General features: G+C 26.5%; 11 protein-coding genes and 2 long non-coding RNA genes across 30 annotated transcripts in view; 7 read left to right on the forward strand and 6 right to left on the reverse strand.

Moving 5' to 3' along the window:
- Positions 1 to 9,903: 9,903 nt before the first annotated feature.
- Positions 9,904 to 11,282, forward strand: LOC122715507 (40S ribosomal protein S18). The gene is given in 4 exon segments (XM_043937752.1): positions 9,904 to 9,990; positions 10,351 to 10,536; positions 10,673 to 10,774; positions 11,076 to 11,282. Coding segments are annotated over 4 exon segments (543 nt in total). The 3' UTR covers positions 11,244 to 11,282.
- Positions 11,283 to 11,486: 204 nt separating this feature from the next.
- On the reverse strand, positions 11,487 to 16,705 carry LOC122715519 (endophilin-B1). Of its 5 annotated transcripts, XM_043937771.1 has the most exons (9): positions 16,582 to 16,705; positions 15,637 to 15,778; positions 15,447 to 15,575; positions 15,192 to 15,354; positions 15,055 to 15,118; positions 14,930 to 14,965; positions 14,464 to 14,654; positions 12,858 to 12,993; positions 11,487 to 11,843 (listed from the first exon to the last, which is right to left on the reverse strand). In XM_043937771.1, exons 1-9 carry the CDS (start codon positions 16,642 to 16,644, stop codon positions 11,730 to 11,732), a joined length of 1,038 nt encoding a protein of 345 aa, XP_043793706.1. In that variant the 5' UTR covers positions 16,645 to 16,705; the 3' UTR covers positions 11,487 to 11,729. The 5 variants fall into 5 exon arrangements, with proteins under 5 accessions (XP_043793706.1, XP_043793707.1, XP_043793708.1 ...); XM_043937772.1 differs by lacking the exon at positions 14,930 to 14,965 and having other exon boundaries at positions 11,491 to 11,843; XM_043937773.1 differs by lacking the exons at positions 11,487 to 11,843; positions 12,858 to 12,993 and adding an exon at positions 13,626 to 14,016.
- Positions 16,706 to 17,669: 964 nt separating this feature from the next.
- On the forward strand, positions 17,670 to 20,781 carry LOC122715597 (CDP-diacylglycerol--glycerol-3-phosphate 3-phosphatidyltransferase, mitochondrial). The gene is made up of 8 exons (XM_043937894.1): positions 17,670 to 17,782; positions 18,215 to 18,410; positions 18,479 to 18,601; positions 18,670 to 18,947; positions 19,037 to 19,305; positions 19,386 to 19,622; positions 19,709 to 19,918; positions 19,988 to 20,781. The coding sequence occupies exons 1-8, from the start codon at positions 17,751 to 17,753 to the stop codon at positions 20,188 to 20,190; spliced, it is 1,548 nt and encodes a 515-aa protein (XP_043793829.1). The 5' UTR covers positions 17,670 to 17,750; the 3' UTR covers positions 20,191 to 20,781.
- Positions 20,490 to 23,865, reverse strand: LOC122715596 (eukaryotic translation initiation factor 3 subunit B). The gene is made up of 11 exons (XM_043937893.1): positions 23,730 to 23,865; positions 23,313 to 23,508; positions 22,909 to 23,221; positions 22,468 to 22,824; positions 22,237 to 22,379; positions 22,031 to 22,166; positions 21,764 to 21,959; positions 21,483 to 21,663; positions 21,162 to 21,402; positions 20,988 to 21,096; positions 20,490 to 20,912 (listed from the first exon to the last, which is right to left on the reverse strand). The coding sequence occupies exons 1-11, from the start codon at positions 23,863 to 23,865 to the stop codon at positions 20,812 to 20,814; spliced, it is 2,109 nt and encodes a 702-aa protein (XP_043793828.1). The 3' UTR covers positions 20,490 to 20,811.
- Positions 23,866 to 25,141: 1,276 nt separating this feature from the next.
- On the forward strand, positions 25,142 to 27,064 carry LOC122715548 (glutamyl-tRNA(Gln) amidotransferase subunit A, mitochondrial). Its single transcript, XM_043937818.1, has 3 exons — positions 25,142 to 25,167; positions 25,394 to 25,964; positions 26,018 to 27,064. Exons 1-3 carry the CDS (start codon positions 25,165 to 25,167, stop codon positions 27,046 to 27,048), a joined length of 1,605 nt encoding a protein of 534 aa, XP_043793753.1. The 5' UTR covers positions 25,142 to 25,164; the 3' UTR covers positions 27,049 to 27,064.
- A 1,779-nt stretch (positions 27,065 to 28,843) lies between these two features.
- Positions 28,844 to 201,411, forward strand: LOC122715523 (kazrin). Of its 12 annotated transcripts, XM_043937784.1 has the most exons (19): positions 28,844 to 29,204; positions 40,442 to 40,580; positions 126,598 to 126,746; positions 136,878 to 136,990; positions 165,382 to 165,787; positions 168,411 to 168,776; positions 169,637 to 170,025; positions 177,777 to 177,983; positions 179,905 to 180,265; positions 182,675 to 182,764; positions 185,011 to 185,227; positions 185,820 to 186,087; positions 187,003 to 187,350; positions 187,861 to 187,984; positions 189,431 to 189,575; positions 193,499 to 193,688; positions 195,862 to 195,888; positions 198,891 to 198,911; positions 201,048 to 201,411. In XM_043937784.1, exons 3-19 carry the CDS (start codon positions 126,653 to 126,655, stop codon positions 201,279 to 201,281), a joined length of 3,600 nt encoding a protein of 1,199 aa, XP_043793719.1. In that variant the 5' UTR covers positions 28,844 to 29,204; positions 40,442 to 40,580; positions 126,598 to 126,652; the 3' UTR covers positions 201,282 to 201,411. The 12 variants fall into 12 exon arrangements, with proteins under 12 accessions (XP_043793719.1, XP_043793723.1, XP_043793713.1 ...); XM_043937788.1 differs by lacking the exon at positions 126,598 to 126,746; XM_043937778.1 differs by lacking the exons at positions 28,844 to 29,204; positions 40,442 to 40,580 and adding an exon at positions 43,343 to 43,495.
- Positions 201,412 to 203,777: 2,366 nt separating this feature from the next.
- On the forward strand, positions 203,778 to 205,494 carry LOC122715518. The gene is made up of 2 exons (XR_006346847.1): positions 203,778 to 204,576; positions 204,667 to 205,494. It is a non-coding gene; the product is annotated as an uncharacterized LOC122715518 (long non-coding RNA).
- A 168-nt stretch (positions 205,495 to 205,662) lies between these two features.
- LOC122715517 lies at positions 205,663 to 208,301 on the reverse strand. Its single transcript, XM_043937770.1, has 4 exons — positions 208,210 to 208,301; positions 207,856 to 207,895; positions 207,029 to 207,782; positions 205,663 to 206,952 (listed from the first exon to the last, which is right to left on the reverse strand). Exons 2-4 carry the CDS (start codon positions 207,877 to 207,879, stop codon positions 205,739 to 205,741), a joined length of 1,992 nt encoding a protein of 663 aa, XP_043793705.1. The 5' UTR covers positions 207,880 to 207,895; positions 208,210 to 208,301; the 3' UTR covers positions 205,663 to 205,738.
- Positions 208,302 to 211,223: 2,922 nt separating this feature from the next.
- On the reverse strand, positions 211,224 to 213,288 carry LOC122715539 (B-cell receptor-associated protein 31-like). Its single transcript, XM_043937807.1, has 3 exons — positions 213,144 to 213,288; positions 211,853 to 212,141; positions 211,224 to 211,664 (listed from the first exon to the last, which is right to left on the reverse strand). The coding sequence occupies exons 2-3, from the start codon at positions 212,118 to 212,120 to the stop codon at positions 211,240 to 211,242; spliced, it is 693 nt and encodes a 230-aa protein (XP_043793742.1). The 5' UTR covers positions 212,121 to 212,141; positions 213,144 to 213,288; the 3' UTR covers positions 211,224 to 211,239.
- Positions 213,289 to 214,581: 1,293 nt separating this feature from the next.
- LOC122715504 (MICOS complex subunit MIC25) lies at positions 214,582 to 219,545 on the reverse strand. 3 transcript variants are annotated; one of them, XM_043937745.1, is made up of 3 exons: positions 219,339 to 219,545; positions 217,870 to 218,378; positions 214,582 to 214,868 (listed from the first exon to the last, which is right to left on the reverse strand). In XM_043937745.1, exons 2-3 carry the CDS (start codon positions 218,267 to 218,269, stop codon positions 214,696 to 214,698), a joined length of 573 nt encoding a protein of 190 aa, XP_043793680.1. In that variant the 5' UTR covers positions 218,270 to 218,378; positions 219,339 to 219,545; the 3' UTR covers positions 214,582 to 214,695. The 3 variants fall into 3 exon arrangements, with proteins under 3 accessions (XP_043793680.1, XP_043793678.1, XP_043793681.1); XM_043937743.1 differs by lacking the exon at positions 219,339 to 219,545 and adding an exon at positions 219,061 to 219,185; XM_043937746.1 differs by lacking the exon at positions 219,339 to 219,545 and adding an exon at positions 218,557 to 218,571.
- Positions 219,546 to 219,828: 283 nt separating this feature from the next.
- On the forward strand, positions 219,829 to 221,373 carry LOC122715503 (B-cell receptor-associated protein 31-like). The gene is made up of 3 exons (XM_043937742.1): positions 219,829 to 219,967; positions 220,448 to 220,746; positions 220,837 to 221,373. Exons 2-3 carry the CDS (start codon positions 220,479 to 220,481, stop codon positions 221,259 to 221,261), a joined length of 693 nt encoding a protein of 230 aa, XP_043793677.1. The 5' UTR covers positions 219,829 to 219,967; positions 220,448 to 220,478; the 3' UTR covers positions 221,262 to 221,373.
- A 754-nt stretch (positions 221,374 to 222,127) lies between these two features.
- On the forward strand, positions 222,128 to 224,102 carry LOC122715565 (NADH dehydrogenase [ubiquinone] 1 alpha subcomplex subunit 13). The gene is made up of 3 exons (XM_043937843.1): positions 222,128 to 222,316; positions 222,899 to 223,049; positions 223,873 to 224,102. Exons 1-3 carry the CDS (start codon positions 222,217 to 222,219, stop codon positions 224,078 to 224,080), a joined length of 459 nt encoding a protein of 152 aa, XP_043793778.1. The 5' UTR covers positions 222,128 to 222,216; the 3' UTR covers positions 224,081 to 224,102.
- Positions 224,103 to 247,764: 23,662 nt separating this feature from the next.
- Positions 247,765 to 282,442, reverse strand: part of LOC122715577 — a 187,396-nt gene continuing 152,718 nt past the window's right edge. The window contains exon 3 of the long non-coding RNA XR_006346867.1: positions 247,765 to 248,172. This is a non-coding gene — a long non-coding RNA (uncharacterized LOC122715577). The remainder of the gene's footprint in view (positions 248,173 to 282,442) is intronic.

The raw sequence follows: 282,442 nt of genomic DNA on the forward strand, positions 1-282,442 counted from the left end.
CAATGATAAATCTACCATCTACCCTGCTCCTCGTGATTCACGATCCTAACAGGATCGACTTTATCGAGCTGCAATTGCTATGTGTCTTCGTTTATCCGGACCTTCCACATCTCATCGTGACACAAAATTGCTCGAATCTTTAAATTCCAAAATTGTTCCAAAATTAGAGGAAACCTCTTTTTAAAATTTATGCATTATAAAATATAGGAATTGATATCTTGAGAAAAGAATTTATAATAATCAAACTTAATCTATTAATCAAAGATCAAATTGAACAGTTTTCTACTTGTAGAAAGGAAAATTTTAAGAATTATAGAAATGAGATGTACATCAAATTTACTAACCAAAACTTATTTTCATTAATGTTGTAAGATGCGTGACAAGAGTGTAACGATCTCTTTCCATCTCGCTTCGTTCAATGCAAACTTCAATTGTTTATAATTTTTAAGGAATAAATCTCAATTGACATTTTTGTATATCAACTTTTGTATTTGTTTTAATTTTTAAAATTCTCCAAAGGTATTTAAATATATTAAATATCCTCTAGATATTAAATATTTTATATTTGCTATGACATACATATAGATTTTCAAAATTTTCAATTAATATTCTCAACGAAGTATGAGTATATTAACGATCATTGAAAATGAAATATCATTTATTTTTAATAATTTATTTTTAATAATTAAAATAATTTATTTGTAATAATTAAAAATGCATTTTTAAATTATGAGAAGAAAAGAGAATCGCAGCTTGCTTAACTATTATAAAATCGTATCTGAAAAAAATGTTATGAAAAACAAGTAGAATTACAATTATTAACAAAAGAGAAATCATTAATTAATAAAACTAACGTTAAATGTATTTTTTTAAATGCTTGAATTTATCGAAAATATTATTAATGAATATTAAATTTTTAATTTCGAAAATTTTGAACGCGTGCAGAATTATGTTGAAAAAAAACTGGATACAAAGTCAGTGTTGTTACGATACTGCAGCTTCCTTATCTTTCTCATGAACCCCTGTTAGAGGGTGAAACGAAGGTCCGTTCGTGAGCACATAATAGCCAAGATGGCCGCACGCACTGTTATCACTCGTTCAGAGGGAGTATGCCAACCCAATTGGATTGGGTGGCAGCCAATACGGCGGCTCTCGTCAGTGATATCATCGCCCTCCGGCCTTTTCATTTTCTGAAAGAGCACCCCCTGAAAAGATCCCCACAATCGATTTACTATAGCGATGGCCGAATCGTCTGTCAGACGCGTGAACACCGCCAGAACTTTATTTCCTTCGCCCTACCAGGATTTATTCGTGATTTCTAATTACTGATTATCTATTGCCGATTATACAATAATTGGAAAATTTTTTACGAGAAAATTGAACTTATCAGTTTGATCATCATCTCAAATTTTGGATATGTGAAACAAAATTATAGTAAAAATAATTAAATGGTAGAATTTCTCGAATATTTCGAAATTTTAGATAGGATGATTTAGATGATTTAGATAGGAGATCGAAAATAATATAGAAGTAATATAATTTTCTTGATATCAGTAACAAGAGATGTATTGGAGCATGAAACAATTTAAAAGTTAGTTTATTAATTCCATTTTGAAAATTATCATTAATATTAATATTACATTTATTTCTACGAGAAAATTTCAAAGATTTATTTTTTAAAAATAATTTAGAAATAATTATAATTTTATAGAAAACTTGAATAATCATTCTCAACAAAAATTTAAAAATTCAGAGAAGCATATTATATCTTTACAAGAAAATATTAATTACATAGGTATATAATTGAAAATATAAAAAAAAATAAATAATACAATATATTCGAATGGAAAAATGAAAATTTAAAAAGATAGAAAAGAATTTTTCAGACAAAAACGAAATGACTTTAAATGAATCATGTGATAAAATTATTTTGAAGATTTTAATATTAAATCAAGCTCATATACTTAGTTTCGTTATTTTTTTTTTTTTTTACACAAATCTGTTTAAACGAATAGTACACAATTCATTCTCCAATAATCATATTGAAGTATAATTTTTCTCGCAAGAAATCGTCGAAGATAAAAGAGATTGGAAGATCTTTGCAGCGAGATGAGAGAGTAGCTTGTTCTTATTTATAGCAAAGCATGATAATAACACGGATGATGGGATCCCCGTTCCTAAAGCAACTATATTCGAAGTAACTATGGCGACTGTGTTGTGGCCATATTGGTTCTTCGCCAACTATCGATAATAGGAAAGATAAGAGTCAACCCTCAAGAAGCTTTATCGTTCTGGAAATGGCGACCGTGAGTCTCTGAACAGTCCTAGTTTGTCCAACATTGGATCTTTTTTCTTTTCTCTCTCTCTCTTTTTTTTTTTTTTGATTCAAACGATGCCATGTCCACAATCGAACTCCACTTCTCATTCATTGATAATTTCTACAATATATCTTTATGACATGACACACGAGGGACTAGACAGATATCAGAATTATTTGTGAAACACGTTTCGAATGACGAATTCATTCAAAGCAAAACGAATAAATTATTATTATGTAATTGTATAATTATTTACAATAAGATCTTTTTTGCTTTGAAATATTGTATACAAATACTGATAATTAAATTTTTTCTATCTTTTTAAGAAACACTGGACTCTAGGTAAGTATATATGGAATGTATCCCAACAAATGAGATAAGAAAACGGCTAATTTTGAGAATTTTATTTTAAATCGAGCAACTTCTTTCTTACTGAAATTTTGCACCAACCAAATATAAACAGCGTGAATTTCTTTAGTTTTTTCTAGCAAATAAATTGTTTCATTTTCTTCTGTTTCATTAAAAAGTTTAGAAACAAGAAGATTTCGAACAGACAATTAATTTAAAAAAAAGTAATAAGTAGTATAATGGTAGTATAATAAGTTCATACAAACAACTATTTTAGTGTGCGAAAATTTTAATTAAATTTCTTTGAAAGCACATTTCTTATATATCTCTTTATAAAAGATATTGTTATTGATAATGGATCAGAATAAATTTCATTAAATGAAAAATGTCCATTAAATGAAAAGATTTTTAATGAAAGACAATATTGTTGAAATTCATTATTATCATTATTTTTATTTAAATTTTATTTATTTTTTCTCTGTTCTATATTTCTTAAAAAGATTTCTTAATTTATTTAAAAAAATATTTCTTTTTATGAAATTTTTATGAAAAGAAGCTTTATCATTGAAAAGTTTTTAAGAAGATTTTTTCTTATGAATAAATATTTTATAATCAATATAATAAAAGTTTTTTGAAAGTAATTTCTTTTAGAACATTTATTAGAAGAATCCATAAAATAAATAAACTATTGAACTATTAAATAGATACTATAAATATATTTATATAGAATAAAACATGATATTATTTAATATTATAATATTATTGAATAATTCAACATTTGTTGCAACAATGGAGAATTGTTTTAAATTGATAAACAAAATTGTTTCTGTAATAAAAAAAATTTATTTTTGCATCTTATAAGTTCTATCCAAAGAAGTTCTCTATTTACAAAATTTTTTTAAAAAAAATTTCATTATCTACATTATAAATAAAATTTATTAAAATTTTTAAAAATGATAATCACACTTAAATTACTCCATATATTAGAATTATTATTTTACTTATTATCGTATCGATATTTTCATTGGAAAGACAAAATCTCCCCTTCTTTTTTTTTTTTTTTTTTTTAAAAAGGGAGATTAAAGATACGTCTTCTCCGTTAAATTCGTAAACGATAGAGGAATTCAGAAACGCGTTTTCACGGGGAAAAGACTTCTTTTGCGTTGAAAAGTCCGTGTACGTCTGGCAAGCGGTCGCCATTACGTGAAATAAATGCGAGTTAATTAAAGGGCGAAAGCAATTACTTGCGAATAAATCGCGGCCGTTAATCCGTTATAGCGTAGACAAGTTAAACTTCTCTCCCACTCTCTCGCTGGCTCACGTCCCGCGGGTTTAAACGCGAGGATAGGGATTTGCGAGAACGACGCCGACGTCGGGGCGCGTTCGCATAATTGGCTTTGAGCGCCGCCACCTGCGTCCCTATAGCCACAACCTTACGTGCTTCTGTGTCCAAGAGTATACAGGCAATGAGCGTTATCACTGTGTGCGCGTGGAAACGTATCTATCGGAGGAGAACGATAAAGGAGCGCGAGGGGATGAAATCGAGGCGGAGAATCAGGCGAAAGACTGGGGTAGTGAGTAGTGTTTTGGACATTTAGTACGTTTAAAAATTTTTATTTACCCTTGATTGCGGATTGTAAGGAATAAACAAAATTATGAGAATCATATGAATTTGAAATTGTATTTGTTAGATTTTTGAAGAATTTGAAGGGAAAGAAAGAGGGAGAGAGAAAGAGAGAGTTAGAAATGAGATTTTCTTATCGAAGTAATAGGGATATTGGATTGATTTGTATTGTCAATTTAAATTGTATTGTCAATTTTAAGAATTTTACATCGAATTTTACATAATAAATTTTCATTTATCCTTGATTATCCGGATTGTAAAGAATAAACAAAATTATGAGAATCGTATGAAATTTGTAATAATTTTGTTCAAAATTATGTAGTATTTATAAAAAGTAAGAATTTTTTTAATTCATTAAAGAATGATTGCGAAGAATAAATTTATATATACATTATATAAATTTTATATAATTTATATAATATAATATAATTAATATAATATTATATAATATTAATATTTAATATTAATATAATATAATATTATATTATATTATATAATTATATAATAATTTTATATATATATACATTATATAATCAATTAGTTCTATAAATTTAGAATTCTAATATTTTAGTAAAATATAAAAAAAAGCATCACTAATTTCAATGAGTTTAATAATAAAATATATATATATATATATATTGTCAATATATTGATTAATTTTTCTATACATATATACAAGAAAAATTTGAAATAAGTTTGAAAAAAGAAAAAAATAGAAAACCTAATAACCTAATTAATAGATAAAAGAAAGACGAATCCAATTAGATCAATTTTTTTAAAGAGAATACTTCTTACGAAAGATGAAATTATTTTTAAAATCTAAAAGAATCCGTTCGGGACTGAAGAATATAATTTTGATAAATATTTGATAGCAATATAGTTCTTACGTCGGTTTCCACAGTCTGAAAGAGCTAACTTCAGGGTGCGTGTCTAACGCGTCGGTACCTCGTAGACAATACTAAACGAGGGTCCTGCCAACATTGAGATATCCCTACCATAATTTACGAGATCCTGTTTGCCGACAAAGATTGCGGGTGGCTCTTGCAAAGCAGAAGAGGCTGCTGGAAATGGTATCGTGCTGGGAAACCAGCTTTCGTCACGGTCACTGTTTGAACACGATCGTACCGTGCATTATTGCCGATCATACTTCCATGAGGAGTAGAAAGTTGCTGTACGTGCTGCGACAACTATCGATTCGCAGCTGCGTTTTCTTTTTTATTTAATAATTCATCATTATTAAAATTGATCAATGATGAAAAATAGAAATATTTTACTTAAGACGAGATTAATAGGATATTCGAAATATGAATATCGTATGAATAAGAATATCGATTGAATTATATTTATATTTATTGACAATAAAGTTTGCGAATTTACTTATATTTCTCATCCTCTGAGATGAATGAATGTTGGATAAGGAGATAATAGTCCATACATCAAATTTTTTTCGAATATGCTTAGAAGAAGACCAAGGAAAAAATATAATAAAGAAATTTGCAAGTAATTAATTCGTTTTTTAACTTTTGATAAAAAGAAAATTAATGAAAACTAATAAAAAAAATAAATTTTAGATTAAATGATATAAAAAAAGAAAAATGATTAATTTAAAAAAAAAACAAAAATATCTTTATTTAAAAATCATAACAAATGAACATAAAATAAATATAAAATTCATATCTATATTCATATCTATATCCAAAAAAAATGGATAATTAATTAATTATTTTAATAGTCGATACATATTTTAATAGTTTCTTGTTTTAATATTTAAAAGCATAAAGATTTTTACAAAAAGATTTTTATTTTAAAATATTTATTAAAATAATTAATTTTTTAAATTAAAAAATTTTATCATTTTACCACATTTTCTCTGAATTCTTCAAATAATAATCGCTATTAAATCGATTGATTTATGCACGTTTACCTAACAGATATTACTTCATTTACGACTGTTACCTAAAGAGTAACATTAAGTAACAGAATGTTGTTACCTACAGGAAGAGTAACATCAGGTAATAGGGCGTTCAGTAGCTGTTTCGAAAGTCGATTTTCAAAAAAAAAAAAAAAAAGGATGACCTTGGTAACAAAGATGTAGGTACAAAAAGATGATGTATACTCCGAGGTCTTTGTTCATCACAGAAACGACTTTTTTCATTCAACGTCATAAAACCGCATTGCAACGTATTTGACGGAGTTTTACAAATTTCTCTTTTTTCAAACACGAAAGCAATCTCAGTTTTTTTAATTATAATTTGATTTTGCTGTCTATAATTACGAATCTTGTCCATGAAATATTGTATCATTTAACAATTACTTTTGAAATAATTAATAGTATAATTATTTAAAATAGTATATAATGATAGAATTAGATTATTAAAAATATCTAAATATTTCTTCTCCACGTGAACTTATTCTAATTTCTTAAATATGTAAAACTTTCGACTTTTATTTATTCAAAATAATTAGTTATTAATATATTTAGTTATTATTATCATCGATTGATAATATCTTATATCAATATCTATTAAAATAATTAATTTTTTCAAAATTTAATGTTCAAAATGTTTTTATGAAGTTGGAATCTAATTTTGATTAAAAATTTTAATTTTAAAATGAGTTAAGTTAGATATCTAAGTATTAACACTATTTATTATGTAATATATCTAATATAATATAAATTTTGTAGAAAGTTATAATATCTCTTAAATTTTAAATTAGATTTCACAAAATATTCAATTCACGGATCAATAAAAGATATATGATTGTATGACAAATAACATCTTACTTTCGAATAGGGAATAGAAATCAATAGATTTCAGGAAACTATAAATGCGACAATTTGAAACTCTATTGAACGAGATCGTGCATTGCTGGTAGTCCAGGTGGCTTGAAAGAGCAATTAAATGTATAAACGGTGGAAATTAGCCGCAAGAATTGGTTTTGAATCTTGGTTAAAGGCACGCCTTGAATGGATTCGCGGGTGTCAGGGCCATTTAACACGATGACACCCCATTTACCACCCCCGCAAAGAGACCACTGGATACCGACAAAGCCCTAAAGCCCATATGTCAGCACGTGCCAGTGACCATAGGTATTGTTGAATGTTCATTCTGTTAGAATAGTCAGCTTACTGTTTATTCGTTACAAACATCACGATCTCACGTATTATGATAAAGTTAACACTTTCGAACAATGATTTTTGAAAATGTTTTCATTTTTTAGAATCCCAAAAATTCCTAAAATCTAAATTTCTCTCTACAATGCTTTATCTATTTCTTACTACCTATTAATATCTTATTAATATCTGAAATTATATAATTATAATATATTATATTATTATAAAAAGAAAAAAGTAAGAATGATCTATAAATAATCTCATCTGCTATTCTATGATTAAAATTTTATTATTTTTTTAAAGATAAATTGATTTAGAGTCTTTTAAAAATCTAAAATCAGAAAAATCTCTACTGAATGTTTTATTTTAACTTATAATTTATTAAGAAATTTATAAAGAAATTTTAAGATATCTATTTGAAAAAAATTATTTATTCTATATTATTTTTATTCCTATTATATATAATTTATAATTTATAATATATATATATATATATATTTAAAATTATGAAATATGTCTCTTCAAAAGTTAAAAGCTAAAATTTAAAAAAAATAACTTTTATTTCATTTGAACTCATTTTTTTCTAAATATTGAAATATTTTTTATAAATTATTTATAGATAGTATAAAATTATAAATTGAAAAATAATATGATAATAAATAATAAAGGATTAAGAAAAGAAGATACATTAATAGCAAATTCACTTTAAATAAACTTTAAATTCACAATAAATTAAACATCGCATAATATTAATTTAATTCATGATTTTATCAATGAAGATATTGATATCTCTATAAAAAAATTTTGTATTAACTTTTTTTTTTTTAAGTCAGCATATAGTCGTACATTTGTATACATGAACTTTTGCATATTTATATGATGTATATACGTTTATATTCCACGTTCCAACGAACAAGATAAAAGGGGGTTAGTCGAGATCAGCGGATTCACGAATTCTTTCTTATTCCGCCCTAATTCGAGGAAACGACCATCGTAAAACGAATCAGAGGGGTATCATACCTCGGAATTTCTTCTTCCTATTATCCTCTCGACGCTCGTTTTTGCTCCACCCTCTTGTATTTAAGGATGAAAGAAGGAAAACGTTGGAAAACCAAGCAGGAAATCGTATCCTATAGAAAACGGCAATTCTCCTACATACACGATTACTTTTTACTCTTTCATTTTTTATTGAGTTATCGAAACTATACCCATGAGATAGATTTTATTGTATTATGTTCGAAAATTTTTCTAAAACGCTTTCCAATATTAGATAATATTTAAGTTCTAGTAACGATAAATTCAATTGAAATTTCATCGAACTTAAATTAGAACAAACGAAACATAAATATTCGTATTTATATTATATATTCATTTTATATTCATTTTTATATTGTATGCATATTTTATATTTATCTATTTATTTTAAATTTTTATGTTTTAAATTTTAAACTTTTTCTTTTATTTGTCTTTTAAATTTAAAAAATTTTTTTAAAATTTTAGTTTTTAAAGTTAATCTATTTTGTTTCAAAATTAATATATCTATTATTTTTATTTCAAAAAAAATATATGAAAAATATTTACATTTTTTTCAAGATTCCAACTTTTTCTTATTAATAAATTATCTTTGAATTTCTTTATGTTATTGAAAAGAAAAATGATTCTTTTTATTCGACGAAATAATATTTAGTTACTAGAAATCATGATATTCTGTTTGCTATTTGAATTATTACTAAAATTGTTATTATTACTACTAATTATATTAATTATTATAGATGTTTACAATTTTAAAAATATGTAATTGTAATACTTTATAATTTATTTAATTTGCACATAAAAAATAGTCGATATGATAGAGACACAATTTTAAATATTTGTAAAATCAAAAAGTTAAAAAGTACGTAATAAATATATTATACATATATGAATATTATATTATTATTTCATTTTATACTATGCATATCCAATTTTCAAAACACAGTACATAGTGCGCCATCTATCGTCATATAATACGAAGTAGTTAAAATATATATAATTTATTAAAAAGAATTTTTTAATATTATATATAATTATCATATAATAAAAGATTATGAATTTAAATTTTAAATAATTTTTTATAAAATTGTGCATAAATAATAATAATTTCATGATATTATACTATTGTAAAATAATTATTTCTTTTATATTCTTTTTGAATTATGTATTACTTTATATTTATAATTTTTAATATTTATAATTTATATTATTTTCAATATATCGTTATTTTTAAATATATTATATTGTAAATTTCAAAATATTGTTATATTATTTTATATTAAAAAAACAAGATTAATAAAATATCATTTTACAATTATATTATTATTAAATATATTATTATTAAAATTATTTATTATTTATTTTTTATTTTATGAAATAATAATATATATAATAATTATTATACATATAACTTTATTATATAGATTTTTATTTTAATTATATTTTTATTTTAGTAAATTATTGTAATGCTCACATATCATAAATGCCCTCTATAGGAAGAAAAGTGCAATTCTGATTTTATCTCTTTCAGTAACAAGCAGTTTTACAAGATGGTGAGTATTTTATGTCAAAGTTTTAAATCTTTAATTTTAAATAGAATCTTATACAAAATATATTTTTTTTAAATAAGAAATTATAAAATAATTATTTATATAACCAATTATAAAGATATTTTATAATCTTTTAAACAAAAATTATATAATATCATATCGCTCATTTATTAAATGTTCATTATTAATTTATGATTGTTATATATAAAAATTTTTAGTTAATTGTTTCTCATACTTTATTTTGTGTATCTTCATATAATTTTTAGTAATTTAAAATAAATATGAGAACAATTAACTAATACTATAAATATTGATACATATAGGTTAATTTGTAATAAATTTAATAGATGTATCATATTTCAGTCTCTCGTAATTCCGGAAAAATTTCAACATATTCTTCGTGTCATGGGCACAAATATTGATGGTAATAGAAAAGTTATGTTTGCTATGACAGCAATTAAAGGTGTTGGTCGTCGTTATGCTAATATAGTTTTAAAGAAAGCTGACATTGATTTAGATAAGCGTGCTGGAGAATGTTCAGAAGAAGAAGTAAGAATTAATTTATATAATTTATATTTTTTTTAATAATTTCATATAAATAAATAAAAAATAAATAAAATTTATTAAATTTTTATAATAATTAAAAATAAATAATATATTTATCTATTTATTTTTTTGTTATAAGGTTGAAAAAATTGTTACAATTATGGCTAATCCTAGACAATATAAGATTCCTGATTGGTTTTTGAATAGGCAAAAAGATATTGTAGATGGTAAATATTCACAGGTATGTACAATTATAGAATTTTTATAAAGTATTGATATGACTTATTAATTTTAAACTTGTAAAAAAAATTAAATAATGTAACTTTGTAAGCACGATTTCACGACTAACCATATGTATTTTGTATATGGATTAATTGGTAGCTCGTGCTAAAGAAACTGCATGATAGCTTGCTATTTAACATTAATAAGTTAAATAGTATATTGAAACTTAATTAATTATGCAACATATAAATTCCAATAGATTTATAAATTAATTATTATTTTAAAATTATGTAATTCAATTATTACATTATATTTTATAGCTCACTAGTTCTTATCTGGATTCAAAACTTCGTGAAGATTTGGAACGAATGAAGAAAATTCGTGCTCATAGAGGTTTGCGCCATTATTGGGGTTTGCGTGTACGTGGTCAACATACAAAAACTACAGGTCGTCGTGGACGTACTGTGGGTGTATCAAAAAAGAAGTAATTTTATATTTTTTTGATTATCAATAAATTAATAAAATAACATTAATGGTTTTATTTTAATAGCATTTGTTTTGAATAATATATTTATTATAGACAATATAATACAGTTTTCATATTTATGAAACATAATTCTTTATTTAAATAAAAACAATTCATAGCTGAATTATAATTGCAGAAACATTTTCAAAATAGTTTTCATAATTTAAAAATATTTATTTAATATGCAATTTTAAAGATATTTTCAATTCTTTTCTTTGTACAACATATTGCATTATATATTTAAATTGTAAAAAATTAATATATATATACCTAAAAATTAAATTATATATACCTAAAATGTGATTTTCATTAATCACACTTTGGCAGTTACTTCTGAAACTAAAACTTGTACAAGATAAAATGTTTATAGTGTTCAATTTAAATAGAAAGTAGAAGCAAAAGTATAAGTACAAGGAATATTCATTAAGAATAATTATTGACAAGTTTTTTATTTATAAATATTAATCAATTCTAAATATGCTGCGGGTATTTTTCCTCGTTTTGATCCACTTATCCCCATTACATAGTCCTCATCACCAGGTATTTCAATAACTGTAATTACCTAAGATAATTGAATTTCATAAAATATTAAAATAAGTTCATAAAATTTTAATTTAATAAATCTCAAAATATTAAAAATTTAATTGAATTAAATAAAAATAGCTAAAATTATAAAAAAACTAAAGGTATTTAAGGTATGAACAAATAAAATACACATAACAAAATAAATGATAATTTATTTATTATATGCAAAATTGAATAAATGCATATACATATTTTTTTATATGCATGTACATATATAACATTAATTTTTTTATGAAGAAACAAATATACAAGTAAAATCAGAACATATGTATTAAGCATCAAAAACAAAATTTAACAAAAATAGGAAAACGAATTATACATTTATTATTAAAAACTTATAATTAAATATTACAAATATCATGCAAAATTCTTAGAGACCTAGTGTCAAGTATATAAAAATGTTTGTTTTAAAACAGAGACTTAAACTAATTGAGTATTATATGCAATTCCAATATATATATGTTTTTTACTTTATAATATCATGTCTTATTTTTGTTACAAAAATTTATTTACATTATTCAATTTAAGCACTCTATCTTTATTTTACATTATAGAAACAAAAATTTAAACTATATACTATTTAAAATTTTAAACTATATGAGAATGTATCATAAAAAATTCTTATGTAAGTAACAACTATTATCTTTCTATTATATTTATAATAGATCAAAAATACATTTGCATTGCACTGAATTTAAGATATAAAGTGCATAATTATTTATAGATTTCTAATAAATAGATTTATAAATTCTAATAAATTTTTAATATATAAAATTTTAATATTTATTATTAATGAGATTTCACTGTTATATATTTGAATTTGAAAGAATAAAATTTATAAAATTGATTTAATTATATCAAAATTTTCAAACGAAAAAAATTACTTTTAATTGAATTAATAAATGAATTCACTTTTAACTAACAATTCATAGCATTTATTTAGCTATGCTGTAAACATGCTTCTTTCTAACTAAATCACGAATTTTGTTACCTCATTTTGTACGACGCTTAATTCTTCAGAATTGCTTGCAGAAAAATCGCATAATACCCTTGCAAGTTGTTCATCATCATTCCCTGATACATTGGATGTTGATAGGGTAGTCGGATGATAAGGACCCCCAGATAAGCTGGGTAGGATAAATTACAATTTGGATGAGTTGAACATGCATTTTAAAATGAATCAACTATTTGTGCAAATATGTAAAATTGTTTTTGTAATTTTCAACATTTTAATTGTATTTAAATTATATTGTTTTTTTTTTAAATTAAAAAATTGATAAAATATTCTAATTTCGTTTTTCAAAGAATTTAAAAAAAAAAAAAAAGAAATATAAATTCTTATTTTGAATTATTACTATATTTTATATAATCTATATATAGCTAGATATATAAATAAATATTAAAATTATTGTAAAATTATATTAGTACACATACAGAAGCATAAGCGATTTGGCAAATAGGAAAACAATAAATAATAATCTAAAAATAATGTTAAAAACATATTAAAAGATTTGGGAAAAGAATCCTAATCTTTTTTAACAAGTAATTTGCTAATATTAAAGAAATTTAGCATCATGCATTACAAACAAACATTAATCAACTATACAAACAACACATAATAGAACATGATTAAAACATATATTAAACAAGTAAGAGTATTAAATAAATAAAAAAAAAATCTAATAAATATTTTTTTTTAATTTTGTTTTTTATTAATATAATTGTTTATTTCTTTTATTGTGTGAAAGTAAATAAACATTTCATAAAGATAATTTATTTACTGATTTCTGATAATTACAAGTTCATAATGCGATAGTAATATAGTAGACTAAGAATCATTCAACATATTTTTAAAATTGTATAAGTTAACAAATATATGTATATCTATGTATACATGGGGAGAAATGCCCTATAAGCTTTTATTTATGATTTCAGATCATAAATAAATGAAGTAGTTATTGCCTTTCATTAACGCGATTAATTAATCTTAAAGCTAAACTTTCGAGATATCAGTATCAAAGGTAGCAGTAACATAGGTAGAACCAGCAAGTGGTGGATGTATAGAGGAATTTTGGGATTGTGAATTTGAAGGTGTTAACTCGATCACATCTTCGCTGTTGACTCGCAGCAAAGGACTTGGTTGACGCGTCCTGGAATCCCAATCATGCAGGCAAAGATAGAAAATAGAAAGAATATATTGAAAGAATAAATAAGTATAATAAGCACAGAACTAGAGCAACAAATACATAATTGTTTTTATTTTAGGATCTACAATTAAGATAACATAATTACTATTAAAAAAAAGAAAAAAGGAAAATAAACATTACATATACCACATTTATAAAAATAAGCAAAGTTTTAGGCAATACAAATTAATATATGATGATCTTTGCGAATGAGTAATGGTTCTATAAGCTTATTCTAAATACTTTTACATGTCATATGTGACATAGCATTCAATAATTATTAAACATTACTCACTCGGATCACCAAAGAGTAGGATAGCTGTATAAGGATAGTTGTACAGTAGTGTGTAGGATAATAAAATAATATTTGAAAAAAAAAAACGAACTTTGAAAATAAATTTTCTTTCTTACCCAGCAAGTTCACGTTGTAAATCTTGCATTGTTGCATGACATTGAGCATAATATCGCGCTTGTGCTTCAACAAATTCATGTAAGCAACGCAAATGTCCTGCTTGAGAACTTGAAACTCCTTCCAATAATAATTTTACAATTTCTGCTTGACGATCGAAGTCCGATTGTGCTACTCTCAACTCCCTCTCTGCCTGAGTACATATAATAAATAGTTTTATTTTTTGTTTTTGAATATCAACAATTTTTTATATAATTTAAATATAAAATAGAAATAATTTTTAAAATGAAATTTAAAATAAAAAATATATATGATTATTATGAATTTTATTATAATATAAATAGTAAAATAATATAATATATATATAGATTTTAAAAGTTTCATCATAACAATATCAAATATATATTCAAGAAAGTTCAAGTTTTATTATAAATTTTGAATCACTGAAGGTATCAACTCCTTTAATACCTGATCAAGTAATACTTCAGGAGATACCCCAGACTCCTATGATATGCAGCAATATATAGGACAAAACACATTGTAAACATATATAACATATATAATTTATTAAAATAACAAATGATAAAACTTACACTCTGTTGACCCAACATACTTCTTGCTTTTCTTACTCGATTTTTACATGCATCTAAGTCTAGTCTAAAAATAATAAATAATAATTTAATTAATTAATACTGAACATTTAAATATGCAGAAAAAATAAAATATATACCGCTTATTTTCCAATATTGACATTTCTTTAGTAACAGTTTTCATTTCACTTTCTAAAAATTTTCTTAAAGGTTGTATATAACAAATTGCTGCATCTTTAATGAAACTTCTTTCAATTTGTCCTAACTTTTGTTGACATTGTCCAACTTTATTTAATGCACTACCTAAAATAACAATTTTTATAATGTTTACAATAAAATAAAGAAAAAATAAAATTACAAAATAATCAAAAAATAAAATTAATATTTATGCAAACCATAAGCATTTCCTGGACCAAAATTGTTTCCTGCTTCTATCATATCCATGCCTACATATTCTAGATTACTCAATCTGTTAGGTTTCTTCTTATCAATCTTTTCATAAAAAAAATCTTCAATTCTATTGCCTATAACAAATTTATTATAAATATGGAAAATATAATTTATCATATAATTTTTTTATATTACCTGGATTTGGAGTAAGTACTGCTTCCATATTCCTAAGAATTTTTTCAGTCCATGTTTTAGTTGCATTTGCTCTATCTGCAAGATGTTCTAAATGTGCATCTAATTCAGTTTTTTCAGATGTTCCTAATGTTTCTTCTGTTAACTAAAAAAAAGATTTTAAATATTATATGATGGTTTATTATTATAATTTATTATTAAATTATTATAATAAATTATAATAAAAAATATAATATTGTATTATATAAGATATTAAAAATAAACATATAATTATATTAATAATTAAGTATCTTTATTGTTAATTAATTTAATTTATTTCTAATTTGGAAAATTATAATAATAATTTATAATTTTTTATGTATGTGTATATATATATATATATATACTATAATTAATGTTTTATATTGTCATACATCAATTTTTTATAATATTTTATAATATTTTTCTTAAAATATATTTGTTTATTAAATTATGATGACATTAATTTTAAAATAGATAACAGTTTTACTTAGTCATCTACATTTATTTGATATATTCTGAGTCATTAAATGATTAATTAATTAATATGCATATATTGCATTCTCTGAAATTATTTAAAATTAAGCAATTCTATAATAAATATAAAAAGTAAGGAAATAAAGATAAAAAATAGAACACAAACAATCATTAAAATGATATATTTACTAACCTTATATTTCAAAAATTAATTTTAATATATAGATAAAAAATAATAAACAAATATACAATGTTTTGCAAATAAAAATTAATTATTTCATAGAATATAAATAAAATAATAAGTGTCAAATGATGCTTATTTTATTTAAATGTTTTTCTCGCTGAAAAAGATATAAAATGTCAGAAGTGACAGCATTCAGTTACAAATACTTTAATTAATATACTCTTTTATCAACAAAAATCTGTTCAATTATTATATCAAGTACATCTTACCTGCACAACCCTACTAAGTGCAGCACCAGCATCTTTTACTAATTTTTTAACATTTAAATCCATTTTTTATATGTGTGTATTTCGATGTGAATCCTCCACGATCACCTCTGACACTTTATTTTCTATCGATCACTAATTCCAAGTATCTCCGTGAAGAGGCGCTTCCTTTGCAATTTATATAAGAATATATATATATAGTATTTAAGAAGGGTAATCACGTGACTTTTCGATAGTTGACAGGTCGCTATCCACTGCACATTTTTCGTTAAAATAATATTATCTACAAATACATCTAATAAAAGAAAGATGGAGTCACTTATATATTCTATTATGAATGCAAATGCTGAATTACGCAATAGCTGAAAAATTTTTTTTGTATTCATAATAGAACACATAAGTAGCTCCATCTCTTTTTCATCAGATCATGCGTTTGTAGGTATTATCACAGAAAAAATATTATATTTTATAGGATTTCATATTTCAAATAGCGATCTCAAAAAAAAGTGTGTTTTTACTCTCTTTGTGATTTACGATCAACACAGGAACTATATCCATTTTCAAAAGAGATATATATGTATGTAATATGAGAAATATTTGCATAAGAATTTACAATCTAGTGATTGAAAATATATAAATCATTATTAAATAAGTTGCATGATATAGATAATATTAAAAATAGAATTTTTAATTTTATTTGAATTAAAATTTATATAAATTAAATATATTAATAATTTATTATAAGTTCTATAAAAATACTTTAATTAACATAACAATTATAATTATAAAAATATTTTATATTTTTAAAAATATATAAAATGAAATTTAGAAAAATGAATTATTTAACAAATTTAATACTTTATTAAAATTCAAATTATTAGAAAATATTGACATAATATAAATCTTTTATGTTTATATTGTAAAGAGATTTTATTAAATCTTATTATGAATATTTAATATATTAATGGAATTAATTGATATGAACATATATTATAATTTATCATAATAATGTTTGTATTTAAATCTAAATTAAAAGAAAAACGTGCAAATATTTTTATACATATAATTCGATAAAAGTCCAGAAGATTGCGCATGTTGCAATTTCTAGTTAAGAGGGAAGAATTATTTGCAATTTGAAGTTTATTAATGATTTATTATTTAAGAATTTACTCATGCATAATTTAATTCCTAAAACTATAAAGTGGTGAGTAGAATTGAAAAGATTCAAGCAATATGGATGTCTTATTAAATTTCATTCTTTTTAAAGCAAACTAAAAATGATAGCTTAACCTATATAAGTTAATTTGACATAAGAATTAACACATGTTATGACATATCTTATAGACTTGACAAGTTTTTATTTGATAATAAAAAAAATTCTAAAAGAAAATTATTTTGACAAAATTTAATAACAATTATTTTATAACACGTTAATTATATTATTTTCTGTACGTTAATTTTTATGAAAATTTTATCAGATCAATTGATTGATTTTATGAATGAAATTAATGCATTTTTAATGATTTTATTATGTTATGTAATATTTCATTTGCTATATTTTTATATTTTGTGTTGTAAATTTTATGATTATTATTAATAGCTCTTAATAAAAGTTAATATTTTTAATGAATTTTAGGTTTCATACAAAGAAACTATTAATATCAAATCAAATAGAGTTAAAGTTTTCTTGTTCATCTATAATAAAAAATATTACCTCAATTACTATGACATCTGAAGAAAAAGATTTAGAATTTGAAACAATACACTCTGAATTGCATACATTAACATGGTTACATAAAAATACACCTTGTTTTGCCTTAAGAGGATCGGAGGTAAATATATAAATGTATTTAATTTAAAAGGAATTCATAAAATATATGATAAAAATTATTTATTTCAGATCAAAATAATTCATGAACCAAATGTATTTTATTCTGTTCTTGTACAAAAATGTAAAAATGCAAGAAAAAGAATAACATTTGCATCATTATATTTAGGCACAGGAAAATTAGAATCTAATTTAGTAAGTTTATTTCAAAATCTAAAAATAACTAAAGATTTAATATGATAAATAATTTTTTTTATATATAGGTAAATGCTATTAATGAAGCTTTAATTTCAAGCAATGGTAATGTTGAAGTTAAAATTTTATTAGATTTTATGAGAGGATCCAGAGGTAAATTAAATTCTCGTAAAATGTTGAAACCATTACTTAATGGAAAATATAGTCATAGTTGTCAGATTTTTTTATATCATACTCCTAAACTTCGTGGATTCTTAAAAATGATTATTCCAGATCGCTTTAATGAATTAATAGGATTACAGCATATGAAATTGTATATGATAGATAATGATATAATAATTAGTGGGTAATAATTTAATTATTTAAAATTATTTTAAATTTAATTATTAAATAAAAAAATTATAATATTTAAATAATAATAATTTTATTTTTTAGTGCTAATCTTAGCAATGATTATTTTACAAATAGACAAGATCGTTATTTTCTAATTGAGAATTGTAAAGAACTTTGTGATTTTTATGACGAGTTAGTTCAAAAAGTAGGAGAATTTAGTTTTGTGCTTCAATCAGATGGAAGTACAATATTAAATTCTATGAAAATTGATCCTCTTAAAGATCCTATCACATTTATAGAAGAAGCAGCATATAGTATAAGAATTTTGTTTCAGAAGCAATTTGAAGAATCTTCTGATCTTGAAAAAATAGGTATATATATTTAATTATGTGTATATTTATAAAAAAACAAATTCAAATTAAAATATAATTAAAATAAATTGTTTTCATAGAAAAAAATTTAGATATAGATACTTGGGTTTTTCCTTTAATACAAATGGGCCAATTAAATATTTATCATGATAGTCAAATAACATTGAAACTTCTACAGACAGCTCCACCAGGCTCAACTCTCAAATTAGCAACTGGTTATTTCAATTTAACTTCAGAATATAGTGAAGCATTACTTAAATATTGCCAAGCAACATGTCATCTTTTAACAGCACATCCATCTACTAATGGTTTCTTCTGTAAGTTTATATTTTAAAAATAAATAAATGAAAATTATTTAATTTTTTAATTAATATAGTTAATATAATATGTTACATTCATACAGCTGCAAAGGGTATTGCTGGTTGTATCCCAGCAGCATACACGAAATTAGAAGAATCATTTGTTAAAAATTGCAATAAATTAGGACAACAAAATAGAATAACTTTATGGGAATTTATTAGACCAGGGTGGACTTATCATGCTAAAGGACTTTGGTATTTCTTACCAAATCAAGAAAAACCCTGTCTTACTCTTATTGGATCTCCTAATTTTGGTAAAATCTAAAATTTCAAGACAAATTAATTTCAAAATAAAAATGACAAAAAAAAAATATTGATTTTAGGTTATAGATCAGTTAACAAAGATTTAGAAACTCAAATTGCTATTTTAACTAAAAATAAAAATTTACAACATGAACTACAAAAAGAGCATGAACGCTTATTTTCGTGTGCGACACGTGTAACGAATAAAACATTTTTTGAACAAGAAAGAATTCCTCCGACTTGGGTATGTGCTATTGTTGCTCTATTTCGATACTATTTTTAATTTTATATTTATCTATTCTTTAGTATTATATTCATGAAATGATTATTGTAATCTAAGTCATAAAACCTATATATGAATATTTATTCATGCTAATTATTTTCCAATTTCTTTATGAAATAAAAATTATAAAAAAGAATAACGATTTAGATTATTAATTTACAATTTGTTCATTTACCATTTACAGCACATTTAAAATTAGTAAAAAGATATAAATAAAAAAATCTTAATTTTTTCTATTTATAAATATATAAAACTAAATAGATTATGCCATATGGGTTTGATAAATAAAGTACATTGTATATATTTATACTGATAATAATTATTTGTTGAATGACATACTATCCTGTATGGAACGTGATAAAACTTTATGGTATTATGTTTACGACGTTTCATACGCAACGTCGGAAAAGTGGAAGCAATTCCAATTGAGATGCAGAAATAGTATAAGAGAAACTGTTCATAACCACTTAAAATAGTCATTTTAGTTCACTATGGAGAGTCACAATTTTATGTGACTCTGGAAGATAATTACTTCTGATATCACTTTTCACAAATGACTGTATTGGTTTTGCACTAGAGATTTCCAAAAATGGCAGAGATAAAACCTTCTTCCACAAAGTTTTATTTCTCGTCGATGATAAATGTTTCTTCCTTGACGAAAAATTCTATTACTTCTTCTTCTACATTTTTGGAATCAGAATCTAATTCGTCTGTATCAATACCTGAAAAAGAATCAAACGATGTAAAAAAAAAGTAAAATACTTTTAAATTTTAGAAAAAATATTTATTCTACAAACCATTACGTAATTCTAAACGTCTCTTCTTTTGATTATTCCATTCTTGTATGCGTTTTGAACGATATTCTTCGAATGCTTTCATCGCTGCACAGCGTTTCTCAATTAATTCCTAAAAAATAATTTTATAGTAAATGCACAATTTATAATAAATATATATTAATATGATATAATTACCTTTGAAGCACGAGTTAATCGCATACGATCTTTACTTTCGAATTGCGCAGAATACTTCTTCAAATTTTTCTTAATTTCTTTAATTTGTTCTGGTGTCAATAATGTTGGTGGTCTTGGTCTCCATAAGAGCTGATTAAATTGATTAAGATTAACTCTTTTTAATATACGTCCTTGGAACGTCCATATCCAATATCCATTATCCACACTAGTTTTCCAACTGGAAACAGCTGTTACCACGTATCTATAAAGAAATACATACTTAAAATACATACAATATCATAATTAAAGACTTTAAACATAAATATTAAAATAAATATTTACCGTCCAGTAGGATCCCATTCTACATCTGAAGTTTGATAATGATCAGTTGAATTCATGATAGTAAAATCATTAGTATCAATGAATTCTAAAGCTCCTGCCATGGTTGTTAATCCAGCAAGAACAATAAATTGACCAGATGGCGACCAAAATAAATGATTGCAAGCCTTTTTTTCCAATTTTTCTATTAAATAGAATAAATATTTATATATATAATACTATAATAAAATATTGATAAATATTGATTGATTCAAGAAATAATTATTATTATAAAAAAAACTTACTCAGAAGAGCTGGTTGATGACCATATCGTACTTCGTAAAAACTAACATTAACACTTGGAATTTCTCCATGAATAATAGCAAATTTGCTTCCCACAGGTTCCCAAGCAAATGCATGAATTGGTTCTTTTATTTCTACACTATCGACAGGTATTTGTTTTTCTCTCATATGAAAAATTTCAAAATTATATGACATACCCTGTAGATAAATATATAAATTTTCATCAAATTGTACATCTTAATATATAATTTTAATATTTTTATAAATACCGTGTATTTCTGTTCTGTCTTTTCTTTGCGTTTGGCGAAACGATCGACCTTTACACAAAGATAATCCCCTGATTTTTGCCAATAAATTTTACAATCAGCCACATTAAACAAATTTTTGTTGCGAATTTCATTACGACTAGAAATATATATTTAGTTATTTATATAATTTATGAAATATGAATTATAGTAATATTAACAATTATTACTTTGGAATTTCAAGAAGAGTAACTCTTGCTGGAACATCTTTATCTTCTGGTACCCAGTAAGCAAGAACATTATCTGTAGGAGACCAACTAAAATCTCTGATACCAGGAATTTTTATACTTTTCTTATCTAATAATCCAAATGACTGTAATATTTATGAAATTCATCAAAAACAACATATTCAATAACATTTATCAAATAATTAAATCATAATATTAAGAAAAAATACATACAGGTGTTTCATAAACACTCAAAATATCTTCTCCCATACGAGCAAGATATTTATCATCATGTGACCAGCGGAAAATAGGCCATACTGAAGAACCATCTGCGAAAAATGCACGTTTTTCTTGACCAGTAAGAATGTCCCAAATTACAAGACGTTTCTGTTCAGAACCAAGATCAGTTCTTGGAGTATATGTTACTAAATAACGCTCGCCAGGAGAAAAATCAATACATTCAACACCTTTTTGGCTGAATCTAGCTTGTTGCAAAAATTGAGGGCCACCCCATAATGCAACACCCAGTTTATGGAATGTTGCTAAATATGTTCCTAATGGAGACCATTTAACATATGTCTCTGTCCAGCGCTATGTGAAAAATATGTAAATTTTATATTAATAAATTATTGATTAAAATTGATATATGTATATTAAATAAAATATATAACTTACAGAACGTTCTTCAAGTAATGTTGGTTCAGGAGCAGAATTTTGCCAGACTTGAACAGTAACAGAAGGACCATTACCACAAAGCACACAAAATTGATCATAAGCATCTGGTTCTAAAAGATAATAATGAAGATCAGCTGCTGCTTTAAATTCTTGTGGTTTTGGAGGTTCCCATTCATCTGGAATTTCTTCAAATTTCTTGAAATCAGTGAATAAATTTACTTTAAATGTATGTTGCTTGTCAATTTTATAATTATTTACAGATTGCGCAGCTGCTAAGGCATTGAGAGGATTGTTATATTCTAGAAATATGTATCTGAAATGAAATAAATTACATATTAATTACATATTTATAAATTAAATTTTTGAAATATAAGAATATCATCATGGATCATTAGTATATGTACCCTTTCGTAAAACCATTTTCATTTTTGGGATAATATTGATTTACTATTGTTCCAAACTTTCCCAACACTTTGCTAATAACAGATTGAAGTTTTTCCAATCTTTCTGGTTCAACCTGGGGAACTCCATCAATGACAATTACTGATTCTACTCCATCTGTCTCCGAGGGTTTTTGTTTCAAGATATCTCCAAGTAATTCTGAAAAAATATATAAATAGAAGTATATAAGTATTATATTAAAATGTTAAAAAAATTTATATTTAATATAAATTATAAAACAATATTTAATGAAAAATACAAAACACTCATGGTTTTTTAGGTTAGGTATGCATGCCACATTTGCGATTATACGTAGCCATGCTTTCAGACATCATAGCATAGCTTTAATTGTTTTGTCATTGAAGAAAAATTTTATTTACCTTCGTCAGTAATATCGTCAACAAATCCTTCAGGATCACTAAAATTTGGTTCTTCATCTTCGTTAAATGTATCATCATTATTTTTAATATTATCCTCATTTTGAGGTGTTTTATCTGCTAACATTTTCTTCGCCATCTTGGAAACCTCTGAACTTATAGAGAATCAAATGAAAATGGCAGCATGTTGCCTTTCTGCATTGAATGCAACTTTTGAAAAGTGGAAGTCAAACATATACCCATTTCTTAATAAATGAAATTAACCAATTTTTTTTCTGTTTTCATATCTATTGTATTCATTATAAATAATAATTTTATAAAAATTTTATAAAAATATATATATTTTATAAAAATTTTTGCACATATAAAAAAAAATTAATTAGATTAACATGTGATGATTAATTATATAATTTAATAATAAAATATCTATTAAATTATTAAATATTTGGAAAATGGAATATATTAAAAATATCATTATAGAAGATTCATAAATTTAAATACCATAATTTGTTTGTTTTATCATGTGATAAAAACTTTTTTTCATGAACTATAATTTTATATATAATTATATAGTTTACATATAGTTTTAATAATTTAATAAAATATATTATTTAATTAAGATATAATTTTTCTTTAAATTTTTTTTACATTTCTAAAATAAAATTAAACACAGTTAATTTTTAAATTAAAATTTTTTAGTTTTGAAAATTAAATCAAATAATTTTAAATGAAAATTATAAACAACTAATAATAAGTAATTGTACAATTGAAATATTAAAATTCACTATTAATCATTTAATAATAAATAAATAGATTTAATCTTCATATGATAATTGAAAAATTCAAATATTAACTTCTAAATTTTTAAACTAAATATATATCGAGACCGAATGAAAAATTACATTTTTTACATAATTTGAGATTGATTTTATTGAAGTGTTCTTTTTCATATATTAATTATAAATGACTTTAAATAATTTTATTGTTAATTATCAATAATTAAAATAGATATATAAAATATTTATAAAGTAATTTATAAATAACTTAAAGTAATCTTTAATTGTAATATTTTTGGATACATAAATAATATTTTTATAATAAAACGAGAATATAAAGAAATAAGATCATTAAATTAGTATTTCTGTATAATGATTGTAAATCAGAATATTTATAAAAATATATAAATATTGCTATATATTATATATATTAATATTTCAAGTATAATATAATTGTACATAAATTTTTAAAAATTAATAATTCATTCATCAATTCGTATCTTAATGATTAATACTTTTTTTTGTTATTAAAAAAAATGTTATAATTATTATTATTATATAATTATTAAATGATTTTTATAAAAAATATAATAAAATAATGAAGTATGTAATAATAATATAATATATAATAATGAATTAATTTGTGCTATAAATTATTTATTATGGTAATTATGTATAAAATATTTTTTAATCAGTTTATGATATAATTTTAATTAATATTATTTTTAATATAATCATGATATATTTTTATAACAATTTAAAATTCAACTCAATTTTATTAATTTTTTAAGAATTAAAATTATATTTGTATAGTAATATATTTTTAAATACCGGTACCTTTTACCGGTAAAATAAAATAAGGTTATATCATATAAGTTATTTCATGTATAGGTTATATTACGAATATTATTTTTGTTATTATTAATAAAAAAAAAAATGAATAAATTATTGACTACATCAATTAAAGAAGTAAGTCAAAAAATAAGTATTGGTGATGTATGTCCGTCTGACATTACAAAAGCCTCTGTTAAAGTTACATCGATCATTAAACCTTTAAATGCTTACATTACTGTTACTGATGAAATAGCGAAGAAACATGCTAAAAGTTCAGATTTACGACAAAAAAATCATAACTTATTAGGAAGACTTGATGGAATTCCTATTGCAATTAAAGATAATTATTGTACAAAGGAACATTTAACAACTTGTGCATCAAAGATGTTATCAAAGTTTATTCCTCCATATAATGCTACTGTATATCAGCGTTTAAAAGATGCTGGAGCAGTATTAATTGGTAAAACTAATCTTGATGAATTTGCTATGGGTTCTGGAACCATTGATTCATATTATGGACCAACTAAAAACTTATGGAATTCAGATGTGTTAACAAAATTTTATTCCTGTGATAAACATATAGAATATATAAAACAAAATACAGATACAAATTTATGGCATATAGCAGGTATATGTTATAAAATTCCTTTTTTCAAATTTTTTATAATAATCCAATTTTAGGTGGTAGTAGTGGTGGTTCTGCAGTGGCTGTTATAAGTGGAAGTTGTTATGGAGCAATTGGTTCTGATACTGGAGGTTCAACAAGAAATCCAGCATCTTATTGTGGTTTAATTGGATTAAAACCTACTTATGGTTTGGTATCACGTTATGGACTTATTCCTCTTGTAAATTCAATGGATGTACCTGGTATTCTTACAAGAAATGTTGATGATTCTGTATTAATATTGAATACTATAGCTGGTCCAGATAAATTTGATTCTACTTGTTTACAAAAAGAATATATACCATTTGAAATAGCAGATACAATAAATATTAGCAATCTTAGAATTGGAATACCAAAAGAATATAAAGAGAAAAATTTAAGTCCTGAAATACAAAAATGTTGGGATGAAGTTTCTCAATATTTGAGAGAAGGTGGTGCATCACTTTTTACAGTATCATTGCCATATACCAATTATTCTATAATGTGTTATACAGTTTTAAATCGTTGTGACATTGCTAGCAATCTTGCTTGTTATGATGGTATAGAATATGGTTACAGATCAAATGAATGGAATTCTGTGTATGATATGTATAAAAAAACGAGATCTGAAGGTTTTGGTAAAATAGTTAAAGAACGTATTTTGGTTGGAAATTATTTCTTATTGGAAGAAAATTATGAAGAGTATTATGTTAAAGCAATGAAAATAAGAAGATTAATTTCAGAAGACTTCAATGCAGTATGGAATAATAATATTGATCTTTTACTTACGCCTACCACTTTGACAGAAGCTCCTAGATATAATGATTTTACTTCAATGGATAATCAGACACAGTGTTCAATTCAAGATTATTGTACACAACCTGCTAATATGGCAGGTATACCAGCTGTTAATATACCAATTAAACTTTCTAAAAATAATTTACCTTTATCCTTACAACTTATGGCATCTCCTTTCAATGAGAAAATACTTCTTACAGTAGCAAAATGGATTGAACAAAGAGTACAGTTTCCAAAACTCGAATTAAAGGATATTTATTTGTTAGAATAAAATATTTTTATACAAATATTTTGATTCTTTTTATTTTTCCATATCTTCTTTTTATTATTTAATTCTTAATTCTCCTTTTTATTTGATTAATAATTATTAATTATTAATTTGGAAATTAATATACAATATGCTTTACATATATATATTTATTAAAAATATATGTATTAAAAATGCTTGATATTTTATAGTTCAACTTCAAATAATATAAATATAATATAAATATAATATATATAAATTATATAAATATAATATAAATATAAATATAATTAATGAAATTTAAATAAGTATAATTATTCTTTAAAAAATGATTATGACCATGTAAGATATAAATTATACTTTATGAGATATCAGTTGTATTTGAAATTCCATTCGTTGGATAATCAAATCGCATTTGTTTACTATGTTAAAGGATTCTTCTGTTATTGCAATGCGCGCTTTATAAATAAATGTCAAGCGATATATATACATGATTGTAAATTGTTTGGAATATGAAAATGATAAAATTCCAATGTAAAGTAGATAACATCATGATCGAAAGATGGAAAAATGAATATCTAAGTTTTTTATAAATACAATTTATATTTATAAATACAAATATTTAATTAAATTTAATATTACATTATATTTTATTTTATGTTATTACAATGATATATAGAAATTTTCCATATTTAATTTAATAATTTAGAAAATATTATTTAGAAAAAAAGTTTATTTTTTACTTTTTATTATAGAAATATTATTGATTTATTAATTATATTTATATATTATTAATTATTAAATAATATTATATTTTATTAAGTTTATTGATTATATGGTTAATAATATTTTTTTATTTCGAAGATATTGTATTTGAATAGTAAATATTTTGAATATTCTGAATATTTTGATATTTTGATTATTCTTAAGAGATTTGTACAGAGAAATTTAATAAATCAAATGTTATATATATTGAAACTTCTACAATTCTTAAATCTACAGTCAATTTTCATTTATATAGAAATTTTAGGTAAGTCGTAATTAAAATTCTGTCGGTAATATTTTATAAAATTTAGAAAACAAATTTTATAGAATATTACAAAAATTTACATATATATATGTATATATACGTAAATGTAACTATTTAAACATATTTTATATGTTCAAATATAAAAAAACAAAATTGTGTACTTTAATGTTGCTCAACTGATAAAATAGCATCAAAATAATAAAATTGATTTTTACAACTACGTTTTTTATTTATTTTATTATAATTTATTATAATTTATAAATACATATTATAGCATATACATATAAAATAATAAAATAAATAACAAAATAATAGAAACATATATGTTTGTATTAGCTTTAAAAAATATTTTCTATAAATATTCAAATAAATTTTTAAACAATTTATTAACATATACATAAATTATTTAATACACATTCGCAAAATAGAGATTCGAATTTCAATTAATCGATATTGCTTCATACGAATTAAATCAATCGTGACGCTATCCACGAATGATATGTGTCATTGTACGAAGCAACCCCAAACAAAGACAATGAACAAAAGTTGCATTAAAGAAATTGTTTCTGTTATGTAATGTTTGACATGTCAAAAATTATTTCAAAATTAAAGCAATGAAAAATAAGAAAGCAGATATTCGAAATCACATTTATAATATAAGGGTGGTCTTTAGAAAAATAGGGTTGGGCACAGGGTGTAAAGGGCGCATGCGTTAACCCGGCCGAGGGCTGTCGTGTCGCTCTCTGTCGACGATTCCGCCAGTCGTCGTGACGACCTCGAACCGTCAGTGTCGCGAATCGTGGTTTTTGTTGAATCGGTTTATCTTGTTCGTTCTCGTTCTCCTTTGGTTCTGCTTGTTTAATTCTTGTTTTTTTTTTTGGTTATTCGGCCGAATATGCCGAATATGGAACAATGTTGAAGTGGCGCGGTTTAAATCGTAGTCGGATTCGCGCCGAGATCGGTAGTGTCGTAATTTGAATGTAAAGTAGTATCGGCTGTGTCGTTAGTGTCGAAGATCGAGATCTCGAATTCTTGCGATTCTCTGGAATAGTGTAGGCGCGTTTCTGTTGCGCAGAATACGGACGATTGGGAATTTAAACAGGTGTGTGCGGAAATAAGGGTATTCCAATTAAACGTGTCAGATATGAAGGTAAATATTTTATAATTATAGCAATAAATTAATTTATATTAATATATAAAAATTGTTTAATGATATAAAAGGAATTATGTAAACTGAAAATTATATGTAATTACGTGCATTGTTTATGATTTGAAATATATGCCCTAATTTTTTATATTTATAAAAAATTTAATAAATTTTTTAAATATAAATTTCAAATATATCATAATTATTATACAATATGTAATATATAATAAATAGTTTTTTAAATTTTATGATAATTTAATATATAATTCTTAGATATTATAGCAATAAATTTTTCATATATTGCACGATAGTAAATGACAATATCATTATATGAATAATAAAATAATAAAATAAAATAAAAAATTAAAAAGTCAAATTTTCATATAAAAACATCTATTAATATGTTTATATTTATAATTGTTTTTATTCGATTAATTTAATACAATGATTCAGTAATTTAATATCGTACAAATCGCATTTCGCTTCAGTTTTTTTTCAAATTTACTGAATAATCTATGAATAATAAATAATTTTACAAGTTTATATTTTAATTTTTCGAATTTATTTTACAGAATAAATGATTTTATTGGAATATTTCTGATATGAGAAACAGAGATTAGAATGAGCAAATAGAATTGTTAATGAATGAAATAAATAATGATTATTAGTATAAAAAATATATTTAATGATATTAATTAAAATATTTGCATAATTCTTTTGACTTTTTACACAGATGAATACAAATAGTTTTCGTATAGAATTTTATTTCATAAATTTCAAAAATTTTTATAAATGCATTATACAATTTAAAAATTATTAATATATATACATTACATATATTAATATATTATTATTAATTTTAATAATATATATTATTGTTAAATTAATTTTTCTTGTTAAATTATTCTTGTTAAATTAATTTTTCGAATTAATTTAAATTTTAAGAATTTTCCATAGATATTATTTAATTTAATAATATTGTAAAGAATAAATTAAAATTTTTTATTAAGTTAAGTTAAAATTAATGGTATTAAAAAAAATTAATTATAGAATATTTAATCATAAAAAAATTAATTTAATTTCTATCTTTTATATATTTTAAAAAAATAAATTATTTCCGTTTTTTTTAAATTTATATATTTAAATCATTAGCTAAGTTATTTTATCATAATTAAATTAAATAATAATTATCAAGTTTTGATATTAATAATTTAATTTAATAATTTATTTATTAAGAAATTAATATAAACAAAATAAATTTCGTTTTTTGACAATCATTTTATATTATATATAATATATTAAGATCTTTGCTTTCAATATATTATATTATTTAACAATTTGAATTGTTATAATTTAAATTTGTTTTTATTGAAGTAAAAACATTTTTAATATTTTAGGAAAAATTACATAAAATTGAAACTAATCATATTCTTTTCAAATTTAAAAGAATATAATTTGATTAAAGATAACTTGAAAAGATAACAAAATTTTTGAGTTCGTATAACACATAATTTTCTTTTATTGCTTTTTAAGAAAAATTTAAATTAATAACGAATATTTTTAATACGTTTGAATGACCGATGTAAATTTATTCAAATACATAAAAATTTTTAAATTTATTTAATGTAACATTCCTCCTTCATCTTTGAGAAAAATTTAAACACTATATAACGATTTAATCGTTTAATTTATATCCTTCTTAAAAAACTTAAAAAATATAAACTTTTTCAGAAATAGATATAAAATTTTTTAGAAATATATATTTGAGTTTGAAAATGACTCGAATAAAATCATTTAAATATATATATATAAAATCTCTGAATTATCACAATATAATAACTTTTTTTTTTATCTTTAAAAAAAGTTTAAATATTAATGAACTTTTTTTTCAAACTTAAAAAACTTGTTTGATGATACAAATTGTTTTCAAAAAACGATCCCAAACGATTGAATTAAGTATTTGAGTTAACATAATCTTTTTTTCTCTCTTTTTTTCGTAGCTAATCTAATTCAAGAGTTTAATGTGACGAAAAGTAACGGAAAGAAACACAAACATGCATCATTGAATCATTAAGAAGATCATGTATTTTTCTTTATTTTCCTTCATAGAAGTAATAGTATAATTCACATAATTCATTCGTGATATATTGACACGATTAAAATAATAAAAAAAAAAAAAAAAAAAATGGAGAAGAAAAACAGAGGTCATTGAATTTTTGAGAAAATTGGGTATCTCTGATACATTTTCGAAATAGCAATTTGCACTGCAGCCTTATTGCCATTCATGTATTCCTGACTCTCACCCTCCATAATGGAGTTCTGTCGATATTAGATGAACAGAGGCTCGGAAAATTTTGCTTTTCCACTCCCTTTCTCTTTCTTTCTCTCTTTCTCTTTCTATTTGCGCGACATGAAGCGTGTGCTCATTCGTTCTATTTTGAGGATATTGATCGGCTTTCATGCCATATGAGAATATAAGGTTTCGAGGGAAAGTTACATCGTTGCTTTACGCTCGACCTTAATATCTTTAACCATGATCACTATAAACTTTCCCAAGAATCTGCGTCCTCATCTCTCAATTGCTCTCGTACAACACCGTATACACGATCAAAGTTCTTTCTATTCTAAATCAGTGACAGTTTTCCTTCGATGAGAGAAATTTGATGATAATGATGTTTTTTCAGGAGGATGTTAGATATTGTTTGATGATTTTTATTACGCGCACTCGAGAAGAAAGGAATACATGAAGATTAAGATTTTAAAAGATTTTTAATAACTTTGAATCGTTACAATTCGATTATCATTTTTACATCCTCTTTTTTTTTTTGTCTGTCGCCTGTCTCTGCATCTATCAATTTTGATAAAATTTTAAGCACGTATATGATTGACATATATTTACAAAATTGTATTGTTTAACTTCTCTTTATAGATTCTCTTCATAGATAAAAAAATTGTAAAAAGCGATCTTTATTATTTTCTTCACGATTCTGATCAATTGCAATTTTTTCAAAAATTTTTTTACACGTTATTTGATAAATTAATGCTTTTTAATTTTTTAAAGAAACGTCAATTTTGTTGTCATTAAGATGAAAATAATGATTTTAAAAAGTGTAAAAAATCTTTTTTTCAATATTGTTTTTGGTTCTCGTGATGATTACTCAGATTTAATGAATTACATATTAATAATTTGAAAAGAAAACTTCTCAAGAGTATGAAAATTGAACAAGAAAATTTACGAAACTTTACGAAAATTTACGAAACTTTGTTTATGAATTCATTTTAATTAAACATAAAAAGTGTACAGAAATGCATAATTCTAATTATAAGTATAATTTATTACAATTTACCAATTTTAAAGTTTTAATTAATATTTACAGCATATATTTTTTTAAAAAAAACGATAGAATTTTTTTAATTACTTTTTATCTAGGATTCAAAGACATATTTTTATTATCCAATTATACAATAATTAATAATTAATAATATTATTGAATACATAAGTTTTAAGCTATCTGTAAGAAAAGATTCGATAAATATTTATTGAAACTTTACAGACTAATTATAATTATAATAATAAAAATTAACGAAACATTCTCTCAAATTTTCGAATAATTTTTATAAGAAGTTTAGATTATTAATCGTTGTTGTAACAAGAAAAATCGATAATTATGGGAAAGGGATTAATCAACTCGCAATCGTTTCGTGATAATGCTAAACAAAACAATCAGCTGACTTGTAAGTTATTATTATTGCAAGTTATCCACTTGTAGAATTTCACTTGTTTCCTTATCAAAGTTGTTACTATTACGTGAGAGAATACATTAGAACTTTGACTAACTTTATAACTTTGTAATTTTGTAACTTGTAACTTGTGTAATATAACTTTTAATTTGAAAATAATTCCTTATAAAGATTTTAATCAAATGAACAATCTTTTTCCAGTTAATCGATTTATGCAATATGCAAATTATAAAATTATAACTATTGTGTACAACTTTGTGCTAATTTATTCAATGTATATCTATCTGTAAAATTTATTAATAATACAATAATATTAATTACAATAATATTAATAATATTAATAGATTATAGTATTATTAATAAAATTTCTTTTTTTGAAAAATATCTTGAATATATTATCCTATGGAAAATAAATATATATATATATATATATATATATATATACTATTCTGTATAGGATATAGATAATTTTGTATACTATAGATGCATATACATAGAATAATATAGTCATTAAAACTTTATAGAACATATTAAATAATATTTCCGGTTCTGAACTTTGTTCTATACAAAATAGTACTTATTCAAGAGGCATTGTTATTTGAACTAGTTAGGCTGTTCTGTCTTTATATGCACTTTTGTTTTTGCATCGACCTTGTTTTTGCGGAAAGACAGAGGCTAAATCTAATCTTCGTTTATGTGCCGTGACAAAAAAACGTGCATTACGACTTGAAAAGCTTGCGGCGAGTGTAAACCGTGCCTTTGCACGTGGAAAAGAAATAAAGGTAACAAGTTAACGATAACAGACCGTCAAATTGCTGGTAATCGACTAATTTCGTTATCACGAGTACGATGGGCACGATAGATTTCAATTTCTTTTTTTGTTATTTTATGACTCGTTTAATCGCACATAGAGAAAAGTGTTGCGCAAAAAATGGAAAAAAATGAGGAAAAATTTTCTTTTATGTGGTTGTATTTTTATTACCTTTATGCGAGTGTATAAAAAAAGAAAAATAAATAAAGTCGAAACATCCTTTTTATAGTTGTATTTTTATTACTGTTATACGAGTGTGTAAAATTTTAACACTCTGTATGAAGTAAATTGAAGGGAATGAGAAAAGAGAGTAGTAAGACATTAAATTGGTATTTCTGGTGAAATGTCTTTTGAGTTAGAGTTTAATGAGTTAATGCCATCACATTTATGTTTGCTTTATACTGTTGATCAAAAGTATTAAGTATTAAGTATCAAAATTATATATCAACAAAAGAATAGAACAACTCAAAATCTATTTTTGATAAACATTTATTATTTTATTTAATAGTTATATTTTAGTGATTTGAAAATAGAATGTGAATGAAAAAGGAATAATATCAGAAAAATTATATTATATTTCTTTCTACTATATTTAGATTTTGTAATTCATAAATTGTTTTAAAATTGCATTTAAAGATTTATTGAATTTTAAATTTGATCATTTTTATAAGAATAGATATCTATCTAATATATTAAAAAATAATGACAAATTATTTTGATTAAATACATAGTATTTAAAAAAGAACTACAAATAAATAATTTTATTTGAGAAAAGGGAATTTTATTACAAACAACTAATAAATTTATTCATGACTTGATTCCTCTTCCATTAAATTTGCAAAATCATTTTGATTTCAAGTTTATTTTCCATCTCAAAATGTGTTGTCTGAAAAAATATTGTCGATACTTTCAGTATACTATACTCATTCAATACGGGAATTTGTTACAGGACGAATCACTTTTTTTATGTTTATTTGAGTCATCGTGAAAGATGTTTCTATTTTATTCAATTTATGTTAGACAGTCATGTTACATTATTTATCAAAATTAATTTCAAGTGAGTTAAAATTCATTTTTATCGAAGAGAATTATATTTAGAGAGGTCAGAATATGCGGCCTGAAAACGCACGATTTCGTATCATGTGTATTTTTATACGTTCTTACCACAGTAGACTTGTGTCTACAACTGAATATTAAATTTCACTTAGAGATTTGGTATCTATTCATTTTTTCTTGAAATTAGATTTTCCCCAAGTAATTTATGTTAAATAATTCCTTTTACACCCTGTTTGCGTCGAATATAGATATTTAAATAAATCTTTCAATATTTATAATTTTCAAAATTAATTTTTATTGTTTTTACAATTTCAAAAAATTATATTTTTATTTATATACCTCGAAAAATAAATATTTTTAAATTTAGAATAGAAAGAGAGAATTGAAAGATATCACTTGTTCATTTTATTTTATTTGAATGAAAGATTTTCTTTTATTGAAAAACGAAAAATATTACTATGAAAAATGATTTCAGTTGTATTAGTTTGTAAAATATTAATCGTACGTTTTGTTTTATTCGAATGAAAGGGAAAGTGAAAAATGATTTCCTTGTATTGCACATTAAAACAAAAATAAATTCTGATAAAGTTATTAAATTGTTATCGAAGAATATTTTCAATTTTGTTATATTTTCAAAAATACTATTCTCGTTTATTCTATTTTATTCGAATAAAAAATTACTCCATGATGTATATAGAAAAACAAAACACACGAAGAACATTTTCATTTGAGAAAATATCGCAGTTTAGAAAATATTACTGACATTTTTCATTCTATCTTTAAAAAAAAAAAAAAAAAGAAATAGAAAAAGAAAATGATTCTCTCGTATTTCGAATCAAAAAAATGTATTGTTATGAAAAATATTTTCATTTTCGCTGTAATTCGGAAAATATTACCGATTCATTCTACTTTTTTTTCAAATTAAAAATGAAAAAGAAAATAATTCTCTTGCGTTGCGTGCTAAAAAAAAAATACAAATTATTACGTAGAATATTTTCATGTCATTATAGTTTGAAAAATTGAGGTATTTATTTTTTTTTCTTTCAAATAAAAGAAATAAAAAAAAAATAAATAAATAAAAAGAAAAAGAGAAAGAAAATAAGGAGAAACCAATATCTAACTTGTTACGAAACGAATATCAATACAGTAGAATCTTTCATATTAATAAGGAGATATGAGAATTCAGATAATAAAACAATAACTTATTTCATATTTCATTTCAAAAAAATTCATTAAAGATCAAAACAATTGGCATATTTCAATTTATAAATATCATGTGTTTTTAGATAAATAACATATTTTTAACATAAGAAACATTATGATTATAATTTTGTTAATACATTTATATTTATTTTATTCATTCTTTTTTCATCTTCATATTTTTTAATGTTTTCGTATTATTTTTTTAATCAGAAATATTAAAAATATGATTCCTTGCTACCTATTATATTGTTAATCATAACATTATACACTATTAGTTTTGTATTAATTGATCAGGTTTCTCAATTAAATAAAGAAGAGGATATATGTATAATAAAATTTTATTAATGAACTTTACTGCACTTAAAGTCATTAGTAGTGAATGAAAAATAATTGAAATAAATATTCAGTTTAGTGATTTTTTCCAATTTTACAATTTATTATTAATTATTTATTATTAAAACAAATTTCAATTAGATGGAAAAATATATTTTTATTTATTTTTGTATAAAATGAAGAGAAATTGAAATCTAATACAAATTTAATATAATTTAACATAAATTAAATGTGTTGATCTACTGATCTAGATTTGTAATCTACAAAGTACTCGAGATATAGGATTTTTCTTCGTTTGAAAAAGAAATAATGTTCTAATTATCTTTTTCATTCATTGAAACTTATTTTCAGTTTTTATATTTAATAGAAATATGAATAGGTTCATATAAAAATATTCGTGAATGTTTAAAATTGTTTAAAAGTTAAAAAACAACAAAAATATAATCTTTTTCATTTTTTTTTGATTGAAATCTTTTTATTATCAAAATTAAAAGATTAAATAATCAATAGTATGGTAAAGAATGGATTAAACTTGTATTTCATTGATTCTCATTGAAAATTCTACAGAAAGACTACATCTCTGTAATAAATATATCTCGTTAAATTATAATCTCCTTAAATAATCCAACGTTCGATCAACAAAACATTCCAATATTAATCTTTAATTACTTCTTATTATAATTTCAAAAACATTGTTATTTCAAACCAAAGGATCGAATTCAAAGAATCTATCGAGATAAAGAAAACAAAAAAAAAAAAAATAAATTAGACATAAAGTTTGTATTATTGTTTTTCATCTGTCTGTATCAATATAGGAAACAAGCATGCAAAAAGTCGAGAATTTGTATCTGTATATCCTTGTATCTGTATACCTTTTTCTGCTCGTCCTTATCCGTGGTAAACAAAAGGGAAGGTCTGGAATGCGTCGTACCTTGACGCAGATGATCCATTCGTGGTTCAATTGGAGTACAAAAGGCACGTTTACGGACAATACGTATCACCGTATGGCTCGGAATGGCTTCGCCCTTTTGATAGGCTTGCTACTAAGTACTACTAAACTCACTGTCACTGATATCTTTCTCCGTTGACAATGGTTACCCTCCACACTGAGGCTTGAATTACGATGTTGCCAATGGATAGAACGGATAAATGCCATCCGATCTTTCATCCCCCTTTTCCCACGTGTTCTGATAAAAAAAAAAGGGATCGTTGAATGCAGGGAAATATGTAAGATATAATTTTCAGGTGCATTTAGACTTTCGTATATATAGTCTTGTCTGGGGTGGAAAATCTTTTCTCAAAAGTCCTGGTGGGAATAATGGTAGGATCAAGTTTGATACGTTAAAGTTATAAATCCTACAATACAAATGATTCATTTAAGTAATATATAATTTATTTATATATATATATATATAATTTATTCGTTGTATTTATTTTTATAGATATTTGAAATATTTGATCATCAAGTTCGTTTTCAATTTTGAAATGCAAGTAGTTGCAAGTTTCGAAAATTTACTTAGTAGATCGTGGATTTTTATGCATACATAATACATATTTAAATGAACAATATGTATGAAAATATTATGTTGGTTCTATAGAATAATTTTTTTAACTTGTAAATTAATTTTTGCAGATAAAGAATGTATAGTGTAACTTCTTTTATATGAACAAAATTTTAATAGTTTTTTTTAATTTTAATAATTTTAATAATTTAATTTTAATATTATTCTAATTTATTATTTGGAGTCACATATTATTATAAATGAACGTTTTTATATAACTGTAGTATAATTGAAAATGTTTTTTATCTATTATTTGTAATATGTGATATATTATTATATATTTTAGAGTTAAGTTTAAAATTGTGAAACTCTTTCATATGAACATGAGCTCTTACTAATTAAAGTAGGAAGAATTAGCTAATCTTTTACAATGCATTTATTATGCATTTCTAATAATAAAATATTTGGAGTTTTTTTCTATAATAATTTTAAAAATATTATATTTATTCGAGATTATTATTTAAATGAATTTTCAAATATTAAATTTTTAATTCGAAATTTTAATGCGATGTGTTATTATAGGAAAATTAAACATAAATATTTTAAATTTTAAACTAGAATTTAACTTATCTTCCCTATAATTTTAATTTTTATATTATCGTTGCAATAAATTAACAACCTGATTACACTGCTTATTCCTTAACAAATTCATATAAAATGAAGTATTAATACTGTTATAATATAAAAAGGATTTTAATAAAAATATAATTATGCATAATAATAATATAACACAATAATATAGCATTCTAAAATAAGCATACATTAAAACATATATATAAAAAACAAAATTATATATTTATAAGAATATTTATGAAATATATATTAATATATTTTAATATTAATATATCTCTGTAGAGTCAATTTTAAAGATCAAAACATACAAATTATAATTAAGTTTAAATCCTTAATTTAGAGTTATTCTCTATTTCCATCTTCATTTAACTTCAATTATATAACTTAAATAATATATAAGCCTCAATCGTCATACCAACTTTATTTTCATTTCTATTTATTTTCATTTCTAGATTCAATCCTAATATATAAATATTATACAATTATATTACATTATATAAATATTAAACATATATATACAATTTCTAAAAACACGTTGAGAATATATAAAAATTTAAAAAGACTTAAATCAGAATTAGAATCAGAATCCATTCCCTAGCGATAAGCAGAACGTTGCCAGCATACAGCATACCTTAACAATAATTGTTTGTTATTAAATCAATCGGTACTACTAATTGACATTTAAACCAATCTCCCGCCCATATTTCTTGTACCATTTATAAATAGGTGATCGTGTAATTACTCCTTGAGTTTGTATCTCCACGATAATTTTCAATCGTTCGACCAATCTTAGAATACATAAATTATACAGAGAGAATCTACATCTCTGATGATAGACAAAGTATTTTTAGTTCCTAGTAAAACGTTTATTATTTACGCTAACTTCAAAGGCAACACTGATGTCTCTGTTCTCTAACAATGGCAACCCTCGAAGCGGTTTGAATTACAGCATCGGCAACCGGTTGGAGTGGATAAATGGTACCCGATCCCGGTTGGCACGTGATGCAAAGTAGGGTCAAGAAGCCGAGTATCTAGACAAAACTAAGGCGTACCGAGTTAATAGTGCAACGACCCTTCCTCGTTGTAACGTGTACGGTTAAATTGCTTCACCTGGGAGGAAAAAATTGGAGCGATCGTTCCCTCGAGTGGTCCTCGAGTGTTTTTTTTAATTTCGTTGATTCTTTATGAGTAGAATTTTTTTCCTTACTCGCGAGGAGGAAGAGTTTTAATTGATGATAATTTTTAAATTTGAAAGCTTGGAAGCTAATGATCGTTGTAAATAAATTGATGTAGAGGAAAATTAATAAGATACAATAGAAAATTATACTATTGTATTTTATATAAATAAAATTTATTTTATTTTGAAATTATATATTTTTCTTTTCATATTTTGCATGAGAGATATAAATATTACGAATAAATTTAATTATTATTTTAAATAAAAATCTTGGTCACAACATAATATCGAAAAATGTTAGATAATTTGATAAAGTATTTCGTTAATTTTAAGAAATTATAATTTATAATATTAATATTAATTGACTTTTATTAAAATAGAAATGTAATTATTCGTGGATAAATACGAAAAGTTGATATTTCTAGTGTTAAGAATAACATAAAATAATAAAATGAAGAAATAAAAAAAAGATAAAACTTAGGATAATTTTATTCGCAAAAATGTCAATACGAGTTACATAGAAAGCAAACCAAATTCAATTCTATCAAAATTAATTATCTGATTTTTCAAAAATTATATTTAATCAATTTAAATTCTAATTAAATATAAATTTTCATAATCATTTTTAACTCTTTTATACACAATATTTAATAAAAAAATATTAATATTAAATAAAAGATTCATAAAAGCAAAATATTATCGTTTCTTAAATCTTTCTAATATTTTGTATAATATCGAAGATGAATTCTGATACACTTTGTACTAACAATGCATTTTTATCCAGGAAGAAACCACTTCTGAAGTCGGTGGGCAGTGTAGTTGTGTACCAGAGTGTCTTATTTCGCGGTTGTGAACTCATCGCAACGTGTAGAAATCATCTGAAGTAATCACCACATTTTTGTGCTCTGCGAAATAATAACTAGGTAAGTATCTTAAGGACGTTGTATCATCTGTCTAATAATGTCAGATATCTTAATATTTCATTAACAATATGATTTGATACAATTGGAACCGGAAAGATGTAATTATAATGCCCGGTAATTTTAACCCTTTTGAGATTAATAGAACGAAAATTTTTTTTTAAAGATCAGAAAATTGTTATAATTTTTCTAACATTCTAAGATAATAATTTAATAGTTTTTTAGTTTTGACTTAAAATTTAACTCTTTTTTTTTTAATTATTGTAAATTATTGAATTTTTAATTCAAATTCATGATAAATTATTTAAATTTTATTATTTAATAGCCATCTCAAAATTAGTTTTAATTGTTAATCATCTGCATGCTAGAAATATGGTTCTTGTACAGATTATGAATAAGTTTATAATTTAACATAATTCGTGGAAATTTATATTAACATGTTTTCAAAACAATTTCTAAATATAGTTAAAAAAATTTAAAAAATTTTAAAAGAAAATAAATTATTTTTATTTTTTAAATTGGCCACTTTTGAAATTTGGCTATTTATTTGTATATATGCATTTTACATTAAAATTTTTTTTCATATTATTATAATATTATTGTTAAAAAGAAATATCTGTCTTAAAAGGGTTAAATAATTTCGAGAAATATATTGAACGTATTAAAATCACGAGAATAACGATTATATAATTAACATCTAATACAAAAAATATAAAAATTTTAATTTTTTAAAAAGAGAAAAGTAAAATATTTTTATAGATGGAAAGAATATGATGTTAAAAATATTGATTCAAGATCGACGAAGAAACTATTTTAATTTTTCGCTTGAAATTAACGATTCTGCATTAGTGAAAACTGAACAAGGATCAATCAATCTTTGACTTAGAATTTTTCCTCAGATCCGCGGTGAGACCACAAGTCTAGTATTACTTGTTCGATCTGGCATAAAATGTCTTCCGGTAATATCGTGTTTCAAACACGCATTAGCCATCTAGTCATAATCATTATATACTATCTGAAATAGCATTGAAACTAATATTAAAAATATTTTTATTAAATATCGATTTTTTCGTCCAAGTTTTGAATCAAACTTTTCGTTTATTGCTTTCAAATAAAGATGAGAAACAGATGATAAATAACTTTTACAATAGAATTGATTGAATCTTCAAAATGAAATCTTCCTTATATATTGGAAAAAATGTAAAATATCTTTGTGTTAAAAATTATTTTCTGAAATTTCTATTTTATTCGAAAAATGATTATGTGAATATGAAATTCAAAAATATTATCTGTATAAATTTCAAAGGATTAACATTCTGCTATAATATTATGTCAATCGTGTTGTTAAAAAATATCTTTATTTGAAATTAAATAGTTTCGTCAAAAAAATATCATAATACTCTTCATTTAATTTTTTACAAAACTTCATGAACTTGTCAATTTTATATATTTTTGAAAATTTAACTTATTAAGATCTTATTGATAACGATGATTTTAAAAGAATATCTTACTTCCTATTTTTAAAAGTCTATTTTATGACTTTATAGATTGAATTTCTTTTATATTATATTACAATTAGAATCATTTTTTTTTTAATCATAATTTATCATTTATTTTTTCATCATTTTAAAAAAAAAATTATACGATTTATCCTGCAAATATATATCAAATATATATCAGAGAAAATAAAAATTATAATTCTCGCTATATACCGTATAATAACGTTTCTCTTGTAAGCATTAATCTTGAAAGAAATTAAGAACGATTTATAAATTGGAGAATTTTTCTTCAACAGAAAATTATTTTCAATTCAAATAAAAACGATTGTAAGTGAGACTGTATTGCTTTCTATTTCTCGAATGGAGGTCGCGAAATTTTTGCGAGTTTCTTCAACACGCAGAGGATTCTCGTGGATTCGAGTTTTTTTTTTCTTTTATTTTTTGAGACAAGGATATTAGTACGATAATACGTTTTATAAATGCTTCCAGAGAGAATAACCGCGTCATAAACTTATAATGACAAGTCACGCGATGTTTGCTCTGGTCTTTTTTTTCATTCTATGTGTGTATTCTATGTTGCTATTTCCTGTTGGCACAGCATTCTTTAAATTAAATTAATTTGAAATACTATTTTCTCCTGTTTTAATGAGATACTCTAAATTGCTTAGTATAAAATACTAACCATTCATTACAAGTTAATTTAAAATATACATTTGTAATTACCATTTTAACTAGAAGTTTAAAAAATACTATGTCACCTCGTGACAAAAATATTTACTTTTATCTATCCATTTCAAAATTCTATTTATATAATTCTACACACACACACATCTCTCGAAATCCTTCTGTGAAACATGTATCCACATATTTTCACATATACACTCGTTGTATCTAACTACTCGTTATGGAATCGTTGCGACACTTAACGAGATACTACTTTTGCCTTATCCGTGACGACAACGAGGGGGTGAAATATTCCAGCGTTTCCCAAAGCCTTGACAAACACTCGATATTCGACACATCCGGATCTTAGTCGCAATTTAACGAATGGCGTCATTCATTCGTTCGCAAGTAGGGGAATCATACGGGCTCGTTCCTTCGTTCTTCCATCCCTGTTCCTCCGCGTCGTGCACACGCTCTTCCTCCTTTTCTCTTTACACCGCTCTCTCCCAATGGTTCAACATTATGCATCAGGCCAGGCAATATGCCGCTGTTTAATATGTGGGCCATTTCAGTACGTTCAGTTCTTCTATGCGTGGATCAGGCATAGGCTACACTTTAAGGCGGAACTATCCCCGAGTAAAAAACAACGCGAGCGCGAAACAATGACCGTGGTCGCGTCGAAACGCGGCAGACCGAGGGTTTTCCTGTGGTGTCGATGGCTATTGTGTCGCCTTTGCTACAATCTGCTCGGCCTCGGTGAGTGTGTCATCTGTTTGTTCCATTTTTTTTTTTTTCGCTACTTGTGCCGGCATATCGAGGATTCCACGATCAAAACGCTTTTAAGGGATACGTGTACGTGTTTGAGTTGGAATTATTCTAAAAAAAAGAAAATTAATATCTTCAGTGGTGTTATTTTATTTTACTTGAATGAATGTTTTTCATGTCTTGTGATGTTTCTGAAGTGGTTCACTTTTGAGAGTAATAGGACATTTCGCCTCAAAATAATTTTATAATTTTTAAAATAATTTTTGGATTTTGAAAATTAGATTCAATTGTATTGTAATATTATTGAATTAATATTTATTGATGAAAGAAATTTATCTTGTTCGTTAAGAAAGGGATTAAACGTTGGCTAGAATGTTTTATTTTATGAGAAAGAATTTGACTAGGAAAAAGAATACGAGACAAAAAGTTTGTGGAATATTTTTTGTTTTCCGATATCGATAATATTCTATTCTATTATATATAATATAATTTCAGCTATTCTTTTCTATTAAGCCGTGTTACTGATAGTATTCCCTATTATTATTTCAAATTTTACGATTACACGATTCATAGCTCATATGGCGGCGATAATTTTTGTATATATTTTGTGTATTCAGTATTATATTCTATCTGTTTAAAAACAAGATCAGATGATAGAAGATAACAAGATAAAATTATTGCAATTAGAATTTGTAAGAGAAAAGTACAATGTAACAAGTATAATAATAATACAATAGTAATTTATTTATAACACTATAGTATTATTCAATGTTTAGTTAATTTTAAATTGATACAAACGAAAAATATTTAATAAAATATTTAATTACTAGTTTAGAATCTAATAATTTCCTCATTATTTAAATGTGTTCTTTTTTTTTCATTATATTTTAAAGTTTCATCAAATTCTGTTTGTTTTTGTTTTTTGTATATGATACATCACTCAAATATGTAATCTTCAAAATGTTTTATTCTTTATCAGCTGCAATTGTCATTGCATCGTATAGTTTCTGTGATAAGATAAGGCTTTGTAATAAGCTTCATTTCGTATTAATAATAGTATAAATGTTTTTGTTAGAGGAAAAGCGAAACGTAATATTTCGAGTTACACAAAAAACAAATGTAAAATCAGATCTCAAATATCATTACAACATCCATTATTCGAACTCTTTATCACTCGAATATTCCATTATCGGAATGTTTTATTATCCCTATAATATGTTTCAAATTATGTGTGTATATTCTTTACACAGAATTTATTTATTGCTGTTATTTATATTATTGTATTTATTCCTTCTATCAAAATATCAAAGCTAACAGTCAAAACAAAATCTCTCTCTGTATTTCAATATGAATATTTACATCGGAATCGTTCACGGAAGTATAATAATTTCATGGAAATGGAAACGGATAGGGTTACTAGGTTGGAGCAAAATATGAAAATATTAAAAGGATGAAAAAACGTTATTTTAAATTTTAAATTTCTATGAAAAATAATACGTATTCTCTAAAGAGTATGATTTCATTATAATTTGACACATCAAACATTATGAATCATAGATTTTTATATAATTTTATATTAAATGAAATAATTAAATAACTTGTAATTTGTGAAATTTTGCTAAATTTTATTAATAATATTGATCCATAATTGCAAAAGAAGATTTAAGAATGCGAAATTTGAAATTTTTCAAAAACCGTTAATGGAATTTCATATNTTTTTATAGTTCTTTATGAAAAATTTATATAATAAATTATAATAGAGAGAGAAGTAGAAAATATAGTATAATTAACATTATTATTACAATTAACTAGTCAAATTAACAGGTTTCAGATTATTTGTTTTTGCAATTTAAAGTGTACAGGTGTTCTTGACAGAATCAATATTAACTTTCATTAAAACAGAAACGTAATTATACATATCTAATTATTTTCATCATATCTACTAATGTAATTTTAATCATCGATGCTTATTATATTTCATATTTCAAACCTATATATAATAAAATGTTGCCAATTCCATTGTTAAATAATAAGAACGATTAAATAATTCTTCTCAAATTTTTTTCTTAACATAATAATATATAAATAAACATAAATAAAGAAATTTTAAAATAACAAATTATATTCTTATTACTAGAAAAAATTTCCAAATTCTCAAAAAAAACAAATTAATTTAAATTTAATAAAATTCTCTTCTTTTCAAAAGTCACGATATAGGTTAGGTTGGATTTAAAATACAGGTTAAATTATTTTATAACGTCGTTTCACTTGAATTCCATAAGAATGATCGATTAGGATAATTTTTTGAATCATCTAAACTCTTAAATTTAATTCTGTTTCTTTATTTCATTAGTTACAACGCTCGTGTCGTTTATTTATTTCAAAATATAGGTTAGGTTATGTTATAGCGAAGTTTCACTTGAACCCGATAGGAATAATCGGTTAAAGCGAATTTTTTGGGTCATCTAAATCGGAAAGCGAGCGTCACGTGACGCATGATAATGATAATATGAAAATTCAATTACGTCACCAAATTGTGCGCTAACACCAGGAATTATAAACGGTCCGCAACAAATCCGACCTGTCACCGACGAATTGTCTGAATTGTCGGCAATGAAAGGTTTCCGGTGTGTGGAAAGTGGCCACTGCCCGCACGGACGAATTTTTCACGGTTTTACGTTACACGTCTTGAAATTCATCGTTCAAGACCGCTTTCACTCTTCCGTGTAATTCCACGAACAAGAATAAGCGGTCTTCTGTAATTCTAAACGTGAAATTTTCTGCCATAAAATTTTATCGACGCGTGCCCATTTTTTATTCCACGAATTTCCTCTTATAATAATCCAATTAATTTATTTAATCTTTTTAAAATGAATTGCAAAGACATTTGAATGTGGAATGAGGTAATTTTTAATGCAATTTTAATGTAATCTCGTTAACTGATCCTTTTATAGTCAGAAATGTTCGTGGAATGTTCGTAAAATTAAGAATTGGATTAATTTATCGTGTAATATTATGCGTTTAAATGTAATTGAAAAATAGATTCTGAATATATTTATATTTTAATTGATAATTTTTATATTAGAATTATAAGTTAATTTTTTTAATTAATGTTCTACGGTTGTTAGTTATCGGATATGAAATGGTTGATTTCACAAATGTGAAAAAAACCATTAAAAATTTAATATTTAAGTAATGCGAAATAATATTTAATAGATATTAACTTGAAGCACGAAATGAATAACTCGACTTGAGTACTGTTTCATTAATTATAAAATTTATTTCATCAAATACAAAAATTAGTAACAGTTATAACGATGAAATTATAGTAATAAACAATTTATTATTGATATGAAAAATTTAAACTGTTAACAAACAGTTAACAGTTTCATTAACAGTTTTCATTGCCTAATAAAATAGGATAATTTAATATTATACGATATGCTTAAATTATAAATAGATAAATGAGTATTAAACTTTCAAATTAATTATATGGTGTTAATAAAATACGCGTTTCCCGATAAACTAACATCATTGAATTGCAAAAGCTATTTGTAGCTTGAAGACGGAACCCATATTGAGAATCGATATATCGTATCTAAATTAGGTCACTGTCAAGAATTGAACTATACAAATGTGTCTTTACTCGATTCTGAAGAAGAATTTCTTCTCCCTATCAATCTTCTTCTATCTGTCTCTACGTTATCGATTTATCAAGAAAACGTATAAAACACATTAATATAAATTATATTGCTCGATATTTCTTGTTAATATAATATATCTTTCTATCTACACGGAACACTTATGTATTCTTCTGTTTGATACGATGCAGCGGGAAGTGATTTCATTATCGTGTAGAGTTTAATGGGTTACCACAAAACGAGCGGTCATCTATTACCACGAAGCATGTGGTAACGAGCGTTGAGGTACTTAGTTTCAGCTAAAACATCGTGTATGTACATATATTACATCGTTAGATCAAAATGGGATATTGGTCTCGTAGGTACGATAACCGTGTTGAAATTTTTAATAATACGATTCTTGTTGGGATGTTAATAATTCATTCATCGAAGTTTGCACCGTGCTAAGTTCATTTTCGAAATTTGGTCTTATTTCGCGAAAAAAATTTTCAACACAATTCTCGAGATGTTAATCGTTACTTCATTGAAGTTGCACTCGGTGGTAAGCTCATTTTGAAATATTTGGTTTTATTTGATGAAAATTGTCGTCGTATAAAATTTTATTTGTTAATTTTTGATAATATGATTATTTAAATTGAAATATAAGTAAATTATTAGGTTAGGCAATAATTTTGATAGGTTTTAAGTAAATTGAAAGAGATTGTATGATTTTACAAAAAATAATTAATTAATGTTAATCCTTGTTATTTTTGTTGATAATCGAATTTCTTTACAAAATACATTATTTTTCATATATTTATATATATATATTTATATATATTTTTATATATATATATTTATATTTTATTATATATATATTTATATATATTTTTCAAAATATGCAAGTTAATGACTTTTTACTTTTCAAAAAGTGAAATTTCTTTTTATTTAAATTATGTTATTCTTAATTAAAAAAACAATAATTAAGAATTAAATGATTTTATAATAATAATAATTTTTAAGAATAGAATGATAAAAAAAGAACGATGAAAAAAGGAATGAAGGTTTTATAGAAATCATACAACTATAGTTTTACACATTTTATATTTTCGTGTGCTACAAATGTTTTTCCAAGATTGCACTCGCAAGTGCAATAAACGAATCGAACTAGAAAGAAAAATATAAAATCATTTTATAGCTCATAAAAATATTATTTTATAGCGATAAAAATTTACGATAAATCGATTGTACGTATTTCGTGTCCAGATTGTACAAAACTAGCCGAAGTTAAAAAAATAAAAACAACTTACTTTCACAATGAAGAGAATAATTTTGCTATAATAATTTTACTATAATTGAAAAATAATGCTCAAAGAAAAATAAAAAAATAAAAATATCGTAAATAACATATATATCTTCTAAAATAAAATTCTATATAAAAAAATAATCTAAAAACTAACTTCAACCCGAACAACAACAAAAGGAAAAATTTTACGAGATAGACACGGAGTGATAGAAATACCGGAACTCGAAACAGGTGAATCAGGAATCCGTATATGGTGGAAAGGCTGGCAGATTGAATCCCCACAAATTCAATGATAGCAACGAACTGTAATCGAATGAGGTGCGCGTACACCTGAACCGAATTCTTCGTTACAAAACGAATTAGCATTCCCTTGACGAGGGGGTTGTTCCAATGCGAGATTTTATCGCGGCGCATTGTGCACACACAGAGATTCGTATATAAAGGGCTTTTCGGCCCTTGAAAAAGCCGGCCACCACGCACGTGCACCCCTTCGTTCAAGTCGAAAATCACGGGTGTCATTGTGGCCTGTAGTTATACGATGGACCATGTAATCGGCCAACCTCTGACTCGTGGAAGGTCGACCAAGCCAATCAACCTCCATTGATTCTCTCGTCGTCGTCCTCTCTACCGTGCCAACAATCCTCCAAAAGTTACCCTTGAACAGAGAGACCCACGGTTTAATCTTGCTCGGTGTTTACAAGCCGGATAGAGAAAATATTTTCTTGTCATGGGGGCGGTGGAGGTTTGCTGCATAGTTTGAGGGTTGCGAAATGTTGCAATTTTTTCCCCCCTTGAACCCCTTAACGAGGAACGAGATTACGTAATAGGAGTTTGGACGGATGGGAGAATGAAATAATATCTGGAATATTATATAATTTTTGTGGAGTCTGGAATTTTTTTTAGAGTTTTTTCTCTGTTTTTAATAATTGTGTGCCTTTAAGTCTTATAATGAAGAAGGTGAATCAGTTTTTTTTTTTTTTTTTTTAATAGATAGAATATGCTTATATATTTCGTAATCTTCTACTTTTGGGAAGAATTTTCTAGTGAGAATTTTGTATAATTTTTAATCAAATATGAAATATGATCATGCATATTTTTATCGTTATTAGATTTGTATTCTTAATGATTTTGATGTTTTGTAAATTTAAAATTAAAAAAATTAAAAGTATTTCGTGATTTTGAAATAAAGAATTAGAATGGAATTAAGATTGATCGAAATATTGAATTAATGTTCAAAAAAAAATTATATAAATGTTATAAATGCATTTATTTTATAGCAAGAAAAATAATTATACAAATGAATTTTAGAATTACTTTTCAATTATTGAAAATATGTTTATACATTTTTTTTTTACTTTCATTAAATCATAAATTACAAGATTTTAATTTTAAAATTTTAAATGTCAGAATCATTCTATTTCTTAAAACAAAAAAATTTGAAAATCATAAGATTTATAATTATCAACAATTATATGTACAATTATATATATAATTATATATACAACAATTTATAATTATCAACAATTTTCAACTTTCATCTTTTTTTTCCTTTCAATTTTCTGACTGAAACGATAAAAAAGTAACTTTTAAATTAAAGTACTAATTCTTGAATTCTAAATTCAATATTTGCATCACTTCAATTGCAATCAATTTAAAGATAAAATATTTACCTTTGCATTTCGATAATTTTCCAAATACTAATGACAAATACGTAAAAAAAACTCAAAAATATTTTTTTAATAGAAAAGAATGTATCTTTATTTTTCGAAGTGACAGTAAAGAGATAATTGATTTTATTCGATCGTGTCACGATATTTTCCGTAAACAATTATTTGACAATGTTCTTCAGACAATTCTTGTTCCTTCCTCGAATCGTAAAACCGGTCTGCTTTTTCCTATCGAACGATCTCTCCAAAGTTGGATCAAGAGTTCTCTCGAGCTATTCTCTGCTCTATCCAATTAACGATTCGCGGACCGATCATTCCGGAGAAACGCAGCTTTCCTCATTGAGAATCGTGCCAATGGCGCAGAATGCTTTTTAAACTTGGCCAGAGGTGAATTTACGGCTTGATACTCAATTGGCTCTATATGGTGAAAAGTAGTTGATTTCTTGGTCATCGATGGGGAAATTCAATAGCTTTGTGAAATGTTCCGCTTTTATTTCCTGGTTTTGAGTATTCATTCTTGTAATTATGCTTACGAAACGTAATGATAAAGTTTCTAATTATCCGTTTATCGAGTGATTTTTATTTCAGAAAAGAAGAAGAATATTTTGAAAAAATGAGAAAAATAAAAATTAAAAGAAATATATTCTTTAATTTTTTTTCGAAGAATCAGAGATTTAATTTTTGTTATTTTTCTATAATAAAATATACCATATATATTATAACATATAAATAAGGAAAAAAAAATAGATTTCTTTTTAATTATTAATTCATATTTTTGCCTTATATAAACTATATAACCTAACTATAAACCTTATATAAACACATTGATATAAAATTATATATACTCCATCATTTTAATTGTATTCATCTTATTATTTACAAAAAGAGGCAAAAAAAAATCCTTTCATTCGTCTGCATTAATTATGAAAAAAATAAAACCCCATTTTTGCTCTTCACTATTTTAAAATAAATATTTTTGTATAACAAAGTTATAAAATAATAAACACAGTTAAGTAAGAAAAATTTTAATCCACGGTTTCAATTTACTTTTAACCCATACCGATACTCGATTCCACCCTCAACACGGAACCCTTCGATAATTACGGGGTCGCCGACAGATTGAACAGTTTCTTCACCCCCTGAGCCGCGTTTACACGGATCACGTTCATTTCGCCAATGAACCCCCTGAAATCGAGTATACACCACGCGGTGCGTCGAAAATAACTACCCTTCTCGGTCGATCGGGCACCACAGAGTTTCAACCCTCCTCCTCCCTCTTGACCAAGGGATTTTCGCGGCTTCTATTGACGAACGATCTCGATTCCACACTCGATCGAATAGTCTTCGAATTGTGCCCAATTGTTTTCCTATCATTGTTGAAACGGCATCCTCTTTGATGTTTCATGCGCCCGCTAATCGTGCGTTAAGCGGCCCTGTAAATCAGAAGCGCATCGGACCGTATCGGTCCCATTTGTTCGACGAATATCCCACTCATTTGTAATAGTGAGTTTCGGGTTAATTACAGTGGCGAGTGGTTCCGTACCGAATTAGGAACGAATGTTGTTTTAATACAAGGCCATTAAATACAATAATGGATAAAAATATTTTTTAAATTTTTTTCTAAAATTGCAAACGATTTGAATGTTTTTTTTCTTTTTGAAATGTTAGAAGTTATTTAGATAACGTGTAAAGAAAGAAGACTTCAAATATTGCTATTTGTAGAAATTTTCATTTATAGACTTGGATAAAAATCCAGATTTTTTTTCTTTATAATTCGGAAGTAATAATAATTTCTAAAAATTATTTTTTATACATTGAACTGATTCTTTTAATATCTCGAAATTATTCAAATTGTTTAGTTCAATTTTAAAAATTTTATTTAAAGAATATTTTTATCCATCATATGTAAGATGTTAATTTATTAAATTAACATTTTTATCGAAAGTAGATAAGGTAGATCGAAGATAGATATTCGAAAAAAAAAAGTGAAAAAAGTAAAAGTTTTTTTTTTTATTTATAACATGATAATCAAAATAAAATTTCTTAATTTACAATAATAATATCATTTCTTTTCTAAATCTATATTTTTTTTTTATACTGTACGATTATAGATACAATTGCCGATACCAATTCAACGATCTATGATAAGATTTAATGAGTATGCGATAGAGTGAGGAGGAAAAATATTGGGAATTTCGCATCGATTCGTTGATAAATTTTCGATAACGGACAGAATTCGTGAGAATTCTCGTTGTTTCGCAAATTTTTAAAAGCTTGATCTCGATCTGTCAAATACACGTTTGCGACGACTTTCGTAGAATTGATATGATAAACGCGGAAAAAATTTACGAATATTTGAAAATCGCTTTCTTTGTTTATTCGTTAATCATGCGTTAAGTGATTAAGTGATTCGGAATTACAAACAAAATATTACAAAAATATTTTCACTCACAAGGTTAAAGTAGAAAAACAAAAGAGGATCGATAAATTGTTTTGCAAGATATAGAATTTAAGAGATTTCGTTAGATGTTAATGTTGAATTATCGGTAGTACTGTCGAGGAGAGTGCTTAATAACTCGTAAAATAATTGACAGAGACAGAGGGGCATTATCTTCTTATCAAGTTTCCGTTCGTTGATAAATCTGGCGAGAAGAAGATCGATATTCAAACGAAATCAAGACGAAACACTTTGGGGGATTATTTAAGGGAAACGATCGTGATAGTAAATTTTAAAGTCACTTTGGGTAAGAATAAGAATAGGGATTCGATGATAAATCCAGTGAATTGCCAAAGTTTTCCGATGGAATACCGGTGATAACGGAATGGAAGAAAGTTTGCAGAGAATCTGTACTATAGTCGATTGCTTTTAACATATTGCACCAGTGATAGACTGTTGCTAATCTATCCATCCCATTACCAAAATTATAAATTAATTAAACATTAAACATAATTGACATTTTCCTTTTGTACAGAATTTCTTGTTAATAATTTTCTAAACAAGAAAAATTATATATTATGTTATATAATGAAATATTATGATTATGTAGATTATAACGAGTTATAATTATATGAATATAATTCTTTTATTCATATGAAATATTATTTTGAGTTATTTGGAAATCAAACACTAAAGTATTAAGTATTATTCTCGTAATGATACGAGATGAAACAAAATCTTAAACTTTAAAATAATTAGATTTCAATGCTCCATTTTATCCTGTTATAAAAATAATTCTAAGAAGAATTATATACAAAATATGAAAAATATGAAATTGATTTCATATACTCAAATAAATTTTCTATTGAAAAACAAATTATGCATAATTTGTTATATTCTATGTATATTTTCCTTAAAATCAGATTCTCCAAGATAAATGAACTTTCTTAAAAACTTTCTTATAAAGATTTTTGTACATACCTTATTATCATCCATATCTTTGTCAATATTAAATGGAACATTTAACTCACTAAATATTTCAGAATCAATTTAAAAATAAAAATAAAAAGAATAACAAAAATTTATAATTTAAATCTAAAAATGAATAAATAGCAAATATAAAAATAAAGAAACATTAATATTGGTGGGCAAAAAAAAAGAATGTAGAATATACGATTTCAATAATCTACGTATTTCTTCCAAAAAATCTGCAATAACGTCGCTATCTGGCAGGTAACGCGAAAATTTATTTTGGTGGCATGCAACTACGTCAGCCGGCGTTAGACCGGAAGATTCCTCCGCGTTAACTTTGCATCACATCCAGCATCCCCTACTGATACGAGGGTGAAATCGATATCCCGGCAATTTTCTCAATTGCATCCATTTCGATCCTGTCGGTGACAGGGGCATTCCTTCTCTCCACAATTTGTATATTAATCCTGTATTATATCATCATTCCTGTTATAGGATTTTATAGTAAATGGAATATAAATATGGCGAATATAGATAGAATAACATTTTGCAAGATAATATTTTATCCTCGTAAAGAATATTTATTAATGCAGAGTGGGTTAATGTCTTAAAAAAGTTTTTTAAGAGCATTTAATTAATTAATGCTGTGCTGTCGAATTATAATAGGTTTTACTAATTGTGAGTGATTTCAAATTGAAATCAAGTAATTTGAATAATGAATTTCAAATTCATGTACTTATAGTAACTGATTAAATATGTATCTAAATAATCAGAAATTAACTTTATTAATAACTATAACTTTTATCACATTTATTTGTTGAAAACGTAAATCGATGTAAAAGCGCGTAAAAAATAAGGAATAGTAATTTTCTAATATTTCTACGAGATTTTCCACGAAATTTCCAATATTTTTAAAAAAGTAAGAGATTTCAAAAGAATTTGACTATTCAAATTCTAAAAATTCAATTCCGATCAAATTTAATTCCGATTAAAATTAATATTTTACATTAAAAAAAAAAAACACAGAAATGATTAAAATACAGAAATTCGAAAATTTTCGATTCGTTTAGATATAAAAATATAAAATCATCACGTGTGAGCGAGATTTAAGATTTAGGAGCCCTAATATCCCCCCTTCTTTTTTCGAAGGGAAGAATAAAAAAGGCCACCTCGAACCAGCTTTCGTAGAGGGTGTAATTAAAGGGATGGCGAATCTAGATAGCGCTTTATACTTGCTGCAGCATCATGCTTGTTCACCCGTTGAAGGTACTTGCACTCCTCTTGAGGAGGGAGTGTTTTACACCCTTGGGACATACGATCTATCAGCGTTGTTCCTGCCAGGCGTAATCACCGCCCTTAACCCTTTCGTTTTTAAAAGATAACGATTACGTCATACACGAGACAATGGCATTTTGTATCTAAATTATGAGACACGGTAGCGAGGATCGACAATTAGGATGATAAAGTTGGTGAAGGGATTAATATCTAAATGACTATAGCCGACGAAAGGGCATTGCTTGATGAAGTGTAGATTGAAATTATGTTTCGATGATATCTTCTGGTTGTTGTTTCGTTTTATACGAAACGATATTTTCCGTTGTTTGTTTTTAGAATTTTCGAATTTTTTTTTTTTTGTATCGAATTTTTACAAAAGAAATTGTATTTTTCATTATCGATTTAGCGTTGAAATAGTATTTAGAAAAATTATAATTTGTTAGTTTGGCTATTTGTACAATTGATAAATAAAACAGAATTTTTTAAATTGAATAGTTTTGAGTGAAAATTATTTGAATTAATTCTTTTTTATTTTTCATTCTTTAATTAAAGATTAGATTTGAAAATTTAATGATTAAGAAAATGTATCACTTAGCTCTTGCTTCTCTCAGATGAAAATTCATTCGTTATTAAAATTCTTCTGAATAATTAACATTCAGAATATACTGTGCAATGTATTTCCATATTTCATAGTCAGAATTTCTAACGAAAGTTCCTTGAAAGCAACAAAATTTAGAGCAATTTAATATTCAAATCATTTTCGTACATTTCATACTATCCAAAATTAATACAATTGACTTCTAATTTTGAAAGCATCGTTGCTTCGAACGAAAGGATTCACATATTTTGAATGAAGAGAGCCATAAAATTCTTTACTTTTAACATTTATTAAAATTATTAAACCAAAATAAAATCCATCTCAAAAACAATCTATTCGAAAAAAAACATTGGAGAAATAATATTTTTTCACAAATCTTTTAAAGATGCATTTTTATAATCATATTATTCAAATTACAAAATTTCCTTCGAACATTAAACGTAAATAAAACTTGCAACAAAGTTCATCAAAAACAATAAATTGTGAAGAATAATTCTCGCAATAATATTTATTCAAACTCAAAGAAAATTTCCTCAAAACGTAGCAATAAAATAAAGTTAAATTGTTAACGAACAATAAAACTATCTAAAAACGTCGAGTAAAAGTCAATGCTCAACCCCGAACGATCCAGTATTTCGCGTGACTCGGGGAATTTAGGTATTCATTTAAGTTTCGTTTACGTTTCGTGCGGGGGATGCAGTCATCCTGCACCCTCTCGGCTTATACGTTTGCACCGTGTGCACGTGCATCATGAACGGCTGATGCACGCGAGCCAAGATGATCGCCGACCTTCCACCTGGATAAATTGGTTCGTAGGATACTACCGGGCATCACGGCAGGTGCTTTTACCTAAGAATCGTTTTACTTTTACGTAAATCTTTGTTAAACCTGGGAGGTAATTTTCTTCTTCGAAACTGCGATGTTTGTGAAAAGAAATTGGTATAAGGATAGATTGATTTATACGTGTTAAAATTTATACGAGTTAAAAATTAGTTAATTTTTTTTTTTAAATTTATTTATCTAATTCTTTTTAATATTTCCGATTGAATTCATCCAATAGATAATACTTTATACGAGCAATAATCTGATAGTCAAAATCGATATAACGAGTAAACTTTAATCACTCTGAAAATAAAAATATATATTTTATAATATCATCTTAGATAAAACGGAGAAAAGTATCAAAAGTATCAAAAGTATTAAAGTTCCAAATATAATGTATTAAAAAAAAGGGAAATCCATTTGAAAAATTAAAGCAGAGAGACGCATGGATCGGATATTGTTATCGTAAAAAAAAACAAAAAAAAAAAAAAAATCGTAAAATACCTGTAAAACGGAAGCCTGTATCGATGAAGGATCAAGTTTATTGGCAGTGTGCTCGAATGTCAAAGCGCATTGGCTGACTTAATCGCGGGAAGGGGAGGAGGGGGGAGGGGGAAGAGATGCGGTGAATTTTTGTGCCCGGATAGAGCACACCGTAATTTCGATGGTCGAATAAAGAGAGAGAGGCGGACGGTTTTCGGTGGTTTTTGATCGCCGACTGTAAAACGACACGCGAGCGGATCCGTGGTCGCCGGCAAAAAAGTAATTAATTTCTTGCCCGTCCATCCGTCCCCGCTTGATGCGTGCAAGATGCGTGTGTGGGTGTATGGATAATTTCGAAATGCAACGAAATTTCAGACGTCGCTTTATTTATTCATCGCGCGCGATACGTGAATATGTATTTTTTTCCTCCCCCCCCGCCCTCCTTTCCCCCCCTCCCCCTCCCGCCGTGCGTTTTTCATTTGTTTTGTTTTCTTATCAAACAAAACTGGTAAAAGGGAATTGTGGATATTCCAGAATTGAAATTGTTGTTGAGGGAGGATATTTTAGAGTTTTCGATTTTTGAATTTGTATTTCGTTTTATATTAAGTTTACCAGAGCTGCTAAATTGCGCGAATTTTTGTACGAATGTACAAGGAAATATATTCATCTTGCAAATAATTTTCCATCTCGTTTGTTTTTTTTTTTTCTTTTTTTTTTTTAATGCCAATGAGTGGATTTTCCAATATCGTGTATTTCTCTGCGTGTATCCTCATCGTTTTTTAATTTTTAATTTCAATACTTAATACATTGTACGTATATGTTCAACGTAAGATATCTGTTTGCATTGTTATGAGTAGAAATAGAATATACAATTAAAATAAAATGTACTTACATTGAAATAAGTATTTCAATACATTGTGTATTGTAATCAAAATGTTCGATTTTTATTAAAACATTTTATATAATGTTTCAATAATTGATACATTATATACAGTTTCAATTCATATATGATTTTAAATTAAATTTTATTTTTGGTACTATATCTATATAAAGATATTTATATATCTATATAAAGATATCTATTTACATTATTATGAAACAGTAAATAGGTAGAAATATTGCGGATAATTGAATGTTTTGGTTGATAAAACATTGATATATTAGAATATTGCATATCGTAGTATTATTATTCGTGACTCACGTGACGATGTCAAATGTATGAAATTACAAGACGTTGGAATTATTAATCGTTAAAGAGGTTTTATCGCAGTAAAGAAATCGAAGATTTCAGTCGATTGCGAACGAGTGCCGCTTATTCTCTCGAGTGCACGTTAGGCGAAGCGTTAATGTTTCCGAAGTTGTAACGAAATTAAATGTAATTGCATCAATGGTGACCCAGATCCGATGGGCCAAGAGTTAAGTTATTAATTACGAGTTTCAAACTAATTACTCGATATTAATTTATCGAAGGTTCTGTCTTTTGTCCGATCTTCATCGTGCAAATTTCGTAACCCAGTTTTATAGAAAAGATATTTCCTTTTTTTTTACGAATTTATCGTTTTTAAAGATTTTCTTATCGATCTATGTAAATATGTTTTATCAATTTTAAAAAAAAAGTTTTAGTTGCGGATATCGTAATTTAATTTTTGATACAATTTTTAGAATTATATAAATATTTTGACATAATAATTTTTGATGATTGAGAAAACTTCTATTTTTGTGAAAAGAAGAATTTTAGTGATTAATATTATTAATGAAATAGAAGAAAAAATTTGATAAGTCACATCTAATTTTTACAATTAGATTTTTTAATTTTATTTTGGAATCTTCTCTATTGAAACAATTTTATTAAGATATTAAAAAAAAAAGTAGATTTATATTTTTCGTTTATTGGTAAATTAAATTTTATTTATTCGTTAAATATCATTATTTTAAATATTTCATGCATATTATATGTTTTGCAAATTTTTATGTGTTTACTTAAATTTTTTATTATAATATATTAATATATATTAAATAAATACTAAGTAAAATAAAATGATTTAAAAAAATATGAATAAATTGTAAGATATATATGGTTAAAATATAAAATTGAATGAATAAAAGAAGTAATAGAATTTTAAATGAAAGAAAATTATCTTTTAATATTATTAGAAGTAAATGTTATAAAAAAAGATAATGCATATATAATAATAAAATTAATTTATTTAAAATTTATTTGTTTTTAATTTTAATTTTTATAATTGTATAATTTAAAAAATCATTAATGAATTAATTCATTTGTTTAGTATTGACTTCTGCATTATATAAAGATTCAATTTTTTGCATACAACAAATTTTAAGGAATGATTGTAAAAACTCGACTAATTCGACAAATTTTAAATTGTCGTATGATATCTTGATGATATTAAAATTTTTGAATTTTAATTGATTGAATTTATAAAAAAATTATTATACAAAATAATTATATTACAAATCAAATATTTTTTTTGCAATATGAAACAATTATTATATTATATATATTATATAACAAAAATAACAATGAAATTCAAAAGATATTGTAATCGATCTCTAATTTTTACCCTGTCAATCAAAAATCATCGAAATACACATGAATATTTCACATGATCGAGAGATCAGAAGAACTCTTTGAAATGCTCATATTCGAACGCGTGCAAATATTTAAGATGGTGGATGACTAGTGGAAATCTCGATCGGGAAAATGTGTTTCCAGTCAGACAGTGTTGGTTCGTTCGAGGCGAGGAACCGAAAGATGCACTCAGCCCGATCACATATGCATCCACGATGTTATTCGAAGGCTTTCCGCAAGCACATGCTTGGATTCACAGTGCTATGCATTGATGTTGCTCTCAAAGGATGTTATAAATTGCACGATAATTGACCCTGTCTGTTCTAAAGTCGAGATCAGAACTAGTCGAGATCAGAAAGTATTTCGACTAAGAATCTTCGAGTTCTTAGTCAAAGTAGTGTCTAGTTGCAAATTTGTATGATTTTTTTTCGTATAAAATGAGAATTTTAAATTTTAAATTTGAAGTAATTTTTAGAGAAATTACTATTTTAAATTACAATTTAAGGTGAATTTTGGGACAAAGTTGAGAATATAAAATTTTTGAAATGAGAATTTTAAATTTTTGATGTAATTTTCAGAATTATGATTTTAAATTTAAGATGAATCTGGAATAAATTTGAGAATTTAAAATTTTGTAAGTTTGGATAAAGCTCGTAATATTAGTATGAATATTTTATAATATAAAAAATGAATAAAAATGAAAATAATATTTGGGCTACAAAATGGCAATACATAGAAAAGAGCAAATTTGATATGCATATTTTTTATTATAAAAATAAGAAAATTTTTGCCTCTGAATGATCAAAAAATAAGGATAGGTACTACAATTTTTAGATTCCAATGTCACATATAAATAAACATATAAATAATATTGCAGTATAAATTTTTTATTTCATACGAAACTGAAGAAATTAATTTTTGTTTTTTAATGTAAAAATTAATAATATTCATAAAAAAATATCATGTTTTTGAATTTTTTGAATACATGTAAATACTTGCAGATCAAAAATATAATTTGTCGTATTACTGTATAAACATAAGAAAATAACGATATAAATAAAAATATAGAAATTAAGAAAACAAAATAATAATAACAATTAACTTACAATAAAGTAAAATGTTTACAGATTATATCTTTCTCCTAATTTTTAAAATATTCGTTTTATTATCGATATAATTAGCTTTTGGTCGTTAAAATCGTCCATAAAAAAATGATTCAATTTGCATAAAGAATGTGACAACTTTAACATCATTAAAACTTCATAAATTCGAAAAGAAGAATAATGAATGCGTGATGAAACTACTTTCATCCGCTTGTTTTAGAAATTAATTATTATTAATAATTCAACCATAGTAAAAAAATTTCATTTTTCTTTTCGCTAGTAAATTCCTAGGGAAAAAAGTATATCTTTATCGCCCCATTAACCTCTACTATTTTGTTATTCATCAAAGTTCCTCTTTTTCGCATTAAATTTTTTCTCGTAAAGACGTTGACACGTAACAGAATTGTAATTTTTTTTATCATCATATTTACTTCGATTAAAAAAATAATATTACAGCAGATCTGGACACGTTCGAAAATTACATAGTTGAAACATTAAAATAATTAGATAATTTTATTTGAGATAGTATTTTAAATAATTTTTTTTAATATGTTCAGAATTTGAATAAAAAATAAAAATGAATATTACCAATATTTAATTTGTTTGGGTAACCATATTTGGGTAACCACTATATTTACTTGCATGATACAATTTTTATTTTAGATTATTTTGACATTTATTTTTTTTTAAATGTAAAATAAATAACAAAATAAATTCAATATTATTATTATTATTATCTCAAATAAATCAATATTTTCAAATAACAATATTGGAAATAACAATTCGAAATAAATAGTTATTTTTTATTTTAATTTTGAATAAAATTTGTTTGTTGTTCTCTGTTATAGATATATATCGTTTACAATAATTTTAAATTTATTTCAAAAAAATGTAGAAATTTTATTTTCGTAAGGAATTTCATTATTTTATGATAGATTTTAATGTTACTATAATATCGTAACAACGTAAAAATTGTTTTTAATTTTCGATTGTGTTGAATAGTAAAAACTTAAATAATAATTTTTGCCTTATCAGATTTCGTAACGATTATTCGTTAACGATTATTTCGTGAAATAATCGTTAATTGCTGTACTTCATTTGATGAAATGAAATACGATCTTAATGAAATTTCTATGCAACTTTTCGAAACGATTTTTACATCGAGGAACTTCCAGATTGATAGAAACGTAATCTAGCCTGATTAAAACTTGGAAATTCGACGTAAGACGACCTGATTGGAAACTACCCCATTTATGACGATATCGAGGTCGTCGTTGCAGTCGATAAGCCTTTGTTCTTTTGAAATATTGAGTTCGATTTCGGATCTATTACTTTCTCTTCTATGAAATTCATATAATCTTTCCGATTTTGTTTTTACATTATTTTATTTATAGTTCTCATGACAAAAATTTTGTGTTTGCATTTCGTATAAAGATTTTAAATTTTATTAATAATGTAATTTTGTTTTTAAAATTTTATTTTGATATTATTTTTTAAAGATGAATCGAAACTGGATTTTTAAGTTTGTAAAATTCGAATTTGAGATTTTACGATCTTTTGAAATTCTTGAAATTTAAAAATTTTTTAAATTCTTTCTTTGGCTTTTTACACAAGAAATTTATTTTTTTCTCCATACTGTAATGAAATAATAAAATTATATTATTTAAGATAAGTATAAAGTTTACAATTGGATTATTAACCATTATTATATAAAAATAAATTCATATGATTAAAATATTCTCGTAAGTTATTTACGTAAATTATTTTTTATCTCTGTTTCGAAAATTTTAAATCATAAAAATAGCAAAAATAGCAAAAAAGTTTCAAGATTTGAAAACTTTTTCATATTTTATAATTTCAATTTCCCAATTTCTCTTATTAAATTCTATCTATTTTCTTCATTAATTATCTTCCATCTACATATGTAATCCTATTTTTTTAATACAAGTAATATGAATCATTAACATATATTTCTTGATCTAAATAAATAAAAAATTCAATTCTTATTTCTTCTTGCTGTACTACTAATCTGATATCTACTAAATTTATTTACTTACCTCAAGAATTTATGATCGGCCTCGAAAGTATATTATATAAAATTAATGATTTGAGTAATAAGAAATCATTACTTTCTCGTGGATAATTATAGCATAACAGACGTATATATGAAACGTGTACAAAAAAAACATAATTCTTATTCATTCATTTACTGGGAAAAAAATGACAAGAAGAAACTCGATTACGCGACATTGTTTGTAACATTTGTTTTGCTAACAATCACGATCGAAAGAATATTAACAGTTTGGTTAATCGCAATCAACAAAATGAATGAAGTGATCGAATTTCTGTTGCGACCACGAAATTTCAGTCGTAAATACTTCACTTTGATTAATAAATCTCGATGTATAGTTTTTCATGTTTCACGTTTCATGTTTTGATTGTTGAATTTATCCGTTTATTTATTCACGCGGGTCCAATGTTTTTAGATAGATACGTACAATCGTTTATAAATAGATCAAAGAACGGAAAAATATCGACACCACACCATAATAAAAAAAAAAAAAAGAACTTCAATTTGAAAATTTAAAAATACTTTTATTGCCTATATTATGAAACAATTTTGATACAAAATTAGATTTTTTATTGAACTTTATTTAGATATATATAGAGGCTAAATTTAAAAAATATATCATATCATTATATACTATTTATTAAATATTATATTTCAGATTATTTTCATAAAAAAAACGCTTTGTTAGAAAATAAAATATATGCAAATATCCTCTAATAAATATAACGTATTAATTTTTTTAATTTTGAATGATTTTTGCAAACTTAAAAAAAAATCATGAGAATTAAGATATAATCGAAAAATAAATTCAATGATCGTAGAAAAATAGAGAAAAAGACATTTTTAAATTAATTTAGAAAATAAAAGAATTTAAAACCTATTCGATATTTTGGTACCATTACTGTCTTCGAATCATTTTTGCAAATTAAAAAAAAAAAAAAAAAAAGAAAAAGATATATAGAGAAAAGCATTTAAGAATACTAAAAAAATAGAAAAATTTAAAACCCATTCGAAACTTTAATTTCCTCCAAGAGCAAAGTTTCCTCCACAACCCTTCGTGTTTCTTTCAATTACCTTTTCTCTGATCAAATTACGCGGCTTTCAAATATACAAAAAACAAGAACACACGATCTCAAAAAAAAAAGAGAACCATCCTCACCGACCAAAAACTCGTGTTCGAATATCTGCGGTCGATATTCGCATTATACGATAATGCTCACGTCGACTTGTGTGACGCGGTGAAAGAGGAGCCGTTCGATGGAAAGGGTAGCGAAAGGAAGGAAAAAAGAAGAAAGATGGACAAAGGCAGAGAGAGGGGAAAAAAGGCATCGATGCGATGGTCGCGTGGAGCCACAGGTATCCCAGGACCGCGTACCCTACAGGTCGTTTCAGCGGACCTCACTCATCCTCCTTCCTTGTTCCCATTCGTCGTAGTGTTCCCTTCCCCTCTCCCTCCTTCTCTTTCCTTTTTTTCCCCCTCTTTGCTTCCGCGTTAGTGTCGAATCGTGCTCGTTCCCCGCTTTGCCTTCTTCGTTCGTTCTTTCACTGTCGCGCGGCTCGTAAAGCGGCTTAGAGCTAATACCTGAGCGTGGATCAGCCTGGTGAAAAGAAGGTACAGTATGGCCACGATTTTATGGTCACCTGAACCTTGTGCTATGTGGCATGGGTCGAGGCCGAGCCTCGAGTTTTAACATCTTCTCGCCTTACGCGCGTTTACGTTTGTTTAACGGGGGATGTTTCTCCTTTCTCCATCCCTTGTTTCGTGGTGGTGGGGTTAAATTGGTGGGTAAAAGGGTAACATGGAATTAGGGATTAAGGAGGAGCGTTTATTAAAAGTTTTAATGAGTTATTGTTAAATCGGATAGAAAAATAATTTATTTGGTCGGTTTGTATTCGGTATTGTGTGTTGATAAATATTTATTGTGATATGTCAATTGTAACGTCAATCAATTGGAATATTTAATCTTTAATATTGAAAATTTTTTTTAGATTAAAGATTTCGTTTTAATTTAATTTAAAATCTATTTTATCGTAAAAGAAAAATATGAGAAAAGATTGATGAATCGATTATTTATTATCAAAATTATCAAAAAATTACACAAATTTGTTAAAATTAATTTTCGGAACATTTTACAATAAATATTCGATACATTATTTTTAGTAATATTAATCATATTTTTTAGATAAAACTATTTAAAAATTTTTTGTTTGTTTCTTAAAATAAAATGTTTCAATTCAAAAATGATTTTAAAGTATAAGATACTAGAAAATTTTCTTAAGAAAAATATTATGTTTGAATTCAAATAATTCTATACAGCAGATCTGTCTACATATAGTTATATAATTATATTATATGCATGCATAGTTTTGTCTGATTCAAGTTGACAATCAATTGGAATTAAAGAGCTTGTTTTCGGGACAAGTTTCAGCGAAATTTCGGTTCGATAAGCAGGGAATAATCGTTGTTACGATTTGTTCAATATACTTCGAAGTTGAAATGAAGTTAAGTTGGACTATAGACAATTTCGTTATTATGTCTGCATGGCTACGTTTATTTTCCTCCCTATAGCGCATAGAATTGCACTTATAACAAGTATTCACGTTAAATCCAATATAACCTATATATATTAAAGTCGAAAAAATCATTTATTTCATATCGAATCTTTTTCCAATTTTTATTACTAATTCGAAATTAACGCATATACAGATATCAATAGTAATTTTATTCACTATAATATATTTTCGAAAGAAAGAATTTTTTTTATAATATAACAAAAACTTTAATCTAATTTTTATTTATTCTATTTTTAAATTCTATATGATACGATGGTTTACATTTCAAACTTTTTGATATATAATAGTATAAATGTTATTTCCTATTCAAGTTATTATTTATAAAGGTAGTAAAAGAATTGTTACGTTATAAAATTTTTACATACTTTACGTTCTTTGTCTGTACGAAGATTCTGAAATGAAAATATAGTAGGCAAAGGAAAATTGAGGTAAGAGGAACACAGTGGCTCTGTTAGAGGGAAAACGTGTCTATTGATACTGACAAGGGTGTACTGCACTTCTATGCGCTGCACGGCTAAAGGGCACATGTCTCATTACACACGAACGTTCTTTTGAATGGTCTCCCTCTAACAAGGATACACCTCGTTTCAGAAATTGACGTCGATAAAAATCCCTTCTTTCTCTCTTTCCTCGCAAAATATTGCATGCTCTTATCAAACATCTCGTCAAACGTATTTGTTGTCGAAATTAGATGAATATTTCTTAAAACTTCTTATATCGATAAAATTTCAAATCAAAATCGACTTTCTTCGATATTTTCCAATTTCAAATGGGATAAATCAAATAAATCTGAAAATTTCGTTTATTAATCAATTTCAAAAATCAATAAATTAATGATTTAATTTATAATATGTTGAATCGAATATTTTATTTCGTTCCATCTTGTTTTCATTATTAACATATTTTATCGTTATAACTTAATTTATTAAAAATGTTTCGACGTAGATAAACATGTCGTTGCGAAAATCTGAATATATGCGCAAATGTGGGAGCAATTTTCGAAAGTATTTTATTGAGTACGGATTAATTAACGAAAATGTCGAGTGTTAACGAGGCCGTAAAATCGATCGATACTTAAATCCTTAGAACATTTGAAAATCGTCAATTTATAAAATTATGGAAAAATAATTAAGAAAAAAAAAATATCTTATTATTAAACATCTTTTATTAAATTTTAATCCTCTTTCAGCGATAAAATTCTAGATTTTTAATCCGTTGAAGAACAAATTTCCCTAAAAATCTTCGAATTTTTCCCTTTCAAACTTAATTCTCCCGGAATTAAAATATTAACTCAAAAATACCACGTACTCGAATACGTATACACATATTTCAACATTAACGTTCGAAAATCGTGAAATGCGAGCGAAGTGTCATGAGGCAAGCATACGTCAGCATCGTGAGCGCGATCAACCCTCTCTGTAATCCGCTCTCGATAGCATTATGGCAGTGCCAGGCACTAGCGATTCCGAAGGAGCTCGAAAGGTTCAGCACGCGAGGATATCATCCCCCGATCCTTAATAAACTAGCGAAATCGCTTTAAAACCGAGCCGAGTATTTCAAACGCGAATCAACAGTTCCACACTCGTCCGATCCTCCTTCCTTCTCTTCCAACCTTTGCCCGGATAGCGTCCCGTCTCTCTCTTTCTCTCCCTCTCTCTCTCTCTCTTCCATTGAACGGGGCAATCCTTGTCCCACTCGAGGAATGGCAGCGTATGCGCGTGCCACAACCACGTAGCAACCCCTGCACGCCCTGCAACCCGCCGTGGTATTGATCCACGAGCACAGGCAACCCCCCATCCCCCTCAGTCTATCGAGTTCCGCCCCTGCGGGAGTAGGATTGTGGTGGTGGGGGAACGGTGTGGTGGCACGGCGGTAGTGCAGCTGTGGAGGGAGCCGAACCAACAGCAGCCCCTCTCCTAAACTAAACCGAACTACCCCTACCGCGGGTAGCTGGTTTGTGAACCACCCCTGTGTATATATCCCCCGTTCCTCGCTTTCTCCCTCATGCATGCACACCCACGCGTGCAGACGTAGAAAAACGTTTACGTGGGAGTCGCTTTATGGACACGCTGCGTGCCCGTGTTTGCTTGTATGTAATATGCAGAAGTAGAGGAGGTGACTCGAGGAGAGAGTTGGCTTTGCCGGTGGTGGTGGTGGTGACGGTGGTGGTGGTGGTGGTTGCGGGATCCAGTGTGAATAGTTCTGTACGTGCTTTTTCTTCTCTTTTTTTCTTCTTTTCTGTGTCCAGGCACAGGGAGCATCATAGGGCACAGGGTCCCTCTAACTTTCGCCTGTGCGCGCGAGGATCGGCGATGCGAGCGGTTAGACGATCCCTGTTGAAGGGTAAAATCGTGTTTGGAGCGACGAAGGACGGAATTGGGAGAAATTTGGAGGAAAGTTTCGTGGTCGATCGAGATGTAATTATCGTGGTCGAGACGAGCTTTTGATATTTCGAGAATGAAATATTTGAGTGGTATTTGTTGGAATGGTTATGTTCTTTTGGAGATAGTTTCTATGATTGCCAGATAAATTCTTGTGGTTTAGAGCGAGTTTAATTCTACGTATATCTGTAGCTTCGTCAGTTTACATCGAATTCGATTCGATGTAAATATACAAATTTTCTATTTTAATGATTTAAACAGAAAATCAAAATTTAGTAGATACTTTCTAAATTATTCCTTCGAATTTCCTCGTTTTTAAATTATTCATATTAAAATAATTCCTCCCATATCTTCTTCAAATTTAACCATTTCTTTTTTTAAATAATCAAACGCGATCTGCATTACCAATGTTAATATTACCAGTGTTAATATTAGTATTCCCTTTTACAATCGTCGCAAGAGAATATCATTGACACGTTACGCATTCGACTGTTTAAGAAACACTCACCGGATCCATCTCTACCTTCAATTACCCGTTGAACGAGTAATCGATCTTAACTTGCTTGGAATCTCTCGATCCTCCATGTCGCCCCAGGAAAAACGGACAAGAATCGCGAGAAACGGTCCAATACCCCCACTGCCTCCTCTCATTTTCATTCGTTTACACGCTTTTCATTCGCGGAATAGGAAGAAGGGAGGGAAAAAGTCAGGCACTCGAGGCAGGCCCTCCTTGTCATCCCTTTATCGAGTCGAATTTTTCCTTTCTCTCTCTCTCTTCTTTTTCCTCTTCCCGAGGCCACCCCACGTCAGGGTAAACAATACTCGAGCCTTTTGAACCTCCCTTACCCCCCGAAGCCGTTTTCTCTAAAAAGTGGATTCACGATGAATTTCTTTCTCTCTCCCTCCTCCTCCCCTTCCCCTGACCTTTTTTTCTTTTTTTTCAGGGGTTAAACGCATACCAAAGGATACTCCAGCCCTTTTCTCGCGACTTTTTCCCTCTTTCTCTCTCGATTTTTCTCCCTGCTCCTTCTCCATATGTCAATGTATCACTAGGATACGAGCCCACCTCTGGGCTCTCGATAATCACGACGAGTAGTACTCGAGAAGGGAATCGCGTTATTTCCGGTGTACTGCGGTTTGCGGAGAAAAACTGGAAAAACGGAGCACGTTCGTTGCCGAGGTATTCCTTTTGCTTGACGAGATTACGAGATAATTTTTACGAGGTAACGTTCAGCAATTAAAGTGAGAAAATTTTTTACTTTTCCTGGATGGAAGTTGTTATCCTTTTCTTTTTCATCTTTTTTCAGTAATCTTTTTCTTATTAAGAGATATTCCGTTTTCATATTTAAATTACATTAAGAAACTTAGAAAAAAGACGATTATATATATTTTTGATTCGTTAAAAATAAAATAACCTTCGATTTAGATTTAAATATTCTTCTAAATTAATTACAAATACATTAATAAATTATATAAGTTTACCAATTAGATATTTTTATTACATTATCAAGTCAATCAAATTGAAATACCTATTCGTATGGAATTATTATTTCTCAATAAATAATTAAATATACAAATACTTTGTATTTTTCTACAAATATCCCAATATTTATAAACTAGAATATAACTTAACAAAATTGAGTGATCTCCAAAGAGATCGAACGAATTCTTCGAACGAACGAAAAAACATCTTGTTCCGCATCCTCATCTTAATCTCATTTCACTAGCAGAATCTGATTCTTCGTTTATAACCTACTTAACCACACGTGTCATCCTGAATACGTAGTAACTCAAAGTTTCCCTATACGCAGATCGATAAACAAGTACACGAAATGGATCGCGTTAAATCAGCGAGCTTTATCATTCGAGCCTAATCGCGTACACGGTTGCTCGTCACGAAGATATCCAACGTGTATGTACGCCTGGTTGAACCAGTTTGATCGGTATGTCGAAGGAAGAGCTAAGTGGAAGTCAGCCGGAATCGTGATCGAAGCGTAGCCCGGTTTCGATCGATAGATCCTGAGAGTAAAATCGGAACGACGGATAACGGACGTTCGGCCTGGTTTCACCGCAAACGGTGAATAACTAATGCCCCTGTCGCTATAATAAATCGTTTTCGACGCCTCTCATTTGCATCAATTAACGCTGTGTAATTGTTACAAACGGGATCGAGATAATTTCTAATTTTCTGAGGGACAGTGATGTGATAATAAATGTAAGGACATTGTCTACATTTTGGTTGTATAATGATAATTAAACAATCATATGATCTTCTTATCCAGTTATAATAAATTGAAGAGATATTGTATATTTTTATAATATTTTATAATATGTAAGAATCAATGTTATTCAAATATTAATAATGCAATGTAAATTAATTATGTATTTAATTACTTCGATCTAATTCCAATATTGTTTAGTTTTTTCAATGAACAATTGTTTCATCATCAAGAACAAACAAAATAATAATATTTACAATTAATTATAAATGAATATAATTTTATGTACACAAATACATCAATAACATATCAGATAAGAATATAAATAATATAAATTCGTTATTATTAGTATTATCCAGTTTTATCAATGATCCATTACGGTCTATATCAAAAGGAAATTAGTTTGCGTTAACATAAACGGCTGCTTCGCTTGTATTGGGTTCAAGTTTTATAGATTAGATATTAATCCTCTGCCGCAGTGAAGGCTCATCCTCTCTGACAGACATTGCTCGCGTATATTGTCTTGTCAGTCGAGCAATGCCAGTAGATTATGCACGCAGACTGTGTACAGATAGTGTCGTTCCTCTGCATCTAATCTGAACCAAGCTAAAATATGGGCCAATGTTTATCAAATGAATTTTACCAAAAATATTTTATTTTTCTTCAAATTATAACACGGACAATTTTTCTTTCGTATTATTCAAAACAATTTATTCAAAAGATTGCATTTTATTTATTGAGAGACAAAGTAAAACATTAAGAATATGTATGTGTATATAAAACTAATCTATCAATGTTTGCTCGATAAAGGAGATCTTCCATTTTGCAAATCGTGTAATAGAGCGATGACATTTGACCTCTTTAGCCTATATATTCATCTTATAGACAATTCAATATAAAAGTCACGTTAATAAATAATCTATAGAACCGAGAAACAATAGCTGAACTATTACAATACCTAAACCGCATCAATACAGAATTAGTTCTGAATCAGCATGCAAGAAATATTCTATTTCTTAATGCAGATCTTATGAACAGATAAAATCTTAATATATTAATATGTTAATATATTTACAACAGTTCTTAACAGGAGTAAGAAAAATCTTTAAGCCTTTGTATTCTTAATGTCAAATGTATTAAACTCTTAACTCCATTAATATGAAGATTGATTATGATTGAGCTGGAATTTTTTTTTTTTTGCTTACAGAATATATACATATATACATGTATACTCTGTATTGTCTAATTATCCTGTAGAAGCAATAGCTTTTTCATACAGTTTATTCTTGACACAGAATTTCATACTTATTGTTATATTTCAGATTACTATTAGTTTGATGAAGAGATAAAGTAACACAAAAAATAAAATCTATAAAGAATGATTCTTAAGGACATTCTTTATAGACAATTCTATCTCTACAGTATTATCATTTATAAATATAAGAAAAAATACCTTGGAATTAATCAATATAGTTAACTATCAATGGAATTAACTATCAGTTTAAATTATGCATATTATTATATTATATATAGTTAAATGGACCTAAAAATATGAATTAAAGGGTTATGAAGTTCAGTGCTGCTGCACATCAAACAGAACTATAAAAAGGTGAGTATTCTGAATATTGTTAATAATTCAGACAAGCGGTTAACGTAACATCAAATAAAATAGAAATAAAAACAAAATTCTTTCTGTCAATATATATAGACTGGCTTTAAGGCCGCCAGCTACGCTTTTGTCTACCACACCGTGTTTGTTCTATCTGTTTTGTTTGAAGTCTCGCAGATATTGTGATTCTGGCATTGTTTAAAATCAGTAGACATTTCGAATTTTGACAAAACGCGAATATTCTTTCGGTTCAAAATTTTTTGTTTGTAAAAAAATATAAATACGCATTATATTCGCTACGAAGAGCGAGATATCTCGGTATGCAATGTCTTTCTTAAAATCTATCTCGTTCAACAACTACTAAAAGACCAAAGGAAAAATTGGACAAAAGTCCATTGGATAAAAGTTAATTCGCAAGATAATAACAACTTAGTACGAACATTGTGTATTGAATACCAGTTAAAGAGAAGAATTATTTTTCCAAGAATTGTGCATTATGTTGCATTATGTTTTGAATTATTTCAGGTACAAAAGAAATAAAAGTACTTTTTATTCTGCTCTACATTGGACAAGATTTTTTTTCTGAAAAGACATTAAGAACAAGTAAAAGAATTAAGAAATAATATTGCCAATTATAGATATTGATAATAACAAACAATATTATTGTCAGTATTAGAATACAATAATAGAATACAATAATTATAACACTGATATTTATCTTAACAATAATAACAATAAATATTGACAATTATTAGATTATATATAATATCAACAATAATATCAACAATAATATTGATCATGTTAATCGTAGGTCATTGAAAAAAATTTTCCATATTATTCTTGAAATATTTCAAAATATAGTGTGAAAATGATTCTTCTCCCTTCAACTAATTTTCCTCTCTTCCACGTTGTTTCGTTGAAAAATGCAAAAGAATCTCTCTCTCTCTCTTTGTCGCGAATATTTTTACGTTTCCATGCGTCTCGCCACGACCTGGAAATGTTTTCCGACGTGTTCACCTATTCTGGCTTATTAGAATAATTTAAAGAATCCTGGATGCCACATATAGATAGGAAGAGGAATGTAATTTTTAGGAGACGTTCTTTTAGGTGGAAAGGAATTTTCGAGTGACGTTGATTGCGTTTGAAATGTTTGTTGTTTCGTCTTTTGTAAAGTGAAAAAGTTTTTTTCGATTTTGCGAGATGAAAATTTCTCGTGGAAATAATTTTTCTACTTTTTCTCTTTTTTTCGATTTTTCTATCTTGCGGGAAAAAAATTTCTCGATAAACGAAAATATTTTTTCGACTTTTTCGATTGAATGAAAAATTGAGAATATATTTTTTGTTTAGTTTCTTTCTCTGGATTGTGTAACATTTAATATTGTACCTATAACGATTACAAAAAGCTTTTGTACACATTGTTATTTTTTTTAAACGAAGAATTTTTATCAAATCTTGTCTTGATAACATTGAATCAATTATATTGTAAAGTATTTTTAATTAATTTATTGAAAGTATTTTTAACGGAAATTTAATAAAATTTAATATATAATATATAATATATTTTTCTCTTCTGTCTATTTCCTTATATAAAATATTATTATGAGGTTTAGAATATAAATGAAATATTCTTTACTCATATTCTTTTAAATTATGCTAATGAAAATATGAATTTGCATAATCTAATTATAATAATTTTTGTAGCAACTGTATAAATATATAACAAAAATTTATTATTATATTAATATTAATTGATTAAAATTTATCTCTAAATGTGTTTGAAAAGTCCAATGAAAAAGCCAGAAGAGATTATCAGAATTTAAGCCAACATATGTTTTTATAGAAAATTTAAGTAGAATTATAATTTTTTATTTATTTTAATTAATTCATAAATTAAATAGTAAGTAACAAATTTTCATAAAATTTTATTTGCAAAATTCAGTTTACAATGAGAAACAAAATAATGGTAGAAAATAAATTGTAATAAACGTGTGTTTGCTTTTCATTGGATCTCTCACGTGCAGAAATATAAATTACAGAATTAAATTATCATCAAAACATTATGGAAAACAATGAATCATACAACTAAACGAAACTTTATTATTATATTAATATTAATTGAAATTTGTAACTTTCATAATATATTCATTAATTATTATATCATATCCTATTATTTCTTCATACAGTTAAAAGATTAAAATTCACTTTTGTATTTGTAAAATAAATTTATAAAAGTACAAATCATGAAAGTCAAATTAACATTAAAATATTATGTCATAGAAAATTAAAATACATAATTAAATGAAGTTTATTATTATTATAAATTTCTTATCATATCATTATGTTATTTTTTTATACAGTCAAAAAATTAAAATTCATCTTTGTATTTATAAAATAAATTTACAAAGGTACAAATCATAAAAATAAAATTGTTATTAAAACATTATACATATATGCATAGAAAATTAAAGCATATAATTAAATGAAGTTTATTATTATTACAAATTTATTATCATATCGTTATATTTTTATAACTTTAAAGGATTAAATTTCATCTTTAAATACGTTATGTCGAAATATAAATAATGGAAGTAGATCGCCATTAAATTGTTATGGAAAGTTGAATGAACGATTCGCACCCCCAGAGGTGGTAATCCATCGATTAGGATTATCCAAGGATTACCCTCTTTCTCCATCTGTTCCTTCCTCTCAGGAAACAAACGCGATTGCCATTCGAAACGTTTCGTCTTCTTCTTCCATTTCACGGCTGTGAATTTCGTTGTTCCGCCGAGCTCGTAAATTCACAAGGATTTTCATCCTTGCGCGAATCTGTTACTGTTATTTTTTTTCTTCTCTTCATCTCTTTCTCTTCTTCTCCTTTTTTTTCTTTTCTTTAAAAAAAGATAAGTCTGTAGCAAGGAAATTGACTTGCTGCGCAATATCATTTTTCTCTTTATATCTAAATTAGTTCCATATGATGCTTCTGTGAAAAAGTACTTGTTCGTGTGCTCGTGAAATTGGACAGGAAAAAGGAGGGATGAAAATAAATCTGAACTCTCGTTTCCATTTTTTCACTTTCAACGCACAGCCACGGTTTTTGATTAAAATTCTATTGCTACGAATGATTGATAAACAAATTAGTTATAGATTTTTTTTTTATATATGGATATAAATTCAAGTTTTTTTTTGTGCGAGATTGTCAATAAATTAGCTGGAAATTATACTTTATGGATAAATTTTCGTAATCTATTTAATGACTTTTAATATCGTGAATATGAAACGAAGTCATACTAATTTTATAACAGTTTTTAGAGAAGAAGGAAAATGTAAATTTAAATTCTTCAACGGTTTCTCATTTGAAAGTATATTTTGAAAATTAACAAGTGCAAATACGAAAAAAATTTTTCGTTCAGCTAACAATTTGATTATCTTTCCTGGTAAAAAAATGTATATTCTAGATAGTTATACTTTTCTTTTAGTTTTAATGTTTACAAATTTATCGTTATTTTCAATGTATATTATAATTATATATAAATTTAATTTATTTTTATGAAAATAAATCAGTAAATAATCGATATAGATACTTTTTTCTTCATTTCGTTCAATGTTTATTAATATTTTTAAATTTCCAAAATTTTATTATTATCATTATTTCAAAAATAGATTTTTAGATTTATTAAATTCACGATTCATATTATATTTATTTATATTAAAATATATGCTTTTATATACATTCATTCAATATACTTTTTAGATAAATAAATTAACTTTGAATGAATCAACTTTTTGTTATACAAAATTTTAATTTTATTTTTAAAGGAAAAACTAAAATACCCTAAAATGGAAATGAATAATCAATCATCATCAAAATTAAATTATCAATAGTTTTCAAAAATTATTAACAACTGAATTATTAACAATCTGCCACAATAATAAACAACTGAACCATTTTTCAAATTTAAATTTTCAATTCTTCCTTCTTCCTCATCCTTTCCTCAAAACAATATTCCACCACAAGCAATATCGACACAAAAATTTAAAATCTATCGAAAACAAATATCACCTCTATCTCACGTTAGTAAAACAATCAATTCATTTTCTCTCTCTCTCTTTCAATGAGAGAAAGAAAAAAAATGAAGAAAGACGCGTAGTATAGAAAGTTTGTAGTACTCTTCTACTCGATGAGAATCATCGGATCCAAGGGAAAGGTCGCCCAGGGAAATAACTGTGTTGAATCAACAGTGATACGATGAAATTCGTGGCATAAACACTATTATTGGGTAAAATGAAAGTATCATTCGTGCACGGAAATCCATATATCGCAAAGCTGTTGTTTCGAGTCGGGCAGAGCAAACGAAAACGGAGAGATTTCCGCGATAAATGGAGATACAGCCTCGAACACAAACAAGTTGTTTCTGGAATACTACGTGTGCAACGTAATGGAATATCGTGTTTAATATTGTCTAATAGCAGGATTGAAATATTAATCGGGTTTGCGGCTTGGAGCCATGCAGGATTAAATGATGGTTTAAATAATCAATTTTCGGTGGAAACGAATGAAAATTCATTTCAATTTCGTGAATGATATCGAAAAATGTCAGTTATTTATGGTTGTTGTTATATGTTTCTTCTTATTTTTATATATGGAAATATTGGAAAGATCTGTTAGCTTTTAGTTTCTTTTTTCTTTGTCTGTGTAAAAATAATAGTTTTAGTAATTAAAAACTATTCTGTTTATTCTAAGTATTTATTGAATAAATTTGTATTTTATATTCGAAAAAGTAATAGAAAATTTAATTTAATTTTAAGGATATTCAAAGAAAATGTTTATTATCAATATTTCACGATTTATTTTTGAATTATTTTTTTGGATTTATTACAAGAATTTAAGGAAAAATTCTATTTATAGTATATAGTATATTAGAAATGTGTAATTATTTTGAAATATGTGTAAAATTATACAATATTAAATCTCCTATTAAATACAATTGAAAAATAATGATAGAATAACAAAATTTTTTAATTATTTAATTTCTTTAGATAAAAAAAATATAATAGATATAATTGTATAAATATTCTGTAATTTTCTAAAGTTTTAAAATATTTTCGAAGAAGAATGATCTGAAGATATTATTAAAAATTATTAATAATTTTAAAAGCTTTTATTAATCATTATTTATCTCAGCAGAATTTTTCATATCAGGGAAAATTAAATCACATTAAATCTTACTTACATTTAAAAATCTTCTAACAAATAATATAAATACAAAAAACAAAAATTATGAAAATTATGAAAAGAAGTTATTTGACTTGATATTTCAGGTTATATAATGAATAAACTATATTAGAAATGTAATAAAAAAAAGTAGATGTAATTTAAAATATATCATCTCTACTTAAATAAATTTTATCAAGATTGAAAAGTACTTTACGATTTAAATAAAATATTAATTAAATACATTTAATTCTATGCAAAATAAATAAAAATTTCATATCTTATAACTTAAACTGATCTTTATACAAAATGTACAAAATTTACAAAATGCACATGACATATAAGAGAAATCTCTACTTAACCTCCATTTCTTTAATCACATTTACAAAAATTCTATTTTCCACAAACTGAATTATCTACAATCTACTTTTTGATCAAGTGTAAATCAACTGTATAAAATATTACAATATGACATTACCATCATCTATTATGACTTTACCTATTTCAACTAAGCATTTCATCTTTCAAGGAAGAATTTTTACGAACGAATCCACTTGTAGAGAAAATAGTTCTGCCACTGATTCGGTACATACAAGCTTAAGCTTTCCATCTCCCCGGCATATATTTTCTCCGTAGTAAGGATAATCGTTCCGCTTCGTCAGGTGAAATCGTGCATCCCGAAGAGGATTGAAAATCCTCGGATTCCCTGCGCCCTGCTCACGAGGAATGCAGGGAGGAAAAATCGAGGAGAATCTTTTCAATTTCGCGTGCCTTTCTGCTCCGTGGATTGGCATCACCTGGCTATTCTACACGGATGTTAAGAAGACGAAACGTTGTTCTTGCGCTATAAACATCGATCAGCATTCAGGTTGAATTATGTACTACGGAGGAAATAATTGGTTTTTTTTTTTTTAAGATTGCTATTTCGTTCTTGAATTTTCTTTGATTCTTCAATCCTTTGTTACGGTATTTGTAAATCTCGTATTGTCACGTTGATGGAGTCATTTAGATTTAATTCAATTGCTTTGTTTAAGAAATAGTAATGATATTGAATGGAAAAGATTTTGGAATATGGAATGTTTCTAGAGATGAAAGATTGTGAATCGTGATTGAAGAAATTTTTTAATTCTCGAAAATAAAAATAAAATAATGTGTTTTCGTAGAGCAAAGAAATTTTGGAATGTTTTTTAAGTTAGAATGATAATCGGGTTAATATTTGGGAGAGAAACAAGTTTTCCACATAATCGGTTTTTGTACACAACCATTTTGGATTTCCTTGCATCATTATGTTATTAATGATATGTATATGAGAATTTAATTTTAATTTTACAAATTTTTATACTTTTTTTAAGTTGCAAACTTTGGAAAGATCATTTAATTTAAATGTAATACTGATCAAGGATTAAAGAAAAATTTGTTCTGATTTCATCTTTAGCAATTAGGTAATTGAAACAATGAAGTATTTTTTTAAGAATTAGGGATTACAAGAAAAGAAGGCTAAGCAAAAAAAAAAAAAGATTTACATTTACATCTGAATACACAATGATGCTTTTAAAGGGTATAATTAATTGCAGTGTAATTAGTGCTGTCGTTCGTTTAATTAGAAGATCAAAAGATCTCTTCACTTTTTGATTTTTCCTTCTACTACACAAGTATGGTAAATATTAGTAATATACGATAAATATGATATTCCACTATAGGAACGTTCACAAATATTAAAATATTGTTAATTTTTCTATTTAATTTATTCTAAATTTTTTCAATAATTTACTTATTGTTTTATTAACTTTTGAAAGCAATTTCTAAATTATATATATTTTAAGTCATTACTATTTTTTTTTAAGATTTTAGATAAAAATTAGATGAAATGAAGTTTTTATTAATCTTTCTATTGTTTATCTTTATATTGTTATATATTCTACTGTTTATAACAGTACTAGTTAGTACTTTATTAAATAACTAAATAATAAATATATTTCTTTTCTGTGAAAGTAATTATAAAAGTGTAATAGTAATTATAAAAGATAGACTTATGAAATTACTGATATCAAATTATCAAGGAATTTTTGAATAATTATTTTTTAAAATTATATTAATATACATAAGCATATTTTTTAATATAAATAATTGATCTAAAATCTTAAAAAAAAAGAAAAAATAGACTTAAAATATACAAAATTTGTAGAAATTGCTTTCAAAAGTTAAAGAATAAAACAATAATTAAACTATTAAGAAAATTTAGAATAAATTATATAAAAAATCGTACATCTCATACATGTCTGCAGACATTTTTGTTAATTTAAACTTTTCATAAATACATAAACATCCTTCAAACAACAATACAATCCGAAGAGATATTTAATTATATACTTTCTACACCCACCCACTGTTGAAACTTCGAATGAATAACAATTTCGAAAATTCGTAATTCGATCGTCCACTGTATATTCGATCATCAAAACTTTTCAAGGATTTCGAATCTCCTTTCATTTCGATTAAAACGCGTCGATCTTCCAGTCCTTTGGTAAATTGAATCTCCACAGTGATTGGAAAAGTTATTCTTTCCCTCGATTCTTCCCTGTGACCGGACTCGATCTCCCATCTTATGGACTATACTGGTAAAAGTCCATCGTTTTTCAAAGGACGGAGGAATCTGTGCTCGCGATATGGCGCGAGTTTTCGTTCTCGTGAACCGAATGGATACGTGACCATGGCCGAGAGGCATCGCGTTGGCCGCACATTCTCGATTATTTTTATCGTTATTGCCACATTCCTCCCCTGGATTACACGTATCCCGATCGTAACGCGTAACGCGAGACGAGAAATTGAATTAAATTCTTACGCTTCAGAATTTCTTCTTCCACGAAATTATGATAGAATTGGATATAAATAGATACTTACTGTAAAGAAGTGTTGATACAGTTTGCGTGTTTAAGAGTTTTTTGAATGGTTCAAATTGATTGAAGATTTATCACATGAAAATGACAAATTGAAAGTTTACTTGTAAAATAATGATTTTTCTTGTAATAATAGTTGAATAGATTTGGTGGAATTTTATTTTAAATTTAGTGGATTGAAGAAGATTAATCAATGATTTTTTCTTAATATTTTATTAAAAAAAGAGTATTGATATCTGAAGAGAATTAGAGTCTTTTGTAAAATTTATTTTCATTTTTATTTAGTTAATTGATGTAAATGATGATTATAATTATCAAATTTGTTGATAAATGATAAAGCAGTTATATATAAATATATAGATATTTCCTTAAGGAAACATTTGCACAATAATTATTGTTTATAATTAAATTGTAGAAATAGTAGATCAAAGAAGAAAATTGCTGTAAGAAGAGTTTTCTATGAAATCTGATAAATTTTCTGAATATAGATTTATAGTCAAATTGTTTGGATAATCTTTAATCTTGTTTGATATTTATCGTTTAAATATTTTCTTCGAATTTGATCATGAGATTTTTATGTATTTCATCATTACTTACACTGTTCATTTAATATAGTTCTGAATATAATTGGAGGAATTAAGGATTGTAATGCTTTCAGTTTAGTTACATGGCTTTTGATGTATAAAAAAAGTTTATTTTCCATCTTTAGTTTTGAATATCTGATAAACCAATGCATTTATTTTCTTTTAATACAACTTTGTTCGATTTTGGCATATATATGTTATTTTTATTTGTAAATTGCGAATTCAAATATATATATTTACAGATGAATCATTATTATATAATTTTATTATTTTTATTTTTTTAGAAGATGAATATAATATATTTACATTTATCATTTATTTTCCGTATATTTAACAACTGTTCAATTTTCAAAAGACAATTTTAAAAATTAAAAACAAAAAAACTAATTCTTTATATTAATAGATAATATTATGTCAATAAAAATAGAAAATTATCAGGATGAATTTGATATATTTTTAAAATAAATATTGCATCGACTATATATTATGATAAATTGATTTACTTTTGCGCTCATAAAACCGATATTACTTTCGATATAATAATCTTAAGAAACTTGAAATTTTCCTGAAACATACACTTTTGAAACAAAAATCAGCTAAAAATTAAAGTTCCATCGTCAGAGAATCTGGAGGAACGTTAAAGTCAAAAGTATTTAAAAGTGGATTGCAAGTGGAAATGATGAAGTAAAGTAAACGCAGACAAATCCTGTGGAGGCTCGGAGAAGAAGGGAGAAATGGAGGGAGAGGAAAGTGGAGAAAAGTGGTTACCCGGAAGTAAGCCTACAAACACGTGGCATTGTGATCGATGCACGCTTTGTCGAATTCGTTTTCGAAAAAAGCGGCGAACACGCCGGTTGAATGCTAGAAATGAGACCGACAGAATGGTTCTGTTGTATAGTGGAGGGCTCTCATTCTCTCTCCCTCCCTCTCTCTCTCTCTCTCTCTGCTAATACTAAATCAATATCTGGCGGTGGGGTGGCTTGGTCTATAGGGTGTTTCGAAAGCAAGCGGCGTAACGATGTATCGAACACGATCATTGACATTTCGTTTCACGAACCCCGAAAATTCGAAAGGTAAATATGAAACGGCGGTACGATTGTTTATCGTCCAAAAGAGATTTGTAATTAAAGGGTTGAAAAATATTGAATGTATTAATATAACGGTTAAGCGACGAATCTTGTGTTAAATGATTATTGAAATTTGTTTTATAAATATCGAGAAAAATGACGAGTTATGTAATACAATTGTTAATACAGTTAAAAATATTAAAAGTATAAACTGCATATGTAGCAATATATTGGTATGATTCTATGAATAACGAGTAAAAATTTGAAAGATAAATACAATATATGAAAAACTTTGAAAAAAATTAACTTTGAATAATTAAAGAATTGGAGATATTAAATGCATCATCAAATGACAAAACAAATTTGTTCCAGATATTGATATCTTTGGTAAATATTAAAAACAAATTCGACGAATATATTGATAATATTGTGCATATAATGTGATAATTGAAAACAATCAAAATCGAAGATAGAAATAAATTATATTAAAAAAATTGATAATATTTTTTCTACTCTATATAAATTCTCTATTCGTAGAAAATCTTTGTGAGAAATTTTTATTAAAAATATGTGTTTATGATTTACATTTCATGAAAAAAACAACAAGATTTCTCTCAATCTATTGCTTATATTATAATAAATATATGTATACAAATTTCTCTATTTTCTAAATTATTTATTATATGCATTATTGCTAAAAAATGCTTAAAATCATCATATATTCAATTCAAAATAGAAATGAATGTTGAAAACAGAAATGAGTATTATGTTGCTTTAGAAAGTTTGTTAATCAATAATTTATTACCTAAATAAAAGAGATTTCTATTATAATCATCCGATTCATCGTATACTTTTGAAAAACTGATTTCAATCATTTGATTATTAACTCTATAAGTGTATTTATTTATCAATTTATTATTTATATAATCATCTTAATGAAAAAATTTCTATTGCAATCATTTGAATTACATTAATTACACAGATATATTTATTTATCAATTTATCATTTAAATAAAAACATTTTTATTGCAATCATTTGAAGATTCAGTCTTTCACTTAGAAAATTTCTTCTTCTCAAAACGATTTGATTATATCAGTATAATCATTTTAATATTGATATACATGTATTTGTTATTGTATCCTATAATTTTTCGATGTATCAATGTTTTTGAAAGTCATATTTCTATGAGAATGGGGGGGAGGAGAGGGGAGGAAGACAGTTCAGGGTGAGTCATGGAATTGTCCCTTGTGTCGCGTTGTTAACGGCAGACCAGTTTCTGCAAAGTAATGCAGGGAATGAGTCGTTCATCAGTTTCTGTCTAATAAATCAATTTCACGCGTTTGTATTACGCGTTTATCCACAAAGGAATGAATGTAAATGACATTTCGCCAAATGATGAATCTTCGTGAATATTAATTGATATCGAAGTATTTTTTAATGAGATGCATTTCACGATGTAAAATATAAATGTAGTTCAATTCGATTTCATAAAATTCTCTTTATCGATGTTAAAACAAAAATTATAAGAATAATTATTGATACTATCATACAATTTCTAAATATCCATTTATGAAATAAAAATTATCGTAACATTATATGTGTTTTTTTAAATCGTTCAGTTTTTTTTTATGCACTTTTTATAGCTTACAAATAATTCATATTGATCTTATATTTTAGTTTTTATTTAAATCAAGAATAAATTTTTAAAAGAAATAATATTTTTCCATTTCGTTATAAATTTTCCAATATTATTTGTTTCATTCACGTTTGCAAATACGCTATTTTAAATAAAATAAAGAAAAAAAAAGTAACTGAAAATAATTTTCTTTTTCTATGGTCTTAATAAATTCAAATAAGTAAATTCTAATAATTAAAATAGATTAGATGAATTTTAAAAATTGTAATACGTAAAATCTTATATTGGCGAAAACAGTGATAGAATAACAGAAAGATATCCGGAATCTGAGTGAGAGGAAGCTGATAGACAAAGGGACGAATGAGAAGAGAATCGACACGGGGGAAGAATGGAGGGTGCGAGGGTCGTGTGTTCTTCACGTGCCGAGTGTTACGTGGCTCCATTCAACGCTGTTGATACATACGTCCCTGATGGATTATGCTTTCAGATCCATATTGCTGGACTGTTAACCGAAAAATAAATTTCTCGGACTTGATTACTTATTTACCTTGAGATTAACTCTGTCACTATAATTGATTTCCTCTACCTTTATGAAAACAAGATTATAATTTATCATTTATCATTTTCTTATATTAATTCGATATTGTGAATTTTAAGAATAACTGTTCGGTGTAAATAAAGTATTATTTGGTGCTTGGTAATAATGATATAACGAAATTAAAAATACAATAATTTATTTGAAGTATAATTAACAATAAACTATATTTTTCATTTTATCTCATTATTTTGTACATCGTATATTTGGTTATTACATGTGCTTACAATTATATATAACTGGTTAAGTAAGAAATATAGAAAGATTTTTTAAAAGAAGGATATAAAGTATCCCAATAATAAATCTAGAAAATAACACTTGAAAAAATGATACATGTAATTTTTATTTTAGATAGATATTGTAGAAAGTTGATTAGTTAAATTCGATTAAGAAAAATGATAAAATGATAATGATTAATAAATAAAATTATACTAGTGCAAAGATACGTTGTATTTATAAAATAAATATTGTTAAATTTTAGGATGAATTTTCTCGATAAACTTAATATTTAATTGGATATTGCGCCAATATTGGACCCTTGTTATTCTTCGAGTGTAATTTATATTACGATTCCTTCGATCCAGGGTGTAAGAAGACCAGAAACACGAACCCATTAAAAACATAAGTGAGAAGGGGAGGATTCGCGATAGTGGAGCTGTGTGCCACAAATATTTCGTGGGGACACCCTGTATTAGAGACACTTGGTATTCGCAGCAAGTACTCTTAGCCACCCTCCTCCATGCTCGTGCAGTTAGTCACCCTGTTCCACCCCTCGATTTTCCAACCACCCTCGCCATCGAATATAGGGTGGCTCGAAAACACGTCGATGGAAACGAGCGTCGAGTCGGAAAAGCAGGCTGATTTTGCCGGAAATTCAACGGTGATTGCGACGAGATTGGAAACGAGACAAAAAAAAATCGGGAAAAAGGATTAAGTGTTTGGTCATAATTGCGTAATCAATTGTCAATGCTTTCTCACACGCAAACAAGATTCATGATAAGAATATTTATTTATTTATGATTATATTGTTTTGTGTAAATTTATATTTTCATCGTTAAAATTATGGAAAATGGAATCTAAAAATGAAAATGAAATTTTGATTCAATCGTGTGATATATTAGTTTAAATATTTTATATATTTGTACATAAATATTATATGTACATTTAAATTTCTCATAAATGAATGAATTTTTATAATGCATGCAATCTATATATATGATGAATATTTTAATAGATTCTTCAATTCAAAATAATTCTTAAATTCTTGTAATTCTAGAGTTTACATTAATTTGAAAATTATAAAATAATTGGTTGATATTAAAAAAAATTATAATTTTTAATTATTTTAATAATTTTAATATATCATTTAAGGCTTCGTGCAATATAAATTTTGATTTATATTTATTATATATGACAGTAAAAATATCAATGTAACTTATTGAACAAGAAGAGAAAAAAATTTTTAAGATTGTTTTATAAGAGAGAAGAGTAAGTTATTTAAAATATTGATTACAAGTTTTGTAAAGTAACGAGAAAGAAGAGTTTGTACTTCATTAGAATGTCGTGTAAATTATGATGGATTTCATTTTAATTAAATAAGTTCCTCTTGATTAAACTTAAAATATTAACTTTATTAATTTAAAACATCATACTAAAATTGTAATTGAATTGTAATTAATTTTATAACTTATTGAATAACTTAATAACGATATATTTCATTAAAATTAATAGCAGCAATAAATAGACAAAATAAAATATATGGATTTAAATTGAAAATTATTATTTGATATGAAAAAATATTCATAATAAAATCGCATATTATAGAATGGAATATAATTTAATTATTATTATTAATTTGTATATAACTGTACATAAATCTACAGATTAATTTTATCATATGGAAAAGTAAAGAAAGTATAAACAGAATTTTCAAAATTCAAATCATTATAATAAATAATTTATTAAATTATCATATTAAAAAATTCGTTTGTATATCCCTTACACACTCACTTGCAAACAAATTCTTAAAATTAAATATTTTTAAATGATCATGATTCATTCTCCATTCATTCATCATTTCTTCGAATTCCTCGATATAAACGTAACAATTTAACGAATAATAAATACTTCAGTTTTATATGAAAATCTACAACCTTTGCATACTTATTATCGCCAATTCTCTTCTCTTCTTCATGCAAATTCTTTTTCTCTCTCTTTTAGAGAACGCCGTCGTTCGAAGGCCTTAGAAGGAGGTTAAACGAGTCTTAGGGAAATTTCAGGAAAGCTCGATCCCACCCCTCGATCACCCTTCTTCACATGACCTAACCCCTCGCGCGCACTTAGTCATTCTCCCCTAACCTCGTTTCCACTCGTGCCAGAGGTACAGGATCCAACGAAAAGGGCGTCGTGCGAGGGTGAAACAAAGAGAGACAGCGAGAGAATGGGACGAGTGGGTGAGAGAGAGAAAACGAGAGTCTGGTGTAATGCATTGCGAGAAAATACGATATCCGGTGGATTCCTCCAGTTTTCCTCCTCTCCATCCTCCATTTTCCTTTCTTCCAGCTTTTCCTTCGTTTCATTTCGTTCAAGAGTAACGCCGACCTTTTGCCATCGTCTCGTGAAGTTACGCAAAGTGATGGAACAGAGGATATTGCGTCTGACGAGAAAAGTAATAAACGTGACTTGTACACGGGGGAAGCTCGAATGCTTTCGTTGTTACGCAAATATGCAGCGTTTATTGCTCTCTTTTCAAATTAATCGATGATCGATGGACGATCTAACGGAGATCGGTCAAGTTTGTTTGGATATTTGTTAAGTTGTTTGATCGAATAATGCAATAATGTAATAAAAGGAAATTTGTTAAATATAATTTTTGAACTTTTGAAATATAAAATGTTATGGAATGTATGGGGATGTTATGTTGATGCAATATGAAATAAATTTGACAAAAAAATTAATTTTTCTTTTTGTTAAGGGGAAAAAGCAAAAGTTTATTTATATTTAATAGAAAATTTTTAGTGATTTGTTTGTGTCTTTAATAATTGTTCAATAATTGGTAGAATTTTGAATTCTTAGTTATCAAAGAAATATTATTTTCTTTTACAACTATTATTAAAATATAATAATTATTTTAAGATTTTTAATTTTTTTAATTTTTGTTATTATTATTTTTTTAATAATTAAAGAAGAAAAAATGTATTCGTAGATTTATAAGATTGATTACATTTCAAATATTAATCATCGATTCAATTTAACAGGAATTAATTATTATCAGCAACTTTAATTTATAATTGATGCAATTTTAAAATATTAATTAACTGTCTAAATAGATTAGACGTTCATTATTTTAAATGAAATACAACAATTTAATTTAATTACATTCTAATTAAATATGCGACATCTTTTATCGAAATATCACACTTCGTTATAAACAATATGATATTTCAACATTCGTATATTATTATTATTATTTAAAACATAGAAATTTCACGATTTGTATCGTTTCTATAAAAATGTGATAATTATTATTATAATTAATAAATTGTTTATCGTATCGAAACTTTGACAGGGGCTTGGAATCTATAATTATAGGAATAAATCACGCGTAATTAAAACAAGAGTATTTGAGTTGGCGATAAGAGAGAAAAGACGGTCACAAAGCGATCGATATCTTCATTACGATCGAGCTTAGCTCGCTCCAAGGAATTTATTTTGCTTCTGTCTCGGGATAAATTAATTCACTAGACAACGATTAAATTTGTCTTTAAGCCGAGAAAGTATTTGAAGCTTCGTGATCGAGCTTTTGCTCAATTAGAAACTTCATCTCGTATCTTTTTCTTTCCCCTCCTCGATTAATTATTTACAATTGTCATAAGCATCTAGAAGAATATCAAACTCTTCAAATATCAGATTTATTCTCCTTATTTTTGCTATTTAATATTTCCGCAAATAAATAGATATAAAGCAAAGATAATTCCAATTAATTCTTATTTTAATGTTTATTTTAAAATAATATATTATTAACTTTTATAATTATTAAATTGAAATGAAAATTTGATTATTATAGAATACCGGAGTTCAACTCGATATGTGATTGTAAGTCATCTTCAAAAGATGGATTCTTTAATATTAATTTATAAGTTTATATTATATTAAATGAGATAAAACCATTTCATTCTTTATTTCATTCTTCGTCCAACACAAACTTCAAATAATAATAAATAAGTTTCAACTGTTATTTTCGTATATCAAATTTTCATTTCTAGAATTTTCTAGAATTTTCATTTTTCAAAAATATTATATATTGTTGCTTGCCCATTAACTAATTCAAAAAATTTCAAATTTATTTTCATCGAGTACATTACATTTCTAAAAAAAAAACCACAATAATCAATTAATAATTATGCATAATAATTAATAATACTTCTCTTTCAAAATTTTCAATACTTGTACTGTTATCAATGTCAAACATTATCAACGATCTCTGCGCAAAAGTGTTTCGAGAAGAACGCTTCAGAGGGGGACAAAATATTCCATCCTCGTGGACGGTTGCGATATTTGCCAAGTAATTTTCGGCGTGCAGGTGTTCAACGCCCGGAACGAGGGTCCGGGGCAGTTTTTCACGAATCTTGGACAAGAGACCCACGTGGCCCGCGTAGGCCGTCCCTGAAGGCAGCAGGTGGTGCCCCGTAGCTTCACCTGGACCTTTCGGATTTCAGGCGTTTCCGAATTCATAAATAACGAATTTCCCTCCAACGGCGTGGTCTTCTCCATCGGTTTGTATCCCCGATTCCGCCTCGAAACTGCAACGGGTATTAATCCATTTGCCACGCTATTCTCGTTCCAATTTATCGAACTCGTTAATCGCCTCGGAATGGCGCAATGAGAATTAACGACACGCGAAGCTACTTTCGACTTCCGCCGATGGATTATTGTTATTTTTCCTCCCAGTGTTCCCACGGGAACCGCTCCCATTCCCCCCTCATTTCAAATTGAATCTCATGGCTCTCCGTTTAATCCGTTCCAGAAGGATTTAACGAAATAGGAATCGAACGTTCCTTCGTATCTTATTTCTCGTTATTTCTGCTTCAAACTAAAATATGATATATAATTTATCTCCTAGATAAACGGCCAATTATCATGGAGAAGATATTTATTTTCTTTTATGATGTGATATTTTTCGATCGTTATTTCATTTTAGAAAATATCTTGGCGAAAATTTTAGTTTTTTTATACTATATACGTGTACACATATATTTGAAAATTACGATTTTAGGAGAAACGATTGTCAATATCGAGAATCGTTACAAGAAAATTGAAAGTTCACGATTTGAAAACTGATTTTTCAAATATTATTACTAGAAACGAAACCTTAAAATTTTCAAAAAAAATTTTCTAATAAAAAATTTTTCTGAAAAATTTACAAATTTATCTCTTCACAATTTTATTGAAAATTGAGTAAATTTTCCAATAAAGAAACATATTGTACGCTGGAATCTTTCTCTGTCATAAAAGTTAGATCTCTCATAGATCAACGAGAAATGTTAATTTTGATTTATTCTCTATTAAAATCTTGCGTTCAATCTCAAAAGAGTATTTGAATATTCTCTTTGCGAGTATTCTACCGAGAAATACCTATATTCAAACAAAACTTTATATATGTATACGTTCAATGAAGACAAAAGGCAGTTTCCATCCAGATATCGACGACTTTGATACTGACTTTGATACGATTCCCTTCAGAAAACCTGAAATATTGCACTTAATCTTAATGTTTGCTGATATTCCCGAGGAGTGCCGTTACCTCGAGCACAAAACGATTTGATTTTGATTTGGTCTCTATTGAAAAACGTAGATTGTTGATATGACTTCAACGTTTACCAGTATTCCCATGGAGTATCATTATGTATTAAAAACGGTAAACGAAAACGTTAACTATTATTCTATCCACGGATGAGTGACAAAATTATATCATATCTTAACCTTAATCCAGTTTGGTTTCAGTAAATATAGAATGTGTCAACCTCGAAATTTGCAAGTATTCTCAAGGCACGTTATTATTTCAAACATGTGTGCATTTTGCATGTATTCAGGAAAGACAAAAGAATGTCTTTCTATTCACTAATCCATAATATGTATAAAAGTAGATATGACTGTTAGCTTTGATTCAACGTCTATTGAAAAATAATACAATACTGCATTTGTATGATACGCGTATGTTTGCAATTATTTTCATGTGATACTATTATTTCGAAGAATCGTATAAGTGAAAACAAAAGATTATTCTTTCATTTATAGATCAATGAAAAATATGGCGCGTGATTCAATTACTATTACTATTAGAATATCAATAATTTTAAATATTATTTAATAAAAATGAAATTTTATGAAATCATTATTTCAATTTACCTGTATATATTATAAATTGGAGAAAGCAATTTTATATATAATTTTTAAAAAAATTTGTAAAATCAATTAACGACAGATGCATATTGATACATTATATAAATTGCATTAATATTTAAGATTATATTTTTGGATTTAAATAAGTATTTAAATTTGTTTTTATGTTCGATACATTGTTTTTTTATAATTTTAAATTTAATTAATTATTATCTTATATTATACGCCTTTATGTACTATTCAATGAAATTTGATTAAGTAATAATCTAATAATAAATCTTAATTAAAATCTCGTCGTCAATTTATAATTGTCAATATAATCCCGGTCTATATCATTATTATTCAATGTAAGTACTTACTTTCTACAATATTAATATGCGAATGGATTTATTTTTTCACACATATTTAAATTAAACTAATTATTAGAAATTTATAAATAGCTAATTATAAGTTTGATGTCTAACCCTAATTAATGTATTATAACTAATATATCATTGATTATCAAACTAGTTTTTAAATTTATTCAAGCGTCCCTATATCGAACTAGAATATAACATTTCAAAAACTAGTTTCACAACTAGTGAAATTATTATTGGATTGCGTTATGCTATTTGCATGTATTATAATTGTAAATTAAAAGATTTTAAAATATTTTGTTCGTGAATAAATTGATATAAAATAAAAAATTGATATAGATAGATATGTACTAGCTAATAGTATATAGAATAACAGATTTATCAACGAAGATTATAAAATAAATAATTCTATTACTTTATGTATTTTGTACTTTATTAAATACCGAATGAAATCAAATTTGATCTTAAATAATATGTAACATTTATTAAAATTATGTATTCCACAGAATATATACGATCCTTATGTTCTGATTTTTCCAGATGGTATATATCCCGTTGAGACACATTTTCCGTTTCACAGAATCTCTATATTCCATTTGCAACCTAACTAACTTAAGTTCTCTCTGCATGCATATGCCTAGTCTATTATATCTTTACTCGTTCTACATATTCTACCTTCCCATCAAATATTGGAAATTCGTTAAGAACTTTTCTCGCAAACATCAATTCACATATACATACAGTATATAGATATTTCTCACGCTTGGACTACGTAGTATCTACTACTTACATTTCACGAGTACAACGTCGAAGGAAAACGTCGTTTCGTTTCATTCACGATTCACGACCAACTCATATTTCTAGGATGTCTCATGCATATATGTGCAAACGTTATCTCCCAGTGACGAGAAAATCGAGTGTGGGTAGTTCACAAGTACGTGAAACATGTCGGATCTCGTTAAACACCTCCGTGTTATTCATAGGTGGTGAAGTTACCTTCTGTACCGACCTCACCAATAGGATGCGCGCGCATATCGTCCTCCGGATACAAGCTGTGTATGTAAGTCTATACAAATGTTCGTAAGAAGCACGAGGAGAACGTTCTTGGTTGCTCCGTGGTTTTTACCATGGAACGACAGCTGCTCCTCGAAACCTTGTACCATTTGCTACAAGAGACAAGAGGGGTGAGCTTGTTTTCCGTGGGCAATGTTTAACGAGCCCATCTGGAGATCGCCAGGCTCTTTGGAAAGGGAAGGGAGGAAGCCACGTTCCAAGACAGTGATAGCCCTTAAAAATACGTATCGGTTCTTGGTCTCCTTCTTTTTGGAGAAAGGCAACGGGATCTTGGATGCTTCTGTTTCGGTTTCGATAAGCTGATGATGGGTGAAATTTATTACTGGATTTCGTGAACATTGTTTTAATTGTTTTATTTTCGGTGATTAATGTAAGTGTAGGATTTATTTATAAATTTCTTTTTTCAAGGTTATTTTTTGTTTTTTTTTTCTTGGTTTTTATATTCTTTTGTGGAAGAAAATAAAAAAATGCGTGAAATATCTTTCATGATGATGAATTAAATTTGTTAGTTGTTATTTGTTAGAATTTAATGGATTTTGTTTCAATTCTTTTTTTCGCGTTTGTCTTTTTCAAATTTTTGTTCTTTTTGAAAGAATCTTTTTTTTTTGGTTTTAATATAAATCAATGATGAATGAAATTTCTTATTTTTTATTAATATAATTATTTCTCTATTAATTAAAAATTTAATGAGAGATGAATATCATAAATGAAATTGATTCTATTAATTTGCCATGAGTAACTTGAATAAATTCATTATAATGTATTCTCATATCTTCAATAATTTAATATCCAAACATATTATTATAAATTTTTTTCATATTAACTACATCATTTATTTCTTTCTCTATATTTTATTATAGAATAAACAATATACATAGATAATAATAATAATATTAGATGATGATATTATTTAATTTTTAGTACATTTTATTCTTATTAACAATTATTTTTGAGATTAAACATTTAATTCCATGAAAATGAATTGCATTATTAGCATAATGGTGAGGGTGACTGTGATCCTGATGTTAAGATCAATCGATAATGTGCTCTGAATTTACAGCTTCTCCCCGGAGAATGGACATATCGATTTATGTATGGGTGGTTTCGAACATTTCACAGTGTCCTGTATAATTTGTAGGTACATAAATACGAGTGCACTTAAATTCACAAAGCCATCGATGCGCTGCTGTGTTCTTTTCTCCTATGTCGATATTTACTATACCACTACATGTTTCTCATAAATTTTATTACTTTACCTTGTCAACCCCCTATTACCGAGGAAAGACGCTTGAATTTTGCGCCAATAAGTGTCAGAACTGACGCCATTATATTATTCATTTTTTAACACCTTAACTTGGTTGTTTTTTTGGCAAGAAAATTCATTTTGATGTGATATTAAAATTTCACAAACATGAACGTTAGATCGTTTTTATATATTATTTTAAAAAGAATTAAAAAGTAATTATCACGCAAATTTAGTTAAATAGTTCGTGTTTTTTTTTAATGGTAGTCATCCATTTGTCAAAGAATTTTATCAAGCAAATCCAATTTGTTTGCCATGAACTGTTATAGAATTCTATAGTTTTATATATTTTTTATAGTTATATTTTAATTACCACAATGATTAATTCCATCCCTTTTTAAAAAAAAAGTTAAGAGTATAGAATATATTTTAGACACTTCATTTTCATTTTTCCTAAATATTATTTTTATTTTTCATTCGCAACTTTTTGATTGCATTTTTATATTCGATGGTCAAAAGTGTAAATTGATGTGTAAATTTTGAAATATTTTTATAGTATGCTTAAGATCATTATTTCATTTACATTCTTTAATCATATATCTAGAACGAACCCTTGAAAGCTATTTCACAAATGTATTAAAACCCTGTACATGTATATCTCTTCATTCCATCTTATGACATATTTTTCACCTTTTCATCATCTTTCAAACGTACAATTTATCCTTCTTACATCAGCCAACTTTAGTAAAATAACGAGCCAAATTTAATTCCAACGAGCGTATGGACCAAAAAATTGGCCAGCAATTTTCTTCTTTCCACCTTTTAAAAATCAACCTGCTCTTTCTGACAGCCACGAGGGTTAGAACAGACAAAGGGGATAAGAAATTCGCGAAAGCTGATTCACGCTGTTGTCGAAAGTCCAAAGAGACACAAGAGGAGTCCGACGAAGGATATACGCGTGGTGCATTATTCAACTCGGCTCCATCCTTTTCTCCTTTTCCTCTTGCTCTCCTCTCCTTTTTTCCCACCCCTCCCTCCAACATTCTCGTCTCTCGAACTCTCCGTTTTCGACGGTTCAAACCTCTCGTTCGTACAGAATTTCAGCAGCTTATTGGAAAAGCGTTGGCTCGAGCTGGCATTGCGCCTCGTTGCCACTTTCTACTCGAGATAAGGGTTGGAGAGAAGATCGAGGAAGTCGAGAGGGCTCGAGCAGCTTGAGAATTAGCGGAGAGTGTCTTGCAGTACCGATAACGCAAATCTTATTGGCGGAGGAATTAGTTTTACAGGGATATGCCCATTTTGTTTGCCGTGAACTGTTCGATTAGGTGACCATGGGATATGATAGGAAAATAAATAACGTAATATTGTAATAAAGTAAAGAATTATTCTTATAATAATCTGTGCAACGTTGTTATATTGGATATTTACAAATGATTGTTAAGAGTTATAATTAGATGGGTTGTATAATTTTGTTTGATTATAAAAATGAATTCAAGGGAATTTCTTCTTTAAAAAGATGTCATGAGATTTTTTTGATCAATACTCATTCTTCTAAGATTCTTCTTTTAATTATTATAATCATCTACAAAATTTAGAAATAGAAATTGTTGAAGAGTTTTTCTCTTTCCAAATTAAAAAAAAAAAATTTATTTCTGTTATTTGGAATAAAAAAAGGTTAAGCAAAACAGTGATTTCGATATTTTCGAATCTTTATAATGAATAATTATAATTACAAATTTTTAACAAATTGAAATTCTTTAAAGTATCTTTATATTTGCAAATTTTAAAAATTCAAGAGAAGATAAAATTAGATGAAATTAGCTTTCATTCTTTCATTGTTGAATCTTCTTTTTGTTGAAAATATTACAGCAAAAAAGTATGCTCAAAAAAAAAATCATTAATTTATAATATAAGCAATTATTTATTATAATTTATTATTTTCCTTATTAGCTCGATTTATATCTTCTTTCGATAAAAATATTTACTTTATAATAAAAAGATATAAGTCACATTTTGTTGTCACATTGAAACGTGAAAGATATTATTTTCGAATAAATATTATTAAATAAAATAAAAATAATAAAATAACATAAAACTGACTGATTATTCTTTTATGTTTCAGGTATGTATACACCAATCCAACATCTCGAGAAAGCTAGAATTTTAAGTTCTAAGAAGCTGATACGCTTTAGACATACATATGGTGAGTGTGATTCATTCAAGAAGTTTCATTTCAATGAAAAAAAATTCTTCAGCTTTTCCTCTCATTTTTCAATTCATACGTATTCTTGTATCCCAGGTAAGGTAAGAGATTGAAAAGTATAATACAGAACGAATCGCTCTAAATCACAACAAGATTCGAACTAAGGATAGCCTTTAATATTAGATAAATAATAAAAATTAGAGAGGTTTCTTTTAAACGTATGCCTTTCTATTTTAATTCTTATTATGAAGAAATTTTTTTAATTATTAATAATTTAGAAATTGAATTAATTTTGATATAAGAAAGTGAGTAAACAACTGATTCTTTGAATTTTGAAACTTGAAAAAATTTGAAGGATCTTAATTGAATAATTAAAATTACAATGGAGGATTGATGACATAGGAAATAGTTGGTTTAATAGTTTCTTTGAAACACCGATATTCATCAAAGCAATTGATTATTTTTTTTCTTTATACCACTATTTCATTCATTACTATAAATCTATAAGAATTATCAATTCAAGAAGTCAAAAAATCTTAGAATGCAATTCTTTATTAAAAGTTTCTCTAGTTTTCTTAGCTTTCTAATTCCTTTACTTTCTTTTAAAAGAAAGTTTTTTAATTGGGGAATTACTTAAATGAATTGAAAGACATTCGTATCTCTATCTAAATGATAAATTTATTTTTCCTGCTAATTCTTCAATTATTATACACTTTTTTTCGAGTTTAAATTTATATACACACGCGATGAAATTCTAATATTTCAATATTTATTAATACAAAAATTTCTTTTCCTTCAAATCTCGAGTAAACAATATCACATTCACCAACATATTTTTCTAAAGAAACTCTCACGATGATTGCTCCCTTTTATCGCATACTTTTATTATATTCTGCATTTCCATTTTATAGTATCAAATATTTATAATACCGCTAAAATACTATTGAATGACGTAACACACTTGAAACCCAGAATATATTAATAACCTCTAGAATAAATTAATCGTAAACAAATACAATTTTACAAATATGATCGCTATCTCTAAACCCTCGAGGAATAAAAAAAATTACTCAGCTAGGAAGTGACCTGGATTGAAGAAGATACGAGATGAAACGAAAAAAAGAGAAAAAAAGAAAAAAAGAAAAAATATCATAAATACGTGAATTCGTATACGATAGTAACGCAACTTGTAACGCGTGGAAACATAATGCACGTCGTGGAGAGAATGATCAAGAGAGACAATGGCCGCCATTCGATCCGCGGTATCGTCGTTACATTAACACTGGAAAAATGTATACCAGAGGCGCGAATGAAATGTTCCGTGTGTGTACATTCGTGAATGCAAGCTGACACGGGTGTGCACCCACAATAATGTATTGTTTGGCGTCAGGTAGTGGATATCGTGAACCGGTCTCGGCTCAGGTGTTTGGTGTTCTGCAATGTTACTCTGCTTCTTTTTTTTCCCTCTCTTTTCTATTATTTTCCTTCTCTCTTACTTTCTTTTATTTTATTCTATTTTATTTTATTTTTTTTTCCTCCTTCCTCTTTTTGTTTTGTCACAAGATATGTGTATATTCACCTTCGTTTTAAAACCGAAACATCTGCGCCTCAAAGAGCGACTCAGTTTAATTAAAAGCCGCGAGGATTTATCCCGGCTTTTATATTAAAGATATATATTTTCTAGCTTTGCACACCGTAATGTCGTTAATCAAATAATATGGCCACTTGTCAATGTCTTGTTATCAATTTCTGCGAACAAGTTTTTTGTTTGCCCCTTTTTCTCTAAACGATCCGATTATCGATTCTGCGTGATTGTCATACTTTTGGAAGAATATAGGGATTGGTGAAAGAGATATTTTCTGTGACGAATTAAAATTTTTGTCCTTCATTTTATTTAGCTCAATGATTATTTTATTTTGATAATGATTTTTCAATTATTTTAGCATTACGAATTTTAATCTTTTAATTGTTATTCTAATAATAATTTCGTAAGAATAAATCTTTAATGTTTTATTTCTTTTTTTACTCGAATAATAGTAATTGCTCGATTATTCTATTTCTATTCAATTATTTTGTTGTTTTTAAAATATTTAATTTGTGTATTAATGATAATTATTAATTTCAATTTTAATCTTATCATTTTATTTAGCATATTATCATTTTAATAATAATTTCTCAATTACATCTAATTTCAATCTATTATATCTTATTTATTATTATTTTATAATAATAATTTTGTATTTCAAACAATTTTTCAAAGAAAAAAACATTAATCTCTCGATCATTACTAAAATATTCTAAAATATAATAAAAATGTTGAATCAAAAACTATCAACTGTTATTAACTTCTTCATTATCATAAACTTTTTACCTCAAATATTCAGATTTAAACACATTTTGAATACATTCACATCGGATATATCTATATCTGTATCAAATTTCAAAAATTCAACAAACTATATAATAAAAGTAAAATTCCTCGATAATATCTTTTCTTTTCCAAAGAAAAAAAAAATTCGCAATAAAACACATTGAATAATATAAATAAACACGAACGAAATATTACGCAATCTGATAACCAAATATTTAAAATCCTTGAATGCTTCCTAATTATCATTCACCCGAAAGAGAAATGCCGATTCATCGAATTCTATCCGTCTCGAATGGTGGACGAGAGGCAGGCAAAAACCGGGTCGAATAATGACGATAATAACCTTAATAATAACTCGGTGTACCTCGGCCGTTCCTTACTCCCCGACAGCAGGTAACCCTGCCACGATCCAGAGCCGTAGCTCGGGTGCTTCTGGAAACGGGGGGACTCCCCCACCACGCGGAGGGCCCGATGTAGGGCCCAGTCAGGTCGGCCGACATCATCTCGCCTCCGCTGTCCTCAGTCGTCGACGAACCGGTGCTCGTGCCGTGCGCCACTGTGTAACCGTTGTTTAAACCGTTTTTCGTTCTCACCGATGGTGTGTACCCTTTGTCGTGCCGTTCCTCGTCTCGTTCGATATTTACACGGTGACGATTTGTACACGGTTTAAACAGTGCGGATCGATTTCCCTACGATCGTGAAAAAGGTACGTGAGGCGAATATACGAAACCGATGGAGAAAACCGATGAAGGTTCGAGAGCTTTGAAAAGGTCTCCTTGGCGTGTATTTTAACAGAGGAGAAAAAGAGAGAGATAGATAGAGAGAGAGAGAGAGAGATATCCAATTAATCTTTCTAACGGAATTCGGCTTGGGGCAACGTATCGTATATGGAATTTTTTCATGGTTCGTTTGCTCGAATTTTCTTCGTTCGAAAATTGGCCATCCTACAACGTTGCGACGTGTAATGAAATACGTGTTCGATGAATTTCTCGAAATCCTAGTCTTTTTCGTTGTCCACCGTTCTGTTTTCGAATCTGGCGTGGTTTTTTGGTTTTGACGTTTAATTTCGCTCGATTCCAAGTGTCGATTGGTTCGTTGGTTTTTCGATCAGAGATGGAAGGGTGAAACGAATATGCGTTTTTTTTGGAATTTTTGTCTTTTCGGAAATTGGATAAATAGTATCCTGAATTTTTTTTATCTTTTAAATAAGATTGATGATAGTCTATGTTTGAGGATTTTTTATTTTCGCGTGAAAATCGTTTTTGACATTATTCTGTTCTTGATTTTAATTCTTTGATAATGTTCAATAATGATTCGATTGAAAATCTTTCGATGAAAGAATAAAGAATTTCGAGTCGATCGAAAAATACCAAATATAAATGTGAGAGTTAAGAGTTAAATCTAATCCTTTTGAACAAAATTTTCCTTTTAGCAGTGAGTACAATGTTATAATAATAAAATAAATTACACTAAGCCTAATACATAAAATGAAATATTATAACAATTTCTGATAAAATTAGATGACTTAAAAGAAAATTGTAACGATCTTAAAAAATATTTTGAAATCTCGCTTTGAATGAGTTCTATTTCGAATGAGTTACTTAAAATAATTTTTCTTCTCTCTCTCTTTTTTTTTTTAATGTCCCATTTAAAATTTTTTTACGATTTTCAAAAACATGTCGCGTATAATAATATCGTTTTAATCTTAGAAATGTTTCAAGGGCAATTTTCTTCGAGCGTGAAAATTTTCTATACAACGTATAAACTGCATTTCGTATATAAGTCGTCGAGTTTCCTTCTCGACGTGTGTAGGATCGTATAGTCCAAGTGCAAACGTAGGCGTTCTACTCATGTGTCTTAAACTCGTTTCGAATTGTGTATATCAGAAACGAGAATCTTCAGCGAAATGGCTCTCCCTAAAGTCGAATAATCTTATTCAAACGTTATAAAGATAATTGCAATCATTTTGCGTTCATTTAAATAAAATGTGAAGAATCTTATTAAATTATTGAACGTCGTGAAACTTTATTTTGTATTATTACTTATACATTTTTATATTTTCGACGTAAAAAAAATTGAAATGCGTATAATAATTTTTAAAATTTTATTATGGTGTTAGCAGACTAATATTGAAACGTTCTTTAAAAGTTCTTGAAAGATATTGCTTCGAAGATATTTTATGTGAAAAAGTGAACAGAAGTTACATCGATCGATTTCATAAAATTTGGAAAATAGTGTAAAGTAGTGGTATTACAGTTTTCTAAATGTATCATGCAATTTTACAGCTATTGTATGTCATTTTTCTTTTTTCTTTTAAGTGAAACAACAATTCTTAAACTTTATCCACGTGATTTTCAATTTTTTGTGATCTTCTATGAGAAAATGATTGAGGAAATCAGAGAAAAAGTTGCACAGGTGATGAAATTTTTAAGTTCTTCAAGTACGAATTTATCGAAGCTAAGAGAAAGAGAAAAAGTTACCATAAATATTAAACGAGACGGATCACGTCGAAAAACATTTTGAAACGTCTAAAAAAGTAAATGTAAATATATCTGGCCATTGTTTTCATATCTTGCGAAATCACATTTGAATCGAACGAAAATTAAAATTATACATACAATATTTATCAAGAAATCGATAGAAAAATATTTAAATCTTTTATATTTCCAGTTTCTATCTAGTAATAGAAATAGAAATTTAATTCTCGAAAGAAAAAAGTAACAAAATTTTTATCTTTATAAAAATTATAAATGCAATAATTTATAATACAAATTTTTGCATCTTCTTTACACGCATTGTATTTATTTAGTTCTTAAAAATACATTTACATCATCCTTCCTCTAAATCATCCCTCAAAACTTTCAACTTTGATTTCAACGTTTATAATATATAATTAAATATTTCGATCGTATTGTGTGTATAATATAAAATCGACGTGGCAGAGATAACGCGTACCTGTCTTGCTTATCCACTCTGGTTACAAAGAAGACGTATCGGAAATGTTGAGTTTTTTTTATTTGCTCGAGGCAAATATTAGTCGAATATGAGCATGTTTGCAGTCTTATACGTTGCGACGAAATACAACGGCGGATTTGTTTGAGAATGGTACGCATTTTAAAAAGAAGATACTGTCTAATTGGCATATCGTTTCATAATATTTGATCGAACGTTCCATTCTGTTTATATTTAAATCAAAATATCATCGGGACGATCAATCGATAAAAAATTTATTGCAAGGAGATTTAACAAATTGATTTATAAAATTGATAATCGTTGCCATAAGATGAATATATACGTAAATATTTTTCTCGTTTCTTTTTTTTTCTCCCTCTTTCCTTTCTTCTTTTTAACGCGTATACGGAATGAAGTGGCTTGGGATGTTTGCTTTATCCCGATCGATTTCAATCTTGTTACCAGGATTAACAATGCATCTCGTGATTTTTTTTCTTTTCTTTTCTTTTCTTTTCTTTCTTTTCTTTCTTTTTTTAATCAATGAAAACGGTGTACCATGGTGTAATCTCATCGAAATCCTGGCTCCAGGATTCGGTTACGCCCCGATACGTTTTAACAGCGTGGCACGAATCGTGCTTTCAAGTGAAACGTTATTATTTACGGTCCATCCACTTCAAGAAATCTTCTTCTTGGAACAGTCGAGGTTGTGGGATGACAAAAAAATATGATGGTCTGTAATTTGTAAGTTATAGATATTCCTTTTTTTTTTTTTTTTTTTTTTTTTGAAAAGAAATTTTCAATCAAGATATTTCAATTACCAAGCGGATGATAAAATATTTTCTGAGGAGAAAGAATTTTTAATTTATTCTTTTTAATTGTTTGAAACAATAAATTGGAGAGTAAACACGTTACGTTTTATGTTTAGAAATTAAAGAAAACTTTATACATGCGTACTTTGACATCTCTCTCGAAAGAAATTCGAATCTAGTTGAAAAAGTTATTTTAAACTAAACTTGTTGAAACTTTTATATATCCACATATGGCTCACATGGAAAGTATTTGAACATATTTTTATTTCTTAATGAAATGTTAATTTTTTATTTTTAGTGAAACTTTTTATAAAACATAATGGTTTATATGTAAAATAAATTTTCAAGAAAATTTTGAACAATTCTGAAATTTTGGAGATTCCATCCCCTCTTAAAAGATGTTCCATCGACTTGAATTGCATACAACTTTCGTTAAAAATCAGAATTTTCCAATTAAATGAATTTCTCTGTAAAATAATAGTATTCAAATACTTTTTCAGTTTAGCCATTATACCAATGTCACCCTCTTGTTTCATCATTATCATTTGCGTGGCAAGATTCTCTTCCGCCAGATGGGACACAAGTGGATTCATAAAACGGAAGCGAGTTAATGCTACAAGGACATTTTTTTCATTTAATATTCCTCAACGATATTGTCGTGGAATCCCTTGATTTTTAATTGATAATTACACTAGATTTTATTTTTCTTAACGTATTTCTGTGACGCCTTTGAAGGATCGATTGTAAAAGGGAAAAATGTTTTGGTATATAATAAATGTCGAAGCTTATTTAATAAATTATAAATACTTCACTTATTAATAATTTATAATTTAATTTTAATTTTAAATTTATTCTCCAAAAATTTTTCACATTTATATTGAAATTCTGTACGTATATAAAGTAACATAAAACAAATTATTGTTGCATTTGTATTTTTGATTCTTGAAAGAGAAATGGAATTATTATAAAACGATCCTCAAATATGCACAATTCTATTTATTTATATTGTCACAATCCAATCTAACAAGTTTCTAAAAATTACATACAACAAATTCGCAATGCAGAACATATACACGATGCATTTTAATCTTATATCATTCGTACAAAAGATAAAAGAAATAGAATATTTTGTAACACGTTAATTGATAGAATTGATTCGACTAAAAATATAATTTCGCGAATATTTATTTATGAAAAAACATTGGGGGGGAAAAAGACACGTATTACACAAATATGACATCCATCTACACGATATCGATCTAATTTCCATCGCCTTCGCTCGTTCCACGATTATTTCCTTTAATTTCCTTTATCAACCGACTTATTTCCCCTCCGACAATATATCTACACTCGCTCGAGGCGCGAAGAATTTTAATACACGTGCAATTCTATGTTATTTGTCTCGATCCTATCGTTCCCTCCTCGCAAATCGATACCGCGTATCTTGCTCGGCACATCCGTAGGGAAAGATTCGATTTAACTTGTGTGTCACTGCTCTCCTCTCTATCGGAGTCGTATCGTGGTTGTTTCAATTGGTTACAAGTGGGTCTGGTGAACGGCAGAGAATAAACAATATTACGTATAAGCGTCGAATCGAGGAGGAGAGAGAGAGAGGGGGGGGAGAGATGGAGAGAAATTAAAAGAGAAAAGGGGACACGAAATATTGAGTGGAAAAAGAGAGAATGGGTAGAATAAAAATGGAGAAAAAAGGTATAAGGAAATAAGAAATGAAATTGGGGAAGGATATCACGAAAGGGGAGAATATAAAATAAAAAAGGGTAGGGATGGTGGAAAATATATTGTCGAAATAATGGAACTGGAACCGTGTAGATAAGGGAAAGTTGAAAAAGAGTATCAGAAACGTATAAAATATAAAAGGAATTGTAGAATATTGGGAATCGAGTAAAAAAGGAGAGAGAGAGAGAGAGAGACGTTGGAGGAAAAAATTGGCGAAAGAATAAAAGGGTGGAAAGGTGAGAGTTGAAAAGAGCGAAATTTTAGAACGATGGTAAAGAAAATGTGGAATATGAAAAATATGGAAAAGGAAAGTAGAAGAAAAATACTGGGAATAATAATAAAAGAAAGATTTAAAAAAATAGTAGAAATGTTGAATAAAATACACGAAAAAAAAATGGATAAAAAAACAAAATTATCAATTATTAAAAGCACAGAAAAATTTCAAAACTTATAAAAACGATAATAATATAATTCACACATTCTCTCACATTCAAATATGATCCAAATGAGAATTAAAACAAAATGAATAAAAAAATTCAGAATAAAAAATAAAACGAAAATATATATATATATATATAATAGAAAATTATAAAAAGAAGAAATGAAGAGATAAGAAGAAAAATAAGAGACGTGGGTGGACACAATCGTAGAAAGTAGATTACAAGATTAGAAAAGATTGTGGAAAGGATGACGAGATAGAGAGAAAGTTGATGGAGACTAAGATATTAAAAACGTGTGAGAAATGGGGATTGAAAGGGATGAAATTGCGAGAGGAAGTGGCGAAAACGAAAAAAAGGAGAAGGTGGATATAAGAATCGCCACCACCACTTTGTTTCTCGTCAATCGAGTTTCAGCCGCAGACTCGTGGGCATCGTAAATGTGACTCTACTGATAAATGTGTTACGATTGGTTCGTCTACTTTTTCCATTTCTATTTGCTCCAGCAAATAGTGCATCTTTGTTCCTGGATTACGAGAAAAACGTGTCCTTAAATTGCATTCCCTTCGATGGAACTGGTAATTGCCTGAGAGCAACGGGATTATCAATCTTGCGTTATTGCGTCTTCTTTTTGAATATTCTTTTAAATTAAAATTATATTTTAATAGGAGGTAGAGAAGTTGGAAAAATTATTTATGCAAATAATGTTCGTTTTAAAAAGTTATTATATGGAAGAAATTTGGAAATTATAATAATGGTTTATCATATTTTTCTTATGATAAAATATAACGTACAGTGTAATTTGCATATATATATAGGATGTTCAAAAAAAATCGAGCAAGTTTGCCAGATGTTTGATAAGTTATTCCGTTATTATGCAAAAATTATTGCGAAAAATCTTTTTCTTTGATAAAAAAACAGGGGATAAGTTAATTAAAAATAAAATTCAAGTGTAAGTTTTTTAATTTATGATAATAAATACGAAAATGTATTGTGAATTATTGAAATCAATTGTAGATATATTTGTTCAAAAGATATTTGATTTTTTATTTGGAATTTATTTTTCTAATCAAGATGTTGATAATTTTTCAAAAATTATTAAAAGCATTGGAAGCTTTTTTATATGAAAATAATTGAAAAATACTTTTTACTTTAAATAAATAATAAATAAATAAATAAATATAAATAAATAAATAATAATAATTTAAATTTTATACTTCATTGTATATTTGTCAATTGTTGCAATATCAAAAACAAATCTACGAAGTGTACAATTTTGCGTATCTATCACGTATATATTTATGAAACAAACGTGATTTATGTTTGTGTAATTGAGATATAAAATCTATTAACAGCTTTATACCTTGATTGTTTCATTTGTAATATCTATAATTGATTTTAAGTTGATTTATTTCACTTGGGCTAAAATAAAACAATTTATTTCCTATCAGATTTTCTGTTTGTGCAAAATTGGAAAGATGAAGATAACGAATAATAGAAGCTTTCAGATAAACTGATATATCTTTATTGCATATTAATAGATTTCTATTTTTTATTGCAACAAATATTTGATAATTATTTTATTATAAATTAGATAGAAAGTATAATTGTGATATGTTTTTTTAGAAAATTTTATTAAAAAATCGTATAATAGGTATCCATAATAAAGAAGGAATATTTTTTCAATTCATTATGTAAACTAGGTTGAAAAAATAAGATAGAATATATTAGATTTTTCGTGATATCTCAATTTAATTTCCTTCATTTTCTTATGTTTCATTATTATATTCTACAAAAATAATCTTTTGTGAAAAGATATTATTCCATATTTCCAACTTACTTTTCTCATCTCGATTCATTTACTTAACTTTAACTCTCCATCTACAATACAATCTTTTATCTTCTTTGACTTTTTAATTATTTATTTTTTCTATTAACTATTTCTGTTTTACAAGAAATTAAACTTTGTGGAAGAAATTCATTTATTTGCCCTGTTGCATTGCAATTTTTCTTTGTTCGATTTGACTTTAATGTCTTCCTTTTATTACTTCTTATTCTCACTTTTCCTTAAATTAAACTTCTACATTTCCAACTCGTACTTTCATCCAGTTCCATTTGTTCAGATACACATCAAAATCTTTTTACCTGACTTTTTAATCTCTTCATTTCCTATGGATTCTTATTTTCTTCAAAGTAAAAACATTTCATACAAAGGGAACTTATTTATCTACATCACAAATCTTCTTTTGATCAATTAAAAAAATGGAAGTATAATAAATTGAAAAGATTAATTAGGACGAAAATGAATTAAAAATTAAATCGTAATAGAAATTTTTAATTTTCAAAAAATTCATATTTATAATTTTTTCACAAACTATTCTTCTATTATCTTCGATATAGTCAAGATTAATAATAATAATGAATGAAAGAATATATTTATCATGAATGATGCTATATTCAAATCTGTCAATCGAATTCATGTTCATCTTTTTTCTTTATACTACAATGATTTGCATTGATATTCGATATCATTTATATATCAAAAATTATTATTCTATATCTCTATCGTATTGATTATGTATATCGTAAATATTCAAACGCAATAATTTCATCACAATAAGCTACTATATTGAGATCTCAAAAATACTTTTTGTTATTTGCATTTACTATTATAATGGTCAAACATTAAGAAATATGTACTTTTTATTTATTTTTCATTGCAAAATTTACCAATTGAAATTATTAGAAAATTAGGTATAATCATATATTAATTGATGGATTTGTAAATAAATCAAAGTTATTTTGGAAAATAAAATAATGAAAATTGAAGGAAAATATGGAATTCTGACGTTAAAAAAATAAAGAAAATCTGTACATATTATAAACATAAATATAAAACATTATTTAACTTGATCACTCTTTAAATATTTTTGCAAATATTATTAATTTAGAAATTTATCAACACAAAAAAAAATATACATATCAATAATCTCTTACACATCACGATATATGAACATTGTAATACAAGATATCATTATCTGTACAATTATATTACCCATTCCACATCATTTGCATCATACATATCACAGAACATTCTCCTACCATCTCCTACCTATCAATGCATAACCAAGGTTATCATCACGACCAACTGTAATAATAACAATCCATGAAAGAATATACGTTTATCACTGTCCCAGACCCGCTAACCAAAATCGTGACACGTGAATTAATAAACACCAATCACGTAGCCGACACCGTGCCTCCATTCATCGGCTAAACGATTTACAGCCTAATCCGCTCCCCCTTTCGAGCGGAGAGGAAAGTGTCGCGCTTTTAAATTGTGTTTCCGCATCAATGAATAATTACTAAGATGAACGGAAGTGGAAACGCGATTGGAGGAGGAGCGGCGTGATGTTCCAAGCGGATTCGCGAACCGTGGGAACGATTCTGCTCTGGATGAGCCGTGCCTTCGTGGAATGTTCACCGGTGACTTCTTCCTTCTCTGTCTTTCTTCTTTTTTATACAGGGTGATTCGTAAATCCATATCGATACTTTGAGAACACACTGTTCAATTAATCATGATATCACGAAGATCGTGAAAAGATAAAAAGAGTCGCCTCTTTTTGGAATGTTCTTTTCAATCTTCTTTATTCTTTTTCTTTTTATACAGAGTGAATCGTAAGTATCGATATTTTAAGAAGACTGTTCAATCGATGATATCGAAATCACGAAATATGTGTCATGAAAATGTAAATTAAAAAAGATCGTGTCTTTGTGGAAACATGTTCATTTCTTCTTTCTATACAGAGTGATTCGTAAGTACGTATTGATACTTTAAGAATACTGTTCAATCGATGATGAAATCACGAAACATGCGTCACGAAGATCGTGAAAATATATAAATTAAAAATATAATATTAATTATATATTTTTAATATATTTTAATTATATTAAAAATATATAAATTAAAAAAGATAATGTCTCGACGTGGAGTCGTAGAATATTTACTTCTTTCTTTCAATCTTTTTATTTTTTTCTTTTTATATATGTATATATATGATTTGTAAATATGTCTCGTTAAAATCATGATGAAATCACACGAATTTATGTGAAAATATAGGTTAATAAGATTATAGAAATACAAATTAAAAATGGTACCTGGAAGCTGATAAAATTTGATATTTAAAAAATTAATTTGTTTTTTATATAATAAAAATAATTTAAATAAACAGATGATTTTCTCTATTTTTCTTCTTTTTTCTTTCTTTTTTCATTAATCTCTCGAGATTAAATCAAATTAAATTTTGATAGCAGTTTTAATATACATTTTTGTGATCTTTGTAATATGTAATATTTTAATCCATAAAAAAAAAAAATCAGTGAAATTCTATCCTCAATTAAATAGTATTACTTTCCATGTGATCTACTTCCATGTGATTGAAGTACTATAGGGATATACTTTTATTTATGAGCCACCCGGTATATATATCCTCGCGTCGACGCGTTTGCTCGTTTTATCTGGTCGTCAAGTTCGAACTGATAAACGTCGCGAAACGTCCTCCTGTTGGGTATGTCTCGTTCGTTTACGAGTCGTGTGACGTCTTTCTCGTTCTTTATTGGATGGCTTTGTGTCACTCTTATTGCGTGTTTCTTACTTTTAGTTTTATGTACAGGTTATGTATAGATTCTCTGATTTTTGTTCTTATATTCAAAAGTCTTGTCTTCCTGTCGTTCTTAGATTAGTTTTATTGTTTTGGCGAGAAAATGAGATTGGTCGAATTGCATTTACAATGAACTTGCAAATTGAATTTATTCGATCTATTTTTTCATTTATTCGATTTACGTATATAATTATACTTTGAATGTTATTTGTTTATTACTTAATATAAAAATTCTTTTTTTGCTTTTGATTTTTAACGATCTTAATTCTTTTTTATAAATCAAATTTAAATTTGTGTTAAAGATTAATGAGATTAAAAATTTAATTAAGATTAAAAAGAATAAAAATTGAAAATTAAAAAAACCATAACAATAATCGATCGTCATAACAATAATCGATAATCTGTTACAATATTAATAATAATAATAATAATTTCTCGAAAATCAATGTCATCATCAATGTTAACACCAATAAAAATGTTAACAGCGAATTATACATTTTACTTTTTATAAAAAGAGGAAAATTTAATCCCATACAGAAAGTTAATCGAATGCACTTTTCTCGAGTGAAAGAGATTGTAATAAAATTTAAAATTATAATAAAATTCATGGCGCGTCTATATAAATGTGGAAGTAGGTCAATGTACTTATATAAATTTAAAATTCCTTTCAAGCTATGAATTATTTCTTAATCTAGTTTACATTATATACAAAATGTATTTTTAAGAATATATTTATTTTTACGAACTCTCGACTTCGTTCATCGTTGTCCAGATTATTTATAACCCGAGACGAATGGGAATTAAACGTTGACATCTTCAGTCTTCGCTTGCGACGACTTTCTCAGAAATGTTTTTCACTGTACACTATTCAATTTTAAATCACAATAATCGTTTGCAATTGCTCGTAGAACGTATATCTATCATATATAAAATATTAATACGTTCGTGGAACATCATTGAAGAGTCAATTTTAAAGATTAAAACACAAAAATAATTATTTATCAAATTGTCTCTTTCTATTCTCTCGTTTCATCTAAATACTGCTCGTAATTCAATAAATAAACTTCGATCGATTCATATTTTTTTACACCAACATTTTCGTATTCTCCAAACCCATTTTTCTCCAATACCTTCGACATCCATCAATATCAAAATACCACTTAATTAATCCCCAGCCTATTCGATCAAATATATAACCTCCATTCAACTTACTCATCATTATTTCATCCACTTTAATTACCAATCAATCTTCCCTCGAGTGTAAACTTAATCGAAACGAAAGAAACGGGAGCATCCCCCCAGGATTCACGTTGTCGAATGTTCAGATAACCGGAACTTAACACGTATTTCGATAATCGAGATTCCACCGCGCATGTGTATGTGTGTGTCCACGTATTTGCATGCCGCTTTACAGGGCAATAAATATTTATTAGAATTTACCGGTGTCACGGCTCCTCTCCTGCTACGTGTCACCGAAAAATCGATATGCTCGAAAGTGGAATCTCGGTCGACACTTCCTGCGCGCGATAAGATGCAACATTACTCCCTTCTTTTTTTTTCTTTCTCTCTTTTCCTTTCCTTTTTCTTTTTCTTTCTCTTCTTTTTTTTAATTTCCTCGATATTAACCGAGAAAGAGAGAAAGAGAGAGAGAGAGAGAGAGAGAGGAAATGGCAAGATACGACAATAAAGGTAATAATAAAGAAACGAGCGAGTGGAAAATCGAGATGGGCCAGGATGTACAGAAGCTTTGATTAATATTTATGAGAATCGGGTATCTGCATATCGATCGTCACCACCCGTAGGGATTTCTCGTTGTATTTACATCCATTACTTATTCTCCGGTGTGTCTCCGCGATCTTTCGAGGAACGGGGCTGTCTGAATTTCGCCATCGGTATAAATTAGGGGTGAAACGCGTGTAACTTCTCCAAGGGGTATCGGGAACTTAAGATGACGTGTAAGGGTAAGGTTTCCGATACAGGGTGCATTTGATCGTGGTTGAATTTTGGTAGAGCGTTACCAATGAAATATAATGAAAATATTTGTTGAAATATTTTATTAGATTGGAGGATATATAATTGTTTATAATTCGAATTATTTACGAGGATTTCGATAGAGGGTCGATTTTATTATATCAATGAATTGATTATTTTGTACAAAAAAAGGAATTATTTATATCGAAAAATTATTATATATTTTAGAAAATATTAACTCGTAGTTTCAGATTTCTAGATTCAAAGTTTGTATTTCATTTTTATCAATGAAATGTACTCAGAAAATGAAAAAATAAAGTTTAATCGAAGTTTTATCGATATAACTCGAACCTCGAGAGAACTAGAAGTGAACTAAAAGTTTCACTTTATCTTTTAAAGTAGCAAACGAAAATTCAAGATAATAATAATAATTGTGACCATCTAAAAAAGAAAAATTCAATTTTTGGTTTCTGAAATCTTATGACAACATGTATATTTTAATTTACAAAGATATAGATTTTTTATATAGATTTTTTTTATAGAAACAATTTTCTTCTAAAAAATTGAACTTAAATAATTTTTGAATTTAAATATTTTGTGAAGATTGATCTGAAAGTCAAAGAAAAAAGATACTTTTATTTTTATTTAATTTTCATGCAGCTGTTCTAAAAGTACAAGAAATTCATTTACTAATTTAACGTATCTTCATCTGCAGACATTGCCTCTTGTTTTCCATTCCATTCCAATGCAAAGCAAAATACTTGGTCGTAGACCGTGCTCGGATTGTCTTAGACTTTGTCTTCCATTATTTACAGACTATCAGCGGACCGAATTCAACGTCTCGCTTGTGGACACACGTATCCAGAACAATTGCCTCTCAGTCCGTTTCATTTCATTAATTTACCTTAAATAACGATCGAACAAAATTTTCAAGATTCATTTTAAAATCCCTTTTCGAATGTATCGTCATTTCAGATATATTTACATCGATCGAATTAACCTTTCTTCCAATCATTTCCATTAACCATCGAGACGAGAAAAAGGAAAACAGAATCCAAGTCGCCTCGAGTACAACCTTCGTGAAGACCTTCATAAAAAAAAATCGAAGATCGTTTCGATCACGCCGCGTACGTTTGTTCACCCTGGAAACCTTCACCAGGTGTTGCGAGAGCGCAACCTTTACCGTAAAACGGGAACACGACGAGACAAGTACCTTAAATGGCCCGCAGTACTTTTGCTCGTTTTCAATGCCGCGACGAGAATATGACGCAACTCATACCCATTCCCCCCTTCAATCTCCACGCAACACGGTAACACCATGCGGCTTTTACTCGCCTCTCGTCGATGTGTCTTGTTCATTTGCATATTTTCCAACTCGAACACCTGAGTTTCGTCGAGCGCTAATGGATGAAAGACAAGATGGAATCTTAGAAAACTTTTCTTATTGTAGGATCTAAGAAGATTTATTATGTTGAATTAGTTAGCTTATTATTTTCCACGAAATTCGAAAATGATCGGGAACTTTGGATGTTCATGTTATTATTATTCATGTTACTTGTAATTTTGATATTTTTTTTCCTTATTACGAGAATTGGAAATGTTGTTAAGTTGTTAAGTTGATGAACGAGTATTAAAATGGAAATTATATGTATATGTATATAGTATAGAATAATGAAATAAAATGATAGGTTGATGTATATGAAATGTAATTTCTTCAAAGGATATAATGTAATTCTTGATTCTTAATTAGAATTTCTAATTTTTATATGGTATTTCTTTCACAACACGTTTGTTGTTTAGAAAGAAACTTTGATTGCAATAATTTTGCATAATATAAAAAAAGAAAGAGAGAGAGAAAGAGTATTTTTAATCTAATACTCAATTATTTCAGAATCGTTCAAATTCATATTGATCTATTTTGGAATCTAAAATGATTTTATCGTGCTTTATATTATAAATATTTGATTATAAATATTATAAATTTTATATATTATAAAAAATATTTGATTATAAATATTATCAACGAATTTATTAGCATTCGCACATCGATCATTTTAATTCGTGGTGTAAAACTTATTATTATAATTTTAATATTATTCAAAAAACTCGAATCTCAACCGATTAATCTTACTTGCGCTTGTTTTTCGAACTCGAAATCGAGTTTAACGAGCTTCGCGAATATTGGAATACGAAAATTTCTCGTGCTTCGTTAAATCGTAATAAAAAAAAAAAAAAAAAAAAAAAAATCGAAACACGATGTGACAGCATGATGAACTTCCTATACACAACAAGGTTCATACAATATTCACATTCAGCGAAGGTACAGTGGCGTACACTCGTGAACTGTATCGCCTGTCATTGTGCGTCACGTGCATTGCTTCCTGCAATCACGGTGCACGTTTTGCGCAGTTTAACATCCCCAGATGGACACTAATCTTCCGTTTTGGATTTACGGAGACCGGAAATCGTTCGTGTCGCGTTGTACACTGATCGAACCACTGCCGACATTTAATCCATATGTCATATTTGGGGGTATCATATTTCGTGCCACGTGTATACATATACAGAATTGATGCTGGAAATGAAAGAGGATGATCGTACGATTAAAATGTACGTGGAGTTTGTTACGTGAAAATTGGAAATGGAAGTTTTATGAAATTTTAATTTTTTTTTTTTTTTTTAACTAGTGGAAATGAATATTTTTATGAACGATCTGACAGATATGATCGAACTTTTTTTTTCGGGAGGGAAGTAAAAAATAATATTTTATGGAAATTGATTCGAAAGTTGAATCGTTATGCATTGGTGTTATTTAAGTTGAAATTTTTTTCGAAGACGATATATTTTATATTTGGCAGTTATTAATGGGACATTTATTATGATTATTTTTTTGTTTAATTTGATTCAAAGTTGAGATGTATTATTATTGGGAAAAATAATATTATGATAAATTTATAGAAACGAATAAATCTTTTCATTCTTCACGAGTTGATCATGAATAATTTTGGTTATTGATTATCCAAGGATGATAATGAATATACAAGTGAAATTTTTATAAAAGAGAATTTTATTCGAACGCATCTATATCAATCGCAATCGTTTAATTTGTGTTCCGTATAATTGGGCTCATATGTTTATTAATGAACTCACGAACCGTACTTCCGTTATATACTAGCGAACTTTCTGACTTCCAGGAAGAGGTTTATCAATAGGTATGTACATATAATTTCCTGAGAATTATATTGTGATCAAAGTTTCTATAAAGATTTAATATTATTAATTAACATTATAATTAAATTAAATTAAATATTAAAACAGAATTTTTGAAATATCCAAAAGATATTTATTTTCTACTTTAAAATCATAATTCTCTCTGTTCTCTGTGATAGACTTTAATCATGGTAAACGATTATTAAAAAAAAATCATTTTTAAAAAAAAAACAAATTTTCTTTCCAATTCAATATTTAAATTATACATATATAATTGTTTTTATATATCATTTTTACATCTTTTTAAATCAAATAATTCTTACAAAAAATAAACATTATAATAGACATATTTATTATACACAAATTAAATATATGATAAAAAAAATAATACAATGTGTGTATGAGAATTCTTAGAGAATGCATGAAACACTGAAATACAAGCATTAAATATGCTTGTGATATGAAAAAATAGGGATGACATTATTCTTTATTTTTAACGAATTTTGCAAGACAAAGGCAACGATGAAAAAAAGTCAATTACTATTCAAATGAATACAAGAAAATAATTCTTCATAATTTTTTCATACGCGCATAATGTGTTATTTAAAGTACGAATAATAGCATTCTCACATGTATTCGTATAAATAAATATCACACTCTATAAACAAGGCTCGATAATCAGTCAACGATTGAGTTGAATGTTAAACTAATTGTAAGGGAGCCTTAATCTATAATTTCTAAGATAATGTCAGTTTCATTAAGGAAATGAACAATATAATCAGATTGGATCCTGATGTCGTAATTGCTTCGTCTCCCACGCCTTTTGAAACGACCAATCACATAAACACGATCAAACTTCATATATATACGTTAACCTTTCGTGCGCCGAACGATGCAACGGATTTGCATACAAGCTTTCTTCCCTTTTTCTCTCTTTCTTCCTTTACCTCTTCGCACCGTCCTCGTCGTCCCTCGTTCATTCGCTTACGCGCGGGCATACGGTGTACAGGGGGAGGGAGGGGCAAACACGTGTATACATGTAGAGAGGCAAGTTGGTGGCGAGCAATTAAGAAGCAATTTAGTGCATCTTCCAGGGAACGAGCTTTCACGACACGTCGTGTACGTGATGATAAAGCATCATTCGTGTGGAACTCGAACTATGTATTAAATTTATCCTGGAGAGGAAAACGTGGTGACGATGATATGACGGATATGAAAAATTGATAACGTTCGATCAGCTTTGATTTAAGGAGGGTAATTATTTTCGATATTTGTCGGTTTGAAGTGTGTGATTTGAATTGTTTTTAGTGGCTGATTATTATTATGTGAGAAATAATATAGTGCAGATAGTAATTATTAAGTTATGATAATGTGTAATTTAAAATGAAGTTTATTATAGAGGAAGGTTAGGAGAAATATATTATTTACTAAATGTATATTGAATTTGTATATTATTTTTAAAATATATAATTTTATAATTTTTCTTATGTATTATTGTAATTGTTCTTTTGATATTATGTAGGAAATAATCTGGTATAAATATTATTAGGTTATGACAATGTGTAATTTAAAAAGAGATTTAGAGAAAGGTTAGAAGAAATATAAACATTTGCCAAAAGTATGCTTGAATTTGATTAATTTGTAATACATATAATATAATTTTATAATTTTTCTCATGTATTATAATTGTTCTTAAAATTATGTAAAAATTAAATAAAAATAATTTCATGAATTATGTTACAAAATTTTATTCTAACATTCTGTATACTTTTTCGAAAAGTTTCTATTATCGATAACGAGTATGATCACTATTATAATCAACTAATTCAATCGTTGCAACGAATTAACGAGCATGAAAACAAAGATAACAACTTTCAATAACAATTGTTAATAATAGATTTCGTTAATAATAATTACCTTAATAAAAGCTAATAATTAGAGAAGTGTTCGTACGATTTGTTACATGTTGTGAATACTAAATCAAGTTATCGATTCGAGGGTGATAAATTTGTTTGTTTTCATCATTGTAAAACCACTGTTTACATTATTACATGAACCAAATTTTGAAATCGAGTTGATTGACCTGAAATTGGTCAAAATTCTCCCTGTAAATACGATAACAATCAAATTTGAATGACTTTTGATCATTTTGAAAATCATTTATTCGTCTATTTTTGATTAAACTATTTTTTATTATTTCGATTGTAATTATAGATAATATATTAATTATACATATTAGAAAGTCAATTGTTCAAATACAATTGCAATATTACGAAAATTTTCAAAATTAAATAGAATAATTTTACAAATTTAATTCAATTATTTTGATTATAATATTAACTTGCAAATATTTTGATAAAATATTTTATTATTAATAGATATAATTAATGAATATTGGTATTATTTTGTAAATAGAATAAATTTTATTAAATCAAACAAATCCGAAATAGAATATTAGGATATAATATTATAATTTATAATAACAATTTCTCAATTGGAGAGGATTACAAGTTTTTTTAAATTTTCTGCGCATAAATTTAAAGAGAAAAATAAAGTAATAAATAATTAATTATTTTCGTTTTATCTAGTATTTATAAATATTTAAATTTAAAATCGTTTTATAAGGTGTGCCAACTAGTTTCTGCTTTTGCGCTTCGTTCAACTCGTTTCTTCTTTTTTTCTTTTTTCAACGCATGCTACTGCCTACGATATAACCACGATATAAATATTCATGAATTTTGTGGCTGCGCTCTCCCTCACTCATCTCTGTTTCACGTCCATGTCATTTTTCTCTCATCCGTTAAATGCGCGCCAGTATTTCTGCACCTTTCCATTTCTCTTCTTTTTTTTTTTCTTTTTTTTTTTCTTCTTACCTTTCTCTCATCTCGTGTCACACCAACAGACTTTATATTATAGTTATAAAGAGTTTTTGCAGATATGGTTTGCAATAATTGCCTTATTTGATTATAATGATTATATCGAAATACATTTTAATTTTGATTTGATGTAATAATGTAATGGATAATATTGAAAAAATAAAGAAAAAAATTAAAAAGGAAGTTTAATTTAAGATTTTGGAAAATATGTTTTATTAAGATAAATATGATTGAAGATAACAAATAACAATATTTTTATTAATTGGAAATTAATAGATTCAAAAAGTGTGAATATATATATTTAAAAAGTTGTAAAATTATATAATAATTTAAATTAATTGTTTAACAATTTTTAATCAAAAAATGATATAAGAATTAATGACATAAAACTTCAAAGAATCTAAAGAATCAAAAAAATAATTTAATCTAATCTAAAAATTTAAAAGTTTCAAAATTGAGAGATAAAAATCACAAAATTTTAAAATCAAAAGTTTAAAAATTTCTAAAAATTTAAATAAATAAATAATTGCATAATAAATAAAATAATTCACAATTCTATTTATATCACTTTGTAATCGTTATTATCCTACAAATCTTCTCCCCATCGAAACGATAGTGTCGCGTTGAAAGTATCGGTGTACATTTTCTGCTAGGAAAAGATTTAGGTACCGTTTGCATTGTCGTGTCGGTGGTCACGGATCGTCGATCCTTCCGGTCCAGCTTTCACCGTTAAGGCTCATCCTGAATGCTCTTTCGAGCGAGACAGATTGTTCCAACGCTTATTGTTCTCGTGCGACATAAATCAAGCAGGTTGATCGAGAACACCACTCTGATCGTGAATTCCTTCTTCGAGCTTAAGTGCACTATTCCTCTGTGCAGACATCTTTGTCCTTCTTCATTCTGATTCTAATTTCCTGTTCCATATTTGATCTTTTGATCTTCATTTCCTGGACAATTTATTCTTCCATTATTCTTTTGTATCAATGTTAAGTTCAAATTTAAAACATCAATAACTATTGCAATTATTAATAGGTGTTAAATTTAATTTGATAATTTTGAATTTATCTTTGCTTCGAAATGGAAAAATTAATTGTGTTGGGAATTGAGATTTAGAATAGTAGAAAAATTTAATCTCACGAATAAAACTCGTAAAATTCAAAATATTCGATTTGATTAATGGAATTAATTTTTATAAAATTTTGATCATATTTTAAAAGATTATGTTTAAAAAGAGTATATTCTAAAAAAATGATAAAAGAATTAATGACATAAAACTTCAAAGAATCTAAAGAATTAGAAAAATAATAACCTAACCTAAAAATTTAAAAGTTTTAAAATTGAGAGATAAAAATCGTAAAATTTTAAAATCAAAAGTTTAAAAATTTCTAAAAATCTAAATAAATAAATAATTGCATAATAGATAAAATAATCATATCGTTGAAAATTTAAAAAATATATATTCTTTATTGTATAATATAAGAATCAATTCAAATATTAATTTATTTGCATAATTTTTGGTTTTATAATTTTTAATTTGATAATTTCTTATTTATAATTTTTCAATTTCCAATTTACAAATTTTAGTTTTTGCTATTTTTTTTTAGATCTAATTTCTTGAATCTCATATTTTATTTTAAAAGTTATTACTAAATTAAAACTTGTAAATTTATTATTTTCTAAATTTAATTGTCGAATTTTTATATCTTATATATAATATCTTTACCTTTTTATGATTTAAAATATAAGTGCCAATTTTACTATTTTTTCACATTAAGATTTATGTAAATTTATCTTTTCATTTAATTTCTACATTTGCTAGTTTTTGTAAGTAGAACTGTCGAATTCTCTGTTGTATTTTCCCTTTTCGACGACAATTATGATGATTCAATGGCGTCGAGTTGTCAAAGGAACAGGTGTCGGATGCACCCGAATAGGCGTGGAAAGAACAAACATAGGAAAAGTTGAGAAAAATAGGCGCGAACGAAAGCGGCGTTTTAACTATCCCCGGTAAAACGAGGCAGTCTTTTATTTCTTCTGCTTTCTCCTTAATTAGCGAGCTACCCACCCGCTAATTATTACGTTACTTTTACATTAGGCGGAATCCACGACGTGATTCTCTTACACGCTCCATTCGAATTCTTTCTTCCCTGTTTCTTCTCTTTTCCAAATTTTATTCTTTCTTCCATCTCGTGTTTTTGCTCAAACAAAAATAAAAGGGAAGGCATAAACATGAAATATTCTTTAAAACGCAAAGAAAACTCTTTAAGAGGATCGTTATATTCTTTTTTCTTTTTCTTTCTCTTAAGTATCGAGATTATATGACATTGTTAATTGTCCCACGTAAGCTTTTGTAATAATTTCGCCCTCTAATGGCGCGTTTAAAATTATCACGTTAAATATATTATACTAACAATTAAAAATTTGAAATTTTCCCAATTATAGAATCTGATCTTTGCTAATTAATTAAAAAAATTTTTTTAATTAATTAAAAAATCTAATTAAATATTAATGCTATAGATATTATAATAATTTTGCGAAAAAATTTTTCGATATAAAATTTTTCGTTATAAAATTCTAATCTAACTTAAGTTCATTAAATTCATTAATTCTTGAAATATGTTAGCTTATATCTGCTGTATATTTTATATTTTCATTTTTGTATTATGTAGTATTAGGAATAAATTAATAAAATTCGTGATTTTTTTGCGGAAAGAAAGTATCACGTCGTCATAATTTTTAATTAAAATTCCTCGTTTCGCTTTTCTTAACGAAAGTAAAGTTTTTTAATTTCCTTATCATAGAATATTAAAGAGTGAATATTATAGCAATTATTATTACTATTAAAGTTTAAATTAATGTTATAAGGAATTTTTTAAAATGTTAAGAACAAAGGAAGAATTCTTTTTGAAAATTTGATACAAAATAATAATGGGTATACTTAACATTTTAATAAAATCTTTAAAAAATCTTAATAAATCTTTCAACAAATCTTTGTTATAAATTTGAAGATAACATATATACATTGGCTCCTATTTTATAATTATAATTAATTTATAATTAATTTAAAATTAAAATAGTAAACAATATATTCACATATAAATAATCTATCATTGAAAATATTTATAAAATAAAATATCTCTATATAAAAAAAAGGAACAAATTGTCATTGGATATTTTAATAATACTTTTTCACAAGATCTCAATTATTTAAAAGATAATATAACAAGTAATTTTCTTATCATAATTTTCAACTATTAAAATAAATTGTACACGTGAAAAAGAAAAAAAAATATTAGGAAAAAGCTTCTTTCTGTTTATTCAAATGTAATTTTACACTCGCAAGATTGCAAGAACAGTTGTCTACAGTTGTGATAATTAAATCACAGAATCTCATGAATATTAAATGAGATTACGCATGTAACACGGAATACGATAACAACATTCTTTGAACATGTACAAGAAATAAACTTATCAATGAACTATCTTTTATCAATTCTGTTTATCAGAATTCTTTTTTGTAACTCAATTTAATTCTATTTAACAACTATTTAATTCCTTTTCCATCGAATTTTCTATCAAATAAAAAATATTTTTGAAATTATATAAAAAGATTTATATAATTTTTTCAATAAACTTAAAAAGAATAAGATATAGAAATTATATGGAAAAAAATATACGATGAATTATACGATAATTGTATAAATAAATAAAATTAAGACAGATCGATATTCCATTTTTTTTGAAAGTATTTACAATCTTTAAAAGTATTTTTAAAATTTTTACAAATTTAAAATTAGTATTTACAAATTTTATTATCATTTTCTTATTTTTTCTTTTTTTTGCTAATACTTTATTCGTATTTTTATTTATTTATTTCACTATTATTTTTCTTTCTTGCATACTTTTTTATCTCACTACTATCTCTCTTTAAATTAAAAAATTTCCTTCGATAAATATGAGATAGAAAAGCATAATGGTCGATATAAATTCCGTTCAAAAATTTAATCCTTTGTATCCTTTACGAGTACAAGTGCAGACTTATAACCCAAATCTAACTCGAATCCAGATATTGCAGCGGGGATTCCTTGAATAAAAGAAAGGGTCTTTCTCGAAAAGGTTGGAAAAAGATTGAACGGAAAACTTTCTTTGCACAAGCACGACCTATTTCTATTTAGCAAACGTAATACAAGGGAATATGCTATAGAGATCGCTAATTAATTGTTAATGGTGTACTGGGATTAAGTTTGAGGATTCAAGCATTTCCTACCTATTTCGAAGGGCTTTATTCTCGTCTGTTGAGCTTTTGCAATGTACAGATGTAATTATACAACTCGAAAAATAATTAACCTAGATATTTAAAAAAGATAAAATAATTCATTCGGGATAGTAAATCTAGTTTCTCATCTATGAGATAAATTCATAGTTATAAAAAAAAAATACTCGTTTTCAATCATAATAATGAAATCTATTTTACGATTTGAAATAAATATAACTTATTTTGTATATTTTTGAATATAAAAAAGAAATATTTCGTACAATACAAAATTTGTAAAAAAGAATTTAAATCTATTAAATAATAAAACTTGTTGATAATAAAATATCTTTTTATTCTTTTGAAAATAGATAAAAATTATAATATATTTTTAAATTATATTATTCAACTTTTTAAATATTCTTAAAATGAAATGAATTATATTATAAATTTATATTATTTATTTCATTTATATAATTTTATACATACAATATCTTTGTAGAATCGATTCTAGAGACTAAAAAACAAGCACAAAAATATTAATTAAGATTTATTTATTATAAGTTATAAACAATTAAAGAATTGTAAATAAGTTTCAATATTTTTGATTTATTTAGACTTCTAAAATCGATTTCCAAAAAAATCACAAATATATTAACATATGCACACATATCATTACGTTACATTATTATTAATTTTAATCTAATTTTCCTATTATAAACAAGGAGAAAAATATTTGCATAACGTAACTGAATAAAAAAAACGATGGCTGTTTAGTATTCCTTAATCTAATTAATTTTAATTCTAATTTAACTTTCCTCAAGGATTGGTCGACCTAGATATTACCTTATGTCGCGAAACCTTAGTGTAAATCATGCTCTCTGACTGATCTATAGGCGAACCTATTTCTGTTAATGAGATTCGGATAAAAAGAAAAAAAGAAAAAGAAATGTGAGATTCGAATAAAAAAAAAAGAATAATAAAAAAAATCGCAGTGAAGATTTCCCGACACGAGAAATTTCTCGTGTCACTGGAAATCATGGATCACCCCTCCCTTCGCCTTTTGTCCGACCGATCGATCGATATAATTCTTTTAAAAGGATGTGTGGTCCATTGAGCAATGCGATGCAATGGCTCTGCAGAGGCTCGTAAATACAAATTATATAGGCATTATCCACCCTATTCTGAGATAGTGGGAATCTGCGATGTATATTTCAGAATTAATGTTGCACAGGTTGTGATTTGTCTTTATTGTTGCACGTACCAAGATCTGAGAATATATATTCTTTTAAGTGAAATGATAGATATGAGAAAAGATGTGAATGAATTTTGAAATAAAATTTATTCTTGATTCTTTCTTATTCTTTGGAAGATAATGAGTGATAAATTGATGTAATTGTAAGTATAGTTGTATTGTCGTTATTGTAAATGTAAATATACGATCAATATATCTATTAAGTAATTACAAAATACTTTTATAATTTCGTTTTAATACGATTAAAAAGTTACAGTAAAGGTGTATATTGTTTCATTATAAGGTGATATTTCATGACATTCTTGAAATATAAATTTGAAATTGAATATAGAATTTGAAATTTTTTTATAAGTTACAGTTAAGAAAGTAACATTGAAAAAGAAAAAGATAAAAAAAAAAGTTCACTTTAATATTTTTTCTATATCTATAAAAAAATTAGATTATTAATGAAATCAAACAACTTTCATCTAATTGTTTATTCTGTATAAAATTAATAAATTTAGAATGTGAATACATATAACAATATAAATGTTCATTATATTTATTAAAAAAATAATAAAATGTGAATATAACAATATAAATGAATATATCCATTATATTTATTAAAATAATAATAATTAATAGCTTTTTTAATTTTTGAAGTTTTCTATTTTAATTATTTTATAATAATAATTTTCTATATAGCATAATTGTTTTTTATTTAAGAATGTATTATGTTAGAAAATAGAAACTTGATATTTTATTACGTACACAGATAGAATATACATTTATTTTATTTTGCTAGTATTTTCTTTTTAAAGTTCACTTCCTTGCTTCAATAATGCATATCAATAATTGTTTGTTAACCTATTTAAAAATATTGATATTTTTACTATAAAAAGTTCAAGGATAATTAAAAATAACTTATTAACTCATCATTTAACTTGCCAATAATTTAAACTTCATAATTTATTTATCCTTTAATAATTTCCTATTTTTAATGCATCGTTAAGTTTTTCTATACATATTAAATTGCTTTATGCATATTTATATTTTCTATTTGTAAAAAAGACTAGAAATTTAACTAAAATTAACTTCTTATTTCTTTCCTTTAATTATATGTAAAGCCTTATCTATCTAAGAATAATAAAGGTATATAGTCTATTGTATGCAATTTATTTACACACAAAAGAAAAATTTGTAAATCATTGTATTTATTACATTATTTTAATATTAATTACACTGCTAGTAATGTTACATAATTTCAATATAATTATATAATTTCAATATTATTATATTATACTTTCATATATGTGTGTATTTATAACTATAATAGTATTAGATAATAATAACATTGTATATTATTCATATATTAATTCCATGCTATTTAATTAGGTCCAAGTTTATACATTAAACATCATATCATTTTGTAGTACTCTTTTATGGGTATAAAAATTTAATATAGTGAAAATATAAATATATAAAATAATAGAAAAATGATAGAAAAAACTTTTAATATCAAATACATTAAAGTACATGTATATATATCTACAAAAAAAGATTAAAAAAAAAAAAGAATAAATAAATAGATAAATAGATATAATCTTGCTCATTTGTTAATAATAAACTCATGATTTCTTATTCGAAATGCAATACGTACATCGATTCCTAGGGGAAATCTCGTTAATCTTTCCTTCATACCCTTCGCACGTACTATATATCCAGATGAATTGACAAAGAAGCAACTTTACACTTCAAATCCCTCGGCAACGAAGTACAAGCGAACTGGTATAAAGCCAATCCACGAAATTTACGTCTCGTGAGTTTTCGCCTCGCGTTCACGTATATCAGGTGCTTCTGTTTCAAGAATTATCATCCATTCTGAAACTTTTGACAGAGGAAGGATCCAACTTGCATTCCATGCGAAACAGGAGTCGATGGAATAGTATGGATACCAATGGAATGGTATATACGCGTGAGCTTTTTACTGTTTGCACAAAAATGGAATTTTCTAACGAGATTTTCCTTCCTTCATCTCGTCCTCGAAAATCAAATATATATTTCCTTTCGTTTGGTTCGAATTTTGAATTTTCTATTTTGTGTTTTTTTGTTAGATGAGAGAAAAAAGTTTCTTAAATTTTTATCAATGTTAACTCTTTTCTTCTTATATATATAAAAATCCTTTTTGCTTTAACTGAAATTATATTTATGTCGTATTTACTTAATATCTTGAGTACACTTGTGTACACTTTGAGGTTATGTTGTGTAGATGTATTTATGCATATTATGAAAATTCTTGTAAATTATTTTATTTTTTGTTTATGTTATGTTAAAATAAATAATAATAACAAGAATACAAAGTTAATGTAATAAAAATAAAGAATTAACATAATGATGTTTGAATAATAATAATAATAGTAATAGCATAATATAATGCATCTTTATAGAAATAAAAAAGTGTAAAAACATTTTTTGAATAAAAATTAAACTTTTATTATAAAGTTTTTAAATATTCAGTTTATATTTTATAATGTAATATTCGTAATTTTGTTATAATCATTTTAAAAACATTTAAAAATTAGATTTTTGTTATATTATATGTATATAATGTATAATATTTATACTTATCATAATCGTTTAAAAATATTTTATGGATAAATATCAGACAACATTTTTACCTGGTAAAAAGAAGAGAAATCGGTATTTTGTGCAGGCTTTGGTCTCGATTCTGTAGATGAAACTGTCATCCGCCGAGCGCTCCCTCCGTTTGACAAAAGGGATCGGCAAACCAGTATGTCCATTTCAGAATTGAACTCCGGGGGGTCGTGCACATTAGAAATAGCTATGGCTGGAATAAACGTGACAACAGCAGCCGTTTGTCCGTAATAATCGAAATTACTCGCCCATTTTGTAACATGTTTGTATATTTGCTGTAATGTTTATTTCCATTCGTTTTAATTCTAATCCATTTATGACTCTTTAAATTATCATTAAATTCAAGTTCTTTTATTTATGACTTTATTTTTTATTATTATTATTGCCATATTAATATTCTTTATTGATGATAACTGTTTGTAATTATCTAATGTAAAAAATTTTTATGCTGTTATACTATGTATATTATTACATAGTTGTATAATTATATATATATATATGATGTAATATATATAATGTATGGATATTTTATGATTGCTTGAATGATTAAATGATCATATGATTTTGTGATAATTACATGGTTATATAAATATTATTATATGAATGAATTTAACTACAAATTATTACATATAAAATAATATTAATATTGTATAGTAATAAATCTATAATATAAATAAAGTACTTTGAAATATTAAATTATTATGTACTATATGGAGAAATGAAAATATGAACATGATACAATATTTAAAATTTCTGAAAGTTTTAATAAATCTCGACAAATCTAAAATATAAATTAAATATATAAATTATACCTATTGATTAAAAAATATAAACATTAAATAGTTAACAATTAAAATTTATAAAAATGCTTATATCTTATTTATTAATTCAAAAAAGAAAAATAAATAATTTTTCTTTTGACTATCAACTTTTCTTATACATCGACAATATTTTAAGTTATTGCTTCTATGACTACAATTAGCTAGTATAAATCAATGAGCAAATTTGGCCGTACACAACGAAGATTTATTGAACGATCGAATATCGAGAATCATAAATTATGACGAACGAATATCGAGTTTCTCCTCGAGGGGGGAAGTGAATGCACATAGTACCATCGTAACATAGGGGAGGTATAAGCTTCCTTTTTAGGGGATGTTATCCTGCTCTTGTTCCCTTCTAGCTATAACTATAAATTGTCAAAGCTTGCATTATAATGATTACGACTTGTCGATAAATAAGACTTATCAGGCTTTCAGCCTATATGTAAATATTAGTCAGTTTCACGTAATTGTTAAGTAATTACCCCATTAAATTAGATAATGCAGGATTGATTAAATATTTTCAATTTAATTTTTTATTGGAAAATTTCTAAATATTTGATATATTTTTTAGATTATACAATTTTTACATAAAAATAAATTGTTTCTAATTTTTAAAATTTTATAATTGCAAATTTTTGTATCAGATTATTTAGAAAAGATGTTTAGATGTTTTAGATATTTCTGATATAATTCCATTTTTAGAGATTCATATAACTATTGCAAACATTTATTCGACTTATTGTGTAATATTTTGTTTTAAATATTGTAATTCAGTTACAATTTTGTTTTATTAATTTAATCTATCAATGTAGCAATAAAAAAAGAACTAACTCGTTCAACTTTTTTTTATCTATCTATTATCTACTTATAGTAATAAAATATATAAATAATAAAATGAAAATTTAACTACAATATATGCTATCTTATTTATTAATTATAATTAATCATTGATTTTTTTTTTCTGAAGAATCTTTAGGATTTCTTATCTAAGATTATATATTCATTAATTAAATCTTTTTTATCAATTAATAATCATACTTCTTATAAATAATAAAATTCATTAATGTTCTTAATATTTAACATTTTATCTCTTAATAAAAGTAATATTAAAGTTATTAATTTTTATCATTAAAGCGATCTTTGAAAGGATATTTTCATTAATCGTTGAATATTTGCATTATGAAAATTTATGAAGGCGATTTATTTAAGTAACGTAAAGAAGAGAATCTAAAATGCAATGATTTCATCCTTTGTTACTTTCCATCTTTGACGATTCTTCATTGTAATCTCTTCTCCATAATCAGATGATCTACATTTAATTAAAGAGAAATTCTTAATTGAAGAATAGCAATTAACGGGTGTGCGAATATCTATCGTGATGTAATATAATGTATTGTTCGGTTAGCAAGATGACACGTAACAGAGCAATAGATTGCAAAACGTCATTGTTATGAAAAGAATACATTATACATATAATTGAAAATAATATATGTGAAACGAAATTAATTTTTTCATTTCCGACATTAACTGAAAATCGTGTAGAAAATGTTGCTTTTCTATTGTTATGAAACGAATTAGGAAATTGAAATAGTAAATTATGTAAAAAATGAATATAAATAAGAGAAAATATGTTTCATTATTTATAATAAAATAATTAATCTGATTAATTATTCCATCCAGTATAAATAATATTCAATTCTTTCGAATTGTATCCAGTATAAATAATTTTTTATCCATCATTCAAATTTTTAATTATAAGTTTTTCATTATTCTTTTTTTAAATAAATAGTCTACAAAGATTTTTTTTCATTTTCTAATTCAAATCTAATAAAATAAGATATCAAAAAAAGATTAAAATTTAGATATGTAAATATAAAGAAATCAAATCTACCCTTAATTTACAACTACTTCAATCTCTCTCTCTTTCTTTCTCTCTCTCTCTCTCTCTCTCTCTCTCTTTTTCTCTGTCTGAATTTATATGATCAATTAACGAGTGAGAAAATGATTACAGGGCCGAATGCCGAATGGAGATTCCTATTTAAAGCTCTCGCTTCGTATATCTCGCGGTTTCTTTAGACAAAGATGTAGAGTGTCACGTCAATTTCAGATGGTCCCTTTATCCATCCCGGCAATACAAGCTTCGTGAAGGACCACTCAGAAAAATGAGCGCAGCCGTAGAAAACGGCGTGGATGCCTCGAAGCCGCGCGGCGTTTTCTCGAGGGCGTTCGCTAAACGGGCGCAACCCTTCGAGGAAGGTGAGTTTTGCGGGGAAAATAAATGGCACAGGGATTACACGCGGTGCACATGGGGCTTTTTTGGTGATTGGCCGTTGCTACCTCATAAAGCACAATAACTGGGTAGTGGATGCAGTGGTGAAACTGCGAAGAATTCTTCTAATAAATGGCTTTTCTTTTAAAAAAAAAAGCTTGCGAGAAATCGAGATGCATAGATTTGTAGAAAAATCGCAAAAATCGCGTTTTTTTAATGGAAAGAAAGAATGTAGATGTTGCTTTGTTGATTTATATTTTCTAATTTTTCTTTTTTTTTTCTTTTTATTTCATTTTACTTTTGTATTTGTAGCTATTATTGTATTTTTTTATTTATACTCTTGATTATTATATTTTTATTTCTATTAGAAATAATAGAGTTATATAGGATGGATCGAGATTGATAAGCATTTTAATTATTTTCGATATGACTTTGAAAAAATAAAGATAGCGTTTAATTTTTTTATTTTGCTTGTTTATTTTTAATTAATTTTCAATTTATTTTTCGCATCACTATTTTATTAAGGAGAACATAAAAAATGTTATAAGTGTACACGTAAATAGATAACCTCGAAGATTTATTCAAAAAAGAAAAAGAACAATATAGAAAAACTTCAATGTCATCTCTTGAAAATCCATATATAATAAAAAGGGTCTTAATTGATGTATTAATAATAAAAATAATTGAAATAATTAAGTTGTAATTATCTTAATTTCATTTAAATCTATAAAAACTTTATTCTTAATTTAGAATAATATATTAAGAATAATATAATAATAATCTAATTAAGAAAATCATTTGAATTGCGCGCTAAAATATTCACTATTACATTTATATTATATATTTATATATTTCGATCTATTAAATTTTCTTTCTTCTAAGATTTCTTTTCCTGTAAAAAATCATAAAAAATATTTTCAGATTATGTAACGAAAGTAATTGAAATAATCATAATATATAAGTGATCCATCCTTTAATTTTATTCTTCAAAAAATATGCATTTTGTTTCTTTTACAAATCTTTCTATTTTCGAATCAAATAAAACAGCATATTTATATATCTTATATAAATATTTTACGTTTTTAATACTACATTATCTATTAACTTTTATATAAGAAAATCATTTGAATCGCGTGTCAAAATTGCATAAATATTCATAATATTTAAATAGTCACATTAAATATTCCCTCTCTTATTTCATTATTATTATTGGAATCTATAAAAAAATATCGTTTCACTTATTTCCTTTACAAACAATGATTCTGTTTTCGTATCAAATGAAACGATATATTAAACATTTATATATTAAATATTAACAAAATATCACGCTGAAATTACTGTCAGATACTATCAGAATACTTTTGATCAACGTACATCATTTGAATCGCGCGCCAAAAGTTCACCATTCAGCTTTCGTCATATCTTGAAGTATTGAATAGATTTCATTTTCCATGAAAGATCGTAAAGAATATTCCTCCGGCTGTGCACAGCCGTATAATATCGGGCTATCCCATATATCAGACTAACCCCTTCGCGGTTCCCTGCTGGTCTCATACCGACCTCGTGCTGCAAGCGCACTTAACGTGCTCGCGTGTTTGCACGTAGACCTATATACCGACTGGGAGGGTTGCCTACGTAAGTCCTTTATGTGCTTTAATGCCTGACCGTAACCCGATGCGTGTACTTCGCCGTCTTAGTTAAGTGCAAACGAGAAACTATCATCTGTTATAAAGGAATATAGATGGAAAATAAAAATAAAGACGAATCATGATGATTTTTTAACTTGTTCTAAGTTTCCTAAATAATTGTTCTAAGTTTCCTGGATAAAAATAAAACTTTTGATGGATATTTAACGAGGATGATACTAATTTAATTTAATTGACATTTCATTCTCTTAATATGTATAATCTTGTATAACATGTGACATTGTTCACAAGTGTTTGGACAGTTTGATTTAGTAGTTATAATTTTGTTTTCGAATTTTATTAAATTTAAAATTTTCTATTTATTATTTATGAAATGTAATATTCAATAGACGAGTAATTGGAATTAATTGATACAAAATTTAAATTAAATTGGAAAAAAGTGATCAAAAAAAAATTTTGCATGTTTTTCAATCACAGAATATCCATTGCCTTGGATAATCTATCCAATATCCTAATATTTTTATGAAAATATAAAAAAGATATTTAAAGGATTTTATAGAAATATTTTACAAGATTTTTCCTATATATAATTTTGTATAACGTTTTTAAATTTACATAACGATAAAATGAAATATCATATAAAAATTTGCTATTAATCTTTGAATATTTTGTATAAAATTTTCTTAATTATTATGATTAATTTATATTCTTATATAGATAATATTAGAGGTAATATTCATATAAAACATTTAATTTTTTATAAATCTTGTTAAAATATCTTGTAACAAATGTCAATACATTCTAAATCCATACGATGTTAATATTTAAAACATAGAAATTTTAAATCTATATGATGGCAAAGTCAATATTATTTAAAACGTAAAATTATCCCATAAATCTCGCTGCAAACAAAAAAGATAAAGTTTGCTGTGGCAAAATATTAGAGAATAAAATTTGATGTAATTTCGGCAAACTTTATTCTCTAATATTTTTAAATCCACTTCGACGAGAAACGTATAATATTTAAATTCATATTTAAACGAAATTAAAATATAAAATTTCTTATAAATCTCGATGCAAACATGATCTAACTAAAATATCCTACAACAAATATTTTCCTATTTGATATTTCTATGCAATGTTAACGATCAAATAACATCTTCAAATCCATAGAATAAAACATTACAGTTTCCTTTAAATTTTCCTCTAAACTGTCTTGCAATATCCTAAAAATACGAAATTTCATTTCCTGAAAAACGATATTAATATTTAAATCTTAGAATTTCCCGGATATCTGCTCCAGATTCAAAAATTTCCTCCAAACCTTGTTACCAATGTTCAATCGAGGAACTATATAATTATATAGCGAATGAATAAAAATATTACTATACTTAAAAGTCAAGATATTAATAAACATTTGATTTTCACCTGATAAACGACAATCTTTTTCGCACGAGAGAAAATCCTCGGTTAACTTCGTTGTACGTATAATCGGCGGCTGTTCGCTTTCGGCCATACTGTAATTGCTTGAATTTGAAAATTAATTAAGCCAGAATGTTAAAGGTTCGTTGCGTGAAGCGCAACGAAACGAATTTCTTATCTCGTCGCTTAATTACTCGGTACGAGCAACTTCTTGATGAAAGGATGTTACATCTAGGGCGTAGGTGCGAGCGGGATAAATTTAATGCAATTACCTTGTGAATTATTTGTTTCGTCCGACAAGGTGGAAAATGAAATTACCAGAGGTCAGAATCTTTCTACGAGATGAAATTTTGCCCGAAAAATATTCATAGAATGTAGTTGGATGATCGATCGAGAAATTTTGTGATGGGAATACTTGATAATTATATTGAGACTGTTTGGGGAAGAAAAATAAGGATATTTTATATTTTCACTCTTTTCTTTAGTAATAAATACAATACAAAATAATTGAAATTAAAATTAGTAAGATTTCTTTACAAATTAAAATCCATTTTATTATTTAATAATAAATATCAAGTATCTTATATGTGCATAGATCTATCTTTTATTTTTCATCATTATATTATAATTAAAAATACAATATAGTTTAAATTATTATTAATATTTTCAAATTTCGATTATTTTATAATAATATAAATTCTCTGGTTTTTAAAAAATCACAAAATGAATCAGAATAAATTATATCTTTGATTTTTATATTTATTTTATAATTTTATATTAATTTCCTTCATATTTGCAAAATATCTTTGATCATATGTTATATTGATTATTATCTGCATAAGTAATTTTAAAGTACTTTAAAGTATTATTTTACTGTTTCATGAACTGCTTTATTATTCATCACTTTATTTTATTCATAAATTCTAAGTTATATATATGTACATTATATCACTGTCTTTATTTCAATATCATATATGAAAATTTGTAATGAAATTTGAATTTTCAATATTCCCAAATTCACTTTATTATTAATCTCTATGTAAATTATTAACAAAATTTTATATGTGTCAAATTACAAAGAATATATACATGTTACATATAATATTAATAAGAAGTTTCATTGTGAAACATATAGAATTTACAATTAAATTTTATATATTATATATTATTATTTATATCTTTTTCTATCTTTTTCAATTTATACAATTTTTTTTATTAACTTGACTTTTAAAATTCAATATTCATTTTTTTTTTTAATTTTCCAATTTTAATTAAAAATAGATATTTCCAACTTATTTCTTATTTAACTGAAGTCCTATATTTTCTATATATTCTACTTTCTGCAAGCACTACAAATTTCCAAGTTTCTAAATTTACAACTAATATTGGTTTCTAGCTTTGGATTTGCAGTAATTTCAAATTCATTTCAATATCTGATTCTCTAAATTTCCAATTTTTCACAAATATATTAAACTTTCAAATAGTTTCGATTCTAAAATATAATTTAAATTACAATAAATTAAAATAAATTACAAAACATATTAATGAAGTTAACGATAAATATTCAAATATTTTAATGTTAAGTTTTGATATTATTTAGTTTCTCGTTTATTATACAAAAAAATAAATAATAATAATAAATAAAATTTGTATTTCTAATTATGAATATGATATATGAAGTATAATGAATAGTTTATTGTATTACAAAATAATAAATCTAATAATATTATTGCAATAATTTCGAAACATAAATATTAACAAAAGTTTTAGTACATTACAATATTTAATTTTCAAATTTTATCCATTTTATCATATTTTAAATTTTCATCGTATTTTAACGTTAATTCTCCAATTTTTAAATTCACTGAATTTCACTTTGTCAAAAGTTTAAATTCTCAAATAATTGTAATTTTCAACCAATTTCAATTTCAAGTTCTCAATGTATTTCTCAAAATTTTCTAACTCATATCTAAACCTGTGAATGTCCAATTTCGAAACTTCAAATTATCCCATAATTTCTATTACCATAATCCTACGCATTCAACCGATTTCTGTATTCTGCTTTAATATCCTATTTTCATTTTAACTTCCAAAATTTTGAATTTTCAATTTGGTCTAAATTTTCGATTCATATCAATATTTTACTCTTCAAATGTTCTATTTATTACACTTTAATTTCTAAAATTTCAAATTCTCCAATAATTTTAATTTTTCATATCATTACATATCTAAACAATTTCAATGTTCTAACTTGATATCATATTTCAAATCCACTTCAATTCCAGAATTGTAAATTTTCAATAAAATTTCTAATTTATATCTAAACTTAATTTGTTTCAATATCTAAAGCTCTATTTATAAATCATATACTATTTATTTATATTATATTATTTATATTATATTATTATATTTATAAACTATAATAATTATAATATTTTCATATATTCAATATCAGCAATATTTATACTATATTATATTTCAATTCACTTCAAAATTGATAATTTTGAAATTTAGAAATTATAAATTTTGAATTTATAATTTATTTTAATAGTGTAATCCATCATAAATGCACTATTTATCTCTATTTTCAAAATTTTAAATTCTTTCATAATTTCTATTATATTTATTCCATATTTTCATATTTATATAATTAACATCTATGCTTGATATTATATTTTTAATTCATTTCAATTCTAAATTTTCATATAATATTCACATAGCTAAATTTAATGTTCTAGTTTGGTAATTACATTTCTAATTCATTTCAGCTTTCAAAACTCTAAATTTTTAATTCATTTCTACTTTCAAACTTCATTTCAATATTTAGCTCTTCAAATTCACCTCTATTACCAAAACTTCAAACTCTCTTATAATTTCAATTCCCATATTCCCATATACTCTCAACAGATTTTAATATTCTAGCTTGGCATCATATTTCCAATCAATTTCAATTTCTAAGTTTCTAACTTATTTGAATATCAAATTCTTAAAATGCCTTATTCATCTTAATCCAAAATTTTGAACTCCCACGTAACTTTTAACTTTCAACTCTGTTTCCAATAATTGATGTTATATTTCTAATCTATTTCAATTTTCTAATTTTTCATTAGACTTTTACCTCGAGTATAAAAAATATAATCTAAAAAATGTTTATAAACAAAATTATATTCAAAATTCGAAAAAATCTTGAAACTTCAAAAGAAAAATACTTTATATATAAAATTCATAATGCATGTAGGTAAAGTTTCATTAAAATAAAAATTATTGCGTTATATAAATAAATTTCTTGAGATGATTTCAAGCAACTTTTTCTTTTATAAAAATTTTCATTTCTAATTATTAATAAAAATAATATAGATTACATAGATTTGTCACGATTTATTTATTTTTATTTATTTGAATATGAATCATTAGCGAATCGTCGAACTCGACACATGTTATTTCGATTGTTCGTTCAAGTACACGCTCTATGATTGGCCAACATTTTTCGCTAATAACTCGTTAACAAAGCCAAAACGAAAATTTCCGCAAAGGAAAAAGTTGCTTGAAATCATCTCAGGAATCATCGATTAAGCCTTATTAATCGATTTTTTGAGTCGTTGTATTTTCAATATTCATATCAATTTCCAATTTCTTCTCGCAATCTCAATTACTCCGAAGCCTTAAAATCCCAGAATCGTTTCAGAATCGAGATCTGAAACGATAAAATCGTTTATACCGCGAAGTATCACGCGTTTCCAACTTTCAACCACGAACAGGATAGAAAAGCACGACGGAAAATCACAAACGGTCGTGATCACGAACGCTTTGGAAATCCGTCCGAAACGAGTCAAACGGTCTCGAACGATTTCGAACCGGAAGTTTCTCTCTCGCACGACTTCTACATCAAAGCGCATTCGAGAGAAAGTCGGACGCCGATATAGCAGAGCACGTGTGAGAAAAGGATGCCACGTCCTCTGCCCTTGTACCCGAAACGAGCTCCTCTCACGAACTTGTCGATAACAGTTTGGCACCCCTCGGGCCTTTCCACCTTCGCGCCACGAGCACCATGCTTCGAGAATTCAATTATCCCGTCGCAGCAACGACTTCGGTAAAGGTAATGCGAGATGAACGAGACGACGGCCATCTTGCTGGCAGGGATCCCATGTTTCTTGCCCCTGTGTCCTTGGTTCGATTATGATTTCAAATTTACGCGAGGAGGAAACAAATTTGTTTTTGAGGATTCTTACTTTTATTCGTTTTTTATCAATGCTTTTGCATTTAATGTTTTTGAGCGTTTAAAAAAGATAAATAGTGATGCGTATTCTCTAGATTTTTATATATTCAAATTTTTCGTGGATGCATAAATATTCTCTAATATTCTAAAATAAATAAATAATAATAAATAAAAAATAATAATAAATAAATAATAATAAATTAATAAAATAAATAAATATTCTAAAATATAATTTGTCATAAATAATTGGTTAAATAAAAAAATATTTGTCATCTCATTTTTAAAAAGAACTTAATCCTCGAAGGATTATATATTAAATTTTATAATGATAAAATTTTCAACAATTTACCAATTTATTTCAATGTAAGAATCAATGAAAGAATGTTGTATGTAAGAATCAACGAATGAAAATAATTTATAATCTATTAAAGTGAATATTGAAAAAATATTAAAGATTTGTAACTATGTTATATTAAATGTTTTTATTTACTAAAAACTTATCAAAGTGAAATATTATATTTATTTTATTCTGTTAAAAATGCATTATTGTGTAATTATGAGAATGAATGAGGAAAGTTATTTGACTATTATAAAGAAAGATCGTGTTTCAAAAAAGATTGGAAAATATCTGGTTGTAAAAGTAATTTATGTTCCACGTTTTTATAAATTAAATTTAAATACAGGCAATTTTCATATAATTTAATGGTAAAATTCTATGAAAACTACTTCACGTTTATTATTATTATTATAAATGTGAATTTATATTTCATAATGATTATTTTAAATAAATTTACTTATCAAATAAATTTCATTTATAATTCAAAATATAAATTATAGAACAAACTTGTTAAAATTATTACATATATAATAAAATAAAAAATTCTAACAATTGTTCAATCAACAATTACATTGTATTAAATATCTGAAGTGTTTTATATAATTGAATTAAAATTATTGATGAAATTTTATAAGTATAAATTAATAGATTAATAATAGAAGCAATAAATTTTAAATGAAACAAACAAAAATTTATTAGAAAATTTTACAAATTATAAATCATTTGATTATTATATTTCGTATAAAATCGTGAAAGAAATTTTCATGTAGAAGTAACTGCATCGAGATATTAATATCGTTACAGTATCTATTGAAAATCTCAGAATGGGCTATTATAAATCATTGTTCGACAAAAGCCTGTATAAACTTTATTAATTAAACGAACATAACATTTTGAGTGAAATTCATTGATCTATAAGTGTTTGAAATTATTTATAACTGTTTAAACTTTCAGTAAAGTTTTCCTTTATTGAACATTCATAAGACTTTGTAGTTAGTATCGAGTTTTTCGTGGTAACCTTTGACTAACAAACTCGATAGATAGATGGTTGATTAAAGCGGTTTGATCGATTTTATGAGAAATTAATAAATATTTTTCACAATTACAGGATAAAGAAAATTTTTTCGAATTTTCCAAAAGAAAATTAATTCTCATAAGTTTTAATATATATAATAATTTGACAAATTAAAATCATTTTTCATTTTTCTTTAAAAATCAAAATAATAACTTTAATATATAAAGTTATGGAAAATAAATATAAATTTAGTATGCTTAAATATTATTACTTATTTTAATTCAATTCGATGATTTGAATACTATAAAATATAAAGAGACACCTGTGACTTCGCATAAAGGAAGAAGACTTATTACCCCACAGTGAATTAATATTGAAACAAAAAAATATCTCTATTACTTTAAATGAAAATATTTTTTAAAAAGAAAAAAAAATTATTTTCTTATCATATATATTTGTAATATTTTCTAGATATTAAATTTTCTTAATTCTTTAATTCTTTTTGGATATTATATCTAAAGATTATTATATCTAAAGATAATATACAATAATTCATTTCCTAAATTAAAACGAATATAAAATATACAATAATATTAGAAAAATTAATTATTTTGAAGTTAAGAAACGAAAGAATAACAATTTGTAAAATTAAAATTACGAAATGTTTCAGATAATCTCATGATTCTCGATATAACGTTATATACGATAAAAAGAAGAATCACGATGTTTTTTTGCAATCATTTAGAAGTTAAAAAAAATATAGGAAAATAATTAAAATCTCTTAATATTGGGAATTGGGACATTGGATTGAGGTTATTGTGAAGTTCATTTAAGGGTTGAAGAAGTTCCACAAATTTTTCGCTTGTTTGAATTCTTCTTATTTATAAAACAGTGTAAATTATTTTTAAATTTCAAAAAGTTTCTTCTTTCCTCTATTAATTTATGAGAATGAATTCGTAAAATTCACTTCAAATCAAAGTAAAATATGGAAATATGATAAACTTCAATGAGAATTTAAAAAGCAATTTTTTTATTATTACAAATCTACTTATCATGAAATTTATAAAATTTATATATAATTTATTACATTTCAAATAAAAGTAGTGAGAAGAAGATAGTAACATTTATACGTAGAATTTCGCTTTTGCTTATACATTCTGTTTCTTCATTTTTTATATTTCTCATCTCTTTCGTATTGTACACATGCTACAACCATGCTATAACTCAAAAAAATTACAATTTTAAAAGAAAACGATTTCAAATAATTTGATCCGTTTTAAAAATATGTCATAATAAAATCAAATTAAAAAAGTACAGGCAATAATATTTTTTTTTCTTCTTTTTTTCCATGTCAATAAATCAAAAATTGTAAATTTTAAATTATGTTGGAACAAGTGTGCGATATTCCTTTTATTCTTATATTCTTTTATTTATATCCATTGTACCAGATGACGTTATGAGGTTGTTTGTATTCTGTTTCAGCCCTCAATACCTTAAACCGCTTAAACAAAGAAGGTGAAGCACTTGCCCTCCAGGATGACCTCACAACGCACCCCACCTTGGCTTTGATGCGACGCATCCTCGCAGATGCACAGGTGAGTCCCACAATTACTTTCGATATTTCATACATTGTATATTTTATACATAGTGAACGTAAAAAAAAAAATTTTCCAATATTTATACCTCCATACAATTATTAAAGAATTATTTTTATAATAATAATTTCTTTTTAATGTTCAAATTACAAATTGCAATCAAAGAAAAACAAAAACAAATTTTTAACCAGCTATTTTAAATAACAATTTTTGAAATTTAGTAATTACGATAATACACTTTTTAACTTGCGAAAAATTTTTTTATTCTATAAATATTAATATCTTTCATGTTTAATATATACTTTTAACTAAGGATTAAGGATTAAATATATTTATTTTTAATAGAATAATTTATATAATTCATATAATAATTTATTTTTAAAATATATATATATATATATAAAACTATAAAATTAAAGTCTTATTATAAATAATAAATAGATACTGTTAAATTAACCATAAAACGATGAATAATTAAATACCTATTCAAAATTTTCCCATTCACAAATTACAAATATTAATAAATTAAACTTCCAAACATTCGATAACACACTTTCAACCGATGAAAGAATCAAATATCTTTACTCTTAATTAAACATTACATAAATATCAAAATTAATACCGATCATTTTCACGGTGAATTATTAACGAACCGTGGCTCTACTGTCCACTACGAATATTCAAATATTAATAAATCGGACCTCGAGTGTCCCTTCACATTCGTGAATATTACGAATATTAATTTTAATATGCATAAATCGAGCGGATCCCGATGATATTTTTCCCCGCGCTTTTAATAATCACTCGCGAAATCATCGAATCAATAATCCATCGGGGGTTGATATATGAAAAATTTATATAGATATATCGGATACACTTCAACGCCGTTTCCGTTTAATTATCATCGACTCGTGTAACGAGTTCCATCGCGCGAAAATCGGGGGCGGGGAAACTCATTCGCGCGGAATCACACAGTTTATTTATCCTTTTATTATTGATTTAATTAAAACGGCCAATTCAACCCTTTCCTTCGATATACGCCCTGTCCAATTTGAATCGATCCGAGCCGAATATCTTGGAAATTATTAATGAAAAATATTCAAGAAAGTTTGAATGAATATAAAATTTTGTTTTTTTTTTTTTGTAATAAGAAAAAGTTTTTTGAATACATAAATCGATGTAGTTCACTTATAACAATCGACTAAATATTTAAACTATTATATTGTGATATAACGTGTATAAAATCGATAATCTTAATATTGATCTAAGATAATATAAAGATAAAATTGTAAATTCAAAATATTATAAATTAATCATTTCGATAATGTAATAAATAAGGAAATCATTATAATACATTTAAAAAGATATGATTCTATTAAAAAACACTATGTTGGCCTTGTATATGTCTTCTATAATTTTATTTTAAAAAAAATCTCTTCCACCAAATGATATATATCCATTGAATGATTTATAACTCTGATTCAAATATTTGTAACATCTCATTTCATAAAAAGAGTGTAATATACTATTTGTTCCAATCCTCCAGAGTAATGAATTCGAACGGGAAAAACTGGTCGTAGAACATGGTAAGCCTTTCAGAATTTTGCAAGAAAAAGAAATATTTCCTTATAAATAAGAAATATATTTAAGAATTATTTCTCTGACTTTATTTGATGTATTTTAAATCGTTTCGACGTCATTCGACTAATGCACATCGTTCGAACATTAGAACGGACATAAAAAAAAAAAAAAAAGAAAAACAATATACATAATCAATATACATAAATCAAAACACATTATTCCATCAGACAATTCGAAATTTGTCCGAAAGAAAAGTTATAAATGATCAAAAAAAAAAAAGACCAAATAGTAATAATTTCTAGATCTTATATTTCTCGATATTCCTCTAAAACCTTCCAACGGATCGATTTAAACGGAAACACCCTGTACTCATAAATTTTCCACCCAAAATGAAATAAACCAACACGTCTCACGTACACGAATTCGTGAATTTTCCTCTCGTTTGTTTTCCTTTCCCTCCCTCTTCCCTTTTCTTCTTTTTTTTTACTCCTCTTTCCCCATTTGACTTTCCAACCCTCCCCCTTCTCTCCACCCCTTGCTCACGGGCATTCGGCGGCGAATCGCATCCCGTGGCCGGGAAAAATGATAAAAATTGAAGGAAATGGCGGAAGCGAGGGCGCCGCAATTAAACGAAACGTCGCGGATCACATGCACCGTTGAACACGTTATCCGACGAATCTTGTCTGGCCATTATTGCGGTTAGTCCGAAATTAACACGATTAAACGGCCGACACGTGATTAGTAATTAGTTCCATTGGATTGTGGGATTGTGGGTTGTTGATGTTTCGATTCGGGAAGGGATGAATGCGTTGTTGCGTTCTTTGTTCGAAAATCAAATCAGATCTCGGGCCATTGTTCGACCCGATTTGAACGGGTCATAGGATGTGAGATAGGATCTGTTAGGATCGTGTTGACACGTGGGAAATGACGATAATGTGTTTTTTTTTTTTTTAGAATGTTGCAATTTAGGTGAATTACGGTAAATTGACTCTTTAGAATTTAATGGTGTATTGCACGAGCGTGTGTATTCATTCATTTCGAAAGTGTGTCAAATTCGGTCATTAATGACTTATTTTTGAAATGTTTTTCACTTCTGCTTTTTCCTCTGCTTTTTATAATTAATATTTCTCTTCACTAGTTATTTTTCAATAATTTATTAATCGTTATTGCTGATATATAGGATATTAATATATTTTTGAGATAATTTTGAATCCTGAAAAACGAAACAAATAAAATATAAAAATTGGTTTACGAAAATGTCGATTGAGGATTTTATTAAGTGAACGATTTAAATTTGCATTAGATCAAGCGAGATGGTTCTATCTCATATTCTTTAACATAAATTTGAATTGCTTATTTAGTAAATTTCAACCGATATTTTTATACAATTTTTGTGTTTATTTTCCCTTTTAGTTTCTTTTACAAATTCAATATATTAACACTTTTTCTTTCTATTATTAATACACACCAACTTTTTAATTATACCATTTTTATCTACATAATTCATAACATATTTTAACACAGTAAAATAAATATTAAATAATATATAAAATAAAAAATTAATATGAAATTCATCATGCGAATTGTTATATAATCGTTACAGTTTGTTATACACGTATAAATAAAACAATGATATAAAGAAAAAGGAAAAAATAACAATATAAAGTATAAAATATTCGATTATAAAATAATTTCAATAAGACAATTCAACTGTCGACTGAGAAAAACAATTTTCAATCTTAATTCTTAATTGCCTAACAACTACGATTATCCATCAATTTATTTTTGGTTTGAAGATCAAAATCTTCGCAAAAAAAACGAATATTAGACGTTACAGTGGTAGAAATAATTCCAAAATTAGATAATAATTTCTTGCACGGACAGAGATTTTCTCACAGCAGTGATTTCCCGTTGGAAACGAGGAAGAAGTGGTATAAGTCAATAACTAATCAGGCATCGATGCCCAGCCAAGCGCGATCTTTAATGCCATTACCGTTTCTTCTTCGCCTTCTCTTCTGCTTTATTCCGGTCAAGAGAGCTATCATCTTGCTTTCTGATCACGATTCTCAGTGAAAATTCGCGCGACAATTCTTTCTGAAATTAACAAAAAGATGCCCCAGACAAAAACGAGGACGTGGCGGAAATTGTACGAGGAGAAGACACATTTTCAATCTTGTCGGCGGAATGATCAATAGCACAGATGAAAAATATTCGAAAGAGGGAGGAGTGAAACTACACTAGAATCTCGAATTTAAAATCGTGACGATCGATTTTTTTTTTTTTTTTTTTTTAGATTTAAATTCGTTTACCTCTCGTTGTATTATTATAACGAAATTTTATTGTCGTAAAAGTGTCGAATAAAGATTGAGAAATTCATTTTCTCATTTTGTATATATATATATTAAGATTGATTATATAAGATCATATTATATTCACTATAATTAAGGATATTGATAGATCGCTTTTATTATAAATATTTATTCATTGTCATTGATTGTGAATGATCGATTGTTCTCTTTCTTTCTTCAAATTGTTATATTTTGTAAATTAATGAAATTAATTTAAGGATATAATAAATAGATTTTTAAATAATAAATATTATTTCTATATTATTCATTTTAATATTATTTAACTTAATTACTTTATTTATAATATAAAAATGATGAATATTATTTTAAATATTTATTTAAAATTTAATTTATTAAATTTAATTTGTAATTTCCAAAATTTAAAGTTATTTAATTATTTATATTAATTTAATAAATTCTAATTACTTAATAGCATATATATACCAAAAGAATATTATTATTTTAAAGATATATTTTGATTAAAATATTTCTATTTTCACTGAAAATCAAAAGTCACCATACATAAAACGGCAAGCAAATGAAGTGAAATTTAAATGGAGAATAAAAAAATTTAAATATATTTTTTGCCTCTCTTTCCACATTCTTGCTTACGTGTGTACACAAAATGCCATTGTATTGTTATTATTATTTCGAGTCCACTAATTTCTCCATGCACCGTTGATCCGTGCGGAGTGTAAGCATGATTCACGCTCTATTCGTGTACCAGTTAATGCGTTTTCATCCGAAGGGAACCTAAATGAAAAATGCAAAATCAGGAGACGCTCTTCCGTTTCATCCCCGTTTCCACTACTCTCTTTCCCAACCTTTTTCTCGTGTGGCGCGTATTCATCGAGCTGCTAAGTGGTATCCTACTATGCTTCTGGTCGTGAATCGTCGTGTTCTTTTTCTTCTCTTTCCGGCGCCCTTTCCATTTTTCACCGTATACATTTCCGATTTTATGGAAATGGCGGTATGACGATGCTTCACAATGTTGAAAATTTCTCGAGGAATCTTGGAAATTTATTTTAATTATTGTTATGTCGATGCTTGAAATTTGGGATTTCAATTGCGATTCGAGAAATTATTTTTTGATAATAGAATTGTGATCGTAGAGTGAATTAAAATAGATTTTGTGGTGTAACGATATTTTATAATATTATAAAATTTAGAGAATCTTGAGAATTTCACATATCGTTCATTTTTGATAGATTAAAATTATTTTTAAAAAAAATATAAAAATTAAAAATTCGTAAAGAACAATTTAAACTCATATTATAAATAATTAACATAAATAAAAAAAAATTCTTCTTGCAGATATAAATATAATCTTTAAGATAAATCTAAAGAATTCATGTAATTTAAATTTATTTTTTAAATCATTTTTTTAATTCTACCAAAATTCATCAGTCATTTACAATTATAAGATTTTTCCTTTAATTTTAATTTTTTTATTATTTATTATTATATGTACATTCTCAAAATATATTCTATAAGATCTATAAGATCTAATTTTATCTTTACATTAACATCTTATGGAATTATTCGATTTTGTTAAATAAAAATAAAAAAAATTATAAATAATTGACACAAACATTTTCTAAATGTAAAAATAAAAGCTAATGAATAAAAATTTAAAAGTCAACAAATGCACGTTTATATTAGCATTCCTAGTAGAATCAACGTTGTCCGTTCAGTGACAGTCTAATACTACTTATCTCTGAAGAACCAAATACAGGATGATTCATAAATACATATTTCCATATTTCAAAGAATGAAAATACATTAAAATGAATAGAGAACGACATTTCTTCTGTTGAATTATGGATGATTAAAGAAAATTTTGATATTTGATTTCAATCATTAGATTTATTATAGATTTATTATAGATATTAGATTTTATTATATACAAATGAATTCTGAAATGTGATTATTTGAAGAATATTTAGACAATATAATATTACCAATAATAATATCTTTATAATTATCAAAATTGTACAAATCATAAGCTACAAATGATCAATATTAATGAATTTTCTTACACAATGATAAAAATTTTAAAATTTTAATGAAATAAACAGATTTTAATATTGATTTAAAAATTTCTAAATCATTTGATTATTTTATTTAACTCAAAATTATAAAATTGAAAAAAAAAGAGAGATTTATTATCTAAATATAATCCATCAATTCACTAATATTATTTAAAAAATGGCTCTGTTAAAGCATAAGGCGAGCATTTTGAAGATATACATAATTAAAAAATTAAATTAACATATATTTATACATACATACTTATATACATATTACATATACATTATACATACATACATATATACTTACATATATAACTCATTTTACCTGATGTACTGGAACGAAATTGTACAGGATGATTCAAAAATACATATATTTAAGTTATATATTATAAGAATAATTATATATTATAAGAATTACATTAAGATGAATAATTCAATTTTCTCTCTTTTTTTTTTTTTTGAATTTTATTTTTATTTCTTCTTTTAAAATTGTAATTACAAAATTAATAATCCGAAATTTTAAACTTCTAGTTTAGTAATTTCTTTTAATTTTGACGATATTTTTTTAAGAACGAACGAGACGAAAATATAAAAATATTACATTAGTTGATGAATATTACATTAAGTTGATGAATAATCAACTTAATGTAAATTCACTTAAATATATGCATTTCTGAATCACCCTGTACAATTTCGTTCAGTAACCGTATCTCTAACTGTACGTGCTACGAAACGGATACAGACACTTCTTTTCCCTATCAAATCGGCTTATGTTGAACACGAATCCTGTTCGTCTGTCAAGCCTTTTCTCGAACACATTGGAATGAACAGTTTCGAGACAGACCCAGTGATGGATGACATTTTCTTCCATGCAACAGAGAATCGCGTTGGGAATACGATTCTGTATAAAAGGCTCATCCAAAAGGGGGTTAATCCATTACAGCCAGTATTAAGGCACGCATAATACTCGATGCGTGAATTCACGCACGCGAAGAATCGAGCCCCGTAAATTGTAACGCATTAATTTGATTTTTCTTTCTCTTTTTTCTTTTATACATTTGTATGATTATTCGAGCGGAAATAACAACCATTTTAACCATTTTATTACTGTATAATTGAAAAAATTACAGAGAGTTTTCTCTCTTTTCTTTTCTTTTTTTTTTTTGCATTTTATTTTTATTTCTTCTTTTAAAATTGTAATTACAAAATTAATAATCCGAAATTTTAAACTTCTAGTTTAGTAATTTCTTTTAATTTTGACGATATTTTTTTAAGAACGAACGAGACGAAAATATAAAAATATTACATTAGTTGATGAATATTACATTAAGTTGATGAATAATCAACTTAATGTAAATTCACTTAAATATATGCATTTCTGAATCACCCTGTACAATTTCGTTCAGTAACCGTATCTCTAACTGTACGTGCTACGAAACGGATACAGACACTTCTTTTCCCTATCAAATCGGCTTATGTTGAACACGAATCCTGTTCGTCTGTCAAGCCTTTTCTCGAACACATTGGAATGAACAGTTTCGAGACAGACCCAGTGATGGATGACATTTTCTTCCATGCAACAGAGAATCGCGTTGGGAATACGATTCTGTATAAAAGGCTCATCCAAAAGGGGGTTAATCCATTACAGCCAGTATTAAGGCACGCATAATACTCGATGCGTGAATTCACGCACGCGAAGAATCGAGCCCCGTAAATTGTAACGCATTAATTTGATTTTTCTTTTTCTTTTTTCTTTTATACATTTGTATGATTATTCGAGCGGAAATAACGTTTTAGCCATTTTATTACTGTATAATTGAAAAAATTACAGAAAGTTTTCTCTCTTTTCTTTTCTTTTTTTTTTTTGCATTTTATTTTTATTTCTTTTTTTAAAATTATAATTACAAAATTAATAATCCGAAATTTTAAACTTGATCTGATTTAATGATTTCTTTTAATTTTGACGATATTCTTTTAGGAACGATAGAGATGAAAATATAAAAATATATTTTTATTACTTATTAATTATATATATAAAATAAAATTTTTTAAAAAAAAATTACGAAAATATTATCAAAATTAAATTGAATTTCGTTCATTTAACTATGTATTTAAAATGACTTTTAAATGTGAAGAACGAAGGAATAATTAAATCGATGTTCAGGAGATGAAAAAAATTAAAGCGTTACTAAAAGGGGTAATTTATCCATTTATATCGTGGCTGTCGTGTCAATTAACACGAATCACTTTAGCATTCTTGTTCACCGTAATATTATATAATAACATTACACGCGGGCCAACGTTGGGATATCTTGCAAAAAGGGATGAACACGGTGAAATATGGTGACAAGATTAATTTCAATTAAAATTTCGGGAAATGTCATGGGTATATGTACCGGTGAAATGGTATTCCTGTCGAGTACTCCAGTAATTAAATTTGCATTCTTTTATTTTTGCAACGTTGAAGCGAGTTGAATCAGGCCACGGAGGAAAAAGACCACTCGAAACTCTCTTCTATATGCACATTCATCTCTTCTTTATCTACCTGTCTATCTTGTATATACATCCTTCTCTATTCCTTTCATGAATAGCTACAGGAAATACGAAGTATAGAAATCTTACATTCTGCTCTTCAAGCTATTAATTGTAAGTATGTATAACAATAATCATAGAATCATTAAAGATAATCAAGAAAAGAAACTTGTTATTTCCCTATAGATAATCACAAATATAATTCAGTTCTACATAAACTGTCTATTCAAACTATTCGAACAATTTAATGAATTATTAAAAAATTTATTTTCAAATTTTCTAATAAAAAATGAATATTTATCAAAAATAAATTTTTTTTTTACTTTTACATTAAATATCTATACAATTTATCGATAAATAAAAAATATAATAATAATAATAATATAATAATAATAAAATAAAATATATAATAATAATATAATATATAATAATAAAATCGTAGTATATATAATATAATTTGATCGATAAATAATATTATATAAGGCTTAAATAACTTATTAACTTCTCTTATATCTAAAATAATTTATTCCAATTTTTATTAATTTTTATATTAATTTAATATAATCAATAAATAATGCTATAATAATAATAATACAAGATGTTAATTTTATAGAATAAATAAACATAAAAATTACGATATAAAATTATATAAAAATGTCGGTTAAGAATTATTTATTAAGTTATGAACAATTAAAATTTATGTTGGATAAAATAAAAGAAAGACAGAATTAATTAAATATGATACTATTTATTAGTTATAATAATTTATTAATTATATTTATCTAACACAAAATTAAATTGTTTATAGTAAATAAACTTAGTAAATAAACTTCAATCGACATTTTTGTATAACAACTTTTATATTTGTTTGTAAAATCTATATTATGAAGGATACATACAAAAATAATTCACAAATATATTAATATTCTGTATATAATCTATTGACTTAACCTATTAACAATTTTATTAAAATTACTTCGTTAAAATATTTCAAAGAAGAAATAATTTCCATCATGATAATTGTCAAAGCAAGCAGGAAATTTAGATAAGACACAAATATAATTCGTAGTATACAATTTTTGCCTCATGCATCTTGTAAAGTGTGAAATTCGGTTTTACGTATAATTTATGTCTTGTCTTCATCATTCCTCGTCATACTTATTCCTTTCTGTTTGCAAGACGCGCCACATCGTGTCGCTGCAACTCGTCAAATTGCTTTTCGAACTCTTTATCGAACGCGAAAATTCCTCTGAAAAGTGCTAAGCTCGAAAGCAAGATGTGTTTCTATTTGCATTTGAAACGTGGACTCTCATTCTGGATTCCTCTTTTCCGGCTAAAACGAAACAGAGAATTGCTCATTTAATGGTGTACATGATCCGCGAGAAAATTAACGTTTCTGGCACGTTCAAGTAGAATGTTGTTTACCAGAAACATTTTTTTTTCGTCTTTTACATTTTTTTTCTCCTTTTTTTCCGTCTCGAAAGATATCTCTACTCATATTGCTTCTTTGTGCAATTCGTTTAATTGCAACTGGTTTCTGATGTGTCGTTTATAAAAGTTTTACTTGATTTAATAGTTTCTCGATAACATTTATAATGATAACATTTAAATATGTATATTACATTTCAAAACTAGATTGATTTAGTGACTCGAATTAATATTTGGATATCATTTTATGCGAGATTATTATTCTATATATTTTTTTATAATAGTTTTATTGATTGTTTTTTAATATATTGTTATTAAAAATATATATTTAATTTATATTACATATATAAATTAATATAATTTTATAATATAATATAATATAATATAATATAATATAAATTTTGAACAATAAAAAAAATTAAATGATAATGAAAATTAATATATATAAAAAACATACAAATTTTGTATTTGTTTTTATAAATGTTGTACATTACACAAATGTACTATAATAAACTGTTGTAATTTTGTTGTGTTTGTAATTTTGTGATTAAATTTCACCATTATTTAATTTATTGCATATGCAAGAAGTTGTTATTAAATAAATAAAATTTATATTTCTAACTATAACAATAATTAATTAAATAAAATTATGAACAAATATACGGAGTAATAATTTCATATATTGATCCAAATATTAATACGAATCATTATATGAAAAACATATTTTTTTTTATATTTAACATAATTTTATAACATAATTTATGAAGATAATTTATATTCTTAATATCGTATATTTTTAACTTTGAAATTTATTAATATTGCATCGTCACAAAATATTCCTATAAAAAATACAATTTTTATTATATCAATTTAGAATTAATTTAGAATCAAGAGATCAAAAGAGATATTTTTCGAATTAAAAATCAATATTTTCATATTCTCATTGATAAAATCTTTTCCTCTAATCATTAATACTTAATATGAAAATTTATTGTTATTATTATTATATTATTTATTATATTATTATTATATTATTATATTATTTATTATTATTATTAATATAATTTCGTAGCAAAATATGTCTGCAATAAGATCCTTATGAAATATTAATATAAAATAAAATTTATATTATATTATATTATAAAATTATATTATATTTTGATTCAATATTCATATTTCGATATTCTAGCTATTGAAATTTTTATGATTTCATTTACAAAGTTCATACCTATCTATAGAATAATTTAACTCTAAAAACTACTTAATTTAATACTCCCAACAAAATCTATTAAAATTTTGTTCCATAGAATGTAACAATTATACATCTATATCCATTATTTTCCATTAAAAAAAAAAAAAAATCTTTTTACCATCCAACTACACGTAAAATTTTCACTCTCAAAAAGCACCAGTTTCGTTGGTGAAAAATTTTACTCCATCAGTTTCCATTTACCCACTTCCGTATAACCAGCACTTTCCCGCACCGCAAATTTCTTCCTTACATCTCACGCGTCTTCGTGTTCGAGGAGGCCACTTCCCCCGAGAATTTTAGCACGGGTTCACAGTGGAAACGGAAATCGTCGCGCTAATGCATTAGAACGCATTTCGCCTGGAAATTACGACGGTGATAATGTACCTGATTAAAAAGGCAGTAGACATCGTGACCCAGTAGTCTTTTCCCGATATGTTTACTGAATATGCGGCACTTTATACGCGCGTTAACAATGCACCTTTAGCTTTCTCTGCTTCTCTCTCTCTCTCTCTCTCTCTCTCTCTCTCTCTCTCTCTCTCTCTCTCTCTCTCGAGCGCCGTTGAATATGCAACGGAATCGATCGTTCGGTATAATGCATTTCATATGGCCCATATACACGTCATGTGGGAGTAGAGTAATGGGCAAAAGTCTTGGATCGTCGAATCTTCCGGCCATCAAATTAAGATCGGTTAAAATTTCCATATATTCTTTCTTCTCTTCGCTTTCTTTCCTTTTCTTATTTTAATAAAGTTTATCAATTGTTGGAGTATTTTTTATTATTTAAAATATTTTTAATTTAGTTGAGAATTATCAAATCAAATTAAATAATTATTGTTATCGAATAATGATTAAATACGTAATTGATATTGATGTTATAATAGTTGAGAATTAATTTTAGGATATTAATTAAGAATCGGTAAGGATTAAATTCCTCAGAGTATTATAAGTCTTCCAATGATTAATAAAAGATATTTTTAATGTTGTAGATTCTCAAGTATTTTATTCGTGACAAATTTTTTAGAAGGATGAAAAAACATAAAATTACTTGTAATATATTCTTTATTAAATTTTTTTTATCAACATCATAATATTCATATAACTTAGATTCATATAAAATTCTTCCAATATTCCAAATTTATAAAAATTTCAACAAAATTCAAATAAAAATTCCTAACATTTTCATTTAAATAGCTTCTTTTTTTCAATATTTAAAATTAATATTTCTCTTACAAAAAAATTCAACTTTTATAGAACATTAAAAGACATAAAATTACATATAGTATATTCGTTATTAAATCTCCAAAATTCTGTATCAAATAATCAATAATTTCTTTTTAAAAAACATTCCATCCTTTAAATCATAATCATCCCCATTAAAAATTTTATTTATACAAATCTATTAACAGAATGAAAAGACATAAAATTACTATCTAATATTCATTATCAAACTTTCAAAATTCTCTCTGATCTCTCTTTCTGATCAAACAATCAATTAAACATTTCTATTTTATCATTTAATAATTTTTCAAAAAAAAAAAATTTATTATTGCTCTTTCAAATTATGCAATCAAATATAATCTAAAATGACATTTTTCTCACATTCAAAGAAATGTAAAAAAAAACTACTCCTAGATAAAGAGACAAAATAACATATTTGTTATTAAACTTTATATTCTGATCAAGAATAACAGTTGACAGTTAAATAACAAAGAAAAATTTCGTTGATTCGCGTTATTGTCGCAATATAACTTCGCCAGGCAAAGCGTTTAGCGCGGGAAAGGAGATCAAAGCGTGCACCCTCTTCTTCTCTCCCTCCCCCTAGTTAGCCAAGCAAAGGCGCATAGCATAATTCTCTGCAAGGAATTACGACGGGCGAAACATTTAATTGCAAATTCGCAAACTGTGGTCGTATCAGTCGGCGCACGGTCTAACCCCCGGGTGCAATGAACCTTTTCAGAGCGTGACAGATGAATATAAACTTAACGCGGGCCGAAATTATACGCCCGATGTCTATAATTAACTTCCACTGCTAACGACGAACCCTCGATTCCTCCACCTCATTACACATTTCGTTTCGAATGCGTTGCATTCTTGTAAAAGTAGCACGTTCTTGTTCAGTAGTGATGGGAACGAGCATAAATAAGTTAGATTATGTTAACAGATACAGTACTTCCAAACGTGAAAAGGGCATTAATTTAATTGTATATAATAAATGATATTATATATCTGTTTCGTAAAATAATATTATTTTTTTTTCTTTAGCTTCTTCAATGAAATTATATTGTAAATCAAATATTATTTTTAAAAACATAAGTTCGAAAATTAAAATAAAGTTACAAGTAATTCTATTTATTGTTTATAATTTTTTTTGCCTTTTTGATTTCTTATAATTCGATTATTTATGAAAGGTTCGATTTATTTTATATCAAACAGCTTATAAGTATGAGAGTAAATATCAGATGTTCCATTTTAAGCGATCCATTATTTTTTAAATTATTAATTTTCGGAGAAAATGTTTCGAGTGAAAATTGCTTTATTTTTTAATAGACTCGTATATTTTTATTTATAGATAAATAGACTTCTAATGACGAATTCATCAATTTAAATATGTTCTAAAATCATTCAAGATTATCTATTGATATTCAAAACTATTTATCTATATTTTCGAAACTTATTCTAACATTTTACAAGAATCAAATACTTATCAATACTAAAACAAACAATTATATTTTATTATTTCTAAATAATAATCTTCTAAGTAAATTCTCTAAAGTAAATTCTTTTTTATTTTTATCCTTAGTAGGATTTTAACTACGTACCGAATTTGAATCCATCATTACTGTTCACCATGTAGCTTGCAAGAAGTAAAATTCCTTTATGGTCAATACAATCATGAAAAATAGGTGGAAGATCCATTCAGGAAACGAGGTCACCAGAGTTTCTGGATTTTTTTTTTTTTCGTGTTGCATGGATGAGAAAAGATATTAAAACTTGATATTAAAATATATTTTAGGCATGCTGAAGAATTTCTTCAAGTTAAATTTATCGAATTTTCTGCATTCGTGTACGAAATAACGGATAATATTAAACAAGAAATGAAATATGATGTGTATATTATGATGAAATGTTGAGATAAAATATTGAGAAAAATATTTCAAAGAATAAATATGGAATACTGTTTGATAAACGTAGAAAACAAGAAAATAATGTATATCTTTTGCAATACATATTTTTACAATATTTTTTTTATTTATACATGTTGAATATGTTGAGTTCATTGTTTTTACTATTGTAATATTGCTATGTTTTTTACAATGTTTTTTTTTTATATTTTTACTCTTTGCAGTATCCTTTTAATCTTCTTGTTTATTGATTTGTATATATTTTTGTATTATCATATGGATCATTTATCAAACGGTAAATAAATGAGAAAATTTATTTTTAATAAAAATTGAGGAGACGAATAAATTATATTTAATATTAAATTTTTACTTAAATAATTTACATTTTATATTTTAAAATCTATATCATATTTTTTAGCCAATATTTTGGCCACATTCGTTTTTCAAATTCGAAAATGATATCAATTTTATTGTGTAAGCTAAATAAAATAAAAGAAATGAAATTTTCAAAAAACAAATTTATAATCTAGTTTATGTAAACAAAATTTAATCTTGTTTAAAAAAATATACAAGGATACATTAATAATAAAAAGATATAAGTGAAATTAAATAATACTAGTTTGTTTCTTATACAAAAAACTATTTAAAAAACATAATTAAATCTTTGTCTTTAAGTTATTAAAAGAATCAACGAACAAGATATACTATTTAACAATTATTTATAATTATTAATAGTTTTATAGGATAATAAAATTTGTAAGAAGCAGCTTTCAAAATTGCATGAAATGTTTAATCTTGGAAGATCATAACATATATCTAAGACAATAATTTAAGACAAAGAATTAATTCTTAAAGAAATAATTCTCATAAAAATTACTCTTAGTGACTTGAATTCATAGAAATATGAATAAATTTATATTTCATCATTTATAAATCAATCGAAATATAAGTCCTTTTTTTCTTTGTATTTTAATACCAACCATATTATTCTTATATTCTCATTATATTACATTATAAAATATATAAAATAATCACAAAAGAACGTTTAAAAGATCAAAAACATCGTTACAAAAATTTTTCAAACTCATTACTTTAATCGCTCCATACATAAATCAAACGCTCCAGATCCTGCACAAGACCTGTTCCCTTACACACACACCCTTATCAAATTACCCCAAATACTTAGCAAACCGCAACGTATTTCCATCTTGGCGAGAAAGGAACTCATCAGAACACATCGCCCTCCGCATTACTCTCCCAATTTCTCGTGCACCCAATTTAAAACACAACGAAAGGGTAAAACCCATTGAGACCGCACCCATTGAAACCACAATGTGGAAGAACCCAGTATGGTTTAACCCAGAGGTCGAAAGTAGGATGAAACGAGCGCAAAAGAGGCGTATACTTGAAGGGTTGAAGAGGAGGAGGAATGAGGAAAAACGAGAACGTGGCGGAGGAGACGGCCAAGAGTGCAGAGAGCACGTCGTTTCGTAATGATTACGACGTTTCTGTAATAAATGCGGTAGCCAATCTCCTCCAATTAACGGCGGCCACCGATTCATTGTTTTCGAGAAGCGCAAATGTCATCGTGTTTTCTCCAAGATTCCTCGTGTCGAGCTTTCCAACCCTCTCGATTCGGCTTTAAACTGACACATCCGGTTATAATCCGGCGTTAATCTCCATCCCCGCCCCTCTAATTGCGCCAATAAATCGCGATGCGAGAAAGCGGAAATCCAGCGGAATATCCGGAATAAGGACGGTGGAAAAGTAATTTCTGGAATTACAAGAATCGTTGCGAGAAGATCTTTGACAATGGCCTTTAAGCGAGGGATTAACTCGGTAGGAATTAATTGGATTGATCGTGACGTTTACTCTTCCTTAGTTTTATTCATTTTTGATAGAAGAGAAGATTCTGGTTTATGTTTCTTTATAAAATTTGATTCGTAAATTGAGTTTTGAGTTTTTTTTGCATTAATTAAATTATTTGTGAAAATTGGGAGATGGAAAGTAAAAGAAAAACAATTGAATTAAATTTAATACGTATTATGAAAATAAATCATTTTTTGAAATTTTTAGAGAAATATCAATTAATCTCTTCAATTAATTTTTTTATTTTGTTTTAAATTGTTTTACTTGTACTTCGTTTTTTTCCTGCATTAATTTGATCTTGTAGAAATATTTATTTTATAATAAGTGTGATCTATGTAATTATAATAGAAATCAAGAATAAATAATATTAGTATGAGAAAAAGATTGTCAGCTTCGTTCCCTCAATGTATCAGCTTATAGCAATAAAATTTCAAGCTTCAAAAATTTTGATTTTATAATTAGAAATTTTTCAAGTTATGCCAATTATATTTCTTATATAACAATACACAAATTCATACAAATGTTTTATTTTTACATAAAAATTTAAATGTAACAAGTGATATTTTTAACCACTAAATAATATTTTTATAATATGCAAAAATTATGAAGATACCATATAACAATTCTTTTCTAATTTTGGATATTTTGGATTTCTTTCAAATCTTTTAAATCTTTCAAATTTTTTCTTTTCCTTGTATCTTTATTTAGCAGAAAGTAACTAAAAACAATAAAAATATTAATTAATTAATATTAATAATAATAATATTAACAGTAATGTTGAATAATGTTGGCATTAAGAAAAATATTATTTATAATTAAAATATGAATAAGTAAATGGAAAATTAAATTGAGTGAATAAATTGACTTTATGTTTTTAATTATATAAGTGAATTATTAAAAACATAATTATATTAGTTTAAATTAATAATTTAAATGCCAAATTTAAATGATTCCAGTTTAATAATATTATAATTAATAGTTATAATAATAATTATAACTATATAATATATATAATAGTTATAATAATAATTATAATAATAATTATAAATATATTATAATTAATAGTTATAATAATTTTGATATTTTATATTATAATTACATTGATAAAATTAATTTAAAATAAAATTAATCATTTAAATAGATAAATATAAAGAAATACTTTTACATAAATGTAAAAAGAAACGGATTTAAATATCAATGCAATTTCAAATTAATAATTAATTTTAGTTAAATTAATATTAATATCAGTTGTTAAGCTGTGACAACAAATACAGATGCCAATATAATCTCAAATTAGTAATTAATTTTAGTTGTCGATGCTTTTTACATATATAATTAGTTAACCAATATATTATATATTAAAAAAGGATAAAAATTATAATTCAATCGACGTAATAATTAAAATAAATATAATTTCAATTTTTATGTTATATAATCTATATATAATATTAACTTATTATCTATTTTTTATATTTTTATCTATATTTTCAGTATCTTATCCAATAATAATATATTCATATTAATATTTTATTATTAAAAACTGTGATATTAATTATGAGAGTAGTTTTTTAATTATATTGGAAAAAAGGTAATAAACAAAAAAAAAATGAAGGTAGAGCATGAAAGAGACAGAATGGTTCGTGAAGATTAATTAAATACAAGGGATGAAAGGGACGTATGATTCAAGAGGATATTTTGTCAGGAAAATATCTTATTTCATTTATTGAGAAACAGGAAATGTGATGAATAAAAAAAATTATTAATTTAAGAAAATTATAGATAATGTTACATTTTAATTATTTACACGTATTATTGAAATTAATTTACACTCACGAATGCAAATTAATTTCAATACATTTCATTAGATTCAATTATTATTAAATAATGTGATGAAGAATAAATATACAATTATAAAATTTATTTAAAATATAACAATGAACATTAAATATGACAAATAATACTGAAACATATTTTGAAATACTTTTAAAAAATTAAAAAGAAAATTAAACTTATATATACATATGTCTATGTCTCTCAAAAAATTAACAGAAAAGTTGTATAAAATATATTAAATATTAAAATATATTGGAAATTCCTAATGAAATTTTTTTCATATATAGAGATCTCACATATTATTTTCTCTATTTATCTAATTTTAAAAAAATTTTTTTAAAAAATTAAATCACACTTTTCACATTGTGATACTTTTTTAAGTATCATCAAATCTTCATCAAACTTTTTTCGAATTTTCTTCGAAATTTAACGATTTTCTTCATCGAGATGCACGGTAATGTTTGTGGAAATTACACCACAAGATACTTTGTCGCGTGTAATTTGAGTTTGACCTACATTAGAATCTCGTCAAGGGACGTATGATTTAAATAGCATGGCGGTCCACGTTTCCTGTTGTTTCGTGTCACGCAGCCTCGTTCCTGTTAATTCTGTAAGCTCCCGCGGTTATGAATGGCCATAATTCTTCCGTACTTTATACGTACAACTATGCTTTTCGTGTATTCTGCCCGGAATTAAATGTGTCTTGGCACCAACACAGCGAAATGAATACTTATTGCGTAACTTGGAACAACGACAATTCGCTATTGTTGTGAAGAACCATAAGCAAAATAATCGAAGCTATTTAGATCTTGTAGAAATTTTATTCTCTTTTTTCGAAAATCTATACTTTTATGATAAAAAGTTTCTTCTAAGAAACAGAAAACGCGTATTAAATATGTTTTGTAAATTCACACATTAAATGTATAATATAATAAGATTATTGAATAATAAATTGCTGTTTAAATAATAAATTATTAATTAAGTATAATATATTTATTTAATCATTATCTATTTAAGAGAAATTATATCGATTTTATATCACTTATTTCCAAAAATCTAAATTTTAAGAACAAAGAATCTAGAATATTTATAGATTACTATCCAAAAATATAAAAAAAAGAATCAAGTTAGAAATTTGTTAGTTCAGAAAATTTTTTTAAGTAAAATCTATTATTATCATTATTAAATATATAAATAAAATAAATAAAATGCAATATTCAATTTTTTATAACTAAAAAAATGATTTCAAACATTTATATAATATATAATTTAAATTCACGTTTATCTCCAAGAACATCATTTGAAGAATAAAGAGGAAAGGCAACATTAGAGACAAAACAACGAATTTAATTAATGAAATACAATTAATGAAAAATAATGTTTCAATAATTTTAATTTTATTAAACAATTATCTCCAAAAAGATTACCTGAACAATAAAGAGAAAAAACAACATTCAATGAAATTTAATTAATGAAATACAATTAATGAAAAATAATGTTTCAGTAATTTTAATTTTATTAAACATAAAAATACACGTTTCTTTTTTATCTTCTTTTTACTCTTCATCTAAACTTTCCCTTCCTCTTCTCTTAAAATTCAAGGCCTAAAAATAACAGTTAAGGTTACATTTATCATTTAAAAATAAATTATATACATTACAAAATCCTCATATTTTTCTTTTCATCGTTATTATCTCTTTCCTTAAAATTTCCAGATTTTTTTAATACGCATAATGTACATGTACCTCCTTTCTTTTTCCTCTCTCCAAAATACATTCGCTAATTAAATTTGCAAAGGATCCTCAAGATTGTCAGTAGAAAGAAAATCCAAGGGAATAAGGAAAAGGATTAGTTTCCTTGGCCGCATTACGAGATAAATTGCTCCGGGTGCGATGAAACTCGTGGCTGAAATTGCAATTTCATAAATTCGAGTGGTTCCAGCGATGTTCCCCCCTTCTTTCTTCGTTATCCGATGGCTCCTCTTAGTTTTTGCTCGTTCAACCCTTATTTCTCTTGCTCCATGTAACAGCAAACATGATAATTACCATATCGTCCGTTATAATATGTGGAACATTTCTCGCGCAAATTTTTTATATCTGAATTCTTTTTGAACATGAATGAGTTTTCCTTTCTGTATGACATCAGTCAAAAAAAAAAAAAAAAAAAAATGTAGCGCGAAGAAACATAAAAATTTGAAATAAATTTGAAATGAAATTCGTAATTTTTGGTTTTATCATGTTTCATATTCGTTTGTAGAAATGACGATTGCAGAAATTTTTTAACATGACATTTTGTAAAAATTGAATAAGGGCAATATTGCATACGTATATTTTTATACGAAAAATTTTAAAATGTAGAAAATATTTTCGTCTTTCATTATCAAGAAATGAAATGAAAAATGTCAGTTGATAACTTGAAACGTGACGTTTTCGTCACGATTAGAAATAAAATTTTAAATAATAAAGTATTGTTAAAAAACAATGGAATTCAAATAAAGAATATGAAGAAATAAAATCGAAGTTTATTAATTAAAAATCTTTAAAAAATACATGTGTGTATGGATTAAATATTTATCATATATTTCGACATTAAAAAATTAATCTTTAAAATTAATTGAAAATTTTGGGAATGAATTGGTTATTTAAAATTACTTTGATAAAATTATTTAAAACAAGTGATATTTATTGAAAAATTTTATTTGAAAAATATATTTACTATGGAACAAGCAGACATTTAATAAAAATTTAAAATAAGAATTAAAATGTATGCAGAATAGATTTCGACAATAGTTCAAAGAAAATAGCGATAAAATTATATTCAGAAAGATCTTGAAATTTCTACATCATACGTAATAAATTGTGGCAACTATCCTACATTTCCCAGAAGGATTCACGCCAACAGAATTCTCAAAAGACTTAACCTTCTGAAATCTAAAATATAACTAAAAAGCTAAAAAGCTTTACGTATTTCTTTTCTTTCATCTTTCCTCTTTCGCACTTCAATATTGTGCAATAAGATAGAATTATTAAATTATGGAATAAATTTATTTCATTCATAGAAATATTTTATAGAAATATTTTATAGTAGATTTAAAAATAGATAAATAGAGAAGTTTTAAAATTTGATTAATATTGTATAATTTTATTAAACACTTTATAATAACAAACAAAAATTTTCTTCTATAATACATACATAATTTATCTTGTTTTATTTCCTCTTATATATTGAATTTCAAAAAATTATGATCAAAAAATTATTATTCTCATTGATATTTTAAATTGTTTAATAATTAAATTATATTATTTAATCAAAATAATTATGAATGAAGAAATTTGAACTAGATTTGAAATGGAACAAAGAAAATTATCAGTTTCCAAGAAAAAATTTTCTTAATTTAATAAATCTCTTACTTTCAAAGAAAAATATTAAAACTTCAGTCTATAATAATTCAATAATAATTCAAACTTTAATTTTACAAAAATTATCTTTTACATACAAAATCTGAAAAATCTGAAGTATTAAAAATAAGTTTCTTCATTATTAGAAAATGTATCATATATCATATAACATGATCACTTTAAATAACTCATAAATTATTATTATATATTTATTGTATGAAAAAAATGTTTCAAAAAAGTTTCTTTATCAGAAGAAATAACAATCATTTTTACATCTACGTTTAATACAATTCCAATTAAAAAGCTTGACTTTCCTTTGCTATATCCTTTTATACTTCCTCTACTGTACAATTTTAACCCATTCAAACCTTTCTCCAAAATATTAATCGAAGAGTTTAATCGACGAACGTGTATCTCGCAGTTCGATTTGCTCAAGTCACGATACCAGGCGATACCGGGAACTGCATCTCGTCGGTTAGTTTATCAATAATCAATTAGAAAGAAAAGCACAGCGGAACGGTATCGATTCTTCGGTTTCTCGATAATGTCGATACCATCGACCGCATATCGGCTCGATTGCAGAACCACCGAAGGTTTTATTTCCCATGAAAGATGTGTAATCTTTGAAACGTTGACCTATATACCGAAGCAAACTGCTGATAACCACCCTTGGCAACTAACGTTTAACCGCGGATGCTGCAACGTGTGTGTATGTACGCTCCTTGAACATGTAGGGCACAAGCAACATTGCGACGAAGTGTGGTAAACTATAACCATAGTTTGTCTTCTTCATATTTTATCCATTGTGGTATTGTTTCATGTGATATTGTTGATGCTACTACTAGATTTTGCTAAAAAACAAATTCGAATTCTAATATTCTCTGTTTGACAATACCACCACTCAAAATGTAAATTCTCGAGCAAAGAATTTTTAAAATTTATATTTTTTGAAAATGTTAAATAGGTCTTATTAATTGTTATTATTTATTGTATATAATTATTGATTAATTATTGTGGTATAATTGTGGTTTTTGGCATAATGTCAATTGTCAAATGCCAAACAACAATATGCAAGAAATATTCAAAATATTATTATTCAAAATATATGCAAATATAATATTTTGAAAGTTAAATTAATCTACATAAAATTATAATTATATAAAAGTTTTCTCACAATTTTTGAATTGTTATTATTGTATCTGAAAAACATAAATTGTTCAAATTTTGACCAGTTTTCAATATTATATCATAATAAAAAGTTTTATTTAGAATATGATTAAATTTATTTATATGTATAATAATATTTAATTATCATACAAATAAAATTAATATATATCAAAAGAAGATAATATATTTATTTATGTTGTTTATGTAAAATATACAAAATATGTATTTGCATAAAAATCCATCCGTTATATATATACAAAAGTAATATTACAGTTAACACAATATTATTACATTCTTAAAAAATAAGTAAAATTATATCGAAATGTCTTTGCAATAACTTTGGAAAATTTCCAAAAATTCGTTTCGATTAAAATTTTATTAAAAACAAAAATTATCCTAAAATTCTTGTAAACTATTATAATACGCAATAATCGGCACACAGAGATTCAATATTACATATTCGTATATATTCGTACACAGAAAATCTGTGTGATAAAGATGGATAGAAAAGTCAACACCAATGTAATTCAATACGAGCGTAAAATCGCGGATGTAATGCATATTTCATGGCGCGTTGCGCCACGAGATGAAAATCTCTCGTAGAAATCAGATTGAACTCTGTTGTCGTCGCAGACGTAACTCCAGACCCTTCGATCATAATTACCCCATAATCCCCAAGGGTGCATTGGTTATCCGATATTTTTCCATAAAAATTTGTATTCCATGTCCGATCTAAATTGGAATTAAAGCGAGGATAAGTAATACGGAAGAATGCTTGAATGAATTATTTATTTATTCTCTTGCGAGATAAAAATTTTCCAATTGTTAGGATTACAGGGAATAGAACTTCTTTGCAATTCTTCCTAACATTATCATTTTAAACTTTTACGAGTATCGTGATTTATGTTGCTTGAAAAATTAAGATTGAAATTGAAATTTATTTATTTCTCGTTAGATTATATCTTTTGAATGTCTGTAATTTATTAAAGTCACTTTAATTAACACGCTACGGATTTTTATGCAAAATCAAATTTTCATGAAAATGAAGATTTAAATAGAAATTTTATTACTTAAATATCATAACATACATATTATGATTTGAATATTTTGTGTCTCTTTATATATGCATTTTGCATATTCAAATTCAATCTACGTGTATTCTCCAACTCAATATATTATCTATTTCTAAAAGGAAGAAAAGGTGAATAAGGGAAATTAAATAAAAGAGATTCAAACTTAATTCTCTGTTAAAAGGAAAAAGTAATAAAAATTAAATAGAATCTTAAATTTAATCTACGCATATCCTCAAGCCACTACTACTATCAATTTCTGAAATAAAAATAAAGTAAAATGAAAGATCTAAAGAATTAAGAGATTAAAGATCAAAAGACCAATGGCGAAAACCTGTCATAGAGATAGTTACGCGAAGCTAGCTCCATTGAACAGAAATTTATCGACGATCCTACGATTCAAGGGTGTGAAAAGGGCGTGAATACAGTCGTCAGGGTGGCTTTGGTGCGACGAAAGGAAAACGGAAGGCGCCTCTGGGAACGCAACAAGTTCGCGATGCCTTTATCCTCACCGGCTACCCTTTTGTGTCTCTGGAACTTGGCCAACGGTGCTGGTTCACCGCTGCCCATCAAATCTCTCTCTCTCTCTCTCTTTTTCTCTCTGCTTTTATTCTCTCTTCCCTTTTTGCTTCTTATCTGATCGAAAATGCAATCTCGGTTGGTTGATCAGCCTGTTACGAGGATTATGATCAAACGTCGTTGACCGTGTAACGAGATCGAGACAGTTGATTCATTCACCCTCTAATGATTAATTGCTTTTGCCTGCGAGGAAATTCGCAATGAAAAACTCGATTAGAATGAGAGGATTGAGAGTTATGCATAATTATTTAAAAATTTTATCTCATATTTGAGTTATATAGAGGATTTATAAAATATAAATAATGAAGTTTAGTGAAATAGAAAGAGAAAATAGGTGTTTCAAAAATTAGATAATTTAAATTTGTTTACAAATTTTGTCTCATATTTATATTGATGTCTATTGTGAGATTTAATAAGATAGAAAGTTTATATGTAAAAGAGAAAATGTGATTCGAGAATTAGATATTTAAATTATTTAAAAGTTTCGTCTCATATTTCGATTATTAAAAGTTCATAGAATATTATATCTCATATTTGATTTAATCTTTCATTTTTCAAGTTAGCATTAAATTTATCGTTTATTAACTATAATGATAGAATTCGTAAGTTTATTTGCAAGATTGAGTTTTCAATGATAATATAAAGGCATAGAAATTGTTTGTACAATAGAAGATACTCGATTCGAAGGTCAAGCGTCATATTATGCTTTATTGATTTCGGTTACCATGCTTTTCAGACATTCCTATGATGGCCGTTTCAATATTCCCATCTAACCGCACCAACTACATTCCATAATCATTGACCTATCTCAATGGACTAGCTGCCGAGTTAGCCAGAACAAGAGAGGTCCTATCTATTATTCCATTCGAGAGTTTCCACGATAATTCCTGAGAATTGGCTTTATCTAGAGATTTGGTCACATCACTGCCTTACTTCAATTGTCATTGATTACAATCGAATACTCTTTAAGATTATTATATCAATCGGCACTTATTTGTTTTAATTAAAATAGATTTCGCAAAAAGATAATTTCTAATCACTTATTTGTCAAAATTTTTCAAAAATTAATTGAATATTTATCAAATATAATCATATTAATTAACGATTACTTATTTTTAATTAAAATAATTAAAATTATTTTAAAATCTTCTTTTCTGATCAATCGAATGAAACTATGAAAAACTATAAAAGTAATGATTAATAAAAATCTAAAAATTTTTTCGATAATTTCACTTTTCAATTTATCGCAATTTTTTTAAAAAGCAATCGAATACTCATAGTTTTTTTTTTTTTCATTTATTGTTATTTATTTCAATTCGATTTTCGAATTACAGATGATATTTTTCGTAAATCGAGCTAACAAATAATAAAAATTTCAAAATTTATTCGATAGCAATATTATTCACCAATTTATTGCAATTTTTCCGAAATCAATCGAATATTATATTTGATCCAATCAAAATAAATTCTCATATTGAAAACTTCATTATTAATCGATCAACCAATAATACATGAAATTCTCATTCAAAAATTTCATTCATCGATAAATAAATTAATCTATAAAAATTTGTCAACACCTTATTCCTTTCTTCCTTTCGTCCACATCTATTATCGTCGATTCACAGCAAACACACATTAAACATACGTGCGATCTTTTGTTCCGTGACTGGGATCACGTGTCGAGGGAAACCAGGCACGAACTTCTGCGTACACTTAATATAGCCATGCGCAAAGAGGTTTTGGAACGACCGGTATAATAGGGAGCTTACAATGAGATTCGTGTTCCACGGTCACCGCAGTAGGCTTATTAAATATTGCACGGCTTCGCGTTGTAGTAAACTTTTAACTCTGTACTTTTATCTCTGTATCGGTATTTGTTCGTTTTATTTTCGATTCCGGCATGAACGTTTTCGTAACTTGGCGAAACGTCGGTGCATAACGTAGTTTCCAGGGACCGTTATAGACCCCTGTCGGAATTTCATGGAACTTTCAATACTTTCTCTCTCTCTCTCTCTCTCTCTCTCTCTTTCGCTTAACCGTTTCTTTCTGTCTTCTTCGTTCCTCTCTTTTCTTTTTACATTTTTTCTTCCTTTTTATTCACGTTGATTATATGTAAGCAAATAAGGGTTTGCGTCCATTATTTTATTTTACCTGGACAAACTTGGAAATTCGTAGAAAACTTTTAAATAAAAACTTTTTCAAGTTTAGACGAAATTTTATTGGAAGTAATCGGTTTTTCAATGATAGATTCTTCACGATATATGTTTATTGAGATCTTGAGTGATGGAAGTTGGCATTTGCTGAGCAGATTGATTTTTACAAGGTTTTTGATTCTTTGTATGAGAAGAAGAAGATTTTTGGATCATGTGGAATTTCAATTTTTGTTTTTTTTTTTTCGAAATTCGATACATTAATGACTTAAATTTGATTTTGATTTAATCTTCGCATATACTTCTTTTATCTAAGAACTTCAAATAAAAAAAAAAAATTTTTCTTTATTATTTTTGAAAAATTAATATTAAAAATATTAATATTAATATAATATATATTAAAATTAATTATTAATATATATAATATATTAATATATATATATTATAATTAATATTATAATAATATTAATATTAAAATAATATTTTTAGTGATTCTTTAAAACTCAAATTTTTTAAAATCTTTATTTTTAAAAAAAAAATAAATTACATATTTTATAAAACAATATACAATATACAATAATTTCTGAAATAATGGTATTAGAGATCAATAAGAAAAAAAAGTAAATAATAAAATAATAAATATTTATTTTATCCATGTCTCACACAGATATTAAGGAGTCAATACTTTCAGTGGTAGTGAAACTCTTTTATTACTTGTTTTATTACGTACTCGAAGTTATAAATTTTATGGTTCAAAGAATTAACTAGAAAATTTTACTGCTAAGTCTAAAATTCATCAAAAGATCGATAATAGTCTAATATATAACCACTATATCATTCGCTTTATTTCGTATAAATATAGTATAAATTTAAGTATTCAACTCTTATCTTAAACAAATTTTAACTTTGATCAAAGTTTTCTCAAATAAAAAGATTGTATCACTTATAATAACTACTTACTTTTTAGTTACAATGTTCTGTCTAGCATTTTTTTCAATATATGTAAAATGTTTGAACTTCTACTCTTTCACCTTTTAAACTAAGATTAAAAATCTTATGTACTTTTAGAGTATTTTTAAAGATATTTTTAAAGAAAACAATTTAATTAATTTTTTATAAGAAAAATAATATAAAGAAATTCATCTCATATCCTTACTCCAGAAGACATTTTTGCATCTGACAGGGATGATATCAGTATATTATTAAGTTAGTAGAAATGTTATGTTGATTTTTGGAGTCTCTAAAATAAATAGCTTTTATACAATTGTTTACAATAAATTTATTTTATGATACATGATGTTTACAAAATATTCTTATCCGAATTTAGAAAGCGATATAAATTAACAAATCATAGCAATTAAACACAAACGACACAATCATAGCAACAACAAAACGAGACAATTTTTAATAATATGAATATAACGAATGAACATAGTTATTTAATGATATAATAAAATTATTAAAATACAACAATCTCGAAAAAAATACTTACCAAAATAATATAAATACAACAGTTTTATAATATTTACACAAAGTTAAAATGATTTAAATTGATCTATCACCAATATATTAGATATATCATGTAATATTATAAATATTATAGATAGTATCATAACTCAAAAATCTCATTTCTTAAATTGTTAATATAAAAATAATCGTTTTCTCCTATTCTACAATACATTTAAACTTTTTATTTTCAGATATATTTCAATTTCAAGTTCAATTTTCATCATATCATCATCAGATCAAATATATGCAATATTCCTTACATCAATTACTCGTACAAATATCTACAAAATCCCTAATTACAAATAAAATCCATTCTCCATACATCCGTCAACTTAAACAGATTTCACATCCTTCGCATCCCACACAATAGAACGAATAATTCTTTCCTGGAGATAACAAGATACTCCTGCTGCTGCTCATTACCGGGGAATTAACATTCTCCCCTTTCAACCAACATTCACCTTCGCCTCTCTCCCACTTTCGGCCACCGTCTAACGTGCATTGTCCCCTCGGTTTCCAGGCAAAATTTCGCGTGATGGTGGAGGAGAACGCAGCGACGGGCGCCCGGCTTGACGGGGAGCTGGAACGAGCGAGGGGCGAGTGCGCCACGCTTCGAGGCGAGCTGAGGGACGTCCGTGGCGCTTTGCCGGTCGTGTTGAACAATAACAACGGAGCTGGGAACAACAACGGTGGTAACACGAGCAACAACAACGCTGCGAACAATGGCGGCAGCCCTGGACAGGAGGGTGGCGATTCGCAGCAACAACAGTCGCAGGAGGAAGGGAAAAGGCTGAGCGCCGGAAGCAGCCCCGTGGAGAAGAGGAGCTCGGCCAGCGACAAGTCGGCCAGCCCTATCGATAAGAGAACCAGCCCCGTGGATAGGAAGGAGAGAACGAGTCCCATCGATCGACGCGCAAGTCCTATAGGTATGGAATTTGAATTTTGTTACTTCCGATTGCTGGAAACTTTTTGTATTTTTTATATTAATGAGAGTTCTTTAGAAAAGGATAGGATCAGTTTTGTAGATCATATGTCGTTTAAAATTTAAGTTCTGTTGCTTCTGATTGATGAGAAATTTAATTTTCGATAAAGAAAACTAATTTTAGATAAAAAGGAAAAAGTTAATCATATAGGTTTGTCGTTTGGAATTTGAATTCTATCGCTTATAATTGCTAAGAGATTTGAAAGCTAATCTTGTGGACCAGTTCTAGATTTTTCATTTGAAATTTGAGTTCTCCTGCTTCTAATTGATGAGAAATTTGATTTTAATTGAAAAATTTGATTATAAAAAAGTTAGCTTTAGATAGTAAGGAGAAGATTAATTCTATAAGTTTGTTATTTAGAATTTGAGTTTTATTGCTTAATTGATAGTTAGTTTCAAAGTTAATCTTGTGAATAGGAAAAAAAAAAGAAAGAATTAATCGTATAAATCTGTTATTTGGAATTTAAGTTCTGTTGCTTCTTCTTCTGAAAAATTTGATTTTTATATTGATAAGAGCTCTGTGAATAGAAAGAGAAGGATCAATTCTATAGATTTATTATTTGGTATTTGAATTCTGTTGATGAAAAATTTGATTTTTGTATCGATAAAACGAACTAGTTTTGGATAAAAAGAAAAGAATTAATTTTAGGTTTGTCATTTAATGTTTGTGTTGCATGTTCTGTTGCTTATGATTGTTAAGAGACTTGAAAGCTAATTCTATGCATCAATCTAGATTTATGATTTGAAATTTAAATTTTATTGTTTTTAATTGATGAGAAATTTGATTTTTGGATCGATAAGGAAATTAATTTTAGATAAAAAGAAAAAAGTTAATCGTATAGGTCTATCGTTTGGAATTTGAGTTCTATGGCTCAAATTTGAAAACTAATCTTGTAGACCAATTCTAGATTTGTCATTTGATATGTGAGTTCTATTGTTTCTAATTGATGAGAAATTTGATTTTTGTAAAAAGAGCCTTAGATAACAAGATTAATTCTAAAATTCTTAAATTTGATATTTGGAATTTGAATTCTGTTATGATTAGATTTGAAAAGATATAAAAAGATTTAAAAGTTAATCCTGTGAATAGGAAAAAAAGAATTAATTCTATAGATTTGTCATTTGAAATTTGAGTTTCATTGTTTTTGATTGGTGAGAGATTTTTTATTGCATTGGATGAAAGTGAAAGTTATTTGCGCGAGGAAATTTGTGGTTTTGATGTTTTAGAAATGTCAGATTTGGTTTATTTTTTATTGATATTGAGATATTACTATATGTATTCTTGTTAGATATATATAAATATTTTTATGAAATTTAACAGTTAATAATATTAAAAAATTAAAAGATTATTATTAATTGAATTGTAGATTACACTTTTAAAAAAATAAAATAAGATTCAGGAATTTTAATACATTTTAAGACATTTTCGATTACTGAACATTATATTATTGATAAATGTTTTATTAATATTATAATTATTCAATGTTTATTATAATATTTGCTTCTGTATTAAAACTTCAAAATAAATTATATATAGATTATATATATAGTATACAGAATTCAATATAACAAAAAAATATTTATACGTGTATCAAAGTTTTTCCATAAATGTTGGTGACATACGTAATTCTTTATTGAAAGTTGTATATAGTATAAATCAAAAGTAGTGTTCATATATAGTTCATGGTTAAAACTTTATCTCGATTTCTGGAACATATTGTACTTTCTATATATATCACAGTTACTTGATGTCATTTTTATGACTACCCATGAGCCACTATTTTCCCGAGACTTGGAACTTGTCTGATCCACTTATTCTAAAACGAAGAAAGAGATTATAAAGTAGATATATAAATATTCAAAATTATTATATTTTCGTGCAATTTCTAAATTTGAAAAAAGAATTAAGGAATTAGACTATTTAATTTCCACAAAAAATATATTTTTTTTTTACTATCTATAAAAAATTCATATTTCTAAAATTTTTATCAATTAATCCAAGCATTAAGTTTCAAAAAGACATAATTTCATATCCAATCACCAATCACACCAAATATTTACTTTTATAAATATGCATTAATATTCAAATTTTAAAATAAATTCAATTTACATTTCTACAAACTATTCAATACCAAGATCAAACTAATTATTCAAAAACATATCATCTTAAAAAATAATTAAAATTCTTAAAGAAAATAAATAATTCTATGATACTAAAGTATTAAGAAATCATTTCAACTAACAATAAATCTAAATTCATTTCAAAACACAAATTATCCAATTCTAGTATAATCGCTAATATAAATTTCAAAAAATAGAAATATATCTTATCAAAATGAAATACTAAAATACTAAATAAATAATTATTTAACAAACATCTATTCCCAGCGAATTTAAATAAATTTCCAAAACACTATATCCACGATAATCCACAAAATTTCATTATTCACACGAACTATCCAAGACATATTCCAAGACATTAAATCATTAAAACACCGAAAATTGTTCAAACGAATTTTCAAAGATCATTGGCCAACGAGCGCATCTCTCAAACGCTAATTTTCCAGAGAAACGAAATGGCTCGCCGAGTCGCAGCCCAAGCGAGAAAGCTCGACGGCCGTACGCCCCTGCGCTGGAGAAGACCCGACTCGGCGGTTCCGGCGGAAGCGTGGACTCCCGTTCCGGAAGCGCGAGCCCCGACCGAGGATCCAGCAACAGGACGTTCTTTCATCGCGGCGCCACCGATCGATCCAGCGTCGAGAGGCTTCGGATATCGACGAATCGCGACTCGCTGCGATCCACCAAGGAGATGAACGACCACGAGAAGGACATCGACAAGGATCTCGTGGACGGCGATGCGAGGGCCGAGGAGGACAATGAACCACCTGGACCAGCCCCGGGCAGCAGACCCTCGTCGCCGGCTAATTCCCTGGGTGGGTAACCCTGCATTTAATTATGGAAACCCTTCCCTTTCAACCCCTTCGCCCTTGCTGCCTTCGTTGATTGTTCCAACGAACGGGTGCGCCACGTTTCCGACCATTCCGACGGAATTAAACGGAGCTGAACTTGAGATAAACGCCCCGCCACCACGTTTCTTTTTCCAACGGTGGAAACGAATGAGTTACGGCCAAGGAGATCAAGGGAGGGAAAAGGGATGGGGGAGGGCTTTTTCAAGATTCCGTTGGATTCTCTGGGTGTGTTATTGAGATATGAATCCTCGTTGAGTATTGTGATTGAAAAGTTCTTTGAACACACGTTTAAGGTGTGGAGGATGCTCGATGATGAATTCTTTGGTTTTGTTTTGTTTTTTTTTTGTGTGTGTGATTTTTTTTAACTGTCTCAAACGGTACGAAATGGGAAACGAGTTGAGAGTTCTTTGAGGAGTAAGAAGCTTTCTTGCTTCTTTTATTGAGAATTTGTTTTCTTTGAATCTTGGCCTGCCCCTCGGCTGATTCCTCTCAACTTGAGAATTTTAGGTGTTTCACGTTTCTTTGAGAGCAATCTTTGTTTGTTTTATTGAGAATCTTCTTTTTTTTTAAGCATCTTGAAGTCATGGGAAAAGTTTTTCAAATTTTGCAAAATGCAAATTAAAAAAATAACTTTTGCAAACTGCGTTATATTGCCTATAAACATTTATCCCTCCTTCATTTTCTCGAAAATATACAATAAGATATTTTCTTTACGAATCGACGATTTATCATGGATTAAACAAAACTTTCACAAACTCTCACACTTTTTTTAAATCTAAATTCACACGATTAAAAATAATTATAAATATTGATATTTCATTCAGGAATCGGTGATCCACTGGTAGCATCGAGATTATCAAACATTCATGGCGGGGGAGGTAGCACCGGTTCGGTGGAATTGGCCAGCACGAGGCGACTACGGCTCGAGAACGAACGTTTGGTAGCTGAGGTAGCCAGATTGAGAAGATTGCTATTCAGCGGAGCGGCACGCGGTGAAGTTGGCTCCGAGGATGCGGCACTCGAGGACGAGGCACGATTTGTTGCTCTTGAAATGGAACTGCAACACGCCAAAGAAGCCCTCCAGGCACTTAAGGCCGATCGCAAGAGGCTCAAGGCTGAAAAGTTCGATCTTCTTAATCAAATGAAAGCACTCTATGGCACCCTCGAGGACAAGGAGCGAGAATTACGGGACTTTATCAGGAACTACGAACAGGTAATACTCTTTCTCTCGTAGAAAAATTGCTTTTGCATGCGTGCAACGCTGTGTTGAAAAACATGGTATCATGGTTTCATGATGCGTGAAAGAAAAAAAAAAAAATAATAATAATCCGGAAATAAGAACTTGTTAGATAAATAAATTCGTAGAATCTTATTTTTAATTTTACGTTTTTACTTTTATATCTGTGCGAGTAAATTTCTTCTTGTAAATCGTAAATTGATTTTTGAGTTGCTATTATTTTTAGTTGATGGTTTCTCTATCATTAAAGAAAAAGTCACGCTCAAAAATGATTTAATGGTGGAATAATTTTTGTTAATCAAAAAAGAAAATAATTTTAAAATAATCAAAAACAATATATTTTTATGATATAATTTTTCGTTGTCTATAATATACAAAAATATTTCTTATCATGCAACCCCAAAGAAAATTAAAACGCAATATGAAAAAAGAAATTAATATCACATATATGACGCATAAGAACATAATTATTTTACCGTGTTCTATAGAAATGATCCTCTTGCTAATTAACTCAAAAACAATCTAATCATTCTATGAATAAAGTTAATAAATATTAAATTTTTTTAATTTTCCTTGTCTTATATGGAAAAAGAAAGGGAATTTATGAGTTATTTGAGTATTATATAAGAGGGTTGGAACCTAAAAAAACTGGAAAAAACTAGTTTTAACTAGTATTTCTTATTTTAATTTTGAATTATATTTTTAAAAAATCTTTACAATGTTCTTTACAATGTTTGATAGTAAAAGCCAAACTTAACAAAATTATGCATTTTAAATTTTTCATTTTTATATATATAAAATTAAAAGTATGCAAATGTTTTTGATAAATGTTGTTTTTTTTATTGAATATTATTATATTCGCATAATTGGAAGGCTGAAAATACAAATTTAAAATTTTTTTTAAATTTTAAAATCAATACAGTAAAATTGAAAAATATAAAAATATATAAAAAAAATTGTTATTTTTTTAAATATTATCTTTCAAAATTTTTTATATGTGATTTACTATGATTTTCTATCTATCAATATGTTTATAAATATATATATTTATATAAAAAATATTTATACAGGATATTTGGATGAAGTAAATAAAAAATATTAAGGGTGATTCTAAAAATTGAAAATTGATAGTGAAGATGTTGCTAGAAGCTTATTTATTAAATTATAAATAAATTCAATTTTGTACTAAATGCATTGCTCCATCTAGTAGAAGATTAAATTATATTATAATATAATAAAGAAATTTCCAATATTTTTTGCACATCAGCTTTCGCATTTGTTTCACTTAGTTATTTTCTAGAATTATCTCTTTCTCCAAATATTTTATACGTCACAAAAATAAAATAACAATTCAAAATTTACAATTTTATCTAATTTGTAATTTTTATATATAAGATTATTTATAAGTAAATTATAAGTAAATTTTTATTTTCAAATTGTAAAAATCCAATTTGACAATTTGATATGATATTCCTATAACGATTTAAAATTCTTTTGTTTAAAATCTTAATTTTTTCATTTTACTATTATTACAACAATGACCATAATTTAAATTTTTATCAAAAAACATATTTTTTATACTAATCTGAATCATTCATATCTACAATTATTTTTTTATTGTTCTTGGATTTTAAGAAATCTGAAAAAATTCTAGGATTTATTGAAATCTTCATTATATTGAATTGTCACAAAAATTTTTTTATTTAGATGTATGATAATGTTAAAATTTATTTGATAATTTTTATTGATTTTTTTATATACAGAATATATTTTTATAATTATGCAAATAATAACTTTCTCCATAAAAATTGAATTTTATCTTAAATATTTTGCAAATAAATCATTTTAAAAAATAGAATATTAAAAAAATTAAGGAAGATAGGACAATAGATCATTATTACACATAAAATATATAAAATTTCACAAAAACTTTGATTATATTGATTATTTTGAAGAAAGAATGAAATACTTTAAAAAGGGTAAAAAAAATTTATATATAAAAAGAAATATTTTTAAAACAACGGAATACAATCGTTCATCCAATCCATACAATACTCGAACACAGTTTTATCAACAAAAATATCGTCCGAACAAAAACAATATCCTTTCAATTTAAATTCCATTCAATTCAAAAGATCCAAGCTCCTACCGCCCGTAAACTTAAAAAAAAAAAAAAAAAAAGAAAGAAAGTATAATTAAACAGAACTAATAGGATGTTTAACGCTCCAAGTATTTTTTTAAATATCTCCACGCGGCCACGCTATGACCCGACGTTATTAGTCGAAGAGAAAAATAACTCTCTCGAGTTTAATGCGCGCGCGCAAAAAAAAAAAAAAAAAAAAAAAAAAAAAAAAAAAAAANAAAAGAAACAAAAAAGAATTTATTTAACGAATACCCGGTGAAAATGCAATTTCAATTTTCATCCGTGGCCCACGTCAACTTCCGGTTCGCGGGTTGGAAACACGGAAACCGGTACAGCAATTTTGCCTGTTAAATACTTTCATTAAACTCGCTGGAATTTCTCATTTTCCCGACACCGTTATCGTTGCAATGGCGACGACCCGACGCAACGTCGTCGGTCATTCCAATTCCGGCAAATGAACAACCCGCGCCGATTTCCGGCCGTAAATAAACGTGGATCGCCTGGAACGTAGCCATCCTTTTCGGTGTTCGTGTTTTTTTTTCTCAATAATTCCAAGAACCAAGTGGATAATAAAATGGATAATGGTAAGATCGTTTTTGAGATCGTGGGTGTAATGGTAATGATGTTCATAATTCTTCGTGTGACGTAAGTAGGGTTAGAGCCACAAAAAATTAGGATTAAGCACGATTTTCGATATTTTTCGTGTTTTAAAATTTAAAAATGAATTTATTAATCGATTATCTTTAATTTCCACTTTTATTTATTTTAATTACAATATATATTATCGGTATGTATTGTTTTGTGTCGTTTATTATGATTTTGCCAAATGTTTAAATACAAGTATCTTAAATAAATTCAAAACAATTGAATATCGAAAGATATTGTGAATTTTAAGAATTATTGTGAATTTAAGACAAAGTACTATCTTCTAATTAAAAAATGAAAGCCTTATAAAATTCACTATTCAGTGAATATTCACTAAAGTATTGCAAAAATTTTCACTATAAATGTAAGATACTCCTATAATTTTTTTCCTAATTTCTAAAAAAAATTGCAACTGTAAAAGATCATTATAAATTTCATTATATTTGAAATTTATATATTTATATTTATACATTTATATATCTGTTCATAATATAATTTGATATAATTTTTCTTATCGATAAAAAATATTTCTTATATTCAAACATATATATATTTCTTCATATATTGCTTAGATTTGTTCGTGCTCAATGGCAGCACATAGCCAACGCTACAGTCGCGGCTCGATTAAGATTACGCGCTCCGTGATTGACCAGTGTTTTTTGTTAACAAAGTCGAAACGAATACTTTTGCAAAAAAAAAATATTTCTTAAAATATTTGTTTAAAATTACCTCAGGAATCTTCAGTTAACGGATTCAGTTCCTATATTTTTGGGTCACCCTGTATGTATAATATAATCTATGCAAGTAAGAACGAGCGAATAGATGAGAAGAAGAAAACGAAGTACAAAACAGGCCGTTTAAAGTATTTGGTAGGAAAATTGAAAACTTCTTCCTTCCTCCTTTCTCTTTTTATCCCTCTTCTTAAAACGATCTCTTGCATACGAGAAAAAGAGAAGAGAGAAGATTAATAACGGCATGTATCGCGACTATTTAATGTTTCTTTGCAAAAAAACTCGGGGATCTGAAGAAGGCTTGTCGATGAGTTCGAGCGAAAAAGGATGAGTTTCGAGTTGGTGAAAGAGAATAGGAGAAAAAGGATTTTCATAAGGACACAACGATGCATCATGCACGATCCTCTATAAGGAGAAAGACAAACTTTAATATCCAGTAGCACGTTTTATATTAACGATCGTAAATATGCTTTCTAAGCCGAAAGAACATAGTGACGTCGCGTCGTCGAAAACAAAACTACGGAAACCAACGAGACACCAATTTGATTAATTCCTATGGGAAAATTTGTTGAATAGATTAGTATAAATCTTTTCTTTATATCCTTTATCCTTGTTAAGCTACAAGATTGACTTTTTGAATCATGGATGACATTTTTATTTTTCTTTCTTATCATATTATATTTTTTCAATTCATCCTATAATATTGCTATAATAATGTTATACAATAAACATTTAAAAGCTACTCATAATAATTTCATCTTTAATTTTCAAATAAAAATATTCATGCATTTGTATATCGATGCTCTATTACATTTATTACACTCTGATGAAAGACATTGAACTTGATACTATTTATATACCACATATGAAAGCACAAACCACCATCACTCAAACAAATTATTTCAAACATATATAATCTCATCTGTGTAAAATCTGAAAGCAAATCTGATATTGGAATTTATCACTTCAACTTAAAATTTTATTAAGATCTATTCTTCCATCAACTGATTCGCAACGTTAGAATAGGAAAGAGGTTTGATTGAATAAGGGAGAAAAATCAGCCTGTAAAGAATCGTAGCAAGGACCGGTCGCATTTTAATATTCTCTCTCGATCGCGTTAAACATCGTCGATAAGAGCCGTAAGACATTTTCCAATGTGTGTTCGTGCCTCTGCATAATAGGACATGAAAGGAAATGCTGGTTACTTCGAGGTCTTAGAACAGATCCCCCTTCTCCCCTGGCCACGGTTCTTCAATTTTCCCCTGTTTTATCCTCTTCCGCGTCTTGTCGCATCGTGCATAATCCACTTCATCAGCAATGACGTAACACCGTTCCGCACGTGGAAATCTTCCGTTGTATTCTTTTATCTCGATGTATACAGCCGTGTATACACTCTGTTTTCCCCTATATTTAAGCGGAATTGATTATTGCGGAGACGCCTTGGTGATAAACGTGCAACATTCGCATAATGAATTAGGAACACGTTTTAGAATGAACGTAAAATCTTTATGTACTTTAAAATCGGAACAAGTTATTGAAGATTGATTAAATTTTGGAGTTTGTATTCAGATTGAAAGAAGATTAATAATATTTTATAATAGTTTTGATACTTTTGATATGGATTTAGTTTTTGATTATGGATATAATGAATTAATACAGGATGACAGTTTGTTAAATATATGAAGAAATTTTTTAAAGAAAAATTAGAGACTATGAGAGATGAAGATGTAAAGTATAATGATTGTTTTGTAATTATAAATAATATACTTAAATAAAAAAATTTATGTGAGATAAATTTACGTGAAGAATAGAAATATATTACGTGTATTTTTGCAAAATTACCAAAAAATTTTCATTGATAAATTTGTATAATTTTATTTGTAAAAATTTATTTGTAAATTGAAAATACAAGCTGAAATGGAATAATTTAATAATTTAAATTTGCTTGACTACCTGTCCTAATCTTGCTATATAGAGATGCCACTTAAAATATTTGCAAATATTGATTCGTACAACCATTTGAAATATTATAAATTATCGTCAGCAAACAGAATTGATATGAGAAGAAAAATATGTAACAAATAAAATATAAAAAATATATACATAATATAAATAAAAAAAAGTATTTGCATAAAAATCCACAAGCCATAAAATATATAAATACTGCATGAGTTTTATGACTTAAATATGAGATTTAAATCTGTAATTTAAAAGAATATTGAATATTAAATAAAAAGCTATTTTGTTAAAACAACAAAGTTATGTAATTTATCTTGTATAATAATAATCTTGTTACTAAATTTAAAAAAAGAATTTTCGTAATTTTCAGAACAAAATTTTCAATATAAGTTTCTTATAAATTTTTCTCACAATTAATGACAACAAAAAAAAAAATATAACGATCCAGCGATCTTTGTAAAAGTTAAAATAGCAGCGATAGAACCTTTTATAAAAGGCAGTCTTCCAAGATTCTTTTTACATCATTAAACGTCTACAAGAATTTCGTAGAATCCTGCCAAGGCGGTCATAAACGTGAACTCTTAGAAATGATGTGATTTATATTCGTGTCTGCTAATGTAATTTTCGAAATAGACTGTAAAAGACATCCATAGATTCTAAATCAATGAATTTTTCTAGCAAGTGATCTAAAAATCCAACTTTCTATTTAAGAATCTACAATCAGGAATAGAAATAATGGTAATTTTTAAACAATCTAAATGAGATTTAAAATAATTTTTCGAAAGACGAATAAATTAATAGATAAAAGTAAATATAAATAATCGAAAATGGAAAATTTTATTTCTACAAAATTTGAATTTTATTTTTTCTTTTGGCAAATAGCATTTATTAAGTTTTATTATTGTTACGTAATTGTTAACGTTGCTAATTATTAAAAAATAATAATAAACTTTATACACGTATTTTATATACTTGGAAGCACAATTTCATTCTGTTCCTCTGACGCAAATTTAAATTGCTTAAAACATAAATTAATAAACAAGCCTCGATCGAGTTAACTTTCGCCTCCGTAATCCGATCTTCCAAAGGTGTCCCACGAATATATTAATATCGTGCATATTGTAACCGTTAAATGGATTAAAATTCGAGATTTTGGGCATATACGAAACTTTTCGTACTTTCACACGCGCACGCAAACAATTTTCCACGCGACAGCCGGCAAAGCTGTGTGACCAGCGATGCATCGATAGTTTTTAACTCGAAAATGTTGACCCGCCAACGGGCAACACCTGACCGACCCGTTGGAGTGGCAGTAATCGCGTTGTCCCAAACTTTAACCGATAAACCAGCAGCAACACCTGTTATACGTATCGTGAACTTCCTTGCGCCCGAGGGAGAGATAAGTGGATTAAGTTCTCCGTAGCCGATATCCTAGCGGCTAATAGGTGAAGCTACATGACACCTGTAAATAAGCGACAAGTTGCACCTGTATCGTGTTACCGTGTTGTCGATCAACCGTGTCGAAAAAAGATCTAGGGGAAATTCTCTGGGAAAAGTTGGTAATTCTAAGACGGTACGAGAGATTCTTTTAGGTTAGGTTTAACTTTTCCGATTTTCAAAATTTTAAAACGCGTAATGAAAAATAAACAATTAAGAATCTTAAGGAATTCTTAGGAATAATCAGTGATTGATAATATTTTATTAATCTTTGTAATCGCTAGTTTCAGAAATCTATGTAAACATGTCACTATGCTCGATTTAAAAAATTTAATTATATAAGATCTAGGGAAAATTGGGAAAAGTAAATGGAAATTAATATATCAAACTTATTTTCATTACTTTAACAGATTCTTAGATTTTGGTTGCATAATATACTCATTTTCGTGATACCGTGCGAAAAATATATCGCGTAAATAATACGTAATACTCATAAACTCATATACTTTATACTTTCCATCCGTGTTTATTTCAAAAAAAAAAAAAAAAAGGAAAAATATTTAAAAAACATATCCCACACACTCAAACCTAATTAATCAAGAAACATCGTAGAACGATTTCGCCGCGACCCCCTCGCTATAATTACTCGCTCCCCGGCTCAACTTTTAATCATACATTGCGCACTGTTGTTTCCGACTGTTTCAAAGGGACTCTTTGACACTTTGTGCGCGTGCTGCATGCATTGTTAAACGGTGGTGGTTCTCGGGTGGAATTACTGCCCGGATATGGGTCTCTTTGACCGTTGATTACAGCGGATGCGAGAGAACGAGGCGACTTTAGGACGCCTTCAACAGCAAGGAGTCGGCATACCTTCGGAGGAGCGCGAGCGCGAGAGGGAGAGGGAACGCTGGAGCCTTCTAAGGGCTGCAAGGGACGAGGCCGATCGAAGTCTCAGCCTCGCGGCTAGTTTGGCCGACAAAGAGGCCGCCCTTTCGCACGCACACGCGACTATAAAAGAGGTGAGCCCTTTTTTCTCTCTTCTCCCTCTTTCTTTTCTTCTTTTCTCTTTTCTTTCTTTCTTTCTTTCTTTCTCGAGCCGGCTACGTGTCCCCTACGTGTGTGCATTATTGCGCACCATGGGGAGTCGGGTTGATGAATTTAATCTCTTTTACCGGGTTGTGTGTTCAAGTGTTTTGCAAAGAGAGGTTCGAAGGAGTGAAAAAAAAAAAAAAAAAAAAAAANAAAAAAAAAAAAAAAAAAAAAAAAACGGCGATTCCCTCGAGTCAGCAGTAACATTTTTTTCTCATGTTTACGCAATGACTGTCGCTTAGCTTACTTTGGATTATTTGCTCGAATTTCGTTGACTCAGCTTTCAGGGGGTCTAAACTGCTAATTCGGCTAAATTTTGAGGGGATTTTTTTCTTTTAAATTATCTCGCGTTTTTTTTTTTTTTTTTTTTTTCTTTCGTTTCATACATAATGGAGAAGTATTATTTATGAACGATAAATATCTCGTTTAATCAATGTATTATTAAATTTATATATTAAAATTATTATAATAATTCTATTTATTAGGATATTGAATATTGAATTCGATATTTAATAATAATAAAAAAAAATTGAAATCTTATTATTAACACACTTTTCCTCCCCGAAGCATCAAAGAAATTTTCCACCACGTGGAAACTGTTAAAAGTATTTTCCTTTGTTTCTTTCAACGTTAGATTCTCGAATAGTTGAACGAGAAAGGTTAATGTAAATTTACATACACACGCTTCGATTCACGCTTACATCATTGACGATCTATAAAAAAAAAAAAACTTTTCACTTTCCCATCTGAACGTAAATATTCCTAAAAATTATTATGTTACTCGACGCGTGAATGATGCTATTTTTATCGAAAGACGATACAGAGACACGGTGAAAAACGATCAGACGGGGGGAAAAAGATTGGGCCGGCAACGATTGATGTTAATATTATTACGTGCAGTTAGGTAAGAAGCATCTCTTCACCCTCACATGCAATTAAACGAGGGGTGAGCCCGCTTTGAGGCTCCTGAAATTGTTCTTCACGCTGTGCATAAACGGTCTGACGAGTAACGAGTTTAAAACTGATGGCTCGAGGGATGGCTATGTCGACTGAAAGTCACGCACGAGCCGAAAATTTCTAGTTTAGAGTTTCGGTTTAACTATACCGCGATCGATACGATGGAAATTGAACCGAGCAAAAATCAAAATGGATGGAACAAAAATTATTTGCAATTATATCAGATTAGATTCATTTATTTTTGTATAATATATAAAATAATAAATAATTTTTTTCATTATTATTTATCCATTTTGCAGCAAGTTGATTTTTATAATAAACTTATAAATTGTTCTAACTTATAAAAGTTATATATACTATATTCTTGAATTGTTTAAATTTTTAACTTTATTCTATGAAAAGATATTTCATAGAAAAATATGTATGATGTAAAAAGGAAATATAATTTTTAATATATTAATAAATTTAGATTGTTACTTCTTATAAAAAATGATTAGTTCAGAAAATATTTTAATTTGTAAAACGATATTCTTTTTTGTTCATATTTTCCTTGTCTTATACCGTAAATTTTTAATTAAAGTTAAAATATCTCTTAAACTAATAATCTTTTTCTACAAGTGATTCTTTAATTTTCTCTAATTTTATAATTTACACTGTTTAATAACAATCAATAAATTAAAAAAAATTCTGTTTAATAAAAGCATGCAACTCTTGGATGAAATATTTTTCCATACAACAAATGATTAAATTATTACCATATCAACATATATTGATAATAAATTCCCAAAAATTTTCCAATCAACAAAAACATCTTTTCCCTTGTTCAATTTACACACAGACCCATAAACTTGTCCAAGAATTGTCTAATATTGTCTCGAACACTGTTACGTACAGTTACAGCGTCAATTGGCGGAAAGAGGTGGTGGCGGTGGTATCTGCTTGAGCGACCAGGAATCCTTGGTCTCGTTCCCGAGGGGCAGCGTGAATGGGGCCGCGACACCGGGCGCAGGAAGTAGCAGCGGTGGCGGTGGCTGTGGTATCATCCCTCATATGAATTCTCAACCGCCATTAGGCAGCACAGAGCTAGGAGTGACCGTTGGGAACGTCGGCAATGCGGCAGGTGTTGGCTCTTCCGGTGGGCAGGCGGGCGATCGAGGAAGTTGCAGCGCGGATAGCGGTGTTCGTGGATCCAGCGACAGGGAGAGCGGCGGCGCGACCAGCGTGGGTGGCAATCTTTCCGATTCCACTACGGATGGTAAGACATTATATCTTTGTTTCGTTTCATATCCATTGTGTGTATATAAAGGATTTGAGAATTTTAATGAAGGTTGCGTACAATGAAATTGTAATTTTGCGTTAATTTCCTGTTCTGTGCATATATCTGTTTCACAGTAAAGTTGAATATTAACATTAGAGGTTAGAGGTTTTAAATTAACTTTTAAATATCCAAATCCGTCAAAAGATTTTCAAATTCAATTAGATCGTCTTTATTTAACATATCCGTTGTTAATTTGGATTCAAGATTTTTTATTATCGAAATCAAAAATTGAGTATTTTTGATATATAGGTTTAAGGGTGAAAAATTAGATCATTTATCATTGACAATTATAATTCAATAATTTAATTAATGAGAGAAACGCATCGACAGTGGAAGAATCATATTTTTATATGATTTTCGCATTATTCATCGCGATCTCGGCCATTGTGATCCACCCTCTTCCTCGAGGAAATGAGGTAGCATTCCTGTCGCTAAGCTATCTCGCGTATAATACAATCGCCATTATTATTCATCAGAGTGTCGAGCGGTTAGATCACGATGATTTCTTGCGCTTAAAGTGCAACGGTCGGCGAGATTAATCGTCTTGTTAAAGCGCATTACGGCGCATCCGTCGATTCGTCGAGGAGGAAGGGAGAAGGGAGAGAGAAGAAAAGGGCCAATTCCATCAACCACGAATGCTAATCGAAGGTGGCCGGTTAATCGAGTGCATTTACTTCGTATATTATTCAACCAATCCTCGTGGCTGTGCATTAAAACACACGATTGATCGATTTGGTTTAGAACAAACGCACAGTACGTGCTGTGATTGTGATGCATGTGCACGGATCCTGAATTAGACGTTACACAAAATATTTAATCCATCCGTAAATCTTTCCGTGTTTGTCGATAGATCAGAGCGGAAATATATATATATATATTTGATAAATAAAAATCTTCTTTCTTTTATTTTTATAATTAGTTTATGATACAGTTCTTTAGTATTTTTTGTTTAATATCTTGTTTTTTTAATAACTTTGGCTTATTACGATATCTTCAAGATGTCAAGATGGGTTTTCAAAGATGAGAATTTTGAAAGATATTTATCGTAAATTTTATTGTATTTTACGAAAATATCGACGATTTTCAATATTTTCATCTTTATATAATTTTATTTTAACTGATTCATATATGAAGTTATAAACGAGAGTTTGAGTGAAATTAAATAATATATTTTTAATCCAATGTTTTTCAATTAAATTATAAAGCAATAATAAAAGAATTTATGGATATTATAAATCTCATTATTCGTTTGTTTTAAATTTAAAATCAAGAACTTTTTAAGTCTTAATTTGAAAATATTGTGAAGCTCTCTCATATTATAAAAACTATGTTTTTATATAATTTTGATGTATTTCATTGAATCTTTACCAAACTTCATAAATTTATCATTTATTTTTTAAAAATTTATATTTTTGTACTTGAAAAATATTTTTTTACATGTCATATTAAATTATTTCTTAAGTCCAGATAACATAAAAATTAAAGATCAAGGAAAATAAACTTATCATAATTTTTTCTTGTGTGTATCTGTGTTGATATAAAATTTCAAAAATATTCTTCGTTGTGTTTAAGTTCAACCAGTATATTATTTAACAGAAAATGGAATTATATTGTTATCAATGCATCGTTACAATTGTTACAAATCATAGACATAGATATTTTTTGATATTTTGAAATTTCTGTGTCTGACAAAAAGATTTATTTGTTAAACCATCGACAGATTGAGTCTTTTAACATAGCTTTGATAAAATCAAAAAACTATAGATATATAGCATAAATAATTATTTTATTCACCAGTAAAAGATATCTTTGAAAAATTGATTCGCATTTTAATAAATTTTCTGCACAAAATTATTTTGATCAAACGTTATTATTACACTTCGAATGTTATTTATTAAAAATTGTAAGATATATGCACTCACTGCAGTCGAAATATGCAACATAAAAAACAAACAAGCAATTTTAAGCAAGAGATTATTCTCCAGAATCTTGACAAATTTACTTTAAATTTTCTGTTACACAAATTTTCTTAACCTATTTCCAATAAATAAAATCCAATTTAGAAGTAATCTATAATCTCGTCTATTTATCCAATATACAATCCATTTATTCTAATTTTCCATCCAATTTTAATTTAGCCAATTTCGATTTTATATGACGAACTATTTTCTATTCGGATTCAAAAAACAAGGAAGGATGTTATGAATAGAGATTGAAAGTTTAAATCGTTCCTCTCCAATTTTCCTTTTTTATACTCCATATACCAGAAGAATAAAATACAGAGAACACGGAGACGTCGATCTCGAACGCAATACTTTTTTTTTTTACTTATATATTTCCGCGCAGGCACACCGACAATTACGGTCGAGGGAAGCGGCCTCGACATGGACAGCATCTCCGTGGTTTCCTTCATTGCACCATCCCACATGTACCAGTGTAAGTGTCCAAACATAAATCGTTGATCGTCGTCTCCTATCCGTATCTTCATCGTCGTCCTCCTTTTATCTCTCTCTCTCTTTTTTCTTTTTGTATTTTTTCTTTCTTTCTTTCTTTCTTTCTTTTCCCTTTGAACCTTTTCAAGAATTCCTTTGCTTCTCTTTTTCTCTCTGTTTCTCTGTGTGTTTCTCTCTTTGTCTATTAATACTGTCTAGTATCCTGCAAACTGTGTTTCTTTCTTCTTCTTCTTCTTTTTCTCGATTATTTATTCGGCTCTGTTTTTTGAATGTACGCTTCTTCCTTCGTCTTGAAACGATCGTTGCTTGAAATTCGTGTTAGGGGACAGAATAGAATACGAGACGGATTTAAATATTGAAGAAAATTAGATTTGATTTGTTTAAATTAAGAGAATTTCAGTAAGAGAGTTTGAAAATGTATATAATTCATTATAAAAGAGAAACTAAAATAAATATGAGTATTAAAAAAAAATTTAATTAATATTTTTCATTGATATTAAAAATAAATAAAATTCATAACATGATTAAATTATTTTTAATATAAACATTTTAAAAACATGAATAACAATTTAATGAAAAATTGTATTATAAAAAGGAAAACTATTATCAATTATTTAAAGGAAAATAACTTCCATAAAGAAAATTGGAAAATTCTTTAAGACAGTAATTCTGCAATTCATGGTACGTATATCTATGTATGCATAATCAGGTGGTTGCTTTGAAAGTAATCGGTGGTCATTGATCGTAAGAATTGCAATCTCTGTCGCTGGGTTATTCGTTTATTTATCCATTCAATCCGGCAAACAATTAATATTAAAGGTCCATTATGTCGTGGTTTCGCTCTAACAATCGGTTAATTGTGCGTTGTATGATGCGATGCATGCGCATGCACGTGTTGGAATAATCAGAAATATTTCATAATATCCGGATATATACTCCGTGCACACTGGCCAAGAATGTTCATTGCAAAATCAAAATTGCAATGCGATATTGCTAACAATATACAATATTTATATATATACATTTATATTTTCCACTTATATTTAATTCTGGAAAATTACAGGCTCGCTTTCCGTTGATTCGATTTAGTTTCATTTCACTCCGTTTCCTGAAACTCCTCCTCTAAACTTTCATCGTAATCTCATCAGACCCTTCGTCCTGCCTCGACGAACATCTAAGCTCTGAAAACAGTCTGCCTCGATGATGAAGCGAAATACCAACGAAATTTTGACTCTGTTTGCGTGCAGAAATATTGTACAATGACAATACGCTGTGTGTTCTTTACGTTGCATCGAATGTTGTGAAGTGCATATGAAAGGAAAATTCGTGGAAAAGATGCTATAAATATGCTTGTTGATTCTCATTGTCTGATGGCTGGGTCATTTTTGATCATTCGTTCATGAAAATTAAATTCGAAGGATTAAAGTGAATCGTATGATTTTCAGAAGAAATTGAAGAAGATAAAGATGAAGAAATAAGAAGAAAGATTTAATAATTTCGTTTTGAGGATAATTTTTTTTTTAAACTTTTTTTATACTTTCTGATAATATTCGAGGAACAGAGACAAAATATATATTCAAAAAGATTTGGAAGTCTAGTTTTTAATCTGATTTATATTTTGTCTTTATTCTTCAATTACAATCAGAAAGTATAAAAAAATTTTAAAAAGAATAATGTCTTAAAATAAATCGATGTGAAAATTGAAATAAATCAATTGAATATATAATTAAGTGATCCAAATATAATATACAGAGTGTTACTATATTTGGGACACTTTTGAGAAATCCATAGTAAAAACAGAAGTATTAGAATACAAAAATGTCGATTAAGATTTATTAATTAATTTATTAATTAAGCAATTTGCTTTAAACGAAGAGGGAACGAGACAGAGTGCGACAAAGATAGAAGGGTTTCACTCTATCTCCGCCTCTTCAATTGCTTATAATTTAATAAATGAACCTCTATCAACTTTTGCGTTTATTTTGGCTTTTAGACTCGATTCTCCACAAGTGTATAGATCCTCACAAATACATCAAAATTCTGTACATTCATGATACATCATATCATGTTAAAATAAATAGCAAATTTTTAATACGCGTAATATTTGAATCAATATATTTTTTCTTGTATTCAAAGCTGATATATCTCGTCTATATTCAGAGAAAAGAATTCATCAGGATGAAATTTAATCTATTGTTTTATATATATCGTTGATATTATATTTTTTAGCAGCGACAACGCCAAAGGATTGCAGCCCAACGTTGTCGCCTCTCAACGCTTTCTCGAGGTCTATGGACAATTCCTCGTTATCGCGATCGGTGGAACAGTTGTCAAGCCCGTTGGAATCAGAACCGAGAAGAAACAAGCAAAACACACCTGTCGCGGCACCTGCCGCCCATTCACGCTCCTCTGCAACTCGTGGAGGCACTTGGGGCTCTATTTCGAGGTGAGTGACTGCATTTATTATAATCGATTCGACAGGATTAACATTTTCCCAATCATGTCAGCCGCGATGTATTTGGATCATCTTCGAATTTACATAAATTAACTCGAAGGAGATGGCGATTTTATCTGTTTAATATGGAAATTATTTTATTAAATATAATGATTTTTGCGAATTCTGAATTTTTAAAATTATTTAAAAAAAAATGTATAAAAGGAATAAAGATAAATAGAATTAAAATAACTTTAAAAAATAATTGTAACCAGTCTATTAATAACTAAAATTAAGTATTTTTATAAGATTTTAACATGATTTTAATTAATCTTTTTTAAATTATCTATTAAAATATTAAGAAGCATCTCTCCTTTCTCAATTCTCTAATAGACTAATATAGTTATAAGACTCATTCCAAACACAATTTATAATTTCTCTAAATTATTATCAGATTGTTAAAAAACGTATTCTAATTTTATCTTCTCGATTTTTTTTCATTGCATAAACGAATAATAAAATATCGGTTTCGAATCTTAATGCTTTCACAGAAGTGTATAGCATCTTCTTAGCTCAAGGACAGTTTCTTCGTCTCGATTTTCAGAGTGTTCGCCCGTACGCGGCATCGAAAGGCAGCGAACAACTCGAGCGGCGGAAGCGGAAGTAATGAGGGCTCTGACGGCTTCGATCCCTACAGATCATGGTCACCGCTCACGGAGGAAGGCTACGCGGAGAAGCTTCGTTTGCTCAGAGAAGCCGCATCCGTGCCCATGGAACGATGGAGGGCACCGACTGTGTTGGCGTGGTTAGAGGTTGCCCTTGGTATGCCACAGTATGGTCCACGATGCGCTGAAAACGTTAAATCTGGGAAGGTGAGTGGACTCAGAGCAATGAAAAATTGATTGCAATTCTGTAAATCGAACGAGACATTTCGTCTCTTGTGTCCTGAATAAAAGATATAAATAAGATACTGTTGCTCCAAGAATAACATGTTTGTAATTATTGAAAATCAATAAAACTTTTGAAGTTTGTTATAAATTTCTGTTTGGTATATTTAGAATTTATAGAATAATTAAATTTTATAATATTTTATATAGTTTATAACATACATGTATTAAGATATTGTTTTTGATCTAATTTAAATTTTAATTTTGAATTGAATATCTAATGTTGGAGAAACTTTTTAATGATTCTTCAGTAAAATAAACAATAGATTGTGGATTTTTATTCAAATATTTATATCTCGTATATTTTATATATTTTAAACATCCATAAACAAACAGAATATAAATAACTATATCAGATATTTCTTTTTCTAATCGAATTTTTCTTTTTTATTAATATATATCTTTTTTATTAATATATAAAAAATAAAGTAAAATAAAGTAGTAATTTAAATGTATCGAATTTTGAAACAGGATTTTTCATATTCATGAATAAATAATCAATACGATAAATTCTCTATTCATTTTTTTAGGTAAATACCAATTTATCAAAAAATCATTGTATTATAATTGCAATAAATAAAAATATATAATAAAATTACTATATTGTAAGTACAATAATATATATCTATATCTCGTATAAAAATTCACAATCTAATAATAAAAAAATGTCATTTAAACTTCTTACAAAATTCTTTAATGTGCCTGAAAAACTAACATAAAACCAATTAAATAAAAGCATTAAAAATTAATCATACATTGATAATTTCGTCAATCAATCGTGTATAACTCTTTAGAATAAACGAATTCTACATTATTCGATTATAATATATTTTTTTTCAGGTTTTACTGGAGCTAAGTGACGCAGAATTAGAAGCCGGTCTCGGAGTGACACATCCCCTTCACAGGAAGAAGCTTCGTTTAGCCATCGAAGAGCATCGACATCCGAGTCTCGTTCGATACCCGTGCATTGCTCAATTGGGTCACACTTGGGTCAGCTCGGAATGGTTGCCTGACCTTGGACTCGCTCAATATTCCGAAAGTTTCGCAACTAACATGGTGGACGCACGGATGCTCGATCATCTGAGTAAAAAAGAACTTGAGAAGTTGCTCGGGGTGACCAGGAAATTTCATCAGGCCAGTATCGTGCATGGAATTCATCTGTTGCGAATGCTGAACTACGATCGTCAGGTGAGAACAAATATATAAATTCAATTAAATTAGAAAAAAAATTTTAGAAATTTAGAAAAAGAATTTTACAATTTATACAAATTATATATTTTAAAAACTATGTTTCTTTTTCTTTTTTAATTTTATAAAAAAATAAATTTTCTGCTTATCCTAATGTACAAAGTTTTTTATAATAATAGATACTAATTTTTATTTTTTGAAAAGTAAATTTATTTACAATTCTATGATTATTAGCAAATTTATTGTAAAATAATAATGTTGATGTTAATTTTAAGAAATATACCATATAGTTATAAATCTTTTATATTATGGAAAATAACTATACATTCATTCACTATCGATTTTTAATAAATAAATTATTTGTAAGATATATTATCTATTAATCTTAGAATTTAAAATTGATTTAGAATTATTAATTCAAGATTATTTATTCGAAATTGATTCAGTATTAGGAGTGTGTTCTATTTAAACAGATAATAAGAAACACTGCAATTCGTACTTTTATAATAGGCACTCGCAGTCAGAAGACACCAATGCGAACAAGTGGATACAGATCCTCTGGTTTGGACGAACCAAAGGTTCATTCGGTGGGCAAGGAACATCGATTTGACCGAATATGCTGAGAATTTGAAAGGTAATTTTTTCCTAACAAATTTCCAATATCACAAATAGAATATAAAATTGATTTCTCAAAAAAATTTTTTAGACTTAAGTAATAAAAGAATCTTGAAAGATTTAAACAGATCAAAACATGTTTAACACTAGATTTACGGAACCCGTCAATTTGACAGGTTTTCGATTTTATGCTTATATATTTCTATTCGTTTTCTCTGGAACATTTATATTTTATTATTTCTAGATGTTGTTTTTATGAAAATCCGTCAATTTGACGAATTAATTTATAGATAATTATTGTGAAATAATAAAATGAAATAATAATGAATAAAAAAAAATAATACCAAACAAATTATAACTATTTAGCAATAAATATATAATCAAACAAGTTATTTATAATTGCGATATGATAACAAATAATCTCTTCAATGGTTCTCTTCAACAGAGAAAAGAAATGATTTTTGTAAGTGAATTTGTCTTATTATTTTATATAAAACAAATAGATTTACGTGAGAGATAATTTCAACAGTACGTTTTATAAAAAAAAAAAATAAGTGCTATTTGAAAGCTTAGTAAAAATTTATTTTCATAAGAAGATTTGAATTTTTTAAAATATTTTCAAAACCTACCCGAAAAAATATATTTTTTTACGTTTATATTATTATAGGCAAGTCTTCAAAAGATATAGAATTGATAAAAAAGAATAATTGATAAAAAAAATAACCAGCATAAATGAAGCTTAATCTGGATCGGATTTTAATATAAACGAATTATGCGAAAATGAGGAAAAATTTGACAATATAAACGAAATTGAAGATTCTGACAATGGGAATGAAAATTATCACAATACATACCGTAAAAAAAAAAGAATGCATATTATTTCAGATATTAAAAGCGAAAGTGAAATAAAAGATGTTGATAATGAAGAAAATACTGTGAAAAGATCCCGTAGAGAGCCCCTTCATGTGTTTTATAATTGCTTTTTTTTTTTTAATTCATATAGCCATCAATGCCTGTATTATACATATGAAGAGACCACTGGACTAAAAAAATTTGAAAGAATTTTTTCTTTCAATTAGTTGAAGAATTGGGCAGTGATCATCACAACGAACAAAATACTAGCTTCAATTCAGTATCTGGAGTCTAACTATATTTGCATTAAATTTAACAAGTATATATGCGGAAAGTATACATCCAAGATAGAATTTACATGTAAAAAATGTATTGAAGACAATAGTAAATAAAAATCTATTTTTAGATTTTAGATTAGATTAAAATGAAATAACAATGACTATTTTTAGATTAGATTTTAAATAAATAATTTACAAAAAAAATTGCATTTTAATATACCCGTCAAAAAGACGAATTTCAGTAAAAAAAAAGATATATAGTCAACGTCCATAAATCTAGTGTTAAAATCTATAAGATAGATTCAAAAATATTAAGAGAATTTTATTCGATACAGATTCAGGTGTGCATGGTGCTCTGGTCGTGTTAGAACCATCCTTCACCGGCGATACCATGGCCACAGCTCTGGGTATACCGCCTGCTAAACAGATGATCAGACGACACCTCACCGCCGAATTGGAAGCCCTCGTCGTTCCAGCAAGGTACTCAGTCTACTATCATCCAGAGGCCACATTGGACAACGCTCACTAATCGACATAAACGTCGTTCCTCGTTCGGCAAACGAGATCGACGTCGATAAACACGATTCATCCTCGTCTTCGTGCTCTCATTTCAATTAATTCTTTATTTTTCCTCGACAGGTTGCTATTCAAGCACTGAACTCACGCTAACATAATATTTCGCTGTCGTTAATCACATCAAACAAATCAAAATAAACCGGACGACTTTGACAGTGAAAGAAATAATTAATCATACATTAATTAATTCGATTAATTTAATATAGGGAAAGAAGATGTAAAATTGTAGAAATTCTTTGAGATGCTGCGAATTCTCCCTCTTTCTGCTTTTCAGAATCGAGAAAAATGTTTCGAGTAGACATCTTTGACAATCTAATATAACCGCAGCTTGCCGATATATTTTAGAGAGGAAGTCGCTTCGTAGCGATAAGTGCATCGATTAAATCGAAATTTCGCTTGATAAAGATAGGATCTTTAGAGAATCTCGTGGATCATTTTCTATTTAACAGAAAAATAAGATACTTTAGGAATTGTCGCTGAAATATTGTCAATTATCTATACGGAAATAATTAGTACACGTTTATACGCATAGAGACGATCAAAACGCGAGTACCTACGTAACGTTATTTCTCTAATCTTCGCAAATTTTACAATGGATAACTAAAGAGTGAGAAAACGTTCGTTAAAAAAAAAAAACATTGAAATAATCGCGAGAACGCTCGAATAATAATATTATGTGTTTTGCAAAGTAACAATTAGCTTTAAAGAAACTGTTGTTATTATTACATATACGAAAGTCGACTCGATAGGCCTCACATTTTCAGGGTTTATACCGATTTAATATATTCGTTGATGTTCACGTTCGAAAGGATATTATAGTTTAATCGATATGATACTTCCTATCTTCGAGGATTGTACATAATAACGGGCGAGCTTAAAAAAAAAAAAGTAATTTGCATTAATATTATTAGGATTGATATTAAGAATTTCATGCTTCCAGTCGAAGCATTTTTTTAATAGAACATTATATAATTATCAAGATATTGTAAATAATCAAGTGTTTAAGGATTAACTAAACAAATTAATCATAGTAACGCAGCGGTGTGCACAAGATAAGTAAGATTAAATCACGATTCTAAGATTACCTTATAAAATTCAGTTTCTTCAAAAAGATATTTACTTTATATACAGAGATATTCTAAAAATTGGGGTCAAGCATTTTATAATCCTACTTATTTTAATCTTAATACAATGTTTCCAATGCTGAGACACGATACTTACTCGAGCTTACTCCAATTTTTAGAATCATTCTGCATTAGCTTAGAATAAGATATGGTAATTGTTCATTTCGACATTCAGACTTGACATATTTGGACGTTATACATATCATAAAGACTTTAGAGATTCGAGTAGGAGACGAGCACTGACATGACGATGCTGCAAACACACGTTAAAGATAAAAGAGAGAGAAAAAAAAAGCTATATAAAGAGGTAAATGTGCATTTCCAGTCCAAGCAATCTCGACCCCTTTGGCGAAATATCCTATAATATAAAATGAACGATCGAGATCGCTTACGATTGGTGCCTAGTATGTAAGTACTCATCCGTAATACACACGCCATACTTGGATATATCGGGAATACACACACGTATATACAGTACAGTACAATCTCGACATAATGTACATATACAAACATATGCAATATACTCGATGGAATTCTTCTTATTGATATAACATTGTACTCGGCACCGCAGCGATTCGCTGGGTCTGCAGTCCACTCGATCGCGGATCCATCGGTAATGTCTCTCATAGCTGAGCCGTAGCCCACAGCTGCTGCCTGCACTGCACTGCGCTATGTACAGCACACGTTAATATTAGTAATTCTGGTGTAATTCATGGCGAAGCTATTCTTATGATTAATTCGTAGGATTAAAGATTGCTTTCAAAGATATTATAAAGTTGAAGAGGCTGGACTTTCTTAACCTGGACTCTTGTTCTTCCAATGTTATCATAATCTCTGTCAATTACTTGGAATTTGATTAGATACTTACTATCAAAAGATTTTCAGAATGTATGAATTAGTAAAAATAAACGGATCCAATTTCTTTTGAAGTGAATTTCATTTGAAATAAGAAGAGGATGGGGTAAAGTTTAAGAGTTAAAGGGGTTTGATAGAATTGTCACGGATTACACCAGTATGCATTATGGTTCCTTTCATCTTTTTCTAATTTGATATTTACATTTTTGACTGTTCGGTGTTTATTCCAATCGACTGACCAGCAACGCTCGATGCGCCTCGGTCGATCCCTCATGAACGACCCTGCGTATCCAGTAAACATATATACATTCTTATATCGATGGTGCACAAAATGCTTGTGTATGTATATTTATGTTGTAACTAGATATTCATTATGATACATATCTCGTTCTCTATTGTCGAGCACTTGCAGCGAGCCACTGTTCAATTGCCAAGTATCCATCCACGTTGATCACGATATATTTTGTGTGCCAAGACGAGTTTCAGAGTTAACTTTATCTGCATCCTAACGTACTCTTTTACGTATCCCTCGCACTGTTCCCGCCATAGTAAAATTTTTCACTTTAAAAAGAACTATTATTGGATAGTCGCAAACTTTAACTCGATCTCGCAATTTTCTTGAATACCAACTTCCGCCCTTTCCACAAATCAGAGAAATACGAAAGTTCTTCACATCCGCTAAAACTAGTTATACTTCTTCTACCAAATTTTATAAACAACACGATTCCATACTTTTTTTAAAATATTTTTTATTATATATTATCTATTATTAAATTTATATTATAGAAATTTTTATTTTCAAAATTTTATAACTTATTCTTGCCGAATATTAACACGTTTCACGTTTAAAAAAAAGAGAAAAAAAAATTTTTTAATCAAAAGTAAAACAATTTAGATTGCGGATGTTTATGTAAAATTTGTATTGAACACAAATTTTTATTTTTACTAAAGAAATAAAAGTTAAATAGAGATTTCTCTTTTTTTTTTAAATATCATAATAATGAATACTATATTTTGAATATTTTATGCTTTTTTGCATATCATATTCATTCACATAGATTTCTATGCATTTAAATTTTTATAAAATGAATAAGCATTTACAATCTATTGATCATATTATCTGGATAAAGTAGATACAAAATTTAAAAAGTAATTTCAGAGATTAAAACAAACGCATATAATAAATAAAAATAACTCTATTTCTATCAAACTCATCTAATCTCTTCATCTAATACAAAATTATATTATAAACTATATTATACTTAATTATTATAATATTATATTTAATATAAGTATTATACTTATATTATACTTATTTATAACTTGAATAAGTTTCTTATATCAATTTTTCTGTTTGTTTCAATCTCTCCCTAGAATCACTCCTTAAATTTTCTATCTTACCAAACATCCTACATAAAGCTAACAAATATGCAAAATTATAATTTTCTTCATTGAAAAATACTTCTATTCATTGCTAATAAAACATTTCGTTTCTATAATATCTCAGTTTCTATAATAACTCAGTGGAACGTGTTAAACGAATCACGCAAATTACACTTCTTCTTCCCATAGCTTCACACTCCTTTGTGCTCAGAGAAACGAAAAGAAAAGAAAAAAAGATAAGAGAAAAGTTAAACGTTATTATATACGAAGCACGAAACGATAGAAAAGGGGGAAAAAAAAAATAAAATAAAATAAAACAAAAATTAAAATATGGGAGAGAGGTTCGCTGCAAAACGTGCCGAACGTGTGTGTGTCCGCGGTGTCGCCAAGGTGTGTGCATATAAGCGGTCAGGATGCGTGGTACGCAGAAAGGCGTGCATGAACGCGTGGTGTGCGTGTGTGTAGAAGTCAGCTGGAGGTGGTCCCGAGGAACAGCACCGGAGGTGGTCGTCCTATGAGCACAGTGAGCGCGGGTGGTAGCCTCGGTCGTGGAAGCAGGGCGCTGCATCTTCAACATCATCAGAGCTCCCTGTCCGCCCTACACATGACAGCCAATCACTCGGGCACGGTCGATAGACGCAGATCCAGCCTCAGGGTAACGTACCGTATAGATTCAAAGACACCTGGTCCATTCACCACTGCACCGGGAACTCGGTGGTATTTTTATTATCGTTTATTTTTCTCCTTGCATTCTTCCTCGAGCTGATGCAGGACACGATTCGTTCTTTGCAGATCGCTATTCGCGCGTTTTTATCTTTTCCTGTCTTTTTAATTGATCACTTTCTTTTCGTTTATTTGCTGCTGTTTTCTTATATTGCGATTAGAAAAATAACAGATACGTTGTGAGGAGGATCATATGATTTAAATTTAATTGAATTTAAATTTCTTTGCTAATTGAACGTTTAGATTCTTTATTCCCTTTTTTTTCATAATTTTTATTTTGCTTAATTTTAATTTACGTTTTAAATATAGATTGATACAGTAAGTAAGAAAACACGAAATATCTTTTTATTTCATTCGCAACGTAGATTATGTTTAAGAAATTATTATTAGAATTACGTTTAAATATATAAAAGCATACCATTTGTGGCAAATTTTGTTTCAACTTGATAATTCAATTTGTTCTTGAATTATTTAAGATTATTAAGAATTATTTTTAAGAATCGCTCTGAAATAAAAAGAAATAATGATTGGCGCGATAACCTACATTTCTTACTAGAAATACGTACAACTAGTAGTAATAGTAAAAGAAAACGCTGACTCACTGTTTATTTAATCACTATATGCTCGCGAAGCTTGGGATAGATCAACGCCGTGTATAAGAGTGAGAAATTCGATCGCGCGAGTAAAACAGCGATAATGAAATGCCAAAAAACACTATTCGCTTTGAACGATGATATCTCGGAAACGAAAAGTCGTATCGAGATGAAACAAAGAATATTTTAAAGAGAAAGATTTGTAGTTTACGAATATATCTATTTGATTTGATTTGAGCTAATAACTTCGAAGCATTTAATCCTCAAATTAATTGTAGATTCAATACATATTTATTAATATTTTTAGAAAATAAATGCATTTAATTTAAAATAATATTATTCGTGATGATGTTTCTAAATATTATTAATGTTGTAAAAATTTTATATGATATTGAATAATATTAATTAGAGAATATTCTTACTTTGATATTACAAAAAAATAAATGAAAGAATTCGATTAAAAGCGATCTGCTTTGAAAGGCATCGTAATCATTATCATCATCATCATTATTATTATTATTATTATTATTACAGTCATGGATGACTTTCGATAATGTTCGATACATATTAATAAAATCGTTATATATAATAAAATATTTTGAAAAAGTAGTGAAACAAATTACATTTTGAGAGCCATCATTGACAAATATTACATAGCTACATAATGATCATTTTTACAGCAGTTGTTCGAATCGATTTTATCAAACGTGTATTTATTATTTAAAATATTTTTAAAATATTATTATATATATAATATATATAATATAATTTTAAAATATTTTTCTTTTTGTATTCATAACAAATCGAGCCACTGCTGATTAAGAATTTTCATACACATTTCTAAATTATCATCATATTAATTTCTCATTGTTTCGTTTCTGTATATATATATATATGTATAGTATATACATATATCGACTTCTTTATTCGTTTGATTTTCTCATTGGCACGATTGCATGGCATCGCTTTAGTTAAGGACGCTCGCGCAGTATTTTCCATCAGATAAAAAAAAAAAAAAAAAAGAAAACAAAAAAGTTCCCTTTCTTGATATTACCTCGAATAACTTTAATCCTTATCGAAAGTAGCGTACACTTTGTAGATATAGACGCAAGAGAATGTATATACATATATATCTCGAATAGCTATACCAACAAAGCTGCCCAAGAACATCACTTTTTTATTAACGGCTAAATATCACGCAAGCATCAAGCTTTATTCATTATTGGCTATTATCAAAAAAAAACATCACGAAGCTCGTCGTTATACAACACGAAGAGATCTAGTGAGAAAATGGGGAAAATAAAAGAGGAAAATATGTATATTAAATTTCTAGTCGTTCTTCCACGTGAACCAAGGATTAACGATTTCGAAATGAAGGATCCAGAAAAATAGAGACTATTCTATAGCTACAAGTGTGACCGATTCTTAAACATACGATAAGGGTTAAAAGCTGTGAGCTATGTGCTTAACCTAACGTTAATCATTGTCCCTGCATCCTGTGGATCGTCGCAGACCTGCAGTCTTCTTTACTTGAAAAAGGTTCGGTATATATGTATATATTCATTATATACGTATATGTGTATCTAGATCTGTATCAATTCATCGTTTCTTTCGCCACGTGTGTACATCAATATATCGTCATAGGTCCCTAATGATGAGTTCTCACCTGAGGTTGCGTTCATTTTACCTCTTCGAAGTTTCCTCTGTTTGATTGCTCGAGTTATAAGAAATTACGTTTCCTTTCTTTTTTTATTATTATTATTATTTTTCTTATAATTGAAATTTCAAATTTGAAATTATAAAAAGTTAAAATATAAATATATGCACGAGGAAACTTCGAGAGAACAGCTATGTGAAGGAAGGAGTAAAGGAAACGATGATTGCTACTGTGTAGTTTAATTTAAAACATTCTACATATATAAAATAGAATTTAGAAACGTATATTAATTTTTATTTTTCGGATACAATTATTGAAAATTTAAAAATATTCTAATAAGTAGTTCAAATGAATACTTTTCACGGAAGCAATTCATCGCGATCTTACACGTTCCAGATTTTATTGAGAACATAGTAGATATTCATGCACATGTCTTAGAGCATTTTTCAAAACGGGGAGGCATCCTTCGCGCTCTCTCAGATGTCTCCTCGTAAATTTCAAATGTCTGGATTTTAGCGAAGTGTCTGAAAAAAATTTGCGACAATCCATTCAAATATGTTGTAATGTTCGTTTCGATCCATGATGTTGTAATTAATTGGACACTCAGCTGAAATGTAGACGATTCTCATGGATCTCGACCTCGATCGTACGGACTTCGAAAATACGAGTAAATGAGTACGCGGCATTACAACAATTCGACGTAATGGTCGTCACCATATCACACTTCCACAAGAGAATTGTCACTTGACTAAACGAATTTTCAATTCTCATTTCATTTCATTGCGTGAAATATCTTCTGACCCATTAAAGTACGATTTAATTTAATATCTAAATTCAATATTTAAGATAATCATTATTTTAATTTTGTTTAATAATATCGACAGTAATACGAATTACTCAGAAATCGAAACTGATCGATTCCATTTTCTAAAAAAAATTTAATACTTCATTTAATTTAATTCTTAATCATTTAAGAATTAAATAATTCGATGGAAACCTAAATGGAGTTGATAATGCATGTTTCATATACAGGATATTCAGATAAAAATCAATAAATTTTATCAACATATTTAAGGGATCATTTTGAATAAAAAATATCATATTATTATGGCTTAATTCATTTTCAAGATATTCTGAAATATTTTACATTTTATATTGATGACGATCCATATAAAAAATATAAAGAAATGTACAAAGAGATTTAGAAATTCCACTCTCTGTTTATCCATCGATCAGAAGAAATTGAGAAAAGTTACGTGTCTATTAATCATTCTGTAAATCAACATTATAATATCAATATAGAATATAATTCCAAATAAATATTATTAAAAATTAAATACCTCGAATACATTTGATTATTTATAATTTATATCACTTTCATATTTCGAAAAAAAAAAATTAATTCATAATATTCGTGAGATAATTTTTTTAAAGTGTCAATTCTAGAGCTCAAAACAAATAAATAAAAATTCCAATTGAGGCTTATTTATTAAGTTCAAAAGCGAAATGGATCAACATTTTCATGAATATATTAACACTTTGTAATATACATTGCTCAGAATGATCTCTAAAAAAATATGTTATTATTTTTGCTTTTCGAAAAAACTAAATATTTTCGTAACATTTTTCTTGCGGGGATGTGATATAGGAAAAGATTGAATGAAAATTCGTGAAAAATTTTCGTCGTCAGTCCGACGAGTCTGAGAGATAAACTTTGTTTCTTTTTCGATTTCGAAAATAATTTGGAATTGTTCTTCAAACTAAAAATCAAAGAAAAAAAAAAGAAAAAGACTGACTGATTCAGGGTACGAGCGTAATCGTATCGCCTGCATTTGTAGGAATTACGCAAAACAGTCGACCCTTGTACTTTTAATTATCTATCTTTGTAAAACTTGTAAACCATCGTTGACGATTCTCTTCGAATACGAATACAGCGAATTAATTATTATAGCACGTCATCGCAAAAGCAAATTCGCAAAAGATGAGCTTAATCTAGTCAAATTTAATTAAATATATACGAATTATTGAATATATTTTATCGTAATTCATCGAATCTTATAGAAATGCAATTTTTTTTTTAATCTTAATTTCTCATTTTTTTTGGAAAATTGATCAATCAAAAAATAATAATTTAATTTATAATTTAACTGATCGCGAATGATTTATAAAATTAAATTAATTAATTTTTAATTCGTATTCTATATTTATTTTTATGATAAAAATCATATAATAATAATTTGTCTATAATTTAACTTTTTTTTTTAATTTTTTTTTTTTTAGTCATTTAATGATTCAATAATCTCAGTTAAAAATAATTCATCAATTAGTATAATATTTCATAAAAGTAAAGATAGAATTGAGTCAAAAATTTGAATTTAATTTTTCTTTCATTTTTATTTAAATTATTATTTATAATTTTATTTTAGTTAGAATGTTCGATGAACTACGATACAAAGTATAACTGCCGATTCTTAATTATCAATTAACAATTACATAATAAATTTTAAAGGCTTTTAAAGGCTGATGCATCGCCGCCACATTGTATACACTGTACATACAAAAGCAACGATTATCACATTTTCCTTTTTCATGTATGTTAACTAGAGTGTCCTGTTTTTAAGGGTTGATTATTGTAGTGAATAAGAAAGGGATAAAAAAAGAGAGAGAGAGAGAAAGAGAGAGAGAGAAAGAGAGAGAGAAAGAGAGAGAGAGAAAGAGAAAAAAACAGGATACAAAAGGCAAAGCGTACGAACGCTCGAATTTTTAGCAATTTAAAGATAATTGATTATAACAATGACGAGCTATTGTGTAAATATAAACTGATGATTTCAATGTGGAATTCACGATGTGGGTTCTTAATCCGCCTTGTTTCGTCCTTTACTAGTTGTCGTGGAAGAGCTCACAGGTATGCTTGTCATAATCTACTTGCGCATATGACTGATACGTTTGTTTCTTTTCTTGCAATCTTTTCCTTTATGAATTATTTCGTAGTTGTGATTATCGATTTTAAATTGTGTATCCTTTTTTTTTTAGAATTTTTTTATAAATATAATCACATAAAAATTGGCTAATCAGGCTATTTAATAGATATGATATAAATTATTGAAATTTTATTGTCAATAATAAAATTATTTTATTATTAATAATAAATACAAATAGCAAAAATTTTTATTAAATTAATTTAATCGATTGTAAGGAATAACTTGAAATTCTATGGAATAAAAAAATGTGTAAGTATGAGTATTTTGAATATTTATATGAGTATAAATATTTTTGACTACTATAAAAAGTATTTATTTCTATATCTTATTTTTAAATGAATGTAAGACGCACATAATGTCTTTTAATTCTATATCTTGAGATATTTTATATCTAAAATAAGTAATAACTTTAAAAAATATTAATTAATTTAAAATAATTAAAATATTATATGATTTTGCTTCTTTTCTTTTTTAATAATTTTATTTTATATTTTCTGTTATTGTTTTCTTAATATATCAAAAAAATTTCAATTTTTAACTTTTTTTTTTATTAATTTCTTTATTATAGTTTCTAAAATAAATTTCTATATAACATATAGAAACCTTCAAAATATATACCTATTTATTTAATTATTATTATAAAATCAATAAGATAGATAGTCGAAAATTTTTGCACAATAATTATATTTTCCTCATTAGCCAATTTTTGATTAATTCTTCTTTAGCCTTTTTCATTACATGCAAGATACTTTAATTTCCATTGCTTGTTTTCTTTTCTCTCCTTTTTAGAAAATTGTAATCATTTCTTTAGTTTTCTTATTCTTTCTTTAGTTATCCTTTTTTCAATGAATGAATGATCGATTGTCAAGATGAATTTTTTAGTGTGATGAATTATTATTAGCAAGCAACCTTTCAACCTTGCAAGATCGTGACTTATGTTATTCAATAAATTAGTTGAGCAATTTAAAAAAAAATATTAGAATAATAAAAAGTAGAAACTCTTTTGTTTACTTTATCGTTGCACATGCATCCCTAGCTTCTGATCGCACTCAATCATCCCTCATTTCTTCTTTACCTTTTTTCAACGAAACTGTTTCGAAACTTACGTAAGTAACAGGAATTCTCAAATCTTTTTTGAAAAAAAACGAAGGGTTATAAAAAAAAATTTAGTTTCGAAACATTTCGAAACTGCAGACTCAACCAATTCAGCTACAAACAATCATTTTTCCATACATTTTATTCTTAAATTTCACAGACCCGGCATCTTGAACACCTCAATAGCTCGTTTGCTCGTAGCATCGTCCCCCCGAGGAAGTCGAGATCCATTGATCTTTCGAAATATAGTAGGCCTCTATACCAGCATAGTTGAAAAATTTCTGTAGTAGTTCCTAAACATAATTGAAAAATTCTATATATATTTAATAAAATATATATTTAATAGAATATATAGAATATAATAGTATATATATTTAATAGAATAATTGAAAGAAAAAATTTTTAAGTGCAAAAAAATAGTGATTTCCATTTGTGAATGAAATTTTCTAAACGTTTTTTCTAAATGTGTTTATCACCGTAAGAAAACTTTAATCCTCTATTTTCTTTTAATATAAATATTAAAATCTTTTCATTCGTATTTTATTAGATATTATTATTTCATCAAATAATATATCTTTTAAATTGAATTAAATTTAATTTTCTTAGAAATGAATAAAGTTTTTGTTATATGTAAATGGTCGTTCGAAAATTGATATATGAATGGAAATCTTTATATTTCAAAAATTTTCAATATTGTCCAGGAATTACAATAAATTTTTTTTTCGATACCCCGACAAAAATATCTCAAAAAAATTGGAAAAAATATTTCTACAATATCACATCAAGAAAAACTTTCAAATATTTTTTCCACAATATTTCCCCTCCAAATATATATATATATATATATATACATATATATCGATATGAGACCTACCGTATTTCCCATGTTATGTTAAAAATGGAGGCCATCGTAAAAAATTCCAAATGTTCAGTTAACTAATTCAACAATTCACTTCTCTCAACAGGGATCGTTGAGCAGAGCCTTTGGTCTACGACCCAGGAGCGAAAAGGCCTCGCCATCGTCTTCGTCGGACACCGGAAGCCTCGCCAGCCAGTACATGAGCAGCGCCAGGAGCAACTCACCGCCACCCCCGCAATTGCCGCCCAGACCCATCACAGGCAACAAGAGACACCGTAGGGTGAAGAGCATAGGCGACATCGACTATATAACAAGCGCGGCAGTGAGCACCCCCGTTTGACAGGAGGGTAGGCCCCAACATTCGGGGCCTTATAGAAGCCTGAGCGAGCGAGGATACTCCTCGTCGTATTCCTCTTCGCAATACGGCTCGTATTCAGGCTATAGCAACGTTCTACACGGCGACCAGTATCAATATCAACAGACTGGTAACTATTATCAGTTGAAGGGCGGTTATTACTCGCCTCAAAGCACCGGGCCGCCGTTTCCTGGTGTTCAAAGATACGGAAGCTTGGCCGAGGAAGCCTGGTCGTGCACCACGAAAGACGATTCCGACAATCCAAAGCCGAGCCCTAGGACTTATTTAGCTTAGCTGGCTTCGAGAATGTACACGGTGACGTGTTATTATACAATGACGATTCGCGACGAATCGTACGATCTCGTTTCCAATGGCGTTATTTATTATCGTATTTTTCGTTGGTGACAAATCGGGTGTTACCTGAGCTGTGATTTAGCTTGGAACGAGAACTGGGATTGTTCGATGATTGATGATGAACTCTTAACTCTTTCACCAATGAATCGATGGTTTGATGATTTGTAAGAGGAATGTTTGAATTGATGTACATTTTTGATGATTTTTCGAGATTTGTCTTGTTATTGTGTTATTATATTTGTAACTTGACTCATGCAATTTTGTATGATACATATTATTTATAATGTATTTTAATATTAAATTATATATCATCATATGATAGGATATTGCAACAATTCTCTTAAATCATTCGAAATCTCTGATTCAATTAAAAGAGAATTCATATTTTTTATTATAAACACAAATTCTAATACATAATGATATAATGTTTATAATATATCATCTATTTAAAAAATCATAAAGCATATTATTAATTCTATATTATCATCCTTATTTCGTACAAATAATTTATATTCTGTTATTATATAAAATAGTAGATGTAAAAACACAAACTATATTTCTGTTATAATAAAAATTAACATAAATAATAATTCAAATTATCGATTATATTATATTATACATTAATATTATTAAAATAATTCGATAAAGGTGAAAGGGTTAATTAATTTTAATAGTATCATATCGTGGTATCAAAAATAATCAGTATATAATGATCAAAATAATTGTGTAACAATCGGCAAACTTGAATGAAAAAACCTGTTGTGCCTATATATGGGGACATAAGAATAATAATCATCTATTTCGAACGTTCAAAACTATGATTTTTCGAAAAGAAACTTCTAAAAAGATCTATCGTATAAAAGAGACTTTAACAAGAAACCTCGACTCTGGTCGTATTACAACTTTCGAAGGATTTGAAACATTGTCACGAAGAATTATTCCATCTAATTTCAATTAATTTTAATATCACGAAGCGAATTATCCTATAAATTAATTAAATGCACTCCAAATATATATATCTAAAATCATTTTTGTAGTATTTAATCTATTAAACGAGTTAATTCGTCATCTGACTTACAAATATGTTAATATAATATAATGATATGAATATCTTGGTATAAATTATTAATTAATAATAAATTTATTTACTTGGGAATTCCCAATTTTTAATATGTTGTTTTACATTTTTATTGCGTGTATAAGCAAAGTATTAGATTAAATGTTTAAAGTTTTAATTTAAAAATAGGTTAATATTCATTGAGTTCCATTTTATAGTCAATTATCATAAACCATATTTAAAGAAAAAAATTTGTTCATTTAAGAGAAAAAGAATTTTCATTTAAAAAAGAAAAAATAAACATTCAAAGTTAAACAAAATTTAAGATAAAGATTAAAATCTTTTTGTAAGTCGTTATGAATAATCAATATATTTTAATTAAATATTTGATTATTAATTTAATTGATTTTTTTTTATTTTAACAGAAAAGAGTTGAATTTGAGTACAATTTGTTGAATTTTAAAAAGGACAATTTTCATAAATATATCAAATAATAAAATTATTCATTGAGAAAAATGAAAAAATTATTTTGTTTAAATATAATGTTTATTTGAGAATATATTTACAATATATTTATAATATTTTATTATATTTTTATCGTATATTTTAATTGTATTTTTACTTTTTTCTTTATTTTTTATTTTTATTAAACACACATTTCAACGAAGTTTTTATACGACTAATTAGAAAAGAGAATTGTACTTTGTACATCAATTATGCGATTTTTCGAGTTCGAATTTTATTCCTCATTCCATTTCAAAATTTTCATTTGTATAATAACATAATTAATAGCCGCGTTCGTGCACATAATATCAGTCACCTTTTCACATAATGTTAGGAAGTTATTTAATCAGCATTGAATTCTAGAATTAATTATAAGACTGTTGTTCGAATTTGGAAGCTCTTGATCTTTTGAAATAAAAGCTCAAAAGATTAAAAAAAAAAAAATTCATCAAATAATTAAGATACTCTGTATATTCTAATTGATATATTATTATAAAAATGTTGATAATTAATATTATCAATATTAATAATAATTATTCTAATAATTAATATAAATAATATACATATTAAATATAATATATAAATATTATTTAATATTGATAATATTGATAATATTAATATTTAATGATTCGATTGCAAGTAAAATCTATCTATATCTACTTAAAAATTGCAAAAATCAAAGAAATAGAAGCATGCAGGGGCTTCCATCAAATTTATTACATTCGAACACGTTCAATACAGATTCAATGAACACATATATACATTCCAATCATTGTTTCTTGAGAGAAATCATAAAATAGAAGATAATAGGTAAAAACCTATTTTATTTATCGACGAAAAAATTTAGAATAGTTAGCTAAAAATAAATCGACGACCAAACTGCAATCAGTTTTAATGTAAAAAAAAAAAATAAAAAAATAAAAAAAAAATAAAAAAAAAAATAAGAAAAGAAAATAATCGAAATATGATATACACATATACATTTCTGCATTTTTGCGAATACAAATCGTGCATAATCTTATTTGAGAAACCTATTTTTTCTGCATTCTCGTTTCCGTAATAGTTGTACATAATATATAACGAAACGAAATAGTACAGATATGCGAGAGAAAGAGATAAAATATTTTTTTTTCTTTTATCTCTTCCAACGCACATAGGTAAATGATGTTTGCGAATAAACGATAGATAAGCGAATGAAGTAATATTATTTACAGAAACACCAGAATATAACACCAGAGTTCGAATGGTGATCATCGTTTAAAAAATACGTGTTATGATGTAATTAATTATATAATTGTTAAAAATAAAAAAAAAAGAAAAAGCGTGCATGTGCCGATTATAATCAACGATGTATTTATATACGCCGTATGTATACGATATTAATTATTATAAAACGATTATTATAAAATTATTATAATAATTAATATCAACGTAAAATATTTTTCTCATGTTTAGAGAAAATTGCCGGAATCGAATCGCACGTCAAGATTTATTCTTCTAATTACGCTTGCGTAATGAAATGATATATTTTGTAGATAAAAAAATTTCAATAATTAATATTTATTTGTAGAATTTCTTATTGTATGTATTTATATTCAGTTATAAATTATATAATTAAATTAGATTTTTTTCGATCCGTAAATTTGTTTAACCCGTGGATCAGTATTATCGTCATTTAGTGATCGATAAATGATGAATTAATACTGAGGGTATAATTTATTCATTTGTCTGTTATATACCTAAGTAATTTATTTGAATAAATTAATTTAGGTTATAACGTCACATCCCGTCAATATATAATTAAATAAGATTCGATGGGCAACGATGTTTCATAAATTTATTCGCGGGACGGTGCACGTTCTTCAAATGTTATATATGTGATGAAAATTTGATAATTCGTAGTACAGAATGTCATAAATTTAGAATTCTTCGATTAATTTTATTACAAATTTTTTAATTCAAAAGGCCGAGAATTCAGTCTTGCTCATTTGACGAAAATTTTTAATATTACGTGATACAAGCTGTATTATTTGAATATTTTGTCAATTTTTAATTTATTATTAATTTGCACCCATACGATATTACGATACAATCCATATTTTTTAAATTGATGACAATTGCAACATTTATTTTATGAATGTCTTAAATGATAATGCGACCAATGATCAGATGAATTAATTGTAAATGTGCTCAGTATCGTCTGTATATATTTGTGTGAGTTGTATTTAAATATTTGGGAGAAATGAAATAAACAAATGCCTTCACTTCTGTGCAAAAATAAAATTTTTTTCTTTTTTATTTATTTTCAGATCATCATATGAAACGTATAAAAGTTAAAAATAAAATAAAAAAATCATTTTATTTAAATACAATAATTTGTTTTAAATATCATATTCTAAATATAATATAATATCATAGTGCATATTCTGTATATTTATATATTTTTTTGCATGTAATATGTATTCTATTCTATTCTAGATTTTTATATATTTAAATTTTGCATAAATGCATATATATTTTATACAGTCTAATTATCACTTAACATGATATAATTATTAATTTCGGGTTTTGTGGTTGATATATACGCATAAAAAGCTGAAAATAATTCATTGGCTATTACCTCGATGCATTCATATAAAAACGTAACAATTCTTGCTAATTCATTAAATATTTTGTTCTTAGAAGTAGTGCCAATGTTTATACCATATTTATTTAAATTTCCTTTACAATATATCCATGAGAAATAAACAGCATCACATAAGAATTGCCGGGGATCATTGCAATGTTCTACTATAATTACAGCAATTTTGAAACACTTACTTAATACATCAACCGCGTTATCCATGTACTTTATTTCTTGTAATATTTCGTTAAAATAATTAACATCGGGAATTGTTTCATCTGAATATTGTTTTTCTGCATAAAAATTTTTTAACAATTGTTTTATTAGAATTTTTAAATTAATCATTATATAATTTCTTTCTTTAGATACTATCGATGAATGTGGATCTATTAAATTAAATGTGACTGCACCAATCGTCAATAAGTGAGTCGTAAACTGAAGAGGATGTATAAATATTTTATTATTTATAACAATATTGCCATTCTGATATTTTATTGAAAATTTATTTTTCCAATTCATTTTACTTAAACTATTTAAGAAATCTTCTTTATTAGTAAATTCTTTTATCTTATATATAATACTTTCAGATTTATTTTGTACCTCTTTAGTACTGTATGCTTTTATTTTATTAAATTCCTGTTTTAAACGATTAACTCGTAAAGCGTTCTTGAGTTTTTCAAGAATAGTACCTTTAGATGATACTATGAGTTCACTAGCTAATTTGGTTTTTATTAAAGTATTACTAAAGAATAAAATTTGTGAACTAAAAATAGCTATATCTATGAGATCAACATTTTTTTCCATCTTATACTTTTCAATTAAACGATATCCTTGGTAAATTACACTAGCGCCATTCACTGTTAAATTGCTCAATATCACAGAATTATAAGCTACTTTAGCTGCAGCACTTATAGTACAGCCTCTTGAAAGAGCCTTTGAGATAAGCATAGTTCCACTATTTGCTCCTAATGTTAAAGCTGTACTACTTACTTCAAACCAAGCAGAGAATGCATTTTTATTTATAGGATTGATGGATTGTTTATGTGTAGCAAGATCTATTAATTTCTGTGAATTTCTAACAATAATCCATGTCCCACAAATTCCACCATGAATTAAACCTAGCAATCAAAATATCAATCAAATAAAAATATATGATAGATTATTTTATTTATGAATAAATAAAATAATTTATACCTGTAGTGAGAATAGCTGGTCCAATAGGTGTTAAAAAGCTAGCAGCACTAAGTCCAATATTACTAATTATGGACATTGCATTTACAGCAACATCAATACCTTTAAGAACTTTATTTTTAAAAGTACAAGCAGGAGAATCTAATATTTCAATCCATACACTTGAAAAATATTCTGTTACTTTATAATTTGGATTACACTGATATAAACCATTTTTTGGTAAAATCATAGTACATGGAGGTAATGTATTATTTGATATGTAATCTTTCCAAGTTTTATAAATTCTGCCCTCATTATCAATAAACCATGTATCATATTGTAATGTTTTTAATTTAAATATTGGTAAAATACATATGTTATTATTCTCTTTGTTTGATGCATTATCTTTTTCATTAGATTTCTGTGAAACTTTTGTTTGTAAGAATATTATATTAAATATAATTCCAATATAAATAGAACTATTATTGTTGTCTTTTCCATATTTTATTATCTTTTCATATATTGTATTTATAACTTTGCACATTGTTTTGTCATATATTATTTTTTTAAATATATATTCTGATTGATTATTATCACTCGTACAACTTATAGAAATATTTGAAATTTCAGCGTCTATATCTATTTTAGGAAGACCAAATAGAGCATATCCAATTTTATGTCTTATAAGTTCATAATTTTCAAAATCATATTGAAACCAATCAGGAAGAAGTTCATAATAATTTTGATGATATTCTTTAGCAAATTTGATTGCCTCTATCTAAAGTAAATAATATGAAAATATAATTTTGATAATATAGTAATAAATTAATAATAAGAATATGCAAATTTACCTTTTCATCATTTGAAATAGCCATATTTATTTTAAAAAATCTAAACAAAATAAATTTTTATATATAATTTCTCATAAATAAATAATTTCTAATTATAATAGTAAAGAAAAAAAATATATATATATATATATATGTAAATATAAATTATTATTAAAAATAATATTTTTTATATCATAATTATAGTTAATAATATGTACATACAATTATATTTATGAACAAATTCACAGCAATGTCAATGTTTATTGTCTAAATATACAAGTAATAATAAAATATCACTTTCAAATTAAAATCAATTTTTAGATATACATATATATATATATTTAAGTACATACTTTTCCATGTGAAAATACTTACTTTTGGTTATATTTTAAATTTCATTAAAGCTCAAAAAACCCCTTTTTAATGATTTTTAGCATATATAGTGAGTAATAGCATATATATTAAAATTATATTATATATCTGCATAATTGCATTTTACAAATATTTATATTTTATTAAATATAATAAAACCATAAAAATAAATAATAGAATCTCATTTTCATTTACAAATATTATCAAATATAAGAAATGAAATTTTTATTAGATAACATATTTTCAAAAAGTTTAGATAGTGTTTTTTATTTCAAAAATTTGATTACAACATAGCATTAAATTAATACCCAATATCTACAAATTAATATCAAATTTAATTATAAATTCAAATATATCTATCTGTGTATCAAAATAAATAATAAGTCTTATACCAATTTTTGATACCAAATTTATATCAAACCTTGATATCATAATCTGCCATCCTCTTGGACAAAACAAAACAAATCTTGTATATAATTATAAATTATATATTTAAAAAATATTAATTTTTTCGATGATTTAAAAATAGTTATATTTAAATTAATCTTATAAATATTTTAATTTAAAAGTATTTTTAAGATTAAATAGAACATACAATATTATTATTTACAATTATTTATTTTATTAAACATGATAATTAAGATGATTAAGATGATTATATATATTATATATATTATATATATATTATATATATTATATTACAATCTTTAATTTATATACGATTGCTGCAATCCTATCAGTTAAATTTATCCAGATTTTCGAAATCCTTATTATATATATTATATGTATAATAATATGTATAACAATATATATATTATATATATATATAACAAAGATATAATACATATTATATAATAATAAATATAATAAATTATAATAAATAAATATTAATATATTGTACATATATTGTTACACACATATACACACACACATATATATATATTATACAATATCATGATTCTAATGTAAATATATGTAATTATGTTTTTAATTATGTAACTTATTCAAAATCGGCCAATTTTTATTACTTATAATTTATTATTTATAATTTAAATTAAAATTATATAATTATAATTATATAATTAAATTATAAATAAATAAAATTATATAATTAAATATTTTTTTGTATATTTTAATTTATATTCATTAATTATATTTATTTTAATTCTGTTGATTCATATTTGTTTTTTAGAAAATCTGACAGGCATTGACGAATAGATTAATTACATTATAATATATTTATAAAATATATAGATAAGAATATATAGATAAAAAATACTTAAAAAGTAATAAAAAATTAATTTCTTTTATTATTATTTATCAAAGATTTTCTTTTCAGATTTTCCCTTATTTATTTCATTTTTGATCAATTCTTGTCAAGATTTATTTTTTTTTTCTTTTTATTAAACTTAATTTTGATTCATTTAATTATTATATTTTTGCCATTTTTTTTCTTTTTCACAAATATTTTCATATTTTCTTCTTGCTCTTATGAATTACAAAGTGGTGGATTTAAAAAAATTCTCTAAAGTAATATAATTTTTGGGATTTTAAAGAAACAGACAAAATATAGAATTCAATTAATTTTATATATTTTTTTTTAATATATAAAATCAAAAAATATAATATCAAATAAAATATGAAATATAATAAATATACATATGACAATAAGACTGCATATGATTTATATATAATAACATAAAAAGAACAATAGATATACAAAAACATTATATTATATATTAGAATATAAAATATATATTAGAGCATAAAAATAAGCAAAATTTTTACAAACAGTTGATATATTAAGCAAATTTTTTTTTATTTCATGAATTATCTTTGCAATATTAATATTGCTAATATTTCTTGCTTTGTATTTTCTTCTTATATATTCTTAATAATGCTTTTTATTTTATATATTGTTAATTTATAATACTTTTAATTTTACATAATAGTGCCATATTATTAAATTTTTGATAATGTATTTTTAGAATAATTTTTTTTTAAATATAAAAAAAATTAAATTCTATTAATAAGTTCAAAAAAAATAATAATAAATAAAATATTTAAAATAATTTTTATATTTGAAAATATTAAGAATATTTCTCTTCGTACACAGCTTTGTATAATTTTACAACATATTTTTTTCAATATTTTTTAAAAATAATAAAAATTATATTAATCTATTATCAGCATGCATGGTAATCTTTCATGATTATCAGTTTTAAAGCTGCTAAATCCACCACTAACAATCAAATTTTATATAATAGAATTTTCTTTTTTATCTGACAAATTTAAAACATGGAATATTCTAAAATTGTTGATATTATATATAGACACATATATTTTTAATTGTTATTTATAATATTTATAATAGTTTTTTAATTAATGTTTTCAAACTCAAGCTCTTGATGGCTAGTAGTTCTGACACCCGTTAAAATTATTTAATTAATTATTTAAAATTAACTAATTAGAAATTTTATATAATAAAAACTAAATAATTAACAAAAAAAAAAATAAACAAAATAAAATATTGTTTTATCTCTTTCTAAAAACTTTTTAGGAATAAATATTCTTTTCTATATACTAATTGTGAAAAAATAAAGTTTAAATAGTTATAATATCGATTTATAATTCATAAAAGAAATTAACAATAATTATATATTATAACTTATAATATAAATATCTCTTATATCAAATATTGTACAATATCAATATATAAGCATATCAATATATATTTATATAACATAAATTAATACAATATTTAATATAAACAATATATATATTATAAACAATATATAATAAATTTTGAACTGTTAGAATCAGAATAATATGCTTCAAAAATATTCAATTTCAATTTTTTAAAATTATTTTGGTTAGAATTTTTCAAGTATATATAATAATTTAAAACAATTATTTTCCTCTACAATAAAAGTTATCACCTCAAATATTTCACCTTTAATAATAAAATTTAAAATTAAAAAATATAATTAAAATTAAAAGTAGAAGTAAAAGAAAAATAACAGAATAAAATATTTAATCACTTTTCTTATGACCATTTGATTGAAGATGATTATTATATTCATCATTTAAGCGATCATATTCTTTAGCAAGAGATTCCGCTTGAGATTTCATAGCTTCTTTATCTTTCTTTTCTTTTATAAGCTGATCTTCCAATTCTCTATTTTTTGTTTGTAAGTCTTTAATTTGATTTTTCCATTCTGTTATCTCTTCATTGTGAACTTCATTTAAATCATTCTGTGTACTTTCTGTTTTTTGTGACAATAATTGCTTTGCTGTTGTAGTTGCAGATTGTGCTTGTCGTATAGCTGCTTCATTTTGTGCTAATAAAGTAGCTTGTTTAGAAATTAAAATCACAAGTCGTTGTATAACAAGACATAAAAACAATGCAAAACCAGATATATAAAAATTTCGTTCTGCTCTGAATAATCTCATATTACCTAAAATATAAAATAATATAATAATTAGATTAGATTTAATAAATAAGATAAGATAAATAACATTATAATTAGATTAGATTTTTAAAATAGATAAAAAATATATAATATATTATATTATATATAATCATATATATATAATATACCTGATATAATAGATGTAATATTATAATAAAAATATAAATATGTACCTTGCATTTCAGCATCTAAATGATGTTCTTTATGTTCATCAATCATAGAATATTTTCGTATTTCTCTAATGGCATCTAATAAAAACAAAACTAAGATTCCAATTAAAATTAAAAAATAAATTGATGCTTGATTACTTAATCTTTTTAAAAATTTAGATTTAAAAAACTTTTGCCATCTTGATGCAGAAATTATTGGCAAAACCAATAATAATACTACTGCAATTTCAATATAAAGAAATACAGCAACTAAAGTCCACTGCAAACTCATTGTTTTTATTTATAAACACATCTAAAAAAATTCCAAGAAAAAATTATTATAAATACGAAAAAAAACAAAATTACAATATTAAAAATAAATACGAATATTTATAATAAAATTTGAACTAATTTAGTAGAACATGAATATTAAGTATTAAATTAAATATTCATTTTCTATATTTTTTAATTTGAATAAATATTATTAAACAATTTGATTAAAATCTATTTATAAAAAAATATGTAGCAATTTTATATTTTTTTTAATGTAAATAAAAGTTTAATGATCAAATTTATAGCAATACTGAAATTTTTTTATATAATAATGAAATTTTTTAATAAAAGTTTTATTGATTTTAATGAAATATTTTGAAATATAACCTTTATTTTATTTTGATAAAATATTAATAATTATTTAATTTTAACTTTAATAAATTTTTTATTTTAAATAATTTTAAATAAATAATTTTAATAAAAATTATTTTCAAACTCTATAATAATAAATAATAAAATTTAAAAGAATAAACATTATCTATTAAAATTATTCTGAATATCTTTAAATATAGTATATATATTAGAAATGATATTTATAATCAAAATTATTTTGAATTCAAAATCTAAACTAACCTATATTTTAACTATTAGATATTTTAATTAAATATCTGTAAATGAATATGAATTCATCATCAGAATAGCCAATATTCTAGATTTATTTGAACAATTACATATTTTATCTAATCTTTTAATTTATTAAAAATTATATAATACATTTATATTTAATTATTTACATTTAAAAAAAAATAAAATGAATTTTTATTAATTTATAATATTTCATGAAAATATTTCAAATTAATATTATCTAACTAATACATTGATAATTTTAATAATTAATAATAATATATTTAGTCTTAAAGTACCAAATTGATAAAAATTGCAATGATGTAATAAATTTAGCAATAATTATTGTATTATAATTATTTTGAATAATTTTAAAAATTATATTATTTTAGTAAAAATAATATTAAAAGATACATACCGGCAATTAATTCTAATATCTAAAATATTGAAAAAATACTAAAACTAATATAAGACAAACGTCAGACTTGAAATGTATATTTCCACCGGCTTTTTTATATGATCTTTTATGTGATCTAAACTGTATATAAGATGTAAATGGATTATCTAGACTCTAATATATATGTTGTGTATATATAATTGAATATAGTAAAATTGCTTTGTCATTAGAATATGGACATAAGTATTAAGTATTTACTATACTAATAAATATATGTAGAGAAAAAGTGCAAATTTCTTTCTCATAGATTTATCTTTCTTAACAAGTTCTTTTATCAATATGCTTCAGAAAATAAAATGTTTATAACATTCAATTCAAGAAAATATAGAAGAAAAAAACTATAGAGTGTCAGCAAATCATTTATAGGGATAAATATAAATTTTCTAGATCTGCTGTAAAAAAAGATTTGAATAGAATGTAGATATAATTGGTTGACTTTAATAAACTTAATATTTTTATAAAAACAAGCACATATATCAATCAATATATATTATATAATAATAAATGTAAGCATAAAATGTTACAATAATATATCTGCAATATTCATGAAGTGCAATTGAGATGCATGGACAACATAATAATTTATACATATTGATATATATCGTTGTTTATCTTCAAAGATTGAAATAATCTTCATAAGATATGAATCTTAATAATTATTAAGAGAGAATAATTATTAATGAGAAAATTAAAAAAATTCAGATTGTAAATATTTTAAAATTTTATTGAAATACATTTTTCTCGAAATCATATTCTTTAAATTGTTATACATGGTAATTGATTAAACTGATCAATTTTAAACAAAACTTAGTTAATCTATGGATATGAGGCCATGAATTTTGATGATTTTTAAATATATTATAGAGATATATATAATATATATATTTATAATAAATTTTTAAATATATAAAATTTTAAGTAATTTTTACCTTATATGTAATCGTTGTTTAATTGTTAATTTTAATTTTCTAAATACTTATAAAAAATAATGCAACTACATTAAATTTCATAAATATTTTTATATCTATAGCAATATGCGCATCAAATGTATTATAATAATAATTTATAATTATTAATATAAATATTATATTTCTGGTTATTAATAAAATTTTAACATAAAATAATATTTTGTTGATACAAAATTATAATATTCCATTATTTTTAATTAAAAGAAATATATTATAAATATATATATATATAAATATATATATTATATATTTAATTAAAAGAAATATATTCTATAATACTTTAATATTAATAGAATTATTGACATTAAATATTTCATACTTGTTTTTTTCTTTTCTTAATTTTAATTAAGTTATTTTTATTGATTGAACTTTTGTATTATTTAAATTTTTTAAAATATTATTAGTAACATTGTAAAAATAAATTTCCAAAATCTGATTATATATTATATATTTATTTTAATTTATTTTAATTTTCAAAAACTAAAATTTATTATTAAATTACATTACATTTGGTTAGACTATCAATGATTTAATATCAAAATACATTAACGTGCTGCAATCACTTGTGCTCGGCGTTGATCTACACAATTAGAAAATTCTTCAACTAAACTAGAACAGTTTAAAATTTCCTTAGGATAATCTTGATAACATCTGAATACTTTATCAGAATTGCTTTTACATGGTTGTATAGTATCTTGAGCATTTATGCCATCCTTATCTGTAAAAAAAACAATAAAGAAATTAATTTAACTTTTATAATATATAATGTTAATATGAGTTTCTTATATTTACATTTGTTATCTTTTAAACATAAACTTAAATTCCTGATAATTTAATAAATAAGTTTCAATTGATATTTTACCAATTTTTATATTTATTTAATTTTTAAAATCAACTTTTTAAAAGTTATTGTTTCATAAATATATTAATAAATAATAATATAATAAATAATAATGATATATATATAATTTATGTATATATGCATGTGTATATATGATAAACAATTATTACATTTATAAAATATAAGTTACCATATGAAAAAATTATATAAATATAATAAATATTATATAAATATAAATATAAGTAAATATAAGTAAATGCATGGTTACATAACTATTATAAACATAAAAATATGAAAAATTATGATTAAAATATGAATTTTATTAATTCAATCTAATGAAACAATTGTTTAATTGTTTCATTAAAGTTTCATAAATTATATAATATATATATGATATATACTACATACTTACTACATTTTTAAAAAATATCATTTAATAATTAAATATTCTATTAATAATTTTATTTTTATGAATTATTTCTATTTAAATCTTTTTATTTTTTCTGAATTATTTTTTTCCATAATTTAAATTTTATATTTTATATTTTTAAAAACTTACTTGAAACTACATATTTAAATTTATAAAAATTATTCTATCATAAATTATATCAATAACATTTATTGAATTATTTTTCCTAGAGTATTGTAGAGTGTTATATTGGAAATTAAAAATAATATATAGTTTTTAGTAAAGATAAAAGTTATAAGAAAAAGTAATGTAAAGAGATGCGAAGAGCTAGAATTAGAAATAGTAAATGAATTTGTATACCTGGGAATAAAATTGAAGTAGACTTACATCTTCTGAGGTAGAAAAAAATTTGGCAGCCAGACAAATGTGGAACATAAGGAAAAAGTACTTTAAGTACAAATTTAAGAAGAATGATCATATTCAATTATCTTGTAAGGAACATGATGATTTATGGGATGGAACAGTACGGGTAGAAGGAAAAAAGCAAACTGAAAAAGATAATTAAAATATATAAGATGATGTCTAATTTGGATAGATGTATACCCAGATATAATACTAAACAAAATGCAAAAAAAGAAATTAAAACTAGCAATATAAAAAAAGATGAAAACAGATAAAATTAATGATTGAATATTTTAAAAGAAAACAGATAAAACAAGAAATAATAAAAAAAAGAATGAATGATTAAAGATAAATACAACTAATTAAAAATAGAGAATTTAAAATAAGAATAAAAATATAATATAATAAATATATATATATATATTATTTATATATATATGTGTACAATATATATATGTTAAATATATATGTACAATATATATAACAAATAAGAAAGATTAAATAAAATAGAAAAATGTAATGAAAAATATAAACATAAGAATATTTATAAACGAAACAAGAAACATATTTCTGAAAAGTTATGTAATTAACATAAAATTATGTGATTATGTGATTAACATAAAATTTGGAAAAATCGGAGGAGGAGGGATGGAAGGGGAACTAAATCTAAAATTTTAGCTTCAAATATTTATTAGTTTTTGAAATATTAAAAAAGATATATTTTTGTATAATATATTAAATTTTGTTTATATACATAACTAATATATTGAATATAATACACAGGTATTATTAATACTCTCTTTATACTATTGATTATCATAAAGTATAGAATAATCAATGATATATAATATAATAGAGATCCAGTAAAGTATCTCAAATAAAATTAATGATTGTAACTTCAATTATTCGAAATTATTTCTCTTGAAAAATATTTTTTATCTGAAATCTCATAAGGACATTACATTTTAAAATCAAGTTATCAATTCTCATTTTAATATCTGTTCTGATCTTAATAAAAACTCAAAGCTAAAATTTTTGATTTAATATTCATCTTTCCTTTCTTCTTTTTCTCTTTAAATTTCATGACAATTGGAAGTGTAAACTTTTCAGAATATTTAAAAGTATAATAAATATTGGATAGAGGAAAAAAAAATATGAATTATATGAATTAGATATCTAGAAGATGGTGCTGATATAGAATAAAGGTATGCAAAACATTAGAATAATATGACAGAGAAAGTAGTAGAGTGAAAAAGTGATAAATTCGAAGAAAAAAGTAAAAAAAAGAGAATAAATTTTTTTATACTCAAAAATTGAATTATTGCATTAGACTTATTTTCTGAGATGATTTTGTTTCAATTATTTAAAATCTCAAAAAATTTCATTATATAATATAACATAATTTTCATTATATATATTATTTTATAATTTTATTATATTTCAAATCCTTTCATTGATTTGCTAATATTTTTAAAATAATTTCTTCTTTTTTTAATATAGTGTATAAAAATGCAATTTTCATCTTTATGAATAAAATATCAAGAATATCAACTTTACAAAACTGAAATTAAAAAACTTGTATAATTGTAAAATACAATTCAAATAATTCTAATTATAAAAAATATTATACTTATAGTATTTAATATTTCAAAATATTTTTTGTATAATAATTTAATATTTCTTATTTAAAATATATAGAAATTAAAATTTTTTTTTTTTTACTTTTCAGAAATGGTTTAAAATTAATAATTTATAAAATAATGTTTATAATTAAATATATAATTAAATATAATTAAATATTCTATTTTTAATTTAATAAATTATGAAACTTGATTAAAAAATAAACACACATACATACAACAAAAATAGTTTTATGAACAAAATTTAAAAATTTTTTTAAAATTTAATGAACAAGTTTATAACAATTAAAATATTTATAACATTTAAAATTAAAAAGTTTATATTTTAATTGTTATAAACTAAAAAAAAATTATTTGTAAATTACTTATATTTTAAAAAATAATATTTGTAAATTATTTATATTTTAAAAAATAATAAATAACATACCATTGGCATTTAATTGCTCTGCAGCTTTTTTATATTCTGCATTAATAATATTATTAATTTCTGAATGTTTTTGTTCCAAATCTTGCAAACGTTTTTGCCAATAATTATCCTGATTTCGAAATTCTTTTTCTTTCTGTTGCTGTATTTGAAGAGCAGTTAAAGTTAATTGTGGCTGATATATGGGATATCCAGCATTCACCGGTATATCACTCTGAGATAATTGTGAAGATGGAGTCTTTTTAGAATCTGTTAAAGTAGCAGATCTTACTTCATTTGCTACATTAGGTTTTTCTTCATTCATTTTTTGAGTTAATCGCTCCACAACAGACTCTGATATTTCTATAACATCTATTTCTTCATTATTTATAGTAAGTTTACGTGCACTTTGTCCAGAACCCATATTAACAGTTTAAACTTGTTTTTAATAAATTCACACCTGATGTTTTTCAAATTTTTATCTTTAATAAGACAAATTTTTTTTTCATTGAATGAAATATAAAATTAATTACCTGAAAAATATAGAAAATATATTTATTATCTAAAAAATATGAATAATATACATTGTTTAATATTTTTAAAATATATTAATATTTGAATTTCAAAAATATAATTTTATAATGCATATATAATATTAATATACATTGATATAAAATTATATTTTTAGAAATTAATTAAATTTTTATATACTTATACAATATTTTTCAATCATAGTTGTAAAACTGCATTTTTTGTTATTAATTGTTGAAAGATTTTTGTGAATATCAACATAATTTTTTTTGTTATTTTTTCCAAATTTTATGTAATGATATATATGATATGTAAATATTTATACATTCTTTCTTTCTTTCAATAATTGAATATTAACAGAATTAAAATTAATGTTAGTGACTATATTTTTATTAGTAGTAGTAGTGACTATATGTGATAGCAAATATATATATATATATCATATTATTTCTATATTCTTATTTGATTACTATATCAATGAACTATCTAAAAGTTTTTGTTCATAAGGTTAGTAATAAGATTATTAATTAGATTAGTAAGTAATAAAATTATTATAATATGAAAATTTAAAAATTTTAAAACAATATCAATTAAATTTAATGTTTTATTTATTATGATTAGAATATTTAAAACATTTAAAAAAATAATTGTTTTTAAATACATAATAAAAAATATTACACTTACATATCAAAGAATACTCTTCTATTATGTTATTATACACTACAATATTTAAATGTATTCTAAAGTAGAAAATATATAACTTCTACACATATCATATGGCAGAAAAATTTTATCATAAAGGTAAGTTTACAATTTCTCTCGTAATATTAAAATTTCTTATTATAAGTATATGAATTGTAAATATAAAAATCAATTTCTCTTTAAACATATAATTTAAATAATTTTAAATAAAAATGATAGAATACTTAATAATATAATTATTTATTACAAAAAATAATTACGCAGATTTGCTTTATTTCCGAAGCACTGGTAACTGATGGACTTGAAATTTAAGAAGAGTAATAGGGAGGGGAGGTAGACTGTAATATAAACTTTTGGCTTTAGATATTTATTAATTTCCAAAATATTAATAAAAATTGTTGTTACATTGAATTTTGCTTATATACGTACATCCATGATAACACATGTATTAATTGCGACGACTGCTTGTCTACTGTTTCTATAAACACGCCAGCACCCAAAATGTATAACGAGCAGTGCTAGCGATCTAAATTTAGATAATAAAATCTTATCACATTTTGAAAGTATCGTAAGTTTTTTGCTTTCCAAAAGAATGTTGCTTAATGACGATCCACGTTAATATTATTGTGTTCATAGAATAATAATGAGAATTGTCACAGCACAAAAAAAAATAGTTGTTTTCAATTTCTCGCGCACTTTAATAAGCAGATGGTTTAATATTTCATGAACACCAATTCACATGAAGTAAATCTTAATTGTTTACTAAATTCACAATATATTGATTTTTTGATTAAAAAATTTAAAGGTCCTTGTCACAATTCTTCGTATAAATTACTCGATTATTTTGGTAATCTTAGGCATAAATCAAGATATATATCCACAATTAAAGGTCAGTTAATTTTTAAAATATATTAAAATTATTTTTATGTTTTATTATATTAAATATATAAATATATAATAATAACATAAAATGTATAAATATTACTTGTGATTTGGATAGTATTTATAGATGCAATAATTGTTTTAAATAGATAAGATTTATTTTTAAATTTAATTCCATTATTTTTACTTTTATTTTTTATTATTATATATAGTCATTTGAAATATAATTATATGATAAATTGTAATATAATTATTAATTATATTGTAAAAAAAAGAAAAAAATATATAATTTTATTGAATTTTATTTAAATATATAATATTTATTGAAAGCAAAAAAATTTCAGTATTATGTATATATATATATATATATATATATTTACATAAAAATTAAATCGTACATTTTTACTATTATTATATAATTTTTTATGTTATGCATTATGTTTAATAAAATAAAAATAAAATAATAATGTTTTTGTGATTTTTTTAGATATTAAAATAGATTAAAATAACTAAAAAACATGAGTTTGCAATGGACTTTAATAGCTGGATTTTTATATGTTGAAATTTTAGTAGTTTTATTATTATTATTACCAATTATTTCACCTTTAACATGGCAAAGGTTTTTTAAATCTAAATTTTTAAAAAGATTAACTAATCAAGGAACGTTTTTTTTTTTACTTTTACTTGGAATATTAGTTTTGTTTTTATTAGATGCTATTAGAGAAATGCGAAAATATTCTACAAATACTGAACATAAAGAATATCATTTGGATACTGAAATGCAAGGTATATTTATATTTTTATTATATAATACATAATATTTTATCTATTTCAAGAATTTAATTATAATGTTATATATTAATTTCTTTTATATAGGTAATATGAGATTATTTAGAGCGCAACGAAATTTTTATATATGTGGTTTTGCATTATTTTTAAGTCTTGTTATACGACGTCTTGTTACTTTAATTTCTGCACAAGCTATTTTATTAGCACAAAATGAAGCAGCTATGCGACAAGCTCAATCTGCAACTACAACAGCAAAACATTTACTATCACAAAAAGCAGAAAATGCACAGAATGACTTTAATGAAGCTCACAATGAAGAGATAGCAGAATGGAAAAGTCAAATTAAAGAATTACAAACAAAAAATAAAGAATTAGAAGATCAGGTTATAAAAGAAAAGAAAGATAAAGAAACCATTAAATCACAAGCTGAATCTCTTGCTAAAGAATATGATCGATTAAATGATGAACATAGCAAATGTCTTCAATCAAGCGGTGATAAAAAAAGTGATTAAATGATATTTAATTTTTTGTTTTTCTCTTAATCTTTTGTCATTTATTATTTTATTATATGAAATTTTGTTGCAATTCATATTTAATATTATATAATATTATGTTATAATTAGATTTAATATTATATAATATGTACTCAGTAGATAATAATATAAATAAATTATTAAACTTTTATCTTTAAATTATTCTATGTTATAAGATTATATATAATTTGTATGAGATATATATTTAAATATATTTTTTTGAAAATATAATAAAATTATTATAATTTTATAATGTTATATAATTTAATATTATAATTTAATGAATAAATTCATATATCTATATTATATATTATTAATGTACTACTTATACTACTATATTATTTCAAATTAACTATATATATATAAACATAATATATCTAAAATTATATTATATAAAACTAGATTATATTAAATAAATATAATATTTTAATATATATTTTTTATTATTTAATTGGATATTTAATTTAGAAATATATTAATTAAAATTTTATGATATAGTACATTAGTATTTTATATAAAAAAATATTAAATATAAAATATAATTAGTAATTTAAAAATCATAATTGTATAAATAATTAATAAGAATAGAATAAAAATAAAAAAAAAAAATTAGAAAAAAATTAAAATTACTTAATTTTAAAATCATTAATTTGAAATTTTATTTCTTCATTATTAATTATATATAAATATTCTATAAATATTTATATAAATTTATAATTTACAAAATAATGTTTTTGAATTATAAATATAAGAAAAGAAATAATTAAAAATCTATTTAAATAAATACTTACTGACAATATAAAATAATTTTTAAAATAACCACTAGTAGTGCTAGTGTCTTAGTATTATGTGAGATCGTTTAAGGTAAAAGTTATGCCATCCATTTTTGTGAATTTGTCGTTTTTTATTTGTCGAAAAATTTAAATTATCAGAAATGTCTGCGTCTAAAAAAGGATTTACCCAAGATTTACCTCCTAAAGGAGGATATGCTCCTTTTCAAATAGCACGAACTAAACTACGTACTATATTCACAGGTATAAGCTAACCTATAATCTATATCGTTCATTATCTAACATGTTATTGCTATGTAATGTTTTTTAAATAATATGTTAAAATTGTTGATTTTGTTGAAAATTGAAATTAATAAGCTATTATATATAAGCCATTTAATTTATTAAAAATATATAAATATAATATATTTATAATTTTTTTAAAAATATATATTTATCATACGTATGTATATATGTGATATATTTTATATATTTTAATTATAATAATTATAAATAACATAATAATTATAAAATATTGAATTTGAAAATTTTTAAATAATTTTTAAATTATTTTGCATCAACTTTATAATTTTCATATTTTATATATTTTTTTATAAGAATTTATTTATAAGAAAAACTTATTACTATTTATTCAATGAGTTTTTATATAATAATAGAATAGGAAAAAGCTAATAATAGTGATTTTGATAGAAAAAAGAAGTAAATATTTGATAAAATATTTAATATTAAAGTTATTTTTATTTATTTTTTAATATATATTTGTTAAAAATAATATTATATGACTAATAATAATTTGCTGATAAATTATTTATTAAAAAATTTTAGGTCGTTTGAGTATGGGAATATTTGTTGCTGTTAATGTATTTGGATTTCCTCTTTACTATCAAACTTGGAAAGAAAATAAACAAAATATTATTGAAGCAAAAAGTCAAGAATTAGCTACACTTCCTATTTTATATGCAGAAAGAGATAGAACGTAAGTATAATTGTTTTTATATAATTTATTTTTAGAAAAATATTTTATAGAAATTTTATTATTTGTTATATTTATTATTTTAATTATGTATATTATTAGTATTTTATTTTTATAACTCAATAATATAATTTTGTAAATTTTTTCTCTCTCTATTGTAAAAATTTCTGTTTCTTCTCTAGCTAAGATATAAACTTTAATTCAAATTATATATTAATCATTTTGAGTTATTTTTTGTTATTTCTCTTTAATTTGAATTAATTTGAATAGGAATTTGAAGTTTATTTCTATAAATTGAACTTTTATTATTGTTTTTTTCTTAATATTTACAGTAAATAATTATGTGTCATATTCTGATCATAATTAATTATTTAATATTTTTTTCTTTCTTTCAACTATTAAACTTGTTTTAAATGCTTAAAAACAACAGATAACATTTATAAATTTTTATTTTTTATATTTTGATATGCAGAAAAATATTTATCCTCATATATCTGTATGTAGAATTTTTATTTGTTTAAATGTTTTGAAAAAGCAATTTTATCTAAGGTTATTAGATTAGAAACTATTACTAGATTATTCTTATTTATTCTTATTACTATTATTTTAGTTTCAAAAATATTTTGAATCATCCCATTAATATCCAAACATTAATTTTAACAATAATTTAAACAATAATTTTAAAATTATTTTTATTTTAAAATATATTATTTTGGTATTTCACATATATTTCTAATATATATATAATTATAATTATAATAATCTATATATTATAATTATAATTCATTTTTAAAAATCATATATATAATTTTTTATTTAATTACAGACTGTTAAAACATATGAAACGATTGCGAGATATAGAAGATGATGTAATGAAGGATTTTCCATATTGGGAAGTAGGTACACTTTTTGGAACGAAAATATATGAATCATTACCAGAAGATACATATGTTGAGCCTATGCCTATGGAGTTATATACTTATACATCTCTTAAAGATTATCCATTATATTATTATTCTTATATGATAACATAAATAAATTATTTATTAAGATTTATAAAAAATAGTTTCCTATATTAAATATAATTAATAAAATTATATTATTATATATAACAAATATATATATATAAAACAATAAATAATAAAATAACAATAAATATAATAATTTGAACTTGATTTTATTGTATACTTTTTATGTTACATATTATAATTATTTCAATATTGTATATTGAATTCAGTGAGATATTTATGAAAAATTAAAAAGAAAAAAAATTATAAGTTTATTAATTAATTTTTTTTTAATGAATTTTAATAATTGAAATATTATTAATATATAATTCGAAAATTAAAATTGATCGTTGATATAATGAAAAAAATTGTTTAAAATAATATATTAATAAAATATTTTAAGTTTATTAAAATAAGTTAATTGATAAATTGATCGAAAAAAATAATTTTTAGAGAAATATCTATGATTAAGCAATAATATTTGTCAGATCAAAATTTATAATTCTATATTTAATAATACTTAAAATGAGTAAAAAAAAAAAAAAAGGTAAAATAGTATAATTAATTAATAGTGTTAAAAATTAAATAATGGATTAGAATATAATAAATCAAACATACACTAAAGAAATTTTTAATAAAGAATAGCATATTTATACATACATATTACTGAATTTGAATTGAAATTGATTCGAATTATTTTAAATTCTAATATTTAATATTTAATATTAATTTAATATTTAATATTAATTTAATATTTAATTATAATATTTATAATATTTAATATTTAATACTAGCAATTTTTACAATTATACTTGAATGATTTTATAAGATGATTTTATTATACGATTTTGTATCGAATTCGCCGCGTTTCAATATCTACAAATAAACTCTTGCCAATTCTATATCTCTTTATTTTTATTTTTTCAAATGCATTTATAAAAATTAACTTTTCTTGTAACATGCTTTGAGTTTTATTTATAATTTTTATTTTGTAGCAATACTATTCCGTATCGAGTTTATCTGCGCAATTCCAATAACTTTCAATAACTTTGCGATTTTGCATTAAATTTATCTATAGCATCGTTCTCAGTAGGATTGATGGAAAGGAAAATTCTTTTTTTCTGTAAAAAGAAAGTACAGTTATTAAACTAAAATTTTCTTTTTGGAAAAAGAGAATATTCTTTAGGAAAAAATAATATAATTAGTGAACTGACATAACTCATGTAAGTAGATGTGAGGAAACAAATGACGGATGAAAAATCAAACTAATTCATTAATTATACTACTTTTATCAATTTTCTTCAAAATAGGGAAAAAAGGGAACTGTTCTTTTTTTCGCAGTTATTTTATTCTTAATTTTATATCGAATTCGTTTATAAAATTTCTTCTTGATTTTATATCATTTTTTTCATGTTATGATCTCAAAGTGCTTGAAATGATCTATAATATAAATATTTAATAATTATGTCCATAGTTGAGAATATGTCTTCGTATTATGAAATTCGTGGAAATGTTTATTTTAATTTTAAATTTTCTCTCTTTTATATTTTTCATATTGTTAATTGCTTGTTTAATAAAATTTAAGAAAGAGAACTTTGAGTTCTGTATATCGAAATTAAATTTCGACATTGCTATATAATTGCGCTTTTTGAATATCCAATGTTTATTATAATTTTAACAATTTTTTGATTTTCCAAATATATATTTATTAATTGCAATGTATATCATAATATATCATAAAATAGATAATATTCAAATAATATAATTTGATGGTTCGTGAATTCTAAGTAACGCGTTTATTTTAATTCGCAGACATATGTCCTTTATTTCATCGATTTTACTATTACATTGTAGTAGATTGAAACTGAAATTCTGTTTTTTTTTTTATATTTTGATTTTAAATGATCCTACTAGCTCATGCTTTTATAAAACTCTTACACAAAGTATAAATAAAATATCCAAGAAATCTATATTACTAATAGAATAACTATGTAGAATTATAACTGATAGAATTATATTAAATAATCAATTGTTAAAAAAAAAATTAATACAAAAAAATATAAATAAATATATGAAAAATATGAAAAATAATGTAGAAATATAAAAAAAATATTAATACAGAAAAGAAAAATATTATAATAAAATAAATGTAATTAAAATTAATTATATTCTAAATACAATAATTTAATAACTAAATAAACGTGTCATAATATTTTTAAGGATTGTTTAGAAAGATTATCATAAGTTTATTATGAACTTTAAATGTAACAAGATTTATGATTAGTCATAAAAAATAAATTAATCAGAGAAATAATAAAAAATCTTGAAAAGAAGAGAAGATCATTATTTGAAATTTCTGAATTATTGATAATTATTGATAATTCACGACAAATGAGTACGAAAAATGAGGATTTTGAAAAGCTAGTTTTTATAAATAATTTCTATTCCAATGTGATTAAACTAATGGCAATTATTTTTCATTGTTAACATAATTTCTCGAAGTAGAAGCTTTTCCTATATTTTCTTTTATAAGAATTGAATTATATCGTTTTTAGAAATTTCTTAAAATAGAGATTTTTTTTTTTATTTTTTTTTTTAGTATATTTTCTCAGTATACAAAATAATTTCATGATCTTTCTTCTTAAATTACTACCATTTCTTTTAAATTTTTTGTTATTTTATAAATTAATCAATTAAAATTTTTTTCACTTTATATATAATATATATATATCACTATATATATACAATATTTATATAATCACGTGTTTTGATTAATAAAAAAAAAGAAAAAATTCTTTTCGTTAGCTATAAATTAATTTTTTTTTTTTTTTTGAAAATATTTTGGATCATGTGATTTTGAGAAGTATGATAAAGATTTTAATTACTAATTTAATAGTTTAGATAGTTTTTCCTAATTTTCAAAGATGATTTCTATGATTAATAATTTTTGAGCAATTTTATGAATTATTAGTACGATTTTTGGAATTACAATTTTCAATTACTAACTGACAAATTATTAAATAATCATTTCTATCTATCATTTTCAATATTTTCATCATATAATGATGACAATTTTATTTTTGTTTTATATTTTAAATGAAAATTATTTATTCTTATTATTTTATTAAATATAATATTCTCAGATCTTTTTAATAAAATATAATACATTCATAAATTCAATAATAATTTTTTTGACAAGATATAATCATTATTAAAATTTAATTTTGATAGATTACAATAAATAATTTGATATTTTGTTAAAAATGATAGTTCAAAAAATAAATAATTTTATTTTTATAACTTAAAAAAAAATATTTCATTTATTATTTTGTTATTAAGTTTATCATCATCATTTTTTTTGTAAAAAAGACAAGAAAGGAAATTAATTGTTTGAATATAAATTTTTATTAATTCAATATATTTGTTTTCCATCTATATAAAAATTGTGCAATTTTTTATTTATATTATTTAGTGCTTTTATAATTTAATTCTCAATATTATATTTTTTTATCTGTCAAAAAATGTTTTTCGTATGTCTATAGATGACTTTTATTGAAAATATAAAATTTTTTTTGAGTATCGGTTAAATAGTAATGCAATGAGCAATTCTAGCTGAAAATGAGCTGCACAGAAGGTTGTATTTGTTGCTCCCATTCAATACGGAGTAATTACAGACATCATAAATGCTCGCCAGGCGAGAGTTTAGAATGAGCACTTGAAGAAAAGTTTCCACGCAAATTTTCTCCTCAAATTGGAAAAGTTTAATAGCCTCCAAAAGATATTCGACAATTTTCCTAGATACTGAATATTCACTATTTCTGTTCTTCTATCTTTCAATGTTAATTTCCGCTAATTCTATTAAATAGAAATCCTTCATATTCTTCAAATATACATTCTACATAGTCACATAATTTTAATTGTGAAAGTCTATAAATTAATTATAAACTGTACAAGCTGAAAAAAATGTAATTTTAAATGCAGTGAAAATATTTTCTAATATCAGTAGAAAATTATTATAAACTTGATTATAACTGATTGTTATGATTTAACTAGATATTTTTATAAAATTTTAATTTTTTAGAAATGAATTAATTTCGCTTTTATATCTTCAATTATTGTTGTAGAAAATTATTATGAGAAGAATATAAAAAAATTCAATTTTCTGAGCACATTTAATTTTTCTTTTCATTACGAAAGAAATTACTCTCCGTATAAAATAAAAAAAAGTCATCATTGAAAAATGAAACAAACATATATCTCTATCCTTCAAAAATGAAAACAATTTTACGTGGACACCAGTTGATGTATAGGCAATTACAAGAAATTTAATAATGTAATCCTTCCATCTTTTTTAAGCAGAAATGTTTCATCTTATGTTAACAATACAATTTTAATTTTTTCTACTTGTTTCTTAACTAGAAAAAAAATTATTAAATTAAGTAATCATTGCATTTATTAAATTAAATAGCTATTTAATTTTAAAAATTAAAAATTTAATTTAAAATTAAAAATTTATAATTTTAATTTTAATTTTAAATATTATATTCTCTTATATGTACAATTGATTGATGTTTATGAAAAATCTGTGAAATAATTTTAAAAAATCTGGTTGATATAATTCAATATTTAAAACGAAAATTTATAAATTATTGCAAAATTTCTATAATTTCTATAATAATTATTATCTGTCATATAAATTTTAAAATAAATTTATTCAATTATTATTTCAAAATGTTTATAAAACAAAATTCACGAGAGTAGCAAGATCATTTAGATTATCAGATATAAAGTATTTAATTATTATGTAGCTCGTGTTAAATATCAGAATAGAAAAAAATAATTTAAAGATGTTTGTTAAAAAATGCGTTACATCATCACCTTTAAACTTCATTAGTCGAAAAAAATGAATTATATCAATGAACTATTATATTATACGAAATTAGTATTTTTAATATTAATATTATATCTACTATTTAAATGAAAGTTTAAGAAAACGATGAGATTATTGCTATTTTATATTTTAAATATAATAGATAATTAATAATAAATCTATTTTATTCAGATTAATATAATAATAAAACTAGATACGTTAATTTTGCGAATAATGATTTATTATTTTTTTTAAATTATATTTAATAAAGAAAATATTTTTAAATAATTTTTTTGTACAAGTAGATATCTAAAAAATTGCAATATTGTCTAATTAAATAATGGATTATAGCAACCAAAGTTTTATAGCCACTTTATATTGAAAAAATGAAAATACTTAATATAAGTTTAATTAAATAAAATTTTACTTATATAAGTTATTAATTGTAACATTAAATATATATTCTAGAATATATGTAATTTATTCATTGGATTTATCTCTTTCTATAATAAGAAAATAATATAGAAATTAATAAATTATGCATATATTGTATTATAGAAATCTAAAACATATATTTTCTTTGATTTAATTTTAAATCACATTTGAAATGAAATTTTTAACTCATTCTAAGCTTCATGAACTAAAAACCAATTTTTATAATCTTAACATTATATCTTCTTTTTACTGTGTCAATATAACTTTGTATAATTTTTATATGATCTTGTATAATTTTCATATGATCTTTTTCTTACTATACTTTCCCAAATTATTATCTTTTTTTATTTTATTTTTATTAACATTTTGTTCATTTTTTTTTCTCTTTCGAATTTTTCGTTATATTACAGCTATGTACACATAAATCTATTGTTATATTTTAAAAATATTTTTTCCAAATTATTATGAAAAAATGTCATCCTATTTTTACCAAACTTGTGATGAAATTTTCCGCTTCGAAGCACTCGATATGATCCCATAAAACGAAAAGGTAGTATTGATAGATATAAGAAGGAAAGAGGAAGGAAGAAAATGTACGACACGGACCATGCGGGACATGATAAATCGTTCCGGTATCTCTTTTCTCCGATTGGCCGTGTAACATCGCCATCGTGCAGGCACGAAGTGCTACCATATTACTTCGTTTCGCTCGACCTACTACTTTTTCGCCGCGTTTTAAAAGAAACACGCCTTTACTCCCTTACCCGCTGATCCTTTTCAATCCCTGTGTGACTTGTCACACGGCCAGAACGATCTTAAAATTGCATTTTCAACAATTCATTGTGAAACGTGCCCGCTTCGATCCTTGAAAAACGGAATAAATTATTTCGTAAATGGATGGAACGAAAGAGAAAAAAAACTAGTCTAATTCGTTTCAATAATATGAAAAGAAATGAATGTTAAAAAAGAATAAAAAGAGAGTAACTTATTAATAATCTCAATCTCAATCTCAATCTTTTAACAATTTATAACTTTTAAAAATATAAAATTATTAATTATTATAATGAGACGATATGAAAAGTATAGTTTTGCTTCCATATCTGTCTTATGGATTGTAATGCGACAATTATCAAAATAGATAAGTATATATTTCAAAAAAATGTTATTATATTTCATTTATTTCTTTAAAAGATAAATAAGATAAAGAGACAAATTCGATATTCATTTTTTTAATCATTAATCATTATTATATGATTAAATTAGGTTAGGTTAGATTAGTGAGTGTTCATAATAATTAAGTTACTATTTAAAATAATTCAATTTCATTCAAACATGATTACATTAGAAAAACAATTTAAATACAATAATTCTATAATCATAGACTAAAAAATATATAAATTTCATTTTTCTTGTTTTAATAGCTGAAATAACATAAATACTCGAGTGTTGCTTTAATTAAATTTTTAAATTAAAATAAATCATAAAATTCGATCATTTCACATATTTAGAATTTTATATTAACACGATGTTAAATATTCAAAAACAGAAAAGAAAAAAATAGAATAAATATTCTAAAAAATTTCAAAGTCTTTTTGAACATTTATGTCTATTGCCCAGAAGCTATGACAGATACTTGATATACCATAAACCATAAATTTTGCTGTACATTGATTGATTGATTGATAAATCCTCGGATTTTGAAACCGGCGATTAAACTTTTCGTGAAAATAAAGTGAAAATGATCCGTTATTAATGTCTTCGCGCCAACTTTTTGCGGAATCCGGCCGCGAAAGTCATCTATTTCAGTTCATTCGTCTAACACACCAGAATATCGTTGCTTTGTGTGCGACGTGCAAACACTAATCATTTCTTATCCAAGTGACTTTTTCTGATAAATGTGCTCGACGAATAGCAAAGAACACGTCTCTCCCTCATTCTTTGACTTCTAACACTCTATCCTCTTCCACAAAATTTCACCTATTAGGGTGATACGTTTTCTCGACACTCGACGAATTTTTCTGCACTTTGGTGCTTTGTTAGGCCGACAATAAAAATAAGAGAAATAGTTTTACTTTACGATGCAATATATATTTCAGAATTGCAAGCTGAAAGTTATTCGTTGGTAAAAATTTATCGGGTTGGATATTGCCTTTCTTTGATCTCGGAAAATTTCATTTTAGAATGATCGATTCGTAAGATGGAATGTCTGTGTACACTCTTGTCCATAAGTTAGTGGGTACGTAGCAATTTTTTTCATGAATTCTGTATCGACACGTGAATAACCGTTGATTGAACACTAGGGTAATTCTAGGTGAATTTTTTGAATTTTTGAAAGCTAAATATTCTTTTTAATATTGAATTCCATTTTTATCAATTGCTTGTATTTCTTGAAATATGTAAATATGAAATATGTGCTTAATTGTTAATATTTTTTTCGTAAATGATAGATTTTAGAAAGAAATAGAAAAATTTTGTTTTTTTTTATATACAATATAATGATCAAAATAAAATTTTTAATTTACAATAAAATACTTAAACTTTTTAAGTTAAAAGTAAATATGATAATTATAAATATATTTGACATTTATTGGTATTAATATGTTTATATTATTATATTATTATTATAATATAATAGAATAAATGGTTTATTATTACTAATTGATAATTATAATTGTAAAATTGTTTTTATTAAAAATAAATGAAATTTTAATTCATAAACGCAAGTTATATGTATTAACAATTGACAGGAAAATATTTTTATATTTATTAATATTGTGCGAAAAATCATATCATAGAAATGATAAAAAAATGAATACTGAAAAAGAGGAAAAGATTTTTAATTTAAGATTCATATGCTCCACGTGTACCGGAAAAATATAGACACATAGTTGATTTTCAAAAGCGAGTGAGATAAAGGTACGATAATGCACAAGTTTGATTTACGAGTATGAATTATAAAATTCTTACTGGATACAAATGCTACTTTATTCGATGTCGTGAAGATCGTCGATATGGAAATTCGATCGAATATTTTTTTTTTTAAATTGTACGAGCTTTAAAAATTTATTCGATATTATATTTAAGAGGACATTCGTTTCTCGATAACATAACTAAAAATTTATCATTTTTCTTACTCAGATAACAATGCATTATTTTATGACTCATATTCAAAGATTATTTCAAATAATAATGAATAATAGAAAGGAACTGATAGTCTAATATTTATAATATATGATGAGACTTATTTTCCAAATTACGATTAAACATTTTTTTTATCTCGCCAAGATTTCATGTATTGCGTATTAAAAATTCTATTTTTTTTTTTCATAAATATTCAAATTTTATTACATAAATATTCAAATTTTATTATATAAATATTCAAATTTTATTACAGAGTTTTATTTTGGTAATTCTAGCGTGATTACTCATAGAAAGTGAAAATAAATTTTAGTAATTAAACGAAGATGAAAAATTCAATGAAAGTAAAATAAAAAAAGTACAATAATTTAAAACATATCTTGAATAATAAATACACAAAAATATTTATTCAAAAACCATTTGAAAAATTTCTTTTACAAAAAAAAAAGAATAAAAATTCAAGTAATTAAACATCGTGCCAAAATTAAAATATTTAACTTTATCTATGTTTTCTTAATAAACTATATGTATCTGTGCGTATCAAAAAGTTTTCAACTATTCATAAAACTATAAAATCAAGTCTCGGAAGTCAAGTAAGTTTGCTACTTCCGTCAAATCCTTTGGTATCCTCCCGAAAATTTTCTCCCATTTCAGCTAAATATCAAGGTCTCTGGCAATGTTACGAAGAAGATACGTCCTCCGTGATTTAACACCGCGGAAAACGGATCATCGAAGACGTTGCAAAGCCTTTTAGGCCGGATGCTGTCAAATTACACAGGAACGACCCGAATTCACGGTGTCAGATGTCTTTCCCTTCCTTTTTTACGCTTTTTCTCTTTCTTTCTCTCTTTCTCTCTCTTTATTTTTTTTTTTTTCCCCTCTTTCGTGAAACTAAAATAAAAGGCCAGCGCATATAGCGCTCATTTTTAAGTGCTACGTCGTCGTGCGCGTGACACACCGGCAGGAAGGCAAAGCGGTAAACTTAGGTGTCGAAGTTCATCGATGACCTGGTTCAGACTGTTTTTTAATGAAACTGTCCAGACGATTGAAAGTAATTTTGATTTATAGTGAATGAACGAGGAAGGTATCTACTTGACACGTATTCAGCTTGTGATTCCTTTTTTGGGAATCAAGTCAGTTTCGTTATTTTCATGAGACGAATGGAAAAGTTTTTTTCATTTAATAAGATAATTTTTAAAATGTATTTTTTTTTTAAATTCTTTTTAACGAAGGAAAATTATTTGTTGTTTGATGTAAATATGTAATAACATTTAATTTCTTGTATTGGATATTTTATCTTGATAGATCGTTTTAAAATGTTTTATATTATGTTACTATATTTATATCATCTGCATTACATTAAATTTCTTTAAATTAAAAATGATGTGAAATGTATGTATTTTGTATGGTTTTTTAATAATAAAAGAAGAATTTATTTCTAGATTTTACATTTAAAAAATAGTTTCTGTAAGATCAATTCTTTTTAATTTATGTATTACAACAGTTTTGAAGTTTTAATGTTTTTTAACTGTTTAATTTTTATTCTATTATTAATTATAATACTTTCTTCCTGTCTCTTTTTTTAATTTTATATTTTAAATTTATTAATCTTTCAAAATGAAAATATAAAACGATGTTCACGACAAACAAATTAAATATTCTTGCAAAGTGATCTGTTTTTTAATTTATAAATTTTTTAAATTTAATTTAAAATTTTTAAAATTATTTCTACAAAAGAATCATTATTTTCTGAAAACAAAAATTTATAAAAATGAATGAAAATAATAATTTTTATTTCGTTTCGTTTCATTTTAATGAAGAAATAAAGAATTTTTAAAAATTAAAAAAAGTGAAATGAATAAAAAGTTTAAAAATTTATAAAAGATCTAAAATTTTGATAGATCTATTTATCACAATTTATTATTATTGCATTAAAAATATTTCATAAAGAAATTTTTCTCATTTTTTAGATATAAAAAATATGGAAAACTACGAAATCAACTTAAGGAAAAGAAATAAAAAAAGCAGTTTAAAACAGAATTTTTGCAAAAGCATTCAAGATTATAAAGTTAATTTGATACAATCTCATTTTACGATCTATAATTTTGGAAAAAAAAAATTCTTTTGCAAACATGAAAAGATATTGCAACTTTTAAAAAACATCGTGAAAACTGTTACCAACTTCAGTAAAGTTGTTAACTATTAATACCAAATTGCAGCTATAATTTTCCAAGTATAGTTATCTCCAATCTTCTTAGTTTCTTCTTTAATAGTAGTTTGTTATGTGAAACTAAAAATTTTAGAAACAAAAAATTTGATAAAACTTGTACAAAATATAAAATATCAAATATCAACTTATTCTGTAAGTTACAACTAAATGCGATAAAAAATAATATAATTTGATATAAATATTATTATAAAAAGATTAAATTATAAAATTATTATAAAAGATAAAAATTTGTCACTTAAAGAAATTGTATAATAGCGATAACTCTTTTCTGCTGAATATAGTTCATAGAAGGATTGCAAGATGGCGCATAAATGCACTGGCTTGTCGAAATCATGATATTTCAATATGAATATTTAAATTTGCATTTATAATAATGGATATAAAATTCTTTTAAGATCATGTTAAAGGAAAAGTTTGAAAAATAGTAAATTTTACATAAAATTTCTTCGTAAAATTGACATATATCAATATTGATCGTCTATATAGATAATTTACTTTTCAGAAGAAATGATATTCTTTTTCCTAAATCAATATATTGGAAGAAATAAATCTACAACATTTAAATGAAAGAATTAAACAAAATTGAAATTAAAAATATTAATTAATTAATAAAACGTCAATATATTCTGTTACCATTCTTGTTCTTCATCTAAATTTATTTCAAGAATTAATAAAGTTTATCTTCATCAACAAACTTCTTTTACAGCAATTTTTAAATATTGTGTTAACGATAAAGAATAAATATTTTATTTTAATTTATAAAATAGAAAAAATGGAAAAAATATTCTTTCACATTTCTGTACATTTTCTTCGTAATTTTTTATTAAAAAATAATCATATAATTAAGTAATATTCGAGTAAGAGATATGTAAAAATAATAAATAAATTCAATTTTCGTTTTTATTCGATATTTACTGATTTACATTCTTTATCAGCATTCAGATTAATTAGCGTTCTGTTATAGTGTTATACTGCTCCAACGTCTCAACCATGAGGATACTGGCAATATCTGATAATCGATAATATCGAGAATATTCAGGTAATAATCGTTGATAGCGTGTGGAAGAAACAAACATTTGTTTGTCAACCATAATCCGACGAAGTGTGGAATAAATGGGTATTATTAATTTTGATAGAAATTGAAAATAAATATAAATATCAACAAAAGAAATATAAAACATTTTCAAACAAATAAAATTCAGACTTTGATTGTTTCCAGGAAATTAATTTACTTTTATCAAAAAAAAAAAAAAAAAGTGCAAATGTATATAACATGCAAATAGTGAAATAATTATTGAAAAAAAAATTGTATATTAAAGAAATATTTTATATGTTTGTAAATTACTTAATTACGATTAAAAACGTAGATAATCCTCCGTTATTTTGTTTCATTAATGTTTATTGCTGAATGATGCAATGTTTATTCATTGCACAATGAATACATAATAATATCAATGATGAGAATTACTAATTGTGAACCCCTCTAAAATTTCAATATTTATGATAAATAGTTTGCACATGTGTATATGTATTGTACCGCATTAGCATCACTTATAAAATAGATAACAAATGCTAATAAAGAGCACTAAAGATATATCATGTAATGAATTATATTCACATGATGGTTTTAATTATGTTATAATCAACAAGTGTTGATTGATAATAAATATTTTGAACTTACATAAAAAATATTTTACAAATGAAATGTTTATTATTATATTTATTAATTTACAATGAAAATTTATTTACAACGTATGTTCTATGATTTATATTTAATATGAACATATATCAAGTATAATAATTTTAATCTTTATTTTTTAATTTTATTTCTTTATTTCGTAATCTTATTATTTAGTTTAATATCATTTCATTGAATCAAAACATATTAATTTTTCTCTATATATTATTCTTAGATGAAATAATAAATATAACCGAATTGTTTATGTTAATCATGGCTGGATCACTTGACATAATAACAATGATATTAATTAGATAAGAAAAATTGGACAAATTTGAATCTTCTGAGATAAAACAATTTTTGATCGAGCCATCGCATTATATTATTCCAAAATCCTGATTTCAAAGATAAATAAAACCACGAATTTTACCATTGTAAAATAAAAATTAGAAAAATTAAATTTATCGTGTGTTCGTTTAATTGAACGAGAATTTTAATAAGCAAGAGGAATCCACAATCACCATTATCTCTTACATATAAAATGATGTTCAAATACTTGGTAAGTAGCACGCATCAATATTTCGTGCAACATCAAAATCTACGTAAAACATGTATTGACGCAACATCTAAACGTCAGCGAACAATAAGGGCTCAAGCCGCGCATTAAAACAAAACGAAACCATCTCTCCACTCATATTTTTCATCGGTAGGAGAAAAAAAAAAAAAAAAAAAAAAANAAAAAAAAAAAAAAAAAATAGAACAAATTTCATCCCAAACAATAAAAGGAAGATTCTCTATTCGAGGTGTATTCAGAAGCGTACCATGTTAGGTCAGTCAGAAAGTCCTGTCGGTTTTTTCCTCTTATTCTCTTTAAAAAGAATTTTTAAGAGAATTCTTTTAATATTCTTTAACATTCTTTAATATTTAGGTTGATTTCTCGATATAAAATTTTAATATTATATTAACACATAGTTGCATGTAATTGAAATATATCTTCTTAATATGATGAAACAAAAATTTCTTTTTGCTATTTTTGAAATTTAATAAAAATTATCTTTTAAAATAGATTATATTTAAGCTATTTGATTAAATTACAGTTTAATTAAATTTTTGTTTTCTCTTTATTGTAAAAATAATTTTGGATATAGAAATTTCAACTAAATTTAGAATTCTTATATTATGAACATTGATATAATAAAAATACCTTCAATTCGATTAATTTACATTGCTATTGTCCATTTCTATATTCAAAAATGAATATAATTGAAATGTCTCGAGATCGTATTCTCGGTAAAAATCTTTCTACGTACCATCGTCATTCGATCGATTGATGCTCGATTTCACTTGTAATCGTGTCCATCGAGCGCCATCTAGCGTCGAAGAATAGATCGTCAGCCACTCGTGCACAAATCGTACGAACGAAGTAGAAAGATCGACAGGGGGAAAAGGAACAAAAGGGAGTTTGAGCAGCGTAGCGTTAAGAAGTATTGACAAGTGCTAAGCACGCCACTCGGAAGCTGTTAACCACAAAACTGGTTTCTGGGACCGTTGATTCTTTCATGGCGCATCATGGGTAATGAGCACATTAGTGGAATCAAGTATGTCGATTTGTTAATGAATGCTAGAATATAACGTAGACCAAGTTGAACATCTGATGATTCTCATAAGCTAACTATTTTATTATAATTTATATATATTTTATTTATATATATTTTATATATATATATATTTTATATATATTTATATATATTTTATTTTAATTTCGAAGATTTTAATTGTGGAAGAAAGTAATTTTTTTTTGTTGTTATTTTATATTATAATTTAATTTTTAATTATATCGTAATATTAAATATATCATGTTTATATAAATAATAATAAGAAATTGATCAATGCGAAAATTAAAAATTATCATTAATTAGAGAATTGTTTCAATGATATTAGATCAACATTGATCTCTTGTTAATATATTAGATTTATTGATCCATATTTTTTTCAATAATAAAAACTGATTCAGATATGTACCTATGTGGCTATTGAAATTATATTTGTATTTTCGAAAGATTTGATTTAATTATCGACTAAAAAATTTTAAAACTTATTGTAAAATTTTAAATGTTCCTGTAAATAATAACAGAGATATGTTTAATTAAGATAAGCATTAAGCAGAATCTTTTTTGAATAATAGAATTAAATATAACAGTAAAAAACGAACAGGAAAAACTTGGGAAAACGAGAGAGTAAAAGTAAAAGTAACGAAGGTATTGTGGTTTTAAGGTAAAAATAGGACTATTGAGTAGCGTTATTATTAAAATTGCAGAGAATTACTTGGAAAAATGTTATGATATAAATATTACAACGTTTTAAACAATATTAATTGAAGGAATTCCGCTTAATGTAAGTATATTGCGAACAATTGGATAATATGAAGCACCTTCGAACACTGAAAGAATAAAATATACCGGTCGAGAGGGAAGTGGCTCGAAACCAAATTGGAGCACTGTAAAGCTTGAAAAATTAATAACAAAAATGCTGCAATTTGCCGCACAGATGCGGCACTCCTTTATGGCGCAAATTTTCTGAAGATGAATTCTCGAAGGGAATCGTTCTATCACAATTTAATTGAACGACTTTTGTTTTATATTTTATATAAAATAATATACATGTACATACATATATTTATACTTGCAGTATACTATATATATGTATACAATTTACGTTTTACATACTTTATAATTAATGAGAAAAATATTGTGAATCAATCGAAGCTGAAATCGTGCAGTAATTCAGCGAATGATTGCAATAAAATATTGAATTATTAACATTATATGTTATTTTATATTTTCAACAGGAACATTTGAAGAAATAATTAACGTTTTTAAAAAAGAAAAATAATCATTTTTACAATTGAATTTAAAACTTAATTTTATGTTGAAAGCAATTGCAATTTTAAAAATAATTTTTTAATAAATAAAATGACTATCCACTACCAATTTTAATTTCTATTCATTTTAACTTAAATATTTTAACTTTCGATTATTTTATAAAATATTTTGTCTTTTTAATTAATATGATCTTTTTAAAAATAGCCATTTGAAAAAATTTATAATAAAAAATAATAAAACATTGAATGGGATATGATCTAATCTCAAATAATTTTTCTTATATAGTACAAGATTTTACAGTTTGCTAATATTAATTATTCATTTTTTATCAAGATTACATGTTATAAAAATTATGTTATAATGTTTCTAATAACTTGATTTTATTTTAAAAATTAAATTTACAATAATATACTTTATATATTTTTTATATTTTTTATATTTTTTTTATATATTTTATACTTTACTATATATTTTTTCAATCCATTAAATGATTTTTTTAGATTTGGATCTTTAATATATTTGCATGGGAAAAAATTTGAAAAAAATTCATTATTATATTTTTAAATAACTGTTTTTGCATAATTAGATATTGAAAAAAAATTAAGCCATATTTTATTATCCCATTGGGATAATAATAATTGCAGAATTAATAATAAACGATTATTTATGAGACAATCTAACATCCCAAAAATTTTATTATACCCACATCATATACCACTACATCCTACACCCGATTCAAAAAAAAGCAATCTCCCTAAATTAATTCCGATATCTACGAATCGAGAGGCAAAACCAAAATTCAATCCAATCGATCAATCAGCCAGTTTTGCGGAACGATTTCGATGCAAGAGACATTCGATACAGAAAACAACAGCAATAGCAGCATCGACAGACTAGAGGCGGATAAAACAGTATCGGAGATCGAGATCAATCACGAATAGATGCCTAGTTCGAGGGAATCATTTCTAAATCTCGTTGTTGCTCTTTCCGGCTTCCAATAAGGACATCCAATACCATATATCGAGAAGGTTCACGTATGAAGAAAAAGAATCCGAAACATAAACGATATTCGAGGCACAAAAAGGAATCGAAGCATCAGGGCGTTAAGAGGACTCTGAGGAGAGAAAACGGTATCCTCCCGCATACGGTCCTCTGTTGACTGAAGCGACTTAAGTCAACGCCGCGCTTACCTATGGTCTAGCACACTCAACCTCTCCTCGTCGCGCATCGTTGTGCAGAGCGAGAGGGGATGATGGAGCGTGCGAAAGCTGCGCCAATTGGAGGGGAGAGCGAAGGATGAAGAAGGAGAAAGACGAGCAAAGAGCGGGACGAGTAGCTCGCGGTACGCGGCTGAGCGAGCGAGACGGACAGAGCGAAGGGTTCAAGTATAAGGATACCGAGGCATGCGCCGTCCTATCATATTGATCTCGCCATAGTAACGATTCTCTCTTCTCCAGCGATGTTGGCATGCACTATAGCAGCGGGACGAAGAGGGAAACTCCCGACGAGAGAACGGCGGAAGGGGTTTGTACCGCATGGTATACCATGCCACCCCACGATGCGCGGATGTGGGCCGCTCGAAGAGAGGGGAGGGTGAGCGAGAACGACGGCGAGAGGAAAAAGGAAAGGGTGGAGAGAGAGAGGTGGCGTTGGCCGGATAAAGAGGGAAGACGAGAGTGAGAGGATCGGCCGCGGTTGAAGTGAGAAAAACGACATCGGTGGCGGTAGGCCACACAGAGCGCTAGCGCCAAAGAGAGCCGAGGCGGCGATACCGCGCGGCGCTGCAGCCAAATGAGAATCAGTCCAGCGTTGGTCGCCGGCGAGGGCGCATCTGACAACCCTGTGACAACAGATACGGGGACGCTCGAGGACATTTGGGGGAAACGGTCGGCAACATCCGTTGGTTCGTGATAACCATCATCGATCCCGTGCGGATCACAGAAGGATGTTAACCGTGGTTTCAGCGTCACGGTGCTGACAGTCAGACGCGCTCTGAGAATCGGCGGGGATCGGACGGCGGCGCGGAAAAGCTCGGTTATCGGGAAACTCGGTCGAATGAGCTGGCTCACCGACAGACGGACGCGTCCGTGAGCCGTGCGACTCGTTTTCTCGTGTATACCCATCGCGACTCCGCGACTTGGTGCGGTCTGTTGCTTCTCTCGAATTCGGGGGGGGAGAGAATATTCATCGGTGGGTAAAGGCGTGAAGGATTGGGTGGAAGAGGAAAAGAAGGTTGGAAGAAAACGAGTTGTGTGAAAATCGAGCCGAGCTAAAAGAGAGAACGAGTACAACGAGTGGATAAGAGAGGAGAAGAGATGTCCTCGATGCCCAACGATGCCGCACGAAGGCACAACCGAGGCGAAGCTTAGTGCGTGCAAGGTGTACGCGCGGGGACACGCCGCAGGTGCACGGAGGCTGTCACGTGCCCCTGATAGAGCGAAAACGATGCCATTGCCGTGCTCGAGGCACGTACGTTCAGGCGGACCCTGAGAGAAAACTGAAGACCTCCACGGTCGCAATTTCATTCGCGTAAACGTAAATAAATCTCAGTGCCTACGCAACACGGAATCCAGCTGGTACCGTTCCTGTTCGACGCGTTCGCAGCCACGTGCGAGGACAACCGAATAGTGAGGAGGTGGAGGAGGCGGAGAAGAAGCCGGTGGTGGCGGAGGTGGTGGTGATCGAGGAAGGAGCGAACTGCTCCGATTCCTCTATCGCGCAAACATGAGACGTTGGACTCTCATGGCGGCTATAGCCCTGGCTGCATCGGGTGAGTTGGGCCACGATTGGACAACGATTCATCCAGTTTCTTTTCTAAATATACACACACATATATATATTTATATAAGATAAAATCTTCGTCGCGACACCAGGGAAATATATATACCTATTTTTCATCGTGCCGCTAGGCTCTCGTCCTAGAGACGATCGCTTTTCTCGCGACGCGTACGGTAAAAACCGGGTGCTTATCCACTTAAATTCTGATCATATTTTCTTTGATTCCTCTTTCTTCGTGTTTTTCTTTTCTCTCTCTTTTTTTTTTGACGCCGGTTTACTTTTACCGTTTCCTGCTCTCGTTTCTGTCTCTCTTTCTGTCTGCCTACTACTTTGCATTCGTCTAACTTGTTATTTTTTTTTTCTCCCTCGGTCTCTTCGAAGCACGACGCGAAACGCACGAGACGGGTCTCTGTATGCCACGAGCTTCTCACCGTAGGGATTTGTGACAGGTTTTTGTTCCATATCGCAAAACATGGTAAACCTCGAACTCTTTAAACCGCGACGATATCGAGAATAATAGCTGGAACGATGTACTTTCATCGTGGAAATAGCGACGTTTGTCAAGGCAATCTTTACACGTCCGATCAGGACGATTTGCGCGCGCGTTGTTGTGTCAACCAATTTCCTACAATCGGGCGGATTGAAACGAGAGGCTGATTTATAACACGGCAATATTTACAAGCCGCAATCTCTATGTTGATTACAATAAAAAAAAAAAAAGAGAAATGGAGATTTTCAGTGATATATCTCAATATCGGGGAAAACCACTCGTATCTCTGCAACGATCCCGTAACAATTGTTTACACATAAATTATTTCTTCTTCTTTCATATATTCGTGTACATCGTGGTAGATGACAGCTCGTTCGATTAGACATTCGGGTCGTGTCAACGTTATACCGTCAACGAAAATTCTATTTGAACGTCTGCGCAAACGAACGTGTGTCACTTTGAGCATTAGCAGAGAGGTTCAACGTTCGGCCGGTTTCGAGTTCGTTATCGTCGCCAGTGTTCAAGACGCGTAGCGATTTTCAAATGAGCCCGGGGAAGGGTGAAGGTGTTGCTTTACCACGTACATAACGTGTTGGCATCCTGACGTCATTCGCGGCACTTTCTGCGTGACGTGCGCGCACCCACACTCTCGTTAGCACGCAGACTGAACGTACATACTACGGCACGAAATCACCGCTCTGTATAAATATTTGCACACCCAACACGACAGATATTTTTGTTAAATTTTTTTCTCTCGACGAATCTCGATCTCTCTTTGATTTCTCTTTTTCCTCTACGATTGCCTTTTCGTAAAAAAAAAAAAAAAAAAAAAAAAAAAAGATGATGGACAAAGGGTAAATCGGTGTCCAACGAGATAGATTTTAATTTGATGCGATACCGGACCGTTTCCTTATTTCGTTTTCCCAGAACGTTTGATTAATTGGGATACCATGATCTATCGTCTTCTCTCCTCCGACCCTTTTTTCTATTCCTTGAATCTCTCTTTTTTTCCTTCTCCATTGTGTGTACAATCACCACGGCGTGGGCGTAGAAAAGGATTTTCCGGTGTACGACTCGCCCACGCGGTTCACCAGAGACCTGTCACTGTGCTCGGGCCTGCTCGATTATAAACGAAATCGAGGGAGGAATTATGAAAGGACATTTTATTCTTGCTCCTTGATGCTCATTTGGAATGTTGTCAGGAAATTTCGAAGCGAAATTTTGATATCGATTGATATCGTATTATTGGTAATTATCTCGTGATTGTGTGATAAATAATGATATTATAATGAATTGAAAAATATGGATTTTCGTTGGTTGAAGTTTTTTAATTGAAAGATTTGCCATGAAAATGACAACGATAACGAATAAATTTCGTTACGTGTGATTAAGTTTTATAACTTTGTATAGAAATAATTTTGTTATATTTTGAAAAATTGAGAGATACGTATCAATCATGTGAATATCAATTTTGTCTTTTTTAAACATTGTTTTATTTGTTCAATTCTAAACTTTTTAGTGTTTTGCTGTTATATTAAAATTTCAAAGAATTGAGGATACGTGTATCAATTTCATTTTTTTTTTCTACTATTATTTCATTCCATTTTTATTTGTTCATTCTACAATGTTTCTACAATGATTTACACAATTGAATTGTATTGTATTCAAAAAAATACTCAAAAAAAATATGATTTTATACAGCTTTTCCTATAAAAAATTTTTCTTGATTTACTTTCTTTTAAATTTATGAAAACGTCTGTTTTTCACTTACTCTCTCAATTTTGTAATAATCTGAAGTAATTTTGTAATTTTAACAAAAGAATATTTTTCTATCTTTTTAAGAGAAAAATAAAAATTCTTGACAAAGATTATTTTCGTTGTGAATCCTTTAATTTTACATTGAAGAACAAAATCAATTGACTTATATTCCTTAAAATTTACTAGAATTTTGATTATTTTAATATTATTATAAAAAGAATTAACACTGATAAAAATTTTCTTAATAATACTATTTTATTATGCAAAAAGAATTTTGATAGACAAATATTTGCAAATTTTTAAATTTTAAAATATAAAGAGACGTAATAAAGGGAACGAAAATAAAGAATTTTTTCCCTTCTGAGAGAAAAATCTATATTTACGAAATTTTGATTTGAAACCGTATTTGTAAATTTCCTAACAAGGTTTCAAATTCATCCTATATGGATCACATACAATGCATATACTATATATTGTGTATACATACGTATACGTATTAGATACGTATATATATATACATGCATATTACCTATATATGAAACATGAGTTGCCCAATCGAATGCTAAACAAGCCAATTATAGCGATACTATGACCATTAGAATTCGACCTTTGACACTGACAAAAAAACTTTCTTAACAAATAGGTGTAGAAATATAAATTTCTTGGTTTTATACTTATGGTATAAATTGAGAATGTCTTGCGAGATACTACAGTTTCTGATAAAATTAAAAAATAAAAGAAATATGATTTAAGTTCATTATTCTCTTTTATTACTTTCGTTTTATAAAATATATCTAAAATATAAAATAATGAATTTAATAATAAAAGCTAATAATAAATTCATTTTTTTCATCTTTTGAATTTTTTGTTCTTTGAATTTTTTCACTCCATATTTCTTGATTATATCTTTTTTTTCGAATATTTTCAATATTTTCTTTTTATTACAACATTTTATATTAACTAATTAATTATTTTAAATATTTTTTCATCATTTAATTAATTAATATTAAAATCTTTTATCAAAAAGATAAAGATTTATTTTTCTTTTTAATTTCTTTCCTTATGTTTTTTTTTTTCGAGTTTTTTAACCCCATATTTTCAATTTTTCTTCATAATTATTCTAGATTTTTTTTCTTTGTTTGATTAATATTTAATATTAAAATCTTTCAACAAGAAAGTTTATTCACATTAATTCTTATAGATTAATAAATATCATAATACATAACATACATTTTCTTTCATGTTATCAACATTTGGCCATTTCATATTTCTAAAAGACCAACCTCCAATTTCAACAAGATAACGCAATTTCACTATCGATACATTCTATACAATAAATCATTCTCAATTTTCACGAGATACACTCTCCCTCCCTCTCCCTAATCGATCTTTCATGGAAGATATAAAAAATTAAACGACCCCTTGACAAACATTTCGACAAGAAATACAAAGAAACGAAAATCGAGTGTTGACTACGTTAACGATATTAAACATTCCATTATCAGTTAGATTTTCCAGTTAGATTCATCGTTTCATCGTTTTCCTACCGCAAATAACCGGTATGGACCGAAGACACGCTTTTTTACGATCCATGTAAAACACGGTAAAACATCGACCTTCTCGTTCACAGGGCAAACATAAACTTAAGGAGAAATCACTTGCCGTTTTTCATCTTTCGAGAAAAGAAAGAAAAAAAAAAAAAAAAAAAAAAGAAATAGAAAAACCGAGCGAAACATACGCTTCTATACTCGTAGATGTGTCAATTCGTGGCGCGAAATACGAGCGTGGCGCGATCAGTCGGTAAAAATGGGCAGGGCAACAATGAAACATAAATTTCGAGACGGCTTTATCGTCCGGTGATTAAATAGCGAGACCAAGAGGCGACGATACGTTCGGTGCAACGATAGGAACGAAGTTAACATTCGTAACGGGTGTATAAAAGCTGACCCATTATTTGCACGGAACATTGGTAAAACTAGAAAGATACATTGGATGGTTAAACGTTCGATAAAAGTTGGAAGATACATTGGACGATACTCGTTTTGGAATATGTCATATTTTTTTAAAGTTTTTTTTTAATTCCCTGATAATAGAAAAGTAATATAATATTTTCGAAGAAATAAGTTGATTGTTTTACTTATTTAACTTGAAAGTTACTCTTACCTAATCTATAATACTTAGCAATAATATATTATCTGTTATTATATATATAATATATAATATTTTATTTAACGAATAACTAATAACTGTTTCCTTTTTAATTTTTGATCTAATGAAAATGTCAATTAATTTATTATTTATTATTTATTATTATTTAAAGTTGTTTTTAAACTTTTCTTTAGTAAATTAATAAATGGCAGCTTGCAATATTTGTAACTTTTATGTAAGATATTTATGTAAGATATTTATATTTATAGTAATTTTCTAAATAAAACTTTTTGAATAATTTTGAGGATTTTTATGCAAAAAAAAAAAACTAATATTTTAATTAATAAAAAATGTATTAATTTTGTATTAATTTTAATATTTTAGAATATTTTAGATGCATGTAACAATTATTGTTTAAATATTTTCAAATATTTAACACCATCGTGTTTTATTCTTTTTCAAAGTTATAAGCAATATTAAATTAATATTTCAGCATGTTTCAGCTGTTATAACCTAATTTAAATTCATATAGGGAAAGTATTCTGAATTCTTTCAAAGACAGTGTATTTGCTTATACAAAACTGTTTAAAAGCTACGAAATATAATATGGATGAATTTTATATTTATGAGAAAAAAAATTCTAATTTAATTCATGTCTGCATATTTAAATAATCTCCATATCTAAATAAATGAAATCTAGATTAAAAGTTTGATTCATTAAAATTTATTTGACCTGCTATGCTGCCGACTAGAGATTTCTCAATAGAATTAAAAATATTAAAAATATAAAAATATAAAAAAGAAAAAAAAGAAAAAGAAAAAAAAATTATTGCCTTGCATTTTCTATAAAATTTCTCATCCATTAAAGAAAGATATTTACTAATTAATACAATTTTATTAATTATTATAATTTATTTTAAGTATAAAAATTATATCATAAAATATAATTTCCCTCTTCTTTCTAAACTCATTCAAATAAAAATTATACACGATCTTTTAATTAATCATCTTAAAAATTATAAAAAAACAAAATTAAAGATATAATAAAAGTCTTCATTATCCCAATTTCGATTATGTAAATAATCGATTATATAAACACAAAATCATATCGTAGTGTGTTTTAATTTACATTTCAAAATATATATCATGTGAATTTATTTAAAAACAATTATATCAATTTTTTCTAATATATTCTAATACTAATTTCACAATATATTTAATTAAATTCCATCTATTTTAACCACTTGGCCAAACTGACTAATTCGATAATATACGCTTAAATCGATGCTCAATCATATCAGAAACACAAAAATACAAAAACAAGATAAAGAGAAAAGAATAAAAGAAAATAAAAAATAAAAAATGATTGTCTCACTGTTTATCATAATAATTCCCATTCCTCCATCACTATACTCGAGATCTCTCCCGCTTTATTTCAAACGGCACCGGGGACATCGAGTACTGACCAATCGAAGCCTCGACGATCACGAGAGTCGATGCTCCAGAGTACTCGGGGGGACTGTTTCCGAGCATCGGATCTGCAATCGTCTACTCATACTACTGAATCGCATATATCCACTGTCTGTCACGATGTTGCATCACGCGGTAAGACCGACAGCTCGCTCCCCGCAAATGTCGATGATTGGAGCGCGGTTGGTGGCCTCGAGTATCGCTTTTCACTGTACTTTATATTCTGTGTAGAATTGGACGAGCTAAAAAAAAATTTATTAATTAATTAAAATTTTGAATAAAATTTGAATTGGTTATTATAACTTTATCGTAGGTTTCGAATAATTTAGAAATTTTTATTAATGACAAATAGCAAATAAAATTAATACTTTAAATGTAATGTAAATAACGATTAATTTTTTCTAATTCGCATAAAAATCATTTGAATATTTTCAAAAGTAATTTATTTTTTTTCATTTCTTATTTGCAATTTCTTTTTTCTTTGGAAATGGATTTTACTTATTATTCGTTTTCCATCTAAATTCAGAGAAAAAATTATTCTTGAAATTATTTACATGATATTCGAAGTCTTCGATAAAAATTGAAAAAAATCACGGCAATTAACATTTATTCATATTTATTATATATTAACCTTCAGGCATTACAGTTAACTGCAATTATTCGATGCTTTGAATAATAAATTATTAATCGAGTTAACTTTATTTTTAACCGTTGAAATTTTTGCCCCATTCTGGTCCAGTACTCCGCATTCAGACGCGTCGAGTACACGCTCTGGTCTATCTTCCGTGCGTAATCGTGCACATGTGTGGGTGGATACACTTGTGTGGGTGTAGAACACTGGAGTATCGAGCGCGCGCGCTTACCAGCTCGAAAAGCGGAGGACACTGCACGAGAGAGATGGCCTTAACACTGCTGCTGCTGCGAGCACACGCACGACTGCATATATATATATACATATATATATATATATATATATATATATATTTGTATACGTATATGTATATATTTATTATATGTAGACACATATATAAAAAGAGAAACAAGATGAATGTGTGTGTCGAAGCGAGAGAATCACGCTCACAGTGACAGAGTCTTTCACCCTCTCTTTCTGCCTCGTTTGTCGCGCGCGTGGCTCTTTCGACAGGCGCGATCATGCACGTCAAGAGTGAAAACTGTGCCAAACGCTGCGAGAAGCTCCGGGAAAACAAGCTTTCAGCCGTTGCCCGTTTTCCCTACCGCAACCGCTGCCTTTAACGGGTCCATCGTTGACCAACTTCTTCTTTTTTTTTTTTCGATATTTTTTTTGCCCTTCCTTTTTCCCCCTCCCCGCTCCAAAATCGGATTTTTAGGTACACGAGGGAATTTTCTTGATTTGTTATCGCGGTATTCAATTTTGCCACTGTTTTTTTTTCTTTTTTTTTGCGTTACTTTTGACCCAATTGTACAATTTTGTTGTCATTGAAATGTCGTTTCTTAAAATGTGGAACAATCGTTTAACATGTAATATGATCTTAATTTTATTAATGGTATCAAATTTGTTACGTTAAATTAAATTCTGTTCCGAAGATGTCAATAATGTCTTTTTATTTGTTAAGGTGAGGGAGGGAGAATTTCGAATAGAAAAATTATCGTAGGATGATAACAGGTTTTTGACGAGATTTTGATCATAATGGATGGAATTTGCGTTTTTGAAGATATAAATTTGAATTAAATTTCAAATAGTTTTTAATTGACTATATTTTTCTTTTCATATCAGTTGGAATTAATGTGCAATATGTGTTTTATTATTGATAGCTATATTTAGGTAGCATACATTCGAGTTAATTTGATTCCACTGCCTTTGATAGATTAATCGTTGATTAATTGCTTTTCATTTTTTTAATATTTTTAAACGAGATATATATATATATATGTATATAAATTTATTTCCTCGTCTAGGTTAAATGCGGTTGCGCTTTTTTGATGGCTGAATTTTTTATCGAGTATTTTAGATACGAAAAATAAAAATACTTTTGGTAGTTTGCTTGGATTCTATCCCATGATTGCTATTTTTAAATGAATTTCAACTTTGTTTTTTATGTTTCCCATATTTATTTGAACGAATTATATACTTGATAGAATTTTTACACAATAAGGAAAATTTTTAATATTTAGCTCTCTTTGATGAATTTATTTGTGATTTATTGTTTTCTCTTTTTCTTATATTTTTTTTTAACTGAGAAATTATGGAGAAATTTCGTTTACTCGTTAGATAGAGTTTTCCTTCTTTGATGTTCGAAGTTTTTGGTTGAATTTTTTATCAAATACAATTAAATATAACAAATAGGAATTTAAGTAATGCTCAGACTTTCATCTCTGCAATGTTTATTAATTTAGTTTTCTTGCGTATTTTTCAGTGATTAGTAGCAATTTTTAATTAAACATTATGATACATCACAAATATCATATTTATCCTAATCACTTATATGTTATAAAAGAATAAACTATTTTGTTATCTGTTGCTTATCAACTTTAATTTTAATATGAAATGGTACAATTCGATGACATAACTTATAAACATTGCATTGTAATGCAATAAAAATTGTTGTTTTCAACAACAATTTTTCATTTTATGTGTTTCACAAATATGTTTAAAATATAATTTTGATATTTATTCTGGGAACAGAACATTTTAATACCACCAATTTTTCATTAATGTACGTCACGTTTTATGAATGTATACGTAGTCTTTTATTCTTGTTTGAAAAAAATGATTTTTATTTAACATCTAAATTACAAAAAGAATAAAGATGTTAATTTATTAAATTTTTTAGATACATTTATTTTTGTAAAAGCATATTTTCATATAACTAATTTTAATCTTTATTTTATATAACATATATAATGTATAAAATTTGATTATTTTAAAACAACAGAAATAATTTAAATTTATTTTTAACTGTTTCCATTGTTCCAAACGAAAAAGTTCTTTTTAATTAAAATATATTCTTAGTAGGAATAATTTCATAATGTCTTTAAAAATATTTTCATTTATTATTTTCTCGTTAAGAAAAAATCATTAAACATATAAATATAAATACAATCACGCAAGTAAGAATTGATAACTATTGCAAGACGAATGATTGACCTATTCTACTTTATAACAAATGATTGATTTATATCATTTGTCTGAGTAAAACACTGTCTTGATTTTCTTATTTTATTACGATTGTCTTATTTTGCTTCTAAAAGAAATAACCGATCTATTCTTCTCTTATAAATGATTGATCTATACCACTTGAATAGCAAATAAGCAAATCTATACTACTTCGGCAAGTTACCGAAGTTTTTATTTATTTTCTTTGACCATGATTCTCTTATTTTACTTTTCGAGGGTATGACTGATTTATACTACTTGTTGAGTATCTTAGTCTACTTGTTTCACTGTGACTATCTTATTTTTATTCTCAAAGAAATGACAATGAAACTTACAATAACTGAATAGTGATTTTTTTTCAATATATATAATTATATTGAAATATAAATATAATTTCAATATATTTTTTTTTTGACAAATAAGAAATTAATTGTTTTTTTAATTAATTCTTTGTCTATCTAACAATGTATTTATTTTGTTATGTTTATTTATTATTAGAATTATTTGTAATGCATTCTTAAATATGTTATAAATAACTGATTAGAATACATAATTAAGATATTTATCCCAATAAAAATTGATTTTGACACAAACATTATAATAAATTTTTAATAATCATGAAAACAAAATATTATAAATTTATCATTTCTACAAACTCGATACTTATAAATAACAAAATAAATCGAATTTCTGTGTGATTAATCATCAATTTCCACGAAGCTTTGAACGAATTGTCAATTAATATTTAAAAAATGATGGAAAAACTATCCCATTTATACGAGAATGGACAATTTCTATCCCCATCGACGAGAGAACGATAATCTCGAAAAATTATTTGACTGTTGCAAGCAATAATACCGCCAGGACATTACCCTATTTTTCATTCATTTATGTATCTTTCGGTCGTTCTTGCGATCCTTCCGAAGAAGGAAACTGTTATCCTGTTATTATCCTCACTAGCATTCGAGTTTTATTCCAAGATAATAAAAATTTTATCGGGCTTCGTGATTTTTATACATCTTAGTTTCGTCCTCGGTCCGTTTAACAGGAAGGCCGGCAAGGATACGAGGTTTTTACCTCGTTAAAACGTTGAAACGGCAACGATCCGTTTCGAGGCTTTGATGAAAATTTGAAAAACTTGTGTTCACGAGATGGCCAAAAATCATGACGACGAGCTTTTCGGGTTGTCTAAATTGGTTTTGTAAATACATTTTTTATAACGTGGAAAACAACACGTATAGATTCTTGGCGTGGAAATATACACATCGTATTTTAATTATTCAAAGGAACGAGAAAGGATAATGAAAATAAAAAAGAAAAAAAAAGAGCTTGGGGTAGGTAACGTTAAAAAACGTCCTCTTGATATTTCAAAGTTAATTTCCACGAGATATATTTTTCCTATTTTTTTTTTATTCAAAACACGAAAATACGCGAAACTCTTTTCTTTTTTTTTCTTTTTTTTTTCGACCAGCTTTTCGAGAGAAATTATATTTTACTTTCTTAAACGCGATAAATTATATATATATTTTATCACACATTTATGGATATGGAAGATATAGTGAGAAAGTGAAATGAGTTTTACGTGTATGTCATGAATAATTCTTTTCGATCAGGAAATGTAATTTTTTTTTTTTTTTTTTTTTTTTTTTTTAGTATATAAGTATCATTAACATACCTCGAGGAAGCTGTAAATAAATCACGTGAACTCCCACGCTTCTTTCCCTGTTGCGTCTGGGAATACCACGAGCTTTTTTCCGGCCTATTGTGGCTTTTTGCGGGCACAAGAACAGCTTAACACATTGAATGTTCGTGCCAAAAAAAATCTTATTTAAGGAAGAGATAAAAATATCAAGAGAAAAACTTTTGATTATCTAGCCAATTTAAAAATGAAATTCGATTTTTGAATATTTCTTAAAGTATAACAATTTAGCATCAATTTATCGATCGAAGAAAATGCGATTTTTAATTTTTACCTTAGCATAATTTTAGCTTTCAGCATAAATCTGTATCTCTGAAATTATTTACTTAAGATTCTTCAATGAAAGCAATATTAAAAACATTCAAAATATTAAAAACAATCCGAATTTCGTAAAATTCTATTTTTTGTTATTATTCCAAGTTAATTTGTTCGATAAATAATTGTTAAAAAATCTATTTATTTGATATCAAGTGTCTTATTCTTAAAGAAACTTTTTGTCTGATAAATGATTCACTTGTACTACTTAAAAGACGAGTAATAAACCTATACTACTTTTTGACCATAATTAAGTTATTTTTCCTTGTCAAAGAAATAACTAACTCATTCTACTTGTCTTGGAAATAGAATGATTGATATATACTACTTGTTTGTTGACAAATGATTGTTCCTTTCTACTTTTTTGACTGTGTCTCTCTTATTTTTCTGACGATTTATATTATTTTTTCGAGAAACATCGAAAATAATCTAATTTTTTTTTTTTAACGAAACTAGTTTTACAAAATTCCATATCTTAATTTATCAAGCTGTCAAAACTGTTTCTTTTTAACCAAGTGTTGCTTTTTGCACGTCACATCCACGGCTTTAAAACTGTAAAATTTCGAGTGTCAACGAGAATGAAACGTGGCGTGAAATTGTTGTCGATGTAAAGGGGCAAAGATTTCCCCATGGTGATTTTTCACATCTAATCATGAAGAAATAAGATGGAGATACATAGAGGAGCATTGGTCAAATCCCTTGGCAAAATATCGTCATGTTACGGGAGGAAACGAGCTCTGAGATTTCTGGCCGTTCCTTTTTTGAAATGGGAGTCGTTAAAATTTCAAACGTTGCATTTTAACTACACGGCGTGCATACTCTCAGTTTATTTTTCCTTTATTTTTCCTTTCCTCTTATACCATCTTCCTCCTCCTCCTCCTCCTCCTCTTCTCTTCGCCACGCTTCAAACCGATTCTTTTCATTTTCTTTTTTCGTACCTTCTCTCCGTATCTATCGTCCTTGCGTAATTCACCAATTTTCTACGATCTTTTTACCTTTGTCCCTTCCGATTTTGCGTTAAACTTTTAGTTCACTCGCCGTTCAATCGGATTTCCTCAATGTTTTTCCTTTACATCGCAATTTTTCGTTCTCCTTTATCCACGAAAATATTTCGTTTCTCTAATTTCCTCTTTCCTATTTTTTATTCTTTTCCATTGCGATTCATGTGTCTGATCCTTCTTCATTTTGTAAAAGAAACCGGAAAATAAAAGTTTTATTCACTTTTGTGTTGCATCTCAATTCTTTAATGTTTTTTTTTTTTTTTTTTTTTTTGAGACTTTAAAATTAGATCTCTCTCTTGTACATGTAACGAAACACATTATACGAAGTAGTTGTTAGTTTGTATTGAAATCCGGTGTGAATGTCTTTTTCTCGAGATCTTATGATCGCGAAAGGATAAAAGAAATGGAAATTCTCGAGGAATAATTATATTTTATACATTAACGTGAAAGTAAAATTTTCCTTTGGATTATTTAGTTAACAGAAATAGATATTGGAATTTTAATACGAAACGTGTCTTGGTTATTTAAGAATATAATAATATGGATTTTAATAATAATAGTATAATAATAACTGGAAATGTTATATTAGTTTAAGGGTGAAATAAAAACGTTGACATTCCCTCATTTCATCGTATAATACTCGACATCGTATAATATATCGTATAATAATATTTTTATTATATATATATAAAATAGGTTAGGTTAATTACTTATGAGTGTGGTGACACGAACTGAAAAATCAAAGTGCTGGAGAAAAATTATTCTTTTTTTTATTTTAATTCAAAGTTTTGAATTCTTGATAAATGTAATGTAATATATATCTATACTTTATAAAGTATTTCAGTTGATATGAATTTTTGATTATCACTTTATTTAATAAAATTATTCATAGTGAAAAAAATTAATTAAATATTAATTATTGTGTTAACAAAAATTGAAATTCTATATAGTATTATTTTATGGTATCAAAAACTTTTGTATTTAATAAAGTTAAAATATACCTATATTGTCAATTTTTCTATTTTTTAAATTTAAAATAAATTTTAAAAATTTTAACAAAACACAAAATAAAAATTCTTCTGATACAGTATTATTTTACATCCAATCCAAAACTTGCAACTTAATAAACATTGTCGACGTTGTAATTAATAATTAATCTGCAATTTACTTTTGATATACAATTTATTTACAAAATTATTGCACAAGAAGATGTTTATATTTTAACGAAGTAAAAAAAAATTAAATAAATTTAAAAAAAATTATAATGATACAATAAAATTATATATATAAAAATAAAAAAAAAAGAAATTCATTTAACAAAAAAATTAAAAACGATATAGTATATTTTTCCATTTCTTAGGAAAAAGAGCAAATATTAACAAGAATAATTTTTCAATTAAAATTAATTCTTAATCGATAATTTAATCAATCAATTAAAAAGTCATCATCAAACGATCTGAAAATATTTCCTCGATATTTTATCTCGATTTTTTTTCACATAATTTTTTCACTTGTCCAAATGCAATCACATTTTTATCGAAACAGGAAAACAGTTTATCCATTTGATCAGTCGTTTTCTTCAGAACCACCATTTTTTTTCTTCTTCTTCTTCTTTTTCTTCTTCTTCTTCTTCTTCTTTTTCTTCTTCCCTTAGTCTGCAACGACGTTTCAAATCCTGAGCGTATATACATCAACTTCGGATTAACAATGTTCCAAGCTATTTCTCCTCGAGCATTCGAGCGAGCACACCGATCCGCCATTGTGTCTTACCACGAACTATGACCCACCTCTCCTCCAGTTCTCGTTACGATCGCTGTAATTTCGTCGTCGATTGGGATGTCGTTGCGATCGCGATAGAAAGGTGAGTTCATGGCTTCTCGGGTTATCCAAACTATTTCGTTACGTGAATACCTTAGAGTTTAGAGTTGTTCGAACAAGAACGATTGTTTCTGAAGAAAAAAAAAAAATAATATATATGAATACGAAGAAATTCATAGCAATAGATTCCACTATATATTATTCGCAATCATTTAAAAAAAAAAAATAGATTCATGGATCTGGAAATCTGGAAATTTAAAAATGACTTCTAAATGACTACTAAATGACTACTAAAAAACTTTTAAAATTTAAAAGACGAAATTTATTCGAAAATTATATTAATCATTATATTAATGCGTTTCACACGCACGTAATAATTAATAATTATAATGATAGTAGTATTTACTTATGATATTATTGTGAATTTAATTGAAATTATGCTCTTTGTGATTTTTTGATAAGTTTTGTCGTTGTTTTGATTATCATTTGAATGTTGTATTCGTGAAATGAAATGGCGAAAGTAAAATGATATTATGTTTCTGTTTCTATCCTTTTTAATGATTTCATTTTCTTTATAAAAGGAAATTGCCGTTTAAATATTAATTTCTCAATTCAAAGATGTTGAATTTATCTTCAATGATTACTTCTTTTTCTAATTTATAATAATAGTAGTAGTTTGTAAATCATTGATAACTGATTAAGTTTTGTTGGACACATTTTTTTTTATCGAAACTATCTTAAAAATTACGAGATTAAATTTCGAACCACTCTGTATATTTATAAGTATAAATATCTTATAAAAAATTGTATTGTATTGTATTGTATTTTGTATAATCATTCTTAAAAATAAGTTTTTGACTGAAAGAAATAATATATGAAATTCATTAGAAAAAAATAATTGTAGACTAAAAAAAAATATGATAAAATATCAAACGCATACATTAAATTACTTTGATATGAAACAAAAAAGGAATGATTAAAAATTTTTTTTATCAAAGAGAAAACAGAAAAAAAGAAAATCTTTGTTGGATATACAATTAATAATTTTAATGTCAACATTCATAAAAGCAATTGCAAATATGAAACGTGAAAACATTACAAATTTTAGATAATTTTAGAATATTAAAAAAAGATAATCTTTATTTCTTTATGAATTCGCAATAACAAATTTTTTCTCCGGAACTTTTATTGGCCAAATAATTTTTTCCAATTATCTATTTTGATTTTTCACTGCATTCACTATGCTCTTTATAATAATCTTTTATAAAAGTTTGATGAATTATTTTTTTATACTTTCATTTTGTACGTTTTGCATTCATCAATTCAACATTTCCATGTATTTCAAAAATGTATTACAAAAATTACTTTTAGTAAATTTCATATTGCATTTTAGCCACATATTCTTCAACTAGTAATATAAACAGATTAAACTTAAAAATTAAACTTAATTATCCTTTCTTGATGAGAAGGAATTATTTTACTTCAAAGAAAATAGATTTAACGAAAATAATTTTTTTCAAGGATTACAAATTTCGAAAGATCGAAAGAAAAAAGATGATAATTAAATTTCCAAAACTTTCAAAATGTGAGCATATGTAATTTTCAAATAAAAATTGTTTGTGAAAACATTTACTGTTAGATCAATTGATCCCATCAGTAAATTACCATGAACGAAAGAAATTCGCTGAAATTGCCAAGGGTGAGTTATCGGATCGCGCTAAATGCTAATATTACTTTATCGACATCGTTTATGCCATGTACACAGCTTTTTTACCCCGTAGAACGAACCCTGGGATCCCTGTAATTTTATCGACAGTTACGGCGTCGTTGGATCGAAGCAGGCTAAGGATATCTTGATTGATTCTGTTTTGAGGCTGTTATTACTGAAAAAAAAAAAAAAAAAAATGTTATTTTTCCGCAAATCGTTTAAATCTACCAACCAGATATTTAAAATGATTAATTATTCCCGTAATTCTTACCTTTTAAAAACTCTGTTTCAATTTTTTTCACGCAGTGTTTCACTTCAAATATTAAAAAGCACGTTTGAATTATAATTTTTGTTTCCTTATAATTTCTCACCACGTGAAAGTTTTAAGATTAAAAAAGGGAATAACTTTTGTTGGAAATTCAGAAATATTCATCTTCTTTGTATTGTATTTAATTTTTGTTACATACGAAAATACAACACATTTCATTAAAATAACTTGAAAAATATATATTTGTTAAAATTTTTTTCTAATATTTCGTCACACATTCTTCAGAGATTAAAAATTCCTTCTTGCATAACTTTGACACTTATTATCATTTAAATTTTCACTTTTTAAAAATTCTATTTTAATTTTAAAATATATGAAAACGCATGTTAAAAACTTGATTAAAAACTTATTTAAATTATATTTTTTTCTCGATTTTCTATCAGTATTAATATCCTATTAAAGAAGACTTCTCTTATTCAGAAATCTCTTATTCAGAAATTTACCTTTATATACTCGTTTCGTTATCGATCACAAAATTAATTAATTCGAAAATTGAAGATGCAAAAGTTTAAGATCCAATTTCATATCGCTTCACTCGAGAAATTCCAACGAAGCTAGTTCATTCTTCAAATTTCCCTAAGCATAATTCCAAAGATTCATCTTGAATGGCACGCAACGCGATGTACTCCAAAAAAGAATCGAGTCTTTTTTTAGCCGCGACACAACTAAATATTTACTGCCACCGTCTGAAGAACTTGGCTCGCCCGCCGTCTGATAACACAGGCCGAAAAAAGCATCAGACAATTCGATCCGATCGTTCTCGTATAAATGATCCGTTCTCCTTTTGTCGCCCATCGAATGATTAATTTTGAAATCGTGTCAAATTGAATCGAACGAAAATAATCCTTTTCAATAATGAAAAAACGAATGACGTGTTGCCCGACGAAATGTTTCGATTGATCGAAGAAAAAAATATCCTGTTTTTTTCCCTTTTTTCTTTTTTTTCTTTTTATCTCGCGATGAAAATATCCGTGGCACGAAATGTCAAAGGCGCATTAAAAAGCGATTGAATTGGGATAAATATGCATGCGAAAAAAATCTCTTCAAAAAGTTTAGAGGAGATAATATCGGAGGAGAGTGTTTTTGCAATTTTGGTTTTGTCTCTCTGTTTCGTGACTTGCATAGAGAAGAGTTCGTCAGCGGGGACCACGGACGTTAATTAAATTTTCCTTAATCGCGATATTTGATACCGGTCGGCGAAAACGTTTAATTTCGCGATCAGTATTCATAAATTCAGTTGCCATTAAACGCGCATTTTTATCTTCCGCCGATAAATCAGTTTCGTCGACGAATATCTTGAAAAGGCCATGGAAATTTCGCTGGCTTTCGTGAATTGGTTCTTCCCATGAATTATTATCACGATTGAATTCGATTACAAATCGATTACATTTAAAAATCGCGAAAATTGTTTATAAATGCAGTACAAGTTGTTGAAATTATGTTTTTTTCATATTAATAAACAATAGTAGCTCGATATCATATCGATATCATAGATTTTTCTCTTATTTTGATCATCGAATATTTTATTCCACTTGTTTGCTTATCTTCGATATGTTTGATAAATGATTGATATATTACTATTTGACAACGATTGTTTTATTCTACTTGAATGACAAAAAAATTAATTTATTGTTTGACTATAATTTATATTTATCTTATTTGAATTATCTAACGAATGATCTATTACTATTTTTCTGACAATGATATTGTCTCGTATTTATGAGACTGCTTGAGTGACAAAGGATTGATTTATACTACTAATCACAAAATGATTGGTTTATATTATTTGCCGTATTTTACTTGGCTGATAAAAGATTGATTTATACTACTTGTCTCTCCATAACTTGTTTATATTGTAATATTGTTTGTTTGATATTTGATATTTATTATCTAACCAATGATTGACCTATAATTATATATCTATTAATTCTATTTAATTCACAAATTATTAATAATTAATTTATACTATTTGGTTTATACTTGGTTATATTGTCTGACCAGTTGTATCTTTTTATCAATATAACAATGTACATATTCGATAATTTTAAATTCTACCTCTTATTTTAATTCACTCGATACAATCTCAAAATTCAAATTAATTTGCATTGACAATTGTTAAAAACTTATAATATTAAAAATAAAATTTCATCGAAATAATTAATCTCTTAATCTAAATCTCATAATTTTATTTTGAAATAGTTCATTTTTATCGACTTTTTATCGAAGTAAAATGTAATATATAATTCAAATAAAACGTTTTTATTTATTAATTGAATTTAACTCGAATACTAATCACAATACTAGTCAAAATTTATTAATATTCGATACTTTTTTTTATTAATTCATTAATTTATTAATTACATTTGTTTAAATGTGCTAAACGTTCAATAAAGAAGAAAAAAAAGACAAGAAGTTATCACAGAAACGAAGGCTCGCGTGACGAGCAAGAATCTTTCCACTCTTTAATAGTTACACGTACATTTCGTGTTAAAGGGCACGAAACTTTACGCCAATGATGTATTACAAAGCTTCGATGGCTTTACAGGGAAAGGTACTTCGAAGGATCGGAAGATCGTCCCATTTACCACTCATAGCCGGCTTTCAAGAAAGGTATTATTGATCCATGAAGACGGATTCCAACTGAAAACCGTTTCGCTTCTCGGGATATAGGGAACGATACCGTATCTGAAAGATTATTTTCCATCGGTTCTTATCAATTTATCCGACTCATTCACATTTCTAATACGCCCAACCTCCATTTTCGAACACTGATATCCTTCCAAGGAGTAATATCCTTGATATTAATGCCTCATGATACGCGAACCCGAGCCGAATAGCTCCCCTTTATGCGTATTTATTGATCCACACGGATGCACGAGAAAATTTCTGAATTAATGGCTTAATATTACGATTATTAACCATTCTCTAATTCTCTAATTAATTAGAGAATTTGATAAATTTTATTATATATAATAAATTTTCTGTATAATAATGTATGAATAAGTTTCAATCTTTTTGATTAAATTTTTAAATTAAATTCGTGATGTGATACTTTGAGAAAGAAAATTGAAACTCTTGTCCTTGAATCGTGTATAATAATGTTAAATTAGTTAGTCGCAAAGTAGCTTATTATTATTTATTAATTTATGGAAGAATATTCAACAATTTTTTGATTTCAAAATTGTCGTCAAAAACGAAAGGCATTTTAATCTGTAATTGCTTTTTAATCATCTAATTATCGTTCGTTCCTAATTGTTTCGTTAATTTTTTATAACTTCGTAATCTGATTAAATATAATTCCTCCCTTACAATGAATATTCCATTAAACAAAGTTTAAATGTATGAAAAGTGATCCTTTTTCTATCCGATATATAAAGAAAAAAAAAAAAAAGCAGCAATCAATAAAAGTATCAAATTAATAAATTCTTCCAACCAATCGATAATTTTATCAAATTATTCTTCCAATCGACGATAATTTTCAAGAATAATTCCAAAAGTATTCTTATTTTCCGATCGAATCGCACAGCTTGCTTATCTCAGAATACATAGACCGCATATAATATCAAGAAAGGCTTCTATCAACGACACGCCTCGCCATTAACAATTTCCCATGAAACGTGAACACGCAGCTCTATAACTATATACTTCCCACCGCTTTGCTTGTCCAAGTTCCATGCAGATCGTAATGGGACCCAATATGAGCAAATAGTTAGTTTCGAAGTGAGTTTCAGGGAGGGGATAGGAAGGAAGGGGAAGGAAAGGGGGAGGAAGCTTTATCACCGGGTTTCCGGTGCAACAGCTTACAATCTGACATAGTTAAATATCGGCCGATGTGAATGTCTCGATGTTGAATTCATACACGTTTGTCACACACATAAACACACACACACGTGTAATGTACACACGAGAGTCGAGTTCGATTTTTCCAACGGTGTGACAGCCCACACGAGACACACGCAAATCCCTTTCTGCGGTTTACCGATCGAGTGTCGCACTCTGTCATTTCATCGTTCCTTCACTCCTCTTCTTTTCTCCCCATTTTTTTCCCCTCTCCCCCTCCTTTTTTTCCTCTCTCTCTCTCTCTCTACTTTATCGGCGGTTACACGCCATGCCTCTACACGTTTTGTGTCCTTTGTTTCGAATAATTGCCGCCAACAAAATAGTACGATGCGGATGCAGATGATCCCATTTAAATTGGCGCATGGATCGATTTTTATGCGGCTGAATCGCCGCCGAGGATTTTTAGTTGGGTAGTTCGGGAAGTTTTTTTCATCAAAATTTTTTTGAGATCAGTCACGTTTTTTTTTTTCGACGATTGGACGATGGATTTGGATTAACAGAAATTAAGGAAAATTATTTATTATCGTATTGTTTCCCTTTTCGTGTTCTCCAATTATTTATCTCATAAGTAAAAATGGCAACCGTGTACCGGAATGGAAACTGTCGATCGGAACAAACAAACAGATTACGTATCCTCGATTATATTCAGTACACGTTACCGACATGTCAGATCTTTTCTTCTTTTTTTTTTCTCCTCCCACCCTCTTGGAAACCGTTTAAGAAATGTTTTAAAACCCCTTCCTCCGAAACTCTTCACTTTTGGCTGGCTAGAAATTGATCCCCTGTCCCATTGTACGTTATGAGAACACCGGGCTGACCATTCATACGAGAATTTAATTGTCAGCCATGCGAACGGGAGCGAGATAGACGTTTATCGATTCCACGTCAATGTCTCTCTCCAGTGACGGCAGCCCACTGTGACTCGTTCCTTTCTCTCGCGGTTATACGTCCGTGTTTTTTTTCTCCCCTCGATGACAGCCAGACATACAACCCTTTCGAATCTACACCAAGATACGAAACGTTGCAATATGACATTTTTAAGCGGTTTAAATGATACGTGTGTTAAGGATAAGTAATTGTTTGTTCTTTCAAGAGAACAATTCTCGTGGAAAAATAATAATTAGATTATGAATGTTTACGTAAACTCACGTCTTTGTGAACATTATCGAGAATAATTTGTCTTGAATTTATTTATTTATTTTCGCATATCGCGTTTGTTATTTAAATTTCCTATAAACGTATAAACATCCTGTAGTCTGATGAATGATAATATTTATTTATTTACACTTTTGATCGATTAGTTTCCAAAAAAAAAAAAAAAATGTTATTTCAATTATTACTATTATCACTATTATATATCAATTAGTAATATCATTTGTTACATTTCAAAATAAATATTTTTCATTGGTGTATTTGTATATATAAATCATTTGACATGACATTTTATTTTTATAGGATTTAGTGAAAGAGAAATTTGTAACGCAAATTGTAATGTATAATTTATTGATATTTAAACTTAATATTAAATTTACTATGTAAATTCAGCATATATTTTATAATGCATAATGAATATTTAAACGCATTTTTCTGCATAAAAATTTACAATCCAATTATTTCGAATATTCCATTCGAAAATTATCCATTCGAAATCGAATATCCACGATATTCATCCCTTAAATTAATCAACGAATTACATTATTCAACATACTTTCCACGTATTAATTAATTGAATATTTAATTTATTTTTATTTACATAATAAAAATCCATAATCCAATGATTAAAATTACATCGACACTACAAAATTATCCACAAGTCCCTCCTTATTTTCTACCCTTCAAGAACTCGATTAATCACAAAGCAGGCAATTAGTAATCCCGTTAAATATTCACAGGCCCTCGAAATACTGTATTGTTTCTAAATATGCAGATTGGTCGCGATCATTCCGGCAATTTCTCAATCCCTTCCTCCGACTTCCCTCCCTCTCGTCGAAACCGCTTATAAGCCTGGCAGGAAGATCTCGGTAATCGATAGTTGACTCGATATCAGGCCGGGTAAGATAGACGACGTCGGCTCCTTCGCTTCGTGAGTATCGCGTAATCTCGTGTTTTCCATCTTGTTTCTGTCGGCATAGGCGACATACCTCGTAATGGAAGCAATCTACCTCGAAACGATCGGATGCACGCCCGCGCACCAGAAATTAGGATGAGTGCATTGTGTCGACCGGGATAATTATTTACAAAAGGATACGATAATGCTCGATTGAATGCATACATTACGTTCGAAATCCGAAAGCAAGGATTGAAGTTTTTATTCTAGGAATATTAGCTAGAGTAAAAGAGAATAAGAGTAGGATAAGCAGTGATAAGTATTTTATTATACACGTTACAAATTATCACGTTAGAAACGATATTAGAATCATTATTATTATTCGATTATTAATTTTTAATTCTTTTAAAATAAAGAAAAATGAATTTTCTTTATGGAAGTATTAAGTTTTAAAAATTAGTTTAAAGAAATATACAATAATGAAAATTTCACTTGCAATAATTTTCATCCTATTTTTATGAAGATTATACTATTGTTGAGATTTTTGCGATTAAAATAAATTCAAACACGATATAAATCACTGTAATTGCTGCTAATTAAAATAAATATATAAAAATGTCCATGTGATTATATTTATTTCTTTTGTTTACCGATGTAAAACTTTCAGAGGTGGATGAATTTAACCTAACCTATAATTCAATTATTTCCTTTATTGTTTTGATTAGATTATATAGGAATGCGTTCGCCTTTAGACAATAGACCAATAAAAAAAAGTAACCTAACCTAAATCTATAATTCATTAATTTCTTACTCTATGGAGTCTATCATATAAAAACATATTACTTAATACTCACACTACTTAAATGACTGTCTATGTTATGATATATTTATAAAGTAAATTCAATAAAAGTTGTTTGCAAACATATCTCGAAAACTAATACCGACCGATGGTAACACGTATGGGGAAAAGTTGTTCAGAATAATGACCTTGACACACACACACACACACGTTCACTGAAATCGATGAGGAATTTATATCCTTTTGCAAATAATTACCATGATCGATACGTAGCGATTTAAAGAAAAAAAAAAAAAAGAAAGGAATAATGAGGAAGAAGGAGAAAAAAAAAGAGAAATGGAAGAGGAAAAATGTGAAAACGAAGAGGCGGAAAAAAGTGCCGCGAAGTTTCCGGGAAGGAAAGAGGGAAGATATTGATTGTTGAGCGGGGCTTACTTTTTAGTCGGCGAAGAAATACGTAGCTCCATGCCAAAGGAGGAATTTCTCGAGGAAGAAAGAATGGAAAAAAAAAGGGGAGGAAAAGAAAATGAATGTAGCCTGGCACGATGAAAGATACTGTTTCGTTCCGTGATCAGCTCTCCGCGAACTGAGATAAAGGATCTTTAATATTTTCGCCAACGGTGATTGTTGTCATTAGTTGATTGTCTTTGATTGAAGTGTCGGTGATCATCCTCTGATTGCGTCCTGGTCATTTTCAAGCTCATTCAGTTTTCTTTGAAGTTTGAATGGAATAATATTGCGTTGTCGGAAGTTGTAATTAGTTACGACTATGAATCATATATAGGGTGAGTCATTTTAATTTATCATTTCGATTTATGTTAATAACAGTGATTCTCAGAAATTCATATCATTCAATAAATCGATTACTTATTTACGTTACTTATTTTTATTATTTCTCTGGAATAAAAAAAAATAAATGAAAGAATCAAAATGATTAAATGTCAATATTCATTTATAAGTTTGTATAGATGTAAGAGACAGGTATATTTCTTAAAATGGAATGACACGTAATCGATTACGAGTCACTTTATATTATCTCGATTAATTTGAATAATCTATTAATAAGATTTTTTTTAAAGCAGTTTATCAATAACGTTAAAATTTCATTTAGAAAAATTAATATTAATTGATGTCATCTTCACAACAAAAGTTTAAACGTCACTTTATGATCTTGCAAATTCCAATTCCATTTTTATAACCGAGAAAGATTATACAACTTGCTGCAACGCCATTCACGATTAAGGTATTCCTTTCTCCTTGTGTATATGCTTGTGAATCACTTTCAATTTATCATCGTCGCATCTTTGCATTAAAGATTGTCCCTCAGTCGTTTGAAGAAAGGAGACATTAGAAACGCGAATCGTTCACTGCCATGCATTTTAGTTACGATTAGATAACGAGACAAGGATTTTCGAGTTTCGTCGAGGCAAACGAAGGAAAAGGTGTGCAGTTTGAAAAATTAACCCATTAGCGAAAAGAAAAGTTTTTCTTTAATCTTTTATTACTTAAAAAAAAATGATGGTCGATAATAGAATAAAATTAATATGTTGAACTAACAATAAGGCTAATTATTTTAAAATTAAAATTCTTATTTTTCATTGTGATGCAAATGAGACAAATGTAATTTTATATAAAATTAAATGGAAATAAGCAATCTTGGTTTTGAATAAAAAAAAATAAGAAACTTTTTTTATTGAATAATTAATAAATTTTTATATTAGCTGAATAATTATTCATTTATAGTCACAATTGTGTAATTCAATAGTTTAATAAATCCAGTTTAGAGAATATTGGAATTATTTTACTATTAAACTTGTACCAAAGACAAGATATTTTATTATTATATATTGTAAATTGTAGATTATAATATTGTAAATTTCATGTCTGATGCAGTGTAATTTTTATTACATAAAAATAAAAAATCTATTTATAAGATATTTATCAAGATATCTTCTTTCTTTACTAGAAACATTTTCAAACCTTTTCCAATATTCACAATAAGCAATGTAGATTTCTTAGAATTTTTAAATTTTCATTAAAAATTAACTATTAATATGTTAAATAACTATTATAAAATTCTCTAAAGCATCGTATATTTTTCTTTCTATACCTTCAATGGAAAGAAAATAAAGAAAAAACCTTCCAAGTATTTGGATCGCAAAAAACCTTTTCCAAACCTTTTCCAATATTCACAGAGCAATAGAACGCGTATAAAACAATGAATTTCACACAGAGAAGTTGAAACGTCTTTCACGTCAAACATGCACGATACACCTATTTCTCTTACTCCTCCATATTGACTCTTGTATGTAAATCTAACGTGGCCTCGGCGAGATTCGTTCGACGACTGCAGTACGACAATGTTGATAACAGTGGCCAATGTCGGATACACGGACGCCGGAGAGGATAACCATAATATAATAACAGAGACCCGGTTCCTGAAGATTTTATCAAAAGTTCCTCGTGGGAGGGCACTTGTTACAGAAGTTCCACTCCGCCGAGGCAAAACAAAAGACTCCAAGCTTCCTCCCCGTTCCCGGGGAATTGGATCCTATGCACGACCGATGCATATTCGAACCGGCTTCGAGAATTGCATCCGACGCGCTTGGTAAAAAATATTGGACACGGTTGACTCAACTTTTCCAATTTGCAACTCGCAAAACGGTTGATTCGACCTCTTAAATCCTCTCGTCATCATTTTTCCGCTAATTTCTCTCTCTCTCTCTCTCTCTCTCTCTCTCTCTCTCTCTCTCTTCCTCTGTAGCCTCAAAAAATACAAAATTTTTATATTTTTATAAAAAACGAAGCTCGGTGGGTAATTTACCATGGTATGGTAAATTATACATTTGATAAATTAAAAACCAGATAAAAAAACAAAATATTTTCAAGCATTTGGAACTCATCATAAAAAACATTTCTAAATATTTTTTAACGTTAAAGAGGAATAATCTAAACTTTATACACTTTTTTTTGTAGAATTTTTAAATTAATTTAAAAAAAACTAAATCAAAATGAAATTCTCATCAAACGATTGCCTACTACAAAATTCTCGTATCATATTTTTTTGTGCAACTCACTACTATCATCAGACAGTGTGGAATATCTTAATTTTTTTATTTTTATATGATGGTTATTTCGATGATTATTTAATCGTCTGTTTGCATTTCGTTACACCCGTTATAAATCGCAGCGCAATCTCGTTAATACATTCATCGACGTGTATCGTAAATTAATTCATTAGCATTCCACATTAGTGGGTTTTAATTTTCTTATTTGTAAAATTATAATGTTTGTCTGCCGGGTTTATTGGAGGGAAAGTTGTATTCTATTATTAAAGGATACATCAGATACATCAGATATGGAGATACAAACTCGAAAGTTTTCACGAGAATATATATATTCTTTTTTTTTCTATCTCGAAACTAATCTAGATTCATAGAAGATTAAATCTGTGACTCGGTTCTGAAACGATCTATATCACTTTCCATCGTTCGTGAGTTATGTATGGGAACATTGGATCTATCGTTTTCCGTGTTTCGTGATTTTTTTTTCCAATTCTTTTTCTTCTTTTTTTTTTGTATGAATCGAAAGTGCGATGGAAGATAACATTTGAGAATTGTAAAAAAAATACTTGTATTCTATTTACATGCGTATACTTCGAGAAAAGAAAAAAAAAAAAGGAAAGAGAAAAGTAAATCCAACTCGATGATTTTTTAATAAAATATTTTTAAAATATTTTTTTTACAAAATATTTTTTAAATACCAAAACGTGAAAATTAAATAAAAATTTATTTAACCGTTAAACTGATTTGAATAAACTGTTTCCAAGAAAAGTTTCTAACTTCTAATAACTTTTAATGAACTTACAAAGACAGTTGAATAAAATTTTCGCAATATTGTTCAAAGATGACGACATATTGAAAAATCATCAAGATTGATAGATCCTTTTTGTAATCACCATGAATTTTAATGAATAATGACAGATATCACGAAGAATCAAAATTCTTTGGGAAAAACGTTCGATAATGTTCGAATATGGAAAGATTACTACTATACGCAACAATGGTTGAATATGTATAGTGGATTCTACAGAGAGGAGAGGGAAAAGTAGAACGGTAAAAACGGGGTCACCCCGAGTAATTCAAAAAGCTTACTACAGCGTCTCGATACGCCATTAGCATTTCGTATCGGTCATTTAATCGTTTCGAGGGATGGCTACGTTTTTTAGCGAACAATTCGTGTTATCTGTTCAACGGGATAAAAAATTTTACCAACGTCGTTGAAATATATTCCATTAAAAATGTATCTACGGAAATAATGGAATTCCTATTTTGTTTTCTTTTTTCCCTTTCTTTTTCTCTCCTCGCAAAATGTTTTATCTTTGCACACTTGTATATATTTTACTAAAATATTTTACGCGCGAAAATAAGAGGAAAGAAATGCTTTGCATGCTTAAAAATGATTTAAAAAAATTATATTGACTGTATCTGACAATATTCGAAATGATATATTCGTGGAAGGATTTTGAGAATTATTCTCGATTTTTTTCGAATACTGAATTGAATAATTTGAGGAAAAGTAATTTTTAAGTATCTCAAGAGACTCTCTTGAGAGAGAGAGAGTTTCACTATCAAATAGATAATAACTTGTATTCTAAGGGAAGAAGAGTAAAATTCTCGCGAATTATCTTCCATTCCATAATTCACTTGCGAAAATTAACTCTGGAGAGCAACTGTCGAGAATTTTACTTTCAAATTTCGCTTTCAATATCTCGCTATCCGTTAAAATCCGTGATGGATATCGTATAATTTTCACTTTCGATATAATATTTATTCATTTTATTAATTTTATCGAGAGATTCATTTGAGATTATCAATTGAATTCTAACGGAGTTTAAGAGAAAATTAAGAGGGAAAATTACTTTCTTTCGTTTATTTTTCGACACAAAGTTCATTTTCGAAAAAAAAAGATACTTTCTAGTTCACTATAAAACTTTTAATAATTACTTTTCTATCCATCAATCATTTCTTTCTTGCGAAAAAAATCATCTCTAAAGAATGACTCTCCAACGTATCACGATAATTTTATTCTCAAATAGATTCGTTTCTTACTTTCAACATAATATCCATTTCCAGAAAAAATACTCTCATACGTTCATTGGAGAATAAGAATCATCTCCCCTAAACGAAACTTTTCCAATATCGAATAATCATCAATTTTACCCTCGAAATGGATCCTCTAATTATCAAAATTACGATTACACGGATTTTCTCGAACGATAATGGAGGGGCGGCGAGAGACTCGATGAGGCTCGATGACCCTAAAAAGAAAAAAAGAAAAAAAAAAAAAAAATTAGTGCGTGCGAGTGGAGGGAAGGTGAACGAGTTCCAAAGGCTCGTTAGGTGGTCGATAATGCACGGCCTTCGATAGAGCAGCCATGTGACGGTGTGCACGCACGGTTGAAAAGGAAAAGGCGGCGAGCGCATAAAACTTGCAGCCACTCCTGTCTCCAGGAATGTCAAGGGTCGGTGACCGTTCTTTTCTAACTCCCTTGAAAGAAACCTAGGCTCGTCGCGCCGATCGATTCTCCTCCGCTTGTGTGGTATGTGTGGTGTGTGTGTGTGTGTGTGTGTGTGTGTGTACACATCGCGTGTGGAACCGCGAGGCGGAGAAACACACGAGAAGACGTCGATGGTAGCTAGACAAAACATTCTCCTTCCTTCTCTTATGCTTTTTACGAGCATATCATCTTTTATACGAGCGTATCATTGTGGTATCAATGGTATAAGTGAATGTTTTGAAACGTTGTTGTATATAATATATATATATTTTAATGGTAACGAGATGTATTAATTAAAGTTCAATATCTTCGATTAAAATTGAAATACACTGTATCGTTTGTTTGGATAGCTGTGTTTGGATAGTTTTTTAAAACTTCTCGCTCCTTTTCGAGAAAGATGTGAATGTTTTGTTTGAAAATAGAAAATATATTGTACGCGTGGAATAATGTTTTAAATAATTTGAAAATAATTTGAAATAAAAAAGGAATAGATATTTTGGGATTAATAATATTATATAGTGTGTTAATTAATGGTATTGATTTGATAAATCAATTTTAAATAAAAATGTAGATTTAGTATTATTTATTAAGTTACGAGAGGCAATCGAGGTTTCCATTGGATAAAGTGAAATAGAAATAGAGGGAATGAATGAGGCGGTGGAGTGACAGAGATAGAGCTGTCTCGTTATCTCTATTTCTGTCTCGTTTTCTTTTTTATGATCATGCCTCTTTGCTTATATAGAAAAACGATACGATATTCGCGGCTGAATCCTACGATATTTCGTTATATTCTCAAATTTAATGCATCGTTAGTTACAGCTTATTGAATTTGAAATTTTATAAAAAACGAAAATCTTTTTTAAATCTATCGCCTGTTGAAAATGATAATATAACAAAGCTATGAAAATATTGTTTTCTAAATTTCTAAATTTCCAAGTATTTTAAATCCTATGAAATATAATGATTTCAGCTCAAAGCTGTACGAACTCGGTTCCCTAACTTCAATACTGTAACTAGAATATTTATGCAAAATTTTTGTGAATATGATTAAAAAAATAAAAGACTAAAAGTTTTGTTCATTCCTCAAATATATTACATACAATATTTTATACTTTCTTGCATCAAAAAAGTTCTTTAAATTTATCGTTTACATTCAAATTTTCGCATAAATATTTTCAAAATTATAACTTTCTTACTTAAATTGAAGGTATTTGCACAAAATTTTTTATCGATTTTAAGTCTCAAAATTACAAAATAGTAATAAAGAAACATTTATTTCTTGACTGTGCATTTGTTAACGGATAGTTTATTATAACTTATGCTAATATCCAGGATCAGTTGAAGGGGATCAGGTGAAGCCAAGCTTCTTAGACTTGAGAAGCGAAGCTCTTACGTGTTTTCCACGACTGATCAACAAGCATCAAGCAACAAGACCGACGCCACAAATTAGGACGACGTCGAAGACAGCTACTGAATATTGCAGAATCGGGGAAGCTGAGGTCGTGGTTAGAGTAAGAATTCGTGTTTGCGTGAAGCGAGTTTAAAGAAAGGGGAGAAATGGTCTTTGATATTTTGCTCCAGAATGAGATTTTCTAATTTAACGAGTTCGAATGAGATGAAAATGACTTACTTGCTAAAAATTTTTTCGAAAGAAATTCGAAAGGAGATATTTATCGAAATTTTGATTTTTTAAAAGAAAGTCAAAGATGTAATTTGTTAGTGGTTTTTCTGTGAGATTTTGTTTTTTTAATTTTAGTCGAAGATTCAATTTTAGCAATATATTTTATTATTATTAAAATTTATTGTTAATTCTGAATTCTCGTAATCTTTTCATCTGTTAGATATACATTTTTGTAAAAGAGAAATAAGTGTCTTTTCTTAATTTTGATAATATCATTCTAATTTTTTTAAAGTTATTTCATCAAAATAAGATTTTAGAGAAAGTTTAGAAAAAAATCATATTTTTATTCACTTTTATATAAATTCATTTTGAAATAAAAATAAATTAGACATATAAATTAAATATAAATTATTTAATGTTAGTCTAGATAAATAGATTTAGAACAAAGTGATGAATTTTTTCAAAATTCTGAATATATTCGAAATATTTCAAATTATACAGACAATCAATATTGAATAATTTCAAATATTTTTTAATATCAAAACAATTTAATCTATATCTAAAATATTTTATCGTAGAAAAATTTTACACAATTTATAAAATTTAACACAAAAGAAAAGAAAACTGTTTTTAAAGATAATGCGAATAAAATGATGGAATTATGAAAAAGTTTAGATAGTTTACGATGTAAAAAGGAAAACGAAGTATTGGAGGCTATAAAAATGTATCCAGGGAACGTTATAAAAGAAAGATCGAATCTACTGATAAAGAACTATTGTTCTAATTTTATGAAATATAGCTATTTCGATTAATAAATTTTACCGGCCAATATTTCATTTTAAACGAATAAATCAAAATATTCCATTAAAAGAATGGAGTATACAAATCCTTAATTATGTTAATATCGAAGAAGAATTGAAAATCAACATATCGATAAATAAATTCGTACTGATTCAATCAACTAAGACAAAGAAGAAAAAAAAAACAATACAAAAAAATAGAAATAAATCAATATAAAAAAAAAAAAAAATATGAGAACAATGTGATTCGAGGAGCAAAATCAAAACGAAATTACCAAGCCTTTAAATGCGTATTACACGGATTGATAGCAAATTTTATCAGAGAATTTTATCATCGCCAAGAAGGGAAAAAATCCTCTTCCCCAATTATATATCGATTCTCGAAGGAAAAGAGGGGTAATTTTTCAAAGCATAGGTAATTTTTCAAAGTAAGTGTAGGAGAGATTTTAGAGGGAAGAAAAATTACAAGAATCGATATCGATATTATCATCCTCTCGATTGCCTCATTGCATCCCTTTTCTCTTTTTCCTCAGCCATCTTCTTCATCATCAGATCGATCGGTGACCGATTGAATTCCACAATGCGGGAGAGCAAAGGACGAGAATTCTTGAAAGAAAACACGAAGAGAAGAAGACATATATTTTATTTTTTTCTATTTGTTTCTGTCTGAATCAAAGCTCCACCTATCTTGTCAACGAGGATGTCTTCTCGTTGCTAGTGATGGGATCAAGTTGTGCATGAAATTATAAAATTAGAACAATAATTGAGATTATTCACACATTTGTTTTCACAAAGTTTGGATATTATTAATGGCATGTTGACGATTCGTTATATCAATATTATTCTCTGATTGATAAAATTTTTAAACGAAATACGTTTTATTCATCAAGTTTTAAAATTATCTATCATTCTTTATATTTCCATGGTATAACATAGTTCAATACTTTCGATCTTAATGAGACGTATATGTACGTTTCAGTTAATAATAGGATCAAATTTGATATAAATCCAAGGTTGAATTCAATGTGAAATATTCATGACTCGAATATTATTAATGAAATATAATTAATTATTCGTATATCTAATTCAATATTAGGTATAATATTGAATAAAATATTGTTCACTATTGTTAACTACTAAAAATTATTAATTATAAAATGATTAATTATTCATTCTCCACATTTCTACATACAGTAATGATACGTTTGATATTTTAATCCTTTTGATCCTAATGAGTAAATTGCGAATGCATTTACAGAATATAGTATGCATTATGATATTTAAATATTTATACAAATCTCTGCTTAAGTTTCATTTCTTTAATCATGCTCATCAAAATTTGATTTTAACATTCGCTATTAATGAGATGCATATATTTTAATACAGTATATGGGAATAAATTTAATGTGTAAATCCAAATCGAAATTCAAAAGTTTGTCTGGTAAGAATATTTTATTAGAATATAATAATAATAATAATTTTGAAAATCTACTTATAAATACTTCGATATTAAAATGAACCAATCTGTTAGTCTATTTTTATAATCTATTTTTATAATCTAATTGAATAATGTTTGAATACTTGCGATATGTTTAATCCTATCACTATTCGTTTCGATTTATCGAAAGCTTTCTAATAGTAGATGCCTGTAAAACTGAAAGAAAGTTTGGCAACGATTCCTTTTGCTTCTTGTCTCTGCTCTTGTGTTACCAGTTCGATTAAAAGTGTGTATTCAAGTGTGTCATTGAAATTCCATTAAAAAATCAGATTAAAAAATCTTTGTTCTGTCTTATTTATCATATAAATCTCCATCTGTTTCTGTTTCATCAACAGAGTTATTTCTGTTCAATTAAACTTTGAAAGTGAAAACTTCTGAATGACTGAACTTGTTCTATCCATTGGGATTATAGTTTGTTTCTTTTGTGCATTTTAAGGATTAGAGAAAGAATTTTATTATGTTATGTTATTGTTAAATTATATCTTTCAGATGTATTGATTTATTTAATTTTTTTGATAACTAGTTTATAAAAATATTACGAAAACAATATTGTTTTGAATTAAATACATCATACATCAACAATTTACGTGTCAATAAATAACGATAAATATGATTTTTAAACTTTGTCTAATTTTTTTATTAATTATCAATTGAAATTATATCTAACTCGGTTAATAATTAATTACACAGGAAGGAAAAATTTTTAACTAACTTATTGTTTTAAATATCGATTTAAATATCAATTCAAATCTTAAGTATCGTTAATTAATAAGCTAATCACGTTCGAGAAAGAATCTCTTTTATCAATTTCTTTGTTAACTTCGTGACGATGTTCCATCACGGGTGGAACGTGGATCGATCTCGACCAAGTGTCATTAACCGCTGAAAAGTTTCTGCCATTCAGACCTTTCGAAGACGGTCTAGTGTCATCGACCGAGTAACGCGACTCATCGCACAGCTTCGACATCGAAACTCGAGACTAACATCGATTTAGGTCTCTTGCATTCTTCCTTACCGACCGATTCCCAAGCGTCTGATTCGCACGTCCCGATCGCGCCAACGACAACGATGATTACAATTTATTCGCGTGGCTCGAGGGGAAACGAGGTCGGTTCCCGAATCAGCGGGAAATGAATTTTCTGCTGTTCATCGTAAGAAAGAAAGCTCGACCATCTTTTGCCATCGAGGCGAGGGACGGTGCTCGATCGATAGTGTAGATCGGGTCTAGGAAATACCGGTGTCAATCAACCGAGATAAAACGTTGCTTCAAAACGATGGAACCGTTCGTTTGTATGCAATATCGCGCGTATTAACCGTTTTCGCGGCCGAAACGAGGTTTCGCTTTTAAAAAGAGCGCAATTTCTGCTAAAAGTATGCCCCACATTCTCCATCTTCTCGTCAATATTTAATAACCATTCCTTATCTGCTTTTAACTTTCTCCCGGGTTTTGATACTTTCTTTCTACGAACCCTGGCGAAATTTTTTAAAAAATAGACGTGCGTTCAACCTACGCACATTTGAATGAATATAATATTTGTGTTTCGAAGATCGAATTATCGAACGTATATATGCTAGAGTATTCTACTTAATTCCAGTTACGTTGAAATTTATATAACAAATATTGTGCTCTATACAGTAGAACGATACAAATAGATGATTTCCATATTCTTGAGATTTAATTTTTAAATAAATTATTCATTTATAATTCCACGTTAAATTTCAAACTTATTATACGTAGATTCGATATAAAATTAGAAAAGTTTTAAATCATCATTTTGCTGGTTTTTCGATTTCATATAATTATAATACGAAATACGAATATTATGCATATTTGAAAATTGTTTAATTTTTTTTTTATTTTATTTCCATTTATCCGCAAATTGATTCATCCGAGATTAATTCGAGTAACAATTATCGATCCATTCCCATTCTAAAGCTCTCGAGGAAAAATTTTACGATTCCCTCTTCATCGCAAAGTAAACTCCATACACTTTATATCCGACCACTTTATATCCATTTTTATCCACGAACCCAACGAACGTTGTACTTAACATTGTTCGAGGAATGCAAATTGAAGGGCGCACGTTTGGTATTATACACCAAAGAAAGGAGGAAGAAGGAGGAAGACGGATCGTAAAATGCAGGTTTGGAGTAGCGATCGAAAACACGAGGGGGTGGATTGCTTCCATCACTATCCGAGAAGATGCAACCTCATCGTTGAGTGCATCATTTTTCCCTCTCTCAGGGAGGGAAAGTTTCCTCTTTGGAGGCAGCCTCCAGACTTTATGACGAGCCATCATTAGATTCACGTGTCCGGAGCGTGCCAACACTGGCGATGAACGGGTCGGGGCTTTGATCTGTTGGAACTTATGGTTATCCGATAAGCTCAACGGGGGTATAAACTCGAGAGACGCGGATGTTTCCACTCTCTCTCTCTCTCTCTCTCTCTCTCTCTCTCATTCTCTCTCACCCTTCTTTGCATCACACTCGATCAGTTCCTTTCAAGGATGAGAGATTCTTTTGTCCTCGACTTATGTATACGTATATATAGGTATATTCGCCAGATGGGACTAAATTTACAGGGCAAACGTACATGTATATGTATATATGTAGCTATCATAAACAGCAGCTGTTCCCATAGTCGTGTTCCAGAGTTTGGAAAATTCTCTCTCTCTCTCTCTCTCTCTCTCTGGCTGTCTCCGTCTCTGTTTCATCGAACGTTGGAAACGGGCATTGACGGCGATTGATTGCGTTATAAATAAATATGTTTTATTTGAACGATGACACGTGGATTGATGGAAAGTTGGAATGGAAGAGAAAATAATGTTTCGTTTGGGATTTTGAAATAGGATATCTTGCATAGATATTAATTGAAATTATGTGAATATTTGAAAGAAATATTTTTGTATAATTTTATGTATAAAATATTTTAAATCTAATCTGATTTTTAATCTTTTGTGATATAATTGTTTACACGTAATTTAATTGTTTATAATAATTTCAAGAATTATATTAAATTGGTGTCTTATATATTTAAATAAATATCTTGAATGCATATAGGAATTTGAAATGTCAAGAGGTCGGACTCTTTTCCCTTTAATAGCTTTTAAAAAATTTGTTACATATTAAAAGGTTAAATGACCACATAATATTGCACGTTAAAAGATTGAAGGAAGGATGGCCTCCCTCAATTGATGAATTGATGAATTGATTAAAGAATTTTTCTTTATTTGGACTCATTTGAATCCAAAGAGAGTTTCGTGCTTTCATAAATTTTTAAACGATCAAGTTTTTATATGATACATTTTTATATACACCTGTATACCATCAGTCGATAACCATCATTGACATGAATAAATCAAATTACGGATATCAAATTCTATACAACTTGAATCTTGTTAAAAATTTAAAATATTGTGACCCAATATTGAGCACTTTTGTTGCATTTGTTTCGAATAATTTGTAGAAAAATCGATTACATCTCGCGGAATAAATAAAATAAATCCATTTATTATTACTGTGATGTGTATATTCTCTTCAATGACCGAAAAAAGTATCAAAGAATTCTGGAAAAATTCGAGGAAAAACGCTTCACTTTTTCTCAAGATTGAAGAATCAGTTCGACTTCGTGGACAGGATAGGGCTGTTGTCGAAAGAGCAAAGATATCGTCCGTAAGCACACACAAAAACAAGACAATCGAGGGTGAACCAGCGACATACCCCAAAGTGGCGTTCAAGAACAGACCTTCTTCCGAAGAAGAAAATCCATATATTTTCCTCACTTTATTTCCCTCTTTCTCTTCTTTGCCATTCTATCGCAAGCTTTCAGGATTTCTTGAAATTAAATTTTTTTACCATTTGTCTTCATCTTTTTTTTTTAATGCAACAAATGGTCCACTAAATTTTGAAAAATTATTTACCGGTATAAATATTTTTTATTTGTTGTGAAAATGTGTTGGTGAGGGATAAATAATCAATTACAATAAAGTGAAATTAATAGTGCATGTGGAGTTTAAATTAACGTAAAATGAAAATAATTCATAATAAATGATACTACAAAGATTCTTTGGATCTCTTTTAATTTTAAAATTGAATTTTTTCAATAACTTGATTTTTCCCTGTTTTTCTGTTGTAAAAAAGATCTGATTTAAAAGATAATTAATCTTTATAATTAATTCTTATTCGAATTATAATAATAATTAAATGATTTTTTAGATCTCTTTTATGAAGTTTTTCTTCCTTAAAATAGAATTTTTCTGTTTTAATCTTTTGCAATATAAAATCTATTAATTTTTAAAAATTATTTTTTTTTTCATTATAAAAGTTTCTTATTTAAAACTTCGGCGAAGCAGGTTGATAATAATTATAATAAAATAAAATTAGCAATATAGTAAATTAAAATAAAATAAAAAGTAATTATTAATAATTAGATAATATTTGAAAGTTCAGATCACTTTTATGAGTAAGTTTTTTTCGAAGCAATAGCAAAAGTTTATTTCGAGGCAATAGCATGACAACACTTAAACTTTTTATTTCTTTTTTTAACTTTATTATTCTCCATTCTCTATCTTTTCTCAATTATCAGATATCTTTTATATATAGATCCTTTTTTGTATCGAATGCATATTTAAATTGAATTTTCTTGAGTCGAAATCATCTCGATAGATCAAAGTATCGTGAAAATTTTTAGACAAATTACGATTTACGATTTTCAATCGAATCCGAACCATCGTGAAAATCAATTTTCGCCTTTTCTTATCTCAACTCTTCACGCGTTTTGGATTTATCCACGACTTTTTCATTTTTCATCGTAATTAAGTCTGTTTCGAAATTCGATCAAACGAAATTCATCATTTTCGAAATGATTTAAAATCATTATATCAAAAATTTTTAAATTGTATCGAATCTATTAAAAATTATAAATTAGATCCGTATATTTTTATACATATTTTAATATAATAAATAAATTTCTTACGTATAATTATAATCATTACACAGAAGATTTAAAAAAACTAATTGTTTAACTCAAAAATTAAAATTTTTTCCCAATGATTCCATTAATTTTATTTTATCTCGTTCAAAAAAGATTCAATCACTAATAAATTTACAAACTTAATTGGACGAAAATAAGAATTAAAAAGTCAAATATAATATAAAACAAATATAATATAATATAACATAATAAAATATAGTATAATATAATATAAAATTAAAATATAAAATTTCAAAAATTAATTTTTGAATCTATAGAAACTATCTTTCCCACTTTCCATCGAAATCTGAAAAGTATCAAAACCAAGTTTCTTTCGCTATTATGAAATAATCAATATTATTCTAATCAATAATTTCTTCTAATTCTTATTCTAATTCTTATTTTTCCATTCCACCTTACTAGAAATCACATTGGAAAAAAATATTAATTATCATTTCGAAGTTATCTTTCTGTAATTACAGTATATCAACAGAGAGAGAGAGAGAGAGAGAGAGAGAGAGAGAGAGAGAGAGAGAGAGAGAGAGAAGAAATGACAAACGAAATATTACATTAACGCCACGTTCAGTCTCAATTCGGATTAACGAAATCACACGTAAAGATATTCTTCAACCCGACTTCCATCCCCTTTTCACGGTATATAACAATAAACGCGAATGTGAAACGACCTCTAATCCAATTATTTGCCCCAATTCTTTCGCTCGTAACGGTCGTTTACCCTGCTAATTTTTACAATTATCGAATGGATACGAGAGCTGGAATTATTCCATGTTTCGCATTGATCTCAAGCGAAGAAAAGAGTTTTAGTCATTATTTCCCTTCCGTTCTCACACACGTGTTTCTTTCTCTCTTTCTCTCTCCCTCCCTCCCTCACCCTCTCTCTCTCTCTCTACATATATATATATATATATGTACAGCGACGTAACTTATTCTGTTTTTTTTTCTTCTGGCGTCTGTGTTCCCCTCACTGCAGTAACTTATTTCGAAATATAATAAAATGGACAAATATTCCAACGTTTTTATGGTCGACGAACTCTTGATCTAATACGAAGGAATGAAATTCTTTTGTTGCTAGGCGTTTTTAGAAAATTATTCGAATGTTTTTGTATCTCGATCTGATAATTTTTGGGATACTTTTGATATTTAAATTATTTAAATTGTAGTAGATTAAGTCAATTATTCGAACGAATATATATTCGACTATATCATTAGTATCATGTGAAAATATATGGATAATTAAAATGATTAATTTATTTCTTATAAATGTATCTCTTTTACGAAATATCATCCTTTTTTAGAGACAAGAAACTAATGTAGTGTAAACTAATGTTTTATAAAAATTATGAAATATGAGGTAAATATTGGCACCTTAAAAATTTCGATCACGAAGTGAAATTATATTTTTAAGTTATCAAATTTGTATATCTGGAATAAAAGAATAATACATATCCTTTTATAGTATATATTATAAAATATATATTATAATAAATATAAATTTATATTTGAAATATTTTAATTTTTAGTCATTTCGCAAATTTTATTGTTTTTAATCAATTTTGCATTTATATTGGAATAATAGAAAATTTTTGCTCATCAGTTACATGAACACATAATTGGATTAACTCTATTGTTCGAGCATATTTTCAGTTACACGTGATACAATTAAATGTTTATGTAATCGATCGTTATCCATACATCAACCTTTATTATCGAAACTCGTGGCAACAATTGGAAGTGAGTCTCTATTATTCGAGTTGATCGGAAAAATTGTATAATGATATCAGTTTGGCTAAATTGTATAGTTTATAATTTACAAGTACTGTACAATTTAATTATTGGATGAATCATAAATAAGCTAGGTTAAAATATAACGAATTACTATAAATTTACGAACAATTGATAATTAAATAATAAAATTTACATGTGAATACGCATAATTATTTATTTAAATTCAAATAAAAAACTTGAATTAATAATGAATATGAGAGATCGCGTTGGAATATGAATTCCAACAATTAAAAATTTGCATGCTAAAATATGCCTCCGAGAACGGGAACCTGTAATCAACGTTCCATTACAGGTTCTCACCAATTACGAAGGCGCGATGGTATTTCTCTGCAACAGCGCAATATTGTAAATTGACAAATTTAGCAGAAGGTGATAAATCTCGAATATTTAAACGAATAAATAAGTAGTGATAGATTCAAGTGTATCGCAATTTGAACATTGATTTGAAATTCTCTAATTTTATATCAATAAATATATCTTATAAAATATTTTAAATGTGTGATTACGAGAATATTTTTTCTTTGCAATTTGCAATCAATTGAAAGTTATAATATTTAATGAACCAATAAACGAATCTTGTACACTTTTTAAATTTACAAATATGTATTGAATTTGACAGATTCAAGATAAATATCTAAGAAGAAATTTGAAAAACGATCAAGTCCTCTTCAAATTAATAAATATCCTTTGCATAAATATCTTCTACAACGAAATGCTATCAACAACTCGTTTTGTAACTTTGTAATCAATTGTAATCGATCAACAACGCGCGAGTTTCTTAACAAGGTGTAGTTTCATTTTACTTTATTTTTTTCGACTAATCGATATCGGAAGATCAAAGACACTCGAGATATTTGTGGCGCCTTGGCAACAGCAAATAGAATCACGGATAAGAGGTTTGTTAAGCTCTGTAAAGGGAAACGTACAGCTTTATCGTTACCAACTTTGCATCATTAAGAATATCTTCTTTGTAAATTAAACTGGGATTCGTGGCGAAAATAACAATAACAAAGTTCATCAATAACAAAATTGCTTTCGTGTATTTCGATTTGATTGTGTGTATATGGCACACAGTAATCAGAAAAAAAGAATTTTTTGTGCGACAAAAAAATTTGTATTTTCAAATATTTTCAAATCATAATTTAATTTATTATTAAGACAACTTTTTCAAATTTTTATTTTCTAGAAACAAGATTCCAAACGAAAAAAAAAAAATTTGATTCCGTATATTTTCGATTTATAATACTTTTACCATACCCTGTATATTTTTTTATCCCCCTTCTATTATTCACAACGATATAACACGAACGATTTTAAAACATTCACGCGTCGTGATTAAATAGAACAAAAAATGGAACGCAGCAAAATGCACTGCGCCAAAAGAGAGGAAGAAAAAAAAAAAAAAAAAAAGAAACACAATGACAGATACATCATCAAATCGAAACCGATGTTGAATTTCTACTACACTCTTCTCCAATTCACAAAATGTCTCGCCGTTTCTCGCCATTCAAGAGAGTTTCGAGATCATAAACCAAAGAAAAAAAAAAAAAAAAAAAGGAACCAA

This window comes from Apis laboriosa, unplaced genomic scaffold (genome assembly GCF_014066325.1).
Source record: "Apis laboriosa isolate Shangri-la unplaced genomic scaffold, ASM1406632v1 scaffold38_cov145, whole genome shotgun sequence".
NCBI classification, from domain to species: domain Eukaryota; kingdom Metazoa; phylum Arthropoda; class Insecta; order Hymenoptera; family Apidae; genus Apis; species Apis laboriosa.

Excerpts from the sequence above, each read along its gene's own strand:
- LOC122715519 (XM_043937771.1), bottom strand. The coding sequence starts at position 16,644 with ATGGATTTAAATGTTAAAAAATTAGTAAAAGATGCTGGTGCTGCACTT. Across the intron at positions 15,779-16,581 it reads CACTTAGTAGGGTTGTGCAG|TTAACAGAAGAAACATTAGG; the intron begins GTAAGATGTACT and ends TCTTTTTTTTAG. Across the intron at positions 12,994-14,463 it reads TTACAACGTGAACTTGCTGG|CTTATCTGGGGGTCCTTATC; the intron begins GTAAGAAAGAAA and ends TATCCTACCCAG.
- LOC122715597 (XM_043937894.1), top strand. The coding sequence starts at position 17,751 with ATGCATAATTTAATTCCTAAAACTATAAAGTG. Across the intron at positions 18,602-18,669 it reads GAAAATTAGAATCTAATTTA|GTAAATGCTATTAATGAAGC; the intron begins GTAAGTTTATTT and ends TTTTATATATAG. Across the intron at positions 19,306-19,385 it reads TTCTGATCTTGAAAAAATAG|AAAAAAATTTAGATATAGAT; the intron begins GTATATATATTT and ends TTGTTTTCATAG.
- LOC122715596 (XM_043937893.1), bottom strand. The coding sequence starts at position 23,865 with ATGGCGAAGAAAATGTTAGCAGATAAAACACCTCAAAATGAGGATAAT. Across the intron at positions 23,509-23,729 it reads TGACGATATTACTGACGAAG|AATTACTTGGAGATATCTTG; the intron begins GTAAATAAAATT and ends ATATTTTTTCAG. Across the intron at positions 20,913-20,987 it reads ACGTTTAGAATTACGTAATG|GTATTGATACAGACGAATTA; the intron begins GTTTGTAGAATA and ends ATTCTTTTTCAG.
- LOC122715548 (XM_043937818.1), top strand. Across the intron at positions 25,965-26,017 it reads AAATTTATGGCATATAGCAG|GTGGTAGTAGTGGTGGTTCT; the intron begins GTATATGTTATA and ends ATCCAATTTTAG.
- LOC122715523 (XM_043937778.1), top strand. The coding sequence starts at position 43,455 with ATGGCTATTGTGTCGCCTTTGCTACAATCTGCTCGGCCTCG. Across the intron at positions 136,991-165,381 it reads GCATCCTCGCAGATGCACAG|GCAAAATTTCGCGTGATGGT; the intron begins GTGAGTCCCACA and ends CTCGGTTTCCAG. Across the intron at positions 195,889-198,890 it reads GTCTTCTTTACTTGAAAAAG|TTGTCGTGGAAGAGCTCACA; the intron begins GTTCGGTATATA and ends GTCCTTTACTAG.
- LOC122715517 (XM_043937770.1), bottom strand. The coding sequence starts at position 207,879 with ATGGCTATTTCAAATGATGAAAAG. Across the intron at positions 207,783-207,855 it reads CTATTTCAAATGATGAAAAG|ATAGAGGCAATCAAATTTGC; the intron begins GTAAATTTGCAT and ends TATTTACTTTAG. Across the intron at positions 206,953-207,028 it reads ACCAGCTATTCTCACTACAG|GTTTAATTCATGGTGGAATT; the intron begins GTATAAATTATT and ends TTTGATTGCTAG.
- LOC122715539 (XM_043937807.1), bottom strand. The coding sequence starts at position 212,120 with ATGAGTTTGCAGTGGACTTTAGTTGCTGTATTTCTTTATATTGAAATT. Across the intron at positions 211,665-211,852 it reads TTTAGATGCTGAAATGCAAG|GTAATATGAGATTATTCAGA; the intron begins GTACATATTTAT and ends TTTATATTTTAG.
- LOC122715504 (XM_043937745.1), bottom strand. The coding sequence starts at position 218,269 with ATGGGTTCTGGACAAAGTGCACGTAAACTTACTATAAATAATGAAGAA. Across the intron at positions 214,869-217,869 it reads AGAGCAATTAAATGCCAATG|ATAAGGATGGCATAAATGCT; the intron begins GTATGTTATTTA and ends TTTTTTTTACAG.
- LOC122715503 (XM_043937742.1), top strand. The coding sequence starts at position 220,479 with ATGAGTTTGCAATGGACTTTAATAGCTGGATTTTTATATGTTGAAATT. Across the intron at positions 220,747-220,836 it reads TTTGGATACTGAAATGCAAG|GTAATATGAGATTATTTAGA; the intron begins GTATATTTATAT and ends TCTTTTATATAG.
- LOC122715565 (XM_043937843.1), top strand. The coding sequence starts at position 222,217 with ATGTCTGCGTCTAAAAAAGGATTTACCCAAGATTTACCTCCTAAAGGA. Across the intron at positions 222,317-222,898 it reads ACTACGTACTATATTCACAG|GTCGTTTGAGTATGGGAATA; the intron begins GTATAAGCTAAC and ends AAAAAATTTTAG. Across the intron at positions 223,050-223,872 it reads TATGCAGAAAGAGATAGAAC|ACTGTTAAAACATATGAAAC; the intron begins GTAAGTATAATT and ends ATTTAATTACAG.